The 283571-nt window shown below is 35.4% G+C and overlaps 1 protein-coding gene across 4 annotated transcripts; it reads left to right on the top strand.

Annotated features, from left to right (window-relative positions):
* Positions 1–115768: 115768 nt before the first annotated feature.
* On the top strand, positions 115769–275948 carry LOC124638889 (transcription factor hamlet-like). 4 transcript variants are annotated; one of them, XM_047176029.1, is made up of 3 exons: positions 115769–116183; positions 160948–161020; positions 215482–218157. In XM_047176029.1, exon 3 carries the CDS (start codon positions 215502–215504, stop codon positions 216285–216287), a length of 786 nt encoding a protein of 261 aa, XP_047031985.1. In that variant the 5' UTR covers positions 115769–116183; positions 160948–161020; positions 215482–215501; the 3' UTR covers positions 216288–218157. The 4 variants fall into 4 exon arrangements, 3 of the variants coding, with proteins under 3 accessions (XP_047031985.1, XP_047031984.1, XP_047031983.1); XR_006985414.1 differs by lacking the exon at positions 215482–218157 and adding an exon at positions 271007–271531 and having other exon boundaries at positions 115773–116183; XM_047176028.1 differs by lacking the exons at positions 115769–116183; positions 160948–161020; positions 215482–218157 and adding exons at positions 219915–220184; positions 271007–271542; positions 275314–275948.
* The last annotated feature ends 7623 nt before the right edge of the window (positions 275949–283571 follow it).

Here is a 283571-nt window from a genome sequence, read left to right as displayed (position 1 = left end):
TTTCAAAAGGAGTATTTAAGGGGAGAACAGAAGAGAGCTCATGAGAGAGTACATAAGAGAGCTCATAAGAGAGTACATAAGAGGAGTACATAAGAATAATACATAAGAGAGTACATAAGAGGAGTACATAAGAAGAATACATAAGAGAGTACATAAGAGGAGTACATAAGAAGAATACATAAGAGAGTACATAAGAAGAATACATAAGAGAGTACATAAGAGGAGTACATAAGAGAGTACATAAGAGGAGTACATAAGAATAATACATAAGAGAGTACATAAGAGAGCTCATAAGAGAGTACATAAGAGGAGTACATAAGAGAGTATATAAGAGAGTATATAAGAGAGTACATAAGAAGAATACATAAGAGAGTACATAAGAGAGTACATAAGAGGAGTACATAAGAGAGTATATAAGAGAGTACATAAGAGAGTACATAAGAGGAGTACTTAAAAATAATACATAAGAGAGTACATAAGAGAGTACATAAGAAGAGTACATAAGAGGAGTACATAAGAATAATACATAAGAGTACATAAGAGAGCTCATAAGAGGAGTACATAAGAGAGTCAGTTCAGTGAATGGTCTACTAAAGGGATTAGGATAAGCAGGGATGTCCTATATAACTTGTACCACGAAAGGTCATTGACTTCTGATCCAACTTTTCATGACTATGTAAGGAACTACTCGAAGATATTTAAAAGGGTATGTATTTTGGCTAAGTCGAAATCAATTAGTAATAAAATAGCCAAATCAGACAATAAAATTAAAACGGTCTGGAATATTATAAATGTTGAAACCGGCCAAACTAAAATGCGGGATGCTGACCCGCGGTTAGTTATTGATAATGCTGTTATCTCAGATAAGGTAGAGGTTGCCAATGCGTTTGACACCTTTTTTTCAAACATTCCCGTAGAGGTTACCAAGTCCCTTAATTCATCTTCAATATTAGCTGAGACGTTACTTCGACAGAACTTCAGTAGAAATATACCTGACTTCCAGTTTCAATATGTCTCTGATTACACGATCAAAAGAGCATTCAAGTCTTTAAATCTAAAAAAGACTAAGGACTTATGGGGCTTTTCTGTCACAGTCATTAATTCCATTATTGAGAGTGTTGCCCCAATACTTAGTGAAATTTTTAACCTTTGCATTGACAACGGTATCTTCCCTGACTTGATGAAACTCAGCAAAATTGTTCCTATCTTTAAATCAGGCTGTAAGAAAAACCCTTCCAACTACAGACCTATTTCAATCCTTCCAGCCTTTAGCAAAATCTTCGAAAGGATCATGCTCGATCAGCTATCGATCGTTAAGACATTTTAATTTAAACAACATATTTCATGACCGTCAGTACGGCTTTACAAAGGGTAGGTCTACCACTGACGCAAGTGCAAGATTGATCACCCAAATCTTAAGCGCCTGGGAAGATTCGCGGGATGCTGTGGGCATTTTCTGCGACCTTTCTAAGGCGTTCGATTGCGTTGACCATGACACTCTCATTTGTAAGCTGAACCACTACGGAATTCGTGGTAAAGCTCTCGCGCTCGTCCTTTCTTATCTGTCAAATAGACAGCAAGTAGTGGACGTAAGTGGCTCAACTTCATCTGGGTCATTAGTAAAAATGGGCGTGCCGCAGGGCTCAATTTTAGGTCCCTTTTTATTCTTAGCTTATATAAATGATCTCCCGTATATGATGTCTGTGATCTCTGATATTATTTTATTTGCTGATGACACTTCCCTTGTCTTCAAAATTAACAGAAAGGAATCTAGTCCTATAGACGTAAACGATAGCTTGGTTACTCTGAGCAAGTGGTTTGCCGCGAATAACTTGCTTCTTAATTCTTCCAAAACGAAATGCATTAAATTCTCTTTACCTAATGTAACACCAGTAGGGCTCAATATCGTTCTGGACAATAATAAATTAGATGTTATTAATCAAACCGTCTTCCTGGGCATCACCATTGACTCTAAATTGCAATGGGGTGCCCACATCTCAGCACTGTCAAAGAGGCTGAGTTCCGCAGCTTATGCAGTCAGAAAAATAAGACAGATTACTGACGTTGCTACTGCTAGACTCGTGTATTTCGCTTACTTCCATTGTATTATGTCCTATGGTATTTTACTGTGGGGGGCAGCGGCTGACGTAAACTCAATCTTCGTTCTCCAGAAAAGGGCAGTTCGTGCAATTTATGGCCTCGGCCCTCGCGATTCATTAAGAGAATTATTTAAAGAAATTGACATACTGACACTACCTTCTCTTTATATACTAGAAAATATCATGTTCGTACGCAAAAACTTAAATCAATTTAGTGTTAAAAGTGATATACATTCCATTAATACAAGAAACAAACACAAGCTAGTAGTTCCGAGATTCAGATTAACGAAATCAAATAAATCGTTTTTAGGGAATTGTGTCCGTTTTTACAACAAGCTGCCTAAGTGTATAACCGATCTCACGGATATAAAATTTAAGAACACTTTAAAATCCACCCTAATTAAAAAAGCTTATTATAAAATTCAAGACTTTGTTGACGATAAAGATATTATATGGCGATAACTCATCTCTCCATGTGTGTCTTCCCTGGCAATTAAACGACTTTTCTTCTCCCTTTGCATTGTATAGATTTACAGTTTAACTTTCTTGCATTGTATAATTCTGTGAGCTTACTATTGTTATGTAATAGACTGTTTGTACTGTGACTATATTACTTTTTAAAAAGAGTGTCTATGGAGTTTCTTGCCGGCTCTTCTCCATGAGACCAACTTTTTGGAACCGTGCAACTAATGTGACGTTTCATAGGTGCCTGCAAAGGCCTATGTGAAATAAAAAGATTTTGATTTTGATTTTGATTTTGAGTATATAAGAGAGTACATAAGAGGAGTACATAAGAATAATACATAAGAGGAATACATAAAAATAATACATAAGAGGAGTACATAAGAAGAATACATAAGAGAGTACATAAGAGAGTACATAAGAGAGTACATAAGAAGAGTACATAAGAGGAGTACATAAGAATAATACATAAGAGAGTACATAAGAGGAGTACAAAGAATAATACATAAGAGAGTACATAAGAGGAGTACATAAGAAGAATACATAAGAGAGTACATAAGAGGAGTACATAAGAAGAATACATAAGAGAGTACATAAGAGAGTACATAAGAGGAGTACATAAGAATAATACATAAGAGAGTACATAAGAAGAATACATAAGAGAGTACATAAGAGGAGTACATAAGAATAATACATAAGAAAGTACATAAGAAGAATACATAAGAGAGTACATAAGAGAGCTCATAAGAGAGTACATAAGAGAGTACATAAGAGGAGTACATAAGAATAATACATAAGAGAGTACATAAGAGGAATACATAAAAATAATACATAAGAGGAGTACATAAGAAGAATACATAAGAGAGTACATAAGAGAGTACATAAGAAGAGTACATAAGAGGAGTACATAAGAATAATACATAAGAGAGTACATAAGAAGAGTACATAAGAGGAGTACATAAGAATAATACATAAGAGAGTACATAAGAGGAGTACATAAGAATAATACATAAGAGAGTACATAAGAGGAGTACAAAGAATAATACATAAGAGAGTACATAAAGGAGTACATAAGAAGAATACATAAGAGAGTACATAAGAATAATACATAAGAGAGTACATAAGAAGAATACATAAGAGAGTACATAAGAGGAGTACATAAGAATAATACATAAGAAAGTACATAAGAATAATACATAAGAGAGTACATAAGAGAGTACATAAGAGAGTACATAAGAGGAGTACATAAGAGGAGTACATAAGAGAGTACATAAGAGAGTACATAAGAGGAGTACATAAGAGAGTACATAAGAAGAATACATAAGAGAGTACATAGGAGAAGTACATATGAAGAGTACATAAGAGAGTACATAAGAGGAGTACATAAGAATAATACATAAGAGAGTACATAAGAGGAGTACATAAGAAGAGTACATAAGAAGAATACATAAGAGAGTACATAAGAGGAGTACATAAGAATGATACATAAGAGAGTACATAAGAGAGTACATAAGAGGAGTACATAAGAAGAGTACATAAGAAGAATACATAAGAGAGTACATAAGAGGAGTACATAAGAAGAATACATAAGAGAGTACATAAGAAGAATACATAAGAGAGTACATAGGAAGAATACATAAGAGAGTACATAGGAAGAATACATAAGAGAGTACATAGGAAGAATACATAAGAGAGTACATAAGAAGAATACATAAGAGAGTACATAAGAGGAGTACATAAGAGGAGTACATAAGAAGAATACATAAGAGAGTACATAAGAAGAATACATAAGAGAGTACATAAGAAGAATACATAAGCGAGTACATAAGAGAGTACATAAGAGGAGTACATAAGAATAATACATAAGAGGAGTACATAAGAAGAATACATAAGAGAGTACATAAGAAGAATACATAAGAGAGTTCATAATTATGTACTCCCTACCCTACCCTACGCTACTGTCTCTATGTATCCTCTTGCTTTCTAAAGTTTAAGCATTGACAATTCAAACAAATAAAGGTGATTGAAGATTCACAGCAGAGAAGTTATATTGGCAAAAACATGATTTATTCTGATAAACATTTTCTTTTACACTAAGTCAATCCAATTTAATTCCACTTACGTAGACGTCTAAAAAGAAGACGATTCAAGCCGACAAAGCGACAATGTAGTTTAACCATAGTCTTAACATATTCTAACCATAAACATTATATAATATCAAAGAATGAGCATCTGAGTCGGATTCTATTTTCGAAACCTTATAAGGCAGAGGATACATTACAAAATTTCTCGAGACGAACACTCGACCTAATTACTGGGTGGTCATTAGAAAAAACGCATTTTCTTTTAAGTGTAACGGAAGCCAGTTGACACATTTTTAATGTTCCGCAAAACAGTTAAGAAAACCCTTCTTTAAAGTTTTCGAGATAATTTTTTTGGGTTACATACCTAAATGTTATAGTTTGTTACTAGTGTAAAAGCTTACATCTTCTGAAAATCTGTTTGTTTTTATTTAGCTATCTATTAGACAAATAAGACTAGAATTTAGCATGGAAAATAAGCAGAAGTGGTAAACTTTTATTTTTAATAATCAAGATTTATGATACTTATACACAATATTAGATAATTATTTTTTATTATCGTTCGGTTAACTCAAATAAAATATGAAGAAGGGTTCAAGGCCATATTTTTATTGAAAAAAAAAAATGTTATATTAAATTAATATCAACCAAAAAATATTTTTTTAATCAATCGACAGAACCCAATCCCCACAACAGCCTCACTCCTAACATATTTTTTGCCCAGTATCGCTAGCTACAAAAAACGTACCGCACCTCAGAGCTCGGCTAAAGATGTTATCCAGTCAATTAGTGCAGTTGACTGTTTAATTGCATTGTAATTAAAGGCTATATTCGCTCGGCTAATCAGTACGCTACCGCTCTATATGGGAGGGACGCTGTACGCTTGGGAATTGGTCTCACTGCGAGCTGTGTGGTTGATAGTTTAATGATACTCATGGTTAAATGGATGGTAAAATACGTGTGTGAGTTGAAATGATGGATCTCTTGATAATTATTGAAAGCAAATTCTAAAATGCTATAGGTTTTATTTACTTATCATTGCTACTGTGGGTAGGTATAGGAAACATGTAATGAAAAAAGGTTCTGAGAGTTTGTTTGTTACCATTCCAAATTCAAAATAAGCTAGAAATCATACGATTCAAACACAATAAAAACGATAACCTTTATAAAGGTAAGTAGCGAAAATGAAAGTAGATCGCTCGCTCACAACGACACCTACACCTTACCCATTAAAAAACTAACCCTATAAAGGCGGCGGTACAATTTTTTTCCTCGCCAGATTCCCTGAGAGTGGAACGTATTCCAGCGATCGTGTTTCATCACTGCTGGGAAGACTGACTGGTCATCGAGACCCATACGTATAAGGTTCCTAACACAGTCATAAGCCATGTTGAGACAGGAATGCACATTCACTTGTTTTTAGTGTATTAGTAAGTAACGATAGTAATAGCTGGGATTCAGACGTGTTTTCTACGTTGTACTTTATTTACGTAAGTGGGAAATCTTTGTGATTCTTTTCGTTAAATGTGTTGCGTACGTGTCAATGGATCCGGTTTGTTATGAAGCGTCTCAGTTCACATTCATTGCATGTTGAATAGATTCGAGAATTTTAGCTACTCTGGTCGTGGCAAGTATATATTTTGGATGGATCTTCATTAATTTATCATGCGATGTTATCGCCCAAACCACAACGTAAATGTCATTGCTTATACATATTAAGCTATCAAATGGTCACTAGTTAATTTTTCTCACCCAGCTCAGCGTGGTTCCTTCGTTAGCATAACTTAATAAAACGGACAAATTACATGTTTCAATATGTAATTTTCAATCATTATATATTCAAAAATACCGTATTGAATTGCCTGAGCTTGACCATTATTAGTACTTTAATATAAAATGTTCAATGTTTTTATCGTTTACATCGTAAACATAAGACTAATTGGTGAACGGTGATGTTAAAACCAAAGTTAAGTAATTAATTGAACAATTTTAAAACGCAGCAAAAAACTTTAGTTCTGAGGTCAGCTATTAACGTAAATAACTTAAAGATCAATTAGTTGGTACACAATTTGGCTAATTTGTCAGTTGTATATGGCTGCACATACATTAACAGTTAGGTCAAAGGCGAAGTTTTGCGAGTAATAGTCCTGTTCTAGACATGCAACGTTGAAACGCGTGCTATGTAGAAGATGTCACAACTTGGCCTACGACAATACTGGCCACTACCAATAATGAAGCATTCCAAATTCAAAATTTTCTCGAAACTTGGCATTTTAACATAGATTGCTTTTTACTTATAAGATCATTTAACTAAGACTTGTTAGAACGCGCAATGGACACGTACCACAAGTTGGTGCCGCAAATTCGATACCAACTCGAATAGTCTGAATCGATTCTAATTGGGTAAATCGATGGTGGACGTGCGTTACTCACTCGATGTTTACGATTTCTTGTTAAACTCAACAGATACACTGATTGATGGATTAAACGTACTTGTACGTAGAATTTAGGAAAACGATCGTTAAATTGCCTATAAAGTATTAGCGTTTATCTACTAAGTAATATTATAGAACCATTTCATAAATAAATAGTTGATTACTAGAAGATTAACTTCGTAATAACAATTTACATATTTACACTAAGTTTAGTTAAGAACTTGGAGGTGAAACTTGTTATAAATTAATTTGATAAAAACGCTTTTGGTAATAACGGTTTTAGCTATCTTATGGAGATCTTAAAACATAAAAACTAGAAGCCCTAGCCTTGAGACTAATGTTTTTGAAAATTGTTTATGGTAAACGGTGAATTAATTAACTTTTAGTTTTAACACAAGTGCCTTATAAAGTTCGACCGTGAGACATCATAACAGCATCAAAAATTTTATAGTAAAATAACAACTGGTTGTTTTTTGAAGATTTCACTATTCTTCTTAGAAATTATAAGCAATTAATTACAGGGCGATTTGAGCCTTGGGGAACCCACCTTAAGATTAGAACGGATTCTATAAATAGAGCTAGAAGTATTTGAAGCCATTTGATTTTGTGAAGGGAAAAGCATCCCGAAGATTAAACAATGTAATTATTATCTTATTCAACAGAAAGTCTTTACGATATCCATCTTAAACATTTTCTTCTACTATGTGATTATGAGCAATTGTTTTCCTATTAAGTGATTTAGGGATTTCTTTAAATAAGCCTATAAACGATCTTGTGAGTTACTTAGTAAGACCAGGTTCCGAACTACATGTGAGTCATCACGAATTAAGATTTCAAATTCAATTTCATAAGCCAGTGGCCAATTAACGCCGAATACATTGAATCACTTTCCTTATCTGCAGAATTATACGATTTAGTAGTAATTAGCAACACAAATATACTGTGAGGTTATTAATATTTAATCTCTAGGCTCTTCTAAAGTAAGATAAAGTCGGGAAGCTAGGGTACCAGAAAAATTTATTAAGCTGTGACTTAAAACTGTTGGATAAAGATTAAAAAACTCTATTACTTCTTAATCTAACGATTCATTATAATGGAAATACGACGTGGCTTATCACTACACTTATAAGCAGTCAATATTAATGTGTAGTATTATGCTTAGGCTAATTACACAATAATTAAAAGTATACGCATTCAATCACCTAGCCACAGTACAAAAACCGGACGTGGACGAAAACGTTGCAAGAAACACGAGAGCTAACGAGAGACGCCTAAGTGCACAAGAAAAAATTCTTTCGCTTGTGGGTCATCGGATAAGGCAACACCGAGTGCGCTGCAAAACTCACCTTCCATACACAGACACATTAATATTACATTAAAACACACGTTCGCGCGTAATACAGCCTGCATGTGTCAAATTGAAATATACGACAATCTCACGCAAGTGACGTTTACAATAGATACGTTATAGTTCGGCCATTCAGAGAATGCGTTCCTGACACGTCGCGATTGAACTGACGACGTAACTTTGCAATGGCGTTGCAGTTACGATAAAAATATTTTTGCTGGTTGTTTACCGTTTTAACAATTGAGGAGCATTAAAACAACATTATTATATCAATAATCAATGAATGTTATTACGTCGTCAGTTCAATCGCGACGTGTCAGGAACGCATTCTCTGAATGGCCGAACTATAATTGCATGTGACTCAGGTACATCAGCGGCCGTCTGTACCCCGCGTTCCACGGGATAACTTACGATTATTGTCATGATTCATTTATATTACTTCGATTGTTATCTCGTTAATGACTTAATTTTATTTGCGTTAGAATTCTTTGTTGGCAATGATATACTTTTATTTGTTAATTGTAACATTTTTTGCATTATCTCCATAGCCATATTTTACTTCACACGCTGTAATCAAGTGGGTGATGTCAGATGTGATCTATGTATGTAATGGATACCATGGCATGAACGATTTATGTCTACATTATGATACATTTACTGAATCGTAAAATGTTGAGACATAAATAAAAAGCGATCAAACTTGGGCATTAAAATATTTTACAGCAGTATCGATTCGTATCTATTCCTTTTTGGTTGATTTTTGTGTCAATCTGAACAAGACATGTTGGGAACTTATCAATAGTCATTTACTTAAGAGTAATATGATATGTTGTACGAGTTTTTTCTCAGCTGCAGGCGCTATCTTCCTTGCTTGACTTCTACTTATACAGACATGGAAGCATAACGTGAATTCATCTTGAGTCTTGATAATTTATTGCTGTGCTGACGATTACGTATATTATCTATGATCCTTTCCGTACCGTAAATAAGTATGGCGTTAAATGCTTTAACATCTAAACGTATATAGTGTACATATTTGATGTCCAAATGAATTGAAAGAAAAAAACAATATTTAACATCAAAAAAATGTTTATCTGCATTACTACTTTATAGTGTTTGTGTCTCCAATACATGGATGCTTTGTGCTCTTTTCCTTTCCTATATGTAGGTACTTATGTTTTGTATACGTTTTTTATGACAACTAGAAACTTTCCTTCCTTTAATTTAGACACAGCACTAAATCGAAACTCTTCCTGAACATCATTAAAATCGATAGTACGAAAGTGGAGACAACTGAAACAAAATAATAAATACTTGTTTATCTAACTAAGAGGTCTATTGAATAGAAACATTGCAAAACGAGCCTTGTTGCGTTACAAAATACAAATTGTGTTTTATACGTAAGATGAGGGGTGAGAGGGGTAAGGGGGGTTTCAAAGGAGCGTGTGCCTTTAATTTAGCGTGGACGTCGCTACTTGCTAGACCAGTTCCGTTACAAAAGCAGTAGGGATCTCAGGTTTTGTTACAGAACTGCTCTGTAGGCTCAACGTAGGCATCCTAACTTGTTGAGACTTGAGAAAGATCTAGTTGCGTTCTAAGGAAATGGTTTAGGTGAGTGTACTGTCAGTTCTGGTTCGTGTCGTCTGTTAGGTTATAAGTAGGTACTAGTATACAAGACACAATTTGCGAGATCAAGTATTTCGTGTAGGTATATGATGTCCCTCAAAAAGAAGAGGAGGTTTTAATCGCGATGAAATGTTGATACAACCAACATAGACATGGTAAGATTGACTTAGTGGGATTACCACCCTGTTAAAAGGGTAACTAAATATTTCTGCAATGTCATTAAACTTATCACTTAATACTTCATATAGAAACCAAAGAAGAAGGAAACCCTTATAAAATTAATTGATTCAAATCACTCGATATTCCTTCACCGCGTAAAAGTTAATACTTTAACCACGATTGCACATTAATAAACCTATACCGTCTTACCACAAAAACTTTTAAACGTCAGTTTATGCCTTGTCTAAAAAAATGTCAAATTGTGACGTTGACATATGGTTCATTTTGCAGCCAAAATTTTATTAGACAAGTGTAAAACAGGGTTTAAAGTTTTTGTAGTAAGGCCCTTATAATCTTGAATTAATTTCCTATCAACACCATCTAGATAATCCTACAAAGGTGACAAACTGACAAATGGATCCCATCCGACTCAACATCTTCCAACTATGAATCAGAACCATTTCAAATTCAAATTCTTGCTAGAATATTCAAATTAGTGTAATTATGGGGCACGCGCTCAACGATTAGCTGCGCGCGCGCATGTAGGATGCCCTAGCTTTCACTAATAAAGTCTATATTACTCAATTACTGTGGCAATACTTTAGGTAGGAAATTACTGGGATTGTTCGGACGGTAAATGCTGTTTACATTTCGTGTATCATACTGTGTAATGGTAGATGTATGCTCGTGTTTGTGTAGTCATGAGAAAGTTAGTTAGTGTAGACTGTTATTGTAAGCTTGGTGCCGGTAACATTCTTTGGGGATATTCAATAGTTAGAATTGCAGTGGTTGATATATGATTGGTTTTGAATAAAGCAGACAAATTCGAACAATATTTTCATATTAGATTCCTATCCGGAAACTGAGGAAGAAGACAGAAAACCCCTCTGATTTTATGTTAATTCTATAAAATACGATTCCACCACATTAAAAAATGTTTTTAAGAAGAAACTTAAAGGATCAAGACGAGTTCCTCCAGCCATCATAAAACTAAGAAGTTATCGATCGATAGGATGTAAATATTTGTAATACAAATCGGAACAGGTTGCAGTATTCCGCCTACATCATGGAACTCGTTTTTGTCTCACCTGATATCGAAGCTCTTTTGTTTCAACGCAAAGCTTTTTGCGTATATGAATATTTTAGTTGGTCTACCGTGTTTTGTAAGCAGACAGGTTGACCACAGTAGGTATTTAGACTGTACTTTGTAAGACTCGACTGGTCGTCAAGTCTTACGTTTTACGTCTCAGTTTAAGTGGTGAGTGTACCTTTTATTTGACTTGGGTTATCGTCAGATGACTCCTCTGTGGGAGACTTTTATTTGCTAAACACCACCTTTGTTATCTACTTCTTGAGTACCTTTTCTACGGGAAATCACCAAACGACCCCTCCCGCTGCGAGTTGGCAGCATGAGTGAGTGTCAGACCCTTATTGACCAAAATCCATCATGTTCCTTCTGAAGCCCTACCAGGCCCTATCAATGCCGCGGTAAGCCCCGGCAGGCTTTGGCCCTGGTGGGCTCCACTGTACTTCTGAAGTACCTAACATCTCGTTTAAGTCTATAAATAGTACTTATATATAGATGATATATATAAGTACTATTTATAGACTTACTCCGAGCCTTTTCCCAATCATGTTGGGGTCGGCTTCCAGTCTAACTGGATTCAGCTGAGTACCAGTGCTTTACAAGAAGCGACTGCCTATCTGACCTCCTCAACCCAGTTACCCGGGCAACCCGATACCCCTTGGTTAGACTGGTGTCAGACTTACTGGCTTCTGACTACCCGTAACGACTGCCAAGGATGTTCAATGACAGCCGGGACCTACAGTTTAACGTGCCATCCGAAACACAGTCCATGGTGTCTAAGATATACTTAGAAAGTACATACAAACTTAGAAAAGTTGCATTGGTACTTGCCTGACCTGGGATCGAACCCGCGCCCTCATACTTGAGAGGTTGGTCCTTTACCCACTAGGCCACCACGACTTTTATATATAATACTTATATAATAATACTTTTAGTTTTTACTTTTACTTTTTTTTATATAATTACTTTTTTATAATACTTATATTATAATACTTTTAGTACTTATATAAATAATAGCTGTAATATAAGTTTTATCTTTAGAACAAGATCTTATAAGAATTGACTGAGCTTTAATAGAGTCCTTGACTTTTCAGTTCGTTTATGTTGTTACTTTGGAGCACGTAGATACTTAATTTGTTAGATAATACAAGCATTGTTGAGCTAGAACTGGACTATCGGAGATATTTATCAACAATACTAACGTTAGTATTTTTTTATATCTATTCATTGAATAAACTATATCTATGATTTTGAGTTCAAAGTTAACTAAATTTTTAGTTTACAACTGAACACTCTTTAGTGAATATAGATTTGATGTGATTTAAGTATTTAAAGGTATATGAGAAAAGATAAATACAGCAGTTATGTAACAAGTACTTAGAAAAATACTAGCAGCTTTGTGAATAATAACCATCTCAGCTACTATGACGAGCCAAAACTTTAACCAAATGGTGATACATAATCCCATTAATTACAAATCACCAAAAACTAGACTCGCTAATGACGGCTATCGTTTTTATCTACCACTGTTTTAGTCTAATGAGTTGAGACTACGATTTGTATAAACTTTTAATCGACCAGCATTACTTGAACCTTTAAAATTGGCGCTGCTGGTTAATCCTGACCGAAAATCAATCGGTCAAAGTCATTTTAATTACAGTTCCTTGTGACACCGTGTGTCAAGTTGTGATTGCCGTGGTGACACTACCAAAGTAAGGTTTTCTAATTGCCTATGCTAGTATGTGCCGTGAATTGAGATAGCAAGCGAAATGAATACTTGCACGAAAAAAAAATTAAAACTGTGTAAGGAGTTTTCTTGTGACTCGTAGAAGTTTTTCAATCAATGATGTAGGTAATTTAACGCAAATAAATCAGCTAAAGGTCTTCTGCAGTTCAGTCCATGTACGAGATGAGAAGCAGTCGATTCTACGCGGCTACGAGGAAATATTTTCTAGCAGCCGTCATCAACATTTGAGGAAATCATAAATTCGCTGTCACCGATAGCACACTAAACGCGTACGCCGAGTGGAATCCTGGTGCCCTACCGAGTACCGTACACAATCGTTCACCAGCTGCGCGATATCGCTTCGCGGGCGAACGGCAATATTTCACCGGGCCACTGCTATCACCTGTCAAATCGTACAAGTGTTCCGCCCGGCCCGGACCTATTTAAATATCAACTGTTTTAGACGTAAATACTTGCTCTTTGTCTTACTGTAATGTGGGGTGTAAAATGCTAATTGTTAAGAACTTGTTCTATTTTATTACCTGCATTTGTCGAGTACGTGACTTGGTATTGGGTAATATAAAACTATTAACTGCATTTGATGGGCCAATTGATAGGGAGCAATGGCTCTGCAAGGAAGCTGAGCAGCAGTCGCTTTACGATACAATTGATAACGATAATGATATCGCCCTTTATTTATTTATTTATTTATTCTTAGAGAAGGCTTACGGACTAATCACAATATTATAAGTAACATATTATAAAACTAAATTGCCAACAACAAGCCTCCACAGATAATTCCAACCTATCGATATTTACAACTTTAACATAGTGTTTACAGAACAGAACATTTTTTAACATAATGTTACGTTATGAACCCGTTTATTTGATTTCGTGGTCGTTGTTCAGGACTATAATTTGATATGATAATGTAGGATGGTAGGTAGGTGTATACAAACAAATTACTGTAAAATACTCTATAACAGTACTTCATTGTCTCTCTTCTCTTCGAGGACTGTATTTCATAACGAGACGACTCTACTTTACATATATTTACATCCACTTTGACGCATAAAGTATAGTCGGATGTATCGACGCGTGTCATCCGGCCGAGCTTTCAAAACGCCGAGTACGACGACTTAGCCATAAGAAATATTTATAACGCTTTGTATGCAAAATAACCTAATGCATTTCACTACACATAAAATAGTGTCACTTTAATAGACACGTCGTTATACACGAATGTCGACCTTACAACTATGCGGCGTCGATGTGCTTTTATTGTTTGACGCTGCGAATCCAAAGGCGAATATCGAATGCGAATATCGTCACGTGGGTGAGCCCGACAATCTCACTGGGATTTGAATAAAATCTGCATATGGCCCTTGTAGTTTTTGATTGATGATATTATGTAGTGATGTAACGCAAGGATCTGCGATGTGTTTACGGTGTGAAAGGTGACGGTATGTAGATTAGTATCACGCATTTGGTTTGACACGCGTTTCAGATTGACACGTATGTCAAGGTCGCGGTTTCACTTCTGACTTGTCAAATATTGCTTTGTTCGTTGTTTTTCATTGTATCTTATGCATCAAGCGGATTTGTTTGGAATTTTTATCGAGTCACGAGCAAATCATAACGATCGATAGACTAAAAAGGAAATGTTTGTAATAATTACATATTATGACATACAAAGGTGTGAACACTTTTAAATCATAAATAATTTAACATCGTCGGATATCTAATAATATGGTGTCAGTGCTGGTAATAAATTCATGCAGTAGGATGTAATTAATAAAATGTGAGAAATAGTTGACATATTGTGTCAAGTATGGAGGTGCTGTGTATATTTTTGTCGCCTGTATGGACTTTGGTGCTTAACGTTATATAGAATCGCTCTTTATGCGATTGTCTTTACCGTTTACGATAACCATCAATAGTTCTATTCAGTTTGATTTCTACATAATAAATTGTGTGCGTACAATAAATTGTATGGCACGAAAGTCTAGTTAGGTATCTGAGGAGGCTAGCGCACGCAAATGCATCCGCTTAAAGACAGAGGGCATTCTTGTTGGCGAATAAGGTTCTTCCTAGTTATTTGCTGGTCCTATTGAGATGTTCCAAGCCGAGCTGCTGACACGCGTATGGTCTCCGGCACACCGCGGCTCGCTATTTCAATAGAATGTTAGTGATGTTCACAAAGACCAGTTACAGACATCGAATAAGGCTCGGGGCTCATTCAAATAGCATTTGCGTGTGGCTTTGGTTGCGTAGCCGAGAGTTCGAGCTGAAATTTTCCAAATGCGAAGTGCGAAATTAAATGAGAGGTCCATTGATATGAAATCAATGTGATAAAACATTGCCGTGGTGGAGTTTGAATCCCTCTTAGGGACTTGTTACTTGGTTTGCTTGGCCTGTTCGTATTTAACATGGAAACTGTCTTTGGTAAGAAACGAGCTTGAAAATGTACTTAGTTCATTTCACAAAAGGTATAAAAGCTTTTTAGAAAATTGAGTACAGTTTTATGTACCTACAGTAAAATGCGTGGGATTACAATACAAAATTTCATATAATACCAATGACGGTATTTCCCCAATTTATATACAATCCTTAATTTCTAACAAGAGGCTCAGTAAGTCCTGTCCCGTATAAGGCAATGATAATGTCCCGCTAGTCCCGGGTGGCGACGACACATGTCCCGGACAAACCCAGCCCATTGTAATTGCCGGGGTTATCACGGTATACACTCGGGGTCAGACTTGTAATGAAATGGATATGTTTTATGTTTTGTCTGTACTGGGAAGACGGTGTGCTTTGCCTTTTGTTAAGGTTATCATTGTGGCGAAATTATATTAGGTATTTATTTATCTTGTAACAAAATAATTGTTTAACAAAATTATTTTTTATCTGCATTTTTATGTCACATGGGGGTGGACTGTTTTCGAGAGTGGAGAGAGGAGCTCGTGGCTAAGAGCTGTTCGTATATATCAAGCATAGATTAAGCAGCGCTACGTGCAACCGGTGCGTGTATGGCCAAATATTAAGATCGTAACGAGTTCCTCGGTCTTTTGGGGAGCGCGTTAGATTGTGGGTCTGTCATTTGCACATCTTTGGCGGTTTATTACTTCATCTTAAAAATTGCGATCACAGACAATATTTCAGTTTGTGCAAAGACGACGTATGTACCTAATTACTTTAGGTTATCTATGAACACATAGTATGTTAAAACTATTCAAACAAGAGAGCACCCTATTGTTCATCTTAACCAATTAAGTCGAACAAACAAAAGATGACCATACTTTTAATCTAAGCCTAACCATTACAATCAGGCTTCCGTGTGCCATATAAACATTATCTGGAGATATTCTCGTGGCAGATAAGTTTAATAATATTATTGTTTTCATAGCGTCCGTGGGCAATGGAGGGCGATGTATTCGAGGCATCCGATATGGAGCCACCATCTGATAGTGGCGGGATCGCTGGTGAACGCACTTACAATACGAAGGTTGGGGCAAGGAGATGGTAAAGCGTGGAGCGGGGTAATTGCAGTTATTCTGTAACTAACGAAATAGTCGTAGTAAAAATACCATTAAGTCTTGACTCAATTTGAGAACTATTTTCAATTGAACTTTTGATTACTTCTAAGTCTTCTTCAATCCCACGGCCTTTGTTCCAAAATAAGTTTCCATCACAAGATACTTTTGATGCTATATTCCTGTCACATTTCAATCTTCTGCAAGCGGTTTCACGCGCGTCTTGAGCCATAGGCCCCTTCGATAGTGGAAGGATTTTTTATCGGACCAGTATTGTATTATATTCCTGAGATTGGCCTTCAAAAAATCTATTCAGCTTTACTTATAATGCTAGTAAAAATTGGAAATATACTTCTTTTGCTATTTCGTACCTGACAACCCAGTATTAAGAGTTAGCTCCGCTCCGCTCCTTCTCTGCCTATAACCTTACCGTTACTACTTATCTGTATCTTAGCCATTCTTTATAGTAAGTAATCATCATATAAATAGCTGCATTATTCTAGTATTTAACGGTAGAATCGTTTTCAGATTGCCGTTTCTATGTAATGATTTCATATCTGATCATTGGCATTTTATGAGTAACCGTTTAGGTTATGCTAAAAAAAATATTCAGTAGACATTTTCCACAAATAAGTATTGTTTAACGACAAGCCATTTCTAACATCTGCAAACAAATGAAAGCACCACGAACGAGAAAAGCTGTCTAACTTTTATACTAGGTCAAATATATCTGCCGATGAAGAGGTATGCCCTTTATTTATTGCTTGTTAAAATGAAGCTTTCATTTCAAAACATAAATAATTGTACTTCAGCAGCTTTTACAACCAGTCATAATTTCCATTAAAACACGATAACCTATCCTGAATCACAAGTCAGCATTAAAGCTTCCTTAAGACAGCATTGCCTAAGTAATCCTAAAAGCGGCTAAGCGGCCAAGCTTGCCTCAAGAGGTACAATGGCTGCCGTCGTCGCCACAACGTACCAGGGATTTATCAAAGGCGGGAGCTGTGAGGACTACCCAGATAATTTATGTGTGCGTTCACTAACAGATGCGCGCCGCAGGAGTCCAGTTGCCCACGCGCATGATTTACTTCCTAACTTCAAATAGATATGTTTACGTCACCGAGGAAATAATGTAATGACTGTTAACTCTATTTGTTGATGGTATAGCCTCATTAAGAATTGTTAGTGTTTTGTTGTCTGAATCGAAAAGGAATGGAGGTACTGTTTTATTGTTTTTTTTGTTTTTAGTCCCTAATGGCTGAATGGTGGACTTGTTTCTTAGTGAAGGTTTTATTTTAATTTACATCTACTTTTGTACTGAATAAAATCTAACTTGACCACAGATTTTCCTTTTTATCACGAATTAACTACTAGCTAGAGCAAATCGATGGAAAAAGAAACCTTCACAACAAATAATTTTGTGTTATTCAATAACTTACGACCAGCAAAAATCATTAACGACTCAAACAAAACAATACAAATACCAACCCAATCAATACACGAACAGAATACCAAACAAAACTCGAACCAGGAACTCGGTGCGTGAAGAATCCTATTATTATAAGGTGCATCATACATTCCCGACATTGCGAGTGCAAGGTATGAGTTAATGTGGCTCGCCGGTGAATAGCCCTATATCTGCCGCCGCGGGAATGTACGGATAAGCTACCTGAAGAGAACTTTGGAAGGTGGTAGAACTGAATTCTTGGAGTAAAAATTTTGTATGTGGTTTGAAAGAAAATGTGTGAAGATTCTTGTTTAGGTTTGCCTGATCTTTGAGACCTGAGAAGCGAACTTTGCCAGGACCGGATTTTTTATTATATCACTACTGCTACATGGACAATCAATTTCATTTGTTCACGTGCTCAAGATTCACTAAATAAATGAATGAAAAAATAAGTTATAAGCTGACAGAATTACTTGATCATGTAGGTATTATTACAGTTTGGTTGATAATTTTTGTATAGGTGATTTTTATACATATTTTAAATGGGACGTAATAACATAAAAATTATATGATCAGTCTGTCTGTGAATCAGTCATCGTAATCTTGATCTCAAAAAACTTGCCACTTCTACTCATTTTCGAGGTCTACATTCATTTGGCAGCGCATATCTTCTGCGCAAGAGTGCATTGTTTATCTACCGCCGCGTGGGGTCGGCCAATAAGGTAGCGGGTTCGATCCCAGCTGCGCACTGTTTATTACAGCGCTAGTACGTAGCTAATAGATAGAGATGTTCCTTGCTTTACTGCTCTTTGTATTAAAATGTTTATGTTACGTTTTAGAGCTTTGAGGAAATTGAAATGGGAATTAGAGGTTTGTGTCTGACCATTCTGGACTGGACAAAGTAATGTCAAATATACAAAGTTAATGAGCAAAAATATATCAAAAGTTTATACCTACATATTGACACAAAACAGCTTTAAATTGACATCGTCATTTTTTCAGTTTCATCGCAACCTAGTGTTAAATGTACTTATTATAATCCAAACAGATTCATACTACGTGATGTATTTAAGTAAAACCTTCAAGGAATCTAATTCCTGCTGGCTTTCACGCTCTCGTCTCTTAATACGGTTAGCGAGGCTCCAGGCAGTATCGTGACTCTAAGTTAGGAGGCGTATGCGGTCTACACTACCTGTCTTCCTTTCATTATGAGTTTAGCATGGCAATTCTTGACCTGTGTGTAGAGGTTTACATGTGCTATATATGTACAGTCAGCACCAAAAGTCGATGAACAGAATCAACATGACAAAACACCTGTTCACAATAAAATGCCATAAGTTATAGTCGCAACTAGGAAACAAAATAGACTGTACACCAGAAACTTACAAAAGTCGTTACACACGAGTATTTCAAAAGTATCTGTGCACTAGTATTTCTAAAGTCGCTGTACACCATCAATCCAAATGTCGCTGAACATCATTGTATCAAAAGTCACTAAACAGCAGTAAATACAAAATTAGGTTAACAAAGTATATTTTTAATGTTGCCGTGTGTTAATGTACTTTTGACGCTTATGTCGTTCAGCTACTTTTGGGACCGTACTTGCATGACCTTAATAATGTATGTTAACACGTTCGTATCTATTTCAATAATTTTAATAATTATTTTGGAAATACACTCTTTTGCAAAAAAAGCGGGCACCTAGTTGCGAAATCTTAGTTTTAAGGACTTTACGTGTATTTTAAAGGGTTTTAATGATTGTAGTATGTTTCTAGCATCAAAAGGGTTAGCCAAGCATGCGTGAGAGTGTATTCTAAATTTGAATTTTGTACAATTGCTAAGAAATTGGTTAAACCTTGTTTTGGACTAATTGCTGGCAGAAAGTTCGTCGGTGTTTTGAAAAGTTTTTGAAGTGATTTTCAGAAAACTGATAATGCAGTCTTAATTAATGATTAATGTACCTTTTTGTTAGATAAAACATTTTAGAAAAACTATGCGTATTTGATAAAATTTTCACCTGCTCTAAATGGGCTATACTGATGATTGATGGCAATGTTAAGAGTTTCGGTATTTTAGTGCAAAGCGTTCTACTGTTTAAATATTGTCCCCACGTGTTTTAAAATATCGCTTTTTCATAATTAAATACTATCTAGAGGAGTATCAGTACATTGGGCTGCGACAAAACCAATTTAAAGTAAGCAGTGCCGATCGCAACTCGTCTCCTATCGTACTTTGACATTAAAAAATACCAAATTTTGTGATAAATGATAAAATTAACCACATGAAAAATGATGAGGAGGGTTTAAGCTATCTAAAAAGTCTAATTATTGCCGCGTTGAAGCTCTCTATAACTCCATAGGTATCGGGTTACTAAACGATGATTTCGCTGAAAGGGAGTCAAGAATTCAAAAGTATTGACCAAACGTATGTTTCTTAAGAAATGAGCAGATAGCCAATTATTGTTATGATTTAAGCAGGAAAGTGCTGTAGATGCTAGGAAATCTCGGTGCAGGCAAGTTTATTTAATAAAATGTCAGTGGGATGAAAACACGCTATTTGAACGCTCAGACTCATAGATTTATTTATTTATTTATTTAACACTTTTGTACACATAGAACACAAACAATAATAAATAATAGGAAAAAAATTGTACAAGGGCACAGCTTATCTCTAATGAAATTTCTTCCAGCAGGCCTGTTATGGGAGAGTTAGAATAGAAGAGATAGGTACAGATAGACAGTGTAAAAAGAAAGAAGATATAACCAATATATAATCACTAACATAAACTACTTAAATACATATATATGTTAGTGATTATATATATATATATAAAATAAATACGTCTATGACAGAGAGGAAAGATAGTGTTCTTTCAACTTGCGTTTAAACACAGCAACAGTCTGGCAGCTCCTCACCTCAGGCGGCAACTTATTCCACAGCCGTACAGCGTGGACGGTGAAGGAGTAGGAGTAGAAGTCAGTGGAGTGGGAAGGGAATTTAAGAAGGGATTTGAGATGTGTCCTGCAGGACGCATCAGGTGAGCGAAGAAAGGAGAAACGTTCCCGCAGGTAGGGTGGAGATTTAGGATTGAAGAGGATATTAAAAAGAAGACACAAAATGCGAGTGTTCCTGCGAAGACGGATTGGGAGCCACTTGAGTTCCTTGCGAAAATGTGAGACATGATCATACTTTTTAAGATTGAAAACAAAACGTATACAAAGATTTTGCAAGCGCTCAAGTTTATTTAAAAGCTCCTCAGTGGCATCCAGATAACAGGCATCGGCGTAATCTATGATGGATTGGATGAGAGTCTGAGCAAGAGATATTTTGGTTTTCAAGGGCAAAAAGTATTGAAGGCATTTCAGCGCATGGAAAGTGCAGTAAACTTTACGACTAACTTCATTGACTTGAGCTGTCCACGATAAGTTTATATCAAGTGTAATACCCAGGTTTTTTAGATCTTCGGAGGTCTACGGAGTTTCCCAAGAGACGAGGTTGTTTGAAAATCAGTGATTACGAGACCTTAAGACCTCGTGCTCACTGTATTTTGTAGAATTTCAAGATTTTTAAAATGTTAAAGTCCGAAAGGAGACGAGTTGCGATCGGCACTGCTTACTTTAAATTGGTTTTGTCGCAGCCCAATGTACTGATACTCCTCTAAATAGTATTTAATTATGAAAAAGCGATATTTTAAAACACGTGGGGACAATATTTAAACAGTAGAACGCTTTGCACTAAAATACCGAAACTCTTAACATTGCCATCAATCATCAGTATAGCCCATTTAGAGCAGGTGAAAATTTTATCAAATACGCATAGTTTTTCTAAAATGTTTTATCTAACAAAAAGGTACATTAATCATTAATTAAGACTGCATTATCAGTTTTCTGAAAATCACTTCAAAAACTTTTCAAAACACCGACGAACTTTCTGCCAGCAATTAGTCCAAAACAAGGTTTAACCAATTTCTTAGCAATTGTACAAAATTCAAATTTAGAATACACTCTCACGCATGCTTGGCTAACCCTTTTGATGCTAGAAACATACTACAATCATTAAAACCCTTTAAAATACACGTAAAGTCCTTAAAACTAAGATTTCGCAACTAGGTGCCCGCTTTTTTTGCAAAAGAGTGTATTTCCAAAATAATTATTAAAATTATTGAAATAGATACGAACGTGTTAACATACATTATTAAGGTCATGCAAGTACGGTCCCAAAAGTAGCTGAACGACATAAGCGTCAAAAGTACATTAACACACGGCAACATTAAAAATATACTTTGTTAACCTAATTTTGTATTTACTGCTGTTTAGTGACTTTTGATACAATGATGTTCAGCGACATTTGGATTGATGGTGTACAGCGACTTTAGAAATACTAGTGCACAGATACTTTTGAAATACTCGTGTTTAACGACTTTTGTAAGTTTCTGGTGTACAGTCTATTTTGTTTCCTAGTTGCGACTATAACTTATGGCATTTTATTGTGAACAGGTGTTTTGTCATGTTGATTCTGTTCATCGACTTTTGGTGCTGACTGTACTTGATAATAGGTTATTTTCCTTCAAGTAGATGGAATGATGGAAGGTTCTCAATATGTTTTTCTATGGCTGGGTCGCTAAACAGTCAATGTTAAGGGGCACAAATATCGGTAATCTTGAAAAATGTATGGCGAGAGCTTCAAAAAATCCATACAAAAAATTGCATATGTGAAAAGTGCGAAAAAGACTCGTGAACAGTATAGTTATGTCAACAGAAAAATAAAAAAAAAAAAACTTTTACCTAGTATTACTTAAAATCTTATTATTAAAATCTGAGAATTACTTTTGAATAGGTCTAAAAAATATTTCATTTGAAGTATCATAGTCCATATATTTCATTTGAAGTATCATAGTCCAAAATAATTTCAAAGTTTGAAAGTCTATCATCCTGATGCCTATCTATAGGTGTGCCTATCAATCTTCAGTTGTCGTATCTCAAGAATGCTCTAAATTAAATTAGAAAGGCGGACGTATCTAATTTGCGTCAGTTCGGCATTATTAATACGCCTAGGCTAATTGTCGGTGGCCGGTCATCTCTATTATGTACGTTTACAAGAACATGTTGACACTGGAAAAGACTGTATGACCACACGATACAGACTTTAAGTATGTACAAAAATCCGTACGAACTTAGAGTTAATCTACAGTGGTAAAGTCTGTGTTAAAATCTGAAGTCTGAGTGAAAATATGAGGATAAGATGTTTGTCAAAGACTTAACATTGGCTCTGACTTTTGTATGTGTCGCAGGGATATGATAAAAAAGGGGATTTGATCAAATCACGGAGGATGTTAAACTAAAAACATGATTTTATCTTTTCTCTAAACAAATCTAGTGAATTGAACAAATCCCTAAATTGGTTCAGTGAAATGACAAAAATAATTTTGCTTTGATATTTTAAAGGTTTATTTGGTAAGATATACCTATATAATTATAATAATCAGGTGTGTGTAATAAAAGGAAATATTGACAGGTATAAAAAATAACCATTACTCAGAACAATATTATTTTTTTTTGAAAGAATGAACAACAATTTCTTTAAAAAAAAAATATTTTAGTTGCGTATGATATGCCTATTTGTAATAATCACTTATTAAAACATGTAGCTGAATTGTGGCATCGTGAATTACATAAAGGAATTTCTTACAGGCATAAGACAAGAACTGACATGTTTTTTGTTATTTCACTGAACCAATTTAGGAATTTGTTCAATTCACTAGATTTGTTTAGAGAAAAGATAAAATCATGTTGTAGTTTAACATCCTCCGTGATTTGATCAAATCCCTTAGGGAATTGATCAAATCCCTTAGGGAATTGATCAAATCCCCGTTTTTATCATATCCCTGCGACATATGCACCGATTAGTTACGCAGACATAATGAGAGTCTGTGTGAAGTTGGTATCGTGTGGACTCACCATAATGAAGTCAGTAGCTTAAAACAACCAAAAAACTATCGCATCAAAAATGAAAGTGAAAACAGGAAAATGATTAGACCAGTACCTAACTGGTTGTTGTTGATTTTGCTATTTACAGTTTTTGTAGAAAACCAAAATTGACTTGATGCAGCATTTTAATGGGATTGAAAATTAATGATGCTTGTAAAATGGTTAATGGTTTTCAGGTTTCCTTAACTATCATTATGTAACCTATTAAGTGTAAAAATAAGGTTATTGTCCACATGCCTTAAACTTAGTTCAGACCAATAACATCTTAAAGAAGAACGGAGGATGCTTCTAAAAACACCAAGTACTTTGTACTTTTTTTGTAAAGAGCCCTTACGTCAATTCTTTATTAAAGACCTGTAGTAGGTATATTTGAAAACAGAACACTTGACTTAGAATCTCATCTAGCTAACTAACTCCGAACCACGTTAGCCCACACATTCTGTTGATAAATACCACGGCAGATTCGCTTAGAAGTAATAAATTTCACAAGATTACCGCCAGGGTGATTAATACACGCTTCGCTACAAAAATGAAGAGCCGAACCCAATCGATCAACGTGGGTGTTTAATGTGAGCGTATGGTCATTTATCTTTATCGATTAGTGCTATACGGTACTCGGTATCGGTAATCGGTATCGGTAATGATTGTGGGGTAACTCAACTAGATGGCGCTGGAGTCAAATTATAGGGAGGCGCGTGTCTTTGTTGTAATCGAATAAGAGGGATTGAGGTATGTGCCTATTTAGTGTCTGATGCCGGGTAATCAAATCGAGATAATTTATCGTTGTCGAGTTGTACCGATGTGTTGTTGGACGTTAAAAAGTTCAGTAGCGTCAATTTTCTGATTTATTATCTGCTTTTAATATAATACTATTATTTTGTATGCTTGATAGTAAAAAGTGTAGTGATAAAGCGTGTAATGAATATTTCAATTTTATAACTAAACTGCCTCTTAAATACTAAACTTGCTATATTAAAAGTCATATATTTGTGCATAATTTTATTATGGTATTAATTTATATTGTAAACAGGATTTTACATCATACAACGATCATATCCATAAACTGGTTAATCTTTGACGAGACTTGCTTTTACAGTTTTGATTGATAATCCGACAGAAGTTTAAATCAACCCGCGTACAGGTGAAGGGTCCGGTTTCGACCTCAATTGTATACCTCACTCCGTCTTAACTTACCACTAATTACTGAAAAGTCAAGTAATCTTTAATTATTGCAACACTGAATAATGATCGACATTAAAGTGTTGCCACATTTTGCACTTAATAATGTTGAAAACTATATTTATGGCTGTTTGTACAGACATCATAATTAAAGGATTTTATGTTTTTTAAGTCGAATTAAAGATTTTGATGTTGATCGGTTGCGGACATTATCGTTGATCGCGTTTTCTTTTTTTTTCAGGCACTGATGTTATCCAATTAATTGTTTGTGTCAATATTAAATGTTAAAGTAATTTAGGTCGTATTTTTGACGAGATTTCTCTTTTCAGACGGGCAGGTAATTTGTATGCTTTTTTGTTCATTTTTTAACGTTTTAATATATTTTTTTATCAATTTATCTTTTAAACAGTAAGTGCACTCGAAGCTTTAGTTTGTAACCAACCCTAAATGATCCATATTTACGGTTTAATACCACACAGATACTAGCATTAATATAATAAAATCCCCGCCAAACAAATTCGCCTTCAACCCATTCCATCAACTGCCATTACGACACAGTTGCATTCAAAACTGAACTGAAAAGGATTACTCGGTTCTACATTTAAATTCTAAATAATAACTAAAGCTGTCTGGTAGTACGCACGCAACTGCGCACGCGCGGGTGGGTGCGTGCCCAATCCGCTCTAATTTCACAAGATTGTCATCATACAGTAGTGTTGCAGTAGGTTCAGTAAGAATTTTGATGGAGTATATCGGGCTTTGTTGGGTTACTGGTGTGTGTAGTTGCACTGTTTGCTAATTGGTTTATTGGGGTGGAAAATCAAAATGGTGGAGTTACTGAGAATGGGGTTGTCCTAGAAATTGAGACCGTTTGCAAAGATTTGGGTTGAACAGTTATTCCTATATATTTCTTGCCGTGTATTAGTTATGAAGATTTTGGCAATATCTAGTAGGCTAGTCTTCAGCCTGACTTAAGATTTCCTTCCAAATTATTGGTGGTTTTTACAATTCAGTTATTTACCTGAAACAAACGAAGTCAGGGAGTGTCTTATTTTCTATCGAACCAATCTTATATTGTTTTCGAATATTACAGGTACCTATCCATATTCCATCCCCGACGATATATCCTCCACAAAAAAACTTCTTGTAGCAAAATTTCTGCGTTATCAATGCAATATGGCGACCAGTTGCGCGTCGCTTCGCGCACTATATCACGGCGGATATTTACCGCGCCCGCGCCGACCGCCGGTGACAGCCTTATCTGTTATCAGTATATGGATAGATATCTTATTGGAGCTTGCTCCTATCTATAGTTGGGGCTCTGGCCTTGAGATTTGGAATGGATTTTGTGTGTTGCTTGTTGGTAGGTGAATAGGAATTAGCGATTTGTGGTGGAAAATGAATGGTTTTGTTTTGTGATGTTATTTTCAGGTTTTTTTCTTCAATATGTTAGTTTGTGTTTGTTGCACAAGATTTGTTGCACCTTTTGGTTTTGTAGTATGACTTTCATGCCATAACGCGCTTATTTTCTGTCCATGACAACATTAAACATTGTGTCAGTTTTCTTAAGCTCAGTTATATGCATCGTCACTTGCCGTAAGGTGAGATTGTGGTCAATTGTTTGCCTATTGTATAAAAAAGCAACTTGTTAATATTCTTGCTAATGCAGATTTTTACATTGCAATATACCTGTGAAGCTACAATTAATTATTTTCTTCTCATTAAAAATTCACTTCAAACGGTAAATGGCACGATTTTCACTAAGTCTGAGCAAGTCGCCATGTTTCTCTATCAGTAAATAACCCTGGCAGAGTACCCTCTCGTTGGAAAGTTCCAGACAGAATACCGCTGTGGCTAATTGGCGCTGACAAGCATCGCGGGAATGTATGATTTAGATTCGGTCCTGGAAACTCTGTTGCACATACTTGCAGGTTGAATTACTGTTACTAGTTTAAAGTTCTTTAATTGTGAATTGGTGAGTACGATTCGTAACTAAAGAGATGTGCAAGATTATAAGAAGACATTGCTTGAATTGATAAAACGTAGATAGAATCTAGTTGATTTGGAAACACAAGGTCATATTTAAGACAGGTAAAACTATACATATGTTTTAAATGTAGAGTCTACTGAGAGCTACAACGATTTAATTGATTCATTAACCTGATATCAGCCTATTGTTGTCAACAGCCGAACGTATTTATGCCTCCCATTTCATTGTTTTAAGTCTCTAATTCAGTTCAATCTAGAAGATAAATTTCCAGAAACTACAAGGTTAAAAACCTTGCTGGAAATTTTCTGGCATTCAACCAAAAAATCAACCAATCAACCCAGTACAAACGAAATCGGCTGAACTATAACTGTGGCACTGTTACGCCAGTGAAAGGGAGGGTGGCCATCTATTTTACTAGACCAATACCACCACATCCTTTGTATGTGTGCATTTTAGTGTTGCGACAAGGGTGAGTGGCCTGGGTGTGGCCAAGGCGGCCCCACTTGCAAGTGTTCGGGCTCCGGGCTTAGAGCTAGATAACGTGGACACGGAAGCTGGTACGTCACGCGTTTGGGTTGCTAGCGTGATAAGGTTTTAGAGGGTGTTGGGTGTTTTGTTTGAGGCTTATTTTTAGTTTGGTTACCTATGTCAGAGTACGAAAACGGAGTTTTCTAACTGGATATACTATCTTCCCTCAGCGATTTCACGGGTGCCGGAAGAAGTTCTTCAGGAACTCGGATAAAAAGTATAGTATAATTATATTTAGCCGTTTTCTCGTGTATAAATGACGAACGTAGGCACTCACAAAGTTTCGCCTCCTTAATATAAATATATACCAAAATGCATTACATTGAACTCGAGTCGTTTTAAAGGCAGACTTACTGAACAATAAATAGATTCCAAATTGTAATCAAAAGATGTGGTTTGAATATGTTTTTATGTAATTAAAAGTTCTGTCTACATTGAATTTGTGGCAATACGTACCATTTATGTAGCACCAATTCTACGTTTTCGAACAAATATGACCTGTTATTAAAATTTCAGTTCCAAACAGTGATTTGCATCATTAACATGTGCAGCCAATGCTAGACCACAACTAGAATGCTATCAGGTGCGTGAGTCACTGCAGTATACCTACGAAACTTGTTCGACACTCAAATGTATAACAGGATTAAGGCAATTATAAGGACATTTGCGCTCTTATCTATATCTATTACATTATAAACGTAATAACAACGTCACCTCGTACTAGAGATTAGTGTTTGTAGTTCCGTTTAGCTTTGAGTTCTAAAATTATTATCGGCTAAGTTGTCATATTAATCTTATGCCAAGTCCTCTTGCTTGAGCTGAATTATCTAACGTTAAGAATTTGTACTTTAGCTACATATCTTTCAGATAGAGTTTTAACGGAGACATACGAATCATTTCTTACCGTATTTTACATAGTTTTTGTATCTATTTTAAACAGTGTCCCCCTGTATCATCGAGCAATTTTGAAAACAGAATAAAATAATATGGTAACTACTTATTAAGTAGTAATTTGAACTATTGTTCAAACTAGCTGACTGACACGAACTGATAAAAGAATACCGGAATACACATTACACATGCATTTTGATTAGTCTTTAGGTATATTTCAGTAGGTAAGTAACTAAGGAGTATTTATTTGTTATGTATATTATAATCAAGCATCAAACATTCATCACAATGATGGAGGAAAGATCAGGCACCTCTACAACCCTACAGAACAGCCTGATATTTGATCTGCCGTCCGTCCTATAGGCTCTGATGTATTTATCTAAAGCCTGCAGGCGCATCATGAGGAAGTATGGATATCGCTCTAGGCTTGTTTAGATTTCTGCGGGATAATTACGTAATAGCAATGATAAAGAGTTAAAATATTGAGTACATTAATAAGAATAGAAGAAGCTTGTGGAACAAGACAATGGCTGTTTAAAGCAGAATGCACTAACAAAAGAAAAGTATTCCAGAAAATATTTTTATGCGAACATTTTCGCGGCAATTAAGGTAAACGCGGGTGAAGTCGTCATGCCCCAATAGTCGTCAATTAATCTAAAAACTTTTATTTATTATTTCTACTGAACTTAAAATGGCCCGGTTTATATGTCAACATATTGTTGATAATATATTGCACAATTGAAATTACAATACGGGGTTTTAACATTCATGGCGTCTGAGATATGTTATTCGAAAAGTATGTGCCCTAACAAAATAGTTTTTTCGTGAAGTTCAGCTGTCAAAAGTGAAACTCAGCACGTGGTTTTGTGCTTTGATTTACATAACTCCAGTGGGGTCTGTGGTATATTTCTTTATTTAATTAGATAGTTAAGTTTATTTGCTAACGATGTAATATGCAATTTGGAATACTTTTAACATAGAAGATATATTTTTTTAATGTGACATCTATTGGTACTTTAAAACTCCTATTTGACCCAAAACCCGTCAATTTTAGAATTATTATGACGACTTCTGGGGCGTGCTCAAAAGTTGCACCTAAACTCGTCATAATGAGGATATTTTGGGTTTTACAATACAAAATGCGAATAAATAGCTAATATCGGGACTTTTACAAAATTGTTATCTCTCTAGAACAAACATATTTAAGGTTTAAACTACATTTGTTGATAAAACTGCGTTTCTTTAAAGCTTTTTCTTAGGGGTACATTTTACTCTCCTGTTTCCTATAAGTATGCACTTTCTACGAGTGTTTTTTTTAGGTATATATTGGCCGCTGTAGGCCTCCGCCATTCGATTAAGGACACACGATACATATCTACCGCTTTGGGTACAACTACTACTAGCCTTTGTTTCTACTACGCTTGGATTACAATTTGTGGCAAGCAAAAATTGACTGTTCTTACACTATGCTTTTTGTTTGAAATAACTGCATGTCGTCACGCGTATTGTACCGCGTCTCCCTAACTTACTTTAATAGCGCCTATATAAAAATTATGTCATTCAACTAGTTTTGACGCAAAAAATATTAAAATCAGTTTTAAAACTAAGATGACATAGCTTCCATCGCTGTCACTGCTTTGCTTGTCGTATTCGATATTGATGGGTAAAGAGTAATCTTATAGTTATCGGCACGAATCTTGAGCTCTGTCTGTCTGAAAACTAATACAGTGCATCAAAAAATTGTTCCTCATCGCTGTCAGTGGGTAATGTACCCAAAAGGCTGGCAGAATTGCCACGTTGGATGGCAATGCTCAACCTCTGTGCGAAATAAAAGCCAGCCTTTGGGTCCCGTGAAGTATCAACCAGGCGCTGGGAAATATCCTTGACAAGAAGGCGGGCTCTCGGACCCCGCGGCCCAAGAGTTTCAACCCCAAACGGCTCAAACATGTACTTGAATATAAGGTTACTATATTTGCGCCGCTTGAGGTTCTCTGCTTGTGCAGCGGCGGAGCCAGCACAACATGCAGTTCCGGGATGGGAGAGTTCCGGGAGATGGCGCAAGAGTGTCGATGCATGTCGCGTCCCACACTAAAGTCCTACCCAACTTCCACGGAAATAGCGACATGCCGTCTGGTCTCTTGCCATTGTCGCGTACCAAGCCATTTGGTTCGAGTATGGCTGGTACGCCGACGGCAACAAGAGCGCGACGGATCACGTCGTTGATGTTAGCATGTCGTGATATGCGGCCGGCACTGCGGCTGCACGACTTTCCAAGCATTTAAAGCCTCGGTCAGGCATGGCACCTCAAAATTGACCAGTGTGGTGGTCTCACAGACTTTCATATTTACAAAAATAATAAAGGGGGAAATATTAAAACTAAGTATCAAAAAATTCATCCGCATCGCTGTCAGCGGGGATCGTGCCCAAAAGGCTGGCTGCATTGCCACGCTGGATGGCAATGCATATCCTTTGGCCGAAGTATAGGCCAGCCTTTTGGTCACGAGTGGACTCCACCAATCGCTTACTGATTTCTTGAAAGAGTCTGTGGGCACTTGGGCCCCATGGTCTCAAGGTTTCAACCCCAAACGGCTCAAAAATGCAATTGCCGGTGAGGTTTACATATTTGTGACGTTTGAGGTTTTCCGCGGCTGCAGCAGCTGCACCGACACAGCTCGCGGTACTGGGAAGGTGGGAAGGTGCAAGGGTGTCGACGAAGGTTGCGTCCCACACCAAAGACCTTCCCATCTTCCAAGGCATTATAGACATCCCGTCTGGTCTCTTGCCATCGTCGCGTGCTAAGCTCTTGGGTTCTAAAACGGCTGGCACTCCGGCAGTGACAAGAGCACGACGGATAATGTCATTTATGCTGGTGTGTCGTGCCATGCGACCAGCACTTTTGCCACAGGAAAGACCATGGTGCCCAAGGCAGTCCACAGATTCGCCGCACTGACAGCGATGCGGAGCCCCAGTGGGAGCGCCGAGGCGTAGGCATGTAGCGAGTCGGAATGTTGTGTCACCCAGCATGGTCCCAACGCTGGGTGACGGCAGTGCGTGAAGCCATAGCCTGACTCCCACTCTCCCACAGCCAGTAGGCGGGCACGCTCAGCAGTATTGACAGATGTTTCAATTAGTTTATTTCTCGTCAATCTGCAGAGCGGCTCGTCCCACTGTCTCTGGGAAGCCGGGTTGTCAGGGAAGGCTGATTTTGGGCAAGCCACTTTCCAGGCGTTCATACCATGCACCTCAGAATCGACCAGTGAAGGGGCTAAAATTTTGCTGGTCATCTCCTTAGTGCCGCAGACCGAGGATAGGAACGCCGGTAGACTTAAACTGGAAATTTGGCGGACGCCGAGGCCACCGAATCTGATCGGAAGGGTGGCTTGAAGCCACGCTCGGTCGTCCAAGGCCAAATTAAAAAGAGATGAAGGATAGTACGGATAATTTGGTCAATTCTGTCTAAAAGATGTGGCTGCTTCCATAAGGGAGAGGAGCGAAGGTTGTATATAAATTTTGGGAAGACACAATATTGGTTTTACAATTTAAATATTTTAATAGTAATAATTTTACTCGTGCTACATATGCACATGACTGCATGGTTATATGATTGATTACGAAATATAACATATATTTTATAGACTGATTTTGTGATTCCAAGCGTTTGATAGATAGGAATATAAATTAAAATATAACTATGTATCTGTTTTATTGAATACCTGCTCTTCTAACGCTGCTATTCTAAATAGTGATTTGGTTTTCTATCTATCTACCTAATGTTTCAAGGCACAAGTATGCTTAACAAAATCAAGCACAAAAAAATGTACATAACTTGAACTTTATGTTCAAGAGCAGAGAGTTCACATTAGCATTAAAAGTTGACGAGTACTGGGAATATTTGACGAGTATCCGTACAAATCAGACGACTATTGGTACAAATCGCCCTTTTTTTACTTTTGCCTTAATAAGTACATAAACCCATGAAAATGATTAAAAAAACATTAATTACTTAGAATAACGAATAAATACTCTATCACGTCATGCAAAAATTTTCATTTTATATTGAATATTTAACACACAGTAGCGCTTCAAAGTCGGTGATTTCCGAAATCCGACGAGTATTGGTACGTTTACCTTACAAAGCGAGCGCGCAGCTGCGATACCTTTACAAGACAATGAGTCAACATCCATTTAAGTCCGATGCTCCTAATAGGCACAATGTAAATATCGACACCAATTAAAGTCCGCACAATATATTATGTCGAAACATCGCACAATTAACGCGTCACACAATGTCAGAAGCGCATAAATCCGACACAACCCTGAACTCCAAGGTTGTCCCTAATTATACCTTTCGAATGAGACGTCATTTCCTTGCGCTTACGAAACATTAAAATGTAAAAAGAGGCTTTTTCGCGTTTCAAAGGTGTGAATTTAAATAATTGCAATAATCGCGCGGTTGGACGGACATGCGAACTTAATGAACGGGGTTACGCGTGAAGAAGACAGGTCGCCGACAAAGAGACGCAATATCACTCGTCTGCGAGACACCTTAAGCTTGGCCGTCTGCGTTCACACACCTCTGGGAACAATTATAAATGAGGTCGATTCCATATTGGTAATTCTCGCCCCGGGTATTCACATTTCCCTTATGTCCTTACGTACGAATGGATGCTACTAAGTGTTAAAAATATATTAAACACGTTCTTTTAAACGCATCCTGTATTTTTATATTCAATTTTTTATCATCTTACAATTTCTTTATGAGTGAGAACACTTTTGGTTTAACGTGTTTTATGTAAGGGCATCATTTTTTACTCTCACGCGTTTTAACGTGCGAACAAATATTTAGTTCATCTTTACTGTTTTATTGCTTTTGGAAATTTAAAACGGAGTGAGAACGGAACTGCAACACTTTTATTTTAATTATAATGGCGACAGATAATGTACATGCTCAAGGGGGCAATTAATGTAAATGATCGTAAAAAAGTGTAATTTCGATAATATATTTCGAAAATAACTTTAAGAAGAGTAATATTTTAGGTAGATATAAGTATAGTGGATTTCGCGGGGACTTTATAAAAGGATTCTCCGAACCATAATGTACTGATAGAGTAATTGAGATGGCACGCACAATCCGACTCCGAAGCCCACACCCGTACTTTTGCAATTGTAAAATTTTATTACCCAGTATTTGCGACAATTGTCTTAACGATTGATCGAACTTGGTTCACTGATTAAGGCTTGCCCTTTCCTGTGCATGACCGAAAGATGCTTTCCATATTATTTTCTCGCTTTTATTGCCAGTAATAAGCCATTTAATTCGTAATAATGCTCGATTAGTACGAAGCAAATAGAACGAAGGGTGTCAATTGCAGAAAGTCCGTCGTAAATTATTATTATTCGTAATTTCGGCGCATTATTGCTTTCAAATTGGTTGTGTTTTCCTTTTATTTCGTATTTAATTCCAGTGTGAAAATAATAAAAATAAACATATGACAGTTGGAACTTCATGGTGGGAAAGGTTCCAATTTTAAATTTGGAGAAGTGAAATGTTGCCATACCAACAACAATTTAATTAGCAATACGGACATAGCTATGAATATTTATAGGCAGGTTAGTCAAGCGGGCTATTGACAACACTGTCAGACCTATGTTAATAACATGTCAGTGTTGTCAGCACTCCCAGTTGCCACTAATAATATTGATGAGATTGACAACCGACGTACTAACTATAAATATTCCAAACCAACGAAGTATCACTTTCAAAGCAGGATTTGTAATACATTTAAATAGAAAACGAGGTTATAAAATAAGTGGTATTGAAATTCAGTTTGTTTAGGTTTGCTTTAGATATGGATATTCTTCAGTTGAATAGATAAGCCTTTCTAAAGTTGTGCCTTTTGCTAAATGGATTGGTGACCAATACTCTACCTAGACTTTAGTTACGATAGTATACAGAGTCCAGGAAGACACAGAATTATAAGGAATCATGAGTAGCATGTCTATTGCCGGCTCTGAGTTCACTTACAATAGGCCTTAAAGAAATGCAGATTCATTGGTATATACTACATCAGTTCTTAACCAACCTCCAAAATAAAAAAAAATTGCGTGATGTAATCTTGCAAGCATTTAACTAGCGACTCCGAAGCTATCGGCCATCAGTCACCAGCGTGGCACTCGCCAGCCAGACAAGTCAACAGCTGAACTTGTCTACACACGACCAGTGATGAATGCCCCGACTTAACCCACTTGACAACTCATTTTCTCGTAACAGATTCCATTACCAAACGCTCAAATAACATAGTAGCAACGATCACCTTCGCAATAACAGACCATAATGGTAGCCTTATTCATACGACCATCATTATTTTCTGTCTCGCAACAAGGCAAAAACAATCAATAAAAATAAATCATTTAAATAACCATAAACACGTATTACAATGCGCCGACATTACATCTCCTAATGATTTCGCTAACGAATCATTGAAAGTGGTCGGATCGCGTGCGCGCGCGCATGTCCGCTGCGATCTAATCGCGGGCGCGGTGGTGTGCGTGGACGTCTCTGTGTGCGTGCAATGCGGTCGTAATAATATGAAAGTGTTGTCCGGACCCCGCCCTAGCCTCGGGGCCGCTCTGTGTTCCATTTACATCTGCTCGAATACTTTATTAAGCCTTCTGTCGAGCGCGCACCAGATTCTGTGCCTTGTTGAATTACTGATAACGATAACGGATACCGTACTATTCGTGTTGTTAGTCCTAGTTGTTAACCCTTCAAATGAATGTCTTATTATTCTTCTTAGAATAGCGTCTGGAATTTGTATTGAGCCATATTGCTGAATTCATTGAATAATATAGGAAAACACAGGTGCTTAACAAGCATCATGAGGGAATGTGACTATGCTCGACAAACATCCATTAGCTTCAAATGAAACCACTTTATTCAAGTCCTTGATTTCGTTAGCCTTTGATCTCAAAATACTTAATTTCCTAAATACACAAATTTTCTTCAACAACATTGTTCATAATTTAGCAGTATTTCATTCGGCTACTTAAGACATTTTTTGACTTACGATGGTCGTGAGCCACCGTCAACTCCACTTGATGTATTGTTCAAATTTATAAGGCAATTATTAATAAGAGGTACCTATAATCCAGTGGGGATATTAAATCGGTCGGCGAAACGGTTATAAATCGCAATAATTTCAGTAAAAGGACCGTTTATTATAATCATCACCGAGTATTTTCTACTTACGTTAGTATTTTGAGTCGGCTATCTAAACTAGAGTATTAATACCTGTCTAAGTTTCACTGAACGATACTAATGTTTTTGTAATATCTATTATTACCGTACAATTACTGTTCGACATGTTTTCTTCGGCGGTTCGAGTATAAACAAAGATAGAGTCTGTTGTTGGTTAAACCAGCATTTTCTGGGATAACCAACAGTCGTATTTGCATTATAATAGAAATGAATAGAAAATAATATGTTGGATAAGTTACTTGGAGCATAACAGTGAAATAATTCTGGTACGTAATCGTGTGTCCAAGAGTGGCGCCGCGTGCCGCTGTAAATTGCTTTTGGAAGACTATAGAAACTTCAAGTTAGTACATTTGTCGTACTTGTATAATCGAGAAGACTGTTTATTATTATCACGGCTCGTAGGTTTTCGTTAAGTATTGGCTAAGTTGCTGATCTAATAATGCCATCTAAAGAAGAGCTTAAAGCCTACTGCTTGTAATATCACAATAAAAAATTGTGAAGCCTTCTCTGAATTGTATCTATCACTGAAGAAACAGTAAGAATACCGAAGATTGACTATCGAAACATGTAGAGATCAAATGTAGAAATCAAATAGTGACAGGTTACCTTCAAGCATAGCATCACATTTCTCTCAATGAGTCACCTCAATTTATAAATAGCAAGAGGATCATTAATATTGATGTAGTTAATAAAATCATCAATCTACTCGTTGGTTAAATAAGCTTTTTTTAGCATCAAGCAATAGCTCTATTAAAGCAAAATTAAATGAGGCTACGTATGTATGTACATTAACATAAGGTACTGTTAAGAACTCACGGTTTTACATTTCATTTCATGAAAAAATATAGCAATTCATTTCATGATAAAATAAAAAAGATATGCTTAATTTTTTTATTTTTTTATTTTTTTTTTTTCAAAATACACTTTATATAATCTATTTCTACAATGTACACACTATACATATACACAAACTTAAACTACTTATCTTGAAACAAAACTAAAAATAAAATACTATATACAAAATATATATAAACATAAAATATAAAAGAGCATCGATCAGGCGTCGAAGTATTCCTCCGCATCACTGTCCTCCGGAAACGTGCCCAGAAGACTGGCTGCATTGCCACGTTGAATGGCAATGCTAATTCTTTGTCCGAAGAATAAGCCAGCCCTCTGGTCACGCGAAGCGTCGACAAGCCTTTTCGCGATGTCCTTATAAAGTAACCGCGTACTCGGGCCCCATGGTCCGAGCGTTTCGACCCCAAATGGCTCAAAAGTATAGTTCCCAATAAGGTTACCATACTTGCGCCGCTTGGTGGTCTCTGCAGAAGCAGCAGCCGCACCAGCATGACCTGCCGTGCAGGGAAGATGCGATGGCGCCAGGGTGTCGACGCACGTTGCATCCCACACCAAGGGCCTACCCAACTTCCATGGCAACAACGTCATACCATCTGGCCTCTTTCCATCGTCACGTACCAGTCCATTAGGCTCTAACACGGCTGGCATGCCGGCGGTGGAAAGAGCACGACGGATAATGTCGTTAATGCTGGCATGCCGTGCAATACGACCAGCACTTCTGCAGCACGACAGACCATGGTGCCCGAGGCTGTCGACGGCTTCACCGCAATGGCAGCGATGCGGAGCAACACAGGGAGCGCCTAACCGTAAGCATGTAGCGATGCGGAACGTTGTGTCATCCAGCATAGTGCCTATGCTAGATGACGGGATCGCCTGTAACCAGAGGCCCGACTCCCACTCTCCCACAGCCAACAAACGGGCACGCTCAGCAGCACTATTACACGTATTTAATAGATTATTCCGTATAGTGCTACAGAGCGGCCCGTCCCATTGTCTCTGAGAGCAGCGGTTGCCGGGCAAATCCGTATTGGGAGTAGCCATTTTCCAGGCATCCAGCGCGTCGGTCAAACACGGTACTTCAACATCAACCAGTGCAGAAGACGACAATATCTTTCTGGTTAATGTATCAGTACTGTGAACCGAGGAGAGGAATGCCGGTAAACTAACACTTGAAATTTTGCGGACGCCGAGACCTCCCATGCGTATTGGGAGTGCAGCTTGCTGCCAGGCTCGATCGTCCAAGGCCACATTGAGGATGGAGGTGAGGGTGCTTCTGATAATTTGGTCAACTTTGTCCAAAACTTGTGGGTGCTTCCATATATGTGAGGAGCGAAGAATATAAGTAAATTTTGGTCCAAAACAACAGTACCGAATCAAAGTGAAGGCCGAATGTATACTGATTTTGTATAATCTCTCTGAAACATCATTAAAATTTTGAATTTTCTCGTTAATATAACTGGTGAAGGACTCATCGAGAATAGGTGATCCCAGGAGGCGAAGGGAACTTTTTTCTAGTACTGTCAAATTTGGAGCTATGGATTGGAATTTCGAAAAGAATTGTTGGTTGTTATCAGGGATGAAGATTTCACATTTTGATAAATTTAGTTGTAAGCCAATCGAGTCGAATTTTTGTATTAATAATCTAAAGTCGACAGCTACAGTATCTGCGTCGCCTCCTAGGATCCCATCATCGAGGTACCACACATTAAATTTAGAATTTAGCTGTCGAATGATAGGGTTAATAGCCAAGCTGAAAATGGCAGGCCCCAGAGGATCACCTTGTTGACATCCGACGGCCGAATCTAGAACTTGGTCTTTATAGAGTAATTTAGTTGAATGTCTATAACACTGCCAAAGAAATTTATATAATTTTGGAATTTCATTTTTAACTTCCGTCAACAAGGTATCTCTATTTACGGAGTTAAAGGCGTTCCTAATGTCAACCTTAAGGATGACCTCGCCTTTCCCGCTATTTACGTACGTGGAAAGGGCGTGTACCGCAGCCTCACAACCCCCTTTCGAGCCAAAACCTAGTTGTAAGGGCTGAAATTTGGCGGCCAGGGTTTCTTTGTAGTAGGCACAGCCAAACTTGGCTGCGATACGGCGATATGTGCATCCCACGGCAATGGGACGGATGCCGCCATCTTTTTTACGCAGGGCACATAAATTGGCACCATACAAAACGTCGATGACGGCTCCGTTCACATTGCCGGAGAGCATTAGGTTAATAAGGGCTGTCAGCTCCTTCAAAAGCGACTCACCAGCTTCCCCGGCGCTTGAGCACGTCAGATCCTTAAGGTGCTGCGGCGTCAAGCCGTCGAGGCCACCGGCAGAGCCGCTCCGGAAGGAGCCGACAGCAGCGCACAATTGGTTGGCTGTAATTGATAGATTATCTGATTCTGGGGCAGGAGGGTCGGGGAAGGAGAGGTCATCCGATGCTGCCGGGTGTTTACTCTCCAGAGCTGCAACAGTCTCTGGGGAGCACGGCGCAACCACATCACTACTGAAAAGAATTCTAGCGGCACCCCTTATGTCACCTTCCCCTAATTTTGACTCTACATGATGCAAGAGTCCTTTGTGGGAAAACTGTGCTGTAAATTTTGGGTCAAACGAAGTAGAAGGACTATTACAGTTCTCTTTAACTTGGGCTGTTAGGGTTTTTTTGGAGGCCAAATTTTTTTGGACATGTAGTATCTTATAGGGAAAGGTAAGTAACCGCTCCCAAGCACGTTCAGAGTTCTCTCGGACGACGAGAGAGACGCATCGTGCCAAACACGCTGCAACGGATGGTCTCGCGCCTCGAGGAACTCTTTTTAAAACGGGTATGGAATTTTTCAATTTACATAGCTGTTGCCAAATGGGGGTGGGATCAGGATTAGATGGGGTACTAGGTAAGGATACGGGGGCCGAAGGCACACCGTGAGGTTTATGAACCTTGCCGCAGTGCACCTTCAAACCCCGTTCACCTTTAAAAAAACGTGCTTGTGGGCAGTGGGGGCATCTCACTGATCCTTCCAGCGATGTGGCAGGCTGACTTCCACCATCACTACATGCGTCACTACATAACATGTAAAAAAAACAGTAAACTTACTCTATTAAATTAGAAATAAACATAAATTAATAAAACACAGAAAAACTGAAAGAGTCATTTTTGACACCTGGTGTCACTGGTGACGCATCAGGACGCCACAGGAGGCGCCGCCGCGCTGCGCCGTGCATCGTAGCGCAGCTGTTGAATATTTTTAGAGATCCGTGGATATAAATATGAATAACTGGATGAAATTGAAAAATTTTTTTATGCAAAATTAATTGCAGATGACAGGAATGACAGGTTGGAGCACTATGCCGTTATTCTTGTAATCACCTTGTTCTTGGTGATTTATTTATTTACATTTCAATTTTGTGTTCTCATTGCTGAGCTTTCCTGCAGCAATTTGCGGCATAAGTCTAGGTTTTGCGGTTCAAATTAATATTTATTTATTATATATATTGATGTCCTTGACAGCTCCTTGACCCATATGCTTAATACATTTTTGAACTTTGTTTTGGATACAATAAATAAAACGGATCTTCTACGTAGACTCAGGGCGGTCCCCACATTTGTATTCCTCGAAACTCAAACACTTTATAAGGCTCTTAAAACGTCATACACGATGAAAAAACCCTTGACTCAACGCACCAACAATGACGAAGTAACTACACATTCGATTGATTTTTAAATTAAACTGTCCTAGCAATACTTATACGTATCAGGAATTCTGATTATTCCTCCCATAGACTAGACTTATCCAATAAAGCATGCAGTTACAAATGCTGCCATAAATAATGACACACTTCCGAGTCATGTGCCAGTGTTAATACAATAAGTCGTAAATCAATCTTACATTTGCTTTTTTGTAATGCAAGATCAATATCTGATGCATCATACAATAAAATGGGAAAATATGGAAAAGAATTATGATATCGACTTGTTTTTCTCTTTTTGTCGCGTAAAGCTGGACTTGTTTTTTTTTTATATATTTACGCGTGTAGGTAGGTATCATTTAATTTATAATGTTTATTTTATTATATATTTTGAAGGTTACCTTTATTTATATTATTTGATTGATTATCCAATACCCACCTTAAAAGCAAGACGACAAAATTACATCACCCTACAAAAAGCGCGCCTTACAACCGTGTCCGCAAGTGTATCGGTAAATTGTAATACGCAACAGATCCGATTCAGTTATTCTGCTCAGGATCACGTCTCCGAGTTGAGACACTAAAGGTCTGTGCGTACACTTACACAACCTTATCGTAAGTAAATAGAGCAGATAAAGGTGGTCGCAATTTCTACGAAGCCTAACTCGCAATTTGTCGGCAAAATTCGTTAATTACGTAACCTTAAATTATTGAATGCTCATTCGTGCTTGAAAAATGTAATCGGTGCTGACTGTCAACTTGTCATCTAAAGTTACGCAGGAATTTTTCGGTTATCATTATGTTTGCGCACAATGTCGTCTGTGGTTGGGATGATGTCGTTTTTATAATGAATGCGAAACTAGTTTGTTTTGGTTGAAATCTAGGCTGTTTTTTTTGTGTGGGGTCATTAGATGTTACATTGTTTAAGAGGAATATTCAGCACACGTTCTGATAACAACCAAATTCTCATTTCTGAATTTGAAAATTATGTATTTTTAATAGAAAAAAAGAATAAGCCCATTGAGAAATCAAGAAGAGTAAATAAAATGCTACCTAAAATACGAAGTTTCCGTTAAAATTCCAGTAAACCACAGTTAACAAACCGGCCAAAAAAAACTGTAAAAAGTAAACAAAATTCCCAGTAATTCAATACAATTATGAAACAATTGAAACGGATCGGATCCGCAATAGTTTTGTAAAAGAGATGTTACTAAGACAAAGACATTGCGTAGTCGTAGAAATCACTTTGAACCAGTAATTGGATAAATAATATCGGTTTAACCTTGACTAAATGGTATCGGTATCTTAGCTTCCAGTTTATAATTTTGACGGCCTATTTCGTGATAGATATCGACGAACTATTGTTAATGAGAATGTCATATTTAATGCGTATTTTATGTTTTTTTTTTTTTATCGCGTGATAGGTTGATAAATGAATGATGTCCTAAGAGGGCAGTCTAGTAAATTAAAACCTAGTAAAAGACTTTGAAAAAGTAAGCACAATAAATACAGTTAAGTTTCATTCGCAACATATATGGCCTTACTACAAAAACTTAAACACCTGGTTTACACTTGTCTAAAAAAATTTTGGCTGCAAAATGAACCATATGTCAACGTCATAATTTGTCATTTTTTTAGACAAGTCTTAAACTGACGTTTAAAAGTTTTTGTGGTAAGACGGATATACTCTGAATATAACATAGGTTCTCGTACCTATTCAGAAAGCAAGGTTTTTAACGTGCATTTTTTTGAAGAAATATAGTTATTTAAATATCGTTGCTATTTATTATTGTTTATTTATTTTATCTATAATCTGTTAGCTTGTAAGATGAAATGAAATGAAATAAATAAATAAAAGGTTACTGCAATTGATCCTACATACTTTTAGTAGGATGAATTGAATTGCATTGAATTCTTAGTCATAGCCAGCAAAGATCCATAACCGTTTTTTGGTCATTAGCGATGTATCATCAGGCTATGAAGCAACTTCACGCGAATTGTCGTAGCGCCCATGTTGCGCGAGCGCACGTGCTCCGTAGTCACCGCTACCGAAAACGGTGATATTAAACAAGTGTTATTTGCTATTGTATGTAATTGGAATACCTAACAAAAAAAAGCAAAGTGAGGATTTGGGGTGTAAAATAAAGTTTAGTTAAAATTAGATTTTTCTATTATTGACTGAATGTAGATAATATCTCCCTTTTTTTAAAAAAAAAGACTCTTTGGTGTTTTTTTTTAAAGTTAAGTACCTGTAACTTCATGTTAGTATTATAAACGTCAGTAGATTAGTGATCCAGATTTCTTTACTCTAAGTGTAATAACATTTAATAAAATGAAATATTTTCTCTACAAAAACTGTACTCATTTTTATTGCAATTTTGCTTATCAAAACGTGAAGTGACAGTGTTACAAATAAAGTCCGTTATTTCTCAGGGCTGTAGTTCCGCTCGTAATATTAATTGTCCAAAACAAGATAAAGCCAGCGGATATTATATTTTTATCTTATATACTCATCTGTCACTTATTCTTTCTGTACGTTATATAAGGCTTTTTCCCACACTTTTACTTTGAAGCATATTTTCAGCATTGGTGGTAAAAAACTTCAGTGTTGCAGATTGTAAATTGAGTAACCAAAATAATGATAGCGAATACTGCTTATTGCCTATTACTTAGCACTAATGAAAAATAATGGTTTAAATGGCCCAAGCCATGAGCAAAAGTTCCTCAGATTCATAAATTACCACCCACACAAAAATAGACCATGTAAGATACTTTTCCTTCCAAAAATCGATATTTTTGGATGGCCCTTGAAAAGGCAATTGAATTTAATCATCAGCAATAACATCAACGTTTCAGCAACAATGATCGTTAAGATTGTATCACTGTTTCTTAAATTGATTTCGAACACTGCATTTTAAGGGTTAATTGTATGTGAATTGATCACGAACAACTTAACTTGGAGGAATGATGTGGTTAGCGGCAATGAACATTTAAAAACTGCAGTGGCGTCCGATTTCAATGATAGCTTGGTTAAAATCCGAATTTATTTTTAATTCCATGGCATGAGTGCCGTATTGATCAAATAAATTGCTGCCGTGGATATTCTCCTAGTTATGAAGTCCTTAATAACATTATTTAAAAATATAGGTAAGTTCCTAACTGATAACAGACAAGGTGCCTAAATGTTAAGAAATAAAAATATATTTAACATTTATAATTATTTCAATGTGTTAAGCTACTTTATTCACAGCCCACCAGTTGCACTACTTTCACAAAAGAAATAACAATAATTAACCACTCTGCTTATCTCAAGAAATAACAATAAAACTTTATCAATAAACTACAAAGTATTAAGTAATCATATAAGTGAACAGCTGTTAAGTAAAGACACAATGTGTTCGCCCAAGGCGTTCGACTGGGCGGGCGGAACCGGGAGCTGCAATTAGTCCTAACAATGTTGCCTTTATACTATTATCTTTGATTTTTCGATAGCGTCTGTTAAGCATTGTATTGTATGAGCTGTTGTATCCGTGACTGTTCTTCCATTTTCTCTGAAGGCCAGTCAGTGAATCACTCATTGACTGCAATTATAATACTTTAATTTCTAGGTACAAAGTACAGAATAACTCGTTTTCCTGATGCTATATTTTGTAGACTGTTGGTCGGTTTTGTGGCTGCGTGAGGTCTTGTATTCGGGTAAAGTACTAGCGGTATTTCCCGCGTAGAATTTCTGAGGAGTATATTCGAGATTGGGGTTATGCCCGTTTTATAGTAGGGGTTTTTTCAAACCCATGGGAAAACACAGGTGTGATAGAGTTTTTTATACTAACAGAACAAATGTAGGTATCAAAAAGCCAGTAAGTTAATTCAAAGGTCAAAATATATTACGCGGAAGGCGGAGCCAGCACGCCTCTTTTGTGACGCAGTCAATATGGTGGCTTATCTTACCTAAAACGAATTGAACTAAATGGCAATCGTGAGGTAAGTCTAACTAACTCAAATAGAGCTTTGGTCTGTAGCAAATATCTGAAGTATAAGTACGGTAAACTTAGTTTAAGGCTATTCAAAATATTAAGCATGTACATTTTAGGGCAAAAAAGTTAAGAGTTGGAGGAATTTTCAGCTGTAATGAGATCACCCACGTCCCTTCACCCTTCTCAAAGGTATTTGCAAGACACAGAAAAATAGATATTCGCTTAATGGCAATTACTTCAAGAATAGGGCAAGATAAATATAGTTAATAGTTATAAATAGCAGCAACAAACGATCGTTAGGAACCTTCCTATTAGATATGGATCACCAACAAATCCTAGTTCCCTTAGATTGTTGATTGCCTTTTCAACAAAGTAACTAGTGTATGTACCTGTCAGCCCATCTTTTACGGTGTATTAAGTTGAAAGTGGGATTGTTAGGTGCGCCCACGCATGTCCGTGGGACACTATCCGCGAAGTAAATCAGGCTTGCCGCGAGTCTGCATCTTGTAGGCTTCATCGATAACATGGACACGACATGACGACGTTAAGTGGATTTATAACAAAATCTTTTGTTTATCTTTTTGGTGGTAACATATTTTTTATGTTACGTGACTTCAAAATTAAAGAATAAAAAAATTCAAAAATTAAAAAAATATTAACTACAAGTGTCTTTACATTATGCCTACATTGACGTTGAGCCACAAACTAGGCATTGCTTATATATTGCGGCTCAATGGGTGCTAAATAGGTGCAGATGATTTTTTATCATGAATTAAATAAGGAAAGAAGTTATTTGTCTACATTTCAGGAAAGAAAGAATGCTTAATAGCGGAGCCATTAAAACATTCATATCAGTGTCATTTCACTAGGAAATAAAAGACTTAAGAATGCAAGACTTTTCAGTCCAAAGTCCAAACCGAGTGTAAATAAATGTCACATTACGGATTACGGATGTCGATCTTTACCAGTACAAAGTTCTTTGTACTGCCCTTGATAAGGATTTTGTAATTGCTATGACCTATCATTATGTTAACGACCCCTATTTATGTAGTCTATGTATGTATGTATGTGTCATGTCGGATTACCGTCCCATTGTACTATGAAAGTGAAGGCACAGGGAGTGCACTTGTGTGCATTATAATAATTGTGTCCTTCAGGAAATGCTGCTTTGACCAAAATTATTATTTAACTACAGCACTTGGATCGACATAAAGAAATATTACCTACGTATTCTCAAACAATAAAATTGATAAGAAAGAAATTAAACCAATATCTATAACTCAAACTGGCATACATTAACGTTTAATGAAAAGGTTTCACAAGATGTAACAGACTTTTCTGCAGTCGGACAAGTGAAAGGGTCATTTCGTGTTCCGCGAAACGGTACCAATGAGTTTTGGCGATTAATGTGCTCCGACAAGAACATTGCGACTTAATATGAACTTATTTTAACAGGTTATGTCATTAAGTCAGGTGCTGTATGCTTTAAATGTGAACGATCTGTTACCTACTGGTTTTGATTATTATGAAATTGAAGTATTGTTTCTCGTTGATTAAACTTGTCTTGTCTATGAATTTTAAGGCACAGTTCAATTTGAGTCTCTACTCCGTGATCTAGTCACACAATCTACTCGCATTATTTGTATTAATCACTCAAAATCTGTTAGACTAATTAAAAATGTATTTTGCAGGATCTATAACAATTAATATGGATCCGGAATTATAAAATGCAATCCTCAATCTAAGAAATTCCAGAAAATTACTTATCGCAATTAAAAAGCAATCAACAACGAGCATTGAATATGAGTAGGTATTGTAAGTAATTTATCAACAGCATAACAATTTCCTAGAAAGGTGTAGTGATATCAAATCCGGCAAGACATCCTGAATATAATTAACATTGCTTTCATAATTTTTTCAATGATTATAGTAAAAAAAATGCTAACTTTCCTTCCTCGCGTTCGAGGGCAAAACGATTTATTTATGTATCAAATTATGTATGAATTTGACCATGTGACTTGATATCCTGTTATAGTGAAATATGCGTGTAACAAGAAATCTCGTACTAAAAATAATTACTTTTTAATTTTTTCCGGATCCGTTTAAGTTGAGAACTGTTGGACACAAATGCTGCATGGATAATTTTAGTTTAATTTTTGGAATCTGTAATTAATCTGTATAATTTTTGTTAACGTTGAAAAAAAAAACTATATTTTTGTAAACTATTTTGTAACACAGCTATTCTCTAAAAATACTATATAAATTTAAAATCTTCGTAAGATTTCATCACACCTAACATCTGGGCAGCGACCCTACTGGCAACTGGCACTATGTACAAATTCAATATTTTATTGTATAATTACCACTTGTCATTCAAGGTGCACCGTCTATCATTATAAATTATAACAACTTCTGTTATGAGCACGCAAGCATTAAATTAGCACTTCGGTTCATTGTTAAAAATCAGAAACATCGCTCCAGGTGCTTTTACAATGAAACAAGGACGCGCCCACAAGCCTTAACATTTTGGCAAAAGATACAGTACATCAATCATAATTATTTGCATACATACTGTTGGTCACGATTTTTGGACTAAGCTTAGTCGCCAGAATAAGGTGACCTCCGCCCTTACGCCTTACTTAATGATCTCTTTTTTTAATAATTAATTATTTTTGTAGAATATATATAGTGTATATATTAATATATATTATTGTATATATATTTTTTATTTTATTGTATATATATATATACAATAAAAAAACTTTCCTATATATATATATATAGGAAAGTTTTTTTTGTGTTGTAAATATCTAGAATATATTGTGATGATGATTATGGTGTAGGTATCCTAATTATATCTGTATGTAGGTCAGTTAAAAAGTGATTACTGTTTTGAAGTTCAATTGTTTAGTACCTATCTACAGAAAATCATCAATACCTATTATTTTAATTGTATCAATTATTTAAAAATTGACTGAAAACTACTCTTAATTTCAAAAAAATACTTCATTATTGAACAAATCTCTCTTTAGTACAATCCTGAAATGCAGGCAGTCTAAAACTAGAGATATCTATTGACCATGAGAGCTCTCAATAAACTGGCCGTACGTTATCTACGCATACCAAGAGAAATAATCGAAGCGAAATATTGGCCATTAACGTCTGTGGCTATTTAATACATTTTATAAATCATTGTTTGGACAATAAAGATTATCTAGATAGTCTATACCTGGCTCGACATCTGGGCAATTTGCATGACGTACTGGTTCAATTGTTTTACCGTTTCATTTTGAAAACCAAAGACTTCCATTTTATAGGAGCTGAACGAATGTTTTAATTTTCTATCATTTGGTGTTACATCACAATCTAGACCACCTCATTTAGATTTAGACTCCTCTCAAAGATTAATTATTGATAGCCTCATTAGTGTCTCTATACTCACAATAAAATCTGTTTGCACCTTTTAAAATATAAGAATAATATCAAAGGCTAGAACTTGCCACAGGGCAATATAAATTATATAACAAAAATTACAATTACTCGTGGTTTTGATCTTGAGATAAAGTCCTAATTGTTCATAATATTACGCGAAGGATATTTTGCATAAAGGTTACCTTAACAGTTAAGTCATACTTACGACTAATTACAAAAAAAAATAACGCAAGTTAAAAATCTGCGAACTTTATGTAAGGACAGACAGTTAAATAAAACATTAGTAGCAACAAGTCGGTTAACAAACAATGATCTTTACTGACCTAATAAAGCAAACAAACTGACATTAATACGTTGCGATTGACAATCACCATATTAACAACGAACAATTAATTATCATTAATAGACACGACGAAAAAATATTCGGATCTTCGTGTTTGAAGCGGCATTGAGATGACAACGGATAGGATTATGTTATAACCACATTAGGAAGACCTCTCCACCCCTCTTTTTACTGGCAATAATATTAGAGAAAGGGGGAGTGTAATAGTGATCTAGAGACCAACTTATACTGGTTGTTGTGTTGACTCGAGTCACGCTCATGTCGCGACTGGCCACGACCGGCGCCCTAGCATAACATTCCTCCTGTCAAACCAAGCTTCAAAATGTACTCGAAAAAATACCAAAAGCATGCAAGGACAAACTACTTAATTCTAGGGAATTAAAAAAACTGTTCTTCGTATTCTCAAATCTAGGTATCATTTGAACAAAAAAAAATGACGCTCATTAAAATGGCATGGGTCAACCCGTGCAATTTTATAATGTTTTTGTAACTCCTGGCTGCTTAGTTTCAGAGAACTAACCGAGTAAGAAAACTATAGATTGGGTAATTTTACTGCATAGAAAAGTAATCACCTTTTTGGAAATGATATTATTTCAAATTGTAGCCATACATAAAGAAAAGAACTGCACAATAAAATGGCGATCTCAATTTCACGCTCACAACTAGAATAACCTATTATTAAAACTAAACCCGTTCAGAAACCACTCTCAATATTTTTATATTACGAATTTATAATTTTGAAAAGATTTATTGTTCATTGGTCGATAAATTATAATTTCTTCAACTTAATGTTCACCCAATCGGCTCCCATTAAGTAGCGACTACTTTATTTTTAAATGAAAAAAAAAAAACCGGATCTGAGCGCTTGCCTTGCGTTAGTGGGTCCGTATGAGTTTATTATTTTGTTTCAAGATTTATAAGATGTATTGAATGTTGAAAATGTGTATGTACCTAGTTTGTATTGCAAATGTATTAACGATTTTTCGTAGGTTTTTCTGTATAATAATAATTTTATAGATAAGATAATTTGTTTGTATGAAACACGCGTATACACAGAGTGCATGAAAGATACGATATTAGATCACACTACGTTCTAAAACATACGTAAATTAATTGTAGGTATTGGTGTCCAGAGCCTTATTTTACAAACCGAATTAATAGAGGGTATTAGTTATAATACTTATCACGAATCACATGTATTGAAAATGATCATAACTTACGGAATCCTAAAAGCTTTCCGTTAATCGCCCATTAAAACTGGAACAAGTGAAAACTGTCAAAAATCGAAATGTCAACTTTTGACCTTGCTCCAGACACGATTAAGTTAATTATTTGTAGCATTTAATGTATGTACTCGTTAATTTTACTTTCGTTTTTCAACACATTATTTTGCCACATACATCCTTGTGTAGGTAAAACCCATGTAAAAGGTAATGATAGACATAAAAATACCCAAACTACTCATTAAAAAGTTGGACTTTGACTTGTGTATTTTACCTTCCACTACGGGAAGAAAAGTTACTCAAAACTGTTATTTTTATCTGACTAATAACTTTAAAGACCTTAAAATTATCCTGACTGCAAATCTAGCCTTAGAACTAAAAAATAATTAAAAGTCATTATGAAAAAAAAAAATACATTTTATAAAAAAAAACTCGTTCAACATTAATTACACGCTTTATTACTTTAATCGATATTATCATAATAACAAACAATAATACATAGTTGCGTGATCGGAACGAAGGCTTCGAAATTTGAAATCGAATCGGGCGCGGAGATCGCTCGATAGCGGGCACGACCTCGTCACAGCTTGACGGGTGACGCTCGGATGTCAACCGATCCTTTATAATAATAATTAAAAGACTTTGTCCAGCCAAGGTCGCCAAATTATTTGAGCAGTTAAGCTATTCGGAGCGAGGCTGCGACGGACTTTTCACTCTTACGCAAGCATATGCACGCACGTCCGACGATATTTATATGACATGTTATTATATTTTCGTTATGGACAGTGTAATGGATGCTTTATTGCTGATGGCTGATTACTGTGACATTGAACGGGGGTCTAAACCCTTTATAACTTTGGCTTCGTTTTTTGTTATTGCCGCTGTAAAGGTTAGAGGTTGAGCGTTAATAAGGCAATCGGTGAGTCGTGTTTCGTTTGTGGCTGTCGTAAAAAAGCTTAATTAGATTTGAGTTTAAGTTGAATTGTTCATTTTCTAGTTATATATTTTTTTAAATTTATGATAAGATGAATTTTGCATTTAAATTGTACGAGCAGTCTTCACCATGCTCGACAGATATGTGCATACAGATGTTACTAGTTATACCATAACATTAATAAGTAAAGATTTCATAGTAAGACGCATGACATCACTTCAACATTTTTCCTACTAATTACGCGTCTCATAGTTCCCATCGATGGTGAATACCAAACTACCCGAAAGGCATGTAGCCGTCATTACTGTATCATCAGTTATTTCTCATAAATTCCAATTCTATAAGCAGTAAGGATTCACTCGTATGCAGGAAATAATCAAAAAGCAATGATGATTACTACCAGTTGTTCATAAAGGTTCATTAATGGAGAATAATTCGCATTTTTAAACATGACCGCTTTTTATTAGGTTTTGTTCTAAGAAGAGATAATTGGTTGAAGGGTATTTTAGCTTATTAATTTTTATTAGTTGGATAAATCTGATAATGATGTCATCTATGTCTATTATAAGTTTTTCCTCTCAGTTTCACCTATGCATATAAGTAAATAGAACTTAACAAGATAATTTCCAAAATTGGATTATTTACTTATTAAAATTAGTTTATTTTTAGAGGTAAAAATAGTTATAATTTTGTATTTAATTACAGTCCAGGTTACGATATGATTTATAAAGTAACTATGTTTACTTTGGTTTATAATTGGTTATTGGTATTTGGTTGATAATTATTAAAAAAAGTGGCCTGACATTACTGACATCATAAACAACTTAATAATTTAAAAATACTTGTTCACTTTTATCAAAGTAGGCTAAAAATAAATAGAATCAAATGTCTAGGTTTTAAAATAAACAGCAAAAAATAATAAAAGAAAATTATACTGACTTAATTAGGAATCGTAATTAATTACGTCTCATTATAATTGTTATTTACATACTGTGGTTTAACTCTCAATCCCCTTTTACGGAAAATAGTGACTGCTTTTTTTAATCCAATTAATTTTAATTTATCTTTCTGAAATATTATTTAATTACCTACCTTGTCGGCTTGTAAAGTTTAAAAAAAAGTTTGACTTTTGAAGTTTTCTTTGTAACATGTTATCAATAAATTAGCAGTCAAAGTTATTTTTTTTATAGAACTGTTAATTAAATTTCAACTGGACTTGGTTTATCGATCATTCTAAAATTAAACTTTTGATATTATTTTCGTTAAAAGAAAACATAAAACTATCAAAACACGAAATTGAATTAATTAATTATTAAACAAATTACACTTGATCGCAGTCAGACGATGTAATATAAACTACATATAAATTCATTGTAATATTTTGCATCCACTTACATATAAAGCGCTGGTTCAACTTACTACATTAAACCTAATTTGGAAAATTAGCTTCATAACCTACATGTCGTCAATCCAGTATTGTAATTGCTTATAATTATCACACAAATGCTAATCCACAAGTCACTAAGAAGTTCCATAATGTGAAGACTTCATACATAATGTAAATAAACTAGAATCAATGATCTATATAATTTCCATAGTAATTTGCTATTGGACGTGTTTTGCATCACATAAATCTGTATGATACCCTAGCATCAGCGAAAACTTCCGCAAACCGATATATAATAATAAAGATGGCGTATATGGTAGTTGACACGGATTAACTTATTAATGGAGTGTGCATGTGTACGCAGTGGTATTTAATTAATACTCAATTTCTGCCTATATTGTTTTCTACCTGTAGGATGTTTTAATTTTTTTTTTATATAAAAGCTTTTATTCAGTACTTAACTTAAAAAGGTAATAAAAGAAATAGGCGCGATCAAGAATAAAAAGTAATTTAGCAGTTTTCTTCTCCAATTAGTTCATATACTCATATTCAATATAACTCATTTCAGGGGAAAGCAGAAAATACTTTGCTAAAGTGATACCAAACCGTTCATCCAATTTCAGATTCAAAATTCAAATATTAGTTAAATCCATATTTGGCTCAAAACAATATTCTTAAAGCTTTATGAAAATCAACAAAATTACTTCTAAGTACTCCATTTATGCCCATAATCCTTGTCACCTACGTTTACACACGTGATTGCACACAAGAATTAAACCCACTCATTTTCCTTAGCAGCTAAACAAGACTTCAACAAGTTTTGGTTCAACTAATTTTAAAATTCTTTATAGACGCAAATTAATTCTTAATTAAATAGAGCAAGGCCGCTATAAGTTTCTTCTGTGCGATGATTAATCTTGCGAATATACCTCCAGAAGGAACTCAAGGTCTTCAATAACCAATCAGGTGATTATCGACAAACTTTATAGATGGTAATTGTTATAAATAAGTACTTAATACCCAACTGATTATTGGCAAAGACCGACGTTGAGTAATTTCTGTGCAGTATTTAGACCGGACATTATTGTTAGAGGAAGCTGGTACATGTAGGGACATGGTATATTATTATTGTTTAATCATTTACTTTATTAATAAAATATATAAAATATGTAGGATTAATTGTGTCTTTTTTACGATCTTACTACATATTTCAAAAAAATCTTTAATCAAATTGTAACATAAGTTCTTATCGCCCATCATGTTTCTGTCTAAAATATAGTACTAGTATTAATGTCATGTCTTTTACCGATTAATTAGTCTTTAAACTCCATAAAGCTAGCACGATATACCTTTATCGATGTCTGTATTAATCGAGAACTAAATCCCATACAAGCCATTCTCATTATCTCGGGAATGTCCTTTATTAAGGGAATATTTTAAATTGCAAAAATATTCTAAATACTTGGATAGTTAATTGACATGTGTGACTTATAACTCGAAGCAAACATTTTGAAATAGAGCTTCATTTAGAATTCCGATATTAATCGGAATCAACTGATACGGATCGTTGCTAAATAAAATGCTAAGTTAGTTATAAAATGACGTTTTAGGTAATACAGGTACAAGGCTTTGCTGAGGGAAGACCAGGTTTCGATCTTGTTGGTAGATAAGTGTAATCGTGAAATAAATATTGATAGGTCGGGCTAAAATAACGAACCGTAACTTGGACACCTGAGGAATATTTTATATAATACCTACATCGGTGTTAAAACATGATTTTTCTGTATTTACTAGCTGATTCCCACGCTTCAACAAGTATTCTAAGCAAACAACAAAATAAAATGTATGGTATGTCCTTCATACTTTGAAAGCGTACATTCCTTAAAGAGCAGCTTTCTCATTTTCATTAACAGCTTACGGATTCTTAATATAAATATTTGATGAAATTTCAATGTATGCACCTCTTCAATTCCCTTTAGTAAACTCATACGTAACAAGACAAGAGGCGCGTGCGATTCATACTCAGTAAAGCAGTCGACACGTGCCTTTACTAAGATGAGTTTACATGCAGTATTTTAAGTACCCACTCAAATGTTTAATAGCATCAATAGAATGTAATCACTTGTCCATGCCAGTAAGAAGTACATGTGCAATTCTATTGGCTCATTACAGCGAGCAGTAAAATGGAGCCAGCTTCACCGAATGCCGGAACTGAGTCGACATATCAAGTTTACTGATGGCATTGCATTATTTCGTACAAGTAACCACATCGCGTTATTAACAGGAGGCAATATTGTTTAAGATAACCAATCTACAGCCGTAATAAATAGACTAATGAGTGTCAATATCAAGTAGACCAATCGTGGCGTGCGCGCGCGCTCATGTTTATAGAGCTGTTGATACCGACTATTGTATTTTTTATCCTGGTTCACGACGAATCTACTTGATCGTACATTGAGGAGTTGTTTGTATAAAAAATAACAAAAGCATAAAATCTTTATGCTAATCAATAAAAAGCTAAGGTATACAAATGGAATGACTTTTGTAGAAAATTGAGCGAAAAACCCTGCATGCCTGATAAAAATATGCAATTTCGAAAATGACAAGACCTTTTCATGTTAATGTTTAATGAATACAAAAGGGAAAACACATAAAAATGACTGTTCTAATATAGATCGATGACGTAATTGACGAAGCATCTGAAGACATTCAGCACAGAAATGACCAACAAAGGTATAAACAGCTCTATAAAATACAGAGTAATGGTCAAAAATCGTGCGCCTGCGCCGCCCGAAGGTCGTAACGACGCTGAGGCCGATCAGTCACCGCGAACAATGGCCATCTGTTGTAATTACTATTACTTAAGACTTGTGCAAGCGATAGCACCGCCGATACCTTACACGAGCGATCATTCATGCCTACTACTGATTTCGAACGCGACTGTACTTTACAAGGGTTCGCAGTAAAAGCAAGAATGTAAAATACTTTGGAAATTCCTAGATGTGTTGTGGTTATACTTGAAACGTTCAATTTATTTCAGACTTAGAATTTTCTAAATTGTTTTCATGAATGAAGTTCAGTTTCAGAACATTGGTTTTATATGAATTCAAAGCCTTAGTTTAGGAAGCTAAATGTTGAATCCAGAATTCCACAAAATATTTGGTGCTTGGATATTTTACATTTTCAGATAACTTTGGCTAGTTCTAACAACTCTTCATTTAATGAATTAAAACTTCACCTTTGTTTCTGCCTATTCTAGCTGTCCGTAATCAGGTCAAAATCTAGACCTTTATTGCATTGTAAATTTTAATAATTATGTTCGGCATAAATTAATTGCTATTTTAAGCGGAAAGTACAGTCATCAAAAGTTATACGTTTGGTAGAAATGACTCACTTGTTCGTCACTCAGGGCCGCAATCAAAATATGCATGATAAACTACACAAAAAATTACTTTAAATGAAACTAATATAAAAATAAAATAATGACTAAGGTGTAATTTCTGCGTCAGTTTTAATGTGACTTTGAAAATGATTTTTTTTTTACTTTTTATTGATGTTTTAAATACAGTGCTGAAAACCATTGCAGTCGCGTAGCAAAACCAAGGGTCTTCGCACAAAACATTAATTTAACATCATCATATAACTAGGGACATGACTGATCGGCGAATATATTTTCGTATATTTTTTTCTATTAAAAATCTTTTTTGGATAGTAAGGAGAAAAAATATTCTCTTTATACAAGTATGAAAAGGATCAAAATAGTGTAATGTGTTAATTGAAAATAATTTTAATTTAAAAATTCAGTTTGGACATCCCTGATTGTTCACCAAACTCTATTCATTCTGCAGATGACAGAGTGGATTATTTTATTTCAACCTTATCTTTGCTCCGGAAATATCATATTCTATCTTCGAGTAACATACATTGTTTGATGTATTATTTTAACAATCAAAATAGAGAGCAGTTTTCATTTAATATTGAGGAAATATCTGGTTGAAATCTGAACTGTAGAATCTGAAATCATGAACCCGCGTTAAGCAAGCGTGGTGAATCCTTCTTTGCGTGAGAGGAGGCCTGTGCACAGTAGTGTGACGATAAAAAGGCTCGAGATTACAGAAAATTCATTAATAAGAAATATCATTGGGTTTTGTTATTTTACGACATTTAATTTTAATTATGTAATGTACAACAAAGTATAAAAATACAAACTAAATGTCTTGAAAAGTTGTTGTGACGTTTTTACACAGAATTAATAAGTAATCAAGTTTATAAGTTCTTTTAATCGAATTATAGAGAATGTCCCCCATTCTTCGTCCTTAAAAAGTGCAAAGCTAACTTTACACCGCAGACAAGGAAAATTTTAAACTTTTAGCGGAAACTTTTCAAAGTAAATATACATTTCAAAGAAATCAATTATGTAGTGGTAAATTTTCTGTTCGCTAGTGTAGATAATAAAATATTTGTAGACAGTTACTATGCGGTTAACTCTCGAATGTGAATAAATCATATTTTAATTATTTTTAAAATAGAGTAATTCTGGCTACTTCGTGTACACTACTTCTGGTTAAACATAATGTTATAAAATTGACATGTATAAACATAGTACCTATGTACATTGCTGATTAAACTATGCTAAGCTACTGCACCTACTTCGCTACTGCAATTATATCTGTCATATACCTACTGCATATGAATTTATCAATGATGCACTTCTGTACGAAGTTTCATCAGCCATAACGTTTATAGACTAGACGCGTCTTCCAGACGAAGCATAAACTTTCACAATTCACAAAAACCCAACAAAATCAATTGAGACACAACGTTTTCATGACAAAACCAAATAATACAGTTTCCCCGTAATAAATAATGTAACAAAAATTGACGCGTAAAATAAAATCATCAAATTGCGTGTTTGTGTAACAAAAAAGAGATTGACCGAGATCTACATAGTGCGATAACGAAACGTTTTCGATCGAATATCGGTTTCATTGTCCACCGGTATACGGAAGGCGATTGGTCGTAAGTAATTACTGTTTTGCACGTAACAATTGTGTAATAGTTATCGATATAAAAAATATATCGATTTATGTGATCGAATCTATTTGCGCGATGAATGACGCGACGATGTGGTTTCTTGGTATTTTGATTAAATAATTGTGTAATTCTGCGTACGTTTTATACAAAAGGACGTCGATATGAGTGTTGGCCATGAAAGCGAGACGTTTTACGATTCTTGGTGCAGGTTGCATAAGAAAATTGCACTGTTAAATTATAAATAAATCATTTTCTTTATAAGTGTAATTGCGCGAGGTAACACTGAATATGCTGTCTGCTGTTCTTGGAGAATGATTATGGTTCAGTTGTTTTTTTTATTACTAATAATATTATAAAGCTCCTGTACCTTACCTTATGATAATTACAATCCCTTCTAAACGTAGAACTCATTTAATAAATTAGTAGCGCATGTCTTAAGAATGTCACTTGTGAGATGACGGCAGATAGAAGAGTATGGAAGAAAAAAACATGCTGCGCCGACTCCAAATAAAATTGGGATAAGGGCAGGAGGATGATGATGTCTTGTTTACTATGGCCCCTTAAATGGACTCTGGTTTAAGACTTATTTTTTTTACTGATAGGATATTGTAACACAGATTTTAAAATCAGAATCCCCCTTAAACAAACCATTAAAACTAATGCTAACACTGATTTTCTTATGTATATTTAGCACAAAAATTCATCACAGCAGATAGTCAGTTAAGTACGTAGAACAATTGACAGTATATGATAACGTATCTATTAATATAAACAATATGTTCAACCGCGAGCTAATGATCGTGATTAATGAATAGGATATGTTCGTATCATTATCTAATGTTGTGTCAATATTGTTCGGCTTGTGGTCGATCATTTAGTTCGCATACGTCATCAATTAGCAATCATTTAGCGTCTAGAAAGTATTGTGTACTTGCATGTTAATTTTATATGTACATACTTTATGTACAATTTGCTTAATGAGGTCACTTAATAAATTATTTTTAATAGACGTTACCTATCTATGTACAGATGATACATAAACCATGAAGTAGTTGCATAGACAATTTAGTCATTAATGGGCTTTTTGGTATTTCATTCGCTAATTCTATTTAACTAAGTAAGTCCTATAGAGGCAGACGTATAGCCTTATAGCATTATGAATTTTCACGTGAAGATTAAAAGCTAGCTTAGCTAGAAATAAACTAGCTTTATAAAACTAAGTCATCATCCTCCGAGCCTTTTTCCCAATCATGTTGCGGTCGGCTTCCAGTCTAACCGGATTCAGCTGAGTACCAGTGCTTTACAAGAAGCGACTGCCTATCTGACCTCCTCAACCCAGTTACCCGGGCAACCCGATACCCCTTGGTTAGACTGGTGTCAGACTTACTGGCTTCTGACTACCCGTAACGACTGCCAAGGATGTTCAATGACAGCCGGGACCTACAGTTTAACGTGCCATCCGAAACACAGCCAATGGTGTCTAAGATATACTTAGAAAGTACATACAGACTTAGAAAAGTTGCATTGGTACTTGCCTGACCTGGGATCGAACCCGCGCCCTCATACTTGAGAGATTGGTCCTTTACCCACTAGGCCACCACGACTTTATATAACTTATATAATTATATAATTTATATAACGATTTTATAAAACTAAGTATAAATAATTAATAGTTTTTCATAAATAAAGTGTCTGCAGCAGTACAGTCAAGCCACAAAATAAATATTGAAAAATATAAGTAAACTTATCTGGAATCTTGGAACCAAATTATATTAAACCTACTGCACTTCCAATTAGATGACATGCAGTAGGTTGTGAATCAATGTAGGTGTTTGTTTTTCGTGAAATTCCTTTCAGCCTACATGAAATGTCGCAGCCATACTTTATATGGCTTGATTTCAAACCTACGCATCATCTTGATCGAATAAATAGTGCAATTAAGTTTGTGTGCTTAAATAGATCATCGATATTTATGTTTACATATTCTGATTGGTAATTACATAAAACAATGATATCATAACCACATTAAAATATTACAACAGGAGTACATAGGTATTGTTCCTGCGTAGACTTTGTAGGTAACCATTCTCGTTCTAGTTTTATATTTACAAAAACTGAAAAACAAAAACAAAATTTAATTGGTCACTGTTACAACAGGACAGAATAGGTATTCCTCTAAATATAGAATGACCTTGCATGTCCACGCAATAGCAAAAATGTGGACAAAAAATTAATAGAAGCTATTTAATTTATAATTTCCCAAACACAACCTAATAATGTTTTCAATAGGCGTCCGATACCTTATAAAAAAATAAATTGACGCATCGATTGCCTCACAATGTCAGACAAAGACCATCGGACAATTTAATTGGACTGTCAAAGGCGCCTTAATTACTTCCTAATATTGACAAAGCAAGTTTTTATAGATCCCGGACCATTATGTCAAGAGAACTGAAAAAACATAAGCGTCGGATCATTCCTAATACATCCTACTATTGACATAAGCTTGGTCTCCCTACTAAGTTGCTAATGGTATACTTTACATACCCTTTCTAACTGATCGATGCACACGATTCGATCCCTTAACTTCTGTGGAATAAAGACCAAATTCCTGTGCTTTGTAGGTACGTAGTCGGGTGTTTGTAATGAGTCCAATTAAAGTATTACTTACAAATCACTTGTAGCTTGTAGTACTAAGTAATGTCCATCTTTGGCTAGGCTATGGGCATCAATAGCGGATGGATATGCAGATGGAAATGGATTACATTTGCACGTAAGTGTTTTGTTTATGGCGTTCAGAATTATGCCCATTTGAGTGTTAATTGGCGACACTTTGAAGGCGTAATCAAAGCATAATGATGCATTGAAGTGTGTTCGTTATGGAGATTTGGTGTTTCTTCTTAGATGTCAAAGTTGACTTATTTGTCATATATGTACATTCCGATTTGTACCGAACTTAAGTATTTTGCTTAACCAGTAGGAAAATGGATTTGTTATCTACTTGCCTATAATTATGACCTACATATTATGTCTAAATCTTCAAGATATTTTACTATACATATAAATTAAAAGAAAATCATCATAAATAGATAGATGATCGTGATTTATGTGAGGTAAAGGCAATCAGAGATTTTAATTAGTTATTTAAAAGCTAAGCTTAAACTTGTATTTTTTTTTTAAATTAAATTGTTAATAAATCAACAATTTTAAAGGATCCAATCCGGACCTCTTACAACAAACCCCAGTTAAACGAGAGCGAATGTATTATTCAGGCGCGTTATCAGGTCGCTCGGGAGTCACAAATTGTTCGCCCGCGCCGGTCCGCTAGACACCCGACACGTCACGACGCTGTGAGGAAGTCCAGTGATGGATGTGCAAAAGGAAGAAGAATAAGATGTAGACTTAATAACAGGATTGTTTGACAATAGTTAAAGATAAAGATCGTTTATTTGTTCAAAACATGAGTATGCACTAAAAAAAGGTTTGCAAAGCAGTGTTACATATAAATTGTAAATAAAATTTGTCTGTCAAGTATCATCGGGCCGAAAAAATTAAGTTATGTCTGAAAAAAAATGTGTAAGAACGGTCTAAAATTAATTGAAATGTTTTCTGACAAGAAGTAGTTAAAATAATACAAATAAAAACTTGATTCGTATGGTTACATAAACTAAAATTAATAAATATTTATTATGAGGAAAGACCAATTTTAATATCTTCTATAAAACAAAAATAATTAAACAGTAAGCTTTAATTTTAGAGTTAATCAAACAGACTCCGCCCAATTAGAATCTATATAAAAATAAATATTACAAAATCAATTTTGAAACTGAGCAATATTCTTACATTTGGTACCGACTGTACCAGTGGATACGGTCCACTGATTTTACAAATGACTTTCGTATTGGTGGACACACTATCAAGCAAGCTTTCGATGTAAATTTCATCACCTTTAATAGTTTATTAGAATAATAGTCTAAGAAATTGCGTGTAAAATAATTATGCAGATCAATTTAAAATGGGGCGGTTTTGTTAATTAAAATCTGTGGCTGAAACTACGCTATTACATCTCTGTAATTTATTGAAGAATGTTTGGTAATTATTCAGTAATGTTACCTATAGCATAGCGTGATACTGTGATTCCTACAGAAAATTGACGCGGTATTATTATTATCTAAATAAAACTTTACATAACACTGTAATAAACATAGGTACCGTACATCTTGTATAATCAGATTAAAAAGAAATTCGATCAATAATGTGGTAGGAGTTTTCCCTCAGATTTTAAAATTTTTTATTTAGGCAAATCATGAAAAACCACTGCTCTGTAGAATAAAAGAAAAAAAACATAATTCTGTGTTGATCTCATTAAGCCTTTTATTTTAAAGAAAAAAACACTGTAAGTTACTAGTAGGCCCAACCTTTTATAATAAACACCAGGCACTTTCTTTAGTATTCCGCTGGAAACTTCTACCGACAGCCATAAACCAATAGGGACGTGACATCTAAAGGAAAAGCTCTACAATATAGTTAATCTAAATAAACAATCGGTGAGTTACCATGGTAACGCGACCTGCTTTCTTCCTTATCTTCGAACCACCTGCCCGACGGACGCGACTCGAATCGAGCACTCGGTAACAATACGAAGATCAATATCGATTTCTTTAAAAAGTAAATAGTACGTCAAAGGAGATGCTGTACTACCTTATTTATTCAAAATCGTATACTGTATAATTGTGCCAAGACAGGTCAAACAAAGTGTAGGACAGTAATTAACTACCTTTTCTCGAATCGATTCGTTGTGGTTTGAAACCCTCATAGATTTGGTGTGAATTATATCAGGAAAAACAAATTCGTAAGTGTCGTGGGAGATGTGTAAGGCAAGACATTTTCTCTAAAACGAGGAAAATCACAATAACACTTCCTTCCTAAAAAAAACATTGATTAGACAAATGACAGTCACACCGACCAATTACGACGAAATCTTTTTTTAATACCATCGAATGATAATCACGCGAAACTGCAAATGGGTGACAAAAACAGTTCGAAGATAGCGAAATTGATCAGCCAAGGTGTTTTTGTTCATTACTTCGAAGTAACTGAGTTTTTGTAAACCGAGATGCGAACCGAGATGTCGATTCTGGATCATTTTTTTCTCGAAACATAATTACAATTACCTGTTTCCGAGAAGTCCGTATAATAGTAGTGTTTATATTGAAGGCAAACGGTACTTACATGCAAAATGTCATGACACATATTTTGGAAAAGTGGGGCATTTATTGACGGTTTTTGTATGGTAATATTATTTTGAAGATGGTTCTTTCTCACATTTATTTCGTTTTGTGTCTTGCCTATGCCTATTCTATGCTTAGTTTTCTTTTTAGTCGGCCCCGATGTCGACGCATGCTTTCCAACCTTTCAGTAACTTCAATCTCTGCAAATGCAACTCAATAGAATGATACATACGTTCTTATCAAACATCATCTCAACATAGGTGCTGTAAAAATCTCCTGACCAAACAATGCAACTTAATTTCGATATTTATATTAAACACAGCGGGCAGGAAGCCTTTGTTGTATCGCCTAGCTCAAATCATAATAAGCCCCTGTAATCAGATACTAACACACTTTTAATTTTGCGCCGACCTTCGGCTGTCGGCCATTCACGAGTGAAAACGAGAGGCAGATAAACAATCGAGATCGTGGTCTACCTACCAACGATTGAAGAGTATTATTGTTGTACTGTCGGGTAGAAAAGAAGTTTGGTTTGATGCAGCTTTATTTTCCCTTCTTTGAAGTTTTTGTTTCGATTGTAAAGTGTCAAAAGTGGTTCTGTAGATGCATTATTACGCCCATGCATAAGGGTTTAACGGTCAATTACCTATTTGGCACCTACGTCAGACCTGTGATGCACTACCGTTGTCTTTTTATACAAAAGATCAATTATTTTTTTGGTCACAAGAACTATGCATATAAGTACTCACTATATGATGACACAATTCATCTACATACTTAAATATACTCAAATACAATTAAATAGTTAATATACCCTCACTTATTTCAGTAACTTTTCACTGCAAGTGTACATAGCCGCCCAATAGACGGGCGTCGCCGAAGCCTTCGACTGGCACGTGCGCAAGCGACGCTCAAATGACGTGATCCATTCCTCTAACGTGTTTGAATAACATATTAAATGTTGCATAAAGGAAGCGTTTTATTTTATTTGCTTAATGTCTTAATAATGTTTAATAAACATAGTCTTAATAGAAAATAGCTGGTGAATTAGCTATAATTCCTTTGTAAGATTGGTTTTCTGACCTCTGACTATATACTAGTAATGAGTGTACATTATGACATCCAGGACCACCAATTAAAAAAGAATAGTTAAAGCTTGTATGATATTTCGGGAGGTTTGGAGTTCGCTAGGGGAGACCTACGTTCAGCAGTGAAGGGCAATTGTCTGATATTATGATGCTAATGATGATATTTCAGTATTCTCAGTTTCAATGAGTACCTTTTCTGCGAAAGTTTCTTTAATAATTACTGTTTAAGGATATAATTTTTAGAGTTACTTGAGTGCTTTTTATTACATATTTGTATTTATAAATGCCACCTTTTTCTTAACATACCTGCTTACATTTTCTAAGTTATTAACTCATTTGAGAATTCAGGCTGAAAAATATTTCAAAGAATGACTAATGCTCTGTAGAAACCTCACTAGTTTCATAATGAAATTAGGTAATCACGAAATAACTCGGTGAAGTCGTGGATTCGTCATAAAAGTAACATGCTTCACATTCCTGAGATGTTAAGATTACAAAGATGGTATCTCATTGTGCTCCTGTTGTCACAGCCTCATTAAGAGTTAAGTAATCGGTTAGGTTAGGTTATAACGGTTTTTTTAATGTCAGAATTAAGAATGGAATTAAACTTAAGAAGTTGTCCGCCTTACTTATAAACGTGAATTAAATAATAAGTAATACTTAAGGGCTGTTTAAGAAAATTCTTACTTAAAAACGTTGCTTAAGCATGTCTTAATTAACATTTAATCACTACTTAAGACTTAAAGTAGTGATTAGTTAAAACGCTTCATTCTTCTCTGTATGAGCGGAGTTCTGTGCCCTACAGTGGGACGATAAGGCTGGTAATGATGATATGAGTATCAGTATCTAATTATATATATCAAACAATGATTTTGTATATACCACTGTATGGGTAAAAATAAGACATTACCATCATTCAAATAATTGATCGTACTTTACGTCAAAAACTTACTCATGCAAAGATTCTTTTATTAATAGGAAGTTACTTGTTGGTAATATACGTCATCGTCATAACATTTTTTTGGTATGTATCGTTCAGGTCCATTTCCTGGAAACAGCTGAATCATAGCGTGACGTTAAGACCAGTGGTTGACAGTCATTAAAAGTTGCCACTGCTAAAAAACAAACATCTGTCTGCCTATTAAAAAATCAGCGGACTTGTTGCATCAGGATTAAAGATGATGAAGAATTTCAGTGATCCGGTTATTGAAGGAATCGGGCAAAGTTGAGAAGTTTTCCCGACTACTGAAGAAAACATTAAAAAGATAGCAATGATCTTCTATTTCGTATAATTTAATTTCCTTGGCCTCAGCAAAAACCGCAGCTTTTTACAGATACGGTAATTCACAGCATGAAAGCTCGGAATTTATGATAATAATTCGTCAATACTAAAAAAAGAATTGGAAATTGGCGTCAATGATATCGCTTTTTAACGCAATGTAAGTAATTATTTTTGCAAGGCTGATTTAAACGAGAGCAAATCAGTCCACTGTTACTGGGCAAAAAACTGAGGGTAAAATGTATGCGGAGAATGTAATGACCTCTCTTTGTTCGGACACTGGATGATCTTTCACCTTCATTAATTAAGTAGGCAGACATTTCTATGTAGGTACATACTAAAACATAAACCTTACAGTCATCATCTTGCTGGATTTTAACCGAACGATTTGAGGTAGGTATGTCGTTTCTATGTGTTAAGTGTTTCAGCGGTTATTTTTCTTTTACCCTCTCCTGGATACTTAAGATACTAATGGTCTTATAAAATAGAAATACGAATATTCAGGCATCACGTTCAAATGTTTTCAAATATGGAACTAATATTAATTGAGGAGTGGACATAGTTAGTAGAACATTATTTCTTAAAATTCTAATTGCATAAAATGATAATTTAACCCAACTAATCCTGTCTAGATAGAGATCATTATTCACTCTACTAACCACACAAACAAATAAAATCAAAACAATTTGCATAGGTTATCATTTAATTATTTAATGATTGCAACCCACTGCCGCACCTGACCAGTTAAAGATAATCGCAGCTAAATACGCTGTTAAAATGTCGTTTTAACTGATCGAATCCGGCTCTTTGTTTCTGTGCACCAGAACTAGTTATGCGATTTTCTAAAGATAAGCTCCATTATTGTGTAATACAGACTAGAACACTCAGACATATCGTATCAAAGTCACAATAGTAATACGACGTACGAATCTTTTTGGTCTTGGCCTTGTTTTAAGAGCTTAACTGGCTAATTGAATTTTCTTTTTTTGATTTTTTTGTTGTCAAATCCGAGTCACGTTCTAAATTTAAACGTGTTTGTGTTTTTGTTATTGCCAATTTGGTTTTGTCTCTGATATGGCAACGTCGCGGAGTTGCAACTGGGCGGTGGGTCTGCGGAGGGTTTGTAGAAACCATGGTAGCATTAGACAAAATGGAATATAAATAGTCCGGTGGTATCAAAATTCATTTTTGTAAAACCTTTTGTCCCATCCACCCACTGCCTCAAACTTTTGCCGACTAAAACCGCGCCCATGTTCTTTCTTTAGCCCTTTGTGTTCCGTCATAATCCGTCTATTGCCCTTAGCTTATCTTGCGAGATAACTCTATACACAGAAGTGACCTCTTACCGTTTGACAGTTAAGTAGGAGCTACGGTCACGACCTCTCCATCACTTGTCACAGTCATTGAGCTAATGTCGTTTCAGAATTATGATCGATAGCTCCTTGAAGATTCGGTTAGTAGTGTCTTTTAGGCTCTTTTAATTGAAATAGTAGAGGTAATAATCTGAACGCATCAAAATTAATTTGTTTGAATCTCCAAAAAAACATTCGTATAAATATATCCTAATTAATTGCCTTATTGAGTCCCTGTGTGTTTTCAGAGGCATGTTTTCAATTCGAAGATGACGAAGTTACTTAGAATTTAAGTTTTCTTTATTAATTAAAGTAATGCGCTCAAGTCGTAGTTAATTTTTAAGCTTTGTTCAATAACTTTACACTCTTGACTGTCATTGACACGAAAGAAGAATGACTGCCTTAGGTGCCTGTGAGTGGGCATTTTCACATGTTGCATTTTCATCTAGACATGTGTTTTCTACAGCTCTCAAACAGTTTTTACTAATTTCATCAATGCTTTTATTTAATACACTAATTTCAAATCTAACGCAAATACAACCCCCTTTGAACCGTATGACATTCGTGATAGTTACCACAAAACGCGGAAAGCCGGTGAATCAGCCAGCCTGCGCAGGCGCAGAAGCGAGGTCACACCGCACGGAGTTCGTGATACAGACTCCATCACAACGCCACGCCTCTGTGTAATTGTTATTTTAATCTATGCACCCTATAGATTCACGATCACTTTAATTTAATCTGGACTTAGCTCGTAATTATAGACCATTGTTATATATTTTTCTTTTGTTAAAGAAAAATGTTTAATAACCTTTCAGTGGGTTCGACTTTTGTTAACTTAAAGGTTACAATAGTAGCTACCTTGAGTCTCTAGATATTATGTTTTAATTCAGATCACCATTGATTGAGATACGATTCGTTGTTATATGTATTGCTATGTTAGGTATTATGACTATATAAACATTAATTTAGGCTCAAATATCACTCGACTACCACGTAATGTAAACTTGTCTCTTATCTTATTTCAATCAGTGCGATCCAAGTAGAAAAAATAATAGATTAGTCTGCGCGTACGCACGACGTAAAGGTGTGGTCTCCAGTATTGCGTCTTGTACAATTAATTTACATTAAAGCACTCATGACTTTTATTACCATGTTATATAAAATATTAATAAAATGATTAAAACATTATTGATGATAACTAGCCTCTTGAAGTATAGGAGATTCAGTTTATTAATACCATTTATTAAATAAAAAATTAGGATGATTTTTTAAATGATTATTTCTTAAGTTGCTCATCATGTGTAAGTCAAATTAAAAAACCAAATCTGCTCTAACAAAGCCAAAATATAATCAAAGAAACAAGAGGAAGGCCGTCATTAGAAATCAGATTAAGAACACAATAAAATACTAATAGTTTCAACTACGGCGCATACAATCACTTTCATCTTCATTTCGAATCGGAAATAAGAAAAAAAATACAAAAACAAAATAAAAGAATAACGCATTACAGACAGCGAAAGCGATCGAGATAACCAATAAAGATTTGTAATTAGATGTTTGACACAAAAAGGCCTAAAGTATTTAGTGTTGTCTATCAAGTCGGTTGAGATTAACTTGCCATTCTTATTGAGATAGCTGCATCATTGTTGCTATCAGACAGGTTCACTGGTACTAGGTACTTTCTCACATAGGCGACCTGCTGAGCTTTTTAATATTGATAGTAGTCTATTAGTGAGCGCATGCCTAAGTAACAGGGGTCTAAAGTCGAGTATTACCTAGGCGTATTGGGTTGGTTGATCCAGACAATCTAAAAACATCATCATCATCATCATCATCTCAGCCATAGGACGTCCACTGCTGAACATAGGCCTCCCCCTTAGATCTCCACAGATACCTATTGGAGGCGACCTGCATCCAGCGTCTTCCGTCTTCAATATAAAAACATACTTTGATATTTTCGCAGAAGAAGAAAAACATCTTCTAAAAATTACAAAATATAATAAGGAAATTATAGGTACCGCTTCTTGCTGGCTACCTTATCGCAAACATCAAAAGCGTCAGTCTAGGTATACATACAATTACTAAGAACAGGGCTCCGTCAAAAACAATTACCGACATACAACGCCTGGCCGAGTCATTGACAGGTAAGAGCTTACAATTTCCAGCTACATCCATCGCAGCGTCCGCCCTATTGCACTTAACCTAATAACCACCGCAATCTCGGACGGTATTGCTGACGAAATTGCGGGGTCATCTATCCGGGCACTAATTGAGACAGTTTAGCTTAAGACACTGGCCGGTCGACAGACGTCCGTAAATTGGCCGTTTACGGTGAAAGTCGGGACCATCGGGGGCCCTATGTGGAAATGTTAAAGTTCATTGTAGCTCCCGATATTACAGGCATGTTATGGTGTTGCTTCGCTCCGGGGCGCTGGCCGTGCTTCTAGCCGCATTCGCGCTAAGGTCGCTCGCATTGCCACTCTTATATTTTATAATACGGAATTAAAGTTTAAATTACTTTGCTAAGCAATTTGAAATTGCATGCGATCTAATTATGCAATTTGTGCACCTATTGACAATGTAAAAAAATTGTGCTTGATAATAATTGATTGTTGAATGATTTTAAATTAAATGTAGATTGCTCTTTGGCTGTCTATTATAATACAATTCATCAGGTACCTAATAAAAATACATGTAAACTAATTCTAAGTTTAAATCACTTTGTACAGCTGCTGCCATGCGTCAATACTACGGTCGGCGCTTTCTATTTAGCTATAAAAACATGTCTCTTTGTAACCTATGACCACTCAATAAAGAGTAGGTATTGCCTTTGATTTCATTTCATACAAAATGGTATTCTCAGGAAAGTCAATCCGTTTCAGAACTGTATGTAAACCAAACCCTATCTACGATTTCTTGCAACTAAAAAAAAACAAAGCTTAATACAGTATCAAATGCTTTTAACATTACCGCGAGCCCACCGATACCTCGAACTGTTCAAAATGGTGTAGTGTCCATGCAATCTGATTTACGCGCGCCGCTCCACTCCTGAAGCCAACGTCTACTATAAAGTATACGTTTACCTTTTTAGGAATGCTAATTCCTGTACAGATTATTCATTGCTGTTGTCTACATAAATTTGTTGGCGGTACACTAAAATTGTACGGTAGGCGGTATTGCGGTGACAATATTTGAGGAATTTAATATAGGGCCGCTTTGGTTAGCTACGGCCAGCAAAGTGAGGAGACATCCGGTTGTGAAATGTTTTGGTTAAATTTTGAATATGATAGGTATTGCATGGTATTGGTATGCTCTTGTGGAACTGTAGCATTTATGATAAGTGAACTTATTTAGATTACTTTTTGAAACTTCGCTTTTGTCATTTTATACGAGTTACAACAGCATTTTTTTAAAGTGTGGCCTGTAATTTTGTTAATAGTCTACTGAATGCCTTTTAACAGGAAAGCTTCAAAATATATAAAAAATGTGTGTTTTAAATATATGATAGCGAAGTGTGTCTAGCACTATTTACATTAATGATCACTACAAACCCCCTAAGCAAAATACTTCTCAATTTTTTTATCATAAATGCTGCAAAACGATTATATGCAAATACCAGTAGGTACCAATTATATTCAAATGTACATTTATCTGTCCATTTGTACAAACATTTAGAACCAGATAATCTAATATCTAAACGTATCATTTGGTAGTAATAGCGAAGACCTTTGAAATCAAGGCTCTAATTAACTATTATTGTTTTACAAAGCATTAATATTTAATATTTAAAGTGTTGCTAGTATATACTTGTTTGTTTTTTAATTGAATTAATGATAGTTATTGCACTAGGTTTTAAGTTTCCAATGCAATCGGAGTTGATTGATCTTTTGACAGCTGAAGCTATAAATCGGTTTCAGTGTTTGTATTTCAATATTTTATATAATACATGTAAGCAAAAGAAAGATGGATAATAATAGCATGTTTTGTACCAGATTTGTATGTAACCGAAACAGTTAGCGATACCTCTTCAAAACTTCTGCTTTACGCATTCAAATCTCTATCACAAAATAATGTTTTGCTGTAACTAATACTAATTCACCGTAAGTTACCGTAGTATCTTAATAACGAGAATTCATTACCTTTATAGTCAATTTAATTAAATACTTCTTCAGTAAATATACTATTTAAGTGTTCATTGGTAATTCTACGAAACCTCTTCATAGTTTTTACATCTACGGTAAAGTTGTTGGTAACCACAGGCGGTCAGTCAACAGCGTAATGAGTGCAAAACCTATCGACATTTTTTTCCTCTTCTAGTAAAATTATAAAATAATATTGAAGGTGTGTTAAGTCTAATTACTTTAGCTCAATTATGGTTCTCTGCCATTAACCTGGTCGTTTGTGTATAAAGGCGTATAAAATGACTGGACCCCACGCTGGCAACGATTAAAAACACGTTTTTTATTGGTCTCTAAAGTAACCAGATGGTATGTTTAGCTGCGGTTAACGTGCTGTTTATTTAAATTAGTTTTATAGGGAGCTTATTGATGATAGATTAATTGCATAAAAGTTGGACGAAGATTTCTAACACAAACACTCAGCTATACCTAACTAGGATTCATTTCATGAATACAATTTAGTACATACCTTTGTTTTTGTAAAAATAGAACTACCATAGTAACGCATTACTTTTACTTTTAACCCCTAATGCATTCAACAAACAATATTTGACCAACACATTACCTCACTCAGAAAATTGTCAAGTAGTAACTTTTCACCGATAACAGACTTTTTACCGGTTATATGTATATCAAAGCAAAAATGCTGTATGTAATCGAACTGTAAAAATCTAAAACCAAGAGAACAAAGCCTCCGAAACATCAAGATATTAATCCCCAATCACAATACATTTGACCCCCTCATATCAATTTCAAAATGACTTCCTATACTTATAATCAAAATTCCTACCGAACTCCACCTACCGCATAGTTTGTGGAACAAAGCAGTAAGCGCTGAATTCATCGCAAATGTCCTTTAGCTAATAGTTTAATTGCGCTGGTTCGCGTCCGGGGCAGCGATAGAGATCAGCGCTGCAGCGGTGCGGAGGTCACCTGCCCGAACCGTGTTTTACTGAACTATTCATCAGACTTGCATAACTGGACTAGAATTCATAGTCAAAATATTGGGACTGCGTTTATATTTGTAATTTTTTCGCAAAAATTGGTTGGGATATCTTATGAAATAAGCTGTGCCTTTGTACTATTTTTGTTCTATTTTTCTTTTCGTTTCAACTACGTGAGTGTAAAATTGTGTCCTGTGTACATTAATTATTACCTAAATAAATAAATACAAATCGTCGCTCCTTATTTTTTCAAGTATTCATTACTTGATCATCAATACATTAGTCGAAAGCAAAAATTATTGTGAGTTTTATGTTGAAATTAAAAGAATTCTTATTGTGGCACCAAAAACAGTGGGAAAATGTTAGAAAAGTTACCTCTCTTCTGCCATATAACATCCACCCAGGCCTCGGATGGGTGCTGGTTTTTTGTTGTTTATTATAGTTCTGTCTCCCTGCACGTTTAAGTTTTTAGACACTACACTCACACCCACAAACACACACTCTTTACATTACATTAAGCATTAACCAATTTGTTAATTTCAGACACTTACGCGAATATTAGACATTTCAATAAAACTACTTTTACGGATTTTATCGCGGTTACATTAATACTATTTAATCCCGACATTTCGGAGCTTTACAGTACTCACGGTCACGGCCAGACTAAGGTGTTGGTCGTCTTGATATTTTAGTTACTACACAACTTCCCTACATTTTGTTGATTATTGACAATTCTGTAAATACCCCGTGCAATAAAAAAGCTTCTGAGGCAACGAAACAGTTTAAGAACTTCGACTATGAATTCGGCTCACATTTCACATCAATAAAGTCCGATGAGTTAATAATATTATATTAAAGAATTATCTCGGAACGATGTTCATAAATATCGTTCTAGTTAATTTTTGTGCGTTACCGAGGTCGAGGTCAGTTCAAAACGATCGTTTCTTTACTAAATAATTGATTGGCTAACTTTTGTTTGTAGTTTAGTAAGTTGTCTGATGTGTACCAGTCGTTTTAGCCTTTACAACTAACTTTTTATATTTACTAGAATAAAGAAATTATGGTTAAGTCTGAGCTGTAACAGTTATTTGATGATGAAATAAATTACACATTGATGTATTTGTGTTTGCGAGGTGGTTTCGTATTTTTTCAGGAAGTGGATCTTCTAATACTAAATACTCACTTTTCTTTTTGTTCTTACTTTTAAGCGGCTTTTCATGTTGAAGCGTTAATATAAATCAAAAGCGGTCTCGCACATCTTGCAAAGAGAATTAAAAATATATAAAACCATGTTATGAAGTTTACTTTTATTACAAACATAACACATAATTTCATTGATGAATTCTAAAAACTGATTATAAATTTTTAGGTATCTTAAGTTGCACCCACTCTAGATTATTGTCATCTGGCTTAGGCACTTGATGCTCAATATGGATTGCTGAAATGAAAAATGTTGGATGAAAAACAAATAATCAATTAACATTCATGTATTGTTACATTGTTATATCATCTGTACATTGTTAAAGTCCGCCAAAAACATGTCTGAGTACGTTCTTATAACCAAAAAATAAAGAAGTACCTAAAATAGATCCTTGCGGTACGCCAGAACCGACCGGTTAAATTTGGTATATCCCAAAACCAAGGCTTTTTCCTAATTATCATCAAGGAAGCAATCAATTATTTCGAAAGACGAATCATGATATTTGTGAGCTTTTTATTAAGGTTAATTAATAACTGGTGTATGATAACCCTTAACAAAAGCCTTTGTTAGCTTGGCATCGACTCTTTAACGTATAGAGAAATGTTAATTGTATGATGTAGAACTGTGATTTTGAAATAGTTGCGAATTTTTGAAATGATCATTTATAGTCAAAATGCTATTATTTTTGTACAAATCCTGGAAAAGCGTTGATTTTAAACTAATAAAGTCTGCAATGATCAATACAGAACGGATATTGTGAGAATAACCTTTCTGCAACAATTGCACGATATCTTGAATACTTCGAACTGGAGTCTGTAGTTGATTGCCACCACCCCCACCGCCACCATTACCACCACCCCCACCGCCACCATTACCACCACCGCCCGCACCATTTCCACCACCACCACCACCATTGTTGCATGGTGCTTCACCACCGCCTGTAGACATAGTAATGGTTGTTTTCTCTTCAAAGTACCTACCTACCTATCGTCTTCATGTCTGGGCATTGTAAAATTGTACATATTATTTAACATGGCAAATACATAGTTTGGATTCAAAATAACTTTAGAATTTCGTGCGAATTTCAAAGAAGTTTAATTAAATCACAAAGCTATTAGAACGATTATCAGACTAATTTTTAACCGTGAAACTGAACAGTTTTCAGTCAGAATAGGGGCTCAAATAATGAAAAATGGTCTACAATTGTACGGTATTAATAAAAAAAGAAATAGTTAACAAGGGGATGTGAAATATGTTGATCACCAGTGTTTGTTGGACATCTCTCCATAAGGTTAAATTCTTCATTCGAAGCAACCATGTCCCAGTATCGTTCAGCTTATTGATTCCTTAATCCACGCACCTTCACATCACAGCCTTCTTAATAAAAATAATCGGATATTTTACATTACCTTGTTTTCGAGATATTACTGAAAGCATACAAAAATACCATCGTCCCCAGTATTTTTGGAACTAGAGAATGTATAATTTAACTGACAGTAATAGGAAACTTACTCGTAGTCATTGTCATTGTTGTCGTACCCTCTGAAGTACTGCGTAGTCTATTTTCAAGGTCATCGATAATTTTTTTCAGGTCATCCATGTAAACGGGTACTTTCGAAGGATCTATGGGAAAAAGAAAAATGTGCAGTATTTTGCAAGTTAGTCATAACTTTTCAAAATTCAGAGACACGACATTTTATTAATTGGGTACCTTATCAATTCTAAAACATTATAGTTATTTTGTACCTGAAGGGGGTGCTGCAGGTGCTGCAGCAGGTTGGGCAGTCGACTCAGCTGCAATTGCAGCAGATGGTGGGGCTACTTCGGTTGCAGTTGAAGCTGTTGTTGATGGCTCCGCCACTGGCGCCCCCGGCGACTCTGCAGTTGTTGCTAAAATGTGTTAATTAATTCCCGCTTCCAGTGTACAGATGCTAGCACATAAAGCTACTCTAATCAACATTGAACCTTAAATTCTAGAAATAAAATTGAAATTTATTTAAAGACTGATTGTAGTATCTTGATTTGGTGTGATCAATCTATTTTCATTTGGATTAATTTTTTACCTATCTTCTTCTTGGTGTAATAATGTGAAGCTTACCCTTAGTTTCATCCTGAGATCTTTTCACCAATGCTAAAAATATATAAAAAATAATTAGTACTCGCATGTTCAATTTTTAGTTTATGAATATGAACGACAGAATGTTAGAAACAATTGTTTTTTTTACCTTTTTTGGGATTGCGAGAATTTGCAACACGAAGCACTCTTTTTTGAGGTTTTTGTGATGTTTCATGAATTTCTATTTGCATTTCTATGGCATGGTTTGGTAGATCAGCTGCAAGTTTCACAACATGTTATAAAACGTATTGTGAATAAAGTTTGTCCTTTTTAAATTTTATTCAAATAATACCTGTTAATGTCCGAAGTGGATTCAAATATTTATGCATAATGTAATCAATGCCATCCTTTACCCTCTTGTGGTGATCAACTTGAAATAAAAATAACGCTGGTTACTATTTCATCGTACAAACACGCTCCTTTATATTTCATTTTTTACATATGTACCATTTTATAAATAAATTAATTAATTAAATCAAAACAAAAGTATTTGACGTAGGTATATTGGTTTGGCCCAAATGTTATAATTTTGATGAAGGATTTTTAATTTTAATTAAAAAGTGATCATCTGTAGGACTGAATGCTTGATTTCTTTCAACTTGTACTTTCCAGTATAAAACAAATCATATAGTACTTACTATGTATGACAGCACATTCCTGCTTATGAATGAACGTAATCCATAGTAATATGTAAATAACGAGTGAAGACATGACACGAGGAGTTCACTTAACCATGCTGAACACCAAAATTGTCGAATGATTGATTATTTTTATTTTTGTAAGTACAATCCACTTTACAGTTCAACATTTTATTGAGGAACGGAAATATTGTAAACATAAATTGAAATCATAAAAGTTATCAAAGCATGCAAGATTTTTTTAACTTTATTCTAAGAAATAAAATAGCATAAAATGTAAAAAAAATTGCAATATGCATGTGGCTTGCGATTTTAAAAGTTTTTCCACATTAACTCACAAAATGCACATCACTTATGCGCATCACACTAGTCAAGCAACATTTACGTTTTTAACCATTCTTTAGATTGACAAACGGGCTCAGGCTTTTACCATCTAAAGAGATTTTATTTTCAATCTTTTTTTGCATTTTGTTCTTTGTCGTCGAGCGCGAATATAAAATTGCTTATTGGTGACTCTTCATCACTTCTTAGTGGCTTGTCTATTACATCACTAGCTTCTTGACTACTCTTTTCATGTGTTTTCATTTGACCGGAGCGATTAGAATCTTTATTATCATCTTTACTAAATAATGGATCCAAATCTAAGCTTATATCTCTATCTGATAAATCCCTGTTTATTTTATATGTATCTTGTGAATTGTTAGTTTGTATCTCAGAGCCTTTGGTTATGTTGAAATAATCTAGCAGGAGTTTGTATTTTGAAATATCTTTTGAACTGTTTATGTATTTAGCAGCATATGCCTCAACGATTGGCTTTAAATCAACGAGTTGTGAAATATCCCTATTAATTGAGTCATCTCTGAATATTTCATGGTCCGTATGATTAGTTGTATTTTTTGGTAAGTTCAAAGATACGTCCCTTAACTTGTCTTCATTTTTCTCACCGTATATAGATTTGACTGCATTCAAATATGTTCTTATATCATATTTTCGCAAATCCGGCTGATCTATTGTTTTTTGTGAATTTCGATTGTATTTACCTATCACAGCTTCTACTTCAGCTATATCCGACAGCGTGGTTTTATTTACCAAATGACCTCTTTTATCATACTTTGCTTTAAATACATCCAAAAAGGATTTTATTTCTCGATCTTCAAGCAATTCATCATCAACATACAAGTTTTTACTCATTCTCTCAGTATGATCCTCCTTTTCTAAATGTCTTGTTCTCATTGTTGGAATGTATGCACTTAATCTATTGTTCAAAAAGGTTTTATATTCATCTCTAGAATCATCTGCTTTGGATGTGTCACCCATTCTTTGAACATGTTCTAATTTCATGATGTCTAGGTATGGTTTCATAAAAGCATATTCAATAGCGTTACTTATATTTATGACTTTTACAGATTCTTTTGAATTGGAATCTGTATTATCAAGTGTGAATTTTTCTTCAGTTTCCGAAAGCTCTTCACTTATATCTGATCTGGTATCTATTTCAACACCTGTAAACATAAACACTGTTTAAAACACGCTCAAGTATGAAATACATTTTTGTATCCTTCTGTAGTTCTTTATACTTGAATTTGAAAGATACATTTTCATTTATTTACAGTTTGTGGTATCTTCAGGAAATTTTATGATTGAATAGGCAGCTTTGTCAAGCAACAGGCGAGATGATAGACAAAATCAATTATCTTTTGTTCTATTCATTTCTTTAATTATTTGCTAAAAGTCGAAATATATTTAATATGTCGAAAAAGGTTGTAACTTTCTCTAAGCTTTCGTGATATTAAAGTAAAACATAAACGTATCAGTATTTAACACATGATTAGGGTTTGACAGACATTGTTTCTACTTAGATGATTATAAATTAACCATTAAAATGAACATTCATTAAAAATAAATTAAGTTCAAGTATTGCAAGTATTCGAAGGTTGATTTTTATCGCGGTAAGTCATCAGGCATCGCTGTAATGCGGCAGTATCTATAGGTCATTAGTTCGAATCTACTGTTCACGACCAACAATACAATGTGAATTCTCTTTATTATTGTCTGATTTGACAGCTGACTTTATTAAACTATAGTGATTTTTAAAACATATATCTAATTGAAGTGTTCAGACCATAGCGATAAATCTGTTTGTGTTCAAAAATAATTTGGATTTCATGTCTCTTTTATAATATCTTTATTATGTTCAAATGTTCTTATAAATGATAAAGCATATTTCATAGACTTTTTTGCAACATTTCGTTCTGAGAAAACTTTATTTTGTGATATATAATCAAATGAACCTGAATTTAATAGTAATACCTAGAAAACCTAAACTGCTGATTTTATTTTTTTGATTGAATTTCGTCTAGGTTTATATCTTGATGACTTTTTTAATGCATATTTCATTACCATCCGTGAGTATATTCAGTAAGTCTTCTATATTAGTTTTACTTTTTCCGTCATCTTCAAACAGAAATCCTGCAAATGCCTCAGGAACTTGGTCATCATCTGAAATGAATGGTTAATGCCCATTTTGTAGTTAGAAAATCACGTTTATACGACAACCCAACCATTTCATTTAAATCACCGATCTGACCAATCGGTGACAAGTATACGGCTGGTTGTAGTTTGGTTATCGTTATAGTGAAACGGTGCAAAACTAGCTCTAAGTTTGTAGTATTTATATTTTGTTTAACTAAAATACAAGTGGTACATGTGTTTGTGTAATTAATATGACAACCGTTTAATATATTTACATATCTTATACATATACATATATAAATAAAAATGAATGAACTGCTGGGCCGATTGAGCTAATTTTGGTTTTAAAATGTTTGTAGAGGTCCAGGGAAGGTTTGAACGATACGAAGTTCTCGGGATCAGCTAGTCTATATAAATAAAAATTAATTGTTGTTCGTTAGTCTGATTAATACTCGAGAACGGCTGGGCCGATTGAACTGATTTTGGTTTTAAAATGTTTGTAGAGGTCAAGGGAAGGTTCGCGGGATCAGGTAGTTTACAATAAATGTAAAAAATATCCTAGTAAAAGCAAAAAGTGATACATAGGTACATTTTAACTAGACACAGGTTTTATTTATAGAACGATATAATTGATAAAGGTCACAGCACTTACCTTTCGTGGTTTTTATTTCTTCCGAAGATTCTCTCAATATTTCCGGCCAGTTTTGAGGCGTTTTCTTTGGATCTGAAAGATATTATACAAATTAATCATATACATCACTTTTAACCGATTTCTAAAAAAAGAGGTTCTCAATTCGGATATATCCTTCCTAATGTTTGGTTTGGTAATCAGGCATTTGCCATTTCTAAGGTTTTCTCAGAGGAATAAAACAAAATTAATTTCATCCATTCATATAATTCAGTAAATATTTAAAGTGACATTAGCAATTACTAGCCAATTTGGCTACACAATCTTAAATCTGGTGTATAGTGGAGTACAATCAATATCCATTTCACTCTCTGATCCATGGGAACTCACTTTAATTATTTTTATATTCATGTAAGTACTTAATTATCGAAATAAAAAAAAAAACTAAACGAATTTACAGCTTGCCGCCAATGTTTAATATTACTCAATAACCTCATTACGCATCTTTATACAATATTGCTGGAACGGTATAATGTGTCATTTAATTTTACTGTCGTAAAATTCGATACTACGTGGTTCTTTTTTGAAAATAATGACAATATTTCGTGCCGTTTTATTTCCTTTCACACATCTAGATATATTAATTTTCACATAGTGTAAAATATGAAACATTATATAGGTAACCCTAAAGGCAAAAGGCATTGCAGGTGACAGACGGAGTTACTTTAACATTGAGACTACGTTCAAACCAAACTGACTGTCAGCCGCCGAATATCAGCAAACGTCACGCAGTTTATTGTATGTATTTCCATTCATATACACTTTTTCGTTCACGTCTAATTAACGATACGTTACGCGTAATATGCATAGACGCTGACATTCGGCGTCTGACAATCAGTTTGGTTTGAACGCAGCCCTAGTGCTACCAGTTACACTGTTACAACTATTGTCTCGCTTTTCTTAGTAATAGTAATTTGTTTCTTTGTCGTAAGTTTTTTTGCAGTTCTAATTTCTTTAGCAGTCGTAAATTATTCAGTAGTTTTAGGTTCCTTGTTATTGTGTCGTCTTTTGGAAATCTCAGACTCATCCGCTTTGTTTTAGGTGTATGTTCAGTAGTTCGCTTATTGGTATTTGCCATAGTTTCGTACTTGAACGGAAATAATGAGGGACACCTTTTCAGAAGTATGATTTTGGCAATAGGAATCTTAGTAGTAGGTTTGGTTTTCATAATTTTACTAGTCACTTTACTATTCGAAGTAATTTTAACCTTAGAAGTCATTACCCTCTTCAAATTCACTTTAGCCTTAGGAGTCATTACATCCTTAGAAGTAGGTTTACTATTCGACGTCAAGTTAGGCTTAGAGGCCACTACAGTTTTTGAAGTCGCTTTGGTCTTAGTCACTTTAGTCCTTAAATTCAGTGTAACCTTAGAAATCACTTTATTCTTATAAGTCATTTTTGGAGTTAAATAAAACTTAGGAGTTACTTTATCATTAGAAACTACTTTACACCCAGATGTCACTCTTTCCTTAAAAGTCACTTGGGGAGTCAAATTAATCTCAGGAGTCACTTCATTTTCAGAAATCACTTTACATATAGAAGTCACTTTACTTTTTAAAGTTACCTGGGGAGTAACATACATCTTAGGAGTCACTTTATCATTAGAAATCACTTTACACCCAGACGTCACTTTATCCTTAAAAGTCACTTGGGGGGTCAAATTAATCTCAGTAGTCACTTTAGGAGTCACTTCATTCTCAGAAATCACTTTACACCGAGAAATCACTTTATCCTTCAAAGTTACTTGGGGGGTCGAACTAATTTCAGAAGTCACTTTATTCTCAGAAATCACTTTACACCCAGACGTCACTTTATCCTTAAAAGTCACTTGGGGGGTCAAATTAATCTCAGTAGTCACTTTAGGAGTCACTTCATTCTCAGAAATCACTTTACACCGAGAAATCACTTTATCCTTCAAAGTTACTTGGGGAGTCAAATTGAAGTTAGAAGTCACTTGAGTCACTTTCTTCATACAAGTCACATTAACAGATCTTGCTTTAGGTTTTTCACAAGAAGTATTTAAAGTTGTATCTTTTTGTAGGGCGTCATTTACTTCACGGCTGAAAGCAGCCCAGTCGAGTACTAGTGAGTTATTTGGCTTTATTGAGGCTGAAATTGTAATAGACACCTATTAACTCGAAGAATTACATTTACATAATTATTATTGGCTTTTTCATCGTGACCGGTAATATAACTTACGTAGGTGTTAAGAAGGACGCTATGTAGATTTACAACGAACAAAACTAAGATGATGTCTAATAGTAATGTCTCACCATTTATTCTAACGTTCTGTTGAGGCTTCATAGTTCTCCACTGTATTCCGTCAAAATATTTTGTTGGCAGGTTATTTGGCACTGAAGATTAAAACGCTATTATTATGCATGTTACAGCAGATTATTTAAACTTAAAAAGGCGTCATTTTATTCACAAATTATTTACCTTCATGACAATTCGCATAAATAACACTACACGCGATAAAAAATATGTTATAGTTCATGTTATTGTCGCGGCCTTAGACGTTTCAGTAGTGACCGTCATTCGTCATACAGTTTTATTACGTTTACATTTTACATCAAACAATACAAATATGAAAAGGCATTTACGAAAATATTTTCAACGACCTGTGCGGTACAAATATTAAATTTAATAAGAAAATCGATAAAGTTTATTGCGGAACACAAAATTATTGCGTTCGTGGATCTCGATAGTTCTCGTTGTTTGAGAACCTACCTAATGTTGGGCTTATCGCGTGCGCCTGCGACAATCGTGACGTAGCCGTGTGTGATATGATAACTATGATTTGCTGGTATGTGCACTACGAAATATTTTACCCGCTACACGTGAAGAGGAAGTTTTCAACATTTCGATCTAATTCGATAAAGGATAAGGACATGAGTACGCAGGTTTTGTTTAGTATTGTTTTTTTCTACTGGCAGTGTTTTTTTGTATCTGTGCCGTAATCTTCTTTATTTTTAAATGGCACGATTGGTGATGTGAAGATGTCACAAGGTTGCCAAGATGGCGTAAAGTAAATTAGATTTAGGTACATGAGAAAACTTAATTTTTTATACTTGTTTTGTTGGTTTTTTACGGTTTGTATTTTGTAAAAATTGTGGTCTACAATTTTTATATGAATAGCAATACATAATGACTAATACACTTGCTTATTGCATTTTATGTAGACCGCCCGCTGGGAGAAAATCAACTATGAATAAATCATAAAACTTCGAGTGTATGTTGAAGAAGAAAAATGTGCCCCAAAAACTCCACTTAAGTAGGTTCCTCTAATCAACCCATAAGAAGAAAATCAACACCACTCCCAACCCAAACAGTCCGATATCTAAGATTATCGCCCTATCAATATCGCTAGCCCAAACAATTTACGATACTTATAAACCCCATATAAGAGTATAGATAATATTAATAAATATGAAACCGGTGACATTAGCACATAGTTATGGTTATCAGCGACACTTCATGGGCGGCGCACGCGCGTCCAAAACGGTGTGTTCGGTTTACCCATGGAGCAAGGAACGATGAGCGGAGATGCCATAATGCAAGTAGATCAGACGCCTTCTTCTAGATCAAATACGTAAGTTACGAGTGAAGTAACGAGGCGTTCGGGTTCTTTGAGACCTCTGACAACGATTTTTGGTATTACATAAAATTTACGGGTCCAAAGAAGTCATGTAATGGTGAAAACAGTAACGTTCGTCGTCCCCCACTCACCCGCATTTACTCTACTTTCTTAGGAGATTTTCCGTTATGACACCTCCGCTAGTCATTTTGTTATGCATGGGTTTACCGGTCAGAGTCGTGACCAGGACCGACCCCTTTGTTCCACATTGTGACTTCTGCTTATACATATTTTTTATTCTAATGGAATAGAAAAACAGTGTGAATCGGCTACTTGTGTTGGGGATGCTGTAGCTTGTAACTACTAGCAGAACTAATTTTGCATTAAACTCTGAAAATTAAGATGCAAAAATTAAGTACTTACTATTGGTTAGTATAGAAGCAAGTCATGATCTTTCTAAATACTTCTAGTCATCTCACGTTTCTGCTCAAAAGTTAGTCTAGAAAACAGTGTAATGTCATAGCTACATTTTCCAATCAACTTAGATTTTATATAGGCAAGTTTAGGTGCTCAATTAAAGCTAAACTGATCATATACAGAGAACTACTAAAGGTGCTTAAAAGGAGTTACATCCAGCAGTGTAATCTATATAGTTTCACTGGCGGCCGATCGCTAAGGGCTAATTTGGGGGGATTTCTATGCAAATTTAATTACACCGCAGTTGCGCTCTAACGAAGTATGCCATTAGCTGAGCCAATACACTGACGTTATTAATTTTCATGAAGGATTGCTACAGTAGGCACCTACTTGGGTGGTTTCCTTATAGAGTATGGGCTAAAAAAAGGCCTTCTTTTCGTCATTCTACAGTAGTAATTTATTGAACTTATGATATTACTGAAAACTGAACGTTATAATATTGATATAGAAAGCGCAAGTTACAAACACTTATAGTTTTATGTTACACTGAAATAAAAAGATTAAAAAGTTAATGCTAATTGCTTAAGTTACTTAACTCCCTTCATAATGGATTACGCATAATAACTTTTACGAATCATGCGATACTTAATCAAGGATAAATCGTTTTTAAGATAATGCGTACCTATCAGTTCAACGTAATACGAAAAGAAGGCAATAAAATTTGAAACAAAATGTAAATGTTTGAGGGCCTTCTAATTTCGTACAATTTTATTTATAAACATTTTACTGAATATAGCCACTTTATATGACACTAACATATCGATCATCTTCAACCCCCGTTACAAAATCAATCAAGTGTATTAAAATTTTTAATCTAGGTATATCAAATATGCGATGTCTCTAATTTCCAAGCTTCACTTTTGATTATTACCTGTCTACGTATACCTAGCTGAACATATTAATAGATCATTTCCAAGAAGGGAAGTAGGTACTACCGACTAATAAAAACGTTTGCTTGGCATTACATTCAAACCGCAACGGATTGTGTGTCACTTCACTAAACGGTCGATTACTTAGGTAATATTATACTAACCTATATAATATATTAATCTGTTGATCAAATCTCATGTCAATTTGTATGATTGTTTTCTGTTATTTCGGTCAGGTAACGTCAAATGTGATTTGTCAGTACATTTACTGATAGAAAGACAATCGTTTAAAATTACTGATACATTTATGTCTAAGTACTTTATATATAGTATGGTATTTCCCACCCCGTATCTATCCTATGAAACTACTTTCTATACCTGGATAAAAAGAAGCCAATAGATGTCCTTTCTCAGGCAAATGTCTGATCTAGTACCAAATGTCCAGTACCTTTGGCGTGAAAGTCAGACTGTTAATTGGATAAAGTTACTTTTGAATTTATAATATAAGTACCTAAGGATAATTTTACGAATAATAGAGCGTATTAATTTGGCAGACATATTAAGAGAAATAGCAACTGAAGTAAAGAAAGTGACTACAATGGTCGGTTAATTTTAGCAATGTATAATTAAGATCTGCCCTATGACTCTCCCTTAGTAATTTAACATAAACAATTTGCAGATCAATGATTCAACAACAGTGAGCTAATTCACGCAATCAGCAAAGATTTTACAAACCAGCGAAATCTATAAACGCAAACTATAAAGACGGTATAAATAACTGAATGTTTTCCTTTTAACAGCACCGCTCATATCCCTATCGGAATAACAGTTTAACCATATAAACGAAATTCAAATTATACTGTGGAAGCTGACTATTGGTCATCGAATGGGCACTCGGCACACCATTTTCGTACTTAGGGTTATCGTTCAGTGGGCAAGTAAGGTAAGACAAGACGAGAGATGGGCAGCTATGTTTGATTTCTCTGAAGTGGGAATTCTCATGTGAGATATGTGTATTTTATTGAAGTTACATTTGGCATACAGATTGAATCTTCGGATGAAATGTCACGACTTCTTTTGTAAAAGTGTGTGGTATGACTTATACATATGTGGTAAATTCTGTCATAATAAGAAGGTTTTACGTTCATCCAGAACATGTACGAGTAAGCTAATAAGTAGTAAGCAAATCCCCAAAATTCATATCCGCCCAGAATGGTAGCTTTAAGCCACTTGTAAGTCCAAGAAGATAGTAATTCTTCAGTAAATAAAATCTTAATTTCTCAGGTCGTGACACAGACAATTTTGTCATCTTCGTGACGGCCAATCCCATTTTGCAAATGTGCGCCACCAAATCTTCACATCTACCTTATTTAATGCGTAAATTTTCTTACAGTTCTGTGTGCGCTGGTCCTAACAGCACATAACAATTGACACCATGTAAGTCTCGCCGGTGGCTACGTTCGCCCATTAGACCACTTCCTTAACAAAAGAGGTCCGGAGCCTCCCATTCTAACAATTGTATGAGCTATTTACCTTATCAGAATCTGTACCACCGCGCAATCACAACGACTCCTGATCATACTCCGACCAATAAGTTTTGATCGTTCCCCCATTGTTCTGTCGCGTGATAAATATTAGCTTAGATCGTACTAATGTGATTTTATTTATTAGTTCCTTTTATCTTTTACTGCGATTTATAATACTGTCGGCGATGGTTTGAGTTATTCATCATGTGTGAATTTAGAATGCTAATTTTATTGCTTGTTTGACATATTCATCTGGGCTATCGTAAAAATCGGAGCCTATATGTTTTTTTATGTACATTAACGTATGTCATTAAAATAACCTGAGTGCTTAGTGCGAGTTTTCGTGAATTTTTTTACGGACTCACATGAGAGCGCGTATACTAAGATTTGTATGGAACAAAAACAGCTCCACCTAGTGTCAAAAATTGGAACCTGTTTTTGTTCCATACAAACAGTGTTGCCAACAGTTGTAGAAGCTTACCACCAGAGTCAACTTTTAAAACCACCAGAAAACCACTAACAAAAATTTATCCCACACTTAAAATCACCAAATTCACCACTAAAAAAATATTGTTTATATTTTATTGTAACCTAAAACAATTTAATCATCCAAAGATGTAACTCGGCAACGATAGAAAATTAAAACAGACAAAGCATTACATCTGTTTAGCAATTCATCCGACCCGATCCGAATCCTTCACAAATTATAATCGGCGTAGTAGTTTCACAAATTGTTTAGTTACGCATTTGACCAATGAATGAGTACTTAATATAATTATATAGTAGTCGTTCACCTTTTTGTTTTGTAGATGCTTTTTTGACATTCCGTGAGACTTCAAATCTCCATAGTAACTCCTTAAAGTTGTACCACAAAACTTACATTTCGCTACTTGACCCGCAGTACTTTCAACATTTCGCCACTAAATAGGGGACTTAAACCACCAGTATTAGTGGAAAATCTACTAAGTTGGCAACACTGCATACAAATCTTAGTATACGCGCTCTCATGTGAGTCCGTAAAAAAATTCACGAAAACTCGCACTAAGCACTCTGTATTATTATTATGCAGACGTAATAACGTAGTAGAAACTAATATAAAACTTACCAATTTTTGTCAACAGATGGAGGGAGTATGGTATTTTAGCTTTCATAACAATTAATGCTTAATGCTCAATCCTTCTCCGTGTGAGAGGAGGCCTGTGCCCAGCAGTGGGACGATAAAAAGGCTGTAACAGAACAATATCTTTATCGCGAGTGCCTTGCAATGGATCAAAACTAAACTATGTATTTTACCAAAATTCTAATTATACCCATTTTTGCCGATTACATAAACGTCAGTTTTTCTTTAAGTTATTTTGTTCATTGAAAATCGAATTTGAAAAATAGTAAACATTTGTTTTATGAACTTTAAGTCTTCGAAGAAAAATATCAAGATCTCTTCATCTACATACGTAGAGGGCAGTTTGAAGCAGGCACGAAAGCAGGTAACCGCGTTATAACAGTGATAGTGCATGATGTGACCATAGCGGGACGCGCGTCATTTTACACTTATATCATTATATCTGCACTGCATTACCGTTGCCTTTGGTAATTACTGCAAATAATAATATGGAGGGAAATATACTTTGATTCCTGATTACTGTATTTGTGAAATAGGTGGTTGATGAAGGTACGTATCTGGGATATTGCTGTAGATAAAAACCTCTTAATCATCCACTGTACGAAACCTGAATCTCTGAAAATGGATTTAGGTTTTAAGGTATATTCACGATGGCTTCGATAAATGAATGGTGACCACAATGAATCAACTTAACAATTAAGAGTGTTTTTGTGATAAAACATTTCATAAATCTTGGTACCGATAAGATCTTGTTCTAGTGCATAAAAACGAAACTATTTTCTCACACTGTCTAATTTTTAGAAAGTAAAAATACCATGTCCTTTTTTACGTTTAACGGCTTTTTGCTACCAATTAAAGTAGTCACAATAAATAATGCATAATAAATCAACACGTGCAATTAAAACATTAACGCGAATGCAAAATAGGGTTGTGCTAATCAAACTGTCGACAAAAGAGCAATTAATAAAAATAATTAGGTGCATTTCTTCAGCATTTCACAAGACACAATTTGACGGTAAAATTTCCAGTTCACGATTACGACACGAGTAGGGCACGTGCCTAGCCCGGGCACATGGAACAGAAGTGTCCGTGCTCGTCGTGACATAAGTCGACGGGCGCTTGTAATCTAGAATAAATTGCGTACACTTACTGACTCTTTATAGACCTTTTAAGGTAGAAAATTTAAGATGATGATCGCCACGTTCATAATTAAGATCAGGCGTGATAGTGAACTCGTGACGTCGTGTGGGTGGTTCCGCTTCCGAGGTCACGGGTGGTCTACGAGCCAATTTGGGCAGGCTACCGAGATTTTTCTGTATTCTACAAGGATGATAGATTAGGTGTTTGACGTTGTTACCTTAAAAGGAGCTGGAGGTAAATAAGGAACTGATTGTCGTGTTAGATTAAACGGTACTCGCTAAACACTCAAATTGTCTTATTTTAATTTTAGTGTGAAGAGTGATACTACTGTGTTGTATGTGTATAGTTAAAAGTCTATTTAGCATAACAGGGTTACTAAATCATAAAGTAAATTGACTGTATGGTAATAAAAAGCCTTTTACCGAGACCGCTAACATACCTAGAACAAAGCTAGATCGCCTGGCATATGATAAGAGCGCACTATAAAGTTTGCAACAAAATATTCAAGGGAGCTTCTCTTTAACAAACTAAAGTAAGCCTTTATGGGTACAAGTCGCATACGGTAGCGACGTGTGTGGCATCCCCAGATACTTTATACGAACATATCTACATACCTACACAGGTATATTATATAGATGCAGTTTATATAATACTCTGCCGCTGGACGATCCCCATATCTCAACGGGAAGTATTTTGCATGCAACCACCACCTATCTTTTGGAACAATCTGAAAACGGGAGCAAGTTGCACCTAAATGGCTTATAAGCTCAAGCGACAACGCATAATTTGCAACCTTAATCTATTAGCAATAAAGCTGGATCTCGTTTAGACCGTGGTTGGATTTACAACTTTTGGTGATTGCAAAGGTTTTGCCAAACGCATTATTTATCGTAAATTCGTAATTGCTGATTGTGGACGAAGAAGGGAATCTTTGGAGAGCTTGATATCATGTATTAAGTGGAACCTCGTTGTTTACTTATGTAATACTTGCTGAGGAGACTGAATACTGCTGCCAGGGGCCATTGCTGATAATATGGGAACTTTGCTTTGTAAGCACAACTTAATGACTGCTAATTGTATGAAGAACTTTAGTATGATTTAGAGTTTTGAAATTGAATTTTAGTTTATTATTAGAATATAAGTGACTTTTTATTTGGAACAAATGTTTTTTGTCGTGTTCAATCAACATTGTCATTGAGTGTACGTAAAAGCACACCTATTTGAAAGCTCCGAGTAAAAACGAGTCTACCAAAAATTGAAATTTCCAAATACCTATTGGTAAACTTCCTCTATTCTTATCTTAAATCTCGGCAATTATCTTGTTTACTATTCCTATACATCTACTGTTGTTTGAATATATGCATCTCATTATAGAAAATTTTTAATAGGCGGTATCGAGTTAATGGTCGATTGTAATGCAATCAATCATTGGTTGTTAGACTGGAATTTTTAGCATAACACCTTCCAAGTGAATACTTTGGACCAATTGATTTTTAATGGTCCAGCACTAATCGTTTGATAGCCTCATTTAGTATGACAACTTGCGTCTGCGCAATAAAACAGTCTTTGTCGTAAGAGGATCTTGTTAATTTAACACTGACACACTTGCATACTAATTACAGATGACATTAAAATAGTCGCTAATGATTTTAGGATATAATTAGATTGCGCTACTTTTATAGACCATCGTTTTGGACTTAATTTGTAATTGCATCAATTGAATAAAAATGTCACATGAGAAGGATAGATTGGTGTCAGCTATTTCTAGTTATTCCACTTTTATGGCTGACACATTTTCTTTCAAAGCAGGAGAAATTCGAGCAAGTAGAATTTCTATAGAGAAGTTCTCTGACTAAACAGTCCATATATTTTGAGATTCACAAAATGCAGTTCGAATGCTATAATTTCGGAATAATCGTCCAACTTTAACAGGTTCAATAATCGCCAATCGCTTTGATGGCTAGGAGTCTTTGAATTTACGCCAGCCTCAAGGCACACATGTTTATAGCCTCTATTTCAAATTTAGAACGTTTCCTTATTGATATAGGGAAATTACTTTTCATTATGAATTTGGAATCCTGAAAGCGTAGGTTTGTGCAATTTGAAAATGGAATACAAGTTCAACCTAAACTTATATAGCGGTTTAACCCTCTATTGTAAAGTCAAGTTCTTCATTTAATTAAGTACTGGAATAAGGTATTTCTGCTAGAAAATCTACAGTCAATTAATTTACTAATAGTAGGTAATGTGAGGTAATGCAATCAATTGTCGCTATACTTATTGATCTTAAGCGAGTCTCAAAGATAAATTTAATGTAATAATAATTAATGTGATTTAATGTAGAAATATAATGAGTTGGCTTAGAAATGCGATGGCCGACTCAAAACGCCTTAGTCCAGATTTCTAGAACATTTCGCAGATCCCTCAAGAATTTACACAGAAAAATCCCTAGAAAAGGGAGGCAGATTTTTTCTAAACACCTTTCGATCGTCGTTAGAGATGGCACGGCGGTTAGTTCAGTGTTTATCACTTCATTAGTCGAGGTCAGAGCGTCGCGGCGACACCTCTCGTGCTAATGTAACTGATGGGCCGTCCCGATTGTACTTACCAGTGTCGACACGCAAACTGACCACTGGGAAGGGAAATTAATCCTTTGTGCGAAGAAGGCAGCAAAGACGGGTGCTGTTAAAAATTAAGGTCGTATATCGTATAGACTACTTTTCAAATACCTGTCTATTTGTACCTATATAAAATTTTGCAGGTTCCTAAACGGCACATTTCATCTACAGCTTTAATTAATCATGCATGTATTGAGACCATCGTATAATGCTTAGTCTTGCTTTAAATTGATGGCCTGACAAAATCTCCATCTGACCTGTTTGAATGTCCGAAAACTAAATCTACAGTTCAATAAAACTAACAGAAAACAAAACCAATTTCTTCAAACGCAACAAATCTAACAAACCCCGCACTGCAACTCAACGCCTCAAGAATTCGTGAACTAATGTACAGTCATTCACAGCCGATCGTTTTCGCGCCGCATTGCCGTTAAAGTACAATGTAAGCAACAGCCGGCCATCAGTAACCTTACCTCTGAACCACGAACTATTACCGCTTGCCATCTAATTTACATTTCGTTGAGGCGCGAGCGCAGTAATTTTTGCACGTTCTGAGCACGCGCGGCACGTTTAGAAAAACTTGTGTACGTGAATGTACATCACTTAGATTTGCGATGCGCTTTCGTGTTCGATTGTACTTTTGAACTTTTGCTATAGGGATTTATAGTTTTGTACTATAGAGGAGTAGTGATGTCTAGCTTTAGATATACATGGGTAACCGAAATATAAAATAATGTAACATGAGTACTAATTATCCAATAGACATTTACATAAAAGTTAATTTATTATACATGCACTAATACCTATAGCAAATCAGAATTATAAAAAAACTTAAAATATGACTTCGATATTCAATAAAATTTAATGAACCAATTTATTAAAATCCAAAATTATAGATCACTAATGAGATTATCGTTCAAATACATTTTACACATAGAGATAATATCTAGACAAATAAATCTAAAACAAAAACTTGGCATTCAGGAACCAATTATTTCTGTAGCAAATTGACTGGCATTAATTTATTGTCAATCGTAGGCTTTTGTGATTTAGCTTATCATGATTAATAAGACAAAGTTCGAAGTGCTAACTTGCACTTAGTGAATTACTAATAAAGATTGTAATAAATCAACAGACTGATTTGAACCATTTTAACTGCAAGAAATCGCTTCCTAATAAGCTCTTGGTTAAAGATTTTAATGCTCAGTAGGTCGAATAATTAACCTTATACACACTAAGTGGAAGAACACTTTATGCTTTGTGTATTTGTGATTTGTATAAGAAAATATGAATAAATTAATTATTAAAACAATTTTTACTGAAAAATAATCATTTTCTAAAAAAAATCATAGCAGACTCATTTTGATAGAATGAACGATCGGAGCAATAAGTTACATCTTTTTGCTTATTACAAAACTTAACTGCATTTTCTATTACGTTGCTTTCGTTTATTGAGTTACGAAAAGAAAAAGAAAGCTTTGAAAAGTTACACGTACTTGAAGAACGTAATTTAATTATGAAACTCTTTTTTGTTCTATTTTTAAAACAGAAGAAGAACGATTTAGCTTCCAATGGATTCATCCGCATCCCGTAGGAACGAGCTACATCGAGCACTGCAAAATGTAGCGTATAGCTTTCCTGGAGCGATTTAGCGGTGGAAGAGTGTTTCATGTTTCATAGTAATAGTTAGCACGTTCAAACAAACTAAAAAAAACCTCTTTGGCTTCATAATATTAACCTACTATTGATAACAGTTGATCCCATAAAATAGGGAACGCGAATTCCACTGAAGTAAAATACATACATAGTAGTCTTATTAGTCAAATCTGGCCTTCGATCCCTGATCACTAACTAGGCTCTACATCTTAATTAGAAATTATTGTGAATGGTAATGCGTTTTATTAGTACGTACGTCTGATTGCGGATGCCGATGTAAATGTACCTCAATTTGGTTTGAAGTTTTTGATTGAACCGGCTTCGGCGGAGGAAGCTGCCTTATTGAATTACTCAATGAATTGTATGGTTTTAGTGCTAGCGATTTTAAAGTTTTGTGAAGCGATTGCTCAAAATACTAACCTTTTTCCTTAAACTGCTGTTGTCAATCACGTAAAAATAGAAGTTTATGTGACACCAAAAACACAAACGGCTACTTAAAGGTTTCTATTTTTTCGGCAAAGGTGGAAACAAAATACAGAAAACAACAACATTACATTATTATTTGAAACCTGAACTACGATAAAAAGTTCACAAACACTACATCAGAATATATGCTATACAACCATCCGAATGTGTTCAGAATTGTGTGAGCCAAATTATGTTGTGTCAACCAAAAATTCCCTATGATTGAAATGGGAAACAGAGGGTTTTAATTGAAGCAATTGTTGACATAACATAACTTGGTTTATCGCTCGAAGTGTGACCCACGCCTGCAATGTATAGCCCAGTAAACTCGATTGCCAATATTATTATGTCAAAATTTTCAAATAATGTCGCGCACATTCATATCGTAAATCGTAAACGACCATTTTAAGCGTCGCCCATAATTATACACGGATAATAAAGTTTATAAAAAAATAACATGTCGCGATTAATACGCTATGCCAATTAAATTGCAAAATATCTGATAATTTTGCAGATTTTTTTGCTCAATTCGACCACACCTATGTTTGGGTTTCATCACAGTTTTAATGAATATGATCACTTCGATTATTCTAATCCAATTTCGTTGTTTATTTTTAGATCATTTAGACAAGCTTCTGCCTGCGGGTTTGCTCGCGGCAATTTCTTCGATAATTGGCTAGCTTGTTAATAAAATATACCATTACAATAATATTCATTAATAAAATAGAACCAATTAGAAATAACAAACAAATAAAATGCTTTTAATTATCATTCCGAGAATAATTTACTTTGGAATTTTTGAAAGAAATACGTAAATCGCGTTAATCCCAATTATTCAAAGAAGAGAGGAAGGAAATGTCGGGTAATTATTTATCTGAGTTAGTCTGGTGGCGGTTAACGCTTCCATTAAACATACTGCACTGGATTAAATTCACAGATAAGCCAACATGAAATTAAGATTTTATACTAAACACCTCCATTGCATCAAATCCTAGCTCATCCCAAATAAATCGTTTTTGCCCTAACACCATGAAACTAAATCTAAACCCAACACCAAGTACGTTTTCAAGCTCCACAACCAACTTTCAATAGGTAACAGAGGAAATACGTAAGGACATCTAAATCAAACGTGCGTCAGACAGACGGACAAGTCGACATGGTGGCTGGCGGCGAGCGACCATAACTCTCCCCGATGAAGTTATTAATGTTCACGGAGGCAGGTGCTTTGATGCACTAACTACCATCTCTGAGTTATGTGTAGTTCTACGAATTTACGGAGTAAGGAGATGAGCGGAGATACCATAATGCAGGTAGGTCGGGCGCCTTCTTGTAGGTCAAATTCAGTTACGAGTCAACTAACGAGGCGTTCGGGTTCTTTGAGACATCTGTCAATGATATTTAGTATTGCAAAAAATGTCGGGTCCAAAGAAGTCGTAAAGGGGTCGAAAGAGTAACGTTCCTCGTCCCCCGCTCACCTGTATTTTGGCGCGCTACTTTCTTAAGAAATTTTTAGTTACCTATGGCATCTCCGTTAGTTATTTTGTTCTCCATGTACGAATTGTTCCGAGAATATAGAAGTTTGACAAGTTACACTTGAGTGCAAGTAATTTGGGTCAGTTGATATTATGTGTATATCGTTAAATGAGCCTGAACTGAGAGACTTTATGATTAAAGTGGGTAGTTTTACTGTAGTTTGATATCCTGTGGTCGTGGAATCAATAAATTAAGTCAAACATGGTTGTTATTAGGCACATACATCTGTCAACTGAAAAGCAATAAAATATCACTTTGGATTGTAAAACAGAGCTTTACACTGAATCCATTTACAAAATGTGTATGTAAAGTTTGACTATAAAAAATCCTGAGATACCAGTACCAGTACATTATACAAAACTAGTCTTTTAGGAAAAACCAGTTTAAATAGGGCTAATAAAATTGCAAGATTAATTAAGGGTTAAAAGAAACTACACAAGGTCAGTTTTGACCCGAAGTTCCGGTAAAACCCTCAACTAACCAGCCAATTTGACCACAGAAATCATTACATTGGTATTTACGTGGGTTTTCATATCGGCTGAAGATAAAAAACAAATGAAAAACAAACTTTCTATAACCTTGGCGTGACCTTTCCTTGTTGCATACGGAAGTTCGAGGAAACGCAACAAAGATATACAAACCAGTTATCAAGTTATAAATTCTTGGTGCTATTTATAATCTTCATTTCAAAAAAATAGTTCCCTTTGTGAGTTCTATCCTTCCTGTTCATTTTCCTTCAAGGATTTTAAGAATCCGTTGCACCGACGGCTTCGCGTACTTGTGAAAATAAACAACTAGTACTTGCGTCATTATATCTTTTTTTACAAACTCGTACAAGTTTTAATTGAATCTGCTTATCTACTGATGACGAAAAGGAACTTGAAATAAATGTAAATGGGATGAGGGGACTTTTTGAAACCAAATAATGGACCTAAGAGATGTGATGCAGGATATTTCTAGGAATAATGTGATCAGATAATTATGTACGTCATTATAATTTTCCTGATTGTATAACCTAAACTGCAATAAAAAACTTGAATGAACAATCCAGAACGGCAATTACAGGTACCCACAGTAAAAATCGGAAAATAAAAAACAAAATACGTAACTTGAGGCCATTATCATTAACAAGGCCAATATCGAAGCTTATAGTAAGAAATTTTATGTTTTCAACATTAAGTTCGATCTCCAGAATATAGAACAATTAACCTTAAAACCAACAGCCCTTAAACCCTCATAGGACCCTTAATTACGTAGTTAGATCTAATGAAAATCAATCAAAATACGTTGACACGGTCTACCGACGCAGGCGCAGATAATATCTCTCACTTTCACTGCAGAAGTGAACGAGCGGAGACGTGCGTTGGATTGACGCGAACCAATTTTAATTTGTGCCCGCTTCCCGCTATTAAGTTCGCCGGTGGGTTGTATAGGTGGATGCAAAAGTGTTTAGGGATTTGCTAGAAATGTATTTGGAATGTGGAATAGATGGTACAATTTTTTAAGACGCGTAAAAGCTTCAATTTGGACCTACTACTAGTAATGATTAATATTTAGTAGGGGGTAGTATAGGTTCTAAGATTGGCTAAATCGATGACATAGCCCACAACAAAATATTAATATCATCTTATTGCAGTACTAGGTAAATAGTTACTATAAAATAAATAAATAGAAATTCCTTCCATGACAAAAAAGGCAGGAATTTAAAAAGAGTATATAACTAATTTATGCTATATTTTAACGAAATTGTATTTAAATTAAGCTCATTACGTATTTGACAATCCTCTCACCAAATCGCAAATCTAATTTCCAAAGACACTTTTGTACCCACGCATACAGCAGATGTCGATCGTCAAAGCACTCCCGTTAACAGTCGGCGCGTTGTCAGTAGGTCTTCGTAAGTAAAGCTTCCTGCAGCCAGCTTGATATATTCCATTCTAACCGAGCTAGGGAAATGGACGCCTAACGAGATACAAGACATTTTTTACACAGGATGGCAGAATTGGATCGTCTAGATTGGTTTTTAGTTGTGTTACTAAAAGATGTAAGAAAAATTTATACTACATACTATTTATTCATATCGTTCGACTGTAGTAGGGTTTAGATCAATCCGTGGATGACCATCTATATCATAATAAATTTCGGAAGGTATGTTAAATTTGTGGGTCTCGCCTTTCGTCTGAAAATCTTTGGCAGTCGTTAATCGTCCGGTAGTCAGAAGCCGAAAGTTTGACAATCAGTCTAACCAAGAAGCCGACGCAAAAATAGTTGGGAGGGATCAGTGTAAGGATAAATTGAGACCTGGACAACAATTTTACATTTAAATCTGAGCTCCTCTCGGATATGAATGAAGCCGCGGGTAACAGTCAACTCACTATAATGCAAAATACTTGGCATTTCACAATAAGTGCATAAGTAACATCGATTTAAGTAGAAAGTCGGATGGGTCGTTTGTAGTGTAACAACAAAACGGGGAATCATCAATGTTTATACCGAGCTAATGTCAAACATAACCGCAGGCGTCACATCGTTTGATTGTTCCACAATGTACTAACTTGATGTCTATTTTATACTGAGACTACTCTTATATTTGTTAAATGGTCGTTAGAATCCATGTTTGCAAATATTCAGGATTTTTCAAGTTCAAATTCTGCCTCGTGAAAAAAACTTGAGGTGGTTTCTTTTTTGGTTAAAGCAAAATTAAAAACCTTCACCAGAAGTTATGGACTGGGGTAAATAGTTGTGTGTTATTTCTGATTTCCAAAATGTTAAACCTTAACCTTGCGTCTTAAAATCATAAATACATAAGAACTTGTGTAATAGTTAACACTAAGTACTAGAAAAAAAATATTGTAGAAATTACTCATTGGCTCCTATAGCTTTACTACATGTCTCATTACTAAATAGAATCCATTGTAGAATATGCCAATGTTTCAGGCAGAGCGATGTGGCCGATGCGCTTGCACATTAGCGCGGCGGAGCCCGGAGCGCGGCGATACGGCGGCGCACGGAGCGCGGACACTCGCGCCCAACTTAATTATCGTTGCCTAGACCCGTTGCGTCACACTGATAACTGCTGTTCTTTTGTTACGAAACTAAGGTGAAGAAGTGAAGTGGTGAAGGTAATTAGGAGTATATGTATAAATGGATGAGTACCTACATCTTTTTTCTCCTGAAGTTAGGTCGAGGACTGGGAAGGAAAACATGTCGGATTTCCTGAGGAGGTATTGTTGCAAAAATGGAACACTGGGAATATAGTTTCGAATTTGTGATTTCAAATTTCTGAAATACTAGGAGTATTAAAGCGTAAAAAGAAAGAATAAGTAAGTGGTAGAAGAAACAGGTACTGCAATAAGATTTTTAAAGCAAGATTCTGTTGGTATCTACTATCAATAACGGTAAGCTACACAAGTCCCGTTAAAAGTAAAACCTGCAAACAATATTAAGGGTACAAACTTGGAAGGTAACAGGACAAAGGCTCGACAATGCCCACACAAATCAAACAGGATTCCTAATACATTATCGAGCAAGTTGCGGTGCGCGCCAACATTTGCATGGCTCGGACCTCGGAGTTGCGTGTCCCCGCCCACTCTGCGGTGCAATACTGAGCAATCTCACTACGTATCGGCATCACATTAAACGTTGTAAGCCAGCACAATGCGGATTTCTCCACGAACTTATAAAAACTTATGTGTAAGGTTTTGTTGAGTGCGCTGTGACATGCGAAGACCGTTCCGCAATGTCTGCTACAATTGTTGGGTAATCCTGCTCGCTAATTAGTTTTCAATGTATTCTATGATCGGAGTTTTTGTGTCTGTAATTCACTTCATTTTCGTAAGCCAGTGAGTACAGTCTGAAATTGTATTTAAAGTGCAGAATATGATAGTTCTGCGTACTTGTGAACTTATCACTACTTACTTAATGTTTAGCTTAGCAAGTTCGGAGTGGGTATTCTGTTAGTATTTCAGAACCGATTCCAAAACATATTCTAGTAGAGATCCATCTAGAATACAGCCGTAGCTGCGATATTATTATGACCACTATATCTTACTTTAAAATCCAAACATTTAAGCAGAGCATTAATGAATGAAAACGCAGCTACGATTTACGCAAAATCTCATAGCATCTCATGAAGATTCGGCGTGCCGTACCAACTTAACCTCACACACTAGGTGCCAGACAGTTTCATAACGGCCTAATTGTCGTATCTACGCAGTTAATTAGTGCAATACAAGTGCGTTGACATTCTCGGCTCGTGATCGGTCGATGGGTAAGTCGATCGCATCGTCGCCGACACCCGACACCGTCGGATCGCCTGTCAGCGACGATACTGCACCTAGCCTTGATATACCGCTTACGGAATACGCGTCTCATGCATATCGGGTTCACATCGAATACTTTGGAAATATGAGCGTGCACTTATTTGTGGCCTGGAGTGTAATGCTGGCTTTAATTAGGCGAGTTCATAGGGCTTATTTATTTATTTACTAGAAGGAGAATCAACAGCTGTAACAAAGGGATAACAATTTTATATGAAATAGTAAGCCAATTATAGATTCTCACGGGGAGAAACTGAAAAAGTAACAGACAACTTAGGATCACTAAAAAGCACGATAAAAAAAATAATAATAATAAGATTATAACAAAATATCACTTGGCACAATCCGCACTCTTGAAAAAGTCCGTATTCAGCTGATTGCGCGTTATATCTACATAGTTCATTTATTCGTCAATGAATTTGACTTTGGTCTTCGTTACAGTTCGTACAGTTGCAGCAACCCTTATTTATATTTCCTACTAGCTTCTGCCCGCATTTTCACCTGCGTCCTGGATGGTGACAAAAAAGGTTCAGCCATTCTTGAGTAATAAAATGTGTAACTAACACGACTTTCTTTTATAAATTTATAGATTTGCAATGATTGATATTAAAATATAAAATTAAGTAGGTGCCTATATTTTATCACTTAAGGTTCATTAAATCGTGACATTCTTTTGTTTATATATTGTGAAAATCTTTACCCTTGAAGCTCTTCATTAAATTCGAATTTATTTAAATTTCTCTGTGTACTCAGTTTCCAAGCCTGAGGGCAGGATGATAATGAATACAGCCCAAAATGGCTTGCAGGACACGCCTTTAATTCAGACATACGTTAACACCTCGTTTAAAAAATCATTCAACAATATCGGAAAACAAAAAACCATCTGAATAAGTTCGCCAAGGACTTAATTGCCGAAAGCTCCAAATATATTTTTACTAGCTTCCGCTCGCGGCTTCGGCCGCGTGGTGTGTTGATAAAAAGCCTGTGTTAATCCAGGGTATCACCTATCTACGTACCAAACAACGAAATCGGTTCAGTACTTTTTTCGTGAAAGAATAACAAACATACATCCATATATTCTCACAAACTGTCACATTTATAATATTAAGTAGGAAATTAGTAGGAAATATTAGTAGGATTCCGTATAACCGTGTTCTAAAACGCGTCCCGGAGGATCCTATTTCCGTGTCTGGTTCAAATATGCCATTCGAGGATGGTGTAGCTTTCCAACTGGAAAGAATTTCTCAAATCAGTTCAATACTTAGTTTCGAAGTCTTTAGGTACAAACAATCAAGAACTGTTTACCTCTTTTTAATATTTGTTTACATTACATAAAAACAAATTTTCTCACGTATGTAAAAATAATTATTAGGTACAGAATGTTATAGGTTGTATAGTAATAAAACCAAGTAGTTAAGCTACAAAAGGAGTCCATACTAATTGATGAAACAAGGAAACATACTTAGAGCCGATAAGGTATAATTTACAAGTATTATCATATGTTATCTTTTGTGTGGGAGGCATACGAGGTGGCTAAGATATTATTCCTATGTATACTGACAGTGTAAAATATATGTACACAATCGCCGTTAATCTTAGGCATTTCTAAGGTCGTAAGGGTTCCGCGGAAAATGGGATTACACTAGTTAGAAGCTTACTGTTCAGTTTATGCCAAACAAGATGTAGAGGTATGCTTGAGAGAAATGCTACTAACGATACAGTTAACGATTGTCTTTTAGTGTTCATTAGATTACGTGGTTTGTTGCTTTAGATTCTAAATCTCTTAATCACGTATCTAAAGTTTACTTATACAAATATACAATACAAGAATACCTAAAGAATCAAGGTTTTAGAAAGCTCGGGTGCATTTTATATTGGAAAGATGGAATTATAGTGACTTCAAATGCTAAAGATTCATGCCTCGGCTTAATGAAAAACTCCTCATCTCTTTTCATTGAACAATAAAACACCCTTATGTATTTAAAATGTTATTGTTAATTTTATGCGATAGTCTGAATCATAGTATTAAGAATTTTTATCCGGATGCGGGAAGTCGTTCCCTAAGGACGGAACCACATAGAACAGCTAATTAAAAATAACTTAATCAACCAGAAACATATACCGTGATGCAACGAGCAAAGTACACGAATTGCAAGCGACTGTACTCGTACTATCAACGGTAACAAAACCTGCGCAGGCACATGGGAAGGAATTATGTCTGTTGACATCTGGTGCATTAAAAAACTATAAAACCAATTTCAATGGGTTGCACAGATACTTTAGGTCTCGAGAAAGGAAGGGACATAAGCAGTTTTTATCCGGATGCGGACAAAAGTGCCTTTGGAACATGAATGGAACCGCAGGGAGCAGCTATAGGTATTTCATCAAAAATACTCAGCTTGTCAAACATAGAGCAAAGTACACGAGTTGAGCAAAGTACACAGGCGACTGTATTCGTACTATCAACGACAACAAAACATGCGCAAGCACATGGGAAGGAATTCCGTCTGTTGACATCTGGTGCATTTGTTTTTTATGAAATTCTCATGGAGAACATACTATTGATTGACTTGTAATGTGAGCTGTTCTCTATTGTGATCTATCAATTAAAATGTAGGTACGTAGTTTTTTTTTGGGAAATGTTAATTTACCTTGCATTAGTTTGGCTAATCGCACGGTGTCGGTCTCGGCGCAGTTTTCCACACTTAATCAGGAGCTAAAATGTTATCTAACATATATATTTTTTGTTGTATTGTTGTATTTGGAACTATGTAAATATATTATTTCATGTAGTCTGGCCTTAGTTATACAATATATTTTATATATTCTGTTCTGTTATTTCTGTTACAGCCTTTTTATCGTCCCAATGCTGGGCACAGGCCTCCTCTCACACGGAGAAGGATTGAGCATTAATCACCACGCTTGCTCAATGCAATTTTATATTTTTATATACCTTAATATGTATTTAATCAAAATGATACGTAAAATTGGTAAGTACGACTACCTGAAGCTGTTGTCATATGCGAAAAAGATCCTTAGGGCTAATTTTGTTAACACATGTTTACTCATAGTATGTATGTAATCCAAATATGGTCGTTCTGGCAATACCTTTTGAATCTCCTAGTATGTTGTCATCTAGGAAATCCAGATGACAACATTTAATTATAATAACTGGTCCAATCATAAAACTTCTTAGTACCGTACGTATTTTTATTATTACTTAGTCAAGAAACACTATGTCACCAAGTTGAATCCGGGAAATCGATTGATTTTCCAATAAAACAAGCAACAACTTAATCATTGTATTTCGAAAAAAATATGATTTATAAAATGTAAGAACACACATTTCCTATAAATGACGGTTTTTACTACGAATTGTTTAGTTTCTAACAATTTATGCGAAGTTCGCTTGAAGTCTATTTGCTATCAAGGAGCGTCATAATAACCCATAATAGTTATTACTGTTTCTATAATAATAGATCTTAGACTGTGATCTACTGTGATCACTAGTCTGTTAAGTATCCTACGTAGTTTAACATCAAATACGTCATATTGTCACTATAGGCTCTTGGAGGAAGTAACTGGGGTGACTTGGTTGAGGGGGTAACTGGGTGGGGGGGGGGGTAGATAGTGCAGTCGCTCCTTGTAAAGCACTGGTACTCAGCTACATCCGGTTAGACTGGAAATCGACCCCAACATAATTGGGAAAAAGGCTCGGAGGATGATGAGGCTCTTGGAAAAATTTTTCATTATTGAACATTACGACGAAATCGTCTATTGGCAAAATTAGAATCAAGTTTAATCATCATCATCATCAGCCTTTTTATTGTCCCATTGCTGGGCACAGGCCTCCTCTCACACAGGAAAGGATTGAGCGTTAATCAGAGTACAAAATAGTCATCCATTCCAATAATAAACTGTTTTTGTCCCCTACTCTTCCTTCTCCATGCTTACTATATCCCCACATAACACGTAAACTCCGTCCAGTAAACCAAAGCGCTTCAATAGCTTACATAATCCTCAACGTTTCAATGTACTTACGCCAGACATACCAAAGCTGTGCAATGTAGGACATATCCTACACCGGGTCCTAGGCTATCAATAGGTATTGCGAACACAAATTCAGCTAAAGTCCTCTAAGAGGGCATCAGTCTTGTTTACGCCTACGCTGGGCGTTAGATATTCAGTTTTATTAATAAAGCTGGGGCCCGCTGCGGAGTTTCTTGGGAATATACGGGCAGATATTTTATGTTTGCAACAAGTAACGATGGTGATGAGAAAACGTGAAACCCTACAAAAACATGTTAATTGTGAATATGGATGGATAGAGATACAAAGTTAGACTAAGGAGAAGATGGATCAATTCTCTGAGAAATGACGTCTGACAGAGAGACAATTGCACCAGCCCATATAATTTTAACTTTGGGTCAGGGCAGGAAGGAGAAGAAGTGTATTACTTCTTATGCTATCGGCTGACAGCTATTATGTCCTGGTAAGTAATATTTGTCCTAGTTGTGCAATAAAACTGTCTGCATTTTATCTCCCCTATGTTTACACCTAAAATATCCTAAACAGAATACAAAATATTCCTCCACCCTTTTTCCTATACCTCACTAATCCTCACTTTGCCAACGTTTAATCCGACAAATGCCTCAATAAGAAAATTAACAAGCATCCGAATAGAACCCGAATGGCGTCCGCATTAACTTTGAGCAAATATTATAAATTACTGTAAGCGGTCAGATATCGGTATTTACGACTTTCAGATTGGTTTTAGCATTCATAAGTAAGACATTGCTTTTGACGACTGTACTGAGCTCACTTTCTGTATACTAAGTGACAGATATGAAATGTTGGGACGAAAGCTGGAAATTGTATTTTATTTCTTATAAATACAGAGGTAAGAATACACTGGATGCGTTTGGTTTGGGAGCTTCATAGTTTCTTCTGTTTATATTATTTTTGACCTGCATGGTGATGTGATTATTGTTTTCATCTTTTTATTGTTTTCATATTTTTATTCTTCAAACTCATTGGAAATGAACCGGCGATAATTCAAGACTACTTGAAGTCCCGTGATACTAATTAATCTTATTTTCCTTGACCTTACTCTTTCATTTACAACTTTTAAGTACGGTATAAATATTTTAATTCGCAGTATTCAATCATTTTCATAATAATTGTGCTTTTGATTGATTTACCAATTAATAGTACCTAGCAAAAGTTATTAAAAAGGAATAAGTTAATGTTACTTAAGCTTATCAATTAGCACGTTAAGCTGAACTATCGTAACTAACCAAAACAAATCCATTTACACTGTATAAAGTTAAAATCCATACTACCAAACACAAAACACATAAACACCAATACTCAACCGCTCAAAATCTTTGTCCTTCATCGGCAAAATTTTACATAGAATGTCGATACCATTCGCGTGTAAGGCCGTGTAAAGCAAATAGGCCGGTATCGCCTACACCTCTGCTCGCCAATAAAGAACAAAGCAGACACTAGGAGAGCACAAAGCGGGCATTAGCTCGCTGTGATAACGGAGCGTTATCACCGCGCCCGCGTCCACTCGAGCAGTCGCCACATTCACTGAGAATATAGTGCGGGTGAATAGTCTTGGTGGTTGTTGCAAAGTGTTGGTATTATTTTTATGATTGTAAATCCAAATCTGTAAGTAGCTGAAATGTTTTCATGATAAATGATTAGTCTATGTGATTATATGCGATATGCGGGCATCATCAAATTAATCTCAATATTATCATCAATGATGCATATCAGACATGAAGAGGAAAAACATTTTTTTATAAAACATTTTGAAATAGACACATACAGGCATTAATATTGTATTTTAACGTGGAAGATATCAGGATCTAGCTAGGTGCTACGACAAATCCTAGGGACAAACATTCAATGTAAACGTGAATTATGTAAATATTCTGTCAATTGCAAAAAAAAACTGATGTAAATATGTAATAGGTAATGAATGATCTTGATAATAATTGTGCTTTATGAAAAAGAATATGTGAATGTGAAATATTACATAATTATATGTTCGAATATAAAATTACTTGTGATTTACATAGATATTTACAATGCATATAAAAAACTATCCTAGTAAAACAAAACTTGTGATTTACAAAATTAAAAACACTAAGTAAAGGGATCACAAAAATCAGAGCTTTCAACACCCGATTTCTAAAGTATCAAAACCTATCAACCGACACACACTAGCAGAGATCATGCGATGCTTGACGCTGGAGTCAAGGAGAGCGGCCGGCGCCGACCACGCCCGCCCCCCGCGCCCGCGCGCCCACCTCACCCCCCCTCACCCCTGCCCGCGCTTCATGCAAACTATGCCGGCACATCGATACATTCAATTGTTGGCCATTACGTATCCTGCTCCGTAATATATTATTATGGGTTATAAAGGCTATGATATAACAAATATTTCCAATTACAACCGGCTTCCGTGACGTAGCGACCTGATTACTGGCCAGCTTATCTAGGCGTAAGTTAGTACTTAACTGTGTGTTATCATCTTTTCATTTAGTTCTTAGGGCAGCAGAAATTGTTGCTAATAATTGATGCTGTTGCAGTTTGCAGCCTAGTTATAACAGTTGCTTAAGGAGCTATAAATTAGGTAAGTTTCGCACTTTCGGTCTAAATACTTGGCCAGAAGAAAATTATCTCCTTGTATCCATGTTGCTAGTTCGGTCCCAACTTTGTAAGATGAAGAAATTTTACCAAGGCAGGCCAATAGTAACATTAAAATGACTACGGACAATTATAATAACTTCATGATCTAACATACTAATAGATCCTTCAACCTCTCCCGTTCACACCTTCATACACTCACACACTCTTCATAAACACATGAACATGTAAATTTTCTCGCATTTACTAAATTAAACGAGTAATTATAACAATCGACAGACGGACAGGCGAGTTAAACGGTGTTTAAATGAGTGATTACCGACGTGACCTTTTGGGGCGAGCAATTAATGCGAACCTTAGGGTGCTTGCAGATGGTGAGAGAAAAATTAAGGCTGGTACATATCTTCGGGCAGTAAAAATTATATTTATAAAGCAGGCAGACACTTCTTGATGAGTCTTGAAACGTGTGACGCAGTTGCCGATCTTCAATTGTTTTTTTCTCCTAAATTATTTTAGTGTTATTTGAATTAATTGCATTTTTTTTCACAAGTTTTGTAGTACCTGTACAATTTAAATGATGAAAAAGTTAAATTAAAGTAACTAGTATTAGTGAATAAGTTTTTTTTTTTATAAAACTACTATGTATATAATATATTAATATTTAGTGAGCTTGAGCCTTCAATAAGATTTCTTATCCCATTGTTCAGAGCTGAAGATTACATTATACACGATGTTTGAATAACACATGTAGCTACACCTTATTTGCTCCCGTTCAAGTTCGTTTTTGTGCAACACTGATTAGAGCTAGGCTTCATAGCTAGCGGAAGACGTAATAAAAAGTGATTAGTTCATAATTTCTCATAATTTACAGATGTTTTATTTATTTATTTAGCCATTTATGTACACAGTAAACCCACACGAAATAAATAGAAGTAACATAAAATAGTACAAAGGTACGAAAGGTAGGTAAGGACGTTTTTGTTTTAATTAATTTCGCAGTGAAAGAGAAAAGGAACAGCTGAAAGCACCGATACTTTGAAAATAACTAATGTTAATCCTGTATTTTTATAGAAACTAGCCAGTAAAAAATTACCTGAAATTAATAACCACAACTCCGTGGGTACCATAATTATTCTAGCAGATCATATAACCAAAGTGACTAATAGTTTAACCTACTAATAATACAAAATCGATAAAATTTTAACGTCGCAATTAGTAAACCAGGAATTGAGTAATTCGTGGGCAGTTTATAGTTATTTATGTAAAACGCAATATCAGCAATAGGTCATTTTAATCGTCAAAAACCTATTTAACAATACGACACTAGCTGTCATAATATTTGTAACTGTTGAGGTAGGTAGTATTCCTTATGCTCATTTATTTATTTTACAATATATAACGCAAATTTAAAAAAAATCAAAATAAAAAATGAAAAAAATATTAAAAAATATTTTTCAAGTTTCCCGCTTTCGCCTCAAGTGTGACCACAGCCTTATAGAAACCCGTACCACTCTATCATGTATGCATACGATTGAAAAAGATGCAAAAACGTATGTTTACTTGCGGCACCGACTTTGTAAGGAGAACAACATGTCCATAATACATTATGTACTGGCAATCACATGATCGATTAGCTCTGATTTTAATATTTACATACATTACACGCCGATTACTTTGAAGTAGGTACAGGTAAATTATCTGCGGGTTTTTATGTTATACCTACAATTTTTTATGGTTTCCATTCGATACTATTTGTGTCTATTTAGATGGAGAAGATTTATCTTCATGGACGTTATTCAGTGGTTATAAAAATATTCCAATTTTAAATTCAAAATTACTGTCGTTCAGGAACTTTTCTTTCACAACCGGCCAAATGACTGTCGTTCAGGAACTTTTCTTCTATAATAAGCCAAACAGTTTTTTATCAAGGAACCAAAAAGAGCACTAAAGACCTTGCCGTCAAACTTATTCTGAGCAACATTATCCGGCTGCAAATAAGTATAATGATCGAACAATTTTATTGGCTATAATCTTATCAATAAGTAATGATCGTGGAACAGGCGTTTGACAAGCGACGAAGGACTAATATCCGCCACTGATTCGCGGTACCTTACATTAATTATTAAATCAGAACAATTCCTTAACAAGCGGATCTAATACGCAGCCATGATTCGGGCAAAACCAAGCGGACGCGATCTTTGCAATTAATAAATTAATTACTAACACAATAATCCGTTATTGTTCATTGACAAAAACCTGACAATGTTTATGTATTTATCTCGAACTGTATAAATTAATTCAAATGCACAATTATAATAATTACACGCGGTACGAAAACTAGTATCTGTCTGTTTATGAATTGGTTTGTTTCGCACTTATGAAACTGTTTAATTGAAATTGATTAGATTAAGCAGAATGATAGATCGATAAAGTATTTTAATGCCGCAAAATTTTTAATATTAAGTAACTTGTACTACATTATAATTGGTTTACATTACTCGATTGATCACAACCATTTATTCAATTAACAGTTTTTTTACTGAGAACGGCTTTATTTGCCCTTTAGAGCGAAATATTGACATTTGCTAAAGAGAAAGATATTACACGATTGCGTAAAATCAGACCTGTATGAACCAGTACAGGTTTTAGGAAATATGGTTCACGTAATGAGAAACTTTCATTGGAGTTAATGTCAAAAAGAAATGAGCGATCGCGGGTTTGATATAATTTCTGCAAATTGAACGGTACGGTGAAACTGTACCACAGTGTTGAAATATTTAAAGTTTAACGAGAATTCAAGTTGTAAAGAAATCCGAAAATGTTTACCAATAAATAATTGGGCTTTAAAAAAACATTGCTCTGTTTTGCACCTGCATACATTTCAATAGTTTTAAAACCTAAAGAGGTAATTAGAATTTTATCACTTCGTTACAAGAAATTCGTATCGGCCATACTTAAGTATCCTTAGTAATAGAGACGCTTCCAGGGAAAAAGAGTAATTCCCTAACATGCATCGCATTAAAAACAATGTGCCTATCATCCCTTTAGAAAACACTGACAAGAGACAAAAAGTACGCTTTATAAGCTCATTAGAGGAACAAAAAGGACGGCTATAACGTTTTAAGTGAAATTCTTTTGCAAAGCAAGTAAATTCACTGCCGCAATTAGCCCATACGTCTGTCTACATTAGTTACCATAATTATGTGCAAAACCCGGCAAAAACTTGGATCTGCTTACATTAACAATTAGTTGAGAAAACTGGGACTGGATGTATCGTATCTTCTGGATATTTTCTATCTTATGGTAAATTGATACTATTACTTCGTTAGACTTATTGTGCCTTTATTTTTTACCCTTCGTTTACCAATTTTAACATCATCTTCCCCTCCTCATCATCTCATTTTGAGATGTATTTCGGACCAATTACAGCACTGGTTTAAAACCCGCCAGCCAGCGTCGAAACTCGCTCATTTTTTAAGCTGTCAAAATAAGTTAACCTGTAACTCGTATTGGTCGGTAATGATTATTATTTCGGACTTTAATTCCAGCGCAGTCGCCTGACCTTTACTCTCTGTTTTATTTTTATTCATTTCTTACTTTGGTTATCATCAAACGTCAATCTGGATAGGCGGTAGCTCGATCGAGGCTGCTACATCCGTTCACTGAGGCCTTTGGGCCACGCCTAGCTTAAACGAAGCCTATCGCTCGAATATTACGCATAGGCTGACTTTGAGTGCTCAGAATTAATAATTAGCAGGTTCTAGCATATGAAATGGCATGCGTTCGTGCATTAAATGTTACGCAATAATATTTGATGTCTTTGTGAGTCTAATAAGGAAACCTGAGTATGAACTAGTCATCGCAACCTGTCTTGTTGTCATACTGGTGACAGTTTTGATGTATTTAATTACGATAAAATTATAATTTGAAAAATAAACGTATCGTAAGTATGATGCATAGTTCCGTTAGCTTTTAATGTCGCCTTGTATTTAAATTCAAAATAACCAGCCTTTATTTACAAAAATATAATTTTTGCAATATAATATTTACAAACCAACAAGATTTCAATTCGTTTATTTTACAAGCTGAAAAAGTTACCCAATATTAATTCGCATTTCACTCTGAGCATGGATCCCATATTAAAAATCTTATGATATGACCGTATAAATAAATAAAGCAATATTAGTATAGGTCTCTTTAAAATAAAAATGTATACAGAACCTAGGTCATTGCTCAGACCATCCATAAGGTCACCATAACACGTCCATACCATGCCCATAACTAGCCCTTTCACTACGTTAACTTAAATCCGAGAAATTACTCACTCATTCACAATGATTCACATTTAAAAGGCCTCGTCCTCACCGACTGGCATTAAACGATAGCATCAGTTTGATTGACAGCCTATAATGAGTCTGATGCCTTATAATTTAGAAGAAAAAAAAAGAAAAAACCTTAGCGCCGTCATCCGGCTCTAACTACTGGTTAAATTCTTGTTTGCGTAACACTTGATCGAATGGTAGCAGATTATTAAAAACTAGGCATCGTTCATAACTTCCTTTGCTAGGTACTGTAAGCTTGGCTATGGAATTATTATTACTGTGCAAGATAGAAAATCGATGGGAGCACAGGAAAAAATGCCTCCATTTAACACATAGATTTATAAAGCTAAAAAAAATAACGTTGCATATATTTTTGTAAGCAAGTACATACACGCATACATCCTACGTCACACAAACTACAGTTTACTCTCTACATTTTACAGGAAAATAAATCATCACTTTTTCAATTTTCAGTTCCTGCATCAAACTCAGAAGAAAAAAAGAACTATTTCAAATGACAACAAAAAAAAATGGCGGAAGCACTTTTTATACAACATACGTACAAATCATTTTTACATACGTCTATCGATCCCTCCGTATATACACAGATCGGTTTCTCTTTCATTATTGACTTTTTGCTCCGTATAATAGTACGCATTACCATTTGTATGTGTGAGTTAATTATGTATGTGTTTCAATAAGATGTATTGTTTAATTATCGTAAAGTAGCAACTAGCCCGCGGCTTTGCATGCGTAAATTCAATACGTGAAAACGTTTTTGTAGTGGTGTAACTCTAATTTGAAATTAATTTTAGCATTTGGACTAACGTGTAGCTGTGGAGCGTGCTTCGGAGATGGCAAAGACCTGGGAAAGCATGGATTTATTTGTACTTCTAAAAAAATACAATAAGGAGGATTTTGTTTTGTTTGTCCGTTGGTACCTCAAGGCTTCGAAACTACTGAACGGATTTGAAAAATTCTTTCGCTGTTGAAAACTACACTCTTCCCGAATAGGTAACATCCCGTTACAGGCAGTAGTTCCCATAGGAGGCGGGTGCAACCGTGGGAAAACCCGTAAACCGTAGGATGTGAGGTGATGATGATAATGCATTGTTGCGTAATATACTGATACTGATAATATATTGAAATAAAGATAAGCAGTACCAAGTAAATGTAAACATTTCCTTTCAAAAAAATACTAAATTCCCTACCTGAGTACCTACAATAATTATAAAACAAAATAATCTCTCCTATAAATCTTAAAATCTGTCAAGATATGAAACAAATTTACAATTTGGCACAATTGGCACAGCGTTGCGTAAATATGAAGTTAAATTTGAATGTTCAAGCACAATAAGTGTGCAAATTATTATGACATTACGCTGTATCTAGCTTAATTATGAGTAATAAATAATATCAATAAAATAATCAATCAAATGAATTGATCGTAAGATAATTGCAGGCCTTGAGTGCGTATTGTCGTTTGTAAAGGGTGGATCGGGTGATAAGTAAACGTTATGATTTACAAGGTAACTGTGATTTTGACTTCTTCGTTTTTGTGAGACGGGAAAAAGAAATTTTTACTTAACTTTACTTTAAATGTATAACAGTTTTTAAAGTGGCACGAAAGCACCAGAGGATTTTCCGCCCTGATTGTTTAAGCGCTACATAATACATCCTATGCGACTAAAACTTAACGCACCGTTTCACGTGTCATCGTTTGAATTGATAGTAGTCAATTGTTTAACAATCGCTAATGATCAACTAGGAAAAATCGAGTCAAAAATCCGCTAATTTGAAAGCGCTGTATAGGTATGTGTAGAGTTTGTTAAACGACTGACAACTAAGAATTTTAACGTACAGCCAATTATTGTGTGACAGCTCACCAATAATTATATCTTTAAATCGTTGCAGGCCTAGAGAACATTCAAATTAATTTACTCGCATAAAAACGTCGAGACAGCTTGATCGATTGCTGTCACGTAAAAAATACTTCTAAGCTCTATTTAGGCTTTTAGTCTAACGACATAAATATAATTACTTCGATAGTTTATCATAATATCAATTTAATCACTCGACCATTTTAATGTTCAGTGACCATACTTTAATGACCTTTGTGTCTGATTTCCGATTTGTCAATTAAATGCTTTCGAACACTTCATAAAGTTATTAATTAAGGAGTTTTATTCATAGATGTGTAATTAAATCTCAAAAATCATAAGACACGAGTTACATAACCCGAACCATTTACATAAAAGCAAAAACGTTACACTTCAAAATATAAAGTATGAAATCTATTACATCCAAAAATATAATCGGTCCCGATGTGTGTGACGATAGCAATAAAATACAGTAATAAAGCCATGAAATTAACATCGGACACGCGGCCTAAAATTATGTAATTTACAAAAGACTTGAAGATAAAACTTGTGTTTAATTGAAACTGAAAGTAATGGCGATTTTACGATAGCGAGTCTCGCAACGTGATTTACTGTGTCAACATTATAGTGTGTTGTAGGGACTTGTCACAATCAGAGCTTTCGTCGTCTTCCTAGAAGTCTGTAGTAACTTCAATCTTAAATTCCAAATAGGAATGAAGTGAATATGAAAATAATAAATCGTTTGATACAGTATGATTAATAATAATGGATCAAAAGTTATGCGTTCAATATCTGCCCGCAGTGAGTTTATATGACCAATTAAGTACTATTACTAGCAGAAAAACTTCTCAGGGCTAAATTATAAGAGAATGCATAACCGCATAGTGATACATAACATTAAAAAAGTTGACACAGTCATTCTTTTATCTAGAAACTTTCCCAAAATCCCGACATCATTACCATCTCAGCGACATTCATACTCGCATTATGAACTGCCAACGTTTTTTCCCTTCACAGTGTAATTTTCATATAATTCGTTCAATTATATTTGACATTTCACTCAGTTGGACTCCATTAATTAGGATAAAAGTTACTTTTACGGCGCGTGGTAATGAATGAGATGATTTTATTGGGTCAACGGTACAGTAGCATGTGAGTGTTACTCGTACTGACGGGTGTTTTGTGAGAAATATGAGAACTGTAATAAAAATCGCTTATGTATCCCTGATCTTCAGGAATTAACGCATTTATTCGATTTTTTTGTGTCTAGTTTATTTTCATAGCCTTACTTAACACAGCGCCTAAGCTCTCAAAGAAATAGACACAAATTTCTCTCCCTATAAAGACTTACATGATTAACTCATGTAGACATACTTCATTATTCGACTATTCAACAACCAGGTACTTATGGAAAATATCTTCTGGCATGTAATCACGATTCTAAATTACTTATGTATCAAACGGGAAGAAATGAAAGGCCAATAAATTACCTTCCTGATTTAAAGCCAGTCTAATTATTTAAATCAAACTAATTAGCTGGTTACACATAGTAATAAAATTAGTGCAGAATCTTAAGGATAAAACTGCACCTTAAAAACATCGTTGTCCAAGAAAAATACACTAATATGTTCATTTAATAAGTAAAGTTCTGAGAAAAACGGTGACACGGCGCTGTCATGCGGTCAACAGGATTGATCGCTTATGGTAACAGGTGTGATCTCTAACAGTACCAGCACACGGGAAACTTTTAGTCGGCCGATAGTTTGTTCAAGCACACAAAACAGTACAGAGATGAATGCAGGTGCGCAATTGCAACGATCAGGTATTTGGCTGGTATATTACGGTCTAAAATCCTTGATTGATTCACGATTTTCTTAAAGAAAAATTACTCAAACAACGGTTGGCCGACTGTTTAATTTCCAGTGTGCGAGATTGCTAAACAAGATTATGAGTGATCGAAGGAATATTGAAGTTAATGTTAGCATAATGAAGTACAAGACCAGCTCATGTATTTTCCCACCGTAGTAGAATTAGTTGCAAGGTAATTTTTTGGTTGTAAAGAAAAAATCCCACGATTTAATACAAATATGGTGGTTATGATACTTTCTTTCTGCTGAATTAATAATGATAAGTCACATTTTTGAATCCCAAATTACTTTGGTTTGCCCTATTTTGGTTCTTGTGTCGGTACGTTACATATTGTGATATTCGTTTATAAATATGCATCATTTGTTGGTTACTATCCGAAAAATAAATCAATGTAATATGAAAAAGGTAATCCCTAACATCACAAATGCAATTCAAAATTCCGCTCCAATTTCATTGTAACATAAAAAATATATCATCTTTATTAATTCAAAGGTCATTACACGATACAAAGGAGTAGTAGCTCTGTGTGGAACAATGCAGAGAGTCTCCCAAAGCCTTGAACTGGTCCATTATTGATGCAATTTCACACGACGCCACCGTACGAACTGAGACGCTGATATGTAATAGCAGCAAGACGAATATTGGACCGAAAATAGATGGAAGTTTATAAGGTAACGGATACTCGTAACACTAGAGAGGAAGAGTATATTTGTTAGAACGTACTAACTTCAGAAACTACAGGGTCGATAAAAAAATATCAGTTTCAGATGGCCTTTTTCTCGTGGAAGGCTACTTTTTGCTAACTAGTTCTATTTATATTTCGTTTGGATCTACGTTTTCGTTTATGACATTAAATTAAGTAAATATATGTCACCTGCCCTTGGTACATAAGAGTTTTTTTAGTTTTTAGATACTATTTAATACGAATCTCGTGTTTAAAATAACGGACATCATACACGTATTGTTGTTCAAAGCATTATTTCGGAAATTCATTTCATACAAAAATATTTAAATACATAAATACAGAACATCAAAATAATGTAAAACAAGATTTAATTAGTAAAAATATATTTCATACTGTTTTAACAATGTGAATGACAGTAATTAACAACAGAAATTATAGGCCTATTTTTCAATAACCACAGTTATATTTAACCAACTACTGAACTTTTTGAAATTATTTTTTCTGTCCTATAATAAAATATTTTTAAAAAGTCAAGCAAAGATATTTGCATAATTAAAACTGGGCCTAAAATAAACCGTAATGACAAATTCGGATCAACAACACATAAACAATGTTGACAACAATAAAACAAAACACAACACATCGTAATACACACAAACATATATACAAGAATACGAGCTTTTCCACGCGGTTTCATCCGCGACCAGAGGATGTAATGATTTACTTCATGTATTAGATGTATGCTGCATCGACATCCAGTCATCTATGCTATCCTAGTACTTTACTCTTTTGTTGTGACCGCATTCTGTAAGTTGGGTTTTCAATAATCACCCGCGTCTTGGTTAAACTTCTTCCCGCACTAGTTCATAGTCAGTGCAGATAGCGTAGCTTTCTAATAGTGAAAGAAGACTTCACATTAGTTCAGCAGATCCTGAGCCTATTCTTTGCAACCCAACAAACAATCTTTCCTCTTTATATATTAGTACACACAGTCAGTCGTACAAGATTAAAACGATATGACTTGTGTCGGTCTCGGGTCGCTGCCGAGGCCACTTCAATGAAGAGTAACTACGGTGTTGATTTTAACATAATCAAGTCGGTAAATTTTCGAAAAACCTCGTGACACACTGTGTATTATTTTGCTGAACAGCCTTTATTATTGACCCTGGTTTCGTAGGATAATATTTTTGTTATGTAATTTTTTTTTAAACCGTCTATTGAATAAACCCGTCATGTTTTAACTTCTTTAAGCATTCTTGGAAAAATCTCGAAAACGAGCTGAGCTAAATAATATTCAGTATGAATATGTACTAATGTCCGCACCAAGTTTTTTAAAGTCCTTTCAAACAATACCAACCTAACATCAATTATTGATCTAATATTGATTACAGCCAGAATAGAAATACTTACATGACAACGAACGCACAAAATGTTCATAAAAACAAATCATTTTTTTTGCCTTCAAAGAACTTTTTTATCAATAAAATTGAAAATGCAAAGATTTAATGAAGTTGGTCACCCCTGATTTACATTTACTACAGTTAGTTTCTAGTTGAGACGACACCAGCCCAGCATCCTCAACCGTTAAGAAAAGGAGGTTTCCGTACCTACTATCGCGTTATCTCACTATCTGATGGATAGCACTAACATTTGCATTTTAGTCGTTAGGTGCTACGAATAAGTAGCTTAGTTTATATATAGGAGTAGGTAATAATTATTTGATTCTGGGTTACATACTTTGAAGCACATAAAGTTATTGAAATGTGTGTCAGTGGACGGTAAAAGGTACCTTATTATTACAAAAATTTACAATTTTTTTTTTCTTAAGCGCCAAAGTCCTGGCCTTTTCTTATGGAATGACACATAGGTAACATGTCAAAATATTTTTTATGTCCAGAAGAAATAATCTGAATCAGGCGCCCCTACATGTATTATGTTTGCAATGTCTTTTTTTTCTTAGGTATCACTTTAATTTATTGACGGTAAAAATTGTAGACATCAATGTAATTATTTTACGAACTAGTATGTTCTAATACTGATTTCCACTAAAATCATATTATTTTACATTTCAGCACTATCACAAAGTTGCCTGATAAAAACAGCCGTGTGTATCACATAAACTTCAAGAATTTTGGTGGTTTCTTACGAAAAACGATTAAATAGTATGACTGTTATTGCATTTTAATAAGGCTTCGACCGGTATCGCACGTACAGCCTCCGGCGTTCCTCTCTACCCTCTTATTGTTTGAAGAGCCTTTTTAATAAAATAATGCCTTAACTTGTTATTTATTGTGCCCGAGATATGCTTATCCGCCAAAACGCGGACTCGAAAATAAATTAATGTGAAAAATATTCAAAATTAAATCAATTTTCGCCTTGATATTGAAATTCGGTGGTTTCAACTGATTTATTACGTATTTAGTGTGAAATTGATTGTGTGGTCTGTTAGTGTTAAGTTTATTGCATATAGCCGGAACATGGATTAAATTAACCAGAAGTTAAATTGATAACCCAAAAAGTTAACTCACTACGTTAACTGAACAGTTAGCTACGGCACGTTAAAGTGTTCGTGCATTAGACATCAACGCGAAAACCAAACTTGCGATTAACATTTTCTCAAACTTTGAACTAAACTTCAATTTTAAACCTTTTAAAAAGTAAATAAGAAAAGCTATTTTAAAATAAAAGTGCGCCCAATATATGCATAGGTAAAATACTACATTAGTATTAATACATTAATAGTATTAATATTAGTATTTAGATACATACTATTTAGAACTACACAAAACTGATAAGAGAAAATTAACCTCGCAATGTTAAGACAGTTTAACTCAAACTAGGTTTATAATTGAAATGATTTTCAAAATGCAACTTCTAACAACTAGACATAAGTTGAGACAGTATTTCATGCACCTCTCCAAACGAACTCATACACGTAAAAATGGCGGGAAAAGCGACATAGTGGCCAAGTGCGTACGCGCAGGCTATAGTGCGCACTGGGCGGCGTCGCAGTCGCGACTGGGCGCGCTATCGTTCACGCGCGCATCGGTCCCGTTAGACAGAGAGAGAGAAACACCGCCTTACGTGCGAGCAGTGCCTCCGACCCATCCGGAAGCCTCGCTGAAACTGGACCGTTTTCTTTTCTTGTTGTTATTGAGATCGACTCTCAAGTTCTGTTGTTGTCGCGCGCCGCGCCGCTCGCGCTGATAACGCGATGCCACGCCGACCTGCGCACGCGCACACTAACGCTCCGCAGCTTTAAGCTCGCGCGGACTATTAAAAAAAAATATTTTAACCCCCCAGTGATGGAATGGATATTTTTTATGGACAAGTGCAAAGTTGATCGCGAATAAGCTTTTTTTTGTATTTCATTCTGTGTGTTTTTTTACTGTTTGAACCAATAAGTGTTAATGAGAAAGTGAAACCGATACTCTGTGTAATTATAATATTCTGAACGGAAGGATATTTTTAATTGAACTCTTTAAGTAATTATTTTTGGTGATATTGTAAGAGAGAAACTGAAACAATATTAAAAGGATCATCTGAAGTTTTTGACTTTTCTGCTGTAACAGGTAGGTGGAACTTTTCGCGATTTGCGCTTATTCCAAATGCACTAATTGTTTAATTTATAAAAGTCATTCATACTTTGCTTCTTGAAACTGTTTCGTTTATATATGCTTAAAATATATAAGAATTATTCTTAATTTGTTAAACAAATATTCTGAAAGCTTTAATTTCTATGACAGTTATATTCAGTGTTAAAGCATATGAAAATGAAGGTGGTAAATATTCCAAATGATTAAAATGACATGAACAAATCTAATTTCAAAATAAATTAACAACTTAATTTATATCTGAATAGATTTACAATAAAAGTCGATTCCTTCACAATATTAAACTTTTTATGATTCTGCATTGAATACGGAATAATTTATTGGATGTTCCAATAAGCGGTCGTTAATGAATAAATATTAATTCAACATAAATTTTAATATATCTCTTTATCAATTTTATTTTCCTTTATGATGTCTCATTTAAATACGAAATTTGGCTTTCAACAAAATACTTGACAAATAAAGCGATTAACGAAACCATCATTTATTCTAAAATCCATTAAATTAATTTTAAATAAAAAAAAGTTAATAATATTTTGCTTAAATGTCGCTATTTATTCCTCCTCAATGAATTGAAATTTAAAAATTAAGGTGCTGCCATTTTTAAGTTCTGCCCTTTTTACAAATAGTTCTAGAGTACATGTCGGAGTTACTTAAGATGTTAGTATCCAATTTTAAGTGAGTTAAACTATACAGAATAGACACTTTTTATTTCAGTATTTATTTGAAAGTGTAATTTTACTATTAAAAAAGTATCATCATTCTCCTGCCTTTATCCCAACATTATTTAGGACTGCAGCATGTTTTCTTCTTCCATACTATCTTTATCTACCGTCACTTACGAGTTATTTATTATTTTATTACTGTTCTCATATAATGATAATAAATAAGTGACTTGCTTCTTTTTGAGAGTAAATATATTTGAATTTAAAATCTTTCCAGTAAATAATTATGCCAAAGTCAAATAATTTTATTTATTTACGCTTTTACAAGCCTTATGAACGTCAAAAATATAAATAAGTTTGATTCTAGTTGTCCATTTCAAAAGTAGCTTCCTATAAAGAAAAACGGGCAAGAAACTCTATGGTTACTCTTTTTAAAAATAGTCGGTATTACAGTTTTATAGTAAGACACAATAACATTTAAATAAGACTACTTTTACGAATTAACTGACTGACTATAGATGCTGTAAAGGATCCGAAACGTCGGGATTAAATAATATTTATATAACCGCGATAAAATCCGTAAAATTATTTGTATTTAAATTTCTAATCTACATAAGTGTCAGAAATCAATACATACACATACATAAATACATACGCGAATATAAGTAAAAATTATATGTTTAGTAGTATTAGTTAAAATTATATAATTTGACCTAGTAAAGAAGTACAGTTATTCCGCCCGCCGTCGGTCGCCGCCCGCCGTCGGGGAATACTTTTTGCTCGAGTTTTACTCATTATGCTCGAGTGATGCACTCTCCGTGCTGATAAGTTTCTTGCAGTTAAAATAAGCATAAATATACGGTTTGTCTTTGTGGATTGAAGTTTTTTTACGTATCTGATAGGGTAATTAAGTCGGGATAAATAATAAAGTCTTATGAGAGAATTAATAGTGTAGCAGCAAGTTTCTTGTAAGTAACTAGATGTATATGCTTTTATGCGTGTGGCTTATCAAAATTATTGCAGCCTATATTATATAGTATTTTATTTGTTACATTATAAAATTTTTATTTTTTTTAGTTACTACTGTGCAAAGTGTTTCTGCTAGATTACATTTTTCCACTGTTAGTGCCTTTCAATTATTTTAGAACATTTTAGCTATATGATGTATGATGACTTATTAATCATAACTTAAGCGTTCCTCTGTCAATCTTTACTCACATACAGATGAACAATTCTTAAAATCCTGTTTTGAAACGTCTACTGCACTTCATGCTTTCAAGCAATTTAAATTTAAAACCGATTGACGTTTTTAAGATGAATTGCTCTTTGCGGATTAATGTTTTAAAATACTTTTGACAGTTTTTATGTAACCTGTTTCGTGCAATCCTTTTTTGTGGAGCACTTGGTTTAACGAAGTGCCTAATTATATTTGACCAATTGAAAAGCTGGTTTTATTTATATCAGGAAAAAGCGTTCATGTTATTTCAGGTTCATTCATGAGATTAACAATATTTTGGATTATTTAAGGTTTTTCGCTTTATCCACTTTATCCTTTTTCAGCACCATGATCCAGTTTTTGTCAGAAACTGAAAATTCTTTGTCTGTCCAAACCGTTTCATTATTCGAACATCACGCAAAAACTGCCCCACTGTCGGAACTTTTTGTTCCTTTACTTAAACACTGGTATTTTCCAAATAATCGCAGAAGCTTGGAAGTGTTGAAACAAAATCAGCGTAACTTATTATTGCCGTGTGTCTGGCCGAAGATAAAATCGAAGTCCTTACCGCACCGCAATTCTCAACCCACTATACATCAGTTGGCAGATGAAAAAAAAAGTACCGCGCATACGTGACGAAAACTGGACCGCTGTCGATTTTAAATGTGTAACAGGCCATAAAATGTATTTCTCACATGTATCAGCTCCTTAAAAGACGTTCACTACTCGGACGGCTACCAAAAAAAAAACTGTTGCAACCGGGTTCGCAAAATTGCTCTTATCATACCTTACATCACTACGGCGAAGGTTTAAATAAAACCTTATGTTTATTATCAAAGCGTTTTAGCTTCTGTTAAAACTTTAAGTGTTTACAAAAATATATTTTTATACTCCCCATTTAATAAAATAAAATTATAAAATTTGTAATAAAATAAATTCCTTATTTATTGGGAATGTATTATTTTGATTGTAACAATTATTGGTTTGGGCACTTGGAGCTTCTTACCTGTTTAAGGACCAGTGGCTTATCGGGTGATAGAGATTAAAGAGGTTAGAACCTTAATTTAATTCAATTACTGTAATATTTCGAAAAGGCTTTTTCTGCTAAATGGTCCTTCACTTGATAACAATGTTTATGCGCCTCATACATTGTTTATAAAATATTCTTGATTTATTACATCATTTTAACATGTATAGGAAAATAGGACAAGGAATATACTTCCTTAACAAGGCTTAGTAAAGGTATTGTTAACTAGAAATCAAAAATCAGAATGCAGAAACATTTTAACAATCTTTTATTACAAAGCTTTATTACAGCATCTGCACTCGTTTAAAAAATCTAACGAATCAAAGAGTTTATTTAACATTTAAATTACCTAATCAAATATCGGACTGGTTTAAATAACAAAATGCTATTGACCATTTCATTGCTAATTTAAATTCTGTGAACAAATGATAATGGTAATTTTATTTAAAAATAAAACTTATTGATTTAATTTTAATGTAGAAATTAAAAATATTGATTATATTTTTAGTTGTAGTAGACTTCATTATCTTTAACGACAGTAAAAAAAAATAACAGCTTCTATCTTTTTTTTATAACTACAGTAAAGCTATCTGAAAATTTTCTCTTAGTGCCGCGCGGACGATTGAGACGTACGGACGTCTTGTTTGTACTGTCGTGACGCTTATTTTTTAATTCACCTACCTTCATGTTGTGTTATAATTTAGAGAATGGATAGATTTGGAAGATCTTTGAGTATGGAGTCGTGTACACAAGAAGAAAATACTATAAATGAAGAGTTGATTGAGTATACTAGGGAAGAAATAATTACTGATGTTACGATGAATGAAGAAGTGGAGAATCAGAGAATTGTTGAGAAAAGAGTGAGAGAAGATAGTGACGAAATTATCGAGGAGGAGGATGGTTTTACCACCGTGATCAGAAAGCCGAAAAGATTACTACGAAGTAATTCAAATAATAACAATAATATGGAGAATGAGGGTACTTGTGAAAATAATTTACGAGAATCAAATTTTTTTGAGGTTTGTCTTACATCCAAGACGATGCTGCCAAAAATGGTTGGAATGGCCAAATTATTGAAGTCTCAAAATATAAATAACATTCTTAAAATCAAATATAAAAGTCCCTACAGAATGTTTATTACATTAAAATACATTGAAGAAACAAACAAATTACTTAATTGCAAAAAATTTCAAGAATTAGATTTTAGGTGTCAAAGAACAGACCAATTAAGTATGATTTATGGCATTGTCAGAAATATTGACTTGGATATAGAGGAGAAGGAATTTGCGGAAATATTTAAAAGTGAAGTAGACATTTATTCGTTCAAAAGATTGAAAAGGTTAACTGAAGATGGGCAGTGGATCGATAGTGAGGCTATTAGAATTGCTTTTAAAGGAGCAACGTTACCTTCATATATATATGGATATGGATGTCGTTTTAAGGTTGAATCATATATTTTCCCGGTTACCCAGTGTTCAGGATGTTGGAAATATGGCCATATGAAACGGTTCTGTCCTACCCAGAAAATTATTTGCCCCAAATGTGGCAAAGGACATGACAATTGCGAAACTGAGAAGTTATCCTGTATCAATTGTAAAGGCCCGCATATGGCATTAAATAAAAAATGTCCAGTATATCTGAAAGAGAGAATGATTCGGGACATAATGAGTAAAGATAAATGTTCTTACAAGATAGCGCTGGAGTTATACTTAAAAGAACTGAAAAAAACTAATGAAACCCCTCGTATGAGCGTTGAAGCTGGGGAACTACTTTATTCCTCTACTTCTTCTTCACAGAAGAAAACATACAAGGATGCTCTGATACCCGTAGAACCTACAATTAATCTAATAAATACTTGCATGGATTCGAGTGTTTCTATAGAAAGTGAAGGGGAAGAAGGTTACGAAAATAGAACGACACCCAAATCGAATGAGAAGAAGAAAAAGAAAAAACAGAATGAGAATAAAAAAGAACAATCTAAGGGCTGCACGGAACAACATGAACAACCAGGCCAGCAAGGAAGGAAGAATGAAAAAACAATCGAAGAAACTCCCAATAAAGATGAAAACAAATCTACACTGAGAAAGCTTTATAACAAGGTTAAAGATATCGTTTTGGACGATTGTTCTTTGGAACAGAAGATGAAGAAGGTCATAAAAGTATTAGTAGAAGAAATTGTGGTATATGTTTTTGCGTATTTTAAGGATTTTGACATTGTAAGTAGACTTTTTAAATCTATAATTGATGGATAGTGTCCAAACTATTACCACTAGTATCAACATTTATCAGTGGAATGCACAGAGCCTGAAGCCGAAATTAATTGATTTAGAGTTATTACTAAACAGAGGAAACATCCATGTCGCTATTTTAAGCGAAACTTGGCTCGATGCAGATAGCCGCATAAATATAAGTGAATATAATGTTTATAGAAAAGACAGGCATGACTCATATGGAGGAGTGTCGGTTATTACACATAAATCTTTGAAGACGTTGATTGTCCCCATGAATGTGAGTAACTCAGGTATAGAACTATTACACATTAAAATTCTTAACTGTAAATTAGTTCATAACATAATTTCAGTCTATTGTCCATCTTCTGTCAGAACCTCCCAATTAGATTGGGAACAAATTTTTTCTATGTTTTCCAATAAAACTATTATTGCCGGTGACTTTAATGGCCACCACACCTGCTGGTCGAACAAAAACGATTCTAGAGGTAAACAATTGTTCGAAGCTGCAATGGAAAATAATTTCATCTCATTAAATAATGGCGATCCCACTAGAATGAAGCTCGTAAGTGGTTTTTTACAAAAAACTTCCCCCGATGTTTCTTTCTGTACCACAGACATAGCTGTCAATAGTTCTTGGAGCGTTAGTAACGAAAGCCTTGGTAGTGACCACCTCATTATAATAATGAGTTTCAAATATCCTGACGTAATTAATATTACTTTAAGGCGAAATTTTAAAAAAGCTGACTGGGCTAGCTATCGTCAAATTATCTCCGAAAATATTGTGGAATTTCCGCCTCCATCAGAAAACGTTCAAAATATGTATAGCTATTTTAATAACTTAGTTAATAAAGCTGCTGATAAAACTATTCCATTTATAAAAATATGCAATAATCCAGCCCGTAAATTTAAACCAAAAATATACTGGAATGAACAAATTTCCAAAGTCGTAGCCGAACGTCGTTTAGCCTTAACTAACTTTAGAAAAAACCCCATACCTCAAAATCTGGATATACTTAATGTTAAAATCTCTGAAAGTCAAAAGATCATAAGGCAAGCTAGGTCTAAATCTTTTCATAATTTCTGTGACAGTATTGATGAAAATACAACGTCATCAACCATGTGGAGGAAAATGCGCTGGATGAAGGGTTACAGGCAGACGAGATCTTATTCATCGGACCGAAAAAAGGAAGAATTACTGAATTCATTGGCCCCAGACTTTGTAATGGCCCCAAAACCTTCATTTGATAATGGGGAGTCCCCGCTGAACTGTGAATTCTCTAAACAAGAATTAGAATCATGCTTGAAAGCTAAAGATACATCTCCAGGTTCAGATAATATAACATACTCCATGATTTTTAATTTGCCTATTGTTGCTAAAAAATATTTACTAGACGTATATAATTTAATTTTTAAAACATCATCAATCCCGTCTCAATGGCGAGATATTTATATTATACCGATTCCGAAAACTGGCAGTGCTTCCGGTAGTAAGCTCCGTCCAATCGCTTTAATGTCTTGTCTGTGCAAAATATTTCATTCCATGATCCTGAAACGACTGGAATGGTTTACAGAATATAATAAAATTCTATCTCCTAATACAACTGGTTTCAGACGAAATCACTCATGTCATGATAGTCTTGCAAGATTGGTAACTAAAATACAAATTGGATTTACCAAAAATATCCCAACTGTAGCTGCTTTTTTGGATATTGAAGGGGCTTATAATAACGTTCTTATTGATAGAGTTGTACACATTCTGAATGATTTGAAAGTGGGGAAATATATTTGTTCTTATATTTGGGAATTTTTAAAAGAAAGACATCTGACTATTAAAGCTGATGAAAGCGACAGGCTATTTATAAGATGGACTGGTAAAGGAATTGCTCAGGGTGATCCTCTATCCCCCCTTCTCTTTAATATAATTACGGCTAATATTTGTCAAGGAATCAATAACGTGTGCGTCAGTCAATACGCTGACGACTTTGTGCTATACTGTAATAACAATAAATTAGATGACAGCGTTGATAATATGCATCAAGCGTTAGATTTCTTTGTATCAGCAATAGACGTGCTAGGATTGGAATTATCTTGCAATAAGTCAAAATTATGCATATTTACCAGAGGACGTAAAAGGCTTTCAGTCGATATTAAAGTAAACAAAAATACGTTAGAAATAGTCGATTGCATCAAATATCTAGGAATGTGGTTGGACAAATGTTTAAGATGGGGGAAGCATGTTAACGAGTTGTACGAGAGTTCTCAAAAGAAAATACAGCTGCTTAAAGTTCTGGCGGGATCGTCATGGGGTATTCACCCTATCCATATGCGTAGACTTTATATGGCTCTTATTAGAAGTAGAATTGATTACGGATGTTTTTTGTACGATAATTCTGCAAATAGTCACACATTCAAATTGGATAAACTACAAAATCTAGGATTAAGAATAATCGGTGGTTTTATTAAGTCTACTCCGGTACACGTAATGGAGAGTGAGTTGAGCATACCTCCTCTACAACATAGAAGACAATTCCTCTCTTATAAATTTTGTTTAAAGCTACAGTCTAGGTCAAACGATAGTTCTATAAGATTGATTACAGAACTTAATAGTATGATGGAATATAGTTACTGGAATGGAAAGAGGAAACCTTTACTGGTTACTTCACATAATATGACAAAAACTGAAGAGATTTCGTCTTCCTATCCAGGCTTTATGTTTACTGTGAAGACATGGGTGTCCAATATAGATGTTAATGATTCTATAAAATGTAATCTAGCTAGTGTAACTGGTCCAAAATCACATTATGATAATAACTCTTTAAAATATAATACCCTTAATGAATTACGGGAGGGATACACTGGCTGGAATGTCATTTATACAGATGGGTCCAAAACACCAGATGGAGTAGGTGCAGCTTTTTGTGATTTACTAAACAAGTGTCATGGAACTTATAGTATGAATAAACACATCTCCATCATGACAGCTGAACTATTTGCCATTTCTGAGGCTCTGAAATATGTGCTTGAGTTAAGTTTGATGAAAGTGGTGATATGTACAGATAGCAGAAGCGCCCTTCAGCATATTGCTAAATGTGTACGCAATGGATGTAAGGGGTTAGCGATTGCGTATACAATTCTGGAACAGATACAATACTTTCAACAAACAGGTAGAAAAGTAATTTTGCAGTGGGTACCATCTCATGTTGGCCTTGTGGGTAATGAGGAGGCTGACAAATTAGCCAAAGATGCCATTCTGTCAGGCAAACAAACACCTAACATTTTACCTAGTTACTCGGAAATATTAAGTAAATATAAAAAAATAAACTATTTGTCTTGGAAGGAACATTTTAATGAAAGATCGAAATGGAAAGGAATCTGGTATAAAAGTATACAATGTGAGCCTCCTCATATACCTTGGTTCGCCGAGGCGCACCTAAATCGTAGACAAGTTGTCGTGGCACATCGAATGCGATCAGGACATGTTCCACTAAACAATTTTGCGTACTTGATGCGAAAATTAAACTCTCCTAACTGTGAGGTTTGTGGCAAGAAAGAGGACATACAGCATGTGTTGGTGGAATGTGTCCGATACGCGGATAAAAGAAATGCACTTCTCAAATGGATGAAGTTGTCTGCAATGGATGTTGGTGTGTTCCATGGCATTTTGGCTAACCCTGCATCAAAAGCAGCAAAATTGCTGTATACTTTTTACTATAGTAATTTAGTTAACAAATATTTGGAGCTTAAATTTTTGTGTTATTTAGGTTTCTTATTAGTTTAGAAAGTAAGTCCATATGTTTATAGAAGTACGATGGGATTGACATCGTCGCTTATTGTGTACAAAAATCCCTTAAATAAAGAAGATTTAAAAAAAAAAAAAAAAAAAAATTTTCTCGTCAAATAATATTATTTAATACATCCATATAATTATTAATACTTGACAAAAAACTTTATTGTATTTCTCTAGATAATCTTTTTCATTACGACACTGAATTAATAATTTCATTTTGTTCATTTATTCACGCTGAATCCAATCACGGTTATTTTTATTATTATTTTATATCCATTTCACATTAACAGCGAAGATTGAGATCCGTTGTCATTAAAACATGAGCGTATTGTTACAGTTGACCGGGTTCCGTACTTGATATATTAAAAGAAACCTTAAACCGTATATACCTTTAAATGAAGCAATAATGTTTTATCTCAAAAAAAAAATATTTGAAACTTTGTCAGACTTGTAGAAATTCTAGAAAAAATAATATTGCAATTTGCTACACTGCACCATGCTCTATACCTTTGCAACCTCTTAGTAACTGGGCTTGACAACACAACACTACGCTACGCTACGGTGTTACAATTTCAAACGGACCCCTAAAAAAACAGATCTAAATGAAACGCTGTGTCATCTCTGTTGGAGTAAAAAAAAAGTAATTAAAAAGTTCGCTTTCACTAGTGAGAATACGTGCGTAGAGTTAGGTAACTGACAGACCTGTCTTATTTTATATCGATCTCTTAGACGACATACAGCCGGTTTTTTTAACTCATTCCAAGTTATGCCTATGTTACATTTCACACAAGTATAAATCAATTATTTCGTACCAACACCATCTCTCTAATAACTTAATCCAAGTACTTAAACTGTAGTGGCAGTTAATATTATATGACGTAGATAGGACGTTAATTGAGACCTCTTTTAATATACGTCGTTAATTCAAATTGGTATTTAATTATGACTATCTTTAATTAGCCATTAATTTATATTATATTCCAGTGATAATTCTTATAACTCTTTTACTATAATTTTCTTCGATAAAAAGGGCAACGTAAAACTTTTAGGCTGATATAAATAAAGTTTCTCAATACGACGTTGTTTCTGCAAATTCAGTATTGTTAAGTAAGATTATTAACTTAATGGTGAAATATACACAGAACTGGCCATTGATAAAACCGCTAACAATGAAAAGTAGCAACCAATCAGACTCCATTCGAAATACAAATTGAAAATGGCTGTTCGAATTAAGAACCCTAAAATCCTGGCTGCAAAGGATATTAACCAAGCAGTTTGTATGTCAAACGGTTTCGAAGCATTGAGCGTCATTACAAGTCCTAGTGGGCGTGGCTTCGAAATGGCTGGTTTCAAAACGAGGCAAGTTTGTCGCGCGTCGCATTTGCATATAATTGCGGTTCATTTCTAATTATCGCCGTCGAATGGCATCTCGAACGATTATACTCTTCCTAGTGTGGTGAATGGGTGATGATGCCTCGCATTGTTGCCTTAATTTGTTTTGAATGCTCTGTTGATCGAAAATGCAGATTTTTTGTGCATAGTTTGTATAGACAAAAAAGTATTTATGTTAAAGCAAATTAAATTCACAGCAATATTTTGCGCGATAGTTTATTATGTGGAGTTTTACCAAATGTTATAGGGCCTTATAATATAAGTATTGGAATCAATCAGAATTGGATTTCAATGACCCATTATTTCTTTATACACTCACTTACTCTCCTCTATTTACACAGCCACTATAACTTGTACCAAATTATTTAAATTATATAAGTTGGAACTAAGTGCCATAAAATAACATCCTTATTACCAAGCCTTTTATACTCATACTATAATATTTGGATCATGCAATAATCATCGTCATCGCTAAATATATGCAGACGAGCACATACCCAAAGAAGGCCGATAGAATCTCATCGTCTTATTATTCGGCAAATGCGTTTTTTATTCATCCTATCTTGTCATCGAGTAGGTACGTAACCGCTCTGAATATTTAGTTGTACTCACACAAAATATGATACACTTGGTGCCTTATATAGGTGCTATTAAAGTTGTAAGATGGTATTTTGTACGCTTATAACGTAGAAAGCAAATAATGCTACATCTGCGCATGTCTTTTTTTGCAATGTATGAAGTGTTTAATATTTCAATTATTTCTGAGTAAATCCGTCAATATTTTTGTGCTTATTGTAATATGTAGGTTTCTTATTTTTATTTTTGATGCAGCACAAAAACTAAAGGTACATTATTGATAGTATAATTTCATCAAACACAATGCAGGTTACCTATTCTACTTCTATTCCGAGTTTAATACAGTTAAAACACAGACAGGTTGCATTGACATGAGAAATGAGCATTCAACCTCAAAAAATGTCTCAACCAAAGTACAATTGTATTCGTCTACTGCATCAGACACATGAATCACGATGCAGACGGTAAATACATTCTATTTTAGGGGTGAACACACCAGCAACACCAAGCAATATTCGCCCTTAACGACAATACCACAGTTGAAAAAATGTCGATAGTCGCTTGCACTCCTTACTGCTCACCAAAGACATAGACATAGTCGACTGATCAAAATTCAAGGAAATTCGACATATTCTGCATTCAAGTACATCACTTTAGATGAAATTCAAATTGTGAAAAATGCACAGACAGAGTAGACGGTGGCGTATAATTTTCAGATTCATTTTCATAATGTGCAGTCGAACGTTGAGGTCATTCTTAAACTTAGTTCTCACCTCTTAATTTAGATTCTGTTACAATTTTCAGACCTAAAATATATTTACTAGCAATAATATAACTTGCAGCAATCAAGACGCAACGCCATGAAAGTACAATCACATTTACGTAATTAAAACAGTCATTGAACAAATAAAACACTAGAGAAAAGTGGAAGTCGTAAACGTTATAATTTTTCGCTGTTCCCGCAATCGAATTGAGAAATAATAACAAAAAGCTCAATAAACTGAAGGAAATAAAAGAAAATCACTCCAATTATATTGTTCTCAATTAAAGTTAATTGTCAATAAAACAATTAAGCCTTTCTCTGCGGACGTCCGTTTTACATAGACGTAAATAAGGATGTCATCGCCTAAAGCCAGCTAAGATTAATTCCCCATTAAGGCGAAGTCGTACCACAGACACGATTGGCTAACGAGCCGCACTGATATATAGCCTTATAGCCAACAAAACTTTACTCCATATTAAATATTTACATTAATATCGTATATGACAGAAACAATTATGCGGAACAAAATGAGCTCATTTAAATGGAAAACCATTTGTTTCCGATATTAATGTTTATGAGAAACGAATTGAAATATCGAGGCAATCGATTAGTTTGTCTTCTTTTGCCGTATTGCCGACGATGACACAAGCGCGAATACCGTACAAGGATTGTTCGGCTTTCATCATTTTTCTGCTATAGAAAGCTAATTTTAGTTTTGCAATTAGACACTGTTTATAATATAAAGAGAACACTTCACTTAGGTATCACAAATTATTTAATGCACGCAGATCTTTACATATGCTATGCCACTCAAATCATACGTATATTTATTGAAAGGTAAATTAATATAACTAAATATAAACACTTCTCTACGCATCGGCCTACGGATGAACTTGGACAAAACCAAGGTCATGTTCAATGAACATGTTCTACCGGAACCGATAGCGATACACGGCGCCGTTCTCGAAGTTGTTCGGAAATATGTTTACCTCGGGCAGACATTGCAGTTAGGTAGAAACAACTTTGAGGACGAGGTGAATAGGAGAATTCAGTTGGGTTGGGCTGCATTTGGGAAGCTACGTCGAGTCCTAACATCGTCGATCCCACAGTGCCTAAAGACAAAAGTCTTCAATCAGTGCGTCCTACCTGTCATGACTTACGGAGCCGAAACGTGGACACTGTCGGTGCGGCTGGTTCACAAGTTTAAAGTCGCTCAGCGGGCTATGGAAAGGGCTATGCTCGGCATTTCTCTGAGGGATCGCATCAGAAATGAGGTAATCCGTCAGAGAACCAAGGTCATCGACATAGCCCACCGAATCAGCAAGCTGAAGTGGCAGTGGGCTGGCCATATTAGCCGAAGAACCGATAACCGTTGGGGTAAACGAGTTCTGGAGTGGAGACCACGCCTCGGCAAACGTAGTGTAGGACGTCCTCAGGCACGGTGGAGTGATGACTTGCGCAAGGCGGCTGGCAGGAGCTGGATGCGAGAAGCCGAAAATCGATCTCAGTGGCGTGCACTTGGAGAGGCCTATGTCCAGCAGTGGACTGCGATAGGCTGATGATGATGATGATGATGATGAAATATAAACACACCATATCAACCCAGATATTATAGACATTAAACCGATAAATCCGCATATTACTACTAAGCATTTAAATAATAATATTTAATGATAATCACCCCCATTTTACTGTATTCATGATAAATATTGATAGGGCGTAGAGAAAAGCGAGACTTGAGCGCAATCTATACCAGTTTCTTCCTATAAAGTAACATTGAGATAGAGTAATCATAAAGCAATGAATAGTATTATAAAACTAATAAAGATTAGTGGAATCATGTACTGGTTCTTAAAGTAAAAGGTCCGAAAGGCTAATCTATCCATATAAAACTATAGCCTTCCTTAAGATATAACTTGTAAAATTATAGCAACATTTTATGAAAATATAGTAACAACTACTGAAATAGGATATACAATATTTCAAATCTGTTTGAAAATTCATTAGTGTTTTGATCGAAGATAATATTCAGACTCTTCAACACTAACTTTGTGACACACTGATATGTTAGTGAAAAATCGGTTTTGGAACAAAGAAGTGAAGATTTTCGCTTCCTGCCATTAAATGATCCAAGTCCTAGGTTCTTTGCAGAATTCCACATTAATTCTATTATCGTTAGTACATGCCTTCGATTTTGTTTTTTGTTTATAATAACGTCATTTAAGCGCATCCCGCTGTACGGCTTGTGGTAACAATGTGGCTCCATTAATTTATCTTCGTGTTGCACTGTAGTCAATACTTTTTGTTGCCATAGCAACTTGTTTTGCGGCTTCACTTGTTATTTTTCTCATGTGAAATAACATTAACACCATGGAAAATTAATATGTGTTTTATAGAAGTTATATCGGGTTAAGGTGACCATGATGTTTTCGATCAGATATTTATCAAGAAAATAAGAATTTATTGACAAAGCATAGGTAAATAGTGAAGCTTCGTTGAGCACAGAAAAACCTACATCCACTTCTTATTTGACCTGGAAAATACACAAGTGCTTTGTCTCGTTTACCTTAATAAAAGTACTTTGCCTTTATGTTTTATTTTTCATTTCAATTGATATCGTCTTTAACAGTGTATTCACACATAGCTGTGTGTGTGTCAAATAATAATTATGAAAACATGTTGTCCACAGATACTTTTAAATACCTCAGTCCCTAGCACCGTTCTCCTAAACAATTTCCTGCAATATTGTGGTTAACAATAATTAAATTAGGTACAATATTACACACTTCGGTTTAATAATAGTTTTATTCAATAAATATTGATCAGTTTCGCGAAATTTATTTGTGGTTTAACTATACATTTTCTTGACTGAATTCTTTATGTATGTCCGTGTTGCAATTAATTATTTTTCTGAATTCCAATATCAATTACAAGGTATTGCCTATGAGTAATGAGACTTTGTTAATTACTGACAGTTACCTATATAGTTCATGAATAAGTTAGGTGTGACTGTGTCTGTTCAGTATAGGTTTATTACTTTATTAGGTAAAGATCTTGACTTGAGGAGATTTGTAATAAGTGTAATTAATTATTGTTATAAAAAAACACTTGTAACTTACTTTATTTTTTGTTATTTAAGACCTTATCTTTGTGATGGTAAATTTATTTAATTTTAAAACAATTTTTATAACTCTACCAACAAATTATTAGTACTATAACTAACCCAAATATTAGATCACTTAAGTCTAATAACTCTCACACTTCAAACTTTTTGTCGGACGACATCTTGTTTGGGCTCAAACATCAGTATGAAGATGAATAGTACTGCGCACATTACAACGATCAGGTATTGGCCAGTGTTCTTACACTGGCCGTCTAAAAACATTGATAGAAACCAAGATTTTATCAAACAAAAATTTTTGTCTACCATCGGGTCAACTATCATCCCACTAGTCTGCAGTGTGCTCTTAAATTGTAACTTGTACAATTGCAGATCTGAGTAGCTAGGATCTTTCCCAACTACAACAAAGTAAGTACCTTCACAACCCATACCTAAAGACCTCAATACACATATTGCTCACACGTGTTTAAAACATACAAAAAGTGCTTTCGTTATCTACGGCATACGTCTTCGGGTTGCGCAACCGTTGCAAGTTTACAACTGATGGCAATCGGTGCATGGGAACTTTATTGTTCTGAGTAAATGTTCGCACAGACGAATGACAACGTTAGGGCTTGTGTATGATCCGAGGTGAAGTGGCTACTGTTCGCTTTGTTGACTGATTTGTGGGCCTGTTTTACTTAGTAATTTAAGACGCAAGTTTATCGTAAGCCTAAACGTTCGTTTGTCTTAAAGGAACTGCTTTTTTTGAAAATTTAAGTCAACAGTTGTTTTAAGAAAACTAATGTTTAAGTTGTCGGTGAACTTGAGCCTTAATGAGTTTTATAGTCGGTTTTGTAGTTCGGTTGACGGCAAGAACAATATAAATTCATTTTAAAAAAAGCCCACAACTTATTAGTACGCTGCAATTATTTGCTTCTCTTAGAATAACTTAAAGATTAATTATGACAAAAAAACACAAGTTTTTTAACTACACACGCTTAAGAAAAATGTTGTCACATATTTAAAACTACAAGAATGTTCTAAAAAAAAGTAAATTGTCGATGTCACTAAAGAGGTCCGTTACTTTATGATGTTCTGTATTAGTCACCAGTAAATTGCTACTAGTGAGCGAGGTAAAAAGATAACTCAAACTCAGTGATACCGTACGTTTGTGGAATCGCTGGACATAAACTGTGAGAATTTTTACTTGGATGACCATACTTGTTGTAGTTTAAACCTGCATTTGAAAAATATTATTTTGAAAATATCAGAAATAAGTCTACATAGTTCAATGAATTCGATATTATATATTATCGAATCCATTAAAAACAAAAGACGTCGCAATATTAAAATGAATATTTCCGTGGGATTAAAAGTTTCGTACCGTTGAATCAATTTAAAAATGGAAAATTGATAGTTTTACAAGACCTTGAGTGGAACATCACTTGCGATTTCAAATGTACAGTCGGTAACAAAAGTTGAAGAGACCTCTATTACAACGCACTTTAAAAATACTATTTTTATTAAAATTGTTTATAAATAAACACTATCAAAATCCTACGTTTTTATCACTCCATCTTATGTCAAAAAATAACTTAACAAAAAAGTTAAATCAGATTAACTATTGGACTTTTTGCTACCATAATGACCGTAGTGTTAATTAATTTCCCAACTTTGTTCACTGACTGTATTCGGGTCTAACGAAGCCAGTATCGTGATGATAAACAATAAGTCAGAAACTCCCACTGGCGAGAAATCGCGAAAAATTGCCATTGCGTCACACTAAAGTGCTAATTGCCGTTACCGATTATTACAAACCAATAGTTTCCAGACGATTTGGTAATAAACTGCATTACTTTACATCGGATACGCACGATTTTTGAGACTATCGATTTCGTTGATTGAAATAAAAAACGGCTTTTTAATTTTTATGCATGTTTTGCTGTTAGAGAAGTAACAGTTCTGCTCAGGGAGCTAGGCGCTTTTATTTTGAATAAAACTGTTTATTTTATCCCACTGACATGTATTCTTAACTTCCACATAACAAAGAGCGATTATTTTCCTGTGATAGGCACTCAAAAATAACTGTCATTTCACTTAAAATAAAACAAGCTTTTTATTTTTGCGATGACTGGTAAACATTTACGAATATGGTCATAACAGTTCACTGAAAACTGATACGAATGTTAAAATGTATTCACAATTACGAAAACTCGTCTCGTTGCTAATTGTAATTAAACACTATGCAACGGGACACAATATAAATCAGATATTGTTTGTTTCGAAACACTTAATTGGTCGTGAACGGGTGATTCCATTTAGATTACTTTATATTCTATATTGATTTTAATAGATTTTCAGTGCGACGCAATCTGCGAACGATAAATAATCGTGATTAATTATTAATACCTTTATTTTTTATGATAAGAAATCTAATGCGAATTGCTACATTTATAATCGTATCCTTTAAGATTAAAATTCTTGCTGTTTTTAAGCTGATATTATTATAGTAAGTTCAACTCAGTCGTGCGCGCGGCCCTATGTGTGGGTAACCCTTGTACATATACAGTGACTTTGTGTGCGTGACAAGAGGTACAGTCGGGTACAAATACAGTTATTTAGGGGTTGTATACGGCTGTTTAAAGTACAGTTATTACGTAATTTAGTTTATTTATTTATATACGATACAGAATGATTCTGTATCGCTACTTGAAAAATCAAATGATGAATTTTCGGATTCGCTACTTTCACCAATGTTAATTATAAATTCTGACTCCATGTCAAAATGTCTATAGTATTCTTCTTTTTTCTTTTGTACATGTCGACAAGTATTACCCAACATCCCTTCATCAATTTGACTTAAACGTTCATTTATGAGTTTCATTATTTCCGTCTTATTTTGGTCGACATTATGCGAAGCAATATAATTTTTTAAAATTCCCCACACATTTTGTTTCCATTATTATACTAAATTATAGGTCTTTTACATTCTTAGTCCACACATTTATTTATTGTCCGCGTACCCCGAGCTAGAAAATATGTAAGGAGTATTTAATTCATCTTAGATATTTCACTTCATTTATTTCTTAGATACTGTCAATGTCAATTTGAAAAGCCGTATGAGAAAATAATGATAAACTGTAAAATGTAATAATAAAAAGCTTTGAATGTTGTTTCATTTTTTTGAAACGCTACCTGACTCCTTAAAACATTTTCTCCGTGAAGAACTAGACATTTTCGTAAACGACTGTACCCATAACAAAATGCAATGAGAACACGTCATGCTCGGACGACGTCACTGTCACACGAATGAAAGTTGTATATTTACAAGCCGACGCACACATAGGGCCGCGCGCAAATCTGAGTTGAACTATCTATAACTGGCCACTGCACCATAGAGCAGATTTGTCTAAGTACCGATTACATCTAACCTCCTTGCTGAGTTCCCCGTATTCTAAATCGATGCAAAAACTATTGAACAAAAAGTTCGGAGCGGATATCAACATGGTGACAGCTGTAGCAATTCGAATATAGAATGTTTATCGCGATGCACATATCGAGTAAGAGACTCGATATGTGCGAATGTTATGGATCTACGTGGACTAAATATTCGGACACAGCTGTACGATTGTATTGAACAAAAAACGTGCTTCATACGACTTTGTAGGTCAACATGATGCTTCCAATTATATAATAAAAAGTGGATTATCGTGATAAGTAGAAAATAAAAATACATATATTTTGTTGAGGAAAATAACTATACATATTACTTGTGTTTGTCTGTTAAATTTCCCGCTACCATTGCTACCATTATCCAAAACTAAGAATAGAAAAACATACCTCAAAATTTTGTCATAACTCACAAGTACCTATAGTTAAAGGTTCCCAGCACAAACATACAGTCAGTAACAAACAAAAATATTCAGCCACAAACATTCACTAACCAAGTAAAATAGGTTATCTACCACTTAGCCCAGATACAGTTTAATATTCAAAAGCCACCGTCCATAACTCATGGGACTTTGTGATTCATTTATGCATAGTGCCGTTGATTACACCTTGTTTAATAGTTAGTATAGCCTGCACGTGTAAATACATACTGCGCAGATGAACGCCGAAATTTACATAGAACCTTCACAATCTGGAGCATGTTTTAGCTTTGTAGAACACCCTTGTTATAATGTATCTTTTAGTTAATTGACTTGTTGGGTAAAAACTTTAGAGTTGATAATTAAGGTGATTTAAGATCGCTGTGCTTGCCTGTACGATGGTTATAAATACAATGCTCATATAATACGAGTTAATCACATTCACAGATTCTATCCATCCATGTATCAAGCAATAACTAAGATAAATTGATGATATAATTTTATAAGAGCAATTAAGATTTGCCTATTAATCCGATCATACTCATCATTAAATAATAAAGCTAATTAAAGCTCAAAATACGCCCAATTACAGTACCTACAACAGATTCGCTACAGTTCCATTTTATGCCACAGATCAAATAACGCATAGACGGTCCACGTCCTTTGGAATGCGCCAATCAAACCAACAATGGCGGCCACAAAAAATCTCCCACGGCACATAATAATGAATAGTTAACGACGAAAACTAGGTGAATCTTTGTGCAATCGCCTAGTGTCTTTTAAAAGAAATATGATCATTTTCAATTTCATAACGTTTCCCACACGAGGCGGCATGAATGGACCGAACTTGTCGGCTATACAACTGACAAATTAGTGTAATCTAAAACAGATTTTGTTGCTAACACAATTTGTGGACGCGTGCCGTGTGTGCGTGAGACGTCAAATTATGCGATGGATATTAACATAATGAATATCATCAGGGTTCGGCTGTGTATTGTGCCGTTCATTTCTATGTGAAATTGACTGACTGTAATTGCCTATGTGATTTGCATCTGTGGGCTGTGGTAATTTTTAGTGCATTAGCAGTACTCAGCTACAAGGATGACTTCTTAAGATAGTGCTAAAGCCTTGAAGATCAGCATTCTTGGTAGTCGTTAATTAGACAGCATTATTAAGACATTAAGTAGGCTAGTTATATCCAAGGTGTTGCGGCCTAAATCTTTTTCTAATAATTAAAGATGAATAGGAGATGGCTATAAAGCAATCTCAATTAAATGCTCGAATTCCGCTGATACATGAATTAATCGCTTTAATAAAGAGCGTTACTCAATGCTGACCTACATTCTGTAAGAGAATTTGACCTACACTTATCTTCATTGAAACTTGGAACAGAACAATTATTTAAAAAAATATAATCCTTCTTGGCAATTGCTAAGTTTAATAAATATATAAAATATACCCCTACTCAGATAAAAAAAGTTGCTAAGTACATATTTTTTCCGAAAAGGACCCATTTTCGATCGAGCAAATCATAAAATCAGAAAATCTACGAAATGATTAATTTTGTATATTTTTTTCGAAATCATATATAAAAATATATGGCCTATACCAAAACAAAATGCGATCAAGACAATTCCACCACTACGTACAGTCGCACACGAAAATCTCAAACCATGTAACATGCAAATAGTCCGAATGTCAAACTAAAGCCTCACATGAGTACAATGTGTTACACAACGTTCATCTTGACATTCCATTTTGTTCGTCAAACAATCGGTTCGGTTCGTGCGAACAGTTCCCACGTACAGTGATAGTGTTCGAAGCATAGTGTGCAGCCAGCCGGCTAAACACCGGTTTAAGATAACGAGCGATTAGAGCATCCGATGTGATACGCATCTGCTTTTTTTGCTTTTTAGCGGAAAGCGTTTTTGTGCGAAATGTTTAGTGATAGTTAAGTTTGGGAGGAGTAAATGTAGCTTAAAATATTTCATAGGTTTAACAGACAATACGACGTATGTAGAATTGAAGTTTAAATATCATATATTGATAATATAATCATATTTTATATTTATTTGCAACGACAGAAGGCTTGCCTCCGAAATACTATGTTCTACCAAATATATCTTCAAAACACAAATCATAATGAACTAATTCACACAGACTATAATAAAATTAGTATTACATGAGTCAGTTTCCGCTTGATATATTGTATATTATGAGTAATAAGCAACTATGCATTTGTCCTCGCTAGTTCCCGACAGAACTGAGCAATAGAAACATCGAAAATCTGAGTATCTGAATTACGACGCATCCTATATAATAATCTAAAGCATAGAGTTAGTTAACCACTGCAAGCTTTAAAATAAATATTGTAGCCAGATGAATCAGAATAAGAATTTAAAACAAATGCATTGAACTATAATGGGCTCGTACTACAGTAAGATAGTTGCAACATATAGCGATAACTAAACTATAAACAATCTAATCTAATCAAGTCTAATCAGCAATTTTACTACTAAAAATGGTTCGGTTGTTCTTACAGCTAAATGGTGCAACTGAACGCAAAAAAATAAAGTGACATTGATCAAATATAAAAATATACTATAAGGTATGTATATCTTTTTTCATGAAATCGCCACAATATTATTTTTAATAATTTGGCCGAAAAGCCTTTCAGCAAGCTTATAAATACCCATTAATGCAAAACATATCTTTACTACTTATATCTTTAAGTGTAGTCACAGCTTAACAAAACCGAATTCCATTTAGACTACTTTGTTAGAACACACCGGATTTATTGACCATTGATGGCGCAAATAAGCAATAGTTATCCAATAAAATATGCCGAACCTCTAATTACAAGCCCATTATACTGAACATCATCTAAACAAAACACCACAAAGTACCCTCGGGAGCACATTTGAATAGTTAATGTATTATTAACTAGTTATTTATGTATGAATATTTTATATTTTTATTATTTTATTATTATAATGCGTACGATTTTATTTTAATAAATTAATAATATTATGTTTTAAGCTGTCGATTTTGATAGGTATAAGAAATATTAAATGTTTTGGTGGTATGGTCTAATTGATCGATATTATTATTCATTTTTTAGAGTTAAACTTTACATTTAACACTTTTTATATGGTAATCGATAAATACATGAATGGCAGTTTAGAATAGCACAATACCAACAACTTAAAAAACATAAGCACATCAGCGACCATTTAAACCGCGCGCGCAACAACCGCCCACAAACTTATTACTATTAAAAAATCTACGGCCAGGGTTTTTGTAAAGATTTATGACTGGTTACGAAAACCAATCAGGGGAGGCGTGACCGATCGTAATTATTTCTTAACACCTCCGTGCTACTGGAGACTATTAGCCGCTTCCTATATCTAATCGCTTTGATTGAGTCGGTAAGGGTTAATTAGTTGGGTTACGTAACGGGAGCAAGAACGGGTTAACTGTAATATGTACTTCTTGGACTGTGTTTATGTAGAGTATAGTCTATTTTGTTAATACCTATTAATGTAAAAATACGAAAGTAACTCTGTCTATCTGCTACGCCAAAACTCAGGCTTTAAATAATAGATGCACTGATAATAAAAAAAAACCATTCAGGCATTATAATAGTTCATCGTTTATATTATATATCTGTGGAGGCTTGTTATTAGCAACTGGAAAATATATTTTTGTTACATATTATGTTATTAGTCTGTAAGCCTTCTTAAAATAAATAAAATAAATAAAAAATAAAATAAGTCTAGGGCCTGAAAACATAGATTTTTTTTTATCAGGGTGCGGCAAGTTCTTGTCTAGGGACGCAGATGAAACCGCGGGGAGCAACTAGAAGATATGACATGTCTATCATGAATTAGATATTGTATGTTAGGTATTAGGTATATGAATAGTTTTTAGAAGAAGAGGAAGTCATTTTTAACACATTACACAAAGGTTAATTAGTCATTAAACTATAACACCAAGGGCATCATATATGATCACGCCCATTTCATAACGTAAATTGCTAAGAAGTAATTTATTTGCAGTACAGCCCACATCTTCAAAATGTGTACCTATATCACTAAATTCAATAACGACACTCTTAACTAAAGAAGAAGAAAAATATATTTTCAAAGAAATTATGAATATATGACCAATAAGACTTACTGAAATACCGTACTGAGAAATAGGACACATACTATGATTTTAACAAGCTAAATTTTATCTATGCACCTGCTCAATCTAGCTCAAAATAGTTCAACAGGCCTACCCAGACCCACTGTGGGAACTTATTATCAGATTCTAATCACCAGGAAACGACATAAATCAAGCAAGGGAAGCTAGTTGCCCCAACATCCCTCGGAAATATTACATAAGCGCCTAAGCAATAACTCTGCCATCCTGTCTTCTGTCCTCAAAATAATTACAATTTATTTTCCTCACTTTAACATTTTTAGAAAGCGAATAAAAAACTGTCTAAATGATTACTTCCTACAAAATAGAAAGTGTTACACCAGGGATATTTAGTAAGTAATTGAATTTGCGTATCAAAGTAAGTCATCTTTATTCTGGCTTGTATATTAAAGAAGTTTAATTGTGCTTTCAAATATTTCAATAAGAGATGTAAGAATAAAATGGAGAGGCTACACGATTGAATCAGTGTATTGTTGTAAGAATATTTACGAACTTGGAGGTTTTTTTGTTCTCACTTTCATGATAGTGGCCCAAAAGTTGGATTACGTATTTGAACAGTTTCTGATAACTCTGGGAAACAAATGTTACGTTATGAAACTTAAACGATACAACTTTTGGGATAATACAGGCAATCTGTTGATAAAACTAGTATACTATCTCTGACTAGAAGAAAGAAGCGATAAAGTAGGTATTCAAAACCGTTTTTAGAAGGAATAAAATAGGATAAAAATAAAATTGTTTTCTTTGTCTAAAGAGAAAACAAAAATACTTTTCAGCATGATTTTGCAACAGAAACAGAATATTTGAGAAAAATCAGTAGTCACTTAGTAGTAAGTTTCTCAATACAGGCGAGTTAGCCACGCACCGCAGAGGACGTATTCATAGTTTACGCAAATGTTTAAATTTAGATCAGCTGGGACCGCGGGTATCTGAATACTGGTCGAGATTTGATGATGAAATAAACATACCTACATTCATTCATGCCACACTTATCTTGCCAAAATCGATGAAAGTACTGAATTATTTTCATTATTTTTCCAATATAATCTAATCGAGATCACCAAATAAACTTTACACAAAACAAGTTATTAATTCCTGATTTATAATAAACGGTTCTGCTTGTCTAGTATAATAATTGAAATTCAATATCCTTAGATTAAATATTGCGTTAGCTAATTTGTTGGTAAAAAACTTCGTAACACAATTTCATGCTAATAATATTTTATTGGGTATTCGTAACTACATTATATTAGCTTTTTCTGCAACAATACGGTTATTCAATAGAGTTAAGTAAGCTAAAAATATAAGGATTTTGTGTCTTCATTGGCAAAAATCGCTCGCCAGAATTGGATAAAATATTTGTTTACACTGTTTATCACATTCTTTTACAGAAATTTACTACACTTTGGTTGAAATAAAATTGCCATGAAGAGGGAATCTTTAGGTACCTGTACATACGTAGGTATGCCTAACTAAACAAGCCTTAACTTAATCAATCTACAAAGTGGCCACGAGTCAGCTTATCCTACGAGGAACAAAGACACGTACAAGCAGACATTACAACATCACGAAACATGATATCAGTTGCGGTTCACTCTAAATACCGCAGAAGACTTGTGAAAGAGGCGTCAATGCGTCATCAGAGTACCTCGCCACTCTGACAGCGGCTCGAGATGTCATTGTCATACGTCAGATGACAACCAGTCTGACAACGTGACATCCCACTCGTGATCAACAGATAAGCCCCAAGTTTTCATTACCTAGCAAATAAATCTTAATTAAACCATTGATTCATATTTGTAGCCAATAAAACTGGTATTTAATTTACTTGAAAACATTACAAAACTCCTGCGTGCTTATTATCTTTATCGAAAACATCTAGAGCAGATCTAGATTTTCTCGCGAAAAAATCCAGCCGCGGGCGTGACTACACCATTTACCAGCAATTTCAACATTAAGTTTATATTTAAACCCATAAATTATAGAAACAATTTATTACTGAACGATTCAATATAGTAAATTGCTTTGATATATTTGATTCTCATAATATTTGATATAGTTTAAACATTAAGTAATTCACTTCGTCCCAGTTCACATTTTAGTCCGATGTACGAGCAATTTGGAGCAAATTAAAAGACAATATAAATCAAATGTGTTCTGTTTCAAAATCGAAATTGCTTGTCATTAGCAAGCCTGAAATGTCATAGAACAATGCTTGTCCCAGTCGATCCGTTGTCGCAGCCCGCCGTACGAAGGCCGCACGTGATCACATTTCCACAGACATTAAACCCGAAAACGGTCACGCAAATATAATACATTTAATAAATGTCTCGATACCAAAACGTTTTGGCAACACGCCGAACAATTCCACGACATCGAATTATTCGTCTATTCAGAGAATTCAATTCGACTAATACATGAAACATACAATCTGCAATTCCCTAGAATAATCGATGACCTACTATGAGAATGGAGTCCTATGCGACAAATATCAATTTTCATGTCGTCGGTGTGACAAAAGATAAATTAGATAAAGAGTCGGTAAAAAACAGAATAATACCTGCATCAAATATTATGGGGCGAAAGCTCAAAGTTTCAAGTGGGCTACGAAGAGATTGAATACAATATAGAGGGCAGCTAACAATGGGACAGTATTTTGTTTGCAAGTAGCCTTATAATGGAGTGGCATGTTATCGCGGGTGACTAGAGGTGTTACAAAACGATGAGTGTTGGGTACCACAGGCAATGAGAGCGGCAGCACGTGGCGAGGCGCCGGTCAGAGGTCGCGCCTCGGGGAGCGAGGCGCTGCGCGTGCGCATCCATTGTTAAAACGCTCTCGGAATTATGATGTGGTACGAGGCGATAGAAAATGAAAATCGCTGTCGAGTCACGTATGTTAGATGAATAGCGAACATTATATAAAGTGCATCACATTTAGAGAACATGTGCGGCTTGAACCTGCAATGTTTTACACGCATCGGATAAAGTTTCTTAGATTAAATTGAAGTTCGGAATGTTATCTGTATGACACGCACGCGGAAACCACGGACCCTTCAGCTTTCCCTTTAATTCATCAACTAGGACAACCGTTAAAACCATATCTAATCTGCGTCTAACCCGAGACACTCCGTTATCTGCTTGACATGGCAAGAGAGGCTTTAATTCAATCAGACATGAGTTTCAGAGATAGGTTGTATCTAGCGGTGTCACAAGAGGGGCGCGTCGGCCAATAAATCGGCGTTGGCCCGCGTGAAAGATGAAGTGCCCGCTTAACATACAATGAGTCTGTGAGCTGTCGCAACGAGGCTTAAGCTTAGGACGGCGGAGCTCGGAGTCAGGCGTGTTCAAACGCTGGTCCGTCTCGCGCTAGTCATGGGCGAGTGTCATAATATTGTAATGAGTAATAGTGACGAAGAAGTCTCATCATCTTTATAAAAATGTTTTAACTGTATTAAAATTCATACTTAGATAATCTTTGTATGTCACGCTCACATATCAGTATATAATTATGCAGAAGAGGCCTTCTGCTCCCAATTACAGCACATATTAAATTCACAAAAAAGGTGTCCTCTAAATTCCTACTGTGTCACGTCCATTAAATTTTTGAATAATAATTACATGTATGTTACGAATATAATACATACATAGAAAAATAAAACAAAAGTAATCACGCAAATCACGTGTCCTTACTATCGCATTCTTAATCCAGCAAAATAAGCTTAGTATAAAATATTGAACGGTCTAAACGAGGCATAAGGTTAGTTGCTAACGAGTCTGGGTGTGTCCTCTGCACCAAATAACGCAGTAATAATAATTATGGGTGCAGTTAGATGCAATAGAACGGTATAAGATGTATACAAGTCGGCTATTGAGCATAATTGAAGAATATTACCGATAATTAATGTCATATCTACGAATAGGTGTAAAACCAAATTACGGGCACTAAATACACTATGCACTGTTCAAGTTGTACTCCAATAGAAAGTGTACAAGGCCATCGGAATAGAACTTATGTACGCTTAAACGGTAATTACGCTGACAAACATTATGCGGCGCGCGCCATTCAAAAAATAAAACCAAACTAAAATTAATTACATTCTTGGAGCGCAAGATTAACGACGAGTAGTCTCGAACCAATTACGCTGTCAAAACATCACCTTGAAAGTCGAAATAAAGAAAACATCAAACAATTGGTGGTCGACATAACAATAATGGGTCTATTGTTGCATATAGCGGTCCAGATACTGAGCCAGATAATCGGGCCATGCGAAAAACGAAAATATTACCTTTGTATTAATTAGTGTGCGTGTATTGCAAAAGTTCTGTTGTAACCTTAGACGGTTATTTGTCATAGCACGCATAATAAATTGATGAGCAATAGAGCATGACTGGTGACTGTTACAAAATAAAAACTGGTATTCGCAACAATATCTGTTGAGAGTATAATCACTGTTATTTGAGTATGAAGATGACTGTGTGGCTATAAGCAGGATATGAAAGAACATTATAAAAAGCTGATGATTTAAAACACTGAACCGTATTCCGATATTGAATATCAGATTACTGTAGGCTATTTCGATTATAAAACCACAAGCTATATTAGACTTTACGAGTAGTAAAATTACTTCTCAAATAACGTGGTTATTTTTAAGTTATTTCCATAGCGCAAATTTATTGCAAAAATTTTTATGTTAAAATATTTCCTCTTACTACCCAAAACCTCTATATAAGTACCTACTTCAATTATTACGCAAACACATACAATTTTAAACACAATACATCAGCCACCCTATTTTCTGAAAATAATTTATAGGTAGAGAGCTCACTAGCCTCTTGTTATTCCTATATCAATGAGTAATATAATAGCCAAAGTAAAGTGACTCTAAATAATTGTGATTATATTAGTTCGGACTTTACGAGTTTTCATTATCCATTTTGACGACGTAATTTTCTTATGTATTGTGGTTTTATTATGGTAATGAAGTTATTTTAGCTTCTATTGTGAGTTCGGATTTGTTCAGTTAAAGTCCTATCCTGGTGTAATGATGAGGAAGACTCTTCTGTTTCCTTTGTTCAGAAAGAAATAACCAGAAGTTCATTACTAATCACAATTGAAGGGGATGTATGTCTGAGAATACAATCTTTAGATTAACTCTAGAACATATGTATTGAGGATCCTTAAAACCGTGGATTGAACTGAACTGGCTTCAACTACAAATATTTCTCTCTTTAATTAAGCGATTGCAGATATAAGATTAAATGCAGAGTTTAAAAACTCAAAAAACGTATTACAATAGCCCCAAAAGAAGTCTTAAAATACAATGCAAAAGATTATGTAGCTAAACGAATGGATGGCTCGTATCTAAAAATGGCGTTTATCTAAATTCCTCACGAAACGATCTAGACGGGACAGATTAGTCCGGCATTCTTTCTTGAATATTCAATCAATTGATGTACTACCAACAAAATGTATTAGAAATATAATTTGAATGCGGAGTAGCCAAAATGAATGTTTCGTCGATGGCATCTGATAAGTAAGTGGTTTTCGTAACGCCCCCCCGAGCGCTCGCGATACCATCGGGTGCGCGTGCGCAGACTGCCATGTGTTATTTTTTAAACACACGTAACTCAACATCTGTGCGATGGAACAGATTACCAACCAGTTTCGTATCTTCTTTTTGTCGACAAAGACTTAGTAAGATGAATCAATACTGCTATAAGAATAAGATCCTAATGGACTGATACGTTTCATTGAGGACAGCCATTAACCTCAATCCCTGTAGGACTTAATCGACCTTGAAGGCACACATGATTATATCATTTGTAGCTTTCTTACCGACTCAAAGGTATCGATACGTTAATCGATTCTTCAACTTTGACAGGGGAACAAAGGAGGCAAGGTTGTGGGCCTCAATATTGCAAGTGAGATTTAAATGTCAAACTACTCTAATATAAAAAAAACTAAATCGTAATTAATCTTATCACCAATACGAACCTTTCAGTGTGTTTGCTTATCATTTAGTGTCGTAGGAGTCTTAAGGAAAATATGCTAAGTTGATTCAATATACGTAGGCGGTCGTCTAGAAATCTGTCTTCACCTATATGCTATCGTGATTTGTACTCGAAGCGAACACATTAATGCCGTTGCTTCCAGCGATATAGACACTCCTTTTAATATTAAACAAGTCATAGAGGCTTGGTTATGGTCGGCGATAATTCGACGTAAGTATAGCGTACATTGGGAAGCCTCAACTTAGGTAATAGTCACCTTAAATTATTGTTTGGAATGTCCCACTAAAATAACAGAAAATAAACAAAACATGTTTAAAAAAAATCTGTGTATCATCATAAAGTCAGGTATCGTTTTTGTCCTTTGTAATACCATTGAGGTTATCGCCAAATTGATACAAAATTGATTCTTTGTGCACTTTATAGTTCAAGACATTGGATCCTTTTTACTATCAGTAGGTAAGACCATTGTGTTCAATACTCAAAAGCAAGATAAAGCATTAACATTTACACCTCCACTTCCCCTTTTTTACGACTACCATTGTACACCAAATACGTATTTTATTCACATATCGAATCTCTTAAGGCAATTCCGAAAAGAAACCGGAGTCCATTGCCATCATAATTTCAATCACCGTCAATGGGTGCCGTCTTATCATGATCTTGTCGAAAGCAAGGTTAGGGAACGGTCAAGGGATATCATACAGGACCTTCACCTCAAACCTTGATGAGTCAGAAGTCGATCAGCAGTATTGTTCAGTGATACTGATCCTAACGACACGACTTGCAACATTACTTACTAATTATAACTTTATACCGTTGCCTAATGCTAGGGTTGGTACAACAATGTGATTGATAGAAGATTACTGATGACATGATTGATGGGTATCAATAAGCTGATACTGTGATTTTGAAGACTGGTATTTAGATTCGCATTGGCGAATATTCAATGTGCTTGTTCGCATCTTAGACAGTTGAAAAAGTCTTACTTATCGCAAAATTAACACAATTTGTATAATTCATGATTTGTCTTGTCTTGAAACAAAGGTGTCTTGTAAAAATAAAGAATAAAAGTATGATGGTCTTTTCATTACTTAGTAGAGTCAACCCTACAGTACATTGTTGTGGCACGCGGGCGTTTCTATAACGTCTGTCGGGAGCATTCGAGTTCGCTTTCGACGGACGCAAACGCTTTATCTGATCATAGCCATTTCGTAATATAGATCTCTGCACGCATCGGTCTTAAAATTCTTCGGACGGCCTTGTCATCTAACGTTTGTAATTTCTGGACACCTGATAAAGATATTGTACTGTTATCTTTGTATCGAGACTGTAATACTTTTACTTTTAGTTTGTCTTAGCTTCAAGGCTTTGGTTATTGAGAAAATTGAAGGGGTCATGCTACTATGTAATTATGATTTGGATGAGATTAGGTTTGGTGAGTCCGAGTGAGCTGTGTGGGTTGTATCGTGGAAATGGATCGACAGCCAAGATGTATGGGTTTGTCCATTCCTATTCTTTTTTGTAAGTCGTGCTTAATGTCAATGGAAGGCGTTTCGGTCTAACTATCACAGTTACTACTTAAAGATATCAATGGTGTTTCAATCAACCTAGTGGGTGATATATAACACGATTTGACTGTTTTTGTTGCCGTTGCCTAGAAAGCTCAACTATCTTGCAAGAGTACGCCTCCTTCAATATTACCACAACCAAGTAATCAATCAAATGACTTGTTACTAAACTTTCTAGATAAGCAAGTTAAACTTAGCTTGTTTGATAAGTGAATAAGAGAAGCATGTGTCGATAAAATTGAATGATTTGAAAATGTTTAAAGTTCGTACGGAACAATACAAAGAATTCATTTATCATAGACGGATAACAAGGTAGGGAACAAAACAATAGACCCGCTTGTAAACGTTTATTTGTTATTTATTGTTATTGATTTATCTTTTAGTTTTAGACAAGCGAATATGTTATTGTGTTATGTGTTTCTTTTTTTGTGTTAGTAGCTCTTTGTATGAATGGATGTTACTTATGTGACAATGTGGCAGATGATTTAGCATATACATATTTCAGAGATATATTTTGTTCTTTTTTACACAAGCGAGTTTATTTCTATTTATTTCCAAGCTTTTTTTACATATTTACATTTTAATTAAAAACAACCATTTTATGTTTGTTATTTTATACGTAAATATAGTAATTGCAGATATTACAGTAGGTATTCGAAATTATTAAATAGAAAGTTTTTTAAACCAAAGCCTAAGGCATTTTATGCTCATAAAAAACCTAACTCCACGCAGAAACTAGTTTTTAAAATCAAAACTCAGGTGAAAAACAAAACTCCAATAGTTAAGTGTTTAAGTAAATCTAACATTATTACCATGACGTAAAACGAATACGATGACCACTTTTGATGAAACATTTGCCCATAGACTACTATTTATCCTTAAGCGGGAAATAAGTTCCTTTTAAACGCGGATGAAACCGCGGGCTTTGACAATATAAACCTATGTAAGTAACAGATACACCCTGATGTCTCACTTAAAGTATATATGATTTATTGGCTGCCTGACGAACGGAGGACACACGTCAATACAATCGACACTTTTTGTAGAAAGCTCTCTTCAATTTCATAGAATTCAACAAAAATGTTGCCAGACTATCAGAGGTTTCCCGTCAAAGTGGCATTGCTATTGGATTACAGAACTTTATAAGGCGTGTCAGAGAAAAGTCGACCGCGATACGCGTTTTTATAACAATATCATATACGGATGCCTTAACTGGAAGCTCGACTTTCATAGCGTACAATTCGAGATTGTAGTTTGATGGATTTTGTTGGCGAACTATATTTGGAGCGCGTTTATAATTGAAAAGGTAAACAAAAACTTTCGACTGACTGTAAGCCTTATTAACAAGTCATCGGGGAATGTTTCACCGCTCATTCCCACACAATGGAAGGCTCACACGATTTTTGTGAATATTACTTCGTATGTAGTTTGGTTGGTTATCATTAAACGATAAGAAATCAAACTATATATAGTTATTTAAGCATAAATATATATTTTTATTATCTTCTACTGATGCTCAAATTGTGTTGCACCTACCACTTCTATTTCACCACCACCCTAAGGTAGACTGGCAGAGAACGCCTAAGGCGTTAAGTCCGCCGTTGTACAATGTGCAAAAAGTATTTTAAATAAAATAAATAAATAAATATATCTTACAACAGAAATAAAAGTTCAAAGGTTAAGTAAATTACATGAATAAAAGTGCTATTCTCAGCATTTCCACTTTACACTACTAGGCCGAAAAAACAGGCACTTTATGACTCAAGTTACAACTAAAAAAAAAACAGCTGTACTATTCTAAGTTTAAACACAAAATAGCCATTTCGTAACGTCTCTCGTACAGTGGCGGCCACATCATTTGTAACCAACAAATTCTCAATTAATATTCATCTAGATTGGTATCTCGACGCTCGACTTTTGACTGTACCAGCGTACCGATACGAGAGATATGGCAAAAGTAAATAGAGGTTTAATTAAAATATTTTTTAACTGAACGTAACTGTAAATTATCTTCGGCTATCTGATCATCTAAAGTTTCGTCATGCGTAGGTATTCAACTGCAAACCTTGCAATTAACTGTTGTATGAAATATGAGTGCCAAATTACTGTTTTTGAACGATAATTTTATTTATTACTTTAATTTTTTTTTCAACATTTCAAAATTCAAATCAGCAATACTGCAACTAAAATATTTTAACTCCGGAAATACATATTCTACTAATATACGTATGTGCTAATAAATCATTCACCGTAATTTTATAACGTCCATTCATATTATGCTTCACATACATAACCATTGGACTCATTAAACACAGGAACGGGTCAAAAAATAATGTGAAGACCACCCGTGACCAGTTTCTCTTGGCCGCTAGTGTATCGAGTTGCACTTCCTAGTAACGATGTACGAACATCTTTTTGATGTTTATTTTTTCTTTTTTATTATTTTATGGCAACTGCTTGGTAGTGTGGGAAATACTGGCTGGTTTTTATTTTTATTTACGTGGGAATTTTGGCTTTGTAGGTAATATGTATTGAAAGTGAGTCAACATTTTGCATCAACTATATTGGAACAGCAAATAGGCGTTCTATCTTAAAGTAGAAGACTAAATAGCTGTTCAGATGATTAAACTTTTTAGTTATAATACTCATGTATTATATAACCCCGATAAAATCCTCCGATTTGCAATAAAACACCAGCAACATAAAATTTATTCATGGAATTCAAACCATTAAATATCGGATGTCCCTTAAAACTAACAGTTATTTAATAATTCATAACTAATAACAAGCTTATAAAACAGATTAACACACAAACAGGGGCTTTTCCCACAACTTGTCACGCAATCAATGTCATTTGAAGGTCATTACACCTCAAAATTAATTCTCACGGCGAAGCATTAAGCTCTGATCCATTTGAGATGAGACATATTGTTAACTAACATATTTTTACCCCTCACTAAATTAATTTACAACCTTAATGCGACGTGTTAAAGTTCAAATTAGTGTGCTCTTAAAGTTGTAGTGTTATATCTTAAAGGAATCAGCTGTCATTTCACACGAGGCTTTGGATGTCCGACTGAATGTCACCGACACGTCTTATTATCTCGAGGATCTGTAGAGAGATGGTATTACCTATCAATTGGTGATTTTACAGCCTAGTAAGTACAGAAATACTTGTGAATTACCTGTTCTTTTAGTGTGAGAAAGTATTGAGGGTATAGCAAAGGATTTATCAGATCTTTTTTTTTATATATGAATCAACGTTTTAATTGGGTATAATTCCAACAATTTATGTAGAATGAAAATATTTTAGGACAATTTATGTTTCACTATTTCTTGCATTATATGGATCGTCTATAGGTCTGTAAGTATAGTACTTAGGTATCGTCTCGTCAAAACAAAATAAGAAATTATCATTCTCAACAAAAGTAAAACCATAACTTAAGCTTGATGTTGCTTTGTCTCTTATCAATGGCCAACAGTAACTACATGATTATTTTCTTTTTACAACAGCACCATGTGCCATGCAGATCCGGATCAAAAATACAATCATACAGCATCAAACGTACGGCCTACGAAACGCTTCACATTTCAGTCGCATCTGTCAAGGCTGTGCCAATAATAATTTACATATATGGACGTAAAACTGACTTGTTTACCCACCCACGAAGGTTTTAATGCACTCGAGATTACAGCGGCCCATCGAAACAGTAATTTTGTACCTTATTTAAGACATGTTATAGTCAAATTAATGAAATTCGCAACGTACAGATGAGTTTTTTCGTGTGGGTGTTTATAGTATTATGCTAATGCAATGTTGGTTGCCTACGAAGGGAGCTTAACAATCAATATTTTATTTGCTAAAGGAGTTTTAAGTGTAATTACTGCGGTTGGGGGTTGTGATGTGGTCGTAAGGAGCCCATAACTTTTGGGATACAATAAAAAGCAAGATGTAATAGTACTAGGTTTGCAGGAAATAAGCGGAGTACATAGAGCCATTATTTATTTAAAGTCGCTCAAGTTGGCATTTTGTTATTGCTGTTATTAGCGAACCAAAAGCCGTGAAACGTCCCAGTAAAGTATTCTCGCACATAAGGTCCGCACTCGATCGCCATAAACGACAATTTTACATACGATTATTAACACTAAAGGTAGTTCATTATAAAAATTATAAAATAACCCCTATCATGGTGCCCGTAAAAAGATGAAACAATGAAAGTGAACAATTTTGATGAGACAAGCGAAGTTTTTGGCCAACGCGATACTTTTCGCGCTTAATTGGCCTCCGAAATGAGCGGAGTGCCTTAATTTAAGCGAATTTAAGCGAACTTAAGCGAAGCGGCTACATCAAAAGCAGCGTTTATTTATTGTGCCAGTGAACAAGATTAGAGTTGACGTGACTTCGAAGATAATTTTAATGGTGCGTTTGACGTCACGTCAAGTGTAAGATGCTGTGCGTCGGTATTTTAACAAGCTTTCACCTTTACTCGCTGAATATTTTTTCAAGTTTTTACTTAAAGGTCATATTTAAGTAATGAGCTGAATAAAATTGGTATAAAATTATTGATTTTGCGTAAAAAGTTGAGCTAATTACTGGTTTGACCAATTCAATTATTAAGGCGGCCACATAAGCAATCAAAATGAAACATAAACAGTCAATATAAAGCGAATCAAAACAAACAATTATTATTAATTTGAATGGTTATTTTCCTCCTCTCCTTCTCGAAACACTGACATTGAACCGAGAAAAAAAGACTACAGAATACTAAAAATAAAATGACTGTTTGGTTAATAAGTAGTAGTTCGTAATAATAAAAAAGAAATATCTTGTTGTAAAGAGATACCGCGAATGCGCGGGGGCCGATGTCCATCACTGAGCTAGTAGCGTTTGATGCCCGGTGTGGGTATTGTTATAAGAGGGTTACACTTCAGGACAAATATATTTGCACAGTATTTAAATAAAAAGGTAAAAAAAATATATTGTTTATTGGTTTTATTGCCTTGCTACCGTTTTGATTGTTTACTTAGAAATCGAATAAAAATAAATCTTTATAGGAACTGTTTAATAAAATGTATTTTTTTTTTAATTAATTCAATGTTACAAAGGTTACAAAGCCTTTTTAGTGCTCTATAGATTGACTTTGATTTTCATATATTTGAAGTTTTTTTGTGAAAAAAAATACATAATAGGTATATCCGACTGGTTGAATTTTCATGGTGTACAGTGTACAGCGGTTTCATCACAGCTTGCCTCACTAATATCTCATTCACGCATGCGTCACTCTCTTAACAATCTTTAATATCAGTTTTAGATCACGTTTGATCTTCTTGACCCTTGATTTCGGCTACCGTAAGCACGATTCTTTGAAACTAAATCACTCAAAAATATACCTAAAGATTGGGAGATAAAGTTCATTTTGTTTTGACTCCGTTTAAATAAGCGGATCGTTTGAACCATCTGATGTTAACAATCACAGATTAGTATGTTAAATAGTCTAAAGTCTTGTTCTGCGGTTTACGTTTTAGTACCTATTGAAAAATAAATAGTAATGTTTCTTTTCGTTGATAGAGAATATTGTTTTGAATGTTTCAGACATTGTATTCTTTGTTCATGAAGCCGTGATGGAGAGCAAAAAACTTGTAGAATTAATATTTTAAAAACATTACTTCTACCTATCAGAAACGGCAGCATGAGTAAATCATAAAATTGTATTTTCATTAATCTTAATATGAAATAAAAGATGGGAATATAAAACGAAAAAATACTAAATTATTAAAATAAAGAAACAGCAAATTACATTCATCTCCACAGACCTTATTTACAGAAAGCCTATTTCCTCAAGTAATTGTATATTTTTTGTACAAAAAATTACAAAAGCTAGTTTCATTAAAAACCCATTCATACAAACCGATGCGTCTGCGCATTCAGATCGATGTTTCGCAATAAAAATCATCGCGGCCTAAAGCCATTAAGTTAATGAATGGCGTATATGGAGCAACATCCTGTGGACGTAGGAAGTCAGACCAGTTTCTGCCTAATAACGGAGATGAGTCCGACTTAATGTGGCCATATTAAAATGTACGAAACGATGGTCCGATCCAATGGTATGATTGTAATGTGTGGTACGCACTTAAGGCAGTGTGATGGAATGTATCATGATCTTGGGATCATCTTTCGTAATAAGATTTGCACCTTTTTTGAGTATATATTTTTTTTCAATTGAATTTTGTTTGCAAAATAAACCTAATAATAAAATATATTATAACCAAAAAATACAATGTAAAAAAAAGTTTTAATAATTATTATTCCAAATAATAATTATTATTCGAAGCAATCTATAAAAATAATCCCAACGTTGGTACGCTCGTTGATGTCTATTGTACTGCAGTTTACTTAGCCGACTCGTTTGTATGGAAATCAAACGGCAGCTGAAATTATGATTGTAATTTCAACATTCCTTTACACAACGCCGATACGATATTAAATTCAGTGAAAGTCGTTTCATTAACTTTTACTTAATACAAGCTTTGTAAAAGATATTTGCACTTTTTTCCTATTTTTTTCTCATTTCGAAAATAAAGTGCATTCTTCAGAGGTTTTTTCTCTGCATCCATTTATGTTTGGTAAAAGGTTGAGATCATCAATTCATCGTTTTTATTACGATTATGAATGGATCTGAGTTATATTTTATAAAAGCCATTGTTACATTTCACATTTCAGCGTATCAAGAGTTTCAATTTTTTGCTTTATACTGACACAAGTGACCAACTCTTTTTTTCCTCTCCACATTAAAGATTATTAATACTGTTAAAAAACGAAAATCATAAGATCAAAATAAAATCTAAAGTTACAAGAGGCTAAGATAAAATCTCCTCCAAGATTTTAAGCCCACAACTTAACCAGAAAATATAAGCGAAGAATCACATAGATATTAAATCATAGTCGGCCGATATCGTGGATTCCGTTGGGTGCTTTATCATATATAAATCAGTAATAGGTACAAATTATTCATGCGCATAATAAACAGGGGTCGTGAGGGGACCTTACTTCGGCTATCTGATTTTATATACGTCATAACGTAACTGTGGTGATTTTGTTTTGTATTGCAACAAGTATTGAGTTTTGTGTTATTGTTTTTTTGTTGGAAAAGGTTTGGGAAGTTGTTTGTTAATATTTTAATGTACTCGTAATGTCTTTATAGTGTGAGTGAGGTGTGTAATTAGTAGTAACAAGTTTTAAAGAAATCTCACTAGAAATTATTGATTGTAAGTATTAGTAGGATATTGGTATTAATTATATAATTAGGTAAATGAAATGTATACGTGCTTGTTACTTGGGGTAAATGCATAGCTTTTTCTTTATTTTTTCCTGATAGCATTATAACTATGATACCGACCTCCAGATTCTAATTGGAATAAAGTCATCTCATCCATAAATCTAGTGTTTATTTTATTATTTTTTATAGTTTAAAGTGTGTTTATATTGTTTAAAGTGTAAAAACACTAATTAGCATAATAAACAGGGGTCGTGAGGGGACCTTACTTCGGCTATCTGATTTTATATACGTCATATCCTTAGTGCTGTGATTTTGTTTTGTACTGTAACTGGTAAGTTTTGTGTTATTGTTTTTTTGTTGGAAAAGGTTTGGGAAGTTGTTTGTTAATATTTTAGTGTAGTTATAGTTGATTTTTCTTGTAGTTCTATTTTAGTTTTAGCGTAGTGTGTAATTGTTAATAGAATATTTTAAAGAAATCTCACTAAATATTCTTGATTGTAAGTTTTAGGCCTGAGTATTAATTGTCTAATTAATTGCTATTACTTGGGGTTTTCGCATATTTTATTTGATTTTTTTTCTAATATCACTATAACTACAACACCGACCTTAAGATTCAAATTTGAATAGATATTCCATAAAAGTAGTGTTTATTTTACTCAGTAAGTATAATATAAATATAAAGTGTGAAAACACTAATTCGCTAATAAAATAAAACACATCGTGCTGAATTCTTGAAGTAGGTAGAATAAAATGCTAACTGTTATTACTAACGCGTATATACATATACTAACATTCGCATAATTATATTGTTCCTGCATTATTTACGGAAATAATAACTATGAGCATGACTAACTATATAGCATATGCGGTTTTTTTTTAAGTTTTTATGACAACGTGACGGTCGGTTTTAGTTTTCCGTGTCGTGGTGACATTTTTGATGATTCATATTTGATGATAAAATAATATTAATACCACAAGTATATCGAACGATTCATGACTGTTTGATAGGTATCGGTTTTTTCATATTTTCTTCAAAATCGAATAGTCCAAAAAAAACATTTTAACTCATATTATTTCTAAAATTCATACATTCGTTAGATGTTACGTAGAATTTAAGCCAATATCCACAATGTAAAAAGACAGTTCTTATCCAGTGACAAAAATATCTAACCTGGTTAAAACAGACCAGAACTTGTACCAGTTAAATTTAACAAAAACTTAAACATTAAACGACATCTGGCTACCGTGCAATAACTGAGACCACTTGTGCCATATGGCAAATGACCATATTATGGTTCTGCACTTCAAAATATGGAAGCTGTAAGGATAGCAAAATAAACACACAACTGAAATCTCCTCAACTTTAATTTGCAGAAAATTTTTAAGCCTTATTAGCTTATTACTATTTTTAAGGCACAGGTTTGTTAAAAAAAGTTTTGTTTTAAGTATCTTATTAACTATTCATAACACGAAATATATTTATAACAGCTTAATTTTATGGCCAGTAACCTTCAAATAAAAACTGCATCAATAAAAAAAACTGATAAAAATAAATTATTTACATAAAACAAAAAAGCTACTTGCAATTTTTTGCAAACCATACTTACGGTAGATTAACGCTAGCAATAAAATTCTGATGATTCCCGGAGCAGCGCGCGCGCAGCCGTGATCTACGACTCGACGCCACTTCCTTATAACACGGAAAAAAGAAAAAATGGCGTCTACAATGACTAACAAGGTTTCCATGAAAATACTGCGTACGCGCACTGAAATGTTTGTGGACATAAGTCAGTTATTAAATGGTAATGTGTCTGGATTCTGTATTACTATGTTATCTTCCTACTTATCTTGTTATATTTTTGACATAATACACAATTTTTATTTTATGGCTATCTTAAATATTCCTAACTGAATTACGGAGTTTTCTCTTTAGACTTAGACAGTTGAAAAATATAGGACAGACAAACTGCAAGAGTGTCGCTTACGCTGGTACGGACACGTTTTACGGAAACCGGCCACTTACGTGGGGAACAAATGTCTAGCCATGGCGCCTCCGCCCGGCCGGGGCAGACTGGGTAGACCCAGGAAATGCTGGCTTGACGTTGTAAGGGATGACATGCGTGCCAATGGACTAACCACCAGGGATGCCGAAGACCGAGCGAAGTGGAGGAGAAGAAGCAGGAAAGTGGACCCCGGGCCCGGAAGGGCAACCGGGACAACGCTAGGATAATGATGATGGAGTTGAAAAATATAGGATTCCATTTCACTACGCAAAAAAAGTTTTTCCATATACCTAAAGTACCGGAAACAAACTCTTACTAACATTCTGATAGGAATGATGCTAATGCTTACCAAGAGTCATATTAAAACTAAAATAAAATTATTTTTACTTCCAGTCCATAAATTATAGAAGAAAAAACATAAGACGATCGCGTCCTAAGATTCTGCACTCAAAAACTTTTTCAACATGACGAACACTTTTATTTCGTGCGAATAAAAGAAATCGCTTCACTTCCAAAGAAGTATTGAGCAACAGTCCTTTAATAACGTCATTAACATCTTCCTTATAAAAAGCGATCCATTATGCAATTTCGAGTGCAATCACTTTCAAAAAGTTATAAAAAAATACCAAATTGTGACGCGAATGAAACCCTTCTCTTTACAGTGCGTCCAAATTTACATGAACTGAACTGAATTATTTGGAGTTTTTGTGAAGGCTTCTGACGCTAATTATAGCCTTCGTTTGTGTGTGTTTTTTTTCCCCAAAGGAGGAAATTATAATTTAAAAACTATAATTTTAAAAATATTTAATTAAAATTAACTATAATTTAAAAACGATACGATTTATAAACGATAATTAATTTAAATTTTAACCACGGAATATTACAAAGATACTTTATTTACGGGTGATTTACAGGAAAAGCCCAGGGAATTTACTATGATCAAGACTTGGTTAAACCATTGTTTATGTTTACAGTTTTACAATACAGAAGGATAATTATAAAGGATTCAATTATTATTTATATTTGATCAAACTGGGATTTTCGGATCGTCTCATAAAACATAACAATCATTAATGTCTTTAAAGAAATAATTTCCAAAAATTGTGACCCTTGACAAAATCTGTGTCCCACATATGTGAGCATGAATCACAAATTTTACGATGTCCAAGTTTTACTACCCTGCATATCATTGTTATGGTCGGCAAATAAAAGTTTAAAACCTTGTGAAATATATGACAACATCGCGGTATTTACTCTCCTTTTATTTACATCAAGAATTCAGTTATAAATAACACACATTAATATTAAATTTTATCAGGCCTAGACTTCAGCATGCACCTAAATAAAACTTCTCTTACATCTAGGCAATATTGTTTGAATACATACTTTTAAATGGGCTTATTGATCGCAACCTTTCAATCTTGCATTTACACGAACTAAAAACAGCTTACTGTGCCACTATGACAGGTGATCCCTGTCATAACAAATATCAACGAACATCATCAAATACACATATTATTATTTTATATGTACTTTGTACTATCAAACCGTCATTACTAAGTACAATTCACGTGCAACGTCGTACGCAATTCGGTATAATTCGGATCAACTCGGAACGGGCCAGCGTCTTAATTATTGTTATTACGTCTTAACCACTGTTCGCGGGCCGTAAGACCACACTGCAGACTAAATAGTCGGCCGACTGTTGCCCCGATGGAAGAAAACTTTTTTTAAAAGGTAATCATGAATTCAGCCAGTTTTTAGTCTGATGCCGCCTAGATACTTCGATCGTTGTAATGTGCGTTCTAAATATTCATTTACATACTGTTTTATGTGCCCAAACAAACTATTGGCCGACTAAAAGTTTGCAGAGTGCAGCTACTCTAATACCTACTAGTATCGTCTCGTAGTGGGTAATATTTTGTTCAAACCAGATTTGCTATGTAGGTATTTTTTCATCGGCCTTGCTACCATTTGTTACCTAACACCACCAGTCATCACGGAGGGAAATTGCGCAAGTTTGTATGTTTATAGAAACTAGAGTAATGGCTATATAGTGTCCATGAATTGGCTTTAAACACGTTATAAATTGTTTCATAGAAATTTCTTGGTGATTTGAAGATTGATTTCTACGCCTACAGACAATTGGTAAACTGGTTTGATAAATATGCAGTTACTTAGCTATGTGTGCGTAACTTTTTATGCACAAGGCTTGATTAATAATATTTTTTTGGCTATTTGTTAGACTAGAAAACTGAGTTACTATATTAGACGAAAGCCATCCCAATCAGATAGTATATTGCCAAATCTATATCTTGGGATATCCAATTTCTGACTACTGAATTACTGTAAAAGCACTCAAAATCGTGTTACCGTTGAAATCAACACTGTCACTGCTTTTACTGGCTCTCTAATAAGCAATCTATATTTGGTTAATAACATTGTAAAATCCGAAACCATATACTCTAACATTTGACCCAACTCACCCACAGTCACAAACAAATATATATGTCTACTCTTTTATTACTATCACAGTCTAAAATTACACTGCATAGTAGTAGACTATTAAAATTAATGTTACTACTATATTTTCAAAAAATAGTATAGTAAAAATACTTCTTACTTCATAGCCTATAAATCTGTTTGTACGAAAATATAGTAGAAGCACATTATTGCCTAAATACGTAATTAACAAGAGCATTAGTTTCTATTGTGGGTAACCTTCACCCAGATGTGAGATAGGTTCTGTCACATCAATCTTCAGAGAGGATTGATAGCAGCTTCTATGCTTTGTGTATCAAAATCAAAATCATTGTATCTGATATGTTGCGTTGAGACATACGGGCGAGTAGACTGGTTGTATCGATTACATTTTGAAATAAATTCCTCAATATTTGTATTGTTACGTAAATACTTAGAAATCATACTTTTAAACTTACTCATATTTTATTTTCTAAAGGAAACCAGATTCATTTAGAAACTAATTCATTTTGAATCCGGTAGGTTATGAAAATAAAAATAAATTTATGGTGCAGTACACAAAAGTAAAACAGACCTTTGATATGTTTTAAGAAAATGTTTTCTTAAAATTTTGTTCTAGACATAATTTATGTATATTTTAATCTAACACTTAAAGTAATATAGCAGATCACAATATATTATAATATAAAAGGAAAATAGCGGCAGCAATTTTCTAATAACAATTTCTCAATTAAAAAGTAAGTTAAGCTTTAGTTTCTTTGGCACGTGCCACATCCTCCTCACTACTCACCCGTGTGTCAGTCGAAGGCGCGGCATCTACTTTTTCAATAGCTCACACATAATGATGGCTCAAATTGTTTGTAGCTTTGTTTCTCTGCTCATTGACGATCATCATCAATGGCAGAAAGTATTCGTCTTGTTAGGCAACCGTATTATTCGTTATGAAACTGTTATTATACAGATATAGTCGGTCGATTAAGACGAAGGTTCAATGTGTAGAATAATGGAAGAAATAGTTCAGGTTACATTTTAAGTTTTTGCTTGAGTTAAATATTTTGGGATGTCTTACTTCTTATAGAGTTTAATGAGAATTTTAACCAACCTGAAACACATTTTTTTTTATGTTAAATCATGGCAGAGTTAAGAGTTTCTTGTTAAAGGTTTTCCTTCAAGTTTACCTCTAACTTGTATTAGTGCAAGCCTTAAAATGTAGCCTCCTACCTTGCATTACCTATAATTACCCCTCCCGCCCCACTCACACAGACACAAACTCAAACCTAGAATTTGCATAGAACCCTAACAGCCATTAACATTTACAAGCTCAACGTTACAGGTCTAATTTTTCATTAACGGAAGGTTTAAATCATTATTAACTAGTTAGATACAACTATGTGTAGGTAGTACTTACGTTCTGCAATAAAGCTGGCACCCGCAGCAGCGAGCGCGCATCGTAAAGCGCGCTGCTAATCGATTCCATGCCTATAAAGAAATTATTTCCCGCTTATACGAATAAAATACACCACTGTACTATATAATTTCATCTGTGTAAAGCAGTTTTATGAATATTTAGTTGGTTCTCCGTTTTACTCATTTGGGTATGCGACGGTGTCTAGACGAAGTTACTTTTTAGAAAATCAAGATAACACGCAAAAGGAGTGTAAGTTAGTGCGATGTCTATTTATTTATGTACTCGTCTGATATAGAAGATTGTAAATGTTGAAGGAAATCATAAAGTTGACGACGCGTCGATCAATAGATTTATGGGCCGTAAACACATTATATCGACAATAGGAATCTCTTAGCACCTCTACTTAACTACCGATATGGTTATTAACAAGCGAGTTGAGTGAAACTTAGTTAGGTACAACAAAGCCACGCTACAAATATCGCAATATACTTAATTTACGACGATCATAAACAAGATCGTTAACTTAAAAATTACAACGTTCCACTTTAAAAGTATAATATCACGTAATCTTGTTCAAGCGTCGATAATTTATATTATTTGTGTAAAAGTGAGAATCAACCGTTTATTTCAGAAGGCAGGGATCGTGAATCACTCGGTAGTGCAGCGACAATGCAGGGCTCGCCAACATTCGGCAACAGTTCAAAGATCACTCGATTAAAACTCAATAGAGTTCTGTATCGATAGCAGGGTTGTCACGATGCGACTAATTCAAAGCCGATTTTGTAATAAAATGAAATAATTGCGGGTTTTTGTCGCAACGTTATTTGGGGACGTCTATCTTGCGCAACCGAGCAGATGTCGATGAAATTAACTTATTGCAACTAAGCCTTATTATTTGTTAACAACCGTTATTATTTGTTGAGTCAATCACAGTCATTATAGTCGGACTAGACGCTGTGTTTGTCATCAAAACCTATACATTTTTTATTGGCAATTATTAGCCCCATTTCTCGGTATCTTCTTTATGTGTAACGTAACATATTATTTGTGTATGTTTGGTTGGTAAATTATGTTCTCGGAACAATCGCTGATGGTTATAATGTTTGAGTTATGTATCATGTTTATTATTTTGTTTCAGTGTACCATTACCGCCGCCAAGCTGACTACCGCAAATGAGATTATACCCAGTTACCACGTCGAAGCGCTAATAGGTAAGTACGAATAACAAACAAATATGAAATGCAATTTCAATAGTTTACTTTTTATAGTATTAACCCTTAAAATATAGCCTATTGTGTTACATATAGATCTAGACTGACCAAGTTTCATACTTTCAGATGTATTACGCATATTCAATAATTTTGTCAACTACGAACGATATGAATTATACTTTATATAAAGGATGTTCAAAGCCCACAACTAAAAACTGCACTATACATCTTCCAATCCAATTACACTAGCTCGCAATTAAAGCGACCCAAACCCAACATCTTGTCATCTAAACAAAGAGGCAAGAATTAATGTGAAAATAATTTCTGTTATAACCCGGACTACCTACATAAAGGGCGATGGACAAACTTTATAATGGTAGCTGGGCTTATTACAATAAACGTGGTGGGCCCCGGGGCCCTACACGGCCTGACCTCGGGCTGCGATTAGTCCGCTACCAGTGGGCCACCTTCTTGTAATACCTCGTAACATGCGCTAAGCGTAAAGAATTACTGAATATGCCATGAAGGTTTATATTGTGGAAGGGTCGTAGGATACATGTTTAGATTGATATATAAATTTTGACCTTTATTTAGGTATTTTTACGGTGATATAAATAAGTATGATATGACATTTAAAAGTAAATCGATAGGATTTTTTAAAATCTTGTAGCAACTATGTACCTCTATTATCCTTTTCATCTAGCATAAATACATAAGAAGTGAAACCAACGATCTGGTTCTTCTACAAGTAGGTAAATATATAAATCATTATTTCCATCGAACTTTCACTACAAGCTTTCAGTACATAGTACTAAAGTGGACAACTACTGTAGAACATAATTTCCAAACTTTTAAGGTTAATCACGAACACGTTACGTAAACTTTCTATCTATACGATTCAGTACAGTTAGTAAAAGCTAGTGCAATTTATTGAACAATTTCGTATAAGGAAAATTGATATTTAAAAAATACAGTTCGCTCTACATTAGATCAGTGAAGATTTATTTAAAAAACCGTAATAGCTTCCGTGAGGACTGCATATAAAGATTAATATAGCTTTTGTAGTTAGGAACTGGTAGTTGAGGAAAAATATGGTTAAAATCGCTACCAGATTGAACCAGAAACAATTGAAATGTGTCAACAAAAGACGGTGCAGTATAAGCTTTCACACTATTTCAGTGCAAATAAAAATAAACTGTAATGAGTTTGATAGATCAACACTTCAAAACAGCTCGATCGATTTTGAACTCTTTTTTTTATATATCAAATTTTCTGTTACATTATATCGAAGCGTATCAGATTCTTAATAATTTCAATACTAAAATATACCGAGAAGATACCGATCTCTTTTTTTAGCTTTTCTTAGATAATTTTCGTATCACATCCAGCACAGTTAACAGCCCGGTGTGACGCTGCAGCGGCGACTGCATGCAACTGCACACGCATTACATGCTCCGATATAATCACGCCAAACGACCGCCACGGAGAAATTTTCCTAGGAGCGCCGTTTTCCATCTTAAATCTGTATAAATTAGACCAATTTGCATATACGACCGTTTCATTTTTAATGAGGGTAAGCTTTACAAGCTTTTTGTGTTCTAGCAATAAACTTTAGTTGCCATCAGTTTTACGTCTATTTTAACTGTACCTATCTTAAAAATTATATAACTTCCTTGTTTCTACACTATTCTCGTCTACGGAAAGAATTTAGACTAGGATTGAGTGAAACCTTGAAAACAGCTAGTTAGGTCTTAATGTCTTACAGATAAGTGTTTAATCTCAAAAATGTATATCAAACTGAGGACTTGCTCTTTGATTCTCCAAGTCTTCTTTAACATCCCCCTTTGTCACATCTCCATTTGTCAATAATATGGACCACTTCAAACATCTAGATACAAGTACACACTTAGTATTCTACATAAGAGAAGAGGAACTATGTGGCACAAGCGATTGTCTAACAATGTAACACTTATACAGCATCCTAGCCTTTGATCCCAATTCACGTTGCCTCACAAGCCACCTGGCGTATCATAGCGTATCAGACAAACACTTATTATATGCCTTACAGTTCTACTTACTGTTAGCGTAGAACACTTACATGGTATTACGTTTATTTTATTCTTCAAATAAAATAATGATGACTTGAAATAACAAAAACTATTTGAACACTATCCTAAACCTTGTCTATCATGTTCCATACCCTTCCAAAAAAATCAAAAAATATTCATAAAAATACATACAATTCTGCAATCGGTTTTTCCAACACTCTATTTTCAATATTGATTTTCCGATAGTTTGGATAAAGTTTTTTGGGTGTAATGAAGTCAATCACTCAACAAAAATTCTTATTTCTTCCTTTCAGTAACTAAAATGCCTTAAAAAACCAATACTTTTGTAATAAGTCATCAGTGTTAGAATCACCTCACTTCATAAACTTGCCATATTTTCACTCTATAACCCATATTCCATGAACTTGTACATATTATGTAAAACCAAAGAAAACTAATCACACCAAAGAGATAGATAAAACATAACGATTTTAATTTATGCGCAAACGCTGAAGTAATTACTTCGAGTAGCTTCTGATTATATTCTATTTTAATTACCATTTAATGTAAGCGAAGTCGGGTGCCTTAGTTATAATTACATGTTAAGTTTGATGGTTAAACGGCTGTCAGTAGCATAATGTGTTTACAGCAATTAATGGAGTACTTCTGGTGTGTCTATATTATAATATACCTATATATGTATGTATGTCTGTATGTATGTGTGTCTGTTTGTACATACATAATGTTCTATTACTTCACTGTCCCTATGAGCTGTCTTCAGCACAAGGGTAATACGGTCATGATGTAGATATGTGGTCAACATTGACTTGTTCTACAGTGTCATGTATTTTATTGTAATTTGCATACTACGCTCCTCTAGATTCTCAAACTGCTTTTGTAAGGTAATAAATCTGGTTCACCTGAACTACATTAATATGGATGTGGAATAATGCTTTTATTATTCATATAATATTTAAACTAATTTTCAAGTATATTTTAGGAGCAAGATTATTTCTTTCATTAATTCTCAGGTAGCAGCAGTAACATTACCCCCTATGTCTAAGAGCACTTCGTTTTGGCCCATAACATTATCAGTGTTCCCGAGAATGGTACTTCCCACTCTCTTTACATAATTGCCATTTCTACCACCCACAGTATAATATAGGCTAACCTCTTGACCACCGACAACACGCCCGTAACGACCGGACTAAAATAACAATATACTTCCATCGACCATTGGTCTCAAATATCACCACATTCAACGGCTATTTACGCAATTCTATAACTACCATAACATGCGCTTACGCACCGTATACACAATTAAAAAGCAACACTAATGACTATTGATCGAATCTCAAAATAAATTAAAGTTACGGTTTATTTGACTGAACGTTACCGCTCGTGACATGACAAGTCGATATAAATATCGATACATTAATATAAATACCCACCGAACAGGATGCCGGCTAATTGAAAAGTAATTTTCATTAAACGCTGCGTAATTGTCTATTTAAATAACCAATCATAATCGATCATAAAATTTTCATAAAACTCAGTTTAATATAGCGGGCGGTTGTTGGAAATTGGCACATCAAGGCTAGCGAAAAATATTGCTTTAGATTTTGCTGCGAATTTGTATTTTAACAGGAATTTTGTTTTGTCGTTTATAAATTAGCTGCCAACAGATATAAATTTACGCTGTTTAGTCATTTTGTTGAGCTATTTGGTTGAGATTTATGAGTGTTATAAACGTTAATAAAATCTGCTTAAAATCCGTGATAAGTTGAAAAAGATTATCTAGATGGCAAGGCTAAGTATATCAGTGTTATATATCTAGAGTTGCAAGGCTGGTGCAGTTGCATGCGTTAGGCAGACGACACAGTGGGCCACTTGATTGTGCGGCCGATTCAACGGACCATAACTCTGCGTAGTCATGTCAGATTAACCTGAGTTGTTGGCGTCGAATCAGCTAACGTCTGACTGTGCAATCTAGCTGCTTGTCCGCCTTTTCTAAAAATAAAGTCTAACTATACTACGGATACTTGAATTTCATACGTAAAAGCAAATAGAGCAGAGCAAAATCATCATTTGTCTGACCACCCTTAAATTTAAAAGATGGTTTTGAAGAATATATATCTTCTACTATTAATAAAGAATGGTATCAGGATAAAAAACAATAATAAAACATCAGTTTGTATAAAAGGCATTGAACCATAACCACTTCTCAGCAAATCAGCCACGCGCGAAGATGAAGCACTAATACGAAATAAATTATACTTAGTTCACACCTAGTATTTTATAGGAGGCTTTCAATAACTACGCAGTTTCAGCCATTCAATGCAAATATTAATAAATTGTTTGTTTCATAAAATATCTGAGTTGATTTTATTGTACGCACCTAATACAGTATTTAAATAGAATTATTTGCTTTTGAATTCGCACCCAAATAGGCGCGTCGTTAAGTAGTTCTTTGATAAATAGAATTACTCTTTATATTTTACATACGAGCATTTTTTATGAAGATGGTTACTAACTAGGTATTTCAATACTATGTAGCAGGATATTTCCTTACTAATTTTGTACAGGTCTTGCCAACCTACATGTCTTTTTTTATATTTTTTCATCTTCAGTTGCAAGTGTACACATACATTTTTATGACTACCAAGCCATAACTTTCAATCGTAAATTAATCTTGAAATAATTGAAACAGTATTATAAAATATTGATGGTCCATAATAACTAAAAGAGAGCAAAAGTTTCATACATTACATTACTCGCATCTTTCACGATATTAGCTCTGAAAGCCTTAAACTTTACATAACTTAATTCTTTTAGAAATAATGCAGCTTTCTATTACTTACTTTATATAGATAATAGTTTCAGAGCATATTTAACAAAACATATTTGAACACGAGAAAGTCAAACTGAAAAGTTTTTTTTTTCAAATAAGCCTTTGCAGGCTCTTATACAACGTCACATTAGATGCACGGTTCCAAAAAGTTGGTCTCATGGAGAAGGACCGGCAAAACTCCATACAGTTTCTAACTAGTAATATTCAAAATAAAATCTATTTCTATACTCATAAAGAAGATGAAAATAACAGATAAGTAAATGCACTATCTAAAGACGTTTATTATCAAAACAAATCTTAGCCGTACCTTACGTACCCACAAAAGAACGGTTTCTTATCAAACAACATTGTGATTCAGAGCTCCACTTTCCTTCGACACATCGCGAAAGCAACGGATCCAAGTATTTGCGGTTACCTACAATTGATATTACGCCAGTTTGCGCCACTACTCGGTAACCAGCTCGATTTCAACTCGATTGCTTTTATATCAATGTATCGTAATTGTAGTCTGTATCGATATGTAGTTTGTATCTATGCGGTAATTGTAAGGTAAAAACATCTGACCGTATTAAGTCAGATGTTGGTCGGTGCAATTATAGAGATAGAAATTGCTTACGTGGGATGGACATTGGACAATAATAAAAATGTGATGAAATACTGAAATGTCTTGCGTTCTGTTCCATGTCACAGTTTTAAAGCAAACTCGCTGTTTTCCGTGGTTCCACCCGCTTACCGAGAAAACTACCCTTGCTTACAAAAAGATATAGTCCATATATTATTATATATTATTATCTTTTACCATAATTTTATTTCAATCGGTTCAGTAGTTTTGGTGTGAAAGATTGTTAAATAGACAAAGTTGTTTTAGCATTGAAAATATGTCTTAGTAAGTACTTTTCTGTGCAAATAAAATAATGGTAGTCAGTAGCGAGTTCTTATAGTAGTGTATCTATCACCCTTGATCTGAGACAGACCGCGTATTAAGATCACATCAAAACGCATAATTTCCGCGCGCGCTGGTGGATACCAGTTGTTGCTATAAAAGGTTGGTAGCTTTCTTTCGAACATTTTCTATTTATTATACTATTTTTGTATGATTATTTAGAGGCATGTTTCTTTATTGGTAAATATGTATATAGGTATGTATTTTTGGCACTTCTCTAAAACTAGATACCTAATCTTTACTAACTTATGTACCTACAATGTCAAAGTCAAAAAGTACTTAAGTAAACGTACATTGAATTGTCATTTAATTATTTTTGAGTACACTAATTAAATAAAAAACAGATTTACTAAAATTAATCGAACAAAGCTTGATTAGCTACACTGCACTCCAACTAATCGCTTGCCCAACAAAAACTTAACTAGTAATCAAGATAATGAGTTGGAAGTCAAACATGGAGCAATCCCAAACCGCTTAAACAATACAACTCCTCCTATATTATTATTCAATACTTATTAAATAATAATACTGCCACACACGTGCCAATTACCATAGCAACCAAAATAAACAAAACAATAAATAATCTTTAAATAAATAAATACAAAATCGTAAACGTCGACAGAAGGTAGGTACTCGTGCCATGTTACTACCAATTTCTTCATCCTCCGAGCCTTTTTCCCAATCATGTTGGGGTCGGCTTCCAGTCTAACCGGATTCAGCTAAGTACCAGTGCTTTACAAGAAGCGACTGCCTATCTGACCTCCTCAACCCAGTTACCCGGGCAACCCGATACCCGTTGGTTAGACTGGTGTCAGACTTACTGGCTTCTGACTCCCCATAACGACTGCCAAGGATGTTCAATGACAGCCGGAACCTACAGTTTAACGTGCCATCCGAAACACAGTCAGTGGTGTCTAAGATATACTTAGAAAGTACATACAAACTTAGAAAAGTTGCATTGGTACTTGCCTGACCTAGGATCGAACCCGCGCCCTCGTACTTGAGAGGTTGGTCCTTTACCCACTAGGCCACCACGACTTTACTACCAATTTCTTAACAATATTGAATGTTACTACCAATTTCTTAACATTCAATATTATAATAGAACAATTTAGATTCTCGATAAAGCGATCGAGAGCGTCAAACACGACTAGTTACATTTAAGTATGTTAATATGCAAATGTTGATAGATAAAAGAAGGTTATAACATAGTTAAGTTAACGAGGTGGGCACACGCATCGAACTCGTTCCTAGTCCGGTAGCAACACTTGGCGGTTTCACTACCAATAATTGCTAATTTCCTTTAATACAATCTCATCTAATTGTACCGCCCATTAACGAATACTCGTGATTTATACCAACATCTGCTTAGATATTGGATTTTCTTGTAAGGAAATAGTTATTCGCTTTATATAGTATTGAAGCTCTGAGAAGTTTTCTTTTTAAAATTAGATATCCTTTTACATTACCGTTAATTGATAGTGAAAGTTCCTTACCAATTGGAATTGCTATTTCCTCCTTTAAATTGTAAATACGACGCTCATGTTTACGATTGTTTATTTGCAATTATAAGTTTAGAAACACAAGAAAACAAAGACAAAATTAAACAGTCACCGATGCAGCAATTTGTTTAAATGTGCCAAAAAAGTTCAGAACGAATTACTAATCGATTAGTTGATCGATTAAATCTTGCACCTCACTATCAAAGCAGAGCGCAAGAGAATTGCGTTTTGAAATCGCAAAACCGCGAATGGATACGACAAGATGCATACATAATAGATTTTATTGACTGGCTCCGGATTAGTAGAGATATCTTGTTTCCAATGAGTACACTTACACCGCTCCAATTATGCTATCGCATCGGTAAAAATCGATATTCTCGACTCGATTAGATGAAGTGGTTTCAACGTCTCTATAGAGATACTTGTACTTTTAGTCTGGTCGGTTTCACTTTAGTTTATTGTCGCTTACACTAGTGTAAATGTTAAGATGCTGCTTACATTGAATCAGTTGTAAGCTTCGGTAGAAGAATGAATTAGATTAGAAGAATTGACACCAATTTTGACAACTTTCGAAATTCTATAAATGCGCTGTAATTATCGATAATCGTAATCGATACTGCCCTTTTTACGTAAATAAACGTACCTACAGATCACACTACAAATAAGGCGGAAGCTTCATTATGCGGCCATTACAATAAATACCAATCTCCGTCGAATGTGTTCATCACAGTTTTCTTGAGAAAAATTATTAAGAACGGATGCGCCCACAATTACTGAGAGGAAGTCGAACAGTTTTCCAACAAATATGTGATGCCAATTTACTTCAAATAGCTCGCAACAGCTTCCAGACCCACTTGCATAATTGGCTATTGAACACCCGATGAGCGCTCTAAAAAAACTGTAACACAATTTTAAACTAATAAAAAGCGAACCTTTTAAGGTGGAACGCTCTAATGGAAACTGTAATGCGACATTAGAAAAATGGCGGAGACAATTTCACCACGTGTAGCAAACAATCGAAGAATTATCATTACGTGATCGAACTATTCGAGTATAAATCGGACCACTCACGAAGTAATCGAGACACAGAAACCGATGCCTTAAATCACGAACCACTCACGCGTAAAGTGAGTGGGAAAAAAACCTTTATCAATTTTCGTTTTTATCGATTTGCTTTAATACAATTTACCGAAATCACAGGGAACTTTTACCTCCATTTGCGCGAAAGCCGAAATAAACGTTGATCGTTTTCAGATACGCAGCTTTGCGGCCTTTTAAACTGATTGGCGGCGCTTGCACATTACGTTAATTTTCAACTATTTTTGTAAAACAATTAGGTAATTAAGGGCCCTTAACTTTTATGTGTTTAAGGCTTTTTCACACCATCATAAAGTTTGTGAAGTGCTTATTATCCTGTATGAAGACGAGTAACTGGACTTAACAGTTTACTGAGGTAACTATAAAAACTTAACACTTCAGTGTGGGCTGTCACTTAAAACTTCTTGGTGAGAGTAACATAAAATTCTTAGTGTTTAATTCAATTCCGAAAATTCAAAGCAGCATAGATTTGTTCATGCGTACAAATATTTTGGCACCTACAATTTAATCCGATGGTCAAAACAAGATGAGAAAACCATTAAATTTAACAGGTACTGTCCAATTAAATTAGAGATGGTTAAAATTGGTGATATTTCATAGATCTCAATTCATATTAGAAGGGAAAGGGCGTTGCAAACATGCTCTTTACGTTATAATTATTGGTTTATTAATTAATGCCCACCAATTTAGATACTTCAAAAGATAAGAAATTAATAGATGGAGCTTCAAACATAATCAGTAAAAGTTGACTATTACTTTGAAGAAATTATTTATGAATACAATTACAACGTGTGAATGCAGCGAGTCTATGCAACATGCAACACAAAAATTACACCTGAAAAGTTCGTTAGCGTATTAAACCATCCACCGCTCACGTTACACCGGGACAGCGCTAAAAAGGTAACAACACCGCGCTCAGCGTCTAAGCGCAATATTTTTGCAGATGCCACAGTTTATAAGCGGCATAAGATGGGCGCGTGCTCGCTCCGTGTGTTAGAGCACTTATAACGGCGCGCCGGGTGCGGGCAGCACGCGCGCCCGCCCGGGCATCAATTACCGGGTCGTGAGCGCTCCTGCACTACAACCAATATAAATAAAAGCCGGCCAGCACACGCCACCGACCACAATTTCACAGTGGCGCAATTGTAAAATGCTAGATCGAAAAGGTCTCGGGTTCAAACTCCTTATCTTTATGTCAGATGTATTCCACATAGAAGTTTAATGTTAGCGGCTGACAGATACGCTTTCCGCACGTGCCGTTTGAACTTTAAAACAGCCAAGGTCTAATAGCAATCTAGTTTAGATTCAGATATAATTCGTGGAACTAACTGTTCCGATCGCGGAGTAAAAAGTGAAATATCGATGCTCCCTGAGTTATAGGTTGGTAGGTATATGAATGTAGCTCGTGACTGCGGTGAAGTGGCACGCGTCCCGCGTCACGGCAGCGGCTGCGCTTGCGTCGCATAGAAACGTCCAGTGAAGCGCGCTGCCGGCTTATTCTTCTATTTTTCGCGGCGCCTCCGTCCCATTTTCCCTTTCCTAACAATGGCCTCGGTCACGCACAGCGTTGATAAAAGCCGGATTGATCCGCTTTCGCTTCCTCGCCGTCGTATTGCAGCCGGTGACGACATGTACGGCCCTTGCGGTAAACCCAGACGCTGTGAAATCAGCCTAATTCTTTGTTTTGGAACGGACTGCTAATTTCACTAAAGCAAACATAAAGTTTCATGCAAATCTTAATCTCCTTAATAGGTCTTATCTAATAATGATCTCCAGAAAATGCCGTGTCCGGGCAAACATTTGCCATTATGAAGTGGACAGATTTATGCAACAGTTTGGGCTAAAGCGTGTGCCATTAATTTAGACTTTTGACGGAATCAAGTACGTTTGTTACGACCTAACCCACTTCTGCTAACATGGCTATTTATTTTTACATCTAGATTCCGAAGTGAAACTAAAAGTTATATAAAATCACCCTTTTTATAGGACATTAATTTCGAGGCACAAATGAAACCTTTTTCATTGCCTAATAAAAAAGGAAACATTAAAAATATGTTGCAAAATCGCTGCGAAAAAAGAAACTTTAACTTTATTATTGCAATTTGTCGGATATATACATCATTAGTGTCATTAGTACTTATCTGAGTGATTAAGAAACGTCAAACAGTTTTAAATGTCGAATTTTTGCCAATAATTATTGCCGATAAAAGGAAAGAGGGTATATTTAGCAGCGTGTGAAAAGGCCTTTAAGTATCATCGTGCGAAATACTCCACATCCATTAGCAAAACGATTTTTCAGGATGTTACAATATTCATACATCGATGTTTTACTGTAAGTACTTAAGCAAGTTAATGAACAATAAAATAATTGAAATAGTTACCCCACCAATGGAATACGTAGGAAAACAGATATTTTACTGTGGTGTTTCTATGCACAGAAGTTATAAGCTTTGCCCTGATGAGTCAGTCAAACAAAACCATATTTAACATTAGCGTGATATTTGAATAATGTTATGATAAGGCAACACCGCAATATGCTCAGAGAAATACCTTAGTACCATCGTAACATTTCATAGTACCTACTTATAATAAATTCAAATACATAACGAATTTATTCGCCATCTATTCTATACATAGGTATTCCGCATTCCATGATGTAACTAAAACAGTGACCATTTATCAAGAGATACGGCGGACTTGAAATTGCGACTTAAACTTCACCTTTAAATGACAATACACAAAAGCTTAATCAATAATAGAACTCATCTATCTAACCTTCGATGGTTATTAGTTTTTGTAGTGTTACCATGCGATTAAAGTTTGCGGGATATCTATACTTATAATAAATCTGTAGAGAGGTCAATTCTGTACATTGAATATATTTCCAAAATAACTATTAGGTGGTGATTAGTGATCGATACTGATGCCAAAAATGCAATCAGTAAAATTTTTGTCTGTCTGTCTGTCTGTCTGTCTGTATGTTCGTTATGGAAACAAAAACTACTGGACGGATTTTAATGAAACTTGGCACAAATATTCTTCATACTCCTGGGCAGGTTATAGGATACTTTCCATCACGCTACGATCAATAGGAGCAGAGCAGTGAAGGTAAATGTTGGGAAAACGGGAGAAGTTACTCCATTTTTAAGCTTCCGTCGCGTGTGCAGCCTTAATGGTTACAGCTACACAGAAACCATGTACGACGGAAATATTCTTCATAAAATTATGTAAAAAATATCCCATGGCAACATATGTCTATCTTTTATGGTTGACTCACAATAACACGTAAAACTCTCGGTAGCTTAGCAGTTCGGAGCTTTCTGATTATATTTGTCTACTATTTTGTTTATAACACTCTCACTCACACTAATTAAACATAGTGAACAGTATTATCTATTAATTAAAAAAAGAATGACTTAAATCGGTAAAGAAACACCAAAGTTATACATGAAAAACGGTAATAAGCCACCGCACGTGAATACTGAATCACGCACGCTATAAGGATCATTTTTGTGCAACGGTCGCCGCGCTCGACGCGACTCGCGGCGCGGTGGCTGCGCAAGCTTCATACAATATTTGGCTGTTGGTGCGATTGATGCGAATAGACGTTCAGAGCGTTCAACCTTATTGCGCGACTTTTAGGTTTTAAATAATTTATTTTTAACTTTCTTTTGTTGTTATTTTATAAAATAGGTTGGTATCTATTAGTTATTTTTGTGTTTAAATATTCGTTCAAATTACAAATTATTAATAGTTTACATTTTATTACTTAAAGAAGCAGTAAGTACGCATAGATTTAGATAATTGGAGGGGCTGGTGTTTATTATTTCTTCCTCTCTTTGCACAAAGTCCGACTCTAACGCGGACGAAGTCGCTGGCAGAAGCTAGTATGTAATAAAACTTAAAAAAAAAACATGATATCTTGCCATAGCCATGAAATATTTTAGGCCATATTTTATATGATTCTATGTGTTGACATTTTAAGTTGGACTCTGGTGCAGGTGCCTTTACAAACAATAGTTACGAACAAACACTTTACCTAAGTCAATCATTAAAATTACGCTGTAACTGTGCACCTACCATAGTCTTGAATTGACTATTGATATCAGGCCCCAACTTACATTATTTAAAGAAAGTCGCACATCCTTGTACCCCATTATAGAACTGAATGGTCACCCAGTGTTCATGCGTCGCAACCGGCGAACAATCGATCAGCGCGAGTTCGTTGCGTTATCTCGCTTCGCCATTCGGAACAAACAAATTCAATTAGGATTAAGAAATTAAACCAACCTCAAAGGAACCGCCGACCGCTTCCGATGATACCCGAAACAGTTCGTTGACATCTCATATCGGAATCCACAAATACCAAACTACTTGTCTTTTAATCGATCCAATCAATTACCCGACCGGCCTTTAGCCAAAACCGTCTTTGAAAGTTGCCTTACACTTATTCGTATCATAATATTTTCTATATGTCTGTGTGAATGAAAAAACTCGTCTTCTTATCTCCAGACTGATCTCTCTAAAGTTTACGATACCTACCTGTGCATTTATTTCGAGTCTAACTACGCTCTGCAAGTCATCAGAGAGTTAAAAAAACGTATTTTCAGAATGTAACGGACGAAATTTAGACACGCGTAATATACTGTTTTTATTATGTGAAAATGCGCGGCCAATTGACGCAGGCCGCTTCTGTGTTGCGTTTATTTCGCTACGATGTTCTCAAGCCATAAAAAACGTGCACGCTAATAAAACCTTTTTTGTAACTACTTTAAGAATTACAGTTGGTTGTACAAGTTTTTTGATGCTACTGTTGGATGGTAATGTTTTAAAAACTCGAGTACGTGAGAAAGGTTGCTCTACCTTGTGCACCTTTGACACAATATTCAATGTGTTGAACTCTTTTCGTAATTAAAGCAACAATTCACGTAACGCGGTACATCGTAAGCGGTGTGTATGTCATCTGCGATATGACCATAGTATATTCTCACCATTAAAAACAGTATTTTATGTTGACATTGGCTGACATACGGCGTCGCTCGCGTTATAGCCGTGACTCATCTCTGCCGTGCTCTAGAATGAGACGTTATAAACTTGTAAGCGTTAGATAGCTGTTCCTCATCCAACTACAAATTTATATGAGCTCGTTAAAAATGCAAGTTTAATGAAAATCTCCAACAAGTTTATTACTTGCCATTTTTGTTTAACATTTTCTATTTCTTACACATTCTGTATTACTGTTTATATATTACACCTACGTGATTAAGCTCAAGCATTTTCATGAGATCATCTTCAGTGATAGAATATATATATATGAATTTAATATTAATAACATACATCCCGCTTATAGATATGCGATAGTGTTATTTACGAACCGTCATCTATAAGGGGTAGTCGCACTACAAACTACTTTTCCTTCGATCGAGTTTTCTCGCGGGGACCGGTCACATCACTTAGAGGAAACTGTCGTTTTCAATCGCAGAACCGGAGCGATGATTCCCCTTATCAAATTACGGGTCTTGTCGGATAGTGAAAATTTTCCCACATTTTCTCGGTGTACATCGACGTACAGATGATATAAATCAGGGTGAAATTGTTGGTTGCGCCCGCGCCGCCGCCGCTCGAGGCTGCTAATGGGTGGTTATTTGTAAGTTTTCACTGGTCGCCCGTTACGCGCCATCGAGCGCTTGCCTCCAACTCGACCGCTGTGACGCATGCCACCATTTTTACCCATAATCATAACACTTTCGTTTCATACTCGAAAAAAAATTGTAAATCACGGCGAAAGAGAGATCTCTACTTTTGAACCAGAAAATTATAGCGAGAAAAAGTAAAAGTTTACTCCCACAGTTATGTAGGAGTTTAAAAATTCTTGCTATAAAAAGTTCCCTATTAAACCAAATGCCATAATAGAGTGACACAAATGTCTTAATATAACATTTTTAATTGCGCGTTGCTCAATAATGTGTGACTATTCACACTGGCGTCGTCGTGAACTGCTGCTTCAATTAATTAATATTAGATAATGATCGGTATGCAGTATTCGGTAACAGTCCCCTGCTGCGTCCTGTCGTGATGTTGTCTCCTTAACTATTGACTATCGAGAATCGATTAAAAGATCGCAATCTTTCATAATCGTTCCATTGTCCCTAATCTATATAAAAAGTTAGCAGGTTGAGCAAGTCGCATTGTGTAGCTTATTCAATTATGAGATATGAAAAGTTACGTTGCGTTTTCATTGTGAAACTTAAATAAAAATCAATAACCTTCGATTTAAGATTTACGAAAAAACATCTTCTGTTTTCTCTTTCACTTTTTGTTGTGATGTCGATATTATTGAGAATAGCTAGAATATAAAAGGTAGATATTTAATTTTTTTTCAATTATCTACACTATGTAAACGTAGTCATACACCCCCAAAGTATTGGAATCTTAGAATACTAAAGAGTATCCCATCCCAGCTCCCATTTTATTCACGAAACAAAATGATAATATACATTATTACTTCCTGTATCGTAAATATGCCTGAAAATAAATCAAATTATTTCAAAGTATATAGCCCGTTCAATAGGCTTTATTAGATTTCCCGATGTAATGACAGCGCTGTGGAACGGGACTGGTGAGGCCATTACGCGCGAACACGACCGCCGCCGGCCACGGGCGCCGATCAACTGAGGAAGTGACGCCGCGCCTAGCTGCGCACGCGCAAGCTGAACGCAGGGGTGCAGCTTCCGACAAACGGTGTTTTTTTAATTAGTCCATTTAAAGGCTACGAAAAGATTCTTTTGGATCGAAATGTATTATGTAATGAACAGCTATGTAGTTGAGAGACAGATTTAGAGCATTCGTATGCTAAAAATGGAAAGAAAAAACTTAGAAATTATTGATTACGTATTACATTTTGCGTCTTAAAAAATACCAACGCGTAGGCTGATATAAATGTAACAGAGTTTCCTAATAGTGAAATAGTTATCAGTATATAGGTATGCAAAAACCACCGTTAGGCGGAAATGAACATTTCTAATGCCAAATAGTAAATAAAGTTCCATATTTGTAATCTTAATTATAATGCCTATAAAACTGCCTTAGCTCGAAGTTACAACCTTAGGCCAAATCTTGGTGTACGCAGGCCATAAGGCACAAACTCGGACCTCGTATTTGAACAAAGCAATACCGCAAAACGCCTCGGGACATCGAATGTCATTTCAAAATTCAACATTAGTTTCGCGTCTCGACAACCCTGAAATATTCGTAAACTTTGACCAGGCATATTAATACCAAACATGGGCTGAAGATGTTATAAACATCAGACCATATCAGTTTCACTATATTTTCTAGTAAACGTGGTTGAAATAAAAATAAAATGTAAACTAAACAACTTTTATGGGCAATTCAGTGCTTTATATGCGCGAAACCTTACGCCAATTTGCAAGATCGGACTCCCAACTGATAACAATTTATTTGGCATAGAATGAAAAACACCGTGAACGATTCATTCAATTGACATGTATAAAATAAAGAAAAAAATCAAATAACATGTGGTTTCAAAAGTTTCACAAATTATGTACAGCGTAATATTCCAAACGCCAACTGATCAAACGGACACCCGCTAAAACATTGAATGACAACGAAATATCCAAAGCATTCCGTCTTATCTCAACATGTTTATAGCTTACCCATTTACAAATATTTGAATACATATTTTGCAACACTATGGCTGTGTTCACCATGATTCCGCCACTCTATAAACTAAGACATTCCGAATACCGACACAAAATTGCTTCGAAATAGTTTCTGATCGAGATCTACGATACTATCTGGGTTTATAGACAATCTCGACTTAAAATCGCGTATTCAATTATGTCACTGAACACTTGTTTAGATATATTTTGTCGGCGGTACCTTTTTAGTCATATTTGGGCCTAGGAACCATTCTTGTAACTTGAGGAGCTAGGCAAAATTCTAAGTAAATAGCAGTGACTGTTTCCTTTGCAGTATATTTTAAACGTTTTATTGGCTTTTCAAAAAGCTTCTGTTAACAGAAAATTATTTAAATTTGTGTTAGGAATTCAATTCAAATGTACTTAACAATTAGAGTAGACGTTACTTGACAAGACACTAAAGCTTGGTCACTTTAGCAAGTTCTATGCATACACAAAATAAATTTCTATAACTGGCTGAATTCTGGAATCAATTGGTAATAGTCAGCTTACTTATGCTCTGATGAATTAGAAATCATATATATTTTAGTGCTTATTTAATTTTGTCAGAGTCAGTGCACTGTAGCATACCATAGTAATATGACTAAGTCGTTAAATAACCAACCGCGTATTAAAATTGACTACTTTACAATGAAATCTTCAGTCACTTGAGTTATTAAAGGAATAAATAACTCAAGTTTAATGATACCATCACAAATAATAGGCAATGATAGACAAATTCGCATTGATGAATTCCTTACTCATCGGATGGGCCATACTGAATAGGACAGTGGACATTGAGATGTAGCCAACCTTAGCCAGTTGACAGCAGTAATAAAATTATAGAAAAGACTCTCGTAACTTGGTATGGATCTACCATAAGTTTAATAAAGGAGATCTGATTTAAATAGCTTTGGATAGATAAGGGTAACTCCTAAATAAAATGGTTACAATTATAATAGGTTTAAAAGCACATACAGTTATAATTTTTAGCCCGACTCACTTCTTCTATTCCAGGAAGGTCAAAAATAAAATTATAAAAAGTAATGTCGGTTGTAATGTATACAAAATATTTACTGCGGTTCCGGTGGTTAGAAGTTCAAAAGTCGCACTAGTGAATCACAGGACATTAGAATGGTGGTACCTACTCGCTTACCCTGCAAGTTTAGATCAAGAAGTCACTAATACCAAAAAAAATTGTGATTAAAATAATTCACACATTATCAAAGAATATTAGTCTATTGAATAACACGGTTTAACAAAAACTAGTCAACAAACATGAGAAACAATTTTCGCCTGAACGATTGTCGATCAAACAGACATTTATCAAGAGGTGCGCGTACGCATCAATCGCAATGACTATTAAATGGAGTCATGCGGCTTGAATGGTTGCACTATTGAATGTGCTCGACACTAAATACCTGCGCTTCGTTGCATCATATGCGTTTTATTAGGTGGATTGGTTATTTATTGACTATGCTTTTCATAGGGTTCAGTCATTGCAGTCAGTAGTATTTCATATAATTTTGGCTTTTAGCCTTTTCCCAACTATGTTGGGGTTGGCTTCCAGTCTAACTGGATGTAGCTGAGTACCAGTGGTTTACAAGGAGCGACTGCCTATGTGACTGGAAAGATAATGTAAATTTATGTATATTTTACTTCATCAAACATCTTGTGACTGAAAGGCTGCTTCGGGATGTGAAATACATAATTTGGTGGTGTTATCTATAGCTCTACGCCAAGATTAAAAACATAGGTATATTTTCTGACTACTGGAAATCCAAAAACTAGAGGAAAACAACTAACAGAGCAATTGATTCACAATATCGACAAACCTTAACTCACTTTACACAGAATTATTCGCGCAGCCTAATATCTAAAATTCACTGATTCACTCCTAGATATGTCAGGACCGACGTTTTGATGCACATACTGAATAGACCTCTGATTATTCAAGCATGATGTTTCTGTATTAGTGGGCAGGCTCACCCATGTCCTTAAAATAGATGACCTCAAAAGATTAGGGGACTGACGGGCTAGAGGCACAAAATAACTCGAAGTGTAAACCGTTCGGGGAATGCAATGTTTTGATACTTGACTGAAATAAAGTTCTATAAAAGTAAATATTGTATATGTATAAGTATATTATTTAATGACGATGAATTAAATAATTTTAATAGATGTAGAATTTCCTATAAATACAGATTTAAGATTGCCGTGTAGCTGATTGATTTAGTGTCGCGCAACCCAAAAGTATAATGCAATTCCAATAGATAGTAAGCCAGTCGCAAATTAGTATTATGTACATACAAATCAGTTTTCGTAACGTATCAAGCGGCTTACATCCGCCGTCTGTACCGAGGTGCATTAAACACTGCGCGTGGGCAGATCCGTCCACATTTCTATGATGAATCGGTCGCCGGCGCCGCCATGTTACGAAAATTCGCCACAATTTGCATATAGATACGATCCTACGACGACGCTCGAACCTCCAATACTTCACAGCATTGTTACAAGCATTATTTATCTAACGACCACCGCACTGGTCCTATGGCTCCACAATAAACATGGCAATTGACGCCTACTTATCGACGCCAGAATTACTACAATGTTGTAGACATAATTTACAATGCAAATAATATTAAAAATATGTGTGCTTACTGCATATCTGCTCAAACACTGAATAACTTAAGACATCGTCAACATTTTAATGCAAATTTTATACATGGGTCTTTACTCAATGTTTGTCTGCCAATGCGGGCACCGAAGCCTTTTACGAATCTAAGGAAATCAACAGTTTTGTATAAGCCAACTTGTATTTGCTTTAATAATATTATGGCACTAGTAGGCATGTGCTAAACTTCACATAAGACCATAAATATATTGCGGTTCGCTACATATTGAAACATTATTTCACTTATAGACTTCGTATGTAGATATCAATTAACATTCCGAGGTAACAATTTTTTTGTGCCCTTTAATCAAGATATATTTCATATCAATCATCAAACCTTCACTCAGCGAACCTTCTGTATCAATTTAACCTTAGAAGCAATATAAAAAAATACCGCTAAACCCAATGACCTCCCGTTAAAACAAAGGCACGGCCAACAATAGCCGGTCAGCTGTTTGCGAAACATTCGGCATTAGAACGTCACACGTAACGAATGCGCGCGCGCATGATTGATAGCGGTCGCGTGGGCGGCAGACACACGCTGAAAATGCGCGCCAAATTACACGCTACGAGAATAGGGCTGTGCTTTAGCAAGATTCGTGTTGATTTATGGAGGATTTTTGACAGTTACGTGTTATTTATTGAACCTGTACCTATCTATCCTGTGTTTTGGGCGATTATTGGCATGGTTAAATATAGTCGTTTCGACAATACTTCCTTAATTTAGTCCTTTGTATAACTATTAAAGTACAAACATAACATTATATTTAGAATAATTAGATAGTGTAAGAAAAAGAAGGTGTCTAGTAGGCATTTAAAGTAGTGACAACCCTAATATAAAATTCGGATGATGGATATAGACACAACAACTGTGCTTATTAAGCTATCATTGCTTCAAAACTGTTAGATATAATCAACTAGAATTTTTACTGAAACTAACTAGAGGTAATTTCATCACCTTAATATTGGAATAAGTAGATAGTAGCTTAAATTCTATTTGCAAAACCAACAAACAAATACTACTGCGCTGAAAATAAGACACACAATAACCATTAGAAGTAATGATAACGATTAATTAGTAGAAAGGACGACTAAAGCCTTACTAAAGTCACTTAACTTAAACTTGAATGAAGCTGGCGTGACTGCGTCTGATGGAATATTAAACAGTAAACGTATTTACGTGTAATAGGTATATACCATGAAGTAAGGAGAGATGAGCGGAGATGCCACAATACCGGCAGGGCAGGCGCCTTCTTCTAGATCAAATTTGTTCGGTGGGCATGACCAAAACGTTCTATAAGTGAACTAACAATGTGTTCGGATTCTTTGAGATATTTCTCAACGATTTTTGGTATTACAAAAAAATCATCGGGTCCAAAGAAGTCGTATAAGAGCGAAAACAGTAACGTTCCTCGACTTTGAACACCCGCATTTTGAAGAGTTGCTTTTTAGGCGATTTTCCGTTTTGGCCAAAAATCATCAAATGATCCCGCTGTGGGTTAGCAGCGGCGAGAGAATGTCAGTCTTTTACTGACAAAAAATCCATCGTGTGCCACCGTAGGCCTGTCATGTACCAGGGCCGCGGTAACTCTTTCGAACAATCCCGCAGCTCCGTTTTGGCACCTCCGCTAGTCATTTTGTTCTCCATGGTATACTTATACTGTTTCGAATTTAATAGCGCATCGCACGCGTGGCGCACGCGCCTTTAATGATCCGAGCGATTCTGCTACCTACCTACTTTACTACTATCTAATAATTACACTGTATTTTGAACTCTATCTCGTAGGCAATAGAGTTGAGTGAAAGGTTTCTGCGGATGATTATGGAAATTGGCGCTGAGATTTGATATATCAGAATTAAATTAATCAATTGAATCATTTTGGAACTGAAGTACTTAGATAGGTTTTAGGATTTACAATTCTAACGGGGTACTTTGTATATCCTTTTAAGTAGTTGATTACTTAACTATTAGGTACTTAAAGTATATTTTATAAGATTCTGAACTCATCTGACTCTAAAAACTTCAAAAACTAAACAAATATAGTCCAGTCCATTTGAATAATAAAAGTAAGTAATCACTTAAAAAATAGAAGAGTAACAATGAAGCAACAGAAAAAAGTAGTAAAGTATTACAATGTTACAAGAGATTGCAGAATGAACTCGTGTCTAATGACCTTCCGAGACGAGTCGATCCATCTTCAATTCATTTTTATTCATTTCATTCATTTAGACATTTCGTGCGTAAACGATGCAACCGTAGACTATTCAATACGTTTTATTTAAGGTCGATTTTGATACATTAAACGGATATTTATACACAATACGTATCTAACGAATTGTGTATGAATCGCTTAATAATATTAATCAGCATGTCAATTGATTTGTTAAGATTTATAGCTTCCATTTCGTTTGTATGTTTTGTTGGTACAAGTGGTACAGTTGCATAATGTTTTATGTATCTCTATTTGTATATTATTTTCACTTCGTTAGGTATTAAGCGTATGTGAAATATTTAATTAGCTAATGATATATCAGCTTCAGAGCTTGCAACATTAGCTTATCCCCGTAATCTTTACATTATAGACTTCAAAGAATTAAAGAATTCATTCAATAAAGCATGATCTAAATGTCTAGACATCCAATAAATTCGCACTCACACTCACAAAACAATACTTCTTACAACAAATGGCTATCCAACACCCGTTACAATAATGAAAAATATAAAATAAATAATAACAACATAAATAACATCCGTGTTGTAATCCGAGGCCCGAGGCGAAGTTCTCAATTATCCGGCTTCTTCAGTTCTGAGCATTAGTGGATCATATTTATGTTCAACATTTGTTGGACCGTCTGGCCGGACCTTAATAGCGCGTAGGCGTAATAAGAGCAATTGAATGTCTTTCGTGTTTGTTTTGTTAGCAGTAATTATAAATTGGAGAGAAATAAAATATAGAATTTGGATGAGTTATGGATGAAATGGAAAGTTTGTTGGTTCGTGAAAACAATTGATTCGATCTTCAGATCGGTTTTTACGGTCCTTCAAAGTATAAAATGTTTATGGAGATAAATAAGAAAACTTTGAGCACAAGCCAATGACGAACAAAGAACTACATTACCACCATTAATTAAAATCATTTTCTTTTTGTATATTGACACAAAACATTAAAATATCTCGTCGTAGAAACTCATCCTCATCTTCGTCGAACGGAAGTGCCACGAGGCAAGCTAAGTAATAACCTCAGCTTAAACTATGGCTTCGTACTGAACATCACCAATTAGCAACAGAAAACAAGCACTAATGACACTCAAAGATTTACCTAAGTAATTAGTTCCCAGATTTATATCAACAGCACTTGAGCAAGTCGATTCTAATTAGAAACCATTAAATTATAATCGTTAAATACATCGATTCGAGCTGGATATCATTTAATTCAGCATCGGTTGAGCAGTAACGTGTATAATTTTACGATGTAAGTTAGTACTCATAGATCGTCATTCTTGGCTCATAAACTCGCTGGCACTGGTCTGCGTCTGCGCATTGTAACTTGACACTTATTGAAATCACTGGACGCATCGGTATCGATTTGAAATACGCTCTCGATGTATCATTCGATTGTCTTTGGGTATCGGATATCGGATGAGCAATGTATTTCGCATCGATATAGTAACTGTAGGATGAACTGGGTCATTTGTTTTAGCGCTTATTTTCAACGAACGTCATAAATTATTTTTGCCTGCAAAAAAAAAGTTATTTAACCCAAACACAGTACCTAGGTACCAGCAGCCAATTAAGCGACCTACGTAAAATTTCCCCTTATCTCAAAACCCCAGTAAAATTCCTAGTGGTAAAAAACCCAGATTGCATAAAAGATGTGCTAACTTCGAAATAAAATCATTATGGAAGTTCCAAGGAAACGATGCATAAAGTGAACCGTAGAATTACCTACAATGACTAAGAACTGACTCATGCTTCCTTGTACACCCCATCCTTGACTTTTTAAAATTATCTTTTAGGGCAACCATCGTAATGACCACTTACCTCCCACAAAAGTAATGGTAAAAACGAACGATACAGAAATAATATTCTTTGAATGTAATGAGTGGATAAAAACGGAATCATTACGCATCTACACAATTTTGCACATGGACTCATAAAAGGTTGTGAGGAAAAAATCTTCACGTCAACGAATTGTTGTGTATTTTCCTTCTGCCAGTAACCTATTATTTTGCGTTATTATGTTTCAGCAACCATCAGGAGGAGGTCAGGCAGGGCAGTCGCTCCTTGTAAAGCACTAGTACTCAGCTACATCCGGTTAGACTGGAAGCCGACCCCAACATAGTTTGGGAAAAAGGCTCGGAGGATGATGTTTCAGCAACCATCGTAATTTTTAATTGGTACCATACTTACCTAATTTAACAATTGGAACACAACTAGGCACCAAAACATTAAACAAATAGCTCGCTAACACCAAAACCTTCTTCGTAAAGTGAGAGAAAAACCATCTGTAACTTTCTTCCTATATTTTTATTTATATCAGATGCACGGCCTTAACTCGTGCTATGAGCCCATAATAATCGATACATACAACTTAATCGATATCACATTCTTTTCTTTCACGTGCTTAATTTCCATCCGAAATGTGCATAAGTAATCGTGGTAGCGACAGCATTATGCTTAATATTCGTCGGCGTTCGACATGCGTAGGCGCCGATACGGCGTCCCAATGATGAACTACAGCTCAATTTGTTTCGATTATAACCAGGGCTGTCACAATGCAGTAAACTGTACTACATTATTACGGTAGTAAACTTTGTAAAATTTATAGATCGATAATCAAAACATGTGTGTCATTGCTAAATATATAAGTACCGTGTTATAAAATTTACAGGTTTAGTTTGTGTTTAAGGCTTTGTTTAATTGATAAGTTTCGATCGCTTTCAGACCTGAGCGTTTGATTAGATGTAACTTAAATCCATGTAACATAACAATAAGAACTAGTTCCATCAAATTATAACATAAACCTAAATTCATTACCCCGAATTGAGTCAACCCTACACAGCGCATCAATATTCTCAAGCCTCCCCGAATTTCTCCGAAGCTTTTTACGAACCATCGATATTTCAACTAGACAGAAATTTTTCTTCCCCAATCGTTGATTTATGAAGGCATTCACGATGTCTTCATTGCGTAGCTCGGGGCGGGTCGTGAGTGGGAGTATCTTCGATGACCCGAAAATACATTCAGGGTTGCCGATGAAGTAATAAATTAAATTTATTGTACGAACGTCCGTAATACAGTCTTTTGTGCGACCGTCGCGCGTAAATCATCGAGATCAACACACAACCGGACAATACGTGAGGTTTCAATGGATGTAGTATGTCGGACATCAAAATATTAATGGTCAATCATTTTTTGTCGGCACACTATTTGGATGTTACTGGCAATTTATTTCAACTTTAGTGTTACTGCGATTTGTGAAAATAAAATTTCCCATTGGTTTCCCACCTGATCAGTTTTTACCCTTACATACATATGGAAGGAATGTACTACACGCATCATAAAATGTGTTTCATTAGGTGTATAATTTAACCAACTCAAAACTTTTACCACTATTCAACCCTTCCGCTAATACCAGCTCAGAAAGCGGCCTAACAAATATTCTTCAAGATATAAGCACAAAATCGTTTATCCATTCAACTTACCCGATACCAATTAATTATATATCCCAGCATAAATAAATTTAGTGCACCTACATTGAAGCTTAGGCTCAGTTTATAGCATCATAGAAAGACTAAGTAGATTTCGCTTCATTAGCACGCAAGATCGTTTATTTAAGCACACTTGATTGTAAACATTCAGCGGACTAGAATCGAAGACTATCGAATTTCAACTAATGCAAGCTCGGAAAGAGAAATGTTCACTTGTGTTTGTATTTATTGCATATTGAGTATATATAGGAAATAGAGTTAATAATTTTGTGAGATGTATTGAGAGGAAATTGTGTATATTTTTTGCAATAATAAGTTTATTACTAATTACTGTAATTAATATTTTTGGCAGTGTAATTTATTTCGTTTATTGAAAAGGCAATTTCATTGACATTAAGACAAATATTAGTGACAAATTTTATTTGTTAAATATACCTAAGTAGATCACTTAATAATGCAGTCCACATCTTAATTTAATTTCCCCACAAGTCCACAAAGATTACCAACTCGAGTACCAAGTAACCCACAACGTAATCATTGCAAACAATAGTTTGTAACAAGGAAGTGTTCTAAGCACCAAGTTGTCGATAGTACCTAAGTGCAGTGGACAGAGGGCAGTGTCGCATGCACCGTTGTGTGCCCGGTGCCCCCTTTGCATACTTTCACCACTCGCTTCCCGATACATCGATAACAAGCGTTTGGACCGCACTAGTGCACGAGCTACAGACGAAGAGCTTTCGTTTCCGATGATAATGGACTGGATTAGGAAGTATATCTGTTACGTAATGCCGGTATCAAAACTTAGATGTGATTGAATTTCCTTTAATGCCTTTTAAGGTACCGTTTGCGCTTGCGTCGATTATTAATGATTATGCTCTGCAATAATATAACAACACTATTCCAGTAGTCATGATTTGCATCAACGTTATATTATTATTCAATTCTCATAGGCACTTTCTATAAAGTAAACAGATAAAAAACTTTTTTGTAATCCGCAAAGATAAAGAGACGATTAATTAGGTTTCACCGTGTTGTAAATTCCATCTACTAGCACGAGTAAACTAGCTCGTTGTAAACGAATCATCAAAGCATTTTCCGTCTGCGCAGGCGCTTGTTTCACATAACTTATACAGAGCGGCACTCGTAGGAAGCAACACAACAAATGCCTACAGGCTGTCTTTATTTACCTGTTTTATTGTACGTAGCATGGTAAAGCTAGTTAAACTAAAGATGAGAAGTAGAATGTTATCATGGTATGGGCATGTAATGAGGAGGGATGATACGCATGCAACAAAGTGTGTGCTAAGTAGATATGAATGTAGATGGATGGAGAGGAAGAGGAAGACTTAAGAAATGATGGATGGATTGCCTGAAAGATGACATGAATAAGAAGGGAGTGAGTGTCATTATGACGAGTGACAGAGAAAAATGGAAGCAAAAGACATATTGCACCGACCCCAAATAAAATTGGGAACAGGGCAGGAGGAAGAAGAAGAAGCATAGTATAGCTAGTTGTGGAACGACACCCTTACATACGCGATAAGTTAACGATACTTATTAGAGCAGTTCTGGTTGAACCCTTGTGTCTTAGCGTGTTCGCTTGTTTTGTACCAGTAGTCTACTTAACGTAGTGTTTCTGTATTTTAATGAGTTGTACATTTAATTGCAATAGGTTAATGTTACTGCTGTTAAGCAAAATATTGATGTTTATTTGGTTATATTTATGCTTTCGAAAAAGAACTAGGTACTGTTATTTTAATATATGTAGAGCAAATTGAAGTTCTTTTTTAAAAAACAAGACGATATCAGTTTCAAAATACAAACTCATACCATTCCCTAACTTATGACACCTACAATTTAATTACCGTAAATAAAGCGCGAAGTACATTGATAACATCGAGGAATATTTTTTTAACAAGTGAATGTTTCTTTAAGCGTTGAGATGTAATCTGTCAGCCCCTACAGCCTCATCTTACGCAAGATAGCTGCCGTTTCAACATGTCACTAAAGTACCAAAATAATTCGTGTGTCGGTGTTTAAACAGTGCAATTTATGCGCGCGCGGCGTTTTTGTGAACTCACTTTCCTTCGTCGACGGGTCAAAGTTACGATGTGATCATTTTGTTGATGGTGTTTCTTGGCTTCTGTGGTCAATATAGGCAGTTTACTGTATCAATTTATAAAAAATATATTACTTATCATGATCAACTTTGATATATCTACCTATACTAAGGTACAAAGTTATTTATTATCATTTTTTTTTCAAGATCTAATTAATGGTTGACTAAGGTGTAGTCTTTGCATCATCTTTCATTAATTATCTTAGCCATCCTCAAAACAAGTACACTCTACTAAATTCTTGACCAAACTCTGCATCAAGAAACTTTCAAAGTCTGTTAATACACTTCTATTTCATCATGTATTAAGCTCAGACAAGTTTGCAAAAGTCAAAGCGTATTATCTATTTAGGTAAATAATATATTTAACTGTGAAATAAACTGTGGCATTTAACAATACGGATGGTCAGAGACGCAGTGATCAAAGTTCAACTCACCTTTATTATAGCCTTTATATCACCTTTATTATCATTAAAGGATGGCATTTTAACTGAACTTAACACCATTAAAAACAATTTATTTGAAGTAGACAAAAGTTACGTATTAATGTGATTTCTAACTACGGTCACTTACGTTTTCACCTCACCTATAGCTAGCTCAAAAAGATGCAAAAAAGCTGATGATATATTTTGAGATATCAAATTGCAAAGATTTTTTTTTCTTAAAATTCGTAGGAGAAATCTTTCGGATTTCCTGTCAATTAACTTTGTGGAATCCTGTCGTTGATCATAATTAGCTAATTCCTGTCAACACTCAACAAAATATTGAAACATACATAGTTTGCAAGAGTGATATCCTTGCTTACACACTAAAATATTGAAGTACCCAACTACTTTAATTTTTTAAATGGGAATAAATCAATAAACAAAACCAATCGATTCAATACATAACATTAACAGTTTAAAATATTTTCCTTAAACAAACAAACTTAATTAAACACATTAAGCTCCTTTCGTACTTATAACCTTTTCGTGACACGCATTAACATTTTACTTTCTTTATTACCTTTTTATGACCAACAAAAGTGTTAACTTATGTGCCAAAGATAAGACGAAACTGTTGCGACATGCGATCTTTTTCCTCTTCAAGAGATGACTAAGAGTGCAAAGATTGACAGCTTCCATCTGTGAATAATGACGTCATACCAATTAAGGGACCAAAAGGATTTGTCTCAGTCAGACAAATTAACTGAGGAGTGTGACTAAACCATGTAAACATAAAAGGTGTATTAATGCCTAAAATATTAATTGTGTATTCTTTCAGTGCGATTAATCTATGGGGTATTCAAAATTATTTAATGGCCAGTAAAAAGCAACTTTATACTAAAACAACTAATCAGTCTGAAATTGTCATTTAATCGGTCTTATTCCGCTTAAGACTAAATGTATGCCGATAATATTTGATTAGTTATCGAAATAAAACCATGCAATAAACATCAACAAAACGAAAATAAAAACAAAATCGTTCAAAACAGCATCATAACTCCAAAGTCCCACTAATCTCAACAAACTGGATCTGCTATAAAAATCTTGACATGATAATTATGAGACATACCGTGAACAAAGCACCCGCCTTGCCCCACTTCGCAATCGGGTTAATTACCTCAATCATTCAATGCTGAGATCTTCATACGATACTGACTTTATACGAATAACTCATCTGTACTGCGAATTAAGTGAATAAGTAATTAAGGTCCGGCAATGTATTACTTTATTTGGGTAATTTGAGAATATACTGTTAAGAAATGGCTGTGTTATTGATTATGCTTCGACAATGGAGTTCGCACGGTGAAGTGCAATTTTTGTCTTAATGGTTTATGCTGGGAGGATATTGAGACGCGTTAAGTGAGGGTGGTTATCAATGCTCGTGTATTCTCTGTAAAAGAAGTCTCATCAGCGAGAAAATAAATAAGTAAATATCTGAAACGGCTGTATGAAATGCAATTTTGCAATGGAAAACCAATTCATTTACAAACCTTGTTAAAAGATGAGCATTCTAATTCTGCTAATGAAGTGATTATTTGAAAATACACAAACACGTACACACCTACGTTTTACCAGTGCAGAAAATCAGAAGCATAAATACTAAATTTTAAAATAACTTATTTACACCCAAACTCCTCACTGAAGTAAGAAATCATTAAAAACTACACTACCAATCTATGCCCATAAAACCTAATTAATAAAGGCATTATAGCAGTCCAGGAACCATTTGTCATCCGAGCATATTTCTAAGCCACATATTTACGTGTAAACTAAACTACGAATGACGTCACAACATTCCATGCCCATCCAATTAGTAGTAAGTAATCCAAAGCATACGATTGATTGCCAAAAAAAGTCGTTCCACCACGAAATAAATATTAATTAAAACTGAACTATATTTTTCTATAGTGTCTACTTATTGCCAATTTATTTAACAACTTCAAATAGATTCACAAAATCGTAAATTACCAAATCAAGAACGGAAAACTGGAGCACTTTTATCAAATATTTATAATATGGCAATCATACGCATTTACGACTTTATTCATTGATTTATTTATATTTATTGGTTTGGCTTTTGAAACTAGTCAGTATCCGGCGTGGAAGCCTTTTAATGTACTACTATTGAAACTCATTCATTTATCACTTTTAAATATTTTTTGTTATATTTTGTGAGAATCTAGCCTGTTACTTTCTGTTAAGAGGCAAGAATTTTTAATAAATTGTTTAAATTATATTCATTTAAGAACTTGAATCCATATCCTTTCGAAACACACCAAAAGTATACTCAACTATGTATATTTATGTACAAAGAATCCTTGAAAAGAATACGACAACTTAAGCCATATATCACAGATAACTCACAATCGTCTATTTGAAAGACCATGGTAAGCCTACGGAGACACATAAAACCATACTTTTTGTGTTTTATGACTACCTATTGACAATCAATGTCGGTCTGTCATCAAGATCTAAGTAGCCGCTCGATAATAAAAAGCTTCAATCTTAACCGCGGAGGGGTAATAAAATAAAATGTCGTATACGCCAATACCTCATTCAAACGAGATAAAAAAGCCTAATTGTCAATTTACTTATATAATCGCCTTAACTATGTCCTTTGAATAATAGCTTAAAGTTTAAACGATTTTTATTAAGTTACATTATACAGTGAGTAAATTGATTTTCAAAAGGTTAATGTAAGTTTTAAGTTACTATTCCCATTTATTTATTTAATTACATATTATTTTGTTACATTTTGAATAACGTCAAATATTCAGTTAAAAGGAATCAAAATAGTAATTTGTAATGATTACAAGCGTCATTTTATACACTCTGCATACTTTCTCAGGCTAAAGGCGTGAACACATTGTAAAATTAATTAACTGCACAAAACTCAGTCAAAATCGAAATTAATTAATCTCTCAAGAAAACATAAAATTACCGTAGTATATCTGTTATAATTATTAAGGTAAAAACAATCAGGCATATGCAACAAGCCGACAAAATGTCTCGGTGTTGGATTTCACAATGTTTTAATTGCCGAAAGAGAGTTCAGCCTTTTATCGGCCGATGCCGACAGCCGATTGCCGCCGATTTTAAATTGAATTATGTGCCGTTACGGTACAAAATCTGACAAATATTACACACGCACGCATGGTAATATTAAACGGAGGGAACCTTTATTCGATTATTTTAAATAAGCTGTCGACTCGGTGTAGTTAATGCAACATGCTTATAATTGGTTTATATTAATGCATTTTGGTAAATGAAGCAAAGAATTAAACTAGTCTTTTATTGCATAGTTAATCGATCTAATTATGCACAAAAGATTAAACTTTCAGGATTGTCTTTTGTATTTGTAATCTCTTTGAGCTAGAATATAATCTGTATCAGTTATATATCTATCTAAATAGACTTATAAATCATTTAAACATATTAAAAAATAAGAACGAGAGAAAAGAATCAATTCTACGAAAAACTACTTTCTCATTCCTGAAAACAAGTCAGTGTAACTCATAAATACGTTAATTTGAAAAATAAACTCGGAATTCTAATCTAGTAATTAACATGTATAAAGAACTTAACACTTAATAGCATATTTAATGAAGTAACGCGTAATAAACTTGGAATCTTCCAAATTGATTTTATTGCTGTACTGTAAAACATGATGATCTCGAATCTATCATATTTGTGATATCTTTATGACGCATCAATATTTTTACCATCAAAATAACTACTTTAGTAGGTTTATGACCACTCTAATTTGATATCATTCATCAAACTAGTTCATAAAGACGAGTAGATAATTGCTCGATATTTTATTGATAGGATTGGTACACACTGTTCGATGCAACCAATTGCTAAACGTTGTATGTACTTACAATTTCTAATCAACATTTCAACCGGTTTTCCTTCGATATTTCAGAAAGTATGTTACTTTATCAATCAAATAATGCATCAAATTCTCATTTAACCATAGGTCATATTGGTCATAAATTATCCGTAATAACACTTACGTTGTCCGGTCAAATATGTGCATCCTGAATTGCTCACAACGGTGTTTTATGCTTTCTGCCTTAAATAGACATAGAAATCTTCATTCCTGAATACGACGACACCAATAAAAATAATTCCCTCCGCGCGACTATAAGTCAGTGCACACATGAGCGTCAAGCGAGCACCGCGTCGCATTCATTAACCTGTCGGGCGTAAGCACGGCCTTAGCAGACGCGGCTTGCGCAAATGTGTACCACGCTTTATTGGCCACATGAAATATTATTAGTTTTCAATCGCGTCCGCTTGTCCGCCTGTCCGTTCGGTTGTCGCCGGATGCGTGTCTAACTATATTGATGGGACCAGTCCGAGCGCGATTATTGCGCTATGCCAATTTCACTTCGTGCATTCAACATGATTTAATTGCACCAAATACACCCTTTAAATTAAAACATTCCTACTTTCAAAGCGACCAGCAAAAAGCAAAGAAAATGCAATAAAATTTATACACCCAATTAAATTAGAGTCAAAAACAACCTCGATAATGAGGCAATCAATAAGGTATGTCTTACAGTGGCGTGTCCTTTGAAGCGTTTTTCGTTAACAATGATCGAATTTAGCTCAAATTAAAGTTTCGTTAAAATACCGTACTTTGTATATTCACTTCGGCGACAAGTATTTAATGATAAACATAAATTTGACAGAAGCCTGTTTACTGTGAGCGCGTCGCCTTAACGAGCCATCTGAATCAAAGACAATGGGTGGTAACTGGCGCTTAATTGATTTGTTCCACCGCTGTTGGGCGAGCGGGCGTGAGCACGTGCTGCAAAAATTATTGCTCTTACGTAAACCAATAAGTATTAAAAATAAACCGGTGAATAAAATTTTATTGCGTCTGATTACTCTCGCTGGAGCCTTCGATATGATTTTTTTGTAATTTCATACGTGTTCTGTCATTTCTGAGGACCGAAACGAAAGGTGCTCCTTGACAGAATGCAACTCTCGTTTTTCGCAACGCATATCAATCGGTCTAAAATGAAACAAGAGTTTATACACATTTTATGTAACGTCATTATCTGAAACCGAGTCAATGTTTGCATAACAAGTACCGCATAATTCAGTGTAACGACCCGATATTGGGAGTTCATAAAATTTAATATAAAATCAATAACCATAAAATGGAATAATATCTAATGATGATTTAATGGTCGCCGTGGCCGTCATAAAGCGATATGTTAAACACGGTGATCCGCGGTGCATTAGCTGCGGCAAGTAGCGGCGCCCGCGCACTGACGCGCCAATTACGTTGTTACCTAGACTCAGATTTTGTCATCTGGGTCTACAAGTGTGCGACGTAACGATTACTCTATGATTTTCCTCATAATACAGCGAGACAAATTGCGAACAGGATAATTCTAATCAAAGTTAGGTATTCTATGTGTAGCGGAGTCGTAGCTCGATGTAGTTATTACGCGCATATTTAGCTTCATAACCGTAATGTCAGACTGCTTCACACTACGAACCAGAAATGGTCATGCTGGACGTTACTAAATAAGAACCGGTAGGCAACACAAAATTACCTGCAGCGAGATCAGATACCTGATATTATCTTGAAGATAATAATTTGCATTGACACTGTATGGCTCAAAATCAGGTCTAGTTTATTGTAGAATAAATGAAGTGTTAATATAATGCTAGTTATATAAGTGAAGTGAAAACGGCATGCGACACAGATGTCCCTCTAACAAGAGCGAGTGTCCGAGCGGTATCTAAATTCCGCACGACCGACGTGCGCCCGCGCACCGGTGAAATCATTGCGGAGTCGCCAACTGTTCCATATTGTGACATGCTAAAAATTTTTTACTGACAATTATTATAAATTAAAATGTAACAGATCAATGCTAGAAACAATACGTCAGTTATACATACGTATAATGATCTAGGCGTAGTATGTATGACATACAATATAGTTGCGTAGGATCGACTAAATGAAAATTTCAATTTTAAATTAATACTGAGTTAATTGACTATCTTGTAATAATATTTAATTAATTACGCACACACACCCACTAGTACTTATACAGTTATCGACGTAATTAATAATATCACGTTTATTTTGTTTCAGGTAATTAACAGCAACCAGATTTTATACTTGAACGCTATAAATCAACGTGCAACCGTAATGGAGAAAAACGGAATGGTAATAACTTTATAAATGCTCTCAATGGTTGTTAACCCCTGACCAGTTTCACCACAAGAACCAGTCCGCGAGTTCTTGTTGCTGATGCATCGATCCTCGCTAATAGTAATTAACGATACTACCCTGTGAAATCGAATTATGTCGACAAATCGATTCGCAATCATCGGTCAAACGTGTGCCTTATTACGCGCTCGTTTATCCAGTTTACTTATCGTTTGACAATGGGAAATTGATTGATTAGAAATTGTAGGTTACGCAAAGACTTACAGCCCTATTGCTACCGAATGGTAGCTTGTACAAATGGAGAATAGTAACTTGAAAAAATCAATCAAATCGATAAAAGTTCCACATTATCGATTGTTGTGATACAATTATCACAACGTGTTCCAATCACTTTATATAATTTCCTCTTGGGCGACGGTGATGCAAAGCCGAAAAAAAAGAAAATCACGTCCGGCCGTACGTGTGGTAGGTCTCGAGTTCATCATAATAAAAGAAGGGAAAGTTTCACTCCTTATTATTGAGAGTACACAGTTTTTTGCACAAATTGGAGTACTGCGCCCACCCTCTGAAACACGGGCGCGGCCATTTTTGCTTGACCTGCCACGCCTACTTTCAAGTTATTACTGAAAATGTATAAAGATGATGCACCGCTACAGGTCTTTTTAACCTGGCCGACAAGTAATGATCTTCTCGCGTGTGGTCTTCCGAGTAGGAATTTCGAATTCGATTTTACGTATACAATTACAGTACCGCCAATAACAGCAAATTTACATACTAATGATCTAATTTCAATCAGCAATCTCAATTAACTAAGCAAAAAATACGGCAAATGATGTGCCAATTAAAGCGGAATTCAAATTAGGTATGTTGATTATATAATTACGTCAAGATATCGATGTCGATGAAATGGTTGTTATTTTCTACAAAAAAGTCTAACAGCGCACTAGGACGGAATGCGATGTCTACATGTATTTATCAAAGTCGTCTAGGTCTATCGTAAAACACTACAAGTGCACGAGATTGTGACTAAATCAAGAGCGGTTTCACCGTTAATGGTTACTGACATCTTCGGTACATCGACTATACCTAATGTCAATACAAGTTTTATGACGGGGACACGATTTATCGATAATCGATAAGATCAATTATACATAGTCTAACATTTATGAACCTTAATTTATTCAGAAGCGGTTGATTTCACTTATTTCTGCTGGTTTCTAGTAGCGATTTGCATAACACATATAAAGTACAAAGTTGACACAGAACAGATGAACATTAAAAACAGTTAACTCAACAAGAAAATTAGCTTATAAAAACCGTATTAAATCACCATCAAATGAGCACTAACGAAGCATTGGTGGAGTTGGCGGGTACTATCGATAGTTTATCGATACTAGTGGTGTCACATCACTCGGAATTAGTGCACGCTCGCCGGACGAACGAGATCAGTATGTAAAGCAGGTGCGAGGTTGCGCCGTGTAAGGCGTAATGGCTCGGAGGCTTTCCAGGAGACTTCCTCTCAAGAGAAAGTCTTTCGACGCCTCTGCTCTGGGTGATTAAAGTAGACCATTCTCAGTACTGATGTAATTGTTGTTAAAAATAATGAGATTACGAAACAGTTCAATTTGTACTTTGATTTCTTATTTTTGGACTGAAATAGTTTGTTTTAAAGACGGTAACATCAGAAAATAAAATTGTGAGTCAACAAGAAAATTACATACACATAACTTAATTAGTTGATGATGATACCTACCAAGATGATTCCCAAGCATATATGCGTCATAGCGTTGTTAAGTATCTACGTCAATTCTACCCTAGTTACACCATAAAAAGGAACAAAAACACCATCAACACGGCCCACAATTAATAACATACAAAAAACAGAACTCAAGCTACCACATTAAATAATGTGTTACAATAAATTTAATTGGCTACCGATGCCACTTTGTTTCCGTTACGCATGACGCGTTAGACATTAAACATTGATGATTATTTCGTAACACACATAGCTACTTCTTTCTTAGTAGAACAGGAAGGGAGCCGGTTCTCTCTTCGTTATTAATTAAATACATTATCGAAATCAGAGCTCATTGCGGACGTTTTATAGTATCGAATGTAGTCGTCAGTAATAAGTACGCTTTGGAAATTAAAGGAAACGGCCATTAGTCCGATGCTGGCCACACGGAGTTTCGTGAATTGCGCTATCAATTGATGAATGGCTTCCTAAATATATTATTAAACATCTTATTAATGTTATAATCTTACTACTGTTTAATAGTAGTTTTTAAACATCCAGATACTTTCGTTTCAATTATTGGGTATACATATGTTGTGTAATTGAATAAGTTAATCTTCAATAAATACAAGCTACCAATAGTAGTAAATTAGGATGAATCAATAAACTCAATTCCATTTTATGTTTATATGTTTATTGGAATCTTAGTTTCTACAGGTTTAATATAATCATCAAATATCTAGACGCTATAAACACTTAAAACTCGGTAGTCCATCGTAAATATGAAAGTCTATGAACACAAATGCGAATAGCAAGTTGGTGTGCAGTTTTAAAGTTGTAGATAAAGGCCCTACATGACGGTGGACGTCTCACAAACATGAATTTATTTCAGCTTCTACAGTTAGCAGCAAATCAATTGCGCGGCTTCCGATGCGCCAGCGCTGGCCGCCCCCGCGCCATTGTGCGTGCCTCCCGCCATCTATCGGCCGCGCGGCTGGTTTACGACCGTCCGCCGCGTAATGTTCAGTTAGGGACCCTTTATTACCGCGCTGATGATTTCTAATAGATACCAATTCAGTTAAGAATACCAATATTGAATTTCTCGCTGTCGATGGTAAAAGTTGTTCGACGTTTATTTCTAAGTAGGTATTGGTATCGATAGTAAAACCCGGTATAATTTTAGCTCGTAATTTATTTTATTAATCTTACACGAAACCAATATAAATAAACAAGTTATATCCAAATCTATAATAAATAAAAACATTTAATGAGGTGTGCTGCGAAATGGTTAAAAAGTCGCTAACCTCATCATTTAAAGAATTAACTGTTTTACTTCACTCCAATTTGAGGCACATAAAACTTCCGAAAAATTAAGCAATGCTCATTCAATTAAGACTCGAGTTGAACGTTGCACAATAAATCGAAGGCAATCTTAACAGGATTACAGAGAATTTCGAAAGCATCCGTCACAGATCCGAGCAAAGAGGCCGGTAACAAAAGTCCTCAAGTTTATTAATTAAAAACGTTGCTATTTAAACGCCAAGGCGAACTCAATACTGTTTTTATGTTCCCTTAATGAAGCCCATAAACGGATCTGTACGCTCCAGAATTTGCATTGATCTTAATGTAATTGCATATAGGAAATTTCTTCGTCAGTGCACCAATTTGGATCCAACTTGTCTGCTTGATTAGTTGATGGGCCATTCAGTGTTTGATTGCATCCATGTAACACGTCACTTTTGTTTAGACTTTATTTATCGGAACTTTCTATAAGTAATTGCTTGCCAGACTCAGGTAATTTTAGTGAATTTGTAAAGCATAAATCAATGCCTCAAGTCTTTCTAATAAACAGTGAGTAAAATGAGATAACTCTCTAAGAACGAGTTCACCGCATTGAAATCAATATCAATATTTCACGATTATTGTTGCAAAATACAGTAGGACTAACCGAATTAATTTCCAATATTCTAAGCCGCGTAATTCTCTCCGGCGATGGATTATAATGGGCTTAGAGCGATGAAATAAATCGTCACGTCAACACCAATAACTTGATACTCACGTGGGTAGGATCCTGAAACGGTAATACCAGATGTTCTTGCTCAATACAATGCACTCATAAATAAAAAGCCGAAACTATCAATAATCTGAGTAGAAAGTAGAGTATAATTAACTTTCGGACATCAATAATAAATGTAGATCAGAATGATACAGGTAGGCACTCATACACAGGATAATTTGAGTCTGACAGGAAAATCTATGACTAACGACCAGGTTACACGTGTCATCATACGGCAATCGAATAATGCGGCAATTATAATTTGTAATCATCCTTATAAACAAGAAGAAAAGGAAAATAATCTATGCAAAATAATTGTATATCACATAAAAACTAGTAGACACGGGATTAACAAGGGCAATAAATTGAAGCAGATCAAGTTATACAAATGAAATGTCATATAGAAAGAACAAACAATACTAGCCGATACATCTGCAGTTGTGTAACACGTGCTCATCAATATAAACGTCGTACATACAGCATTCACACTTAACAATCGCCTGGCATATCATCCCGAGGAATCTGCCAGACATTTGAAGTGAATGCCAAGGCAACCACGTGGGCTGCCCATTGTATCTCCGCGTCATTGTTAATTCGTATCGCCAATATTGGGCCACTTCTATCATTGTGTCATTATTATAAATGTTACAATATGAATATGAAGGCATTTGGTTCGTAGGTAAACTCGTTTCAGGACCTTTACGTTTTTGTGGCGCGAAATTAGTCATGTATGACCAACCTTCCGCCTTTCAATGTTTCGAACGATTCCTTTGTTGTCATCTTGAGACGATGGATGAAAAAATACCGTTATTGTATTTGAAACGTCAATAAAATTGATTACCTAGGCATGTTAACCTTTATTTAGAAGTTTCGATAATTTGTCACAATCATTGATTTAAAGATCATTTCCTTTACAAACGGATAAATATATGCATCTAGATGCATTATTTTTTCTGCATTGATTGTTCTGTCACCTACGCTTCCTTTATAATAAATGAATTAATCTGAATAAATTGCGATAGCCTCGGGGTAACTAAGATAGCACATACCTACTTGCAAAATCTTAAAGTGAAGTAGAAGCAGCCGTCAAACAGAACCTAACATTTACATACTCGCCCCTGGCTAAATTACCTCCAGCTAAATTCACACCTCAAACACGCGCCTAGAAAATCATCTCAAACACCTACCACTAGATTAGACACTAGAGCAGATTTTTCCCGACACTTAGTTCCAGTAACTGTAAAATAAGCGGTTCAAAACGATGCTACATTAAAAGCGCAGGCTGAGTAAGTACTGGGGCAACAGCCATGAAGATCTTGACCTACAGTATTATGTCCCGCAAACTGGCGATTATCCCGCGTACTTACGACCCGCCTTCATTGTACCGGCTTCTATGCTCGTAATGACAGCCCGAGGCTGGTCCACATCTATGTGTTATCTGGCAGAAGGTCGATTGCCTGTAATGTGCCTGATTAACAGGTGCCGCTGTTATGTAATGCGAGCGACTCTGACTGATGGCTGATCTCTTTGATGGTACTCGCGTACGTACAATGCGTTCATGGAAAAGTTTTGTATGCGCAAGAGTGTGGTTAGTAGTACGTGCGCACTTTGCATACAACTATAACATAAGCTTTTGTGAAACTTATAGTTTATTTTAGCTTACTTTTTAGAAGAATTATCATAAAGAGAGGCGTCAACAATATATGATGGTGTATATACTCAAACAATCCGATATCATGATTATCGCAATTATAACACTAGATATCATCTAAAACTGAGTCCAAAATATCGCAATAACGTTACATAAACCACCTGCAATGGTCAGCTATATGTATGTAAGCAGCATATGTATCGTGTAAATCTCGATATAATCTATACTTATAATAAATCTGTAGAGAGGTCAATTCTGTACATTGAATATATTTCCAAAATAACTATTAGGGGGTGATTAGTGATCGATACTGATGCCAAAAATGCAATCAGTAAAATTTTTGTCTGTCTGTCTGTCTGTCTGTCTGTCTGTCTGTCTGTCTGTATGTTCGTTATGGAAACAAAAACTACTGGACGGATTTTAATGAAACTTGGCACAAATATTCTTCATACTCCTGGGCAGGTTATAGGATACTTTCCATCACGCTACGATCAATAGGAGCAGAGCAGTGAAGGTAAATGTTGGGAAAACGGGAGAAGTTACTCCATTTTTTAAGCTTCCGTCGCGTGTGCAGCCTTAATGGTTACAGCTACACAGAAACCATGTACGACGGAAATATTCTTCATAAAATTATGTAAAAAATATCCCATGGCAGCATATGTCTATCTTTTATGGTTCACTCACAATAACACGTAAAACTCTCGGTAGCTTAGCAGTTCGGAGCTTTCTGATTATATTTGTCTACTATTTCGTTTATAACACTCTCACTCACACTAATTAAACATAGTTAACAGTATTATCTATTAATTAAAAAAAGAATGATTTAAATCGGTAAAGAAACACCAAAGTTATACATGAAAAACGGTAATAAGCCACCGCGCGCGAATACTGAATCACGTACGCTATAAGAATCATTTTTGTGCAACGGTCGCCGCGCTCGACGCGACTCGCGGCGCGGTGGCTGCGCGAGCTTCATACAATATTTGGCTGTTGGTGCGATTGATGCGAATAGACGTTCAGAGCGTTCAACCTTATTGCGCGACTTTTAGGTTTTAAATAATTTATTTTTAACTTTCTTTTGTTGTTATTTTATAAAATAGGTTGGTACCTATTAGTTATTTTTGTGTTTAAATATTCGTTCAAATTACAAATTATTAATAGTTTACATTTTATTACTTAAAGTAGCAGTAAGTACGCATAGATTTAGATAATTGGAGGGGCTGGTATTTATTATTTCTTCCTCTCTTTGCACAAAGTCCGACTCTAACGCGGACGAAGTCGCTGGCAGAAGCTAGTTCACATAATATACTGGTATGACATAAAATGAAACACATGACCTCGTTGGACCTCCGATGTTCTAATGGGATGCAATTATAGGGGTCAGCTGATAAGCTTAGATAGTGACGTGATCTGAATCATTGTTCAGAAATGGATAGAGAAACGGATATCTATCTCAGTTTGTTTTTTCTTGGTCATCTTCAAACAGTTCGATATGGAAACTGGTTTAATGTACGACTAATGAATGTGTTAATGTGTTTCGTAATGTTTAGATTAGTTACTGGCTACTAGTATTGATATACTACAATTAGAATAAACAGCTCGCATACAATTATTCGATTGTTGTATATTTTACCACAATTTCTTTCATCTAATATAATTATGTAACACATCGATATATAAATATGGTGCGTCTTTATTCAAAAACGGATTATCGATTAAAACAACCAGAAATCGTTATTCGATTGCTATTCGAGCGCAAGATATTAAATCCGATGGCATCACTATTATTAAGCCATTTACATACGCGCTCCATATTCCGCGATCTAATCCTATGTAAAGTACCGATACATATACGTAGTTGTTACATTACTTATGAAGGACTGGTTCCTCGGACGATGTCTTTGAATCTATTGACCAGTTTTCACTGTCGATATCGAGAACTGCTTCGAAATATATTGATGGATTTTGACTTAACTAGTGCTTGGTATATTTTGATGCGTAATATTTTTTTTGTTCTTAATTTGAATGGAGGTTATTTAAGTTAATGATACATCCGATCAATAGGCGACATTATTTAATACTTTGTTACACTATCTTCCAAAAAATTTACCCAGCAAAAAAAAAATTAACTTGACACCAACAAGTGTAATAAATGAAAGTGGCCATATTTCAACCTTAAACTCGACGATAAAGAGACAACTCGAAAAAAACTACTCATTAATATTTTGACCAGATGTTCGGTAAAAACCAGTAATATCTCAATTTTGACTTGAAAGCTGTAATTTATCACGTGTGAGTACTATGATCAAGTGTGCAATGCATAAATCTTACCTTGGCAAGATCTTGAACGCCGCGATATCGGTTCAAACGCAACAAATTACTGTAATCATAGTCGCATGCGCACAATTTTAACCATTTCATAACTATACCAGTGTCATTACGACGCACACATGGAAACTACATTTCTATTGATGTGCTATCTATGTGTGCGTCACTGTACATGTTGTGGTATAAATCTGATGGGGGTTAGTAAAGTAAAACAGATCCATCCATCATTAGAGCAGTTTGTGTAAAATCTGTATTTGTTCAAATTCTCAGAAGGTATATATATTTGGTGCCGTTTTACGCTTGTACAACGATAACGAATGCATTTTAGTGTAACAAATCTGGCCAGTCTATATAGACAAAATTAGATAACAATGTAGTAAGGAACTGACTGCGAAGATAATTAAGAATACTATTTTCAATACCTAGGCTACTTTTTTGCTCCCACAGATTCGTTTTTATTGGGAGGTGTACAGTTTTTTGCAATCAAGTGTAATAACGAAATAATAAGGAACCCAAGTTTGTTTATTATTCGAAGTAGTATTCATACTACGATCTAATAGTTTTTTATAAATTTTAATCAATGAGTGGGTTCACAGTAGACTTATTAAGAAAACCGGTACCAAACGTATTTGTAACACAAATGTGAATACTTAAAAATGTCACAACTTATAAGGACAACGGTTAATTTGTGACGCACGTACTATTTTATTTAGATATCATTATCAACGTCCATTTCCCGTAAACATTTTTGCGTCGAATTCTTAATGATGACATTAATTATTTGGTAGCACGGTATACGCAGATATCCGGAGTTTTAAAAGCTTTTAAACTTATCCGTGCAAAGTCAGTTCGATATCCGATCTCTTGCAAAAATTTCACCGGAAAAAATCACCTGTAACACTAATGAGGCTAATTAAAAAAGCAAGCAAATATTTAAATCTTGACATTCTAATATGAAATTGACAAGCGGATCCGTGGGCTTCAACCGGTTTCGTATCAATAGATAAACACACGCACACATAATGAACTTGCTAGGGAGGAGACAGCCTTGCCCGACTTCCAGCCGATATGCATCACTAGTAGGTACTTTATATATATAGGTTATGATGATATCACTCGAGGTGATATTAACTCTGCTGTTCGACAATGAACGTTGCTATTGTAGGGTTGAGAACAATACTTTGACGGTCTAAGCTAGGCTTCTTTATCACTTGGGAGCTTATACATCCACTGCAATGGGTGAAAATATATTCTTCCCAATTTTCTTACACCTAAAAAATACATAAGGAACGCAGTTACTTTTTTTTGGAAAGTAAGTAAACAATAGTCAAGAAAGAGAACTCCAGACCCTTTTTTCTACTAACCCCATAGACAATGTAATTTTTTTTCTTCGAAATTTTCAAATAAGCGTTTTCTCTATTTTATAACACGCATAAATATTTGTCAGATTTATAAGATGATAAGCAACGTAATAATCAGTAGTTCAAAATTATGTGCTGTTTATGTAAATGAGACATCTTCATTTCTTATTAATTATTTTTATACGTCCAGTTTGTGTTGACGAACTAATTTGACGGTTCTCATCAAATAAAACTTAATTGCAGTAGTAAGTATTAAGTGGTCACAGAGGTAACTGTGGCTTAGATCGGAAGGAGCTAACTGATTTTTTGACGTTTATTTTATGAATTATGAAGTTAGAATAGTCTTAGATGTAACTCTCAAATGGACGTAGTTATGCAGAAACGTTCCAACCCACTGTACGCGTAAATGCTTATATCTCAAATTAAACTTGAATTTGAGATATAAGCATTTACGCGTTTCAGTTGTATTCTTTTTTATTCTAACTAGTAAAGGTACTAGAGGTTTTATTGTTGAATTATATTGAGTTTAGATAACCATATGCTAAATTTTAGGCTGTTCAATCACAATAACTCGATTTCGGGTGACTTGTGGGTTGGAACGTTTCTGCATAACTACGTCCAAATATAAAACATATAAAATGACTGTGTTATACTAACACATTTTATACGGTGCGTATATGGTCTAGGGTACTTCAAGTATTTTCTAGGCAAATTATGAAACTGTGGCAAAATATGATAAAATCTTAATCTGTAATTTAATAGGTGTTTGAGCAATCTTGATAATTTGCATGAGCCCAGTGACATCTACTTACTTCACCTGATTTATAAAATTATACCAAAACCACTTGGTTACGCCGCCGTTTAATTAAATCAAGCGATTTTGATCTGTAAATTTATCGGCATAGCATCAAAAATTGTTTAAATTTTGTCACTTGATCCGATTTGCTTTGACATCCTGTGTGATTAAAATTAATTCGGTCGTTATAAACAGCAGTTAGTAAAATCAAGTCAAGTCACAGTTTAGAAGTAATAAGCTATCAATATTGAATGCCTAGTTTATAAAATTCTCTTCCTTCTAACACATGGGATGGTTCGCTAGTTTATCTTAAAAGTTGTACGCAAGAGGTCTAATAAGAACAGGAAAATTCGTGCTCCCCCCAAGAGCACCTTCCCTAGGGACATGCAGCGCCCACAGAATGTGCAGAGGAAGTGAGCTGTTTAGTAATATAATAAAACATAAGAAAATCCAAAAATTATTCTAATTTTCAGTTATCATATTATGCTAGGTTTAGACCTAAGTTGTATCAATTTTCAGGCAACCTCCAGCTCGTGAAACGTCCTGTACATTGCACATTCAGATTTCATTCAGATATTAATAGAATGCTCTCAAGTCGTCTGAACAAAAAAGCCATATGGATAAAACTATGCTTACGTCACCTATACTCACACACTATATTAACCTATAAAAGTATAGTGAGTAATATAAAGCGGGGTCAAGCCAGTACTGAATCCTCAACAACAATGCTAACTACTTTATTAACATAACATAGATGTTATAAGTGGAACATATGGAAGGCCGATATACATATCGAAATGTATACAATGCATCCTTACTTATATTATTAACAGAAAGTTTCTCTGTCTGTTTGGCTGTCGACTCCATTTCACCATAAAACTGAAGAACTCATTTTAAACGGGCTTTGGTTGGGAGATAGCTCGAAACTTCGCAAAGGACTGCTTAAAATTCTAGTATACCATAGATAGAGTTTTCTGAGGATACAAGAGAAACCGCGAGAAGGAACTAGTTCAAATAAATAGTAGAAATAATATGGGAAAGAATGTGGTGATCGCCAATCGTTAGTTGATTTAATATGATATAATTTTTAAGTGGACATCAGTACGCGCCCTAAATGGATGTGGTTGTGTTGATTCGATAAAAAGTTGTGCACAGCGAATATATGACGTAGTACAGTCGAGTACTATTGCACTTGCAATACTTAATTTCAATTGAAAAATATTTTCAAAATAAAGTTGCCCTTTTTCTGCATTGTCTTAGTACTACATTTTTTAGGTAAGCTTATTAAAAAACTAAATACAAAATGTTGGCTTACTGATGGCGCTATGCATAGCGATTTATGCAGTTCAATAAATAGTTCTATAAAAGTACTTGCAAATGGAGAGCTAACCAAACAACTCGCAACTTTCGAAACAGTTTCTTACCCTTATAGCTGTCAAAATACTTAACTTTCTAGTCTAACAAATGGGTTCGCAGCGAGAGAAATATAATTAAAATCTAATGGTCCCGTCTTGCCTTTACGAGTATGACATTATCATCTTAACAGCAACATTCTACACTTGCGTACTAAGTAATATTAATTGAGTTATAAAACCGTAGCTTTACGATCTGTCAATGTGGAGCCCAATACTAATATGAGACAGATAACACCAATATTTATAGCGCCGGTACTTAATTGCGTATCTTCTTGCATATAATGTAACGGTTTCATAAAATTAGAAAATTATTTTATTTCTAGTTTTATTGGCGAATAAAACAATATTTCAAATGAGCCACTTGATCTTTCGCTGTTCATTAATGTGAAGATTTATGGTGGGTGTTTACTCCAATTAAGAGTAGGTGAAACTGTTCATCTTTAGCTTTGATTATTGTTTTAATTTACTTTTGTAACTTTACAATTAGCCCTTCCGTTATTAAAACTCCGCTTGTATGAACTACTTAAAAAAATTAAGCTTACGAAAATTGAAGAAAAATTCTTTGCACGTCTCGACTGTACTCATATTTAGAGAACTCTATATCATTAAAAAGTGGTAGCTGTCAAACAGGCTGACATTCTTTTTGAAATATCAATCTAAGCTCAAGTTTTACAAAATTAAAACGATCCAAATCACACAGTAGTTCGCTTAAGGATATGAAATCTCCAGAATCCCCTAAGCCTTAAAAAAATACTAACTACTAATAACTAGAACTAAGTTTTTTGATGCAGCTCTCGGCCAAAAGTTGACTTTGATTTTGAACGAAAGGAGGTTTTCCCGAAAGTCCTATTAGGTACTTTTTATCTCTACTTTCCTACATTATGTATTGTTTATAGATTAATTTTACTGTTTGCGCTTTATATCAGGCTTTATATCGAAGCTTCGCTTTCACCGATCAGATTTGTAATTATAGTAGGCGTTAATTCTCTTGCTTCACTAATATCTCGGGCGTTTATTACGTATGGCTGTAATCTGTGCACTTGTCGCGTTCGTAACAAGATGGGTGACAAACTTACCTTCGTATACATGATGGAAGACTTCATTTGCTGTTTTATACGTCCAATTAATCATATTTGTAACATCATAAGCATGTTATATATATAAGTAAATCTTGTCTAGTCATATAATTTGATGGTAGGTGAAAATGTTAACTGAAAAGCAAGATGATAAACGTAGTTTTCATATATCTGTTGTTACCTCATAAATGAAATTAGCATCCCTTGCATGCCAACAAATATACCTGCAGTCTTTAATCTAAAATACAATAACCCTGTGTAATGATAGTCACATCCCACATATTTTCAAAGTATCTTCAAGACGAGAGGAAAACTCCGAAATGTTTCATTCTCAATGCCCTCTGATATTAAATACATACTCAAATTGACAAATCTATATCCTCCGATATTTTTTAGACATGTGAAATAAAATTATAAAACCTTTAGACCAGCTATAATGCAATACGTATTAATAATATACCAACCTTATTGAATAACGCAACAGTCTTGTAAATGGCTAAGCCAAAACCAATACAATTTACACATGGTCAATTTTAGAGATATAATTATAGAACATCAAATACCGGACGGTAAATAGTAACATGCCAATTTATGTAAATTAAAATAATGGCTACGTTAATCTATGCATAGAGTTTTTTTTTTATTTTTGTTTGTATTTGATCTTCTTTTAATAAAAGCTAATTTAATTTTATGAATAGCCAGCTAAGCTTTTTTCGATTAAATTACTGAGCATTTTTGTGATGGAAATAAATTCGTGTAGGTACATCTTGTGGTTTTCCTTAATAAACATAACAGGTGTGGGACTTCACGTGTTGTAGCTAATATAAATACACATTAGTACCTATGCGTGTCCCTAACATATAATAGGTATTTCTGTCTTAATTCATATTAAGTACCTATAGTTATCGGCACGGATATCGACCCATGACCTTCACCTGCGCAGAAGCGATTTATTAGTTTGTTGCCTTATGTGTACAGTGCGCAAAGCGATAACCACTCTTCCGCCGAGAGCTCAATATCCGTGCCGGTAACTATACATACATTTAAAAGTGATCGTCTTCAATTTTTTATTTTATATGTGATCGATTATTTGCAATTAAAGATTATTGTTAGCTTTAAATGGTATAAACACACAACCCCTTACTTATAAAATCTCTAATCACCTTCTAAGCAACATTTTAACTAATCACTACTTAAAGTCTTAAGTAGTGATTAAATGTTAGTTAAGACATGCTTAAGCAACTTTTATAAGTAAGAGTTTTCTTAAACAGCCTTTAAGTATTACTTATATTTAATTCACGTTTATAAGTAAGGCTGACAGTCTTATACTTACTCCACTTTTCTGACAACATGATTAAAAAAAACTTTTTCCGAACATCAAAATTTTTCTGTAGCATTACACAGCCAAATTGATAGCAGTATCAATCTAATTTACTAAAGCTACTAAACAAAACATAATTCACGAACAACAAATCGGTTGTTCTAGCTCAGTATGGAAATATCAGCCGGTCTACACTGATATTTACTAAGGGGAAGTCCAATAAAGTGCAGCGGGGCCCCTCTAGTGGTATTGTAACTGTGATAAAGGCGTGACCACCTACGAACTGGGAATGCGTTGGCGAAACGCCGTTTATACCCTACGACTTGTTTGCCATTTTTTTTTTATGTAACTGCTTATCATATTGAGGACTTTGTAGTCATCGATGACAATGTTAATATTATGTGTCTTCGCTTTAGGAAAGATTGGTGGAAGACGATAAAATTACCAAAAAAAAAAAAAAAACAAAAAGATAACACTGTAAATGGTAAAAATGTCTCTAAAAAAATATATAAAAAAACTTACCTAACACAAAATACTACAAAATAACTAGCACAAAAATATATTACAAAAAATTTTATGAATTGAGAACCTCCTCATTTAAGACGGTTAAAAAGACACTATTTTACTGCAACACAAACTAGAAACCCACTATTTACATTGATCGTATCATCGTATACTTCAATCGTATAGAGTAAATCTAGCAAAGGATTTCACCAGTCAACATTATTATGGCACTGGAATGCGTTGTAGCAAAGGTATCGGTTTTCGTACAACTTGTCCTTAGTAAATTAGGTTTAGTCGGCTTTCGATTAGGAACATCGACTTACAAAATAGTATGGCCAATCTTTTTACATTTTATGGCCATAAAAAGAGGTTGGTTATAATGTTGTCGTTTTGTTACTGGCCACTTTTTTAGGAAAAAAAACATAATGCCATTTAGTTAAAAAATATAAAACGTATTTTTATTTTCTTGTTTATTGGCTCATGTTTAAATTTTTCGACGAATATGTGCCAATAAATTATTACTTACTATTAGAAAAAAGGTTATGCATCTAATGATTTTTGTGAGAATGTCAATCATGTTTGTTTTATTCAAATTAAGTTATCAGTCATAATAATTTGGAGTCAATTGCATCGTTGGCTTCGTTAGTGCACTTTTAAAATAATAATGAAGTAATAAAATGAATATTTAACGTATTCAATTTAAGATTTATTTACCTAAATGAATTTAATGGCCATAAAAAGTTGATTAGTGCATTAACGAGTTAGATTTATTTGCTACCGAATTCAATTACATTCAATTAAACATTGAAAGAGCAAGAATCTTAATTCTATATTGATTATATTCTCATTTTAATTGCAAGCGAATTTATTGTGGCACTTATTTAATATCTTCATAATATATTTTGTCTAAACAGTTTTGGATATAATTTTCTGGTCTGCATTAGCATAGTCTGACACAGAATAATCATTTTATTCTTGTCATAAACGTAAATACCTGCCGTTAAAGTCAATGAAGAGTTAGAGGTGTTCTATCGCGGTAATAGTTTATGGTAAGGTGCGCTTCTCTATGGGCCTGCGGAGTGCAATCAAACCTCGATACATCATTTTAATACTGGACATGTCACCGCAAATTCGAATGCAAATGAAATGCAGGCTGGATACAAAGTAAGATCTAATGGCGGCCGATAAATTATAAGACTGGTTGGTTTTGTTATCGGCGCGCGTCCCTCTATAGAATTTCGTCGAGGTTATACGCTGAATACGTAATGCAAATACATTATTCTAGCTCGTTTGCAAAATTTTGCATTGAGGAACTTTGTTTTGTAATGGCTAATGTTGCTACTTCATCTTGGTGGTTGCTAACATAAAAATTAAAGCACGGCAAACGTGTTATTCTTTTAGGTAATTTCTTTTTTGCTTTCAAGCTATGTAATTCTTACGAATTTGAAACAAGGTTTTATCATCCCTTTCGTCATGAATACGCTTTGTTTAAATAAACTTAAACTGGAACTGATTTAACGTATAAAATAAATAATAATTAGGTAGGATTCAATCACATTCATTCCACTTAGCGACGTATACGTATTGAATCGCCAACACAACGCCAAGACATCGGCCATCATTGTGAAATGTAGGCAGCTAACTAGTTTACTCGGCGTGAAACTAAATGTTGCAATTCGGCGCGTGCGCATACATTTAACGAGACGTGTTTAATTACCAAGCCTCGGCTACCGATGAATACCAATTACAGCACGCAATTTAATAATTCTACCCATAAAATATTATTGCGACTTTAAGAACCATCTTGGTAATATTTTCTTGAGCATAAAATTATTTTAGCTGAATTTCATTGATGGAAGTGTACCTACTATAAATATTATATCTAATGCTATTTTGCAGCATTATTTCAGATTTATAACCGTCCTTAAAACTACATTGCCTAATAAAAACAACAATATCCAGCTAGCATCTTCCTAATAAAAGCAAAAGTGTAGTTATAGTATTTCATTTACAGATCAATTATAAATTCTCTAATAGACTATTTCCTTTTATTTATCAGTTCTCTGCAAGTTGCTATTTTATAACGATTTACTATTTATTATGTTGTTTAGCACTTTTTATATTTCACTATAAAAATATGTCAAGCGATAATAATGCCGACCAAAATATTTCACAAGTTTGACTGCTTGTAAAACCGCGTTTGAGTGACGCATGCAAATAACTTAGACAAGTCTAAACTTCTACTTATCGTTTCTAAGTAACTTACCCAACTAGCAAGTTAAGTTTTTATTGAGCTGATCGTAAATTATTCCGATAATTAAGAACTAAAAAATAAATACCGTAAACCTTACGAAACAAAATATATGACTCAATTCCTCAATAATTACTGTGATAAAATACTCAATATTAACTAGAAATGATATTGAAATTTGGAGCGCACCTTAACGGTCCGGTCATCAGGATGTCACGAAAAAGGTCCTCCGTCGTTATCTACTGATACTTCGCAGAATCGGCGTCAATATATTTAATTGCGGACGCCGCTCACATAACTAATCACCGCTAAATAAGTTGTATGTAGGCAAGGTGCAGGCTGACAGAAAAAAAGTCCCGATTTCCGGCGGTTCCCACGGCGCGCGTCGCAGTGCCGCCCCGGTTCCCACATGCAATCGCAACTTTTATAAACAACATTATCGTCATAAGTGCGCATGCGTGGCAAATCAATCCGCCATTGGCCAGAATCGGCCGCAAGGTGTATTAAATGCCCACTCTAAAATACGTCGCATTCCGCTGTGATTGGTCCATAAACGCAATTCGATAATAGATTAGATAATTATTTAGCGTGGCAACTCGAACATCGGCGAGTGCGTTGAATACTTAATTTTGGTATTGCGAGTCCATTTACGCAGTTTATTGGGTTGCGATTACAACAATGCGATAGTGTGACACGAGGCCCGCGCCTGTGTGCCCACCAACACATTACCATGTCACGCACAGGTCAAGATATGGCCTTTGTCAATAAAGCACGGCTATCATTGAATATGCTTAAGAGAGACACCTATATTTACGACTACGTTCCATCACGATCTTAATAAATGGCATATCGAAGAGCGCGTCTAGTTAAGAGACATTAATGCTAAATAAATTCGCACAGGCTACAAACTAGTTGTCATCTAAAAGATAATATTCAATGAAGAAGCTTTAAATTGCATGACCTAATATAGTGTAAGTAATGTGCGCTTAACAGGAGGATTTAGTACTAGCAGCTTTGGTTTTGCAACGATCAACCGCATAATACGAGACATGATACGTCCGCGGACATAATCGATCCATCTGAGCGGGCGTTTAGTGCTGATTCTAAGTTCATACATCGCCGAGCAATTTCATATCTCGCCATAAGGCGATCGGCGCGACGCGTTTCCTAAAATAGTGATGTGAAATAAATCAAAGATCGTGGTTGTCGATACCAAGCCGTCTAAAAAAGCGGGCGGTGCGTGTGAATCTGCTACGACCGCGATCGTATGAGAATATCATAAGGAATGTCGACCATTGACTACATGACTTATGTGATTTCCACTACTAATTTTAGTAAATATGTTGCCAATGTGTCCATTAACAATATTTTTATCTACAGTATCAGTAATGAACAAGTCCTTATCTTTATTTAGCTGGCCCAAGTTGCGTTAAAAAATCTTGACTTTATGCTCATGTTTGTGCAGCGACATACAAGTGCAGCTATACTGATATTTATTAACAAATTGCTTACTTCATCTATTGCAGTCGCACGAATATTTTTCCCTCTTTTTTGCAAGACGATAGTTCGCGATTTATTACTTATTTCATCGCAGCATTGCGAAGGACCGGCTTCGTGACTACGCAGTGTTGCGACCTATGGAAGCCGTCAACTTTTTTTATTAATCATTCTATCGATACGCGGTAGCAATAGCGGTGGTGCAATCTCCGCTCTAGACCTATTGTTGTGCGACTCACGCTTTTTTCGACAATATTCTCTTGAAACATTCTTTGGACTGTTGTTATGAAAGGTTCAATCGAATTATGCTACGTCAATCATAATCGAAAATGAAAGGATTAAATACTATAATGGAGCACGTTAGAGTTTTCAGTCACATTGGTGTATCAGTGAAGCGGTAAGAAATGAGACAAGGTTCTTATAGTATTAAGTTTTTATTAAAATTTTACATAAAGTATGCTTTCAAATGCATCAGTCATACAATGATATACTCGTAGTAGGTAAAGTTAACGAGGCGTTGCGAATGAGCGCTGCATCGTATGTTCCGGGCAGGAGGCCATGCGAGACCCCTGCCATTGGCTGCCTACTGAGCAAACACTATTGTACATACACCACTATGTACATACATACATACTAAATTAATCGACGTGATTGATGGAACTGCGCGCTCCGTATCACGCCTCATTATGCGCAATAAATTATAATAATTTATCGATAAAATATTATTATAATTTACATTAATACGTTTAGCTAATAAGTTTATTTAAATTATAAATTACCCATTCAAAATATAAGTTAATACAGTTCGGTAATGTTATTTTATAATTTCGATAACCTATAAACGGGACGTTGACTGAATAAGTATGAGTTCACAACATCGGAGTTAACAGCTCATTCCCCATTCACACCTCGCCTCTAACATGATACCTACATTACATGGCCTGTATAAAGCAATTTATCGCTACTATAGTTTATCGCAGACGTTTGGAATTCCAAATACACTGAGCATAGTAAAACGAATCGCGGTAATTTATTATAGTTTTGCATCAGAAACGAGGTGGGACGAACTATGAAACGCATGGAGTAACACAAAGTCACAAAAGTGGTCAGTTGGTGTGCGCACGAGTCGACGGAACGAATAAGCGATTCAAATGCTAATATATCACGGCGTCGGCGCGGCATGATGTTTCTCATTGGCCACGCTATTTACATTAACATACATAACGACGCTAGCCCCGCCCACCGGCGCGCGCGTCACGCCGCGCCCGAACATCGTTAATTACTAGTAATTAGTGGGTCGTGACTGTCGGAGATGCGCGCGCTAAACTGCTATAAACGCTACTTACGAAACGTGCAAGTGCTTAAACGAAACACTAACATCAACACCAGATGTGGCTTCAGACTGTTATAAGAAGTTAAGCTCGATCGTCAAACATTTCACTCTGAATTTGATTGCGATTGGCATTCCTCAACTATTTTTAACAACCAGTAAATAGGTACGGTGCAGAATAGCTAGATAACTTACAATGAATTCAGAAAATAATTAGGTAGGATTACTAATTTATCTACTTTAAAACTACCGAATAAAAATCCGTAGACTCATTTCGTCATTATTTTTCATCATTCATATGATAGTCCAAACTATCCTTCACTTGGAGCTCTCATCCAATCGATTAATATTGAGCGTCAACATAACACAATTATTCACCTAATCCCTGCTTAAAGGGGCACGTCTGCGCCTGCGCCACAAATCATAAGTATGGAACCGAGGGCTCACGACCGTGCCGTATATGGCTCTCCTGACGTCTATGCCCGACCCTTGTTCAAAGGATTTATGTCGGCTCCTTTTGGCGCAAATTAGCCTGTGTCGGCTGTAGGCGTGAGCGAACAAATTTGTAGCAGCACTATTAGGATGTTTTGCTTTTACTTTTTATGTTAATAGCCCGATAAAACATTGGGGCAACCCTGTTACTAAGGAATGCCGGTCCACATCCAGAAGACCAAAGCCCTGCGCCGTATTTAGCATAGTAGATAAGTTAGCATTGTGTTGGCCGCCACGATCTATAACAGTTATCCATAAGTCAAGATAGTAACCCTACGGTACAACTATCAGTCCACTCTATCAGTGTTATTTCGATCTACTTGCTTTCAATGTTGGCCGACTACAAAAACTACTACGCTTAAAGCCATACAAAAGCAAAGAGTTCCGAAACCGAAGCGGCATTGAGACAAAAACGATTATAGATCACGGTACCGAGTAATGACAACATAATGTGGTTTAACATGTAAATGTATCGACGCAGGCGCATGCCAACAATGCGCGTGACGTACGTGGGTGATGGCGCGCGCCGATCAATCTTCAATGAAGTTGTCCAATTTATTATTGCACGATTATCGGCGGATAATATTTTTGTTATAACACTATCTCTTATAACTACGTGGGCAGAAGCATGGAAGAAGCAAGGAATAGCGAAAGGAAAGCACTTTAATTCAATTTACTCGTATCTGTCATGTCAATTCGTGCCTTTGATTGTGCTTTTACCCGCAATGAGAGCTATAGCTGAGGATACACAATATTCGGCAAATACTAGACAAACATATCTGGGGCAAGGTTCAGTCATGAGCATACAGAATACAAAATTTCATTGGACAGGTCGAACAGCTTGTTACGTGGATGTCAACTCCGATTCTAGCCAGTAGATCGCATTCGCAACTCTTCCATAAGCAACTGGTTCGAACGCAATATATTGGCTTTATAAAGGCGTATTAATAATTAACAAAAAACTTGGTGGTTTCGGTAGCAAGTGCTCTAGTTACCGATGTCGCAAGTAAGTGGGCGTGAGTCGAAGGCGAGCGTAGGAGCCGACATCGATCAGCCAGCCACCCCCGCCGCACCGCGTCGCGTCATTTCGCAATGTTTATACAAGTTTTAGCATACCGGTGCTCGGAGGATATTGCTGATAGGGGCAAAGTTGATCAATAAAATGTGATCAGTTGTTGTACACGTATTGCGTCATGGTAACGTATTGCGAATAGAGATAGATCCGGGTCTATTATTAGACGACTTTAGTTTATAGTACCACCATCTGTACATAAAGCAATGTCGGAAATGAAGGCTAACGTGTGAATTATTGCGTTGTTTCAGGTCGGTGGCGCACGAGCCCGATGAGCGCGTGCGCGGCGGCCGCCATGCGCGAAAAGCACGCGGCGCCGCGCCGCCTCGCGTCCCCGCCGGCGTCCCCGCTCGAGCGCCACCCCAGCCCACTGAGCAGCCCGCGCGCCGACGAGCCGCTCGACCTGCGCGTCACGCACAAGCGCCCACCGCGCCTCGAGGACGAGAACTGCAACCTCATCACCCCCTCGCCGCCGCCGCACCCCACGCACCCCACGCATCCGGCCCATCCAGCACACCCAGCTCTACTGCAATTCTGTCGAAGACTGCCACTTGCTCTACCAGCATCCTTCGGCCGCTACCCTTTCCTACCTGCGGCGGCAGCAACCCTGCTTGCCCCTGGTGCCCCGCGAGCACCACCAGTGCCTCAAAATGCAGGAGCCCCTAGAGCACGAGATCGGTATACCTGCTCGTATTGTGGCAAGGCATTTCCTCGTAGCGCCAACCTAACTCGACATTTAAGAACTCACACGGGAGAGCAACCTTACCGCTGTAAATACTGTGAGCGCTCCTTCTCGATATCGTCCAACTTGCAACGGCATGTGAGAAACATTCATAACAAAGAGAGACCGTTCCGGTGTCGTCACTGCGACCGCTGTTTCGGACAACAAACTAATCTCGATAGGCATCTGAAGAAGCACGAGGCGGAGAACGGGGATGACAGTCGCCGGAGGTCTCCGGACGAGACGTACTTCGAGGAGATCAGATCGTTCATGGGGCGCGTGGCGCCGGGACGGCGCGCGGCCGCCGCCACCGCCAGCCCCGCCGACCACACCTGATAGTGACACATGCGGGCCACTTTCACAATTACAATAATCTGGTCGATGCATCCAAATGACTCTCGTGTACTTTAGAGACATTATATTTGAGTGTGAATCATTGATTAAAAGTTTATGATTAAGCGCCAAGTTTTCTGGATTAGTTAAACAAAAAGAAGTAAATAGGAAATTGCCAGGCAATAATAACATTAAAAATGTTTCGAAATAGAGCATATAGCCGCAGCCGCAGCAATAGAGCCGCAACAGAATGTAAGCACCTGTAAATCTAAGGAAACACTACATACAATGTAATCACAATGATGACGCATCATCAATTTTGTAAATACCCATTATTGTTACCGCGTTAGCACATTGAATTGGCGCAAACGAGTGAAAGTAAATGTACTTGCCACCAAGTCGGCTATTAGGATATGTATTATAAATAAAGTGATATTGAATCTCGTGTACTTAATGTAAATATTAAGCTATTGTAGTGTATGTAGCTAGGACGCGTACCGAATTTTCTCTACCGATAGATTTATGAAAAATAATTGTACGTATGTATTCCTTGTCGTAAAGACATAAATAGACAAATAATGTTAAGTGTTCCGAGTGTTCGCTATTTTAGATAACGCTGTATTGATATATAATTGTATGGATGTAAGTAGTTTCTTTGTATTTTTTTGTAAATTTCGCTTTATTCGATGTAAAATAATTAGTATTATTAGTCTGAGAGGAAACGCCGGTTACCAATAAAAATATAACTTGTTGCTTATTGAAGATATTATTAAATATTTTTTACGAAATGTTAGAAAAGTTGTTTTAAAAATTATCTTACTGTCGAAATTATATTTGTATATAATGTATACTGAATGTTGCGTAAATTATTTTCGTTTTGGGTTCAGCCGCGGGGTGAACCGCTTCTGTGTTCAGAATGCCCCAATTGTTAAGTTTCAGAATATTACGCAAATTAGATATTTATGTTTATTATCATTATATTGAGATTTTAAATTAGAACTTAAACAGATATTAGAGATAACTTCAGAATTTTGTAAAATCATTGTATCTACGAATTCGAAAATTATTACTAAATTAATGTAATTACAAATCTGTGATTTAATTTATTACTGGACAGCAATAAATGAAGAAATATTTTTATCAGTTAAATAAATCTCTCAAAGAACTAATTTAAACGTTCCTGTAAGTATAGATAGATCTCTATGATTGTTGCGAGTGTAAAGTTGATATATATTTTATTAATAAAATAAATACAATTTCTTCCATATCAAAGGATAAAAATTCAGGTTAAACCACAAGTCAGATAAGACGTTGATTTGTCAACAAAGCATTCATCCTTTGCAGAATACAGATTCTAGACTTTATCTTGTTTATTTTATAAAAACTGCTCTCTATTACATTATTTGAGAATTTATTTCCCGGCATGGTTTATAGCCTTTGTTCTACATAAGCGCAAATGAGAAGCGACGCTATGCACGAAGATTAACCGATAATTCAGTAGTAAATATTTGTGAGGAATTTAAACATTTAAATTTTCAAACTGGTAGATAAACCGTAAAAAAGTGCTAAGAAATGCTTCATTTATTCTGTACAAAAGAAACAGCATAGCATCGCTTTTACTCGCTCATCTACAGCAAAGGACCGTTACTGTAACTCCTATCCTAAGCAAACGTTACCTACCGTATGAATGTTTCATAGTATACTCGTACCAAATCCTGTTTAAATCACATAAGAGATGCTATTTAACTAATATCGCTAGGATGTATAATGAATAGAGATTATTACCTTATCATTTTGTACTTTTGATACCTATTAGTCGTTCAAAGGTCACCGATTACCTTGTCAAAATGAATAAATAACAATAAATCTTTTATTCTGGTATTTTTATTTTATTATGCTAAGAATTATTATCAAGGCTCAAAAACATCACCCCATGTAAATGTAGGAATCACCAACCAGGTATCAGGTATTATCTAAACTTGACAGACCACAAATTCTTCTCAAGTATCTCCCAGTTCCGAGCTGCTAATTTGATATAAAAGCAATCAAATCACCAAACCAAAAAAAACGACGAATGCCTCTACAATTATTTTAAAAGAACAATATTACGAGCAAAAGAAAAACATTGCAATCTTTCCGTGTAGTCAATTCCCATGACAACGAAGGCCGATAAAAAAATCGCCATTCGATCACTGACATGAAGTAGGAACTCTAGATCTTAATTCCACGGCCTATCACAATAACTACGCTTCTGGGTCCAGAGCAACAAAAAATATAGACAAAAAAAACATTAGAGCAAAAAAAAACAGTGCAAAAAACACTAAATACGACTAAAGTTGAGCGCCATCTTGGAATCGAAGGGCGCCCGGAGGCTAGCTGCGCCGGCGCAGCCTCACGAACACCGTTTACGATATGATTATGCTTTATTGCCATTAATTTGCGACAAACGAAACCGCCCAACACCATCTAGACCGCCATGTTGGCAAACTATTAAGTTTATTGATCTAATCAGAACAACTGAATGTCACGTACAGCTTAGATAAGTGCTGCGTAGTAATTGTAGCTCTTTTTATGCAGAAAAGCAAAAGTAATTCAGGTAATTCTTATTAAGTCTAAAACTCATACATGGCGAGAGAATTTCAATGGCAACCATCAAAAATAAAAAAATCTGTAGAAAGGGATATTGTAGATTGAAAGCAACTACCTATTGAGTGATGAGATTGAATGTAATGTAACCAGCTTAACAGTTTGCATAAAGAAGATCGAGAGCATACAAAAGCACGAATTACCATACCAAACTTAATGCTACTCTTATTATCTCGAAGCTATACTAGAGTACGTAATACAGGACGATTGGCTACAACCGCTTAAACCAAAATAATTACCAGCTTAATGAATAAGACGTTATCTATATGTAGAATCTTGTTTTCGTCTGTCGATATCGAAATACGGCAGCATTAGAAAGGTATATCGTGTTTGGAGGACATAAGTCTGTAATCCATAGTTTTTTAATCAGTCTATAGATAGCAAAAGTTGTGCTTAGTTTTTATAAGGCATGTGTAGCGATCTAATATAGATACAGAAAGTGACCGAAGTAGATATTCTATAGTATATTGTGGGCTCGGGAGTCGGACAAGAACGGTATCACTAAGGGGCTGGCCCAATTCATAAAAGCTTTCAGGGTTTCAATATACCTAGTTGGTATGTACGGTTACGGAGTTTACGTAACATATATCTTTGGTAGTTAATATTGTTATAACGTCATAAAGAAAATTTTAGTTCTTCTTGTCTGATTAAGACTTCATTTGGCATACATAACTTTAGACCTTATGAAAAATGAAGACTGTAAGCAGTTCCTTAAAAGTTTGAGCGACAACTCTTTAAACAGCTAATGATCGATCTACCAACACATGAGTACAAATACTTCAAGACCAATATCAATAAATCAGATCCTGTTTCCATCCAACGTTCCGCTACACGCTCATCACTTGCGCCTGCGCGCGCGCCTGCACAGGGTGGGGCAGGTTGCACAACGATGGCACGGCCGCGCGAGCGCACGGCGCGGGCGCCTTGTTAGCGGCGCGTGCGCTGCCACCGTTGCGTTGCATTATTTATTGCTTATTGAAAAACTACCGATAGCTAACCTACCCACTTTTGTGGTTGCTTTCGTTGCTGTTTTTGCGGAGTTTCGTTCTGATTGCCGTGTGATGCAAATTGGGAAAGCAATTATTATTTGTGTTGTTTGGGTTTAGGTGTTTCTTTTATAATTCTAAAATTTTACATCTCGCATTCATTTATATGGACAGGAACACCATAGATAGCTGTTGTTCAATCTTCAGATGGCGAATCCTCTCGTGATTTTCATCAAAACCTGTTATTATAAAATCTGTCAAAAATGAAGTAAGTAGTGTATGTAAGCTATGTGTACTATTCATCACATTATAGCGATGGCTATTACAATTTTCCACATCTTTTGTAGTGTCACAAACTAACTGTTACTCACTTAAGTATAAGTAATTTCACAACAAATCAAAACGAGAGCAATTCTAATGAAAACCAAGCCCTCCTATTTAATTCTTCATGACATAATAAACAAAATATTAATGAACCACGCACAGTACCGAGGCAGTTTACCACATACTTTATTTGAATTCGAGACAATATATAAAGCAGTTTTGTTTTCACATGCCTAGGTTTATTGAACTATAAACGGGACATTTATTAATTTGTGTCGAAAAAGTCTATACGTACCACCTAAGTATATTATTTTGTCTTAATATTTCCATATATCCATATGTATCTGATAAAAACTAAAGCAATAAATTTAAATAGTAATTAAATACGTGACGTTATGTATGGGTTAATTCAAGAAAACGTCGATACATATTCGTATAATATTCATTCATACATACCTATTTACTTTTAATTTAAATAGCTACTTGCCCAAAACTTAGAAAGGTCAGCTAGATGTTCGCTCACAAGTACGCTCAGTGCAGACGAGATGTGATGTGACCATTGAAGTCAACCTGTTTGTCTGTGGTCAGCTGGCTGAGTTTTGAGAGCGTAGTCAAAAGTGACATGATCACAATGATGTAAAAGTGATCTCGTTATAGAAGGGCCTTAATAAGCTGTGATAAATTATAAATGAGTAAGAAAAGTTAGTGAAAAAAGGTGCTTAAAACTCCTCGCTTGTCGCACCAGCGTACACGCAAAGTGCGTCAAATATCGACACTTATAGGTACAAGTTAGATAAAAACGTTGAGTAGGCCTTCAGAAAAACGAAGTTTACACCATTAAACCGATACTAATTACTCAGTAAAAATTGTGTAATATTCAAAACACATTACAACGTACAACGTATTGCTACTTGGAACGCAACCACAGATATTTATCAAGCCCTTAAGTGTAACTTAGTCGACCAGTGTAACTTAAGATATTCCTAAGATTAATGCATGTGCGTAGCTCGAAATAATTAAAATATAGATTTTCCAAAATACTTAAAAATTAAACATAAACTAAAGAAAAAAGCGCGGTTAACATCAACCCTACGGCCAATGTTACACAAGTCAAGTGCCGTTTCTAGTCATTGCAAGTCGTTGTAAGTGCAGGTGACCGATCCATCACCGACTCACCGACGTAGACGTGCCTAATTAACGGAAAGCAAGGTCAACTGATGAAACAGGCCTAAGCACCCACTCTAGTTTGTCACAAAAAATTACATTGCGCAAGAGTCGTTTCTCTCGCGACTTCGCCACGGATTGTCCTCTCGTTAGCAAGATTCTAATGTCGCCAATCTGCGCAATGCATATTATTAATATGGTAATTCGACTGTTTCTAATTAGGTGATGGTTAAGTACCGGAGGTGTGAAGAAATTGTTTAATTGACATCATCTTATTATTAGATATTACACGTAGATAAAATCGCGAATATATGAAGCAGTATACCACATATACTTTCGTCTTGTGTTAGCATTTAAGTAACGAATATTCTCAAATCAGCAAATCCCCTCAGTAACAGAACACCACTTATATATGTAACCCGCAACGCTATCGAAGTGAAGTGCTCGATTTAAATTTTGCTCCAAAAACCGTACAGCAATCCATTTAAACGTCCGTCGGCAACAAAATACCTGTATTTAACATTTACACCTTCGAGACACGGTATCGTAATGCGTTGTGTAACAGCCCTCAGACTGATATGAAAATTCGGCTTCAGGTCTAATTAAACGTTGAGCGAAATTGTGCATTTCCCTCTCTCTGCGCCATCAAGTGTTACTCGAACCCAGTTAAGGCGAGGCGACGCGACGCCGCGCCTCGCTTTGGTCAGGAACTCAGGACCTCATGCCTCGCGGAGATATTTTGATGAGGACGAGATAAATTAATTATAGAGTCGTATAGCCGTACACTAATAAACTGGCAAACTTGCTTATCGATATCGTAGTCTAGATATAGACACGGTAATGACCGGTCGAGTTACGTCGCTCGCTTAATGACGTCGCCGATTTAGGCACATGTGCCGTATATGGAGAAAGTTTTGTAAGGAAGCAACGTGTTTTAAAACAATAATGTGGCTTAATGTAGAAGATATCTAGGACGCAGCTTATCTTCAATGTGTGTATTAGGTACTTGCCGAGATCATTAAAAGTATAAGGTAACTTAATGTCATACCTGTATTTTTAAGCAGTAAGGCAGAAGTATTCCTAGCTATATAAGGTAAACGTACCAATACTCGTCGGATTTCGGAAATCACCGACTTTGAAGCGCTACTGTGTGTTAAATATTCAACAGAAAATGAAAATTTTTGCATGACGTGATAGAGTATTTATTCGTTATTCTAAGTAACTAATGTTTTTTTAATCTTTTTCATGGGTTTATGTACTTATTAAGGCAAAAGTAAAAAAAGGGCGATTTGTACCAATAGTCGTCTGATTTGTACGGATACTCGTCAAATATTCCCAGTACTCGTCAACTTTTAATGCTAATGTGAACTCTCTGCTCTTGAACATAAAGTTCAAGTTATGTACATTTTTTTTGTGGTTGAATTTGTTAAGCATACTTGTGCCTTCGAAACATTAGGTAGATAGATAGAAAACCAAATCCCTATTTAGAATAGCAGGTCATAATCTGTTAGAAGAGCAGGTATTCAATAAAACAGATACATAGTTGCATTTTAATTTATATTCCTATCTATCAAACGCTTGGAATCACAAAATCAGTCTATAAAATATATTTCGTAATCAATCATATAACCATGCAGTCATGTGCATATGTACCACGAGTGAAATTATTACTATTAAAATATTTAAGAAAGAGTATACTGTCCCCCACCTCCGGCTGGCCGGAGTGAAGCACGACGGGGGATAGGTCTCCCGCCTCTTGGCTTGCCTTCATTGGCCCATCAGAGTGGAGTCGCTAGAGCAGGATTAGCAGCCCTGCTCGATTAGGTGCCTCGCGGTAAGTGGCGAGTGGGCCGGTGATGCTGGACCCACAGGGAGCGCGTGATCTGCATTTAAAGTCCGCCGAGGTATCCTCACCCTTCAGCCGCTCATGCACCGGTTGCCCTCTTGTTGCGATTTAGCGACTGATTCCCGGGGGCCCAGTAAGTGAGGTGGTGAGTCTCCACCTGCCTTTTTTACATGTATTTAATACATTGTCATCGGCAGGTGCCATACTTCCCGTAGTTTCCCCATTCCTAGTCCATTAGAATCCCATCACAATAAAGGGCTTCAGCGTGTTGGCTTCGGCCCCACGTTCGCCTTCCAAAAATCCGGGACCCTGTAGTCCCGAGGTCTGGAAGAGATATCTAATAATAATCTTAATTAGCCCCGCAGGACATCTGAGACGGATGACGGAGAGTAGCGACCCCGCGGAGCTATATATACCGAGTACTCCAGGGAAAGTATACTGTCCCTGTCCTGCTTCACTCCGGCTGGACGGAGTGAAGCATGACAGGGGATAGGTCTCCCGCCTCTGGCTTGCCTTCATTGGCCGTCCTGAGTGGAGTCGCTAGAGCAGGGTTAGTAGCCCGGCTCGGGGGGTAGGTGCCTCGTAGTAAGTGACGATTGGGCCGGTGATGACCCGCAGGGAGCGCGTGATCTGCGTTTAAAGACCACCAAGGTATCCTCACCCTTCAGCCGCTCATGTATTGCCCTCTTGTGACTGACTCCCGGGGGCCCAGTAAGTGAGCTGGCGAGCCTCCACCTGCCTTTTAACATGTATTTTATACATTGTCATCGGCAGGTGCCATAGTTCCCATAGTTTCCTATATCCACTAACATCCCAACGCAATAGCCCAAGTAGTTTTCCTCCATAGTTAGCAATAGGTTAGTACAGAACCGGGGATTGTCCTTGGGTTCATTTCTATAGTATATGTATACAGGGATAATCGTCGGTTTTGTGTCACCATTTCATTAAAGTTGTCTCAAAGGGCGTTTTAAATTTTCTTGCTGCATCTGATGTTGTGGCCCCTTGATTTACAGCTTCTATGACTTTTAAAAGGCCCTCTTGCGTGAAGTTTCTTTCAAGTATGATCTGCTATTAAAATTACGACCATGCAATCACTAGGTACATACAATCTATATAAATAAAAATGAATTGTTGTTCGTTAGCCTGATTAAAACTCGAGAACAGCTAGGCCGATGAGCTGAATTTGGTTTTAAAATGTTTGTCGTAGTCCAGGGTAGGTCTAAACGGTGAGCAAATAAGGAAGTATTGCGAAAATTAAAAAAGTATTGTGTCGTGTGTTTGTGACTTACTAAATATGCCTCCAATAATTAGGCGGTACGAAGTTCGCCGGGTCAGCTAGTATTAGATAAAAAAATCGTATTAAGATTACTCTTTACCCATCAATATCGAATACGACAAATAAAGAAGTGACAGGGATGGAAGCTATGCCATCTTAGTTTTAAAACTGATTTTAATATTTTTTGCGTCAAAACTGACAAACAAATGACATAATTTTTATACAGGCGCTATTAAGGCACATTAGGGAGACGCGGTACAATACGCGTGATGACATGCAGTTATTTCGAACATAAAGCATAGTGTCAGAACAGGCAATTTTTGCTTGCCACAAATTGTAATCCAAGCGTAGTAGAAACAAAGGCTAGTGATAGTTGTACCCAAAGCGGTAGATATGTATCGAATGGCGGAGACCTACAGCGGCCAATATATGCCTAAAAACACACTCGCAGAAAGTGCAAAGTGCATACTTATAGAAAACAAGGGGTTTAGCCATTAAGAAACATATTAAATGAATCGAATAACATGACTGTGTACGTGCATCTAGAACCAGCAGAGTAAAATTTACCCCTAAGAAAAAGCTTAAAAGAAACGCAGTTTTATCAACAAATGTAGTCTAAACCTTAAATATGTTTGTTTTAGAGAGTTAACAATTTTGTAAAAGTCCCGATATTAGCTATTTATTCGCATTTTGTACTGCAAAATACAAAATATCCTCATTATGACGAGTTTAGGTGCAACTTTTGAGCACGTCCCAGTAGTCGTCATAATAATTTTAAAATTGACGGGTTTTGGGTCAAATGGGAGTTTTAAAGTACCAATAGATGTCACATTAAAAAAATATATCTTCTATGTTAAAAGTATTCCAAATTGCATATTACATAGTTAGCAAATTAACTTAACTATCTAATTAAACAAAGAAACATACCACAGACCCCACTGGAGTTATGTAAATCAAAACATAAAACCACGTGCTGAGTTTCACTTTTGACAGCTGAACTTCACGAAAAAACTTTTTTGTTAGGGCACACACGTTTCGAATAACATATCTTAGACGTCATGACTGTTAAAACCCCGTATTGTCATTTCAATTGTGCAATATATTATCAACAATATGTTGACATATAAACCGGCCCATTTTAAGTTCAGTAGAAATAATAAATAAAAGTTTTTAGATTGATTGACGACTATTGGGGCATGACGACTTCACCCGCGTCTTACTTACTTATAATCATATTTCTGACTAAAACTAAGCTTTATTCACGACGGCAGCCACTGGAAATCGAATCAAAAACATAGTTGTCAGCAGTTAAACGACCAGCAGACCAACAAGACAGTCGATTAATTATATTAATTGAATTAATAGGTTTAAACAGATTATTTTCTAAAAGCTATCAATTAATTTCTGTTGTGAGTAGGCGTAAACTTGATGAGTAAAACCATTATTCACGGTAAGTAACCCAATGATTATGCGCATATAGAATACGTTAGCAGCAACACTTTGAAACAACGTGATAACAACAACAAATTAAATTATTTTATATTCATAAATCGTAATAAACAAATTAAGTACGCAGCCTGAGGCGACGAGTTCAGTAATTACCGAAATAAATTTAAACAAATTCCATTATGGGATCATTTCGATGGACGACCTTATCCATCATTTTAATGCAGTTAACACAAATCGATATTAAGTGCAGCGAGCATCGATAATTGTACGGTAGCAGTGTCGATAAGCGTCGACACTATTGTGCATAATGTTGTCGTGTATTACCAAATTATATGGTGCATATGCGTGGTACTTACTGCCGCCGACCGGTCCTGCTAGGGTTCTCGTGAAAACCAAGGAAACTTCATTTAGTCATAGCAACTTCAATTTAATGGAATCTCGATCATAAATTGCATCCACAGTGTGACGAATTAATGTTAAGATGCACCTTACAACATAATTCTTTAAATTCACGCCGTTATGACTGCAATCTTAGATAGAGAATTCATTTCCAACTTCTTACTTTAATGCTGCTGCTGCGCTAAAATCTGCCGATTCCCTGAAACATGATCCAAAATTGACAAATTAATGGAGCTATTTTTTGACTGTTTTACTTCGCTAAAAGCTATTTGTAAAGTAAAAATCAGAACATTCTTAGAGCCCTCATAAGTGTGGCAAAATCGTCTCAATGACAAAATATTTATTCACCTTACTAACTACCATAACTATTTAAGTACATCACATCATATACGGGACCTAGGCAATAATCTAGATGCCCCATATACCACTACAAGTCATATTATAAATGCTGCGCAGGCTCAACAGATTTTCCGTTTAGCCCCATTATATTAAACTCCACTCTTTAGTAATTTCCTCCCCGCGCTTATTGAAGGAAATTAAAATGAATCCCCTGGATGTTAAACAGGTTTAAATTATAATTTCATGGGAAAATAGGTTAACTGTCGATTAAATTAATAATCAGAAAGTTATGACATGTAAAAATTATATTAAATGCTTACAGGCATTTTGCTCATAAAAAGTGAAGAAACAACTATAATTGTCTTGAATAAAATAAAGAAACTTATTTAGAAGTACCTTGAGAAAGTGATATTTTAAAGCACTCGAAGTTTATTGTAAAATATTGTTTTTTGTAATTGTGTGCAAACTTCACACATACCATCTACTAAATCGTCCGAACAAAGCCTAAACATTTGGTTTGAATAGGTGCCCGTTCTTAAGTATAAAATTCCAACGAAAAGTGACATTCGTTTTTAGATACCATACATAGATATAGATAATAAACCACGATGTACTAGAAGTGCCCACCAGCACGTACCCTGCTTTCCTTCCAGCATGTCAGTGTGTAAATCGTGGACGAGTTTTTCGCAACCAACTCGATTTATACGCAAATTATTGCCGCCTCAAATGAATAGATTATCCAGGTTGGAAATCTCAACGTTCGCGTGGCTTCGTTAGGTTGACTCATACTATGTTAAAAGCTTTACTTTTAGATTCAGTACCCATTAAAATAAATTGTAAAGCTGAAAACCAGTAATTTTGTAATAATCCATGTTTATGCTGATCATTTTTTTGATGATAATTAAAGAGTAGGTACTTGTGCAGTCCTGCTTATATTATGGTTAGCCAAATCATGAAAGTTAGACGGATACATAAAAGAAAATCCGCGGATTGATGCCAAATTGGCACCAATTCTTGAGCCGATTAAATTTAGCATAACTCGGTTATATAAAAAGGTAAATTTAAGAGCATTCACAGTCACTTAAAGCATGCGTTCGGGCCAAACAAGAAAAAAGCAGTTGCAACTTGCAAAACAAGAGCAGATGCCGAAATAATGAGGTGCGCGGAAGACGCGGGTACTTCAAATAGGGTTGCCAATTAAACGGAAAATTTCCTGACTGAATTGCGACCTTATTTTGAAAACAGGGACGAACTTCTTGTTTATCTTTGCTGGGCAGTTACATAATTGTAATATGCGTATGTATGGTAACAAATCAAACTACTGACTATTAAAGTAATAAGAAAATAAATTAGTAATCTCGACGAGGTGCCTAAATATAAAAAAAATGAATTGTTAAACTATTCACTGATTTCAACTAATCCTAAAAAAAAATCATATATCTACGTGTAAGCTACTGTATTGTAACATTTTTATTGAAAGATAAGTATAATAAGTAAGTTATTTTATTACGAAACAATATTGCCCTGAATATAAGCGTGTGGCAACCCTATGTTGGAGTGGCGTATGCGCGGACGCAGACACGAGGTACGGTTAATTGCACGTGTGATTTATACCAAATTGGGAGGTCCGCATCACTCAGTTTTTCACTCAATGTACGTCTATTTTAATTAATGTTTTAAAGTTCATTTCTTCATCAGACGGGCCTTGTAACGATATGAAATCAAAACAATTTTTTCAAGAATAACATAACACTAATTTCAGATTTATTTTTGCGCTATTATTATTATTAGCCAAAGTCACATCAAATGGTGAAGTTCCAATTTATCGACCAAAATTTTACCTAGAGAACTACTTATATGTACTCTAGGAAAAATTTTGGTGTACCTATATACGTTCGTATATACATATACATACGTTTGAAAGTCAATCATCTAATTCATATGTAGAAATTAAAATAGCTAAGATAAAAATACTATCGATGTAATTAAATCTATCTAAAAGTCACATGCAATCGCAAAACCTAAACTCAGACTTGAACTTATGCAATTCATATAACAAGTTGACAAATATTACGAGCGCATTTTTCTAAAGCTAAAATACGCTAGAATGATTTCACAAACGTCTGTACAAATAATGAATAATTCATGCGACATTCCGATGTAAACAAAATTATGACAACACCAACTTCGATTGGAATAATACCCTTATGCCCGAGGCTCGCTATTATAGACATATTGAAAGACTTGATGATATAACGACCAATTTAAGATGACCTCCTCCACCGCTCTTTGCCCACACACTTATGAACAAAATGAAGGCAGGTAATCACATGATTGGTGTCTCCGTGTATTGGTCACTTGTCCACGGTCGTTTTCACTCTCTATGCCATCCCGCTAGATGATTTTCTACGGTGATACAGTTTTTCATTGGCGTACTACGCGACTAGTTTCACTGATTGTTAGCTACTGGTAAGTGGGTGAATAAGTAGTTTTTTTACTATCTATAAATATTTTTTTGTAAGTTATCTTTGTGGGTCATGTAATATTTTCAATAGGCATTGGCACTTATAGATTTATATCTTCGCAAACGTACCTACTCTATTATTGAACACATTTGAAAACCTTCATAATCGCGATCTTTTGTCATAGTTCAGAAGAGTTCAGAACATGTGTACCAATATGTCGACCCAAACACAGTTGGGAAAAGGCTCGGGAGATGCTGATGCATTAAAATGGTATCGAAGCAGGCTCTATGTATTATTGAGTTATGTAATCAAGTGCACTATATAACATAATGCATACAAAAAAATAATTCAGACCCTAAAAAAATAAAACACACATTCACAAAAAATCTGCCAAATTGCCACCACTATTACAGTTACGGAATACTGAAATGATTCTGCATTGACGTCGTGCACGAGTGGCTTAACTTTCTCGAGCCCAAGATGAGTACGTACCAACGTTTTTCTCGCCGCAAAAAACTTGTTAGCGACGAGAATAAAACGAGAGCACGCTGCGTATACGCACCCAATGCGGACTGACAGAACTGTTTTTCTGAGTATTGAATATTTCGGCCTCATGCTTCCAAAAAAATGTTTAATGGAACTGTCTAATCACGTTTAATCGTGACATAAAAAGGTGCCAATTGTTAGAAATATTTACGTTGTAAAATGACCTAAAATCATAAATTGTGTATTTTTTTATACAATTTCCATCTATGTCATCAAAATACAATAGTCCTACTTCCGATACAGGTATCTCAATAAAAAGAAATATGTTATAATTACTGCTGCAGTCATGTTCAGATCTATATTTTAATTCAAGGTGTATTATCAATTATACATACCAATAAAAACTGTCAATACAACTGCATATTTGTGGCACAGTTGCAGTTGGACTCGACGAACACAATTAAAATATTACACATTACAATCATACTTGGTAGGTCGTAAAACAGCGCGCTTGAAAAAATCTTCTCATACTCCAGTATGTGCTAAATCTGGAGCTAGAATATCGATACATTCTCGATACGAACTTATAAATAAACAATTATATCTCGAGCATATCTCGATATTCGAATATCGAAACTCCCCGCTGCGTGAGAATTCGCAGAAAATAAATGACGATCAGGTATCGAATTCCAATGGAAATTCCTTGTCGGAATGTCAGTGGTAGCGCCTAACAGGTGCAACAGGGATTCTAAATTCAAACGTACATAATCTGACAAATTATTGTGGCTCACTTTTGTTACAGTCGCCGTCGTTTTGTTTTAGACCTGCACGATGCCGTTTTAAATTATTTTCTTACGCGATTAGTGACTTTTCGTGAGATGACCATATTTTCTTTTTATTTGAAAAGGAATGTGTAGACTTAAAACGAACCCATAATTTACCAGACCTAGCATCAATTTCAACTTCACAAACTAGACATAACAAATCATTGCCACGATATCATTTACGAGTATTTTACCGGGACAATAATATATTCGATGCGGTTCAGAATCGAAAATCTCAGCCTAGTATTACTGGTCTAGTCTCGTTTATTCACAATAGGTCCCGATGTAAGTGTCTGGCGGCAATGTCGCATGTATATTAAAACTAATGACCCTATAAGTGGAGCACCCTCAAAGTGTCTTGGGTTAGAATTATTACGAGAGGATAATGTATTAACTGGCCATGTTAGGTGTCAACCGTAGAGATAATCTGTCGTGCCATACCAGACGCAATGGCATACGTAATTCTTAAAATATTATACAGACGGATCTATGGGCTGGTAATGACATTTTGTACTTCGATTTTATCATTTTAATGGGCAATTGGCATCAATTCCAGCAATTCTATCGTTGGATTGATTCGTAAAATGATAATATAACTTAGAAGTAGGTAAACTTATGTATAAGAAGGTTTTATCACACTTGCACTTCTTATTTAACCAAAACATGAAACATCATATGGTAAAAGGTCGTCACCATCCTTCATTGAACTTCAATTTAAGGCAAAAATAACAAAGATGCTTTATTTGAAACCAACAGTTTTATTTCAATAATAATATCGATTCATAGATAAATTCCAGCAAGCTCCGACCTACCTGTGTATTCAATAGACTGAGTATCTAAGTGCGATTTCATACGAGCTGCGGTTACAAAAGAAGCGATCTGTGCAACCACACCAATCGGTTTGTATGCCATTGTGAGCCCCTTGCAATGATGGGAAAGTAATTTGCCACAAATAAACTACTTGCGAAACCCAATGGAATGTATCGTTTCGTAACATTACAATTAGCGTGTTTGTTATCACTTACTCAGAGAATACAAACTGAATTTGAAAGGCAACTGAAGGCTACTGAAAATGTATGCTGTTTAGTGTGAATGAATCAATCATTCGTGGACCGAATTGATTCGGAGTTAGGTGCGGTTTCCAATCAATTTAGATGCATTTTTTATGATGTCATTTTATAACGTTGCTGCAATCACGACTTCCCTTATTATTAGTTATCTTGGAATGTAAATAGCAGTGATAAGGACCGGTTAGTGGTCACATATGGAAGCTTGTATGAATTTTGAACAGCCAGTCTTATCAATGCCATTTACATAGACATTTGCAGCAGTATTTCGCATGATATCACTTTTCTTATGACGAAACCTAGATTTCATTCAGTAATGTTTGACCTTACTATAAATCTCCATGACGTTTCTCAAATAATTATATAAGCAGTACACAATATAAAATATGATTTATAATACTACAATTTAATTAATTAACAGCCCATATCACACAGTAGACTATAGCATAACATTGCAATTAATCTCAAAATATCTGAGCAATCAATGCGTAATGCACACGAATGAATTTAATGCCTTTAGGCGACCTGTAACCGAACCCAATGCATTACCAATACACTGACTACACAACCAACATGATAATACATCATATCTGTGTATTATTCATATGACGACTTGCGATTTTGATGTCGCAAGGCAAGTTCGCTCAGACGTTTTTGCTACGAGATTTATATCGTAGTAATAAAATGTATCATAAATATATGGAGTCAATTTTATATGGAGTGCTCTCGCTTAGTGGTTATTTGGTTTGGAAAAAATGATAGATTCATTGATATTACACGGTCGGCTCTTTGATGGGGTGGTTCAGGATTGGATGATTGATGCGATGGGTCCTTTTGTTGATGGCAATTGTTTGGTATGGAGAGAAACAGGTTGAAAGGCCTTGTGCCTTTCATTGTGCCTTCTTTATGTCTCGTATTCTTATCGAAGAATGGTAATATATAATCTGATTTGAGGTGTAATTAAGACTGTTAAGGTTCAAAGGATTAATCAGTGAAGTAAATACGTATATAAAAAATTGTGAAGATGAAGAGCATAAAGAAACCACAGGTAAATACTAATGCAAACAGCACTTCATATACCGCATTTCAAGCCATAAAATCACCGTAGTTCTCCCAGACGGCACGGTACCACACACGGCAGCTATTAGGCAATGTCGCCATAACCGTTTGTACGAACTATAAAACAAATGACTGCGCAGGAGTCTCAGAAGAAAGGCGGCCGGTCACGAACAGCATACATCTCTTAATTTACCACGTTATCACACACGACTATCGCTTATTATAATTATTTGTTCAGACTTCAGATGTCAGGTCGGAGTAGGATGTGTTTAGCCATTCTTAAAGATGACGGCTGTGGCAGTTACGTATGGTCTCGTGGGTTATTTTTTGTAAGTAGGTTGGTATAAGCGAAATATTTGATGATAGAAGCAAATAAATGTTTAAATTCGCCGCAGTAGTTAAGTAGGTTCTCATAAATTAGTCCTGAAGAACAATAGATGAATGTGTTTGAAGAGCAGTGAAAAAGATAAAGTTTGCTTCATCAATGGTTAACAAAACTATTCCTTAATTGGAATAATCACGATGTCCAGTGTGTTACAAATGGAAGACACATTTTTATGGACATAAGAAAAAGCATAACGAGTATCACGGCTCCACGAGTACCAACAACTCTAATATAATACTAATGAGTTGTGAGTAATTACTGATCTCACCTTTATTACACAGATCACTTTTAATTACAATTAATATTCTTCCATTTTCCTAAAAAGGATCAATGAAGTATACATGGAAACAGACACAAGTGAGTGATATACGTTTATGAGTAAAACTGCAATAAAATAACAACCAATATCTTCCTTTTATTTCCATTTATAGATGGTTTTATGAGTGTTTATTAGAATTCAGCTATAATTTAAATGGCACAAAGAGATCAAAAGTCATGTATGCTGAAGTACGTTAGTTTGTGAAAGTACCATATACGGCATTGATATAAAAAGGAACTTATACATAATTTTAATTTTCTTCATCACTCAAAAATCTTACTAACATTCAGCTACTTATTCTCAAAATCATACCAAAAATAATTTACTTCCCAATCAAGATTTAACGGGTACGCAATAGATTGAAAAGTTATCTCCCAAAGAAACGATATGTACGACTTTTAGGCGACCAAATAATTATCACAATCGTCAGTATTTTCTAGATCGCCGAAAATTCCGCTATCATAATCACTCAGCTAGAATATACAATATTTTCAGCACATACCAACACAAACAATAGCCCAGACTCATTCCAGGAAAATCTATAAGAGTGCTAAGTGTTGGTACCACCCGCAAGACCATTGTAACGCGTGCCTCGTGACCGGAGTAATGCTGTTCACTCCCTAGGCACATATTTATGCACTCAAACACGGCATCAATCATTCTAATGAGCCGGCCAGTAGGCAGGACGGGTGTACCGGCCCCAGGCACGGGCCGTCACGTGATCCAACTAGTGATGCGCTCATGATATATCGATTGATGGCCCTCTCGATTACACATTAGTTCTGGATTTAAAACTGGATATCTGTTGCGCAGTTATGGGATGATAAATGGAGTGAAGGGATATTGTGTCAACGTTTGATTGCTGTTGATGAGAGTGGAAGTTTGGTGTTGTAAACGGGATTACAATGCAATATCCTTCCTTAGTATATTTAAGACAACGATATTAACGTTTTCTTATATGAAGTAACAACAGAAGAAGGAGGTGATTATCTAAGATTATTTTTCCGACCCAAATATCGACCAATAGAATTGCACCATTCGACGTCACGTGGTACAACCTACATGGTATTATACTGAAAATTTTTTGAATATTTTCTCTGGTCGTTGCTACGTCAAACTGACAGGTTGTGGCCGACATTTGGGACGGAAAAATAATCTCCCGAATACCACACGAGCTTCATAATTATCTGGCATTTCCCTCAAGGTTCCCTGCAAACAAATAAAGTCGTCAAGTTTTTCAGGAAAAATCACTCGCGCTTCGCGCTCGTTATTTTTTAACCTGAAAAACTTGACTCCTTCATTTGTTTGCAACGAACCTATCGGAAAATACCCGATAATTTTGAAGCTCTTGTGGTATTATAAGTGATTATTTGTTATACATATTATAGGTAACGCACCTACACAACTGCAATAAATACCAAGCTACAAAACAAATAAATTGCATGAATAATTCACTTGTGCGCATGTCAAATAACAGACGTATGCAATCCACTATATTATGATCATTGATAGACGTAAATTATAATTTTACGACGCATAGTACCTCATTCAACTGTAATAAACATTGTTATGAATATATTGTCGCTAACACTATACCAGTTTATTAACATATTCGTTTGAAGTTTCAGTTTATCGATATCGATAGTTAAGTGATCAAATGAGCCCTATTTAACATAGCAGTGATATTCAAGTAACAAGTTTAGCAATGAAGGAAAGAAAGCTGCCCGGAGCGTCCGGCGCTATTCACAAATTGGCACGAGCTAGGCACGCGTTGCGCTCGCGCAACAAAATGACTCATCTCCTCTCCTTCTTTATTTGAAAACCAACCCTACTGCATAAGTAATAGAGTACATTTTATAACGGGTGAAGTTTAAGACGTATGTAACGTTGAAAAAGCAGATGACTTACAAAGATTGAATGGCGCAGTGCAATGATACCGTAGAACCATTAGTGAGAGCAAAAAGGATGGAATTCTTTCGATTGTGTTTTGTTTATTTTCTCTTTGATTAATACTTTGTGCGTGGTATGCTAATTATTGCGTTAAACAAACATGTACCTAGTGGCTTGACTTATTTGTGTTAAGTGATTTGACTTATTTATTTTTTAAATAGATGAGAGTTTTTTGGAAGGCATACCGTTGTAATGGAGACCTTGATGACAATGAATATAAGTATCGTGTCTACAAAAGCAGGCTATAGGTTATTTATTGTAATTTAAAAACACAACCAAGGTGAAGTACATCTAATTTATTTCAAACTAGCTTCCGCCAGCGGCTTCGTGTTAATCCAGGGTATCACCTATCTAAATGCCAAATTTCAATCAAATCGGTCCAGCCGTTTTTGCGTGATTGAATAACAAACATACATCCATACATTCTCACAAACTTTCACATTTATAATATAAGTAGGATGTTTCACAATTACGATCAAATGATACAAATCGATCTCAGTGGCGTGCACTTGGAGAGGCCTATGTCCAGCAGTGGACTGCGATAGGCTGATGATGATGATGATGATGATGATGATGATACAAATTCATACCCAAGAATTCTAATACAAAAGACTTCACCGAATTCTGACTATTCCTCCTTTTCTAAAATCAACTTACACTTACAACATAAATCGGACTGAAATAAAATTCAAATCAATAACTTCTCAAAGCCCAGCAGCTTCAACCGAAACTTTCATAAATAAACAATTGTAATTAACTAATAAAATAAAAACAATGCACTGTTTGAGAGTAACCTGCTGTCTGATAGTAATTAACTTTCACATTAATGATTGAACAATCAATTAGTCACAATCTTACAAGCGACGCCCGGAGGCATACATTAGCTGATACACAGTAAGCTATTGTCATTTTTCAGTGAAGACAATAAGTAGGTACTTTGTTTTACTTTTTGCTATAAGTACTACTGAACATAAACTATAATAATGTAAATGTGTAACTATAATAAATACATTTTTGATCCGCGTATTTACCGACCATAAATGTACCTCCTTCGTAGCTGCCTCCTTCGTATATGGCTCTCTCTTTCCAATCCAATCTCTATGCTCCACAGTATTTTCTATAACCTATATAAAATTAAAGCAACCTTGATTTATTTCACAGGTTAACTGAACAATCAATTAACCATCGTAATTCTGTCTCAACAAAAAGTGAATTATAAATATAAATTCTCAAACTAAGTACATGGCAGCTACAGTATTAAATGTCACTACAAAACCACTCACGCGCAATCAACGTTGGCGTTAATTCCCAGACTTTTCACTAATTACGTCAATCAACACTAACAAGACATCGACTGACTGTGTTGACTCGATTTTATTTATTCCACTCGATTTTGTATTCGAATTATTGTAAACGGAATTGGAACGAATGGACACATTTTATGATTTCCTCCATGTTTAAGGAATTCGCGTGTAATTTGCTCTGATTTTATTTATTGATGATTTGCTAATAAATTGTTAGTTTATTAGACAGAATTCCACTGAGTTAATTAATACATAAATCTTTTAAAGTAACAGTAATAGCAGCCTTCATTGCATAGTGGAGTTTTTTTATTTGATTACTCAGGAAAAAAGCTATGCCGATAAATAGATTCTAGCTTCAACTTCAAATGTTAAGTTAAATAACATACCTATAGATAGGTTTATATTATTACTGATTGTTATTTATAGTATTGCATTATTGAAAAATTTTACTGAACGTAAATATAGCAAATAGGTACTTTATACTTTAATGTCAGCTTACTAGTTTGCTATACTGCTATAATGAACAACCCACAAATTGTACATTGTGTAAATTCTTAGAAATTCGGTCGATTTTTATGCTCATCAGTAAACATCGTTCATTGATGACACAAGAAACAGAGCATGACAATCTAAGCTACTGTCAAACAAAAAACCAGTATTCAATCACCAAACCAGCCCAATTTGTCGATAATAAACAAAACACTGACGCCGCACTGCAAAAAGGAAAGAAAATTACAATAATAATAATAAATCTTCCCAACACTGGACTTTCTCAGACGAGTTTAAACGAGGCACAGTTTTTTTACAAAACCACTTATTGACGTAGCTTAAACATGATTACTATGTAAATTTATAATGGATAGCTCATCAAGTTGACTATCGGAGACATCATTACCTTACTCCTGTCACTCGGCAATTTCATATCATCAATCTTGTATTTAAATTGTACAAGTAAACGCTCTTTGGTCCCGTAATGGTCTATAAACTCTGCATTAGAATTGAGGAGCCATTAGCGTAAGTTCTTAAACACACAAGATTTAAAGTAGTACTTTTATTGGGATCGTCACTTGTTTATACTAGTTTTCTTGCCTTTATAAATACGTCGTGTATTACTGTTTTAAATTGTCGCTTGCTACGATTATTCGATTATTATGCCTCAAAGTGGTAAACAGTTTTTATTTTCGACCCTGTTATTAAAAAAGAAATAAGTAACTTAGCAAAATAGAGCAAAAATATCAAACACCTACAGTTATTCAATTCAATGAACATTTCTCATCGATATTTAGGAATGCAACAAGAATTTCAGTCGCGCTCAACTGAACCTTGGTTCCTAATCATATACAACAAAAAATATATCTTAGCTAAGAAGGAAAAGTGAGCAACTTATTAAACAGACCAGTTACTTCGCTCCAAATAAAATTCTTCAAACGCATCACCGATTTGCGACACTGCATACCGCATGCCTAATAAAAAATTACTCTTAAAAAAAGCTGTTCTAAGATGCAGTGAAGCTAATTTTCTTGTCATGTCGCTAATACGGAATTGATGAGTAGTTTCCAAGCATTTAGAGCCTAGATAGCCGAGCGATAATCTTCACTCCGTTTTCATCGACGGCTTAGATTCCAAGTGGACGGCATTCCTCGGCGGAAAAACGAAGCGTGGTTAGTTAATTATATTGTAATTGGCGAGGATGGCTCAAGCATCTGGAGTATTGCGGCACTAATATAGTAGGCAAATACACTGAGTCATCTCTGAGAAACTTTTAAGTCTGAGTTTCTCAAAATAAGTCCTGCTTACTTTTGTAAATGCAATTTGGATACAGAAGAACAAAACTTCTGTGCACGAGCAACTCAATACACGATTACTTGCCACGTGTAAAACATTTCAGTGCACGTGTACAGGTAAATAGAGGCTCTTAGGCAGCCGTCACATTATGCCGGCTTGGTGCTTACAAGGAAGTTTTATTTCACCAAAACAATAAGCAGACTCGTTACATATCCCCGGAGGGTTGGCTGCAACCAGGCCGAGAATCGCCTTAATGATGTCAAAAGGCAACATTATGTGTTCTCCTTAAACGGTCGTCGCAGTTCGTTACTGTCGCCTCCTTCCTCGGTGACGTCTCACTGCCTACGAGACGGACGCATTAAGATCACCTAAGGGCACCACCATTATGTAAAACGACCACAGAATAAAATATATTCACTCGTTAAAAAATAAATATACGACTTGCTCCGGCGTTTGCTCGTTTTACGACGAAATTGTACATATAAACTCGTCGTAGTGCTGGCAAGATCTCTCAAGTACTTTTGGCATTATAAAAATGATGACGTTATGCATAATAAAAGCTCGATAAAGGAAGCCGTGTACATAATTCACGGCGTCCTCTCGCCACAATCGTAATAATAAAGAAGGTATTTTTTCTTGTGAGGATATCGCCGTTCGCTGGCTCCGGTGACCTCGCGCCAACCTCCACCGTGCTCCAAATTAATTTGGCCGTATTTAGACTGCGAACATTGAAAACGTGTTAGGGTTACAGATATGACATGATCGCCGACATCCACGTAATAATACCTTAGCTCGATATAACAGGAATTAATGTATCTGTCGATAGCTAAGGCCGAATTCCCAGATTACAGATCAAGCGACCTCGTTAGATCTTATCTTCGTAATTCGAAAATCTTTTATGAATAATTTGTCTCCATTATGTTAAGACCGTTTAATGCTCAGGATTGGAATTTGACATCCTGTAATGCTAATCAAGTATTAAATACCTATTTTAGAATGTTGATTTATTTCCTATCGTTTACGTAATTTATCGACTCGGTAAAACATCAAATAATTTGAATGGTCAATAGCATGTAAACATTATTGTTCGGATAGTTAATCTAACTATGACAAAGAGACTGTTTACCGAGTGGGAAGTAATTTTATTTGAAGTACCTATAGTGTACTGTAGTGTACCTATAGTGTATTGACGACCTCGATGGCGCAATGGTCATCATGCCGGACCGCCGAACCTGAGGTCCCGGGTTCGATTCCCGGTTCGGTCGACATTTGTGTGATGAGCATGCTTGTTGGCCGTGGTCTGGGTGTTATGATATGTATTTATAAATATGTATATATGTAGCTATATGTAGTTTATCAGTTGTGTTAGCACCCATAACACAAGTTAATAAATAACTTACCATGGGGCTAACCGACCGTGTGTGAAAAAGGTGTCCTGACATTATTATTATTATTATTATCTTGTATGTCTCTACCAGACCTCGGGACTATAGAGTCCCGGATTTTTGGGAGGCGAACGTGGGGCCGAAGCCAACACGCTGAAGCCCTTTTGAGACAACTTTAATGAAATGGTGACACAAAACCGACAATTATCCCTGTATACACTATAGAAATGTACCCAAGGACAATCCCCGGTTCTGTGCTAAACTATTGCTAACTATGGATGAAAACTACTTGGGCTATTGTGATAGGATGCTAGTGGACTAGGAATGGGGAAACTACGGGAACTATGGCACCTGCCGATAACAATGTAATAAATACACGTAAAAATGGCAGGTGGAGACTCGCCAACTCACTTACTGGGCCCCCGGGAATCAGTCGCTAAATCGCAACAAGGGGGCAACAGGTACATGAGCGGCTGAAGGGTGAGGATACCTCGGCGGACTTTAAACGCAGATCACGCGCTCCCTGTGGGTCCAGCATCACCGGCCCACTCGCCACTTACCACGAGGCACCTACCCTCCGAGCAGGACTAACCTTGCTCTAGCGACTCCACTCTGACCGGCCGATGAAGGCAAGCCAAGAGGCGGGAGACCTATCCCCCGTCATGCTTCACTCCGGCAAGCCGGAGGTGGGGGACAGTATACTCTCCCTGGAGCACTCGGATATATAGCCCCGCGGGGTCGCTACTCCCCGTCATCCGCCTCAGATGCCCTGCGGGGCTTATTATTATTATTTATATTTTATGTTTTTTTTCCTCCGGTTAACCGGGTGCTTGGTATCTGATGACGACACGGGCCTAAGCCAAGTGTTCACCAGTTGGGTTGATGACGTTTTGGTTATTATCTGGGTGTGTTTGAATAGCTGTGATAGAGTGTGTGCCTATGTTTTGGTGTGTATCTATTTCACATTGAAGGAACTTTCGAACTAGTCGGCAGGTGTTTAGAATCACCGCTTTCTGAAGTAATTGATAGGTGTTTGGAGGTAGGTTAAGGGATTGAAGGGATTGATGGAGCTGTTTAGGTATTACACCGGTTGTGGATAAGACTATGGGGATGATGGTAACTTTTTGTAAATGCCAGAGACGTGTTATTTCGTCTTTAAGTTCAATGTATTTGGTTAGTTTTTCGGCTATTGTATGTTGCATGTTGTGGGTGTTTGGGACGGCGATGTCGATCAAGTATCCGGTCTTGTTGGTTTTGTCTATGAGTGTGATGTCTGGTCTGTTAAAATGAATTGTGCGGTCGGTAAGGATGGCTCGATCGAAGTACAGTTTGGTTGTAGAGTTTTCTAAGACGGTTTCTGGGGTGTATTTATAGTATGGTACTACGGAATTAATTAGTTTATACTGATGGGCTAGTTTCTGGTGAATGACATTTGCGACTTGGTCGTGTCTATACTTGTAATCGGTCTGGGCTATTGATTTACATGCGCCGGTTATATGTTGTATGGTTTCGGGTGAGCTGTTGCATTTTCGACAAATATCATTGTTTAAGTTCTTAATAATGTATTTTCTATAATTTCTTGTTTCAATTACTTGATCTTGTATCGCCATCATGAACCCTTCAGTCTCCGGGAAGAGTTCACCTCGATTTAGCCATGCGTTCGACGCCTCTTTGTCGACATTTTGTTGGCATAAATCTTGGCGGTGTCTGCCGTGCAGAGACTTCTGGGTCCATTCTAGCAGTTTGGTCTTGTCGTCGGTGATTCTTTCGTTCTTCTGTTCAGATGTGTCTTGTAGATTTAAGGGTGTGTAGCGTCGGTCGTTTTGGGATATTAATCTGTGAAGTGTGGATGATGAATTTTTTATTATTAGTGTAGTGAATCATTTATGTGGATCAATAAATTGCCAGTATTTATTATATAATGTCGTTAATGTCAAAATACCTAAGACTTAAACTACCTAATCGACTCATACGGTAAGAAAATAAACTTGTTACTCATGGTAGTACAACATAAGACCTACGTACAAAAGTCCAATACACTTTTGCTTTCGTCTCAACCTACGCGTATTAAAAAGGCTTGAATGAACGTAACGGGTACATTTACCGTGGGGCGAGTCGCACTACTACCTACTGCTCGTACCTTATAATTAGATGATATGAATTCGATGCGATAGCGTGGCGGTCCCTTGCGAAACTCGCCCGGCTTCTAAGGGACCATATTCAAAATTGCAAGACAAAATGACACATATTGTATCCTTATTACAGACTAAAACGTTCTTTGTGCTTAAAATTGTAGGGTTCAGAATCAAATGTAGCCAAAATCATGTTAAACCATTTCAACTCCTAAACAGCCGCTGGACTATAGATGAAGTCACTCCGGAATGTGCTTTTGCATATTCAACCAACTTTATACTTTATTTTCGCTGTCCTACAGATGGAAATCGCTTTCAAATCACTAAGATATGCGTCGTTTACAGTTATAGGCGGCTTGCGTTAGGATCAGGATGCTGTAACCGTCCGGACGCGGGTCTAATTACCGCCGCCACTCAATATTGCAAAATGAAGCCTATTCTATGTACCCTTTGGCTATTACACTCAGTCTATTGTTACACAGAACATATTTAAAACGTTCAAAGGTGTCCGATAATGACCTAGGTGCGGCTACTAATATGAAACAATAAACAATTACGATTTTATCACCACGATCTCTACTCAACAATTTCTAATTAATCTCGTACACAACTCAGAATAATTGTTATTATGAAAGTTTAATTATAACGAATTACGACGGTTTTATAATGATAAATTTTATCAATGACAGCGTTACGTGAATTTAATCGAGTTACGTGCAATGTTCGTTTGATATTCGAAACATCTAATTTGCATTATTTTGTCTTTAGATTTATTATAACATCATACATATTTTATTATAAGGAACTGTTCACACAACACTGGATTCGAGTCTATGAACTTAGTTTGAGCACTGCTACTGAAGAAAACGAAGTTTGATTGATAAGTCTATACTAAGATAATGAAGAGGAAACAATTTATGTTTGTAGCCTAAAGGCTCCGAAACTACTGGACTGATTTGAAATTTTTTTCGCTGTTTCAAAACCACACTCTTCCCAAGCAATATAGGCTATATTTTATCCCGGTAAGGGCAGTAGTTCCCACGAGTGAAACCACGGGGAAACTAATACGGGGATACGAGCTGTATTAAATAAAGATAGTATTGTACCTCTTCTATTAGCACAATTATGTCAAATACTAAAGGCTACTAGATAATACTGTTAATAATATGTAGGCTTTCAATAGCTTTTAAACTGTGTCTTTAATTCCGTGGCTGACTTTGAGCAAGCGTAACGTTCGCTGTAAACGATACCTAACTATGTATTAAAGTTAGGTAGGTATGTAAGACTAGCCAATGATAATTAAACAACAATTAGAGATCTTGTACTTGTCATATGTCTTGATACAATCATGTAGATAAAGCGGTTTAATTTATTCAATGTAAAGAGCTATTCAGACATACCTACGTAAGTTGTTACTAGTACTTGGTATGCTGTATTTTCACTGTCACTGAGGTATTTTCGCGTAGTTTACGATTATTAATTCATTAATAAATTAATTTATAAGATACTTATGTAGTGAGAATGTTTTATTCAATAGTTTTACAAATGATCTTATGATAGGGAAATATTAAAACTAAGTATCAAAATATTCATCCGCATCGCTGTCAGCTGGGATCGTGCCCAAATGGCTGGCTGCATTGCCACGCTGGATGGCAATGCATATCCTTTGACCGAAGTATAGGCCAGCCCTTTGGTCACGAGTGGACTCCACTAATCGCTTACTGATTTCTCGAAAGAGTCTGTGGGCACTTGGGCCCCATGGTCCCAAGGTTTCAACCCCAAACGGCTCAAAAATGCAATTGCCGGTGGGGTTTACATATTGGTGCCGTTTGAGGTTTTCCGCGGCTGCAGCAGCTGCACCGACACAGCTCGCCGTACTGGGAAGGTGGGAAGGTGCAAGGGTGTCGACGCAGGTTGCGTCCCACACCAAAGACCTTTCCATCTTCCATTTATAAGATTATATTTATTATTAGTGAATATTTTGACAGAGAGAATAACTGAGTTGGTAGGTATTACGTTACCCAGTCACTACTATCATAGATAGGAAAAAGATAAACTTATAATGAAAATATATATTTCGGACATCCCTCAATATAAGCAGGTAATTAGAAAAGCTTTTTCAAGATTTTTGGTTCTGGTATATTTTCGGAAAAGGTTTTTTATTAGGTCCATACGATATTTCGCGATATTACGTTAGTTCTAGGTATGTGTATAACATAAAATAGTTATGAATTACTTCAAAAATTACTTACATTATTTTCTATTAATATAATATTTAGAATCTCACATCTACCCCATAATAAGCACTTCCATACACTTGAAGACATCCGCAGCAGATCAATCTGTGACGTCATAATGACAGGAAACACTATAGTTCACGTAAAATTGATAGAGCAACATATGTAGGTAATGTGTGTATAAGGTCATTTCTGCACTTCCTCCCGTTGAGAATCATCGATTGAGAAATATAGGCACTTGATTCTCATGAACTGAAACGATTTTGCAAAGCAACCACGAATTAAAAACATAATAAGAAAACAAGAAATAATTTAAGAAAATGCTCGTCGGTTACAATTCATTAAAATCCATCAAATCGACTTAGTTTGTGATAATGACGAATTTGAAACTAAGTTACTACCAATGCACATCATAATTGTATATGGACACGAGCCCAGTACTCACTGAACGTCCCGCAAGCTGCCTTCTGATTATGTTTTAATCTCGATAACTTTAAATTCGACATTTTCGCAAAAATTACATTAAATTATTCTCGAGCACTTACAATCTCGAGCGTAATCATCCACCAATAAAATTGATGTTCGATATGATTTTCTGAGAAACTGTTTATAGTATGTGCGATGTAGGAAGATACTTTGCAATGCCTATAATAAGTAATAAGTACTTACGGTAACAAGATCCAGTCGAAGATCACTGCTTCATTTTTGGGTACTTATGAAGCAATAAAGCATGATTTCCAACATTGTAATTTAGACATTTTATCGATGAGAATTACATGACCAGCACAATAAATTGTTGAGTACTTTATTTGCATTACCAACAGAAATAAAATATAAAATCTAAAAATAATGATGAGCTCATATGGCTCAATCTGGTTATCTCTTTATTCGACAGTTTATAGTAATGGAAACTTGTACATTTAATGCTTGATAATAAATAACTAGTGCCTATTTTAAATAAATGTATAAACGCGAAAGTTTGTATGTATGGATGTATGGATGTTTGTTACTCTTTCACGCAAAAACTACTGAATGGATTTTAATGAAACTTTACAATAATATAGCTTATACATCAGAATAACACATAGGCTACAATTTGTAAACATATTGTTCGAAATACTAAACCTGCGCAGACGAAGTCGCGGGCACCAGCTAGTTTTAAATAAATAAAAGCTTCTGAATTATTGTTAATTTATAAACCTTACACTATGTCCGGAGCATTCAAGGGTTACTTCGTTATTTACGATGAAATATACTTATTTATTGTAGCCATTACAATTGCATCTGCATTTTTATTGTTTCATTGTGGAAGAGAATAAAGCACGATGCCTTCTTTATCTGTTCAAGGTTTTATTTCTTTTAGTTCCTTTGTAATTACACTACCTTAGTAGTACTACAGACTTGCTTTAATAGTAATACTTTTCCTTTTGTTCAGATCCCGTTATTTAATGGTCCTGCAATGATCATTTATTGTGTTATTGCCAGTCTTGAGATAGATTTTTTAACAATCTTTGCTACTTCCGTATTATAGTTCCCTGGTGCTAAAGAATGACAAGATGTTTTGAAGTCGGTGGTTCCTTGAATATCAATACGTTGCCCAAAGAAAGCCAATAAAAAAATACCAATACTATTTTTTATTTTGCGTGAATTTTTGTTGGTCTTTCATCATCTCACTAGTCTCTTTTGTTTCAGAATTTGAAGTGACATTCTCTGTTTGAGAAACTTACAAACTACTTACATTAATTATTCTTAGTGCATCACAACTCCTGCAGCCTGATCTGCAATTAACTCAATTCATTACACGAATAAATCACGTCAATAAACAACAGAATCAGTGCAACGTGCACAGTTGACAGCAACAGCGATCAACAAGTGGAAAGGGCTGACGAGGCCCCACGGCCGACGCACTGCGCTTGCGCACACAGTCCAAAAACGTAATTTATAACTACATTTAAGCGAAGAGCCAGCCAGACGACTTCGTCCAATATTAATATCGGCGTCAGCATCATTAAGGCATTCCTTTTATTGCGACTTTAAATAAGTCCGTTCGCCGATCGCCTTTATTAAAGAGCCTACCTTTCTCCAAGGTTTTGCAACGTCGCCCTTCTTTTAAGGTGGCTTTTTTAATCGGTAATGCAACACACCAATTTACTGGCCACTGAAGTAACAAAAGAAATTCTTATCAATTTTTGTGGTAATTTTTACACGCTTTTTGTGCTTAATAATCACTTAATCTGCGGTGGTATTTTTGGTTATTTATTGGATGGTTCGACCGATATCTCGGAGGTAGGAATCGGTAGCGCATCGCCAAACATCGCTGCGATTTGCGCCGTAGCGGTAATGAGACGAAATTAAAGCTGCATGTTTAAGGGAAATTGCTTGGGGCAACAAATATTTTTGAGGTTGGACTTTATATTAATATTGAAGCATAAAGTTCTTTAAAAGTAACCGGTAAATTATGTCAAAACGTGAATAATAAGTGCATTACTGCGAGTGTCGAATTGGCAGTGTATGGTAGAAGCAACGTGTGGCTACCGGAGTCTGATGTCGAACACGCTGTTTTGTTTTATACTTATTTCGTCGCCTTTTCAACACTGAGTGCATGTAGCAGACAGTACTCTACATAAGGCAGATTTATAGGCTGCTGTTTTAAGGCTCAATTAACACTTGTGGGAATTGAATAATGTGCGTACCTACCTGTACCATTTTGTACATAATTTAATAATTGTATACAAACAAGCCTGATAACTGACAGACGAATGGACAGACAGCCAGCGAAGTCTTAGTAATTAATTAATTAAAGTATATTTTTGAAGTAATATTTGAAAATTAATGAGCTGTCTTCATTAATTAAAACAACCGAAGTCGAAACATTGCCCAGTCTTCTTATTTTACATATTAAGTATAATAACCTCTCTCCCACAGTGACAAAGCTTTCATCTTAAAAACTTGACATAATGAACACAAAGCTCGCCTGCCTCACGGTAAAGATCATAATTACACAAGTTTTTCAACCGCCAGATGATTTATTTCATTATAAATACATTTTTGATAAACATTGAGGACGAGTGTAATGCACCAGTAATTAACTTATGATATTTTTTAATTGTTCATGAGTTCTTAATTAAGAACCTCTTTTTTGTGTTTGTGTTTGGCGGTTATGAAAATATATTTCCGGGTATTGAAGTGATAATTAGCTATGTGGAAATTGATACGCAGGTGATATTATAACTATAACCGTTTTAATTACGGCTCTGATCATTAAAGTTTCTTGTGATATTATTGTTACGAAGAGGAGCTTGCTTTCCGAGTATGGTAATGATAAACGAAAAATAATGGAAATTTAAACCTTACAAATGTCTTCATTGTTCAGCACCGACGACGAATTGAGACCATATTTACTAGGTATTACTTGAAATAGGAAAATCAAGAGAAAAAAAATTGCTTTAGTTTCAAATAATATGTATATTTGTCAAGTCATTGCTAAACAATTCCAAAAACTTGTCTGCATACATTTTCATCACTCGATGTATCTGAAGCCTTACAATCGTAAGGCGTGAACTACATGAGGTAACAAGTTTGACGGCACATCGCCCTTGGAAACTTTAATTTAATAAAGTGACACCTTACGACATAACTTACACCCACAAATATCGACTTATCGCATCTAAACATCACACATTAATAATCATGTCGATGAATAAATTATGTTCCCTGATGCGTGAATCCCAGCATCGGATATCTACTGCAGGTTAACAGTGACCGCGATTCATTATGTAAACTGACGAAATTTTATGAAAATTAAACGTCCAATATTCCGAACTCGTCACGAAGACACCACGAATACAGGTTTCACCTAATAATTGCTTCGGAACCAAACTGGAGCTGTGTTATATAAGCAAAATTCTTGATCGCTCGTAACCGCCGCCCTGAAGGTCCAAAATATTGCCCTGCTCCAATTTATCAGGCGACAGCAAATTGTCTGGGCTTTTATTCTCAGAGTTTTCGTTGTTTTACGTAAAAGTGAAAAAATCTGCTGCAGTTAATGTCAGTGTTGTGCAATAATTAATTGTGCCCCCCAAGTAATAATTCGGGCAAATAAAGTGTGTTCGATGTGGACATTCCCACGCGGCGCTGGTGTCCGGCCAAATGATGCGAGTGATGCTCGGCATGTGAAACTATGCGAACTTTGGGTGGTATCGGCCCATTCTCGCCGTTACGCACTGCTATTAAAATACCGCGAATCCTGGGAAAGATGTTAGTCCACCGATGTAATGGCGAATTCAAGTTTTTCCTTTTAAATTGAGCGTTAGTAAGAATTACGAGAATATTTCTCGCGTGAAACATTTAAAGTTTTGCGAAAGATCATTAAGGTTAAGACAACGAGTTTACGTACTAATTTCGAGTGCAAACAAAAAGTTGGTTAATATTTGAAGGGTATGATTTAAGCTGTCACCAATTTAATTCATTTTGTGTTTCTTAAATAATAGGGTTTGCCCTCAAAATAGTAGATTTGTCACCAAATGTAGTCACCAAACAATATAAAATCATTTCCACAATAAATTACCGAAAATCATGGAGATATGGGGTCAAGTACCAAATAAATGATTTTGTATGTATTATAATAGGTTTGTCCTAATAGTATTTAAGCAAACTAATTTAAAGAGATCACCAATAAATCATATATTATATCACTAGAAAATTTCATGAAGGTCTAAAAATGTAGGGTGGTCGTCATCATCATTTCAACCAAAAGAGTCTACTACTTAACTGGCCATGTGCCTCCCCCCAAGGGCTTTAGTTTCCACAGGTAGTATAAATATATTTAAATTAAATTTCTAGCTGAATAGTAAATAAAACAATTAATCAAAGTCAAAATAATCAATATTTATTGTTAAAAATCTCACTGCCCGCGCCCCGCATCGTATGATCGTACCTACAACCAACCTACAACCCATTCGTTGAGGCCCGAAAGCGCGCCAATTTGTCTCCCTTCCCTTCCTCTTCCCTTTGAACATATTTTTATTAAAATTATAAACTGATGTATTAAATTGGTAACGAATACATTATTTTAATAACTGAACGAAATAAAATGTAACTACTGTATTGGTGACAAAATAACAAATAAAAAGGAGTCGCAGTCAGGGATCGATTAATCGATTTATTTGGTGACAGATCTACCATTTTGAGCACCAAGCTATTATTTAAGTAATAAAACTATTATTATAAGAACGAAGTTTATATTCATGTAATGCACTACAATTTTATTGGTAATCCATCTCATATTTTACACATTATATTAACAATAATTTGCTAATTCATACCTGGGAACACTCTTTGTTTATCTGAGAACGAAAATATTTCGTGGCGATAGATCTATTTATTAGGTGATACAACTTGATGACAAATATAAATTTTGGTGACAAAAAATATAGTTCCCATATTTGAATGTTTCTTTGCATGTTGGTGTCAGGACCCATGTGGCTGGCTCGCATAAATTATGAAAAGCTGACGTGCGCAGGCTGTCACGTCAACATCGACAGGTCGATCTTCACATGATGCCGCGCACGCCGAATGAGCGAGTCATTTGTGTTCGCGTACATCTTGACAGGATACCACCTGAGCGTAATTTTGAGAAACATTATTATTTTATTCATAATTTGTTTTTACGGTTTTAGTGACAAGACAAAAGTTGGTATCTACGGTTCTAAAAATATGCTAGAAAGTTCTCGATCATCATCATCGTTTAGAAGTACTAGCGTACGCGACTTTCAGCTATTCCTGAAACAAGAAGCTCTTAAAGAGATGATAGCAGTTTATTCTTTCCTCAGAAACACTTAATATTTACGAATTCATATACGTACTCTTGAAGTAAGGCCATAGTTTTATTGGTGTAGACATAAAACCGAAATTTCTCATTGAACATGTAAGAAGTTCAGTGAAATTCCACATTTACTCGTAAAAGCTGAGGTCAATGAATACTCGCTTAATGTTCGTGTAAAGTTTACCTTCAAACGAACAGGTATCGAGTGCCGACATCCTTAATTAAGGTAAAACGTCGGCCCGTCAACTGGATTAAAAGATCCGATTTGATTTTGATTGATATTGCGGTGAAACGCCGGCCACTCGGCCACTCTCGGATTTTCTCGCGGACTTAAGGGCTTGGACACATCGCTGATGGGAATCTGTAGCATCGGCCGTTACAGATGCCTTTACAATTCATATAATGGATGGACCCTCACTGCGAATCAATTTCGTTCAAGATATAATGTGCTTTTCGGTACTGATGATTGGAAATGAGTGTGCTATTCATGCGATTGCTTGATTGGACAGGTGAAGCTTGCGAATAACATTTTCTTGGACATTTTATAATAAGACCAACTAAAATAATATATCTAACGCACAAGTCCCATCAAACCTTATCAACTCTTTTTGAAAATGAAAAAATCATTTCTTGTTCCTGTTACTAATTAAAGCGATTATGCTACGATGTGTTTGACAGCGCCTACCAAAGTGATTTATGAATTCTATTTACAATATAATCTATATCGAGCAAGTTAGATTTATGTAAGTCCACATCTCTTAATTGCACATTTAATTGCAGACTATAAAGCATATTACTTAAGGAATGTCAATATGTAAATGTAAATTATTAAAGTCATAATGTGTGGCTCGCCTTTAATCTCCAGTCAGGAGTGGAAGCCGTTTCCACCGGTGCGCATACGCGACGTGTGAGGGGATTAAACGCGACAACATGGCCGCTCCGAAAATATGATTTGTTGTTGCGATAAACAGGAGTTAATGAGGTCTGTGAAGATAAAGGAAAATAAAATTGAGAGCAACATTTTTGAGTGTTATGCTTTCAATGTTTGCATGTGAAACCAACTTTGTACGTCGTCCTCTAGACTAGCCTTTGCCTAACTATAGGGTCGGCTCCCTGGATGCAGCAGAGTTAGTAACTGTTTACATGGAGCTGCCAATCTGACCTCTTCAATTCAAGTATCTGGACAACCTGATACCTGGAGCATCTACTGTTGAAATTTTAGCTAGCGTTAAAAGCTAGCTTTAAAAACTGTTTTCTTAAGGATATTTACAAAATTGTATCTACCTATGTATATGGTTTGTGCTTATGCGGAGTTTGCCTAATTTTCTTATGAATATTTTTTTTATACTAAACCATAACTATCAGTAGATAAAATCTTAATTCAAGTATAAGTTTTGATATAATTTTCCTTATCTTGTTTCTAGTTCTAGTTTTGTCCTCACTGCAATAATTCAATTCACGTTGACGATGTTTATACGACGGCTTAAAGGACATTTGGCCGGGAAATAGGCTCTAACTACTACGTACAATGCTCATATGAGTTATAAAATATAATCATTATAATATTCATAATGTCCTGCAATAAACGCACCTTGAAAATAACGCGGCATGTCAATAAAGTATTTACATTCTGGATTACAGTTGAGGACAAAAATATGTATAGTCAGCTTCAAAAGTAGCTGAACAAATGTTATTTTTCAAAACGTACTAAGTAACTACGGGAGTATAATTCATCTAGGTACTTTGTTTGAAGTTCATTAGTTTTTTTTAAGTTTGAAAATTTTGATTTGTTCACCTACTTTTGACATCGACCGTATTACGAATGTTATTTTTTTTGTCTCTTTGTGACAAGGATGTTCAATGACAGCCGGGACCTACAGTTTAACGTGCCATCCGAAACACAGTCATTGGTGCCTAAGACAGCGGTTCCCGAATTCTTTTGGCTTCGGAACCCTTTTCGTCTCACCATTTTTCGGCGGAACCTTAGCTTAAGTAAGAAGTAAACTAAAGACGTAAATTCATTTAGGTACGGCTCGTGGTGCGTGGTAGCGCACCAAATGGTTATATGGTTAAAGACACATTCAGTATACTCAGGCGTAGCATGGCTATCTGCCACACGGGCCAGAAAAGAATTTAGCCGCCCTTGACTTTGTGTATTATGTGAATAGTTTTCAGTTTGAAGACTGACAAAGTAAACCCAAAAAGAAATAGATTGGGTTTGTACAGGTGCGAGGCGAGCGAGCGCGATTTTTTTTAACTAAAAGAAGAAGTTCCAAGCACCCGCTAGCATTGAAAGACATTCAGTGGTACCCGGTATCGCGAGCGAAGCGAGCGCGAATTTTTTTTTAGTTTAAGTATCCACACAAAAAAGCAAATGCAAATGAATAAGCAACTAGCGAAGAAAGCGCTATTGCTTTTTCTGAATCAGAGGAATAAAAAATAAACATCAAAGGAAACCTCGACGGAAGAGCGCGTAATTTTTCGGTGTTGGATACTTGAGCAATTAAACGAACATAAAAGCATCACACGTAACATGGAGTCGCGAGCGAAGCGAGCGCGAAATTTTCGGATTCGCGGAGGTGCAAAAATTGGAAATAATGTCACACTTTGATTCATGTTAAAAATAGCCACTGGAAATACTCGTATGCCGTGTCATTTCACGTCCTGTCAAATGTATGAAAACGTATAATCCTGGCGATGAAACAAGCCCAAAAAATGCGGTGACTTTTGGCCGACTCGCTACCTACTTTTGCCGATTGCCGAAGACCTGGAGGTATTAAGTGAATCTACAATTTGTAAAAAACGGAATTAAATTATCTGCTGCCGTTGCCTTTCCCCGCCACTTGTCACATGGTGCCTAAATGGAATTTTGGAATGCAATATTTAAAACAATTTAATTGAAAATGAATAATAATTTAATATTGTCAAAAGTGAAACGATTTACCATATAGATATCTTGAATTTTCCACGGAACCCCTGAGGGCCTATCACGGAACCTCAGGGTTCCGCGGAACCCCATTTGGGAACAGCTGGCCTAAGATATACTTAATAAAACCCTTTTAACTCTAAAAATAATATCTGCGAACTTTTTTAACCCAGACATATAAAAAGCTTTCATTCTATGTTTAGCGAGTAAATCAAGAGAAAAAAGAATTTAGACCTTTATAGGCTTAATAACTTGCTGATATTTACCTTCAGAGCGAAATGTTATTCAGGAGTATTTTGGGATTATCATATGAAAATAATTTCAACATTTCACAGTTTCCTTATTATTAATGTACAATTTAATTATAGGGTAAGAAAACTCAATGAACCGTTACGATTTTAATTTATAGTTAGTACAGTAACGAATTTTATAATAAATGTAAGGCCAAAATAAACCATATACCTAATTTATTTATTTGAACTCTGGCACGTTGCTTTATAGATTTATTTAAATCAGTCACACAGAAAACCCACAAACAACATATCACAGCCATCACAGCACATTCAATGTTTGCACAAGTTTATAGGTACTTGCAAGTCATTGGTTATAATCTAAACTAATATACACAACATCGAATCCAAACTTTTAAAAGGACTCGAAGTTTACCTAAAGGTAGGACGTAGGGCGATTACTCAACGTTTTGCAAGCGTCTTTTGTATGGGACATTGACATGGAGAACAAAATGAAAAGCGGAGATGCCATAACGACGATCTAAGAGCTCTGCCTCACTAGGACGCCATGGCGACGTCGCCAGCGGCACAGGTCTGGCTACTTCTGGCATCCAAATGTCGCCAAGTCGAGTGGCCATGACGTCTCGACAGTCAATTGTTTACATCGTCGCTGAAGAAATTGCACGCTGACTGGCGATCACATTGGCGACTGTGTGAGGGAGGTGCGCTTTACCGTGTACATTATAGTGGCAACTGTGGCCACGTCGCCAAGCTGCCACGGTAGCCAGAAGCCACGTAGGGAACTGTAGCTTGTGGCCACGCCTCCAATTTGGCGACGTTGCCAAACCGTCACCAAATGAGTTAGGTTCCATACGTTTCAATACTAACTGCTTGGATACGTAGCCGGCGACGTCGCCATTGGCGTCCTAATGAGGCAGGGCTCTAAGAAAATGGCGTCGCCAAAATATGGGTGTTCGTAGGACGAGGACCGTTACTGTCTCCGCCCTTATACACCTTGTTTGAAACCTGCCCATCTTTTTTCTTTAACCAAAAATCTATGACAGATGTCTCAAAAAACCTGAACGTCTCGTTAATTCACTCGATCAAGCCCACCGTACTTATTTGACCTAGAAGAGGTGCTTCACCTACCTGCCTTATCTCTGCTTTACCTTCCTCCATGGACATTAACAAGTTAGTTCGTAAAGAAGCGGAATAAGTAGCATAGGTGGGTAGTCTGGCAATTCATCTCGATTTGTCTGCCGGGTCACGGAGCGTCGTGACTCTACGACACATATGCGCCTGCGCAGATTTGTACAGACAACCGACGATTGCGGATTTCGAAGCATTTTTGATACCCGTATTACCATTCCAGCGCTTTAGATTAAGGCTGAGGCATTTGAAATGATATAATTTATTAACAAGCACTGTGAAAGCTTGGGTAAATTACTGGTCAAGAGTTTCTTTTATACACCGTGATTTTTTAGTCGTCTTACAACGGCAGCCCACTTCATGTATCCAATGACTAGTAAACGCTCTTATAAAAAAAGAATATATTTATGAGATTTGAATAATTTAAAAATAAAAATTAATTCATTATTATGATGCATGACATAGATTTATAAGAACACCCTGTTGTGAGCGCTGCCCGAATCTTGTATCAATGGAGCGCGGCGCGTTGGGAAAGTACCTACTTTCTACCGTTTGATACGTAAACATTTTTTTTTCAGTATTTTTCTTTGCATCTATTATCTTAATTAAGTAAGGCTATAAAATTAATAATCGTGTCTAGTGGTATTTTATATCGGATAGATTGAATGGACCACCTTTGTAAGACGACTAAAAAGTCACGGTGTATATTCTACATACATGTTAAAACTTCTTCCTGAAAATACAGGACTTCAGAATTCGTTAAATGTGTATATTCAAACTTATTTGTCTTTAATGTAACATTGTAAGTATTCAAAATCGTTTTTATTTACAGTTCAGTTTAAATTTTCAATTTTCTAGTCAATATAATATTATCATTTTATACCATGTCATATCCTACACGCAGGTAAATGAAATGCTTCTACAAGAGTTTATTTACAGGGATCGTAATTCACGTATCGCATAACAAACCTCTAAAATTTTATCTGCAGGTTATTTACTATCTATTCACTAGCCTGATCGAACTTCTCGTAAAATTCCCTACTACAGCCAAATAACAACTCAAGGGACACACATTCATCTAGCAGACAGATGAAATTGGAACTTCTAGCTGCACAATTATGGTTCCAATTTCAGTGTAGAACGGCTACAAAGAAAATAATCTTATGATTTAGGGCTCCATATCTGTCAACCGGCGACCGATTATGTGAATCCGTTTGCGAACAAATAGGTTTATTGGCTACTGTCGTAATAAAACTCCATGATTTATCAATGGCGATAGCTGGAGATAACATTATTTTGACGTCGAATGATGTCATTGATCCCTGCCGCTGCTGTATCGCTTTACAATGTTGCAAAAACAAAACGTGAATTCATTTGTGTTGGTGGTTCGTAAAATGTGGTTCAGTCACGCAACCTGACGCGCCTAGCGGACGAAATTATTATCAACACCGATAAAGATTTCGTAGCTGTCCTAACTGGTGCTAACTTATTGCCACAAATCTAGCTTCAGGGCTATTAGTGAGAAACCGCGTGAAACGTAAACAATACTTACCTCTACCCTTTCAGACACTAAGTAAGCAAAGATGCAGATATGGACAAAAAAAAATGTACTTGTCGAAGGTTTTATTGCAACAATCATAAACATAATAAAAAAGCTGTAAAGTCATCATAAATACAGGTAACTGGTATCAAAAATAGCGGAGTAAAGTTGTGCAAGTCACATCATGTGGCACAGGATCAGTCGTCAAGGTCCTGCGCAGTCGTGCGCGACACTACGTGCTGTCGCACAAATAAAATTAATAAAAATTAAACCTAGCGATCGCAAATCAGTCTAAGCACTGACAAAGTGGTCTTCAATACCGTAATAAATGAAATTATTTTAAAGACCGCCACAAAGTTAATCGATAAATTGAATTAAAGTTTCGCCATGATGATAAAGTTACTATTTTTTGTCTATTTGTATGGATCGTTAAGATTTTTTCTCCGTTTAGGAGAAGAAATATGACTGTATTTGTATAACTAAGTTCGACTTACTTAGCATACAATGTTTTTATCCTGGATGTTGTGACAAAAAGAATCGTTTTATAAGTCCAGTTTTTGAGCACGCACCTTTGTCGACTGTTTATTTCTTATAAATCGTAGAAAGAAGTAGTAAGAAAGTATATACATAGCTTTAGTATTACTTAGGTACATCAATGCATGAAGAGTTAAATAGCCATTTAAATTCAAAACACATGCATCAAGAAAATATACAGCGAACTAAATTCAATTAATACAAAGTAATTGCAAATAAATATACCAAATAAATATTCAGCACCCCTCTTAACCTACATAGTTGCTTAATAAAGCAATTAAGAGTTATTTAATCGCGAATTAAGTAAGGAAGATAAATGTAAAGGCTCAATATATATCGCGCCTGTAAATCTAGGCGCACGCGCCGATGTACCGAAGTACCATAGTTTAAACGCGCGATAACATCTAAGACATATTAATCTTATAATAAATAACGTTAATATTCACGTAGAGGTTTAGGATTCGATCACTACACTCACCCATTATAATTAGTGGGTAATTTGCCAAGCAATGGAATGTGGAGCTTTCAATTTATTGGTACAGATGTTAATTTTATGTATGTGTGTGTGTGTTATTGTTTATTTCTCTTGAATATGATTACGATTCTGTGATTTGTGATCTTATGACATGATAAACATTGGCAGAAGTTGGGCAAAGTGGCTTCCAAATAAATCTTGTAACAGTTGAGTAATAAGATTTTATTTATGAAATACTTCAAAATATCTTTGTGTGTCCTTTATCATTTAAAATGCCTTAGAGTCTGCATTCTGTAACATTGAAAGACACTTTGAAAATGTAACAATTTGTAGAAGGGTTTTGTCAGTGTTTGGTTAAGTACCGATGTATAATTTAATGGCTAGTATCAGCTTACAAATATCAAGTTCTAGTTTCCAAGTATCTTCTAAGCCCTACGTTCCTATAAAGTCCTTAAATTGTTACTGCTTTGCAACGTGTAAAATATTTTGCTAAGCCAGTCCTTGTCTTGCCTCACCAATGTATTTCGGGTCGATCGGTACTGGGCGGTCTAAGAGGCATAAGCTAATATTTAACGTGATAACATAAACCGCCACTTTATATAACACCATTATTTTTATTAATAAATCATAAAGCAAGGACATGCATCCGTAATATTATAAAAGAAAGCAAAAACAAACTTGCATAAAAATCAGAATACTTACCAACTCGCCTAATCCGATTTGGCACATCTGACAGATGTCCTAAAATGGACAATCAGACCAATGAATATGCAAATAAATAATCCTAAGAACTTCGAGCCTTGAATGGATAAAAATATGGAGTGAGTATGATATCTTTTTTGTTACATATAATATGTAAAAAGTATGCATTGTTCGCAAGGCCATCGTGTGGGTGTAGACGAGTTTTTTATCGAACCCCGATGTGATATAATGTAATAAAACAATCGAGTGCAAGCTTGTGATATCGAGAATATCCCTTTCATTTTTGACAAGTATTGCAAACAAGTTTCGATTTTAAGAAGTGTAAAAAATATTGTAAGATTGAATATTTTTCTGTATTCTTATTTATGTGAAGCGTGAGAAAACTTAGTGAGGAGACACAAGTATCCTTCAGATTCAAATAAATGTTAAGACCGTGTTACACTCCGTAACGTACCGGTGCATAGATTTAACTGTTTTTATTAGGTGGCAAAGTCTATCTAAAACTATGTAAGTACACGTGTCGCGTTTTTCTTTTTATTATTTTTTATTTTCATTTCAAACTAGTTTTATTCAAATTATTCATTTATGTAAGTGTATGACCAGCCTGGATAACACTAAAAATAGTAGCTTAGCAAAAACTAAGGGCATTCCCATTTTCACCATATTATGACTCAATTATAATGATTACAACAACGACGTGCTGAATACTCCAAAGAAACAACCTTGTAAGGTAAGAGGCAGCTCAGAGATCTATTCCTGTCAAACCTAGACTGTAACAAACAACTATGACTTTCAGGATCAGCAAAAACGACACATCGGTCACTTTTTGCCTGTTTCGCAAACTTTGTGACGAATTGATTAAAAAAAAAGTGTCATTACAAAATATTTTTGGCCAGTGTCGACCTTGATGCGTCTTTGCCACCCGTCACTCTTAACAGTAAGTGAGCTTTGTAATTTACAGCGAATTCTTCAATGTTGTACCTAATAAGGCCTTTTGTTGGCCCTGTGGAGTTTAAATTGTTAACTGCTGCTATAGATACGATAATAATTGGACACGAAATTAACTGTTTTGTCGTTCAAGTTAAGTATAGTAGGAAATTGGCGCAGTTCTTTAGTGTTATGCTTGGAACTACAGAATACAAATAAGAGTCTTTGATCGTATTTAACATACCTGGATAACGTAGGTATAGTTATCGGCACGAATCTTGAGCTCTGACCTACATCTACGCAGAAGTGATTTATTAGCAAAGAACTAATCCCCAGTGACGGCTATGACGCGATGCACTGCGGACCAATCACCGCTTTAGCCCGCCCTCGCGCCTCACTTAATACCACAAAAGGGACCCAATAAATTACTTCTGCGCAGGTGAAGGTCAGAGCTCAAAATTCGTGCCGATAACTATATAATAATGTAAATTTTACTCAAAAATAGGAATGCGACGGGATTTTTCTTGACTTGTTGCAGTTTTCCCTTCTTGGTTTAGCCATTATACCTATGTGCTTTTTCTCAATTGGAATCTTTAAATGACATGCGAGATATTGTTTCTTGTTAAGAATTTAGATAGATAGATTAAGATTGCGAGATAAACATCGCATGTCGCTGTGTTATCAATGCAGTTATGCCCCTAGCTACACTAAATAATAAAATGGCGACATTTTTTGTGAATCAGTCCGTCTCCCAAGGCCCCGGCTACACGGAAGACTAGAATACTAAACAACATTTAGCTACTGGACATTAATTGTGTTTAATGTTTTACATACTAGATTAAACGGTTTGTGTCCTCAACATGCATAATGTGTACCTAACAAATTAACGACTACATAAAGTTCAAGAATGTTTGTTTTTTTTCTGTACATATAAACTTCTTCTAAAATGTTTCTTGGAAAATAGGCTCTTTCGGTGATGCAGACAACTCACATTTTTCGCATGACTGATTCCTAAAAAACTTTCTGACTAAATTGTTCTAGATTCACCCAATAGCTTAGACAATGGTACAAAAAACGAAACCTACTAGATCGGACACAGGATGTTTAACAAACTGGGACAGATTGGCTAACAAGAGCATCAACACAATACTTTGGGCGCAGTACCGCCTCGTACCAGGCGACATTCACGACAGTACTCGCATCATGAAAAAAGAGCGTACCCAATTTCACGCAACGTAAACTCCGTGATCGGTTTTTGTGCCACCTTATGATGACAAACGGCTATTTCCTAGTCGAGCTAATTGTCCAGGCTCATTGTGAGCGGCTTACTCATCGACTTTTTTGTCGTACATCGGCCCTCACCTTGCACTTTCGATTTTGCTCGGGTTACGCATCGATCTGATTGAGTCGCGGCTCTCTTTGTGTGTTACCAACGACCTGAAGCATTCCGGTTTCAGTTCCAAGAAACAGCTTTGATATCGTATTGGAATACAAAAAGTTGATGTCCTTTGTGTTTCCCCAATTTCACGTAAAATTTATTCAATTATTCTCGATATGAATATGTAACAAAGTACGCTTTGGACTCGAAAACCTTACTCGTATAAGTTGAAAAGAACTTTAACTAGAAACGCTTGCGGTTTCGTTCGGCATTTAACAGAACTTTCAACGGCTCGAGCAATAAAATATACGTACAATTCAAGTAATATTTTGTGATAAATATTATTTAGTTTAACGAACGTCGTTGTAAGTTATCTAAACAATACTAAAACGTTATCCGGAGTTAAACCTGGGGCCACAAATTATGAGCGCGCTAACAGACAAACATTCCGCCTTGCAACATTGAAATTAGTTATCACGGAGACAACTCATTGTGAGTTACGCAAGGCCATCGAAAGTAATTAAGTATATATCCGAGATGCAGACCACCTTGGAGACAATTTTAGGGCTTCCCCGTCAAGGACGAAGCTCCTTTGACCATCAAACGAAGCGAATTGCTCCGGTTTCACAAAAAAAACGTTCCAGTTTATAATCTCGGCTTTTTTAACGAAACCGCAAAAATTTTAGCTCTTTGGTCTCAGGCTTTTTATAAAGAATTTGGAGGCGCATTAAATAAACAATGTTAACTACTATGTCACTGTGCAATGAAAAGTCAGCTTTATGGTAATTCCTGGCGGACTTTAAAAACTGTGGTCGCATTAAAGTTTTTTAAGAAGAAATAAATTCCTCGTCACCTGCATACATACTCATCTCCTCATCTCCCAACGTATAATTTGACAAAGAAATTCCGATCAATGCCTGACGTCACATCAGATGAACGTACACTAAACACAATTAAACCGGGGAATACATTAACAGGTGTACGTACAATGTTGTATAACCTGCCTATGACGTGAATAAAATAGAAAGTGCAGATAAGTGGCACTTTTAATCGGTTTCAGTCTCGTTATAGCATGCAAATACTGTTACATCAATTGCTATCAACTGCCATTCAATTATCTAACGAACTACTTCGACTTTGTAATTGACAATATATGCTTTTTATTATTTCTGTACTAGATAGTATGTAGGAGCGAAGTGTTGGTTGATCGTTGCAAGTGATATTACTAAGCACGATTCTCGTCGGTGAGATTCTTTCAGAAGCATTTTCTAAGGTATGTATATTTAACTAATTAATTACCTAAACATATTTTCTGTTGCTATGAATTGATTTGATTTGATTGATTTTATCTTTAAAACAATTATGAACTTTAAAACAAGATGTAAAATTGATTACATTTTAATAAATCGATCATTTAAATATCAATCTTGCACACACGGAAGCGTTCAAACTTTTTATTATGATTAGAAATAAAGATATAAACAAGTACCTACACAATAATTAATTACATTACACAGTTGACATATTAAATAGTAATTAATCAATTAAATGAACTCAGATGTGCGAGTCAATTTACAACTAGTTATAGGTACGACTTTAAAATGATAAATTACATAACAAGACAGACCCGTGTATCTACAAAAAATGAACTTTAATTACAGTTTTATTTCCTTTAGTTAAATTTTAATTTAATAGGTTGTTGAATCAAGCGTGTCATATTGTAACAAGCTCTTGGTTCTCAAGCATTCCCACCCACTGAGCGCAGACGTCTTCAGCCCACATTTTCATCCCCATAAACTAAGATACGATGCGATACTAAAACCCAGCCGCGAGTACATCAAATTAGATATAGTATAAGATTAATAAGCACCGTTACAATGTCGAACATTAATAAATTTGTCCTGCGTTATAGATAGCGCGAGAGTGCGAGCGTGGACAATGAGCTAGTCCTGAGTTATTGCCGTGATGGCCCATTAGTCTCCGAAGCTACAGAATAATGGCACAAAGAGATGTACTATCTGCCTAACTAGATATGGCATTAGTATTGTTCCTTTAAGGCCCTACATCCAATTGGAAATCCTGTAGAAATGTTTCAAAAGGGATTTGTACAAGATAGTGAGTCAGCGTGGAATTGTTATTTGGGAGAAATTAAAATCGCTCTGTCGTTTGTTTTTTAATTCCTGTTAGATAGTGTAGTAGTGTGATTCGTTTATCAATATTACTTCGCGTGTATTGAAACAAACAATTTTAATCTGGCGGTTTTTTTTGTTTAAGCAAAGGTAATTTAGTTTTCCTTTCCTCTCCATTCAGGAAAAGTACAGACCACAATAGAAGGGGGGCTATTTTTATAACGAATGAAACCTTATCCGTGTAACATTAAGAGACAACGAGAATAGTTTAATGAATTCATAAAATAAAATACTTAGCTATAAATACCACCAGAAAATGGTGCCAGCAACCTACAATAAATTAGACATTTCCAGTGCTTCATCATCTACAATGATCCTTTGCAAATAATGGTAGTGCCAACCGGTAACTCACTAAGCGATGCTATCGGACGGCGATATGCTTCTTTTTATGACCATTCCACAGTCATAGAAAGAGTTCCACAATCTAAACTGAGGAACGAAGGCTTTCTTGGTTTGTAATTGCGACTTTTTGGATTTTGGAAGAAAGATTGTAGCAGATTTTACTAAAATAAATAAAGGAGAATGGGCGAAATGTTTGGATGTTGACTTTCCCTCTATTAATGAGTCGTTTATCATTTGAAAGGTCTTTTTAAGCGCAACATTTCGGATCCAGGCTGCTTTGTGAAAGTCTTCTAAAACCCTCAAAGCGATTTCGGCCCGACTCGGGAATCGAACCCGAGACCTCGTGCTCAGCAGCCGCACTTGCGACAGCGAGACCAACGAGTCAGTTAACGTATAACGTTTATAACTATGTATATTCAGTTGTCACATATTTTTCCTCAGTTGCATTTTCAACGAGTTTCCTACAACCAGTTGAACTACCGCTACTCTAGCGATAATAATCGCAGGTCATAAAACACTAAAGTAAATTATATCAACGTACAAATATAGCTGCACTATATGCTACATTACATATTTAATCAGACTTTAGGCACACTGCAAACTTTTAGTCGGCCGAAAGTTTGTTCAAATTCAAAAATCAACAAGGAAACGAATTACGTACATAACAAAGATTAGGTCGGTATCAGACCGACTGCAAACTTTGACAGGAATGAAGAATTTTCTTTGAATAAAAAATTGCCAACCGATGTCAACTGTTGGCCGACTGTTTACCCTGCAGAATACGGATACTCTTAATCAGACTTTAGGAGACACGACTCGATCACAAGCAAACTCAAAATATAATGGACTCAATACCTTTAACCTTTAGTTGAATTAAAGCTACAATTACGCAGAACATTGCTAATAAGATGTCTACAATGGGTTAATTAAGACATGCGGCTGGCATGCGCCTACGCACGAAGCATTAGCCCCGTAGATACGAAGAAGAGATGCACCCGCTGACATTTCTAAATTACTCGATATTTTAGTTTGAAACAATTAAGCTGTGATTTGTTTTAGCAGTCGTATTAATGTTAATTAAACTTGGTTTTCTTAGAAATCTTTAGGTACCATAATATTGCTATCCTTCGGAAGCTCGTTATTTTTCATAGCGCCACCTCTCAGTGTCTATCGACAAAATTGTAGTAGGAACCAAATGCAAACAGTTTTAGTGGAAAAGTTTTTCCGTATTACCAACATGTTAACTACAGAAAACCTGAACATCATAAAAAAAATAACAGGCGTCTTAATTTTATATAGGTACATACTTATTTGTTACTCGTGTCCAAGCTTCTAATGAGCAACAAAATCAAACAGACAATTCAAGGTTTCGTCCCTGTAGGCAGTCAGGATTACATTTATTATTATCTTCTTTTCTTTCCTTCTTCCTTTCCTAAATCTTACACGATTTCTAACAGGTTTTTTTTTCGTTTTCTTTTTATGTTGACAATATGTTCTGGAGCATTTAACAATCTAGTTCATTCTAGTTGAAACCAGTTAGAATTCTTCTGTGTGCCTCTAAGCAGACCAGCATCGTGTCGCCGAAGAGTGCGGCGTGTATTACGGTTGCGCAGACCCCGGCGGCGCGCGTGGCTGCCGATGATTTATCAATAGCCGCCGCGATGCCTGCACGACGGACCGGCCGACACCACTCTTCCTGTCACTGGGAACAAGGCATGAGATATAGCGGGGGATAATTACATAAAAATTAAATAAAAATGTGACACCTTTTTAAAGTAAATTCCTGCATGCCGAATTTCTTAAAACGCCTGTTTAACTTTCTTGCAATGAACTATTCCAATTTAAATAATAGACTGTTTTAGTTAGAGCTACTTTTTCCATCTCAACTTTGCTTTGTTGCTTTGATCTGATTTGTATGTGTCTGTCCACTATCGGACCATTCCATTGGAGAGTCATTTCATTACTATCATACCTACTTGACTCAAGTTTGACGCCTCGATGCTATTTTAATTCAAATAGAATAAATGCTTGTAGCGTTTATAACGGAAATTCACATATTCGTCTCTCTGCAAACGCTGATTAACGCTGACAAGTTGTCAAGACACTATGGGGATCACAACCTGCCAGGGTTGTGAAGTTTTCAAAAGGGATACTGAAGCCCAGGGACGCAAATAAAAACGAAGAGAATTAGACTTACCTACCTCTCGCTCATGCCTCGCACCACCGTCAAATCGTACTGTCCCTTCAGTACCCCTCCCGCGCCCCTCTCCCCTCTAACAGAGCCTAGTTGCGCACGCGTCGCCACGCCCTGCCCCTACCCGCGTTAAATATATCATAGGTCATCTGGCCGGGTTTGTCGGCTCGCTACTAAAAGCTCAACTTTACAACTAGATGTATAGATATAGACCGCAATGTACTCTATGATAGTGTTTAAGTAGTTCAGGTGTCCTGAGTTCGCCTATGTTTGGCTATCTATGGAAATTGACAGTGTTGCAATATTTAGTGTTGAGTTTTTGCTGGGTTTCGCACTTAGGTATATGTAGTGGGTTTTAATTGCTGCTTGGGTAGAGCTTATGTAGCATTCTGTTTGTAACCCTAATCATTTGAGCGTTTTACATAGTTAAGTTTGTAATAATAATTTGAAAGTGGTCCGTACGTTTTTTGAGATCTTCTCCAGACAAAAATGGCACTGAAAAACAAACATAATGATTTGCCTTTATCGCCGATCGATCGTTAACATAAAAACAAGCCCACTTGGAACTAGGACGACATGATCTGAAGCAACCGCAAAAAGCAAGAGTCAATTGCATCTAAAATTAGAATAGACCAGACCTACAGAATCGGTCCAGAACTATCAAAAGGCAAATTCACAATATTTCACCGTACATTACAGTCTCGTTTTGACCGGTTTGTATGAAAGACAGTGATCCCGCAATGTATTGAAACTTGAAACTTCGCGTCCGATACTTTATAGTGGCTCCTAGATTCCAATGAGATTCAGTAAGGGGCATGTCGCACGCAGCGGGATCGCTGCAAGCGCCGCGCGCGCACGAACGACCCATAATATAATCATCGACAACCGACTTCCTTACGTAACCCCAAAACAGACTAAATGGAGAATATGCATTTTACCCAACAATCGCTACCAGTTTTGCAATCCTCCAAGTCTATATTTTTGACAGTCTGTCTCGTTTGATCGATGGATTACAAATTGACTGCAGATTCGATCTACACATAAAAATCAATTGCAACTTTTGCAATAAGCATTAAAAAGCTGGACTTTCATCAAAAGATTGCAGGTCACACGCGATGAAAGTCCGTCGTTGCAATTGGATATAATTTATCAATTATGCCGAAAAATCGTATGCAAAGAACACAAAAACAAATAACCTTAACTTAATGTACAGTTACTTAATTTTTGAAGACTCATTGCGGTTTCAGAGCACTCGGTCCTCGGAGCGGCCTAAAATGTGACCCAAATTATACAGCTCGCAATTTCGGGCATAAGCAGAGATGCGGCAATTTGATCCTCTATACTTAGCGAGCGAACCAACTGTAATTTACTTTAGTAGCAACATTACCGGCCAATTGCAATGGCCCTCGATTTTCACCTGAGAGAAATAATTTCGAAAATTTATGGCGTTAATAAAATCGCTTGATGGATTGATCGATATCTTGTTTATCTGATTTTGCACTTACATGTCGAAAGAAACGGGTAGATATGACAAGAATTTGTATCAAGTAATAAAATGCCTTTTTTCCTGTGCATAGGAAACGTAGTCGTTGTAGAAAATATACAACTTCATCATTCCTTTAGTTTTATTAGAACGATATCTGCTGCATAAAATAAATATAAATGAATTGTTATTTATTTATTTTATTTTATTCATTTATTTATGAGCATGGAAGACTTACAGCTAAGTACATATAATAGGTAATTGTGTGACTAACTGACAGCCAATTACAAGTCTTCACTTCTAAAACTAGTTAAACATAAAAAAGGACAGTGGAACAAACTCAACACACTGCTTATAACGCCTGAGCAAAAAACAAAAAAAAAACAAAACAATAATTAAAAACGCTAAACCAATAACTTTGCTACAGGATTTTATAACCGCAACCGATGTTATAACCATTCATTAACCGATGTTATAACAATTCATTATTAACACCCACAAAAACAACCTATGGAAAATATTCATATAATCTGCTTAAGTTTAGCTTACCTATAGTGCTATTTAACAACGAGAACATATGAAAAACGAATTATCTTTTATTTTGTAATGCAAAGTAGAAAACAACGGGTTAACTAACATAACATCTTTCTTTCTCCTGCCCTGTTCCCATTCATAACGGTAATATTATTGTTATAATTAGTTATTGCTACAAATATTACAGTAAAATACTTAGCATTTGCAAGAAAATATTATTGCTTTCTGAATACTATGTCCCTATTTCCCAAGTCTGTGGTCGGTTGGCACAGACAGTTCCGTGCCCCTACGTGATACAATCTTTGCCCACATTTTCGTTTTATTTATTTGCATTATCTACCCGATTCAGATTTCTTCATTCAACGCACTGAGACGATGGCCGAAATAAATTCTCAGAACGTCTTCATTTAAAGCATTAACGTCATTATTATGCCAATTTGCCGTTTACTGAGAAACCTTATTGTTTATGATTTCCTTGAACTTATGACTGTGCATAAGAAATTCATGCTAATTCAAGAAAATACTTTGCTAACCCTCGATAAAGATTTCACGATTACCTAATAGGAAACATTAATTTTATCTACATCTACAATTCATCATAAATCTCTCATGTACAGTTTCCCAATTCCCATGTAATTACAAATTTACACGCAAGCAACAGATTATATAATCTAGTTTTATTCGCGGACCTATCGGTTACATTTGGAATCGAGTCGATTGCTCATTGAACGCGATTTCTAACGTAACACATTAGACGCGTGGTCACGCTACACAGTCAAGTAGGCACAACACGATTCAGTTCATTTTACACAAAACATTATAAGAACCATCGCGATATATAAATTCAGTGTGAAATTAAGAATCAGCGACCACCGTACGGAGTTCGATAGAATCAATTGTTTGACCACAAAACTCATTTCGTGGTGTGCACGGGAACAGTGAAATTTTGATTGATGCAGTACGATGCTATCTTTCTTTCTATCACGTATACAATAACGTTTGTAACCAGCCTAATGTTGGAAAGTTTTAATTTTACATTAGCGGTAAGATTCGATATGAAATCTGTATCATAAGCGTACGAATTCATAACTGTTTGTATTTTAGATCGACAGAGCAGCCGAGTTTTGTACTACCAGCACAGAACGAAAGTATTATCTTCTTCGAGGAACTACGTACTGTTTGTTTTCACACATTCTAGTGAACTAAAAGAAAAACTTTTAGAGTCGTTTCAGACTGTAGATAGCTAGTTATATTGCATTTATTTTATGCAATTATTTTAATTATGTTATGAAAGAGACATTTAGTTCCTTATTGCGAATTATTTATTACATTATGACCCTAACTGAATATTCAGTCAATGACTAATTGAATATTCAGTCAACGCAAATATCTACTACCTAAGAATAGTTCAAGCACGATATAAGGAGAATATGACCAGTAAGTCTTTCAGATAAAACTTAATTCAGGAGTTACTTAATCTTGCATGCTGTTACACAAAAAAATCTCACATGAACATACGTTAACTCATCTTTTTTATTTACGAGTATTTGATTTGATTTGAAGAGGTGGAGTGATGGCATTGAAACAAAACAGAACTGTAATGTTCTACGAAGAAATCACTTGTATAAATAACTATCACACAAGATGAAGAGATGCATGGAAGCGCAACAAACAAAGGCACAGCCACTAAACTGTCAATTAAAGGGTATTTGGTAAATGAAACTTGGAATTCGACAGGGTCTGGCTTCGTCAGGTGTGGCCACCGCCGTGAGTCAGCGTCCGCGCCGCGAATTCCGTAGATAACCGACAACTCCTTTATTCTCTTTGCTATATCGAGCACCGCCATGCTCGTGCCCTTTCCTACGCCTGTTGTTAAGTTTTGAATAATTCAAATATTGGCTAATGGTCATAATAATAACGTTTCGCTGCGAATTCGTGGCTGGATTTTCTTAAAAATTTGAACTGAGATTAGGTAAATACTTATTTTAAGTTACAATGTAAGTAGTGTACTAAATTAGTGTTTTACTTAAACAAGTCTACGGGTACTAAGATCACGATTACATAAGTAGATCAGATTAACAATAACTGTAACACAAAAAGAAAGGAAGCAACTGTCCCTTCGTGCAACCTGTCTTTAACCTTACGTAAACTTAATAAACAACTTTTATTTCGAGAGGACCAATGAAAAGACGCCATCTGAAAATCTCAAGGGTCACAGAAACACGTCGTTAAGCACCAAGTAAATAACTTAAAGTCAGGGGTCAGGAACTCGCTCTACATTTTGACCTAGACCAAATTCACTTTCACATAGTCGGTACTTTGTTGAATAGGTTATTGGCCATACCCAATACCAAGAGATATTCCATTCTAAGGAGTTGTGATTCAATTTAAACTGAACTAAATGTAAATGCGACTTTGTTTTTGTTTTTTGTAAATAAAAGTTCCAGCATCTCCCGATCAGTATCGGTGAAAATTATCTTTGAAACTAAAAACTTGAAAATTCTATTTGGATAATTAAATACCTAATATATGTTACTTAAGTTTATTATTTAGATACCTTGTCTTTTATAGTGTTATTGCTTATTTAATACAACCATAAATTTATTCTACGGTTGCAAATGAGTCTGTTTAATCGCGCATACCTACTGGAGACATGCTCGTTTGTAGAAAAATATCAACAGTATCGAATTCCCTCATCATCTTATATTCAGACTACATGCTGAGAATTGCAATATGGGAAGCTACGAATGTCAACACAAATATTAAAAAATTGTCTGACAAGTCTCACCACGATTGTTAACTTTCCATTTATTTGCATTAAAAAAACAAAAAAAACCTTATAATGAAAACTTATTGTACGACCTCCTCATTTGGACCAATTAACGTTGAAAGGTCGGAATTAACGGAGGCTTGAATAACAGTGAATTATAATGTTACAGTCGCATTGAACATCTTTGGCAATCGTTACGGGTAGTCAGAAAGCGGTACTGTGTTGCCCAGGTAACTGGGTTGAGGAGGTCAGATGGGCAGTCGCTCCTTGTAAAATAACTAGCTACATCCGGTTGGATGGAAGCCGACCCTAACATAGTTGAGAAAAGGCTTGAGAAATGATATAATGTTACAGTCTCATAAAAAGTAATTATTATGGAGGTGTCATCAATATTTTGTGTCCAATACTTAAGGAATAAATCATTTGGTTATATTCCGAATGGCTTCAGGCGTTACGCGGCACTTTTACCTTGTACTAATGGAAAGGTTTTATTTAATACGCAAGTGTGTTATTTATTATACGATACATCTTCGCTAATCGGTTATCTTTTAATTTATCAAGTGTCGATAACAATGACCGAAATACCGATGTAGGTCAAATAGCTTCGTGGAATGATATAAACACCTACCTATACTAATTGGCTAGGTATTACGGCGGTAATTTGGTAAGTACTGTAACGTAGTTAGAAACTTTTTCGTTTGTAAGGTTTTATTCGTTAGATATTTTTGATACTGACCGGGCAATCATTTCAAATGTATTCGATTTGTTCCATAGAATAAGTTTTATATATTGAAGTGTGTCACTTCACCCCCGAGTCAGCGAATAAACGCAAAGTTAAAGTTATTATTGAATGTTTTAATTTAATATCCTGAGGATCCCCGGTTCCTGGCGCACCACGCGCTACAATTTGGTGGAGGCGCCGACGCCAAAGCCCCCAGTATAATTTTCAGGTCATTACCGCGAAAAAGTCGCGTGGTGACACGACGTCGAAGACGGGAAGGAAAAAGAGCCTGGTAGAATAATCCTGGGCATAAGTTCTGGTAGAATATCGGAACAAGGATAATAAAAAGAGCTAAGTGGAATTTTATTTATTTAATGTAGAAAAATGTCCGAAGAGATAAAATTTTTCTCCGGAGTCGATGACATATCCATCGACGACTTTCTTTTCGAATTTCGCATCATTGCTGCGATAAATAAATGGAAAGAAAACGATTTTGCACTACTACTAGGTGCATATTTGCAAGGTCCCGCTCTTGCATTTTACAAATATAATTACGTCGATGGGATCGAATATAAGGCCATATGCGACAAATTAAGGGCAGAATTCCCTTGTAATGTAAATTACGTAGAAAAATTCTATAATGCCCGACAAGAGGAAAAAGAAGAATTGTTATCATTTTATTATCGTCTGTGTGGCTTGCAGACGAAAGCAAATATAGCTGACGATAATATTTTTATAAAAACTTATTTGAAAGGGCTAATTGTCAAATACAAAGCCATACTAGGCTCACAGCTTTTCACAACCAAATCTGAGCTGCGTGAAACGCTGGTACAAGTGAGATATTTGTTCGGAAAAGAACAAAATCAAATTATCAATTTGCCTGTCATTCCACCGAGGAATGATGACAGGAAATTCTATGACAAAGAACATGAAAGAAATGCCCCTTGTTCACATGTTAATACACATAATGCTTTTAGTGTGGAGAAAGAAGCACCGCCCAGCAAAGATGTGGAGATGGAGCAGCATGATGAGGAGCAGCATGCGGAGCAGACTGTGGAACTGCTGGCGATTGGATCGGAAGTAGAATATAAGTCTGGTGAGACCGGTCCAAATATTAATGTGTTGATTGCTCAACAGGAGTTCAGGGCGTTAGTCGACACAGGAGCGTCGATTTCCTGTTTATCTGAGGCGTTCATTTCAGAACTCAACATTAAATACACCAAGAACAGTTCTTATGAAGCTTCTTCAGTCTCTGGTGCGCAGTTGCATGTACTGGGCGAAACATACATAAATTTTTTGATAAATTCGTGTTTTTTCAGCCACAAATTTTTAATTATCAAAAACATTAATCAAAATTTAATTCTTGGTAGAGATTTTCTTTGTAAAAATAATTGTTTGATAGATTTTTCCAAAAATCATTTAATTTTGAAAACGAGGTTTATTGTCAAGTTTATTAATACTGGCACTTTAGAAAATGATAGGTCAGAGTCAAATATAATGACAGACAATCACCATTAAAGAAAGAAATGCAAGGAATTCGAGATTCAATATCCTTTATGAATGAGAAATTTGAAGACATTTAAAAGGAACAACAGTCTTATAAAGAGAGTGTCAAAAAGTTAGAATTGGAAAATACAGAACTCAAGACTACAATTGAAGACATAAACGGGAGACTTATCAACTTGGAGCAACAGTCCCGATCAAATAACTTAGATGTGCAATGTGTACCCGAAAACAAAAATGAAAACGTATACAGTATAATAACACAACTCGCGCGTGTAGTAAACTGCGAGATAAATGAAAAAGATATCTCACACTGCACACGCATCGCTAAGTCTAATCCCTCTAGCGCTCGTCCTCGCTCAATAATAGTTCAGTTGGCATCACCAAGACTACGAGACCAACTACTAGCTGCAACTATAAAATACAATCAAGCTAACCCCCATGAAAAGCTAAATTGCACCCATCTTGGATACGCAGGACCGAAATCTCCCGTATATGTTACGGAACATCTGTCGCCAACCAACAGGGCCCTGCACGCAGCTACCAGGATCAAAGCGAAGGAGATGAGCTACAAGTACGTTTGGGTCAGAAACGGCAGAATATTTGTTAGAAAAAACGATGGCGCTGAATATATTCAAATCAAGAGCAAAAATAGCTTAAGTAAAATAGTATAAAAAGGTATATTTATTCTCTTATTATAATTTAACGCATGTAATAGGTCTAACGGTTGTAAAATTCAAGGATATTTTAATTTATTACCAAAATTGTAGAGGTTTGCGAACGAAAACTAAATCTTTTTACTGTAACTTATGTTGTCAAAATTATGATATCATAATATTAACAGAAACCTGGTTAAATAGCAGCGTGATGAGCAGTGAGTTATTTGATGATCGATATGTAGTGTACAGGAGAGATAGGGAAACAACTGGATTTCAGAGTAATAAGGAAGGTGGAGGAGTGTTAATTGCCGTTAATAAACAAATTAACTCATCACGTATTGAGCATTGGGAAAGTCGTTGCGAAGATCTCTGGGTAACCATTGATATATCACCCTGTCAAAAATCTAATAAAATGGCTCTGTGTGCAGTTTACCTTCCTCCACCAGTAAGTCCGGCAACTCTTGAACATTTTATCGAGCATAGCAACAGAGTTATTGACTCAACCAATATTCCTATTTGTATTGTCGGAGACTTTAACCTGGGTAAAATTAATTGGGACTTAAAAACTGTCAACGATTCTTTGCCTAAAACTAGCCAAATTCTAATTGATTTCATAAATGTAAGTCAGCTGGTACAGTGTAATCAAGTAAAAAACTATTCTGGGCGTATACTGGACCTAGTACTATCTTCAGTATCGTGTTCAGTAAACGAATCCAACACTTCTTTAACGGTTATCGATAAACTCCATCCCCCCCTTGATATAATTCTGTCAGTAGTAAAGAATCATAACTTGCCATATAACAGTTCCAATCCTAGACCTAACTTTTATAAAGCAAATTATAAAGAAATTACTAATTATCTAAATGAGCAAGATTGGAATGAACTTTTAAAAAATACTGATCACGTAAATGACATGTTAGCAATATTTTACAAACACTTATACGAAGCCATTAAAAAGTATGTGCCAGAAAGAAAACAAAATAACCACCGTTATCCGCCATGGTTTAACAAAACATTAATTAAATCCTTAAAAGAAAAAAATAAGTTAAGGGTGCGTTTCAAAAAATATAAAAATCCTATGGATAAAATTGAATTTAATTTAATTTCCAAGCGTTGTGAAAAATTAGCCATGAATTTATATAATGATTACCTTAAGAATTTAGAACAAGATATCAAAAAAAATCCCAAACTTTTCTGGAGTTACATAAAAGCTAGGCGATGTGGATCTAGCGCGTACCCACGAACTATGACTGACGGACAAACTGTATCATCAGACGGTTCCGAAATCTGCAATCTTTTTGCCAATTACTTCTCGTCCGTATACATATCTGACAGTAATGAAGAAATAAATTGCAAAACAACGTTTTTACAAGCTCTAAATAGTAATAGTCAGTCCTTGAGTACCCCGGTAATCGACCATGACTGTCTGCTTAAGAATCTTAAATCAATTTATGTCACCAAGGGACCAGGACCTGATGGTATTCCACCGATATTTATTTCTTCTTGTGCACCAGCTCTAGTTACTCCTTTAATAAAAATTTTTAATACGTCACTGGCATCGGGGATTTTTCCATCAGAATGGAAAAAAGCTAAAGTTGTTCCAGTATACAAGTCAAATCGCAAAGAGGTCATCTCCAATTACAGGCCTATTTCGATACTTTCCACTTTCGCCAAGATTTTTGAATCTATTGTTTGTCCACACATTCAGCGGCATTTTAAAATGTTCCTCAGCGAAAATCAGCACGGTTTCGTGGCTGCAAGATCTACTACTACGAACTTAGCAACCTTTACTGAGTCACTAATTCAGACAGTAGATAAAAATAAACAATTTGACGTAATATATACGGATTTCAGTAAGGCATTTGACAAAATGTCCCATGCCATACTAATATACAAACTTGCAGCTTACGGTGTATCCGGGTCTTTCCTAGATTGGCTTAAGTCATACCTAACCGAACGCGACTTCTACGTTGTTGTGAACGGTTTTAAGTCATCAGACTACATAATAACTTCTGGCGCTCCTCAAGGTTCGCATTTAGCTCCGATATTGTTTAACATATTTATAAATGACCTTCCCCAATGTTTCCGCTTTTCCGAGCCTTTTTTATACGCCGACGATCTGAAGTTCGCTCGAACAATCGAATACCCTACAGATAATGAACTTCTACAGGATGACCTAAATAGAGTTGTTGAATGGTGTAATAATAATAGAATGCAATTAAATCCCGACAAATGCTATCACGTAAAGTTCACTAGGAAAAGTAACTACATAAGTACAGAATACTCCATAAACCAACATAAAGTACAAGAACTTGAAATAATCAAAGACCTAGGAGTACTTTTTGATAGAAAAGTTAGCTTCATACCTCACTTCGACTACATTATAAAAAAATCCTCTAAAATGTTAGGCTTCTTGCTTCGAAATACTAGGAGTTTTCGTAAAAGCAGTACTAAAATAATGTTGTACAACAGTCTCGTCCGAAGTGTCTTAGAATATTGCAGCGTTGTATGGAGACCACACTACGCCACTCATATGCTGCGGTTAGAACGAGTGCAGAAGCGATTTATGTGGCACCTAGCTTTTTGCGAAGGGAAAGCTAAGAAGCTACCCTCCTACAGAATACGCCTGCATCACTTTAGAATGCATACCCTATCTACACGCAGATACGTCACTGACGCAGTATTTCTGTATAAAATAATAAGAAATATAATTGATTGTCCTAAATTATTAAGTTTTATTAGGTTCCATGCTCCATCCAGGCATCCAAGAAATGCCATCACACCATTATGCCCGCCCCTGCGAAGGTCGGTACTTGGCACAAACTCACCTATACCTAGATTGTGTAAAATTATCAATAGCTGCAGTGATTTAGTGGATATAAACCAGGATAGTTTAAGCAAAATTGTTAAAGTATTTATAAATAATTCACATACTAACACTGATTGTATATAGTATATAATTTTTGTAATTAGCCGTTTACCTATAGTGCATGTGGTGTTAGCCTATAAGTGATTGTTACACTTACAGATGTTTATATGTAAATTCTAAATGTAATGTTATGTGTAAACAATTGTTGGCTAACCTAATAAAAAAAAATAAAAAATAAAAAAATAAAAAAAAAATAGTGACAAAAATAATGTCAAAATAACTGATATTGACAATAACGGAAATAAAATTAATTATAATAATAATTCTCGAAATGTAATGAATGTAAATAATGTTCGGAATAAAGTTTCGCGAAAAGGAAGCAAACGGTATGTTCCGAAGCATAAAAAGAATTATAATTTAGCATCTTCAGAGATAGTGCAACGTAGGCAAACAAGGTCGAAGGACTACAAGAAATCAAAAATTAGAAAACATAATAACGATAATCGTTATTGTCCTACAGAGGGGAGGATAGACACGCAGTATAAAAAACGAATACAGCTGCGTAATATTGACAATAACTTAGTATTTCTAAATAAACAAAATGTAAATAAATTTAAATATAGGAAACGTTGTGGTTGATTTATAGTTTTTCTAATGCATATTTTATAATTACATGTTACCTGGAACGAGTTGTACGAGCATTGCCAGTGAAGGGATAAGAAGGTGAGCTACTCCATCTTCGTGAGAAGATGATGTCCACGGCAGAGCTACTTCATCTTCAGCACGAAGGAAGATGAAGATAACCAATGTGGTCAAGCCTGTGTTATTTTTATAAGTTTTTTTTTACATTGCTCTGTAAATCTGATCCCAAAATTATTATCTGATTTGGTTTTGAAAAAAAAAAATATTTGGATGGTGAATTGAGGTTGAGATCAACTTCGCAATAAGGGGCATAGCCTCGCGAAGAGTGTTTGCTTGACACAATGGTTTCTGCCGAAGATTTATGATCCCTATATTTGATTTATTTATTATTTAATATTCCAAAATTGCAAAATAATTATTGGGTAAGATGTTTAATTATATCACGTTAGGTGAGAAACTTTGATAACGGTGACTTATCCCTTCATCTGACACGTTAGCGTCCGGCGAAGTTGTAAGTTGTCAATACAAAGTTTTTCTTCGCTTGAAAAGTAATCCCTTCAGGACGGGTGTTCACTTTGAATATCCTTTGCTACTAGAGGCATGTTTCGGGGCTTTTTGCGTGGTTTTGCCTCGAAAAAGTTCACGATAACATGTTTTCTTACAGTGCAGTTTGGCACACTTAAGTAAACAACTCACATGTTATTGTAAACTATCCCGTTGTGAGGGACGTGTTTTTAATTTCCACGCATAGGTAAATTTTAAGTTAGGTTGTTTAGGTAGGGACATTTAATATGATTGCCAGCCTACAGTTGCGCTTTTGTGATAAAGTTTCGACTTTATTTTAAGGGCGTAGCTCGTGTAACGTAGTTAGAAACTTTTTCGTTTGTAAGGTTTTATTCGTTAGATATTTTTGATACTGACCGGGCAATCATTTCAAATGTATTCGATTTGTTCCATAGAATAAGTTTTATATATTGAAGTGTGTCACTTCACCCCCGAGTCAGCGAATAAACGCAAAGTTAAAGTTATTATTGAATGTTTTAATTTAATATCCTGAGGATCCCCGGTTCCTGGCGCACCACGCGCTACAGTACCTACGTATGTTATTTGTTTCAATATGCTACTTATAGAAATGCATCACGCCTGATTTCTATGAAGGACTCGATAAACATAGATATTTATGTACTTAGAAAAAACTTCTACGTTGTACATTTTGCAAAATTAGCTTTACTTAGTACGTATTGACGCAAAATTTCTCTCTTCAAACAAACGACGAATCAAAAACTCAATTCTACAATGAATACTTTTTCTTTCTTAGGGATAGGGGGAGTAGGGAAGTAAAGAAACGTCTTACATTAAGTCAAGGCCTAAATGATTCATCCAATATTTTAAATTAGTGATTGCAAATTTCTAGCATATTTTTAATTAACCCTACAAAACGAGGTCTATATTGCGAAAAGAAATAAAAAAACCACAAAGTCATCACGCTGCAATTTAAATCATCTGTTTCTGGCCGGCCAAACCGATCCCTATCTATAGTCTCATTACATAACTTCTTGCTCGTATTTATTTATATTAAGTTCCTTACATAAAGTAACAGGAGCAAATTGTAACCGCATGTAAAATAATATCTTGGATAAATTATATCGAGCTATAAAAACCTTCACTATGTGTTGTAAATGTAGGGAGTAGGACCAATAAAATCGTGTATATTCTGGTTTTGTTTTGCGATGTTAATATTCTCACATTTACACCAGAAATATTACTTTACAACGAATGTAATTAAATAATTTTAAGTCCGCGAAAGTGGTTGTAAATTACCGACTCTTGAACCAATAGTTCTTATGAAATTGTCTCGTTGGTTTAATGACCAAAACCTCATGTGTAATTGATTGGGTTTGATTATCATTATTTCAAAGTGCTGAACGGTTTTTCAAGTAAAATAGAGTACCAGCTTAACAGCATAGACTATGCAAATTGGCAAAAAGCAGGTCCTCTTCAAAAAGGTTTAAAAGCGGTTGATGATTTTCCAGGATTGATCTGTCCATGTTATTTCGTTCAATAACTTGGCAGCTTCTCAAATGTTTGAGTTGCACAAATAAGAAAAAAAAATATCAATAACATCTTATATGAAAACATTTTAATTACCAATACATCAAATTGCGAATTATTTCGGTCAATTGTTTCGCAATCTCATAACAACTTGCAATTTTGAACTATAACATTTTACTTTTCAAGGTGGAATCAAGGCGGCCTGTCTTCACACTGTTATGTAACAATAACTGTAATAAAGCTTTGTTTGATGAACGATCGACATTTCATACAACAATGAGGTATTTGATACTTTTACTATTCGTTTATTGTTATAGAATGATTGAATGTACCACATAATAACATTGATTCACCTTCTACTTATGATCGACGGAAAAAATACTAGATGATCATTTTCTGTTCATGAAAAAATTATAGGTAAGTATAAATAAGATCTTTAAACCCTTTAAAAAAATAACACCAAAATTATCTATACTAATATTATAAAGAGGAAAACTTTGTTTGTTTGTTTGGTTGTAATGAATAGGCTCAAAAACTACTGGACCGTTTTTAAAAATTCTTTCACCATTCGAAAGCTACATTATCAACGAGTAACATAGGCAGTAGTTACCACGGGACGCGGGTAAAACCGCGGGAAAACGGCTAGTATTCAATAATTTATACATAATTTATTGCACATATGCAGATACTGTGTGACAGGCGCCCGCCCTAACCCATTTCTGCATCGTAACTGATTAAATGCACAAGCAAAATTAAATTTTAAATTAGTTGCATTCATTTTTGTTAATCAAACCAACCTTGAATGTAGTTCCGTTCCCAATCGGACAAGGGATAACTGTCGCACCAAATATAATGACGGATTTATTCACGATCCGTACCTGTACATAGTCGGACATAGAAGAAACGAATTTTGATTAGGTTTAGGTTTGAATAAAAAATCACTCTATTTTTGAGTGTGAATAGGACCAAATTATTTAGGATACCATTTATGCAATTCATGATTAAAATAAACTTAGGTACATAGTAACGTCAACAAAGGGATCCTAATTACACCGCGTCCGGGCAATTGTAAAGTCCTGACCTACATCAGGACATTCCACAAAAAAGTCAACAAAACCTAGTCCTTATTCGACATTGGTAATTCACTGAAGCATTAGACATGCCAGCATTACCGTAACCACCCAATTTCACGTATCCTTGACACTCCAATCGCAGTGAGCACGTCCGTCGCTTGATTGGGTCTATTTTGGACAGTTGCAATCATTCCTCTATTATTTGTATTAGTATTTTACAATAGACATGTACGTGTTCCACTGGCGTCCCACACAGACCTACTTACCGTGACCTTTTGATTTTGTACAATTTCGGTGAGGCAAGGTTTTGGGTCGTTTCCATTATTGACACGTATTTCAACCCTCGTAATCGTTTTAGGTCCATGACGGAGTCACGTATCGCTCTAAACGGTCTGTGATAGCTTCTAATGGTTTAAGATATTAAATTCAGTGCCACGAACTTTAAAATGCGATTAAGTACTTACCTCCCCACTCAGAGACATTTAATGGTTACTTAAGCCATTCCTTAGTGAAGGATTTGTATGACATTCCGTCACTAAGGAGTGACTTAAGTAATCATTAAATGTCTCTGAGTGGGGAGGTTAATGCTTTTTTACTGTAAATTATTCTTATTGGACTTCGCTAAATACTCCCTTTAAAGTCAACCTACATCCCACCCAGTTAACTTTAAGAACTGAACGATAGAACTGATTTATTCATTGTACAAATAAGTATGAAAATTAATATGGAAATGAAATGTCTGTTACTTAACAAAACAGAAAGAAATGAATAATAAAGAATCAATTATTTATTTCACAACTAACTATAAAACCCAATCGAATTACCCTACTTATTTTCCGGGTGGCTCCATGGCTACCGTGTACTTTTACAGCCAGTCGAGCGACTTTTCTATAATTAAACTATAAATAAGTAGTAAAATAGTAGTTCTTGGAGACTATCTCTCGTATCGGAGCACGACGCAATAAAACGGACGACAGAGTATATCTCACAATTGCTTTTTACCGTATTGATGTGCTCAAGATGCTGCGCTTGCGTTTCTGTAATTGAAATAGACCACCTTGTTGGTGTAATTGTAATGCTGAGAGTGTAAGCCTTGTCTGCGATCCTAGGGACAGGTAAGAAAAAGTCCTTCGGTAGGTACCTTTAAATAGAAACGTTAAAGTAACAAGTGCTTGGAAATCAAATTTACAGTGAGTTCTAACATAAAAACATAACATCTCTCATTCAGTGTCTTCTTAAATTTTAAAATATAAATACGACGTATTACTTTGCTTTGCATTGTAAATACTGCAAATGATCACGCATTTTTGTCATGTGCAGTCTAATCGCTAAATAAATCAGAAGTCGTATTTATCCGACGACAGCTTGATATCGACTAATGAATTGTCCAAAGTTGACATACAGCTGAGGCCCTTAATAGACGTATCATGTATGTAGATATTACCCGATACACTAGCTGTAGGTATATTGATAGGAATAGTTAACTATAAAATATCATGGATAGATCAATTGATAGATAGGAACCATTGCTATTCTTCTTCTGAGACAAAATGGGTTGAAGAGTGTAAAAAATACGGAAAAGTTGCTACTGAAATCAGTTAACAATCTTATTAATTTGCTAGGAAAGTTTGCATATTCGTACAAAGTTAGTTTTTTTTTTACTTTGTGATTTTTTTTGGAAATCGAAGCATTGTATTCATTTAATAACGATTGAAAATCGTGCCTCTCAAAATTATAGTCGACTTTGGGTCGTATATTATATTCTTTGGCGGTAGTAGGTACTTATCGCGTTTTCTCTGTAGTTAATTATGTCGGCATATAATGTTGTACCTCGTGAGTAATTTGGCCACGATAATATACAGTTTACGCTGAAGAAACTAGCCGTATAAGGACTAAACTCATACAGATAAAAATAAAAGCGTGAACAACACTACGTACTACAAAATTATCTTTACCAACGAATTCTCTAAACTGTGTACAATCCCCTACTACTGTGTTAAAAACGTTTTAGTATTGCAACAGGACTCTTCGTGTCTTAGTTTTTCGTGTCCGAAACTAATTGAATACAATTGGCGTGAAATAAAAACATTATCGAATGTTTTATTGAGTCGACACCGGCAATCGGTGGTTTTGCGTGACTGCCAACACTGAAAGGTTTGGTCAATGAAATTGCGAGCACGCTGTTACGCAACCCGATGACCGACTGCCGATGAGAAATGGGTGACTCGTTTTAGTTTCGGATGTCGAAATTAGGGTTTTTTTTCATAGATTAGACTCGTAAAACATGGATCATGGGCATTCTTAACAAGTCTCAAGAATTAGTTCATGTGTGAGAAGTAGTATTTTGTCGATATTATTTTTTAATAAAGTTTATGTTTGCTGTTTTCAAATATCTTCTCAAACAATTTTGGAAATCTTTTTTTTTTGCTCGCATATTCGAAGACTTTTAGTAGCAGCTGATCGACCAGTCAAAAATTACATCGCAATTATACGATCATACAGAACCGATCATTTCTCGATGTTTGTGTAATTTTTAAGAAATTATCAACGACCGCCTATGGTGTCCCGTCATTATCATAATTTAAATTTTTAAAATATACCACACAAAAATCGATGAGTCTTAAATTGAATTCGGGGAGCGCGCAAATAAGAAATGGAGGCGCGAAAATTGGACGAAGCACCGTTTAAAGTATCGTTAAGGCTTGTCCGAGAGAAAATATTGTAATCGCAAGCGCACAGCCGATCAGTATGGTTTATGAGCTGCGGAAAGCGGCCGCCATTATTCCACTCGTTGATTTAGTTCATTATAGTGTACCGAGAATTCATGGTGTGATTTTGGCAGTATAAGGCTCGCAGCGAAAGCCTTTTAGTGTGAACAATGCGATACCTATCAATTTCGGTTATTTATACCTTCTTCAACAAAGCCGACCATATTTTGCACACTTTTACTGATCGACGATACCATTTACTAATGGTTACAGCAGATACAGTGCAACTTTACTAACAGTTAAGAAATATTTTCCACCGACCATTTGTTTACAGAATTTCTTAGAACTAACAAGCTCCAATTTACATAACAGCAAATTCATTTACCATAGCGCGAAACATAAAATATCAAAACAGCAAACCTACGACGGGATAAAATAGAAATACAACTGGCACAGCCAAATGGCTATTTAAAAAGTAAACATTCTGTTTACAAAAATTTGAAAAAAAAAAGCAAACATTTCGAGAGAGAACAAGGGAAAGAAAAGATAAATTAAAATAACGGCGCAGGATCGTGAGGGCAGCGCGGACGTGCGCGGGAGTATCTCACGCGATCGTCGCCGCCGCCTCGTCCTTCTGCCGATGCTATCGACACACCACACTGCGGGTCACTGTGTCGCCGACGGACATTTCGCATTCCATCGTCACCTCCTCTAATCTTAATAATTTCGTCCAATATGCAGATAGCACGTACTTTCTATCAACTCCCGACATTTTCTCTACAAAGAGATGCCGCTCCTTTATTTCCGAGATATACCTACCTTTCCAAATTTCTACGAGACCGTTAAAGTAATAGAAAGAAAAGGTTCACTCTAAAGAAAATTGTTTATGTAAGGAAGCCTTTGTTGTCTACCTTCAAAAAATCTTTTAAATTAATTGTGAATAAAAACAAAACAATCAATAATACAGCTTTATATCACTCCAGTGCGTATAACAATAACTATTATTTGCGACCAATGGAGCATAGAATTATTATACGTAAGTTAAACTAAAATATAGAGAAAACTTAATTGAAAAAGTTTTTGCAAAAGTTTAATAGGCTTTCGTAAGGTTTGAAAAACTGGCGAGCGGTGTTTATTTATAAATGATACGCAAGAAAAGATACAGTCGACAAACCATTTGAAAAATGATAGCAATAACATTAAAAAAGGAAGCACAAATGTTGTCGGCGAAGATTCAAATAGAGCCGCTAATCAAAGGACGGTAGCTCAATCAAATGAGAGTAATAAATCTTCAAAAACCAGAAGATTCAATTACACGGCTACCGGAAGGCCTGAAAAGTGGCATTAACAAATTGTCCAAGATAAATAAAACCTTTTTAATCTAAAGAAGAGGTCCCGAACCCGTTCCTGTTATCGGAAGTCGCGGCGTTTTTCGAGAATTTATTGAGCGCTTAATGTATCGACCAAGAATTAATTGGTCCCTCTGAGTGAAAGGTGCGCCGCTTTTAAATTACAACCATCAAAAACACTTTGAGACTGAAGATCATAAATTGATAAGATAACTTGTTACATGGGATTGTATGGGATGATATGCATCAGGAGCTTCGTTTAGATGAATAGGTGTCTACTTGTATGCTTATCTAACAGAACATACAGGCTTGTAGCATTTGATGTGTTAAAACCATTTTTAAATAATTGAAAGATAACAAACAGAAATATTTATTGAGGTGCAGTAGATAACACTTTCACGTGTACTCCTACAATAAGCATGAATATTTTCGAAGACCCAACGAGATTCGCATTTTCGGTGCACGTATGAAATAAACACTCAGGGTCATACGAAGACCGTAAGTTACTATTTCAAAAAGATATCCTCTTTCGCAGTACTTTTATGACTTGTGATAAGTATCCATGAGATATTTTTGGATAACTAGGCGACAGAATAAATGCTTATCATCATTTTAGAGCCTACCCACGTGATGCGTTGAATAATGCTTACTACATTTCTTACAAAACCAGATTTCAGAGCACTACTG

The sequence above is a fragment of the Helicoverpa zea genome, chromosome 18 (genome assembly GCF_022581195.2).
Source record: "Helicoverpa zea isolate HzStark_Cry1AcR chromosome 18, ilHelZeax1.1, whole genome shotgun sequence".
Lineage (NCBI taxonomy): Eukaryota > Metazoa > Arthropoda > Insecta > Lepidoptera > Noctuidae > Helicoverpa > Helicoverpa zea.
The sequence above is the reverse complement of the archived record's forward strand: the minus strand, read 5'-3'. Positions and strand labels throughout refer to the sequence as shown.

Bases quoted from the DNA above. Each gene is read 5' to 3' on its own strand.
- LOC124638889 (XM_047176027.1), top strand. From the start codon at position 270,414: ATGTCCGAAGAGATAAAATTTTTCTCCGGAGTCGATGACATATCCATC. The intron at 271,543-275,313 runs ATTAAAGAAAGA...AATAAAAAAAAA, and splicing joins TATAATGACAGACAATCACC to ATAGTGACAAAAATAATGTC.